This window comes from Rhea pennata, chromosome 16 (assembly GCF_028389875.1).
Source record: "Rhea pennata isolate bPtePen1 chromosome 16, bPtePen1.pri, whole genome shotgun sequence".
Taxonomy (NCBI): Eukaryota; Metazoa; Chordata; class Aves; order Rheiformes; family Rheidae; genus Rhea; species Rhea pennata.
Window position 1 is genome coordinate 8,999,217 of NC_084678.1, and position 206,687 is coordinate 9,205,903.

The window sequence follows — 206,687 nt, forward strand, 5'->3', positions numbered from 1 at the left end:
CCCGGTCTCATCCATTTCATATTGGTCCTCAGTCTTACAGATAATACTGCCCTGCTGAGGAAATGAGCCAGTTCAAATCTGAGAACAGAAGGTACCAGGGATAGCTATGTCCTTGGACTTCAGGTTTCAAGGAACATCTCCGGGTTTCCTCAAAGTGCCTTGCAGTCTTGGGGCTCTAAATATCAAGTCAACCTGTCTGCACCAGGAGGGACTAACTGTAGTTTTGTATTTTCTACTGGAAAATATTTGGAATATTTTCTTTATATTCTGATTTATATTCACGTTTTTCTATAATGGAAAATAAAAGAGAGTAGAGATGTACCCCCAGTGTATATCTGTGTGATTAATTTGTGTAGTGCCAGCTCTTCAGCTCCTGAAACTGCCTAATTTGTTCCAGCCAATCTTGCTGTTGGCTCCTCTGCTGGCGCTGATAAAACTGGGAGAGACGTTGCTGCTATCAAGTTCCAGAACCACTCTGAATTTCCTGAAGGTAGTTGAATACTGTGACCTACCAGTATGCAGAAGTGGATGTGATACTTATAATACGCACATTGTTCTTAATATACTTAAAGCAAAATATAACTTGAAGGCCAGGCACAAAAAGGACTTGTGCTTTGTGATGGAGTGGTGCGATGGCAAGCATTTTAGGTAATTAAATTTACCACAGTCCAGTTAAATGGCGGGGGAGGGTCCAGAACTGAGCTCAAATGCCAAGTCAGATGCTAGTCTATCTTATAATTTGGATCATGAAATCCATGTAGGAGTCATGTAGGATCCTCCATGTGTTGAGAACCTTTTGTGAAAATACTAAAGGGCTTGCAGGGTCGATGCTTGAGATGCATAGAGGCACGTGTGTGGTAAGGTGCTGCGAGGCCCGAATGTGCCTGATGCCCCTGGAACAGTACAGTGGGGCTTTAGAGCACAGCTCTGCTTTTTATTGTATGTTACAAGCTGTCTCTGGGAATTAGTGTCTCACAGTGGGGAGATCTCATCTCAGAGTAGAAAGCAAGAAAAAAATGACTTGTGCTTTACTGTCTGACATAGTCTGTAGCCAGCTTACCCTTGTGACCTGCGCAGGAGCACTCACTGGTTGGATGCGATCCTTTGAGGAATTGCTTATGAATAAGTATCAAGCATGCAGTGTTTTGTTTCTTGTAGCGAGGAATTTCTATCAAGCTGGAAGCTGGCTTTTTTTTTTTTTTTTTTTTAATGTAATCATAGTAGAATTTAATCATGGGAAGGTTTTATTTACCCAGAAAAAGCCCTCTCCTGGGCCACTGGCATCCAAAAAGGCTGCCATTAATTTCAGGAGCAGAATGGAGCCCACCATTGGAAACAATTTTCACTTCAAAAATCAGCCCAAACCTTTGGTAACATTATTACCTGCTCTGACGAGGTGCATTCAGAATTGCGTACCAAATCTGTAAAATACACAGTTTTTGCTTAATAATGTTTAATAAACATAGTCTTCCAAAAGTTGCATTAGTCCTAGTGCCCCTGTTCTACGATATCAGAGCCAGTCAGGTGAGAGATTACTGTATTGCAAAGTTATCAATGATAATGTCTGCTAGGAATGACTCTTATTATAATCAATGAAATGATGTGGCATATTAGAGCACCTTAATTGAAATTCCTTTCAATTATTGAATACTTAGGCATTAACTATATTGCATTTATGCATAAAAAGATTCGTTAGATTGTCATAGTACCTGTTGTCAAGTATGTAGTATTCACATAAATCCATTTTGTTGTAAACTCTCCAGGAAATGGTAATTGTCACCTGTCATGTGTAAACGGTGTGAAACAACCTCCCTAACCCCAAACCTTATAGAAAAAAGATGACCATTCTCCTTCAGTCTCTCAAGAATAATTGAGCCTGAGGAGGGGTTCCTTGGGCAATACTTCATTATATCCTGACGGAAACTAGGAAGCTCTAGCTCGTGTCAGTATAGATGTGGTGTGCAGAATTAGTCTCCTGAGCGAGTGAAGCTATGGAGACTGGAGATGTTTGAGGAGAGGCTATTTCAGGAATAATATTTTAGTTCAGAATGCTTTAAAATTTATAAAATTTGAGATTGATTAGCTTTTCTGGCAGTTCACAATAAGTTTGCTAGAATATATTTTAGGTTTACTGAAGCTGCTTGTGAATTCACACCACATGTGATGATTACTCCTTTTAGACAGAGACAGAGGAAAGAGGGGGATTCAGAAGCGGTAAAATGTTTTTACTCCTAACCGAAATAACTTGATCTCTAATTCTGGAGTTTTATTTCAAGATTGAAAGAATCTTAGTCAAACAAAATGTCTGATTCAACCTCCTCATTATTTTCAAGTTTCTGTTTCAGAGAAAATACTGAGGTAAAAAAAAGTCAGTTTGAATTGATCAAAATGACTAATTTTCCCATGTCTTCCTGCCTCCACATCCATTCTTACATCAGAGATCAGCTATTTGTGTGACTAGCTTCATGTGTGGTCAAGCCTGCCTATCTCTGAAAGCTACTACTACCTGAATGAAGGGAAGGGATGGCGTCTCTTTTGGGTTCTATCTGTGAGATAGCTATGATATTAAATCAGTATTTCAGTAAGCACAGAATAGTCTGTAGCTGTAGCAATGACAAGTCATGGTTTTCTTTGCTGCAGTCGCAACCTCTAAGAGGTGATAACATGAGGTTCTGACAAGAGCTGCTGATGGTGGCTTGGTAGGACTTGTAACCTCCCTCCTCTGCCGCTGTAGCCAGGGGATGCAGGCACATGTGAGAATTAGCCCACTAGGGACCCTTGGAGCAACTAGATTTCCACCTAGATTATGCCACTCGGTGACATAACCCAACATTGCAAATGTCTCAGTCCATCAACATGGTCTAAAAAGGGCAATACAGTGTGCTGACTTCAACTCTGCACCTTAGGTAACCGTACAAACAAACCTGTAGTAAATTCCTGCGGGAAGGAAGGAGAGAAATACAAGTGTGTGTGTATGAGAGAGAGCACGAGTGAGCCTTTGAAGGAGAAGATAAGCTGTCAGATCACTTTTCCTGCAAATCAAAACTAACTCATGGTGTAGATGAATATTGGGTCCTGTCAGTTCCCTTCTAGAGACTTTACCACCATCCATCATCACCATCTTCCTAGTATCTACAGCCTGGCTTTTGGGAAAGATAAGATGATTGGAAACCCAAGACAAAATACTCCTGAAAGATGACTGTACGGTAAACAAGAAAGGCAGCCTCACACTGAAGAAAGGCTGTTCTCTGAAGATGACAGCTGTTCCCATGACAACACCAAAAACCTTTTACCATTGGGTATCAACAGGAGAGCATCTCCCACGGCAAGCAGATACAGCCAGCAGCTTAGTCGTCTTCTCTCATAAATAATCCTGTTGGGCAGCAATAATCAGGAACTGCCAGTTGTGCATACGCAGCTCACTTTGTGGATGCAAGCCTGGCTCTAAATGAAAGGGATAGAAAATAAGACTAAAACACCAGTGAGCTAGATTAATGTAAAAGGAAAAATAAGCTCTACTGATGTTTCTAGATTTCCCTCTGCATTCCAGATGAGGGATCACATTTTTTTTAATGGTGAAGAGCCAGGCAAAAATACAAGCCATTTTGCCAACCACTAGAGAAGCTATATGGTTTTCTCAGTTGCAGAGAAATCTTTTATCAGCATGAGTGTGAGAGGGAGGAAGGTCCTGGGAGTGTCTGAGTGTGCTTCACTCTAGTCCTGTAGTATCCAGCTTGTAATTCAACCAGTTTTCTTCTGCATTTAAAATTGTGGTAAAAGACTGTTTTTCTTGCATTATTAGTCAGGGCTACCAACTCCCTGAGTGTCAAGATAGATGGGGCTCAGCTTTTGGAATCATCTGAATGTATGAGAATCTGCTTTCTTTTTTTAAGGAAGAAGCCCTTGTACATTTGGAAGAAGAAGAAATAAAGGAGAAAAAAAATCGGATAGAGAATGTGCCCAGAAAGCTCAGGAGCCGAAGATTTTTTTTTTAAAAAAAAAGTAACCCCCAAACTCCCAGCAAAAAAAAAAAAAATGTAATTTTCTTATATACCCTTATTGCTGCTAAATGAAGCTCAACAAGCTTGCTGGCTGGCTGGCTTGCTTGCTTGCTTGCTTGTTTTTCTTTCACTCAGTGACCAAAAGAGTTAAGCGTGTTCTACTTGAATGGGAGGAGTTAGCAATGCTTCTCCATAAAGAAGACACTGCTCTGTTATCTTTAGCTTTTCAAGTCTAGTCTTTTTTTATCCTTTGTTGTGAGTATTTAAATATTAACATCCCTGATTCCTCCTTTATTTTTCTTCTTGATTTATTTTTGAAGGGGTACATTTTTCTGAAGTTCTTTCCAGATTTCTCTAACCTCTGTTATAACATTGGTTGCTTGGTGATGATTGTGGTACTGCAAACAGAGGAGGAGACGTGAGAAACGAGGAGATTCTGAACCTGTAGAGCTTACTCTGTTCTGTAAATATGTCTTGCAGTTTAAAATCACAAAACAAAATATTAGCAAGAGAATTTTTAAAACTCTGTAGTTCTCCCATGCCTAAGCTGGAGGAAATATTTTCACTTCTAATGTTCTGTGGACGCTTAGGCACCATCTGCAGAGATCTACCAGGCTATGCAGGGCCTCCAGTCTGATGGCTTGTGACACCAACAGTTGCTTTGTCCTGTGACATGTGTGAGCAGCTCACTGTGACATGAATGGGACCTAGACTCACATTCAGGACAAGATGTGCTTGACTGTGTCTTAAAAACATGTTAAATGAATATTGGAAAGGGAATAGGTTGGAACTGTAGTGCTATTTGTCCACATCTCCTGATACATATCATAATATTGCCCTGTTTTCACAGTATTTGACCCCGTGCTCCCCTGAAGCAATGAGTTCCACATCTCAGTGCACACTGGAAACAGGGCACAACATTTTTGATCTTCGTTCCCAATCCTGAAGGCCCACATTGGGATCTCTGAAAAAGTCAACACTGCCCTTTTTCTGTGTGTTGTTTTTTTTGCTGCTGCTTTATGTGCTTGGGGCTTGTTTTCCTTGAGGTCTCTCGTAGCCTTCTATACCAATAATTGTGTGCTTTTGAATTACTGGAAGGGTGTTGCCAGCCCTAATGGGCTTTAACTTTCCTCCTCTTTTCAGCTGATCTTCAGACCAATGGACCAATTCCTAAGTTATTCCTTGTCTTGTAATCCATGCATTAACCCTTTGAAAATGGAGCAGAAGCTATCTAAAAAGAGGGAGATGCTCAGCCCATTCTGCTGACCGCAAAAGCTGGTGCTGCTCTGGCCTGTCTGTTACTGTGCCTTTCTGCCCATCCACAAGCTAAGTCTGGTCTGTGAGTGCTCGGGGCTCCTCTTTCAGAGCACAAAGCACGGCTGGATGCCTTTCCTCTCTGGGCATGAGTGTATCTATGTCCACTGCAGAATCTGTTACCCATTTCTGTGTCATAACTGCTGGGAAGAATGGCCTGATGTAGGAGGGCTTTTCCAGAAAACAATAATCTATTGTGTTAGAAAAATGGTAGCTGGAGAAATTCTGGGTTTTCAGATGTGGCAACAGGATGCTGTTATTTTTTTTCCTTCCTCTGTTATTTTTTCTGTCTGTTTTAACTCTGTCTAGCAGCTGCATGCAATACAGAAACAGACCCCTGAAATGCTTTAACAAGGAGGGTGGCATAAGGTTAGATGTTAATTCAAAGGGGATAAATGACCGAGTAGTTTCACAGATGATGCTCAGGCACAACTGTGTAGGCCCATAAGTCTCCTCATTCCCTTCTCCCACTCAGCTCCCTACTGTGAGCATTGACGATGCTCATTTGGGCATGGTGATACAAAAACCTGGTTGTAATGAGCAGGTCACATGTATTTATGAAACCTTAGAGCCACGAGGCTTGCATTCTGCCTGGCTTTTCATCCTAGGTTTGCCTGTTTAAGGATGGACCCTGAAAGGTATGAATGAGTACATGGGTTGTGTGCAAAGCTCCTCTGCTTTCTGTGCTGTGAATATTAATGTGTTACCCAATTTGGGCACACAGTCATAAGTCATTCATTTTTCTAAGGCAGAAAATGCTTCAATATTTGCAAGAAAAACACCACTGTTATTTCACTGGGCAAACTGGAAAGTCTTAGCTATGCTGTGCACTGCAGGTCTGCCTGCCAACCAAGACCTGTGTCACAGAACCCAATCACTACCTGGGACAGCGTACGCATATTCCAGCGGGGATGAACGCGGTGTAAGGCCACCTCTTTTCTGCCATTAACAAGTCAACAAAATGGAAAGGAGCTGTGCTGTAAGAGGAGGAGAGCGCTCTGGGCAGTGGGGGGAATATCAGGTCTTTACACGGGAAGAAGTTCCCGTAGAAGTGAAGCTATAAGCAACTGAAAGCTTGCCAAAATGCCTGGCACTCCCTCGTGCAGAGCTTGTCTCGAACTGCTGGCATGAAATGACCCTTCATAGCCATATGGCTGCTACCAGCAAGAGCCTATGAAATATTAACGCTTCTGATGTAAGACATATTTTATTCTTGTTATCTTCAGAAATGCCTGGCTACTGCGAGGGACAAGGGAAACAGCCCTTCTGCCCTGCCAGGGACAGTCTTATTGGCAGGCCAGAGAAAGATCACAGTCTTCAGCCTGCCCGGGAGGCTGAAAAGCGATAAGGAAGAGGCAGAAAAAATAAAATCTCATGGAAAAGAATTCCTCAAACTTCCACCTTCCACCATTGAAGGGTGAACTGCGAACTGCAGGGCTTTGTGAACACAAACATCTCAGCTTCTGAAACTGGTTAAGCTTTTGCTGTCAATCAGAAAGCTTCAAAATAAAAAAGTAAGTATACATGGGAGCAGGGCCAGCCTCAGCACTGCCCTTTGTGTCCGCACGTCTTCCTTACCCAGTTGCTCTGTTTCCTTACATGACCGTTTCCTTAGAAAACACTACACGGAGAACGCAGAGGCAGATCAGTTTTGTGTCCTGCAAAGCAGTGCTCATTCCTGCATCGTTACTCCATTCTCAGTGTTTTAGCAGTACAATCTTTGCTGGCTTTATATCTGTTCTTAGTTTTCAAAGGTCCCAGTCTTAATAAGGCCTTGAATCTGACAGCAATTTCTAACTACCCGTGAGAGCAATGCACTCGGCTTTAGCAGAACTGCCTGCATGGATAAAGTTAACTGTACCAGGGCACCGACAGGAGGGCAGCTCTTACCTGATGGCTGGATGTTGCCTGTGCACGTAGCCTGGCTGGTTACAAGTGGCAGGACAAGGTGGATGACGTGCTGCTTGGCACCAGAGGTGGCTAACTCTGAGCTGGTCTCACTGCAAATTTAGGTGGTCTCTATTGGCCAGCAGTTGTTCACTATTTATATTATTCTTAATCCTTAGTGTGCTGGGCAGGATTTATTGTGTACTTCTCATATTACATATTTAGCAGTTGGCCCCTGTGTTGATACCGTTCCTCGTGAACGATGGCCCTACCTGCGGAAAATCATGAAAACCTAGCCACCAAACTGTCGAAGCAGGCTCGTGGGGCAAGTGTGGATATTTCTGTTGCCACTTTAACCACACGTTAGCCGTGTGGCTTAATTTCTGTGTCATAACACAAACAGACTGATAGCAGATGGGAGCCTTGGGTTTGAGAATTCATTGCACTCCATTAAGCTGCTTTTTCTGACATTCAGAATTGCAATATTAATAGTGGTTAACAGAGGTTTCCTGGAAACAGAGGAGACAAAAACAAAGTAAAATAAAATTGATATGGCTGTGGGTGTCAAAGAGAGAGAAGTGTTTACAGTAACTGGAGTCAGTAGTTATTGCTGCTAATGTAAAGGTGATGACAGGACCGCTGACATGTCAGAGAAGATGTTTCAGCTGCCCTGAGCCTGCCTGGAGTGAGTAGTCATGGGAGGACTGGAGCAGGACACAGAAATGGGCTGCTAATAAGTAACAGGAGAGGTGCAGTGTAACAGCTGATGCCTCCAGATGCACTGCTGTCCAGCAGTTCACATGCCCCAGGCACGGCTTCTAAAACAACACTAAAGAAGTGGTTGCTACATTCACTTATTTGGAATGGCTTATTAAACAGCTGTGACTGGGCAAATGCAATGGCAAACATATTTGCTTGATGGTAGCCCATTTCAGTAAAAATGGCTTAATGAATATATTGAAGTCATTTATTGGGAAATAGGGAAGTCATGCAATTAAGCAAATGTGTTTTCCAGCATTATGAGTGCTCAGTCTTTAATGTACTCTGTATCCCTGCAATGTGTTTATTCAGTCCTCTGCACCTTTGGTAAAAAGTGAGTAAACGTAGCATAAATATGGAGTTCTCCTTCCTGCACAGGGATATGGTAAAGAAGTTTTTATCCAGCTTTTCTTTAGTCTGGAAAATAATCTCAGATCTATGCAAGGACTTGTGGTGGGTTTAGGTTTTTCAAAAGCAGCCAGATCCTTTAGCACTCTCCACAAATTGGCAGCCTTAGGCCAAACCAAAAGAAAATGCATAAACTTAACAGCTTCGGTGGCCCTGGAAGGCAAAATGCAGACATGGGTCACAGGCAAGACAGAGATTGTTTGGTGAAGTGGCCCCTTGTTTGCCTGTCTCTCAGGCTGTTTCCCCATTTGCTGCATTCAGAGTTTGATTAAAAAGCCTAACGCTTCAGTGTCTTGGGTCTCTGAGAGGGCTTGATGAGGGATGACTAGGAAAAACCCACCAAACCTGGGTTCACAGGGTCCGGAGGTGTGTAAAACAGTCTGATCCACAAGAGGATTTAAATGCCTAGGATAAGAGAGGCAGGTCAGTTATGGAAGGTTTTTGTCAATATGACTGTGTAACCTACTGACCAAAGGTAAAGGTTAATAAGGAAATTAATTTTAGACAAGATCCTGGACTGTAGATAGCTACATTATAACCGACTGTGTTAACAGAGGCTGCCTATTTTGTTCTTCTTTTCATCTTTGCATCTATTAATTATTGCAGAGCAGTTTCTTACCAACTTCCCAGCAGCTTGTGCTGTTGTTCGGAAATTATAAAATGATATAGTTGGCAGGATAGGCAGAGACATGCACAGTTAATTGGGTTTTCTCAGAAGGAAATTACACCATATAGTCTATGCCCAGGGTGCCATGGGAAGTGCAATTTCTTATTGCTTTAGTAAACAGGATTGGGAGAATATGAGCTCTGGTTTATAAACTGCCTCAGAATTTATCCCAGAGCTGTCAAGGGCTGTAAAGCCCTGTCACCGAGGTGCCACCCCTGTTCTCCTGTCATCACGGGCTGTTGCTGTCTCCGTCGCGGCGGGGGCAGCAGTCGCTTTGCTCCAGCTCGCTCACTCGGGTCTTAGGCGTAGTTTCAGAGCTGTGGGGTAGCTGCTTTGTTCGGGTGCTCGCTCCCTCAAGTCGCAGGAGCGGGATAATCCTAAAACAAGTGATGGGTTGTGGTTGCTAACGAGAGGGGAGCTATAAAAACCCAGCACACTGCTGGGGACACCTGAGCATTTCCATTCCCCACCTGTCCTTCGGGGCGGCGGTGAGCGGAAAAAGAACTTTTGTAGCAAGGGAAAAAAACGCAGTAGAGAGATTTGCTCCCTTCTTGAGTTCCCTTAGACCCCTGTGTTTAGCAGCAAGTTTTACATTAGGAAGTAGGACCAGATAGAAGCATTTCAGGACATTTTTCTAAGTGGGAATGGTTGTTGAGAATCAATATTTTTTTATTTCTGGCTAAATGCAGTTCTGCAATACTGAGGCTTTTTTGTTTTTTTTTCTCCCTTACCTGAATACACCACCTTGGGCCAGCCTGAAAGGTATTACACAAACTGGGCAGCTTTGGTGCCTGTGAAGAGCAAACAGTTCACTGTCGTTTCTTAAATAAAGACAAGAACCATTTCAAGGAAAGAATGGAAACGGAAAGTTTGCTCTAGTAGGAAGCCATTTCCGTTAGAAAGAGCAGCTCCCCCCCCACTACGATGAGTAGTAAATCTCTGGTTACAGCTGCTTGCTGCCTTGGCTGGACACGGCAGCGTTTTGGTACCTGCGCAGCACTTTGGTGCCTTCCCGGCGCTCCCTGCTGAGACCGGGCTGGGGCAGCGGGACGCCGGTCCCGGTGCAGCTCCCGGCCTCCCGCGGGCGCTCGAGGCTGCAGGTCTGCTCCTTTTCAGCCATCAAAAGGGGGATAATAAACTTTACCAGTTTTGTCGAGGTTTTTCGTTTCCCCAGCAGACCTGAAGCTATTACAGAGCAGGCAGAGCGCTCGTTTCGTCCCGGGTGTACGGCGGTGTACATCTCTTCCAGCCGTCTCCGCTAATCTCATTACGGCGCTCGTTTTATGAGTTGGAGAGTTGTAATTTTTCTTTTTTGTTGTTATTGCCGCTGCCGCTGGTGCTCTGCATCAGCACTCTTTCTTACAATTAAAGTGACAGCTCTTGAACTAGTATGTCAAAACAACGCAGCTGAGGCAGAAGAGCGCTGGGAAGATCGTCCTTAATCAGCCGACAATGATTCATGTTTAACCAGGTGGATGGCAAGTCCTGTATCTTGCTGGCTCCAACTGAAATCCAGTTTCTTCAAGGACAGGGTGTTGTTAAGACTTCTGCACCTGCTCTGGGCCCCTGCACTTTGGGTTTTTTGATAGAAACTTGAATATGTGGTTTCTGGCAGCGTGTCAGGACTGTAGTTGTGAAGCTCTGAGCTCCTAGCGAATCTTACAGACTTTCTTTCTAGAAGCTGTGTAAAAATCAAAAAGGAAGATGATGATCTTGGTTGGAAGCTCCCTGTGCTAAACCACAACAGTTAAGCTCTCAAGCTTGCTTGGAAATTATTTCAGGGAATCCCAGCACTTTTTGTTTCCCAGTTTGTCACCCATCTGGGTGTGCTAATGCCCACGTGTGGCTCAGCGGGGAAATCCCGAGCACCAGCACTGTTCACTGCCCCGCTGAGAGCACCCCTGAGTCTGGTCTGGTACCTTGGGTCGGATCTCGTGCTCAGTTTTCCTCGGGCTCTGTCCTCCCCCAGCGTCAGACACATGGCTGTAGGTACTATAGTGTGTGTGTGTGTGTGTGTATAAATACATACACACACACACACACGCACGTACACACACCCCTCACATATAAACCAGTTTCCTATTCGAGACTCACATACCATTGCAGGTCTTTCACCTTGAAATAGCTGCCTTCCTAGAAAAAGCAGCTTTTTCACCCTCCTTGTGCCTCCTGCAGGGCCCTGTGATCTAACGTAACCAAACAGCTTAATGTTTGATGTATTCCAGCTCCAGAACAGCTGATAGCTTCTAGTCAAGACATACTTATTTTACCTTTTGTGCAATTTGCTGTGAGAAGTTTTTCTGTCCTTCCCCCCGCCTTTTCAGAGGTGCTGCAAGATCCTGGGGAAGCTCAGGATAAGTCCAGATTATCCTAGGAGACCTCAAGGGCTTGCTTGGCCTTTGGAAACCCTCAGACTGAAGAAGTATGGGCTCAGCCTCTGGGCTGACACACAGAAAAACCTGATCAGTTCTTGCTCTTTGAAATTCTTGTGTCTCCCCTGGTTAATGACATTCCTCACTACAAATAGCATCTGATGCTGCCTCTTTCGCCTTCGAATTCCTCTGTTTTTCTGCAAAGGCTTTGCGAATACATACGGAAAACACAGGAGGATCCAGCATTATGTTGTGTGTCGGCATGCTCACGTCCCAGAAGAGTTAGGGGAACCCAACAAACCTAGCAGGGATCCTTGTTCCTAGTATTTTCTGCAGCAAACACTGTATTTTGCAAATCCATGGCTTTGTTGAAAGAGCTAGGAACAGGTTAGCAAAACTCCATTAGGCTTTTTTAACAAGTTCCTTAAAAATGGCAGCGACTTTTCAAATATTCGTATCTCTGGAAAGCAGTAATTTGTGACTCATACAGTCCAGGCTTGCTGTGCTTGGGGAGGTCGTCCCAATATTTGCAAATACTACAGGGACAAAATGAGGACGAGCTAGGCTGGCTGGGCTGGCAGGGCATCACCGCTTGTGTTTTTTAAAAAAGATGCAGTTGAACGGGGAGCAGGGAAACTTGCTGCTGTGAAGCTTTAAATGTCAAAGTCTTCTGCATACCTGAATAACAGGCTTGCTGGGGGCTGCCTTTTGTGCAGACAGTTCCTTGCTCTGGGGCAAAGAGCCCCAGACCTGATTTTGGAAGTGAGGCCCATGGCATGGCAGCAGCTGCAGCTTCCACGGGACATTTGCAGCTGCTAGACTTGCTCGCAGGCTGAATGCAAGAGTAGCAGTTTGGGCGTGTGATAGGAGTCCATAAATTAAAAGAAATCCTGGTGCCAGCCATGCCAGCTAGTTAGGAATCATGTAAGCGTTTAAGTGGGGGCGGCGTTAGTCCGCCCCGAGGCAGGCTATGACCTGCGGTTTCTGGGCGATGCCGGAGGCCGTCTTCCCCGGCCCGTTGCTGGGGGGCACTGGGGCCACAGCCGCCCCGCAGGCACGTGTCTGCCTCCCAGCGCTCAGCCCCTCGAGGAGGAGCAGGGAGGTAGGGCTGGGGTGGGAGGTCTCAACACCCGAATTTCAACCTGTGCTTGGAAGCAAGAAACGTGTCTGCACCGACCCCTTGCTGCTGCCTACGCTGCCGACCTGGGGGCCGCCTTGCTGTCCCCGCCCTGAGCCCATCTCAGGCGAGAAAAGGGATGCCCAATAGTTTTTGATGGGCAGTGGCTGTCCATCACTTAGGCCTGCTAAGGGGTTTTACTTTCACAGGGCCGCAGCCTGGTTCGCTCTGCCCCACAACGCAGGCTGCACGCAGAAGCTGCTCCGCATGCGGGTACCTCCCGCACCCCCCCCCAATGCATTCAGCTGCACCTCATTAACTGGGATCTCTGAGGCAGACCCTGGGGATCGGAGTATTTTCCTTTCTCGTTTAAGATGCCTTGTGAGGCTGTAAATAGCTAATGCGCAGCCTGCCTTTGCAAGGGCCTTTGGGTTTATGCTGCTTACAGTGGCGGCTGTCCAGAAGTCTGGCTTACAGGGCACAAGGACCCTACATCAAAGGCAGGATTTTTTAAATTGAAGCAAATAAAAACTCTCATTTTTTTGACCAGAGAATGGTACTTCGTTGTATTGGTATGTTAAATGGAGTATTTACTTGTAGTGCCATACAGCCTTCCAGTAACATTTGATGCTTTTTAAGATTAAAAGGCTCAAGTTTCAAGAGCTGAAGGCATTTGGAGTTGGCAGGAATCAGCACTCCAGTCCTTAGGTACGGCACTAAGCTAAACTAACAGTTGCTTTTCCAAGGAAATAGCAAAAGTTTAAGTTGCTGACCTCTGTTAGAAAAACATCAGTGCAGAGAGGTCTGCTTTGGTCTGGCACGGCAGTTCCTGTGTTCCCACAGTATTTTGCTTTGGAAACAATATTCTCTCTCGCTCCATCCATATGTATGAAATCTTTCACTCCAAAAGCCCGCAAACACTCCTGAATAGTAAATAGCTATATCTGAAGTGAGAAAGGGGAGGAGAGAGCTGCTGGGAGGCTGCTGCTTTTCTCGCATGTGCTGCTCTGCGAAGGTAACTGAAACCTGAGTTTGGTCCTGCGAGTGCAACAACTGGAACACTGCGATGGATAAACGAGGAGCTCTGGGCAATTCAAGGGCTGCTAGGATCTGTGCCAGAACAGAAATGAATATACATGACACACTTGTGAATTGCTCTAAGAAATTAGTGGGAGGGAGGGGAAAGGCAAGGGGGGAGGTGGGGCCACCTTTTCCCACTGCACTCCTGGCAGTGGCAGGCTGATGGCTGGGAGCTATTGAAATGGTTATAATAGTCTCATTACAGACAGCCAATGTAATTAAAAGGGACAGTAATCTTCCTCCAAATTCAAAACGCTAGAGTCTGTCTTTGAAAGCAATTTTGGCCATTAGCGCGGGCGGTAACGTCCCAGCAATTGAATCCAATCAAATTTTGGTGTCAAACCACTAAGGAGAAAAAATTGAGTTTCCTCCCTGAAGCCTCATGCCACAAGCGTGGAGCCAGGAGGGCAAAGAGGAGCGATGCCCGGTGCGACAGCGTGGTGGCAGCAGGGTGACTGGGCCATCGGGACACAGGAGCTGGTGCTGGCGGTGGGCACTTGCCGAGGAAAAGCAGGTCTGGTGCCTTTGCCAGCACCGCTTCTCGCCAGCACAGCCTCCCCCTGCGACAGAAATCAAATGGGTAAACGCAGCCCCGAGCGGCGCAGCCTGCAGACGGCACTGGTGATTGCATTGTGTTTGCAGGGGATGAGCAGCTCAGCCACATGTTCTCTGGGACAGTAAATTAGAATCACTCATGTCTTTGTCTTCCTTTGCTTAGATATTGATGCAACTCCGTGTGCTGGGAGAAAGAATGTTCCTTGAATTTGTCAATGAAGTTGAGACATGCATGAGAAAGGCAGCTGGGCTAAAATACACAATCCTTGTTGGACCCAGCACAGCTGTTTACCTCTCTTGTGAAGGCGAGGATGGATTCAGATGTGTGCAGAAGGAGGTAGGTTCATCCAGGCTCACAGCGAGCCATCTGGGTAGGTGCAGAATTAGTCCAGTGCGATCACTGCTATTTGGTGATCTTCAAGGCTTTCAGAAAGATCTTCAGGAGCCCTGAAATTGCAAGAAAGTTATTTTCATGTTCCTCAGGCATTTGAGCCTCAACAAAATATTTTTGGTGGACTAACTGATATTACTCGACTTCCACCCTCAATATATTTTCTTTCAAAGATGAAATATAAAATGCTCCTCTCTCCCTCCATCATTTATTTCCATTTGTTGCTTTTCTTCTGGGATCAAAAGCAGAGGAACTGAAGTGCTGAGAGAAAATAATTTTCTTGGTCTTCCTCATGCAATCAAAAATTGAGTTACTAGATTTATTGCAGGAAAAATAAATCTCTCTGCCGTGGTCCCCTGTGGCCAAAGGCTAGGCTATGTATCAGAGGTGGAGGCTCTACCTTGGCTTTAGCAGAGCAGACTGATCCAACCAGCCTTTTTGTTTTTAGCTTCTGTGATGAGCAGGTCCTCTAGCAGCCAAAGGCCACCGCTATAAATTGTCTACTGCCCGTCTGTTTGGTAGGGACTGACATTTCAAGAAACCTTGCTCAGAAAAGTCCATATATGGAGGAAAGTATTATTATGGGAACTATTGGAGAATACCATCCTACAGTACCTGGCTAAGAGCTCATCTGAAATGTGTCTCCATGGGCTCTATCCTTAAGACCTTGAGTCCTGACTTCTCAGCCTGAAAAAGGGATGGGTGAAGAAGAAAATGACTGAAAGGAAGTAATTAGCAAGAAAAATGAAATAACTATTTTTTTTTTTCATCTCCTGAGACATGAAGGAAGATTTTTGCAGCTAATAAATTATTTCTGAAAACACTAGTAATAGCTGCAGGCAACATTAACTTCAAGATTCCCAATGAGCAAGCATCGCTTATGCACTGATTTAAAATTCTAATGTATTTTCATTTGCAGCAGCTCAACTCTAACATGACTGAAGGTCTGGAAGGAGGCCAAAAGAAGTAACCATATTTCTGATAGTTTAGTAATCTCCTTAGATGCAGCAGTAAAAAGCAGTGGCCAGATCCTATTGAAGCCTAGGGCAACCAATTATCTCAGCAGAGTGGCTCCAGAAATGTTAGTGCAGGGAAGGTGGGGAGTTCCTAGTTACTGCAAGCACAACAGTGAATTTGAGCTAACCAGAAAAATCAGTTATGTTACAGGTTAAACGCTTCTGCTACTATTTAGAAATGCAGGGTGGGACCACAGCCCTGCTGAGTGCCATGGATGTTTTGCTCCTACTTTCAGAGACACTGGGGTTTCTACCTCATTTTCAAAGAAACTGTACTTCTGAGCTGATGTTAAGATCCAAGCCAGAAACGTGGCCTGGAGCAAAGCAATCCTGTGGCGTCTGATCTTCTTCTCATTCTCTCCAAATGGGAAAAGTGATGATCTGAGATCCCACCTCACACCTGGATCTGAGGCTGATGAAGATCAGAGGCATAGGGCAGAAGAGAGGGAGCTGGTCTGACTGACTCTGCAGGGTTTGGTTGGCATCTCCGTGGCACTGCTTAGTGACTGAGGGATGTGTCATCAGAGAGAAAAAGAGAAACAGATGGTAGAGGGAGTTACAGTGGGAGGAAAACCCAATTAGAAGTCCCAGTATGGTTTGTGGTAGGGATGTGGATCGTATACCTTGAGTAACAGCCAGGAAAAGAGAAGCACCCAGCTTTTTCACCTGTGGTTGAGTTGAGAAAATTCTTGTTTCAGACAGAGATTGATATTGTAAAAGCTTTTGGGAGATGCTTCTCTGAAGGGAGACAGAGCTGGGGAGATACAAAAGAGGAGACAAGCTTCACACGTCCAGAATGCGGGCTCGTTGTTCCTGGATGCTTTTCTCTCCCCCAAGAAGGATGGTTAGTGTTTAAGACTGGGACCTGGGAAATCTATAATCCCACCTCTTGGAACAGTCCCAGCCCCTGTGACCGAGCCCTGCCTGCTGTGGGCTGTTGCTTACACCCTTGCCTTTCAGAGGTTGCTTTCAAGAAGCCGTGAGTGCTTGTGCATGAGCTGAGGTCAGGCAGGCAGTCTCTGCCTGTTTTTGCAAACATTCGGGTTTTGCAAAATTCCTTGTCTTTGAAACTGAGTTTGTAACTTTTTGCCATGCAGCAGGATCAACTTCTAGTTGCAGAGGGGCTGCGGTGAGATTTACCAGATTTAGTCTATCAGAGCCTTAAGGACCATCTCTTAGAGGCTCCAGCTGTAATAGGTGGCAGTCTCCATTGCTCAGGGTCACAGGAACTTGCTTGGCTCCTTCAGGAACATCAGAGACCATAAGCCTCTGATGTGACTTGTGCCCAAGGACTAGCTCACATTGTATGATGGTATGGTGCATGCTCCTGAGGAACTGAGGACCACATGGTGTTGCTAGTATACAGGATAATATTCCTCCATGGCTGGGTGGCAAATCAAGCACACCATTTCGCAAAGTCCAGAGACCATGAAAAGGCTAAATAAAGCACATTTCATGCTCTCAGTAAAACCTTGAGGGGTACCTGAACTAAGAAACAACGGAGACAGTGGGCTTATGGACAGATGCGTGTGTCTGGAGGGGAAAGAAAAAACTCCTCCTCTCATACCTTTACTCATTTGTGCATCTGGATGTTATTTAAATTGCAAAATCCAAACCTGAAATTTTAGAAAATATCTGATTTGTAATTTCCTGTGCAATTCTTTCGTTGCTCTCTCATTGCTCATGCACTGTGGTCAAGCACATTTTCGTGCAGCACCCGGCCTCCAGCTGCACAGGAAGCCCAGAGACAAGGCAAGGGCATGACTGCTCTTCTGGTGTTTTCTAATGGTCACATGCTTGATTTGCTGTCAAAGCAGTCTCCTGTCCCCATACAGTTCTGTGTTCAGGAGTGGTGTTGCTTGGCAGATGAACTGCAAAGTGAGTATTGTAGCTGACTATTTATAGGAAGAAAATGCCTGTCTGTAAGGAAATCTGGGAGCAGGATGAGAAAACGAGAGACTGAGCAAGAAAGAGCTAGAGAGACACCCTGCCAAAAGGGCTAGGGAAGAAAGTCATAAAAATAATTCCTGAATAGCATGAGATACGGTAAAATTCACATATTTTGTTTATTCTTTATCACTGTGACTGGTCCTTTGCATGAGACTATGTTCCTACCTGGTATTGCATTCTAAATTATATTGCTGAAAATATTGTATAATTTTTTCTTCTCAGCTCATTATCTAATGTTAATAAATCAGTTGTTATGAAGTCATAATACTTTTCTGAAATAGATACGTATTTTCTTCCCACTGAAGGGTGCCCAGGAGCGATAGATCAGCACTAGATATAGAGCCAGAGCTCATCGTTACGCTAGGACCATCAAATCATTCCAGATGCTCGTAATAGCAGCACTGGTGGGAATGAGTGACCATCTTTAAAACAGTTTTGCTTTCCATAAAAAAGACCAGGAAATGCTGTTTTGAGAATTTATTCTGGACTGGAGAGTCTCAGTTGCACAGATTATTCATGAAGTAGGCATCTATTAAGAAAATTGCAACACAGTATGGGTGGCTTGGTGTCATAGTAACCCTCCTTCAGTACCCACATAAAACCTTCCTTCAGGTCCTGGTATGGTCCAGTTAGCACAGTATCCTACCTCAACCTCCATTCATCTACCTTGACACCAGAATATCAAAATCACTTAGTTAGGAAACAGGCACTTGCAATATCCTTCCTTCACTTTCTCTTAATTTTTGTTATATAAATTCTGTATTTCCTGGAATAGAGGCTCTGAACTGCTGAACTCAGTCTGAAGTCAACCCAGCTAATGAGCTCATTTATATTAATAGGAAATCAACTGTTCCTTTTTGCTGTAGTCACAGTGGAATAGCTAGTGGTCTGCTTTCTTAGCACTGGTCTTCCTGCTCCTTACTGAAATGCCTCAGAAATATTTGTTTGCTAGAAAATGTTACATTTTAGGGGAAAAACTATATTGCTGATGTGAAAAACAAATAAGTAGAGAAAACCACAGATTCTTCTGGCATTCAGAAAGTGGTCTAATCTTTTCATAGTATTAGACAACACTTAATAGCTGTCTTTCAGCATCACGACTTTTAATGACTTGTCATAAAAAAGCAACAGAATAAAACAGGATTAGAGTTAGCTCATTTGCAATGAGCTTGGGTGTAGGTGCATGAAAGTTGCTATAACATACCAGTCTAAAATTTTTTCTCATCCAGTAGCCTGGCTTGGATGGGCAGCACCAGCTTCTTTTGGGAGGTTGCATAAGGAAAACTACAGCAGATAACTGTGGGCTACTCTATTCATGGAGGACATTTCCTCCTAAATCAGCGCATTATTTGTGCCTTATACCAAAAGCTAAAGGGTTTATATGCTTAATAATTTATTTTCTTTGTCTTGTACTGTGATTTGCTTTTCCGTATAGTTGCCTTTTTTGAACTCTTCCAAGCTCCTGCGACATCTAGGCCTTCCTGTTAGTGGGGTGGGCAGTTCATGGTTGACCTGAGAGCTACTTTAACCTTGAAGGTGGAACGGGGCCTTTGGGATTCTCCAGGGTAGCTCTTGAGTCTTAACAGCAAGCAGACTTGCAGAACGATCCAAAAGAGTGACCTGAACACGGCAGGAACGTTCTGTCTTTCTTTCCCTGACCCTTATTACCATTGTAGAATGCTGGAAATTAGCCATAAAGGCTAGAGAAGAGGTCATCTTCCCACGCATTAAGTGAGCGGAGAGATTTTCTTCTCTGCATAGTGTTGTTTGAAGTGCAGTGCCAGCTGTGAGCTGTCCCTGGGCTCACATGTGGCACAGTAAAACCCTGCAGCCTGCTCTCCACCTTGGCCTGGCTTTTATTAACTTGCTTCAGGGCTCAGCTAAATGCCTGGTGTGATCCTCCTGATGATGGCTTTGGTGGTGTCACAGCAAGGAAAGGCTGCAGTTTCTGGTGACCAGCACAAGCAGTAAGCATTACCATAGCTTTGGATTGTAAGTGCATGTTTTTGCAGTATTGTCGGTGTTCAACAGGCTCTGCCTCAGACTCTTGCACTTTGGGGACTTAATATTTCAAGACTTCTGGCTTTGCCAGTCTCTCATGATTCAGAAAATAAAGTCTCCAATTTATTGTATCATCTGGCTATTAAATCTGCCTGTAAAGAGGAGTAAAACTAGACCGTGAACATCTATGGGAATTCGTTTTTGCTAAATAATTTACATTTACACTTTCTCATGCCTGGATCAATCTTCATCTCAATGCTCCCTAGTGTTCTCCTCACCACTGTTCAAGAGTGTTAGAAGCTGCAGCACTGTGCAGTTCGTTTTTAGACTAATTATCATCAAGGCATGAAAACAGCATTTTACATTATGTATTCTTTCTGTTCAGCACATAGACGTCAATTATTATTAACCACATATCTGCCAACAATGGCACTGGGTATAGTAAAATGTAAGCCTACTTTTTAGATTAGAGATGTGGGTTCATTCTTTAATTATATAGGAATTAAATTGTCTTATACAATGCTGCACAAATTTGCACTTGCTTTCCAAAGCTACAGTTAATGCTTGGTGCTTGTGTTTCTAACTAGAAACCACAACCTTTCATTGCTGTGACACGTTTGTCTCAGCTTCTGTTTGGATGGCTGCAGATGATACTCTGGGGCAAAGTTACCTCTGACTGCTCTTGCTTGCTGAGTAATAATGATGTTGCATCTCTTAGTAGCTCAGTTTCTTAATGGAAAGTAGGAGGGAAGTAAGAAAGTAGAAAGAGACAGTGGAAGAAACTACTCCTAATTTTCTAAGCAGAGACTTTCCTCCAAAAAGCTTGCAATTTATTTAAATCATTACTGACTTTTTTGAAATGATCAAAGTATTTCGAAAACTCAGACCTTTCCTCATGTTCATCTGTGCTCAGAAACTAAATATCCTCCTTGCTTTTGGTGACACAGTGGGAGGATACGTGGAGAACAGGAACGTTCCTCCTCTCCCTGCAGCAGACCGTGAAATCTCGAGGAACGAGGGCCCTGCTGCAGCATCTGCAGTTCAGCAGCTCAGTGTGCCAGTGGTGCTGGCCAAGTTAAATGCTGGAAAAACTCCATCGCTTTTAAGGAGAGAATTGAAAGTAGTGCAAGGTGTCTGTGCCAAACAAAGCTTAGCACTTGCCAGATCTTACACATATTTAATATTTGAGCTTAATTGTATGATGTAAAGCATTACCTAATGCAGTGATATCAGGCCTTGCAGACAGCTGCAGTGAAGGCAGCAAGGAGCGCTTGGCACTTTCCTGCGAGACAGGAGCTAAGGCTGCCAGAGTGCCGTGTGGTTTTCTTCCCTGTGTGCACAGGTCCCCTTTGCAGTCCCTCCACAGAGCTGGTCTGGAAGAGCCGGAGAAGACTTGCTTCGGGGTTAGTTCACGCACGTGCACCTTGGTGTGTGCGCTCCCTGGCCATACGATTTTGTCTGATTACCCTCTGATTACCTTACTGACTGGTGCCCGAACCCCCCAGGGGCAACTGTAGGCTGGATGCTGCACCGAGGATTATGGTGGCACAAGGGTCCCTGGCCCTGCTGATGGGGCCAGGCAGGAGGAGCGAATTGGGAAGTGGAGAGGAGACTTGACCAGTGCCAAAGTAGCTACATTTCACTGATCTACATAAAGCCTGTAAAATGCTTTGTGGTGGTGGTAGAACTGGAGAGCTGCTAAGGTTCGCTGTGAGAGCTTTTAATGCTGGAGCCACTGCCGAGCGTGTAGCGACCGCCCCGCGGCCCCTGAACTGCCGCTGTTTTAATGGGCTGTGACATGACCTGCTTACCACGCTGGGCTTCTGCCTTGCAGGTTGGTTGAAAATGCTCGTGTGTTGGCTCAGGAAAAAGTACCTGAAGGCACCAGGACTTGGAGGGATGTGGGCTGGAGGGTCTAACAAAGCGAAGACTAATTTCTGTAGTCCACTTTAACTAGGACAAAAACATTTAACATCCAAAGAGTTAGAACACAATAATGAACCACAGCGCCTCAGGAGATAGGCATTATTTTAATTTACTTGATGAAGTAAATCAATTCATAGAGAAAAACTTCTTGGACAGTATAATTACAGATACTGGATTATAATTCAGGAGCTTTCATGCTCAGGCTGGCAGGCAGGAAACAAAAAAAAAAAAAAAAAAAAAAAACCTTAGTAGAAAGTGGAAGAGGAAGACGTATGTTATTGGAATTTCTCTACCTTCTAGGGCTTCATTTGTAAACTTCTTCTCAAGTTGAGTGCCTTAATCTTACTAGTTTTCACTGGCACTCTTTATTGTGAAACACTCAAGAGATCACTTATTTTTTTTTAAAAAAAGATTGTACTAAACTGAAAACAAACACAGATAAGTGTAGCAATACGCTGTTGAAATGCTATGCTTTGTCCGTTTTTGCATGTAACTTTCTGATCTCCTTTTGCAAATATGGTGAGTGTGCATAAAATAAGATGTGCGACTGTACACTTCCCAGTCTTTTTTGATTTTTTTTTTGTTTATGCAGCTTCTCTGAGAGGTTGTGTGGATGTGGCCCCACACAAGCAAATGATCGGTCTGGGCAGAACTGTGTGCTTATTTCTTCTTTTTCCATTTTTAACAGGCCGTAAAGTAAAGCACTTGAGTTAACTCTGAATGTCTCCATAAATTGCGGGGGTCAAACTAAAACTTTGAAGAGAGTCTTACAGAAGCTGCATTCTAGCATAAAAATACTGTTATAACCAACTCAAAGAAAATATTACTGAGCAGGTAAAGTTGCCTTTGCTTAATTTGCATATTTTCACTGCTCTCCCCCCCCCCTTAGTTAACTTGATGGAGAAGAACCCCACTGTGGCTCTCTCAGAAAGTCCAAGCTCTTGCCTCAAGCGGCAGCAAAAGCAGCCTATTTATCTGATTTTTGCTGCCAAAGCTCGGCTGTTCTCCCATCTGCGGCTGCGGCTGCACCGGCTCAGGCTCACGATGCAGATTTAAGGATGCTGCAGGTTGGGAGGGCGCAGGGAGCTCCCCACGTGCCGCAGCACAGCGTTCGGAGCAGGGGGTGGCTGCGCAGTGCCCCGGCTCCTGAGCGCAGCTGCAGCTGCGGCGCGAGAAGAGCCTTTCTGCCCATGTTGGGTAAGGCCTGAAGCACACAGGTTTGTGCATTGAATCCGTCAGACTTAAACAGGAGGTGTCAAGTTTGGCACCACTTTCCTGAATCATGGCCTTCGCCATGAGCAAATAACATATGTCTAAACCTGCTGTCAGCTGCAATGAGCTAAAGCAGAAGCTCATTGCCAGCTGATGGTATTTATTTTATATTTGGCCAGTAAATATGACCATGAAACAGAGCAACTAAAGGCTTTGGTTTTATCCATACCTTTTTATTTATTTCTGTAGTCTGTAGTAAGGGACCATTGCTTTAAAATCCTTAGACATTTGGACATATTTTACAAGACAGTACAGTTTCTGAATGTCACACATTGATCACAGTTTCATACTACGACATGCATATAAAGACATTGATTTTTTTTTTAATAATTTTTTATGGAAACAACTGGAGAGGTCAATAAACTTCAACAAAGAAGGACTAAATTAAAATTACAAAAAAAAAAGTAAGACTCTAAGTACACTAATATATGGCTAATGTTATTGTAATCACCCCCAAATACTAGGGTACGGAAAAATTGCTTAAATGAGGAGAAAACATCTACTGATGCATTGCCCCTTGGCTTGATCCAATATATCCCAATGTAGAGATCATGCAGTATGTGCGGAGTCTGCTTGGCTCTCGAACAAAGGCATGAAGCATTCCCCTTCACGAGCTCCAAGCTGAACTGGTTTCCTCCTTTGCACAGGTTAAAAAAATAACCAAAGTCCATGGCAATGGAGAAACTGATTATATATTCTGCTCTTTTTTAAACTGAGTCACAGTCGGTTTCAATTTCCAAACACAAAAGCACTTCCATTCACATATACTAGAAGAGCCATGGGAAATTTGTATTTTCCAGTTTTTGTATGTTGTTAAGTATCACATTTTTTTTTTTCTTTTAAAGGAAACCCCATGGCTGTCTTACCACGTAACACCTATAGATGTTCACCACTGCCCTTTGGGGATGGGGCTCACTGGCCTTGCAGGGCTGATGGCTAATGGCGCATCTGCAGGTCATGCAGCTGGGCTGGAGTTTTTGGAGGAAGGACTGATTTTTTTTTTCCCACAGCCTACTGAGCAGTGCCTCTTTATGTGTTTTCTCCCCATTTAAGAACTGCTTCACTGGCCTGATTAAAAAAGCAGGATTTTTCTGCATTAAAAGGTAGGGTTTCTTTTTTTCTTTCTTTTTTTTTATGCTAATTTAGTTGGAAAGTAAGCTTGGTACCTTTCTGGTAGGTGTGGCTGGCCTTTCAGATTAAAGCATCATGGCTTCAAAGTTCAAAGTAATATGGAGATGCTGCCCCCAAAACCAGTGGGGAATGGTTCAATACAAAAGCAAGTTTGTGTACCAACCACCAGAATGCTAGAAAGAATGGGGAAAATGTTCTCTCTCTTTGCCACAAGCCAGCAACATCGATATGTCAATACAATAAAATAAAACCCAGTGATCTCATGAGCCAAATTGTGGATAATAGTACTTAGGTGCAGTGAGAAATAATAGATACAATGGGCAGAGAACTTAAATGAAATATGGAGTATAGAGCAGAACTGATGCATCCTACGAATGATTTTAATCACAGATTACGAATAAGACTAACGAGTGTGGCATTGTCAAAGGTAACTGGCAGCCCAGCTGTTGGTAGTGTCTCCCCAGCATCAGGAAGTCTCAGGCCCAAGGGCTAGCCGACTTGAGTCGTGTGGCTGAGTGTGTGGGCCCAATGCAAGGACCATCACTCGCACGCCCGAGATGCCACCTGTGGCTTCAAGCCAATGAAGAATGAGCTGACACAGTGTGATGCTCAATCAAGGCAAGGATGATAAGGAAGTGAACTGCCATCCTCCTTCATGAAGGATTATCTCCTTTCACATGCTTTCGGTGAACTGTTATTGCTTCCCATTCCCAGCTGGTTTTCTTGCAGGTGCAGTGGACAGACACCTCCATCCCTGAGGTCATGCAGAGCCTTTAGGTTTCCATTAGCTTTTAAAGACACGAGTCCAAATTCTCTATGAGGCTAAATGGGCACAGGTCCATTGACTTCAATGAATCATTACTTACAGTAGCAAAGAATTTGGCATTTCATGCAAGTTAGGCTCCCTGGCTTCTCACAAGGCTCTAGTTTGAGTAGGTCTTTGTTTTGAGCTCAGCCTGATTTTTATTTTTGAGGAGTGTAACTACAGTATTGAAAAGACCCTTTTAAAGCGTCAAATGTTAATCCTTGTTCTGTCCTGTAGAATATCAATAGTATTATCTCTACTGAAAAAAAATTAAGCTTTTTCTTCTAAGCCTCTAGAAAGAAGACCTCTTGTGCGATGAAGTCAGAATCAAGCAAAACAAAATTCTGAGTAATATTTACAGGTATGAACAGTTGTGGCACCCTACCATTGGTGTCAAAGGACACTTATTTGTGGCTTAGGTAACACCAGCAACAAAGGGGAGACGTATCCTGAATACCAACTTTAGTTTTCCTAAGATTTTCTTTTTCTGGCCAAGACAAAGACTTAGTGCAAGAGCCTAAATATGATCAGGATGGGGCACAAAACATGCTGGAAAAAAACATCTCTTCTTTCTTGGATTGTTTCTCTTTTGGTGTAGGAGGACTACCTGCAGGTCAAATTTAACACTGGTATAAATAGAAGCTTTCTATAGCCTTGTTGAATTTTCTCAGACAAATGTACTGATATGCAGGGTGCCTTTTGAAGGGGCTTTTTGTGATCTTTGATGATGAAGATCGATACAAAGAGCTATTGCATTATTTTCAGAAAAAAAAAAACAAAAGCAAAAAAAAACCCAAACCCACTCAGTTTTAATAACCTTGTATATAATCATGCAAAAATCACATGCAAACCTGTGTCTGACGGTTATACTATTCCTTCAGCTGTCATCCAGGCTTTTTTGAAACATATACATGTCCAAATGAACTCTGTTTCAGATTTACTGATTAGCGTGGTGGACATATAAGAAAATCACACAAAGAGACTGCAGCTCTGTAAATGTACAGTTGGGCTAATGAAGGAAATGAGAACCAAAATTCCCTCTTTGGAAAGAAATTATCACTGACCAGACTGCTGGGCTGATTCAAAATAAAATATTTATGCAGAGTCATGGGCAAGTCGGAAACTCTTTGTTAGGTCTAACATGGGCAAAAGTCCTGCTAGACTTCAACAGGCCATGAGATAGCTTCAGGATACATGTTTACCTCATGGATTTTTTTTTTAATTCAATTTATATGACCTTACAGCTGTAGAGCAAGTGAGATCATTAAGTAAGCAGGTACATGGATGGACTTTACCTTAGCCAAATCCAAATTGGGTCCCTTTCTGAATGTGTACATTCAATATTTTATTCTCTCATGATTTTTCCTCATTTCCTGATTTTTGTCTGGAACTGAAAGTAGAAATGCCAAAACCCAGTGAGAAATAAAACTCTTGACCTTTCTGTTTTAAGCCAGGAAAAACTCCCAAGAAGGTAGGGGCTTTGGAGGGAGCTTTGCCTGAGCATCATCAGGTCATTTCCTTGAAAGAAGAGCCTGAACTTTCTGTTTTGTTGCTTATTCCAACTCCATCACAATCACTAGCACAATCAAATTCAAATCCCATCTCTTCTTTATGCTCCCAGTTTAATTCACGGAAACCTGGAACATCTCGACTGAAGTCCAGGCTGTGGTGAACACCAAAGCCAGTGACAGTTGCTGACATTTGCACTGCTGTAACTGAGGTTAGTCTGGCCCACTTCTGTGTTTCTCAGAAAGAACATCTTACTTTCCATATCCAGTCCCTGGTTATTTTTAAGTACCACAAACAGGAAAATACAAAAATTTGACAACATCAGACAAACTCAGTGACCTTTCGCAGACGCACTTCCAGGAGGGATGTTGCAGGTGTTTTCAGAACGGAAAAATCATAACAAAAAGGTTAGGGGATCAGCTATGTAAATGAAGAACAAAAAAGCATCTAATATATTATTCTGTAATACAAAAAGAAGAAATCTGATTTGATTGCCCTATTATAAATTGCTAAAAATACAGATATATATTTATATTTTTATATATATATATATATATTTTTAATCTGAACAGAAAAATAGACTACTCTGGAATGCATGAAAGTCACATGACTTTTCCATACATCAGATACTTATAAAGCCAACACAATGGCAAACAGAAGGTACAGAGGTAACTAGAACATCTGTACTTTATTCAAGAACTATTTAAAGCCATATTCTCCCCAGGTGAGTGCTTCTAAAGCAATCTAAGGTAACACTTGTTCATTTTGAGTACCATAAGCAGAACGACTGAGAAAACATGAGCACTTTGCGGAAGAAGTTGGAGCTAATTTGGAGTCGCCGGGGAAGTCCACCTCCCCGCGCTGCTCCGGGCCGAGCTGCAGAGAGCAGAGTCCGTGCCATACAGTTGCCATCGCTGTGCTACTTAATCCAGCAATTCTATTTGCTTTAAAATGGAGTGTTAAAAACTATTGGAGATCGTGTTGTGTGGAGCTTACCAACAGAGAGAGAACTTGGCTTTAGAAACCTTGTCTTTGTAATGAGTTTTAAATACCATTGTTATTTACTATAAACTGTACCAGTCATAATTCTGTCAAGACATAAATATACAATAGGTACAAATATTAACAATACATTACAATTTTACAGAAGAGAATACTGTTTTCCTTAGAAATGTGTATCTTATTAGCTGCAAGGGAAGAAAAGGCTACAGTTTATCACAGCCATAGTTGCCAAAGAAACCAGCCGCCTTGGATTCGTTTCTGTGTGACTTGCACAGACAAATATTCCCCGGCATTTGACACACGGTATGTTCAGAAAGGGAATGTGCGTTCCATTGGTTTTCTTTTCCTCTTTTTTTTTCTTCTTCTACCTTTATAGACTCTTGAACCTTTCAGCAAATGTGGATTTCACAGGAGACTTTCATTTTTCCTTAAGTGTGCTTAGGTGAAGTTTCTAAGAAAAGGCACTGAGAAATCTACTGCAATAAGTGACTGCTGTTTTCCTTTGCTCAAGGCTAAAACTCAAAGGATCTTTGCCTCCTGGTTAAGAAAACTGCACCCATTCCTTCCGCATATATATATAATATTATATATATATATATATATTTATATATGTATTAAAAATGACATTAATGATGTAAAATACAAGCAAGAACAGACATCACACATACATAGTCCTTTCAGATATGATGTCTTCTGCAGCATTAGGTGAATCTCTGTCAACTTGCTTGGTACATGAAACACAGTAAATTCACAGACCTGAATGCCAAATATCAATGATTGAACCGCACATTTTAGCTTGATGCAAGAGATATTGCATATTTTTCCCTTACTTCTGTGAGCTTTGGGAAATATGTATCAACTAGAAAATGAAATTGTCTTTCTAGTATGTATAGGATTTGGTGAGCATTACGTTTTCAAAGCACTGCCTTTCCTTTTGTAATGAGTACAGATTTAGTCTACCGTAACTTTATTTTAGAGTAGATTTCCCAGTGCTTATATTATATATATGTGTATTATGCACACACACACATATATAGATACATACTTCATAGTCAGACTTTATTTCATTAAAATAAATTAAACATACTTCCTTTTTAACTGGGCACAAAATGAGAGCTACATCTTCATACACAAATAAGAAAGAAATGCTCTTCAAGCATATTATATGCTTAATTTTAAATTATTTGCTTTCTATAAGAAATCTATAGGACTTTGGCTATTCAGACTTAAAAGGTAGATTTTTAATGATACTTTTGAATTTGGCTTTCAAAAGTGACTCAATAAAATGCTACTTTAAAGGTAGGACTAAATAGATGATATAAGGTGTGTGTCGTAAGTGATCACACAAGGCAGAGAGAGGGCCTTTGGTTACAAGGAGAGTTGCACCAATTGATTATCAGTTAAAAAATGATAAATTGTTGATCTATACATTTTTGTCAGTGCCATCTATAAACCAATTGGATGAAAGCGTGGTAAATACTACACTGTATGGCTATATTTAAATGTATTCACTTCTGCGACATGTAAAATATGACTTTTTCTCCACATGAAAGCATCAGCTCTAAAAATATTTAACTTGGAAATCACTATTATTTACTTTATCAAAAAAATGTTCCCTGATTTTTTTTTCTTTTTACATTTGTGCTGATGGCAGACATGAATGATCACTGAAACACAGAGATTATGTTAAGACTGTTCTCTTTAAATTTCTCATTGCCACTCTATGGCCTTGGAAACCATAGAATAAATCAGTAATTAAAGCTTATCTGCTGGAAAGTCACCTTAGTTTTTCATAATGACTCAAAATCTTAACTAGTATCTCAGCAAAACGTCAGTTCCTCTAAGTACACTTGTATTTACTATGGCCAAATCCTAAAGTCCTTTACCAGGCAAAGAGCCCATTCAGACGACGGTGGTTTTGGCTGAGTGAAGACAGAGTAAAAGCCGAGGAACCTCAGGAACTGGCCCTGAGTAAATACTCTGGGGAGTATAGTTTACAAGCATAGCTACCTTTAACAATTTCAGGTACCTCCCATGCAACTCTTTGCATGACATGAGGTCTCTTTTGCTGTCAGCGGGCTAATTTATGAGGTCGTAGCTCGGTTCTTACTCATGCCTTACTCAGGGTTTTGCCTTACTAGGAAGCAAGTACGAATTGCAAGGAAGTACCTCCATGGGCTATGTCCCACCACGAGGGATCGGCTGAACAACCGCTGCGCAGACTGAGAGCAGAGTTAATCCCAATGTGTGTACAGTATTGTGCCGAGGAGAGACCTAACAAAGCTATAACCATAACCCAGAATAGTTCCTACAACATATATGTGCTTATTGCTTTTGTCCGTACATGCTGCATTCACTATTACTGATTACAGACAGAAGTACTGTACAGCTCGGACGGACAGACAGTTACATTCAGGACTAACTGACAGCTTTTTTTTTTCTTTTTTTTTTACAATAGAAATGAACAAAATGTAGCGGACTCGAGTGGCTTATGCTCTTCCTCCAACACGTGTGCATCCTCTAGAGTCCTGTTTATTAGCACATTCCAAGACCTGTTGCATGCAAATAGTTACACGCCCCGGCAGGTACTCAGAAATAGGTTAGGAAACGCTTATTGACAGAGTTATTTACAATTGAGTTTTACAGTAGAAACAGATACAACATAAAATATTACCATCACAGTTATCACAGGACAGGTTGTGACTTGCTACGGGTGTGTAACAAATCACAGTCGCAACAGGAGGCACAAATTAAAATAGTGCTTGTTTAAAGTGCTTGATTGTTACACTCTGCTATCCTACTCCAGCATCGCAACAACAACAAAAAGTCAACGTAAAGTGCTTTCCCCCCCCAGTATTAAAAACCAAAGACAAATTATTTCCTACACAATTTGACATAACTTTATTGAAACAATAATATTTTAAAAACCTAGGCTGGTTGCTGCTAGTTCTGTTCATTTAAAATGGTCAAATCTTTATTTTTTTTTTTTGTTGTTTTGTTTAAAAATGACTGGATGTTATTAAAACATCAGGCCTGATTCTCCTGTCTCTCGCAGCTGCTTTGCACTGGCGCGCCGTGACTCGGTGAGCTGCGCGGGAGTCACTCCTGCCTGCCGTACCTGCAAGAGAGAGCACAGCCAGGCCCGGGGCGGGTGACTAACGAATCCCTCGTTTTGCATATTTATGTAACACTTGCATATCTTTCACTGCACCGCTCGGAGTGCAAAAAGCTTCAGACCGACTGGTTCCTCTCCTGCGCCGAGGGCGAGATGTTGGCTGACGCCTAAAGCCGGCGTGTGGGCGGGCAGGGGAGACCCCCCGGAGCCACCCCGGCCCCCGGCACTGCGCTGCGGGGGCCGGCCACAGCGTAAGCGCTGCGCGCGCCCGGAGCCGTCGCTGCGTTCGGGACCCCCCGGCCGGGCAGGGCAGCGAGCCTCTCCCCTCGGCGCAGGAGGGCTGCAGCGGAGCGGAGGAGCAGGGCGGGAGCACGGGTTATGCCCTGGAGAGGAGCTGAGCTCTCCTTCCAGGCCTGCTCCCCCTGGCCCCGGGAAGCAGCTCTGGCTGCAACGCCTCCGGAGATTCCTGCTTCTGCATGGCTCATTCCCACCTTCCCAGCGTGGGCTGTGCGTCCCCTTCAGGCCATGCTCTGGCCCTAGGGTAGCTATTGATTTGAGCAGAGGGTAAGTGCAAGTTTCACTATGTCCTAGGGGATGTTTGGAATTAGATACAAGTGGTGCAACTCACCCTGCTGATATCTCAAAAGAAAACATCAGGTCCTACAGGCTATTGTATTGTTAAATACACATAGAGCATTTTAATAATTGGTTTCTCTAGACCACTATTTGTTTTAAATGGTTTTCACTTGGATTTTCCAATAATGCAAGTGCTCCCTGTTACCTTTAGACATAATATCCATCAGAGGAAGCTGTAGATGGGGAACAGCTGCCCTGAAACAGTGAGCATTGTGTTTTTGATAGCTTTATACCAACCCCAGCAATTTATTCCAGAGTTCAGATCTGGCTACCTTGGCATCCTTTATGGAACTAATGCAAATTGGATGTTAATATTTCCAAAAGGAGCTCTAGCGTTCAAGGGGAATGGATGGATATTTGGTCACATTGGCTTCACTGGACAACAAGAAAGGAGATCAATGTGTGATCATGATTTGCAATCCTTTTTTCTGACCGATGTTTGAATTGGGCAACGTCTTTAGAGTTGTTTCAGAGAAGGACATTTTCACAAACCCACACCGGACCTCCCCTCAGACTTTTAGAAACAGGTGGCTTATTTCAGCCAAGTTCATGCCATGCAGAAGCTCTTTTTGTGTTGACTGTAAAGACATTGCTTTAAATTCTCAGTAAGTTCTTTTGGAGCATGTCTCAGATGCTTTGATCATGTGTGTTAGCATGTCCTCCGCCACCTGGCAATACATGGACTTCTGGGGAAATGTGATTTTCTAGTCTGACAGTCTCCTGATTGCCCTGGGTTCTTCCAGTGATACCTTCCATGGAGTAAATGCAGTTTTGCCCTATCAGCTTAGGAGAGGTGGGTAAAGCAGCAGCTTCTAGATGGTTCTTCTCTGTTCTATAAACATTGTCCTTTTGCTTTAGATAACCGCTGTTTGTAACGTTGTACTTGGGACTCACATTTCCTGGGGGACATCCAGGAGGACTTGAATCGTAAAGCAGCTGACCTTCATCGTCTGTGTCAGCATCTATATATTTATGTATACCAGCATCATGGAAGTTGAAAGCTAGGGCTGCCTGCTTCTCTGGTGACTTTGGGGGTGTTCTAGCACTTGCAGTTGTGTAGATGGAGGTTTCTGGACTCATCAGAGATCTGTCAGAAAGTAAGGAAGTATCTGTGGCAGCAGCAGCAGCAGCTCCCCTGCTCTTGAGAGGGTCTGGATATATTCTCAGTACATTTGATGCTGGTACTAATGTGCTGGTGTCCTCTTCTATGAAGTTGACTTTCAGAGATCTTAGTTTTAAAGGGTTACTGGCCTTTATGGAGCTTTTTGGACTTTCTATGAAAAACGCAGAATGGTGGCTGCCTTCAGAGCTTGGGTTTACTTCCATAAATCTGGTACCACTCCCCTCCGGCCTGCTCTGCTCCTGAATCACATTAATGCCACCTTTGCAGGGAATGGTAGCAAGCGGGCTGTGGGAAAACCTCCCAGAGTCAGGGAACTCTGCAGCACAACTTATGAAGCTGTCGATACTTGACATGCTCCTCATGTCAATGATCCCATCAGCACGAGTGGTCAGCAAGGGCACCATAGGGCCAGGAAGGGTCTCCATTTCTAGCTCTTCCTTTTGTTTTCCAGGCTGACTCGACTCTTTAGTATTAAGATTTGGCTGCGACTGAGTCTTTGCCATTTTGTTATACATGTCCTCTAGCTGTTGGACATTCAGGTGCTGGGGACTTGAAGAAGACCTGGCTTTTTCTGGAGATCCTTGTTCTTTAGTTTCAAAAGATTTACTAGAGCTAGTTTCAGAGAGTGTTCTCTTGGTCCATTTCCATTTGTTGGGAGATAAATGATTGTCTTGAACTTTATCCTTTTTGGCTACGCTTTCTCCATTCTTTTCAACCACAATGTCCATGAGTTCTATACTACGAGCAAAAGCATCCTTCATATTCATAGAGACGATACTGCCATTCCTTTTTGCTCTTTCAAGAGCTTCTCTGCGCTTAATGGCTTTCTCCTGCCTCTTCTGCTCTTTGTAGAACTCAGAGAAATTATTGACAATAATTGGGATAGGAAGAGCAATTACCAGCACTCCAGCGATGCAGCATAGTCCTCCTACTATTTTACCTAAAAGTGTTTTGGGGTAGATGTCTCCATAGCCTACTGTTGTCATAGTGATTGTTGCCCACCAGAAAGAAGCTGGGATGCTCTTGAATTTTGTATCATCCTCATCCTTTTCTGCAAAAAACACTAAACTGGAAAAGATCATAATGCCCATGGCCAAAAACAAGATGAGTAATCCGAGCTCATTATAACTCCTCCTCAGTGTAAACCCCAAGGATTGTAAACCCGTTGAGTGCCGGGCAAGCTTTAGAATCCGGAGTATCCTCATAATCCGAAAGATTTGGACTACTCGTCGTACATTTTGGAACTGAAGTACACTTTTGTTGGATTCTGTGAGGAAGATAGTGACATAATACGGTAAGATAGCTAGCAAATCAATAGCATTCAACGGGCCTTTGAAGAACTTCCATTTCTTAGGTGAGGATAGGAACCGCAAGAGGTATTCCATTGTAAACCATGCAATGCACACCGCTTCCACATGGGCGAGCTGGGGGTTGTCTGTAGTCTGCCCAAATTCATCCATGCCTTGTAGTTCAGGAAGTGTGTTAAGGGACAAGGCAATTGTAGATAGTACAATAAACATGATGGAAATGATTGCCAAAATCTGGAAGGGAAAGAGAAAACAGTGAGTTCATCTCATAATATATTACACTATCATTGTCATTAACACGTGGCTGCACTTCCACTTAAACATTTCAGGACTAATTCCGCTCTTAGTTACGTAGAAGTCAGATAACCAATGCATCCTGAAGGGATTTAATTTTGGAAACTGCTTAAAATATATCAGATGTATAAAGGAGGTAAAGCATCTGCTTGATGTGTGTTCATCACTCCTGAGTGTTCATCTCTGTGTGTTCAAGGAACCTGTGCCAAGCAGCTGGGATTCCAGGAGGGCTGTGAAACAGTTCACTGCAGGAGCTTTTGATTAACTACTAATTAGGTGCCCAAAGTCTGTCTGGACAACAGGCCCTGAAATCTAAGCATGCAGGAATGCAGTTGTGAATGCAAAATTCATGCACAATGATGCCCTCCACTTAATGCATGCTACCTCTGTAATTACATGTGCCTCTGGTTATTTACAGAGGTGTGTATATGATTATATCCCGTGTAAGTGCACAAATAATACACACGCTTTGGATGACTAATCTCTAATTTGAAACTTGATTGTCGTGAAGGATACTAACGCTTTTCCAAGCTTTCTAAAACATTTTGAATTCTGAACTATTCTGTGTGTGACTGAGCAGCCATCCCAGCCCCTCACCACAACCAGAGGAAAGAGTAAACTTGTCCAGGCAAACCAAATTGTAGAGCCTCATCAAAGAGGTCAGGTCCAATTGCTGGAGAGCTCAACCACTGTCAGAAACCCACTCTTGGGACAAAGACTGCAATGTGAAGAGAAGGGTCTGCAGTCAGCAGCCTCACTAAAAGAGAAATAAATCTGATCAGTTCCTGGGTCACTAACTACACAGAGCCAAAAAGAATATAATATCAGTGCATTAGTGTATTTGCAGCTCCTGGATGGTGTAGGTAGGCTATCCTTCCATATCTGTTGCGTATAGACTCTAATATTAAATAGATTCACTATCCTGTTTCCTTAAATACATTCTTTTAAAAAGTTTTTTGGGGAGGTTCTAGAGCTGAGAGATGACTTAAGGAATGTTTTTCTGCTGGTGAATTCTTTCTCTAACTTGTTAATAGAGTAGAAATATACCTAGTTTCTTAGGTTACCGCTGAAGTTCAGGAACGATTTCAAAATGCTTGTATATGTGACTAATGCTTTTATGTATTTATTGCAGTGTAAGCTGTTTCCTTATACTGGCTTTTCTTCTGCTTGAAAGAAAAGCAAGAAAGTCAGTAGAAACCCACGTGTGTGATGGCTAAATGCACCTCAAAGAATCAATTATGAAACCCATGACAAGGCCTTTGCATTGAGAATTGCAGATCTGACTAGCTCTCAGCCCACTTCCTTCTTTGTCTATACAACTAGATTTTAGGTTTCCTCACAAGGACATCTCTTAGCCAACCTCACAGTACCAGAATATAATTATCACCATCGGGGGCACTGCAGAAAGAAACTCTTGCACAATTTCTCTTCAGCCAAGTCCAACACAGATATCCTATTAGGAAATATCAGACTTCTGAATATTTCTCCCTAAATAGACAGTCACTAGAATGGAACAAGCTATGGAGGCCTTCTTGCTATAGGAGAAATATTCAGATCCAATACAGTTTGGAAACATTGTGGCTTTCTCTGGTAAAGCCTTGCCTCTTCTCCAAAGACTGAAAGGCAGAAGCATTCAGCAAAGCTTGGAAGATTTACTTGAGTTGTATTAATGTATCAAGCCTAAACTATGATTTAAAAGAAAGGTCAGCACATATGCCTTCCAAAAAATCAGAATTTCAATTTTGACACTTTGATTTCAAAAAATGTTTTTAAATCCTCTTGCAGTTAAAGAAAATAAATCCTTTCAAATCGATGTATTAAAAACATTTTCCTTTTAACTCACTAAAAATGTACTACATAATCAATCCATTCATGACACTGCAGACCTAGTAATCTAATCTGAAGAATGAAACTCACCTAGAAACAAAAATTAGGTTCATTAAACAGTCTGGTTTCAATGTCTAAGTGGTGTTAAACAGAACAAGTGAACAGAGTAAATAGCCTTGTATGCAAGGCAGTACTGAGATTTTAGCATGTTATTACTTTCAGTTACTAGATTGTTACTAGGAAAAGAGCTGGGAAGATTCCTTTTCTTTTATAAACAGATTGCTTAAAAGTAATTTTCTTGTTAGGAATGGCAACTTGTACTCACTGAAGACAATCTATGCATAGGAAACAGGTAATCTCAAAATCAATCTTAACAGGTGAGAGAATTGAGTGTTAGAAAGAGGTCAGCAGAAGTACAGTCCAACTCAAGAGCAATCAAAAGGAAAAAACATTTAAGCCTGTCCCTGGCTTATGTATTTATGTGGCTGAATGATGAGGTGAAAAATGAAGCAGAACTCAGAGACATTTTGATCCAGGACCAAAACCACTTTGCTTGGCAAAGGACCAGAAAATGGACTTCTAGTGGTAGAAGCGCCAGGGTCAGGGGAAGCACGTGTGAACAGCAAGGGAGGGCTGTGGAACAGAGCGTCCAGCAATGCACATGGCATTGCATGCTGCTAACGAACCTTTTGCCATCTCCTCACTGCCTGCCTTCTCCATAACTCTGCTGCTCAGACACTAACAACCCCACTGTGAGCTTCTGCAACTTTGAGACCTGCTGAGACTTCAAATTCTCAGCAGAAAGAGCCAGAAAAGCTGTAGGAAAACCTGGGGTGCAAAACAATTAGGAAGAGCCCTAGGATGAGGCTGAAAGGGGAGCAGGGAAGAGTGTGTGAACTCTGGTTTCAGATTCATGAGAATAAAATGTCAAGTGTCTCATGCTGAAGCTAAGTGTTTAGAGGTTGACTAGTTAAGTATGGATGCTTGTTTTTAAAATAATTCTCTTGAAGATCAAACAAATACTGCTGAGAAGTAGGAAGCCTGATTAACTTTCTTAGAAGGCTCTTTTTGTGTTTTTTTCTGGTTTTGTTGTTTACTACTCAAGATTTCTGAAGGTGTTTGGGATGTTTTCAATAGTAATTTCCAGTTGCTTGCTGGGTTTTATCTCTGCCTGCTATACACTGAAGAGCTTATTTGTAGACTTAGATGCACTTTAGATGTGCTTTATCTCCCTAACTTTCAATGTAAATATTAACACTCCATCTTTATTCAGTGGATGGCATCCGGCAGCAGTAATTGGTGTCAAACCTTGTGTTTCCTTTGATATACTTTCCTGCTTTGAAGATCAAGGTAATGCCAGATGAACATAAATTTGAGAACTAGGAGATCTGAGGGTAAAATTTGTTTTTGGTTTAGCAGATCTGGCCATGGAGCTAAGCAATAAACAACGGCAGACATTTATCATTTCTTCTGCAAGTAGCAGCAAGATGTCACCTGTGCTCATAAGATACAGGTTTCCCTCTTATTGATTTACTGCAATCATTTATCTTTAGGAAGCCCATCAATCTATGAAAAGCTTCTAAATGTCATTTGACGGTCTTCAGGTATGTGAAACAATTTGGATCTGGAAAGTATAAAAAACAGGGAGGTTGAAGCATCTCCAGAGGGTATATAAAGGACTCTTCTCCTTCTCTAAAGCATACCTCGCCCTAGTAGCATCGATCACCTGAAAAAAAACACCCAAGAAACAAATTCAATCCATTACTGTTGCTATCCACCATTAGTAGAGAATTAGTGGCACAGATTATAATCCCAACATGATTATAATCTGATAAGGATATAATCTGTCAGGTTATAGAAATTGCTTTCTGTCTAATAGGGTTTCCCGTCACAGCCACACTGAATCTCTACTGTGACAGCATTCATGTTTTCGGAACACAGTTTAAAACCTGATTAAGTGCTGAGATGGAAATGTGTCTAGGCTGGTGATCAGCCACAATGGACTTGGCTCCCCAGAAGGCAGCAGAGAAGGTAGAGTGATTTTGGGAACTGCTGTCAATGATGCGATACAGAATGCTGAAGGAAAGACATTTATACCCCCAGGAACGCCTCCAGAGACGCTCTGTGCTGCCGGTAGTCTTTTCATTGAATTCTCCACTTTCATTTCTTTCCAAGTTTCATGTTTCTTTAATAGGAAAAGCTAATGGGACAAATTCTGGCTTGATCCCTTGAACAGGAATGCACTATGCAGTGAGTGAGGTTCCAGCTGCTTAGGCAAGTGATCACTTGAGAGAGAGTCTATCATCCCTGCTCCAGAGCACTAGCCTAAAACCTTGCTGCAGGACAGCTGCTTAAAACAGAAGCAAGCATGGGAGAAGGGTATTGATATTGCATTAGTTTTCATGATTCTTTAAAAAAACATGCCATACAGCCTTGTGCTGGTGAAAGACTTTGGACTAGGAATCAAAGAGCTGAGCTTGAACAGGCTCAAGCACAGAAAGGTGCCTAGAACACAAGCTTGGTCTATGTTGCAAAAAGACCAGGGACAGGAAAGTTAAGTGTCAGAGGCCTGTTCGTTTTTGTGAGTTCTACTGAAACGTGTATATTCGTACTTAGCATGGAGCTAAGGCTCATCAGCCTCACTCCTGGCTTGTCTGGCATATGTTGACTTGCTATGTGGAAACTGGGCCAGATGGTTTGGTGTATGGGAGGACATCTACAGTATCATTGCAGCACATCTAGAACTTGAGTTGGATGCCCCAAGTCTACAGGAGGTCCTATAAAATGTGTAGCTAGAAACAGTGGAAAAAACTTGCAATCTAAATTTTGGAGGCATACAAAAAAGATTTGGTGGCACAAGAAGGTGAAATGACTGGTCCAAAGACCTGGGCCCCATCAGTGGCAGAGAAAAGAGAGGAACTCATGTTATTTTGACACCACATGCCTGAGAGTTAATCTATGCTGTCCTTGCACAGGGGTCCATCATAGCTCATTACAGGAGCCCTGACAAGCCAGGTGTTACTGACAGGTGTTACCACACCACAGACATCCTGGACTGCTCATAAGGCTGATAAGGCTTAAGACTAATCTTTCCCTGCATGATTTTCAGACCATTTCCTCCAGGAGATTGCATGAATGAAGCTGTGTAGTTCCACATTCTTTGTTTCCATATGTGCTCTCACATTTCATATGTGGCAACACACTATAAATTGTGTAATTCCTTAGCAGGTACTTTTCTAACCATCTTGCAGAAAGTATTGAATGGGCTCCTAATGATAGCACTGGCTTGTAGTGCAAGTCTCAGTATGTCTAGGCAGGATTCCAGAAAAAACTTCTCCATTAAACTGACTATTTTACAAAGTTTTTATTGAGTGAATCTCTGGATTTCTGCTATGGTTCCTTTGTGAAAGCTGAATAACCCAAGGGCAGGCAGGGCAAGATTTTGAATGAATTTAAAGTAGTTGCCTCAAAGTGATTAGCATGATTGCACATATGGGCTGGTTATTACACATGCAAATGAGACAAGCAAGCTGATTATGTGAGTAAGCATACTCTATTTGTGTGCAACTGCTGTTCCCCAAAGTGGAATGGATGTACCCAGTTTGCAAGCCACCAACTCTCCCCCTCTTGAAAACTAGGCAGGTAACATCTACTACATGTCTTAAAACAAATATACTGCTGCACAGAGCCTGATCCTGCCAGCTGGGTGAGAGTGGCCCCAGGAATTCAGTGCATGGTTCTTTGGGTTGGATCTGTGTTCATCCTTAGGGGGAGGAGGGCTCCCACAAAGATGACAGTCTGCTCAGGAATTTCCTGTCTTACTCGAGCTTGCAGCAGTAGAAGTTTGTGGGCAGCAAAATTGGGCATGTCACCTTCTAGACAGAACAGAGTTGGGTAAATTTTAGGCAGCAGGGACTAAGCATTTGAGTTTAGTGGTCTTTATTGCTTGATTATGTGTTCTTTGTATTGCTAAAGACTAACTAAGGTCAAAGCATAAAACTCGAAATTTTCAAAGCTATTAGAATTAATGAGAACTTGCTGTCCAAATCCCATAGATGGCTCTAAAATCTCAAAGTAAGCATCTGAGATCTTTCTGCTCATGGCAACATGCCCTATACTTTTTCTGTATTGATACTTGGTAATGAAGCTGAGGTAGCGAGGAGAAAGGGTGGTGTGTGGGAGAGAGTAGGATGGTGTTTGAATATAGATCCAATATTCTTGGAAATAAGATGAGGAAATTGTTATGTAATCAAGAAGTTGTTCAATAATGGTTTTGTCTAATGCACTTTTTTAGCTCCATCAAGGCCTACAGAATAAACTTGGCATTGGGGCCAGGTTTCATTCATATTTACTAAGAATTTTTCTGCAATCTCCTATTTCCCCAAGCAAACAATATACTTTGAGTCGGATTGCCCAGTACCATCCTGCTGGCATTTATACTAGACTGCTTTTCCAAGCTCTGGGAAACACAGAGCACAATGTATGTTGAATGATATCCCACATGCTCTGCAGTGCAGAAACGGGAGGAGAGTTCCTCAGTCTCCTCCGTGCTTCAGTTCTCTGCAGGATAATGTCTCCAGCTCATGACTGTTATGCATATTGTAGTGTTGATTGACAAACACTTGTTTTAGGAAATCTCTTTTCACTAGAAAATGCCCATATGTTCGTAAATTGAAACAGTTCCCAGGAGATGGTCAACTCCGATGACTGTTATGTTTCCGACCACCGGGCTTGTAGAACATTTTCCTAGAAAACACTGAGGCCATGAGGAAAGGTAGCACTGGCTTCTTGGATGAAGACAAGATAACAAGGCCAAACGTGGGGACTGGGTGGCAGGGGAAACACAGGAAACTTTGCTTTGCTTTTTAGTGTGGAATGATGTTAAGATATAATAGACAACCATGAATCACCAAAATCCTTAACCAAATCTTTAAGTCCCACTGATTTCAGTGGAATAAAAACCCACAATTAAGAACTTTCCTGATCTGGCACTTTGCACACCATTTCTATGCACAGTCTCAACAGGCCCCTTGGGACCTCCCTGTACCATGGGACCTGCTTTTTGGAGGGTCATGTCCCTTGTCCCCTTCACAGAGCAAGCTCACTCACATCCCTGCAGTGTCAGCGACTGTGTCCACACTTTAAGCCTGAGATTAAAGCTTTATACTCTCTTGTAAGCACTATTGCAGAATATAGAAACTATAGGAACAAAGCCAAGAGGAAACCATTTATAGTCTCCTTTGGAAATATCCGAGCTCTTAATTTTACCATAGCCTGGCAGAGCCCAGGTTGAATATTGGTTAATTATTTGATTTCCATATAGCTGTAATGATTTTATCTATTGAGAGAGTAAGTCACTCTTTGGTTTAAAGGGGAGTACAAGGATGTTGCTGATTATACATCAATGATTCCTTTACCCTAAGGCATCCAGAGAGCTACTGCTACAGCCGCTGCTGACTCAGAGCTAAAGTAGCCAGAAAAGTAGCCTTCAAGCATGTTTGTCTGCAAATCCCTTCATGCTGTTAAAAATATGTTTAGATGTCAGAGAGTTATCAAGTCCCATAAATTATAAATGGTGTCAGTCTTCCTTGTGAGCAAAGCTCAGATGCAAATGGTATGCAGAGGAAGATGAAAATGATAGATGAATGAAAATACTAAAAAGACAGACTACAAAGGCACATGCTGTCAATAGACATCAATACAGTGGTGGTTCTCAAGAAAGGATGAGAGGGGAGCATCTGTCCTGTTTCTGCTACTTTAGCATGGGGAAAATTAGAAAAGAAAACAAGCACATGATACATGGAAGCTGAATTTTCCCTTTTTTCCCCTGCCCTGATTTGCCTTCTGTCCAGAAAGACACTGTTTGGTAAAACATCTTTTATGCCAGAAGTAATCAGCATATATAATTACGGTGGCTAAACTGAAGTTAAAGCAGGTTGCTCAACGCCCTGTTCAGATGAGTTTTGAAAATCTCCAAGGAGGGAGGTTCCCCAAGTGGGAGGTGGGAGGATTTCACAAGCTATTCTTTCCCTGAAAGACAACTAAGAAGACCATCACAGGGAAAACCTCAAGGACAATGCATAGAATCTCATCTGCTCTTAAACCCTCTGCAGTTACTGCAGGAAATCAAACTCCAGGACTTTCCAAGGGCGCATTTAATTAGTAAAATAGTACTTTTCTCATCTCTTGTTTCATTCTGTCTTCTCTTATGTACTTTATCTCCTACTTTCCTCTTTCTATCTTAATTTTCCTCATTCCTCATTTGTTCAAGTTACCATTTTTTCCCACTTTTGCCCACTTTAGTCCAGCCAGGATCTAACAAATCAGGGTGCTAGACCTCAAAAATCTGTTTCTAGCTAAAAGAACATGGCAAGTCAACAGAAGCCAGCAGATTGTAGCCTTCAACGTCCCAAGGAGGGATCCCCCCACCAAGAGGGACAAAGTGACCTACCAAGGTCCCTTCCAGCCTAAATTATTCTGTAGCTCCAAGGGCAGAAGTGCTCTAGGACATCCGCTGTGGTAAGCAGGGACCAAAAGACAACCTTTCCTGCCAAAATACTTGAGTCAGATGAGACACAAGAGGAAACTGGTGGAGGAGTGACCAGTTATCTGCTAGTGACAGGTCACTGTGGATGGCAGCTGTCTCAGCATTATAGCAGCCTCTTATCATCATGTTGTTTTTTTTTTTTTTTTTTTTTTTTGCTGGCACTACAACAAACTGTTAGCTGTGATTAAGGTCTGATTCCAGGCCATCTCCCCAGACAAAATCAGTGCAGTTTGGTATTGACCTTCCAGGTAGAGCTGCCTTCCCTGCTAACCCCTACACAGTGGGCACTAGCCCATGGGTTTGAATTCAGGCCTCATGATAAAAAAAAAGAGCTAACCTTTGGCACCAGTCGACTCCTGGAAGACTGCTCTTGTCACAGTGCTTTTCTGATATGACACTGCACCAGAGAAAGACAGAGTTCATGGAAGACTCTTCCTGTCCCAAGCAGACAGCTCAGTCTCAGACACTGTTTACAGGGGATGCAGAGTTTAAAGTCTTGGTGTCATCTGGAGTAGTTATGGTAGGCTTTTTCTATGGTTAAATTAAATCAGCAATGTGCCAAGACAGCATGAAATCAACTAAATGTAATTAAGCAAAAACTATTAGCTTGATTGCTAAACCAGTCTTCCTCTTATGAATGTGCACGAGAATAATTGATATTAATTCTTTTCAAATTTGAGGCACATTAGTCCTGCATATTATAGTGTGGGTGGAAGTTTTGGAAGAGTAAACCAGATCCACTGCCGCTTTCTCACCAAAGGTGCAATTAGTTTTTCTGCGGGGAGATGGACCTAGTTGCTGATACCATCCTGGGATGCCACATGGTGAGGAAATTAGAGCAGTACTCAAGTGATGTTTTGTCTGCAAAAATGGTGACCCATTTAACATTTTTTTTCCAGAAATGTGTTAGCAGAAACAGCAGATCTGGTTACCAGCACCAGCCACACTAATGACATACTAAATACATAGGAAATCCTGTCAGAAATAGAAAAATCTCATAGGTTCAAAACCAATGGCAATACCCTATACTTATTTAATAAGCTAGACACTATCCCTGGTTACCTGCCTGTTATCTTGGTGTCTGAGCAATTCAAAAGAGTTATTCTTAAGGGCTGAATTTGGCTTACATGGACTACTGTACCTAGATTCCTTTTGTAACTCATGAGAGGCTTTTCCATCAGGTTTCAGAGGTTTTTCTTTCATCTCCAGTAGGAAGGGGGCCACAGAGTTTAGACTGAGGCATTTTTGCTGCCTTACAAATTGGAGGAGAAGTACTCCTCCTTTGGCGAGACAAATCCTCTCGTCACGCAGCTGCAGCTAAGAGCCCCCAAATTTGCACTTAGTTATGTTTGTGCTCACGGCCTGAGGTAAGAGAAGCTTTAGTAGTGTGTTATATCAATGAGGAAGCCTTATGCCCACACAAGGGATTGCAGCTGCTAGTTGTTACTCCTTGCAAGTAGCCTGCAAAAAGCTGAATATCAGTGGCCATTTTTTTTTACAATAGAGTCCACAGATAACGGGAAACACCACAGAGAACCCTCCAAATTCTCAGCAACTTCCTACTTCTTAGCCCTGGTTTCCACTTATGAAACCTTGCTCTCCTGAGCAGCACCTCCATGCCCTGTTATGCCTGTACTTTGTGCTTGGCAGGCAGAGCTTGTACTAGACAGAAAGATTTTAATGTTTAGTCCTGGATGCATTTCCATACATGTGGATCTGTTACTCCCAAGGCTGGGCTCCCAGTGCTTTCTTCTAACCATGGTAGATCATAAATCCTTTGTTAGGGCATCAGTACAAAGTGCAAGAAAAAGGATTTTAATCTCAAGCACAGATGGTTCTTCCCTCTGTAAGCACTAAACACTGGATTAGATATCACATATTTAATAAATAGCAATAACTGCATACAAACCAAAGCAGCTAAAAACTAATCCATGGCAATTAATTATTCATCTTAGTATGAGGCCTTAGCAAGTAGTAAATAGAGACAGGAGATACAGAATCTGTTTGAAAGCAATACAAAAACTAAAACAACTCTACATCAGCATTTCAATGAGTTTCATCTCAGCTCAGTAAAACAATTTTGATGCACACAAGACAAAACTGAAGTCTATGAGATGCATACTTACTGTTTTATTTGTGAAACTCTTTACTGACCTCAGAAAAGCCTCAATTCCTTTTAAATATCAGCTGGCAACCTGGAAACACTCACTATTCCTGTGTCCACCACCTTCTGGGAGTGGCGTGAACATAACAGCCAAACCACAGGAAATTAGCACCTTCCACTCTGGATAACCCTTGGCTTTCTGATCACTTCAAAATTTTCTGTGATAGCCTTTCCTATATCACTACATCACAGCCTATTCCTAGCAAATAAAGTAGAGGCATGTTAGCACAGAGGACTTGCTTTTTCTTTACCTCCTTTGGCAACGCTCAAGAGGCCAGAGGAAAAGGGGCTGAGCAAAAGGGACAAGAGGCAACATAGTTGGTTTTTATACTTTCCCTATTCTTTACAGGTGTTTTATTGAATTTGTGCCCTTCACCCTGAAAAAAGTCACTTGCCAATGCTTGAAGCGTGCAGGTGGCCTGACATTTAGGGAATGTGGACTGGAGAAAGGCAACAGAGGAGGAGGCAAGTTTAGCTGTAAATGGCCAGTGAACGGTGCCTGGGGGTGGATCATATTGTAATGTGCTTGTAAAACAGCAAAGACCAACATCTAAGATTAAGGGAAATGATATGCTTCACTAGGCTTTAGAGCATTTCTTTTGCCTTTTTTGTTTGGGTTTTCCATGTTAATATTGGATGACACCACACTACATACTGGCTGGCAGGAATTACTTATGTCACGAATGTACTTGAAAAGCTGAGCCTTCTTGAGCTCTTAAATTTGAGCTGATTTGATTGTCTCATTATCATAGCAGCAGATTTTGGAATAGCCATGTCGAACCTTCCTTGAACTTGCCGGGTACATTAGCACTGTTTTTTCATCTTCTCCCCACCTCCATCCATGAATAATAAAACCCAGTATCACTTCTTTTTTATACTATTGAGGCCCCCTAGTAACTGTCTGCTAAACAAACACAGGCTAACATGGCGTGTTGGGGGAGAAGCATACTAAAGAGCCTGATTTTATTTTGCAAAAGATAGAACTTGTCATTCCAGGGACACGCGCAGTTTTGATGTCCTGGGAAACTTGGGATTTTCTGTTCAGCATGTGGTCCCTTTATCTCAACATCAACCAGAGTGTGAGCATGACAGCTCTGGGGTTTGCAAAACACATACCAAGTGTTGACTGGAGCCAGGCCACTTTTTTTGTTTGTTTGTTTCTCTTGAAATTTCATTACAGTTCAGCTGAAAAGTCCTCATCTTGGCCCACTGCTCTCTTGAATGTTTTCATTTCAGAGCAAAGCTCTGGCTGATTGACTCATACTCAACTCCCAAGCCACTCCAGTGAAGCAGCTCTAACGTTGTTTGTATACTTTGATTTTGAGTGAAGGCTCTGCTTGGCCAGCAAAATATAACCTTTCCCTCTAACTGCACACAGGCCATGACATGTTTAGCTGCTGGCTGTGAGTGTCCCTACGGCACAGGCGTCAGTCCCTTCCTCTCCGTGGTAGCTTCCTCCAGGGACAGAGCAGGAGAGCGAGAGCCAGTCTGCGAGAGACCGCGCGATCCAGTGCAAGGTCGGACACGAGCTGCCCTGTGTGCTCGTTCAGCCACTGGATAATGCTCTGTCTGCAATCAGGCTGCATTATCCTTAACGAGCCCTGGCAGATGCTCCAGCACCCTGCTCTTCTGGCAAGGCAAGCTGGTAAGATCCCACTTTCCTGAGAGCAGCGCTTAACTCTTTCCCTGTTCACCCGCTTACCTTGCACCTGAAGCCTCTGTTCGGCCACGAATGCCGCACAGATATGCAAGTGTCCCTCAGAGAAGGCCAGATGTTAACAGGGTCCTGAACAAGGCACCCAAATTGCTCACGCTAATGCAGGACACCAGGGCAACACAGATGGTTGCAGAACCGGAGGACTCAGCACTAAACAGGACTCAGCACTATACACAATCTGCACAGGTTAATACAGCAAATACTGAAGGCATGAGGCAAAAAAAAAGCATTTACAGCTATAAAAAGTAGGTAGTTTGCTACCAGAAGACAGTGTGGACTGTCTTGCACACTCCTCCAGAGACTGTCTCCAGATAAAGGTGGGAGGAGGAAAGTATCTCACAGTCAAGGTGAACCACAGTGAGATTCTCGGCCGATTTTTTTCCCTGGCCTAGTGCCCTCAGCAGGTAAGTTGGAGGCAGGTTGTCTTTGGCTACTTTAAAAATAACAGTATTAATAGCTTGCAAATTTGCGTCTTGCTACAGTAGGCAATTTTCCTAAAGTTCCAGCTTCTTGAAGAAATTAATGTGAACATTTTATTTTTCTAGCCCCAAATTTCTATCTCTTGTGGGTGTGAAGAAAAAGTAGAAGATAGATAGCGAAATTCAACAGCGCTAGAAGAAAATGAAGAAACTATTCCACTTGATATTTTAATGTATCTTGCTTTCTAAGGTCATAACAAAGCTTTGTGGGGACTGTGCTTTGGCATTGCGAACGTCTGAGGTCAGCAACACTTAGACAGCTCAGGGCTCATGATTTCTTGTTACTTGCCTCTGAATGGCATCTGAGAGGTAAGTACTAACTTCCACAGAAACAAAACCCATCTTTTCTATGATATGAGATGCCTAAATTTGGACAATTAAATAAAAACAGCCGGATCATAGAAATGGTGGGTCTCCACTCTTGGAACAGGAGTTCCTGGGATCTCCTAGTGCTCAGCACATCTGCAGAAATGGACATTTATTTCTGTTTTACCATTTGGCCTTATTATGATATAGCACAAATTCCTGAGAATCCATAAGAGGGCAAGATCTGAAAAAGATCCCAGATCTTATCTGTTATCTGTGTAACAAAATGAGGTCATTGTCTTTTTAAAACATGTAAGATCTGGCATCTCTCATTGACAACACTTTGAAAATCATCTGCTGCTTGAGTGTAAGCTACTGGGACTTGGTCTGATAAATTGCTTCTATGAGAATTTGGCACATTTGGAAATGATAGACAGAAGCAGCACAGCACAGCACAGACAGGGAGAAAACCACTGCAAACTGGAAAAAAATCAGTCTACAGGAGTTGTTTAAAGGAGACACAAAAAAGAAAAAAACCCTCAGTATTTCAGATAAATAAGTTTATAGGAATAATCGAGGGATCTTGCAATAACCTTTTATTGGTTGAAATCCGGCACAGAACAGATGCGAGTGAAAGTCCCCAGCACCCGAGGGCTCGCTATGTATTACATGAGCTGGCAATTCCCAGGGCAGTCCTAAGTGGGCAATCTCATCAGAAAAACTAATACTGGTTTACTGATTTCCTATATTTCTTAGAGAAGAAAAAGCATCCTAACAGTAATTGTACCAGCGGTGAGTATCCCAATTAACCTGCTGTAGGTAGGGTTAATCTGCCTTCTCCTGCCTCCTCTTTAGAGGGTGCAAAGCATATCTGCCCCCATGCCACCACCCCAGGAAAGAGAGAGGAAGGAAGAAGGGGGCTGCTTTATTTACGAAATAATTCTGGTTTATGGAGCTGCCCTTCCGGTAGCCTGGCTGAATGATCTTTCTATTTTTTTTTCCTCTCTCTCTCTTCCTTCTCTGTCAATTGATTGCTCACTGCCAGAGGGTATTATTGGCTTCAAAAGCCTCATTTGCTGGTTCCTGAACTGCTCACCTTCCCTGGGCTCGTTGCGGCTACTGGAGGTCACTTTGAGTCCCGGAGTGATTCAGCCATTTCGAGCTGGACCTCGAGAGCTTCCTGCGCTCACCCCATCGCACAAAGAGCCCCTTCGAAATGCGCGGATTGTTTCAGACACACGCTTTTTAAAAACCAAGTAACGGGAGATGATTTGATTATTTCAGCACTAGGTAGAAATAAAGTGGAACAAAACATTCCTGGCTAGGTTTCAAAAACCCCAATTCTGCGAGGGGCATACTTCAGCCTGCCGCAGAGTGGGGGGCTGTGACAGCATCCCAGGACACCCTGGAGATCTAATTCATCTTTGTAAACCAGCAGCAGTTATCCTCTGGTCCCTGCTTTTGCTACAGGTTAATTTGTGGGTTGCAAGCTGCAGTGTGTAATTTGCGTGAAAATTGCAGACTATTCATGATACAGCCATTGCGGAAGGGTTTCCACCTGGGTGAGAAATTCCCAGACTGTAACTTGCCAGATCAGCGAGCAGCCGCTGAGAGCACAAGGGGAAAAAACAGAGTGGTGCGTCCTGAGCCCCTGCACGGTGCTATTCACCTTCACACTGCTCTGCAGGGCGTCCTCAGCTGGGTAACCACGGAGAACAGGTACAGTGGTAAAGATGCCATAGAGAAAACAATTATTTTTTTTTTAATGTAACACCTTACTTATTGCTTCTTGCAATATTCCAGAAAGTCATCTCATTCTCTGCAGAATTTTGCTGGCAAGGTCTAGTGTGATTCAAAACTTTAAGGTTAAAAGTTTTCTACTAGCTTCTGGGCAGAATCAGCTTTATTTCATTCTTGCGTAGTCCACAGACTGGTTTAGGAAATGGTTACTTGGAGCATAAGATCAGGAGGGCAAGGAGCGGGCATTTTCCCAGGCAGCGGGTCAGGGCCCCAGGCTGCCCAGGCCCGGTCCATGGTAGCCCTGTGGGGGTGCTCAGCTGCTGCTCTGCAGCGCACTAACCTACGGGTGTTCATATTAGCTTGCAAAAAGTCACACGTTCAGCTTTATCTGGAGATACTTATCACTTTTTTCTTTGCTTCAGCTTTCACGCCTGCAAAAAAGAGGTTGTGAAGGAGGACCTGGGCACTGGCAGGATAGGTCCCGCAGGTTGTCTGTCTGATCCCAGCGTCCCTGGCTGCCAGGAGCTGTGTTGAAATCAGGGAGATGCCAAAAGGAAGTGAAATCCTGGGATAGCGCCTCCACAATTACAAGGAATTGGTAGGAGGTCGCCCGGGAGGCGAAGCAGGGACAGGTCTGCGGGGCAGGGACGAGGCCCCCCGCGGCGGAGGGCTCCGTCCCTTATTTCTAGGTGGGATCAAGCTGGACGCGCTGGAGCTGCCACTACTGCAGCTAAGCTTGACTGAAGATGTGCGGCTCAGGTTTGTAGGTGGGTTAACTCATTTCCTTTAATGCTTTGTACGCTCACAGAAGGAATAAATAACGTTTTGTCCTGAATGACTTCTTTCCACGTCACTGCAAAGGTGCCAGTGCAGGCTCCCAACAGGAAACTATTAAAAGGAGCCCCAGCTCGGTCAGGCTTGTGCTGATTGCATCTTTGGCCTCATGGAAAATCTAGGCGAGATGTGCAGTCCGGGGACAGCTGGACTAAAATACCAGCCTCCCCAGTGCAGGACCAGAGAGCCCAGGTGTCAACTCAAGACACGGAGTGGGAACTAAAGCAATGAGAGGCTGCTTGCCCGGGAGATATGGTAAGGGCCAGCTGGTGTGAGATGACATGCTGAGAAAGTGTTGACTTTTCCAGACTTATTCTCACTAAGGAACATTTTCCGTGAAATTCTTCCCTTACTGGTTGTTCAATTTAACACCACAAAACAAACAAACAAACAAACAAAAAAAGGAAACCCCTAGGTTTAAAAGATCAATACAAAAAACCCCAATAAAAGTAATTAAAATTAAAAATGAAAAATATGATGGAACCATAAAAATAAAGAAAATTGGGTTTGTTTCATACCCTTCTATAATAGAAGCAGCATCTGTGTATTTTGCAATGTTTGTGTGTTGGATCCTCACTCATCTGCTATTTATCTCCGTGCGCGGCGACGTGCCTGGAGCAGAGCCGGAGCCGGGGGGCTCCTGGCCCTCCGGGGCCTGCGGCAGAAACCCCCCACTTTGCCCGGGCCCTGCTCCCCCCCCAGCGCTTTGCTGCCACCCTGTTTACGATACCATTTCGATAAAGCTGGGAAGAGAAGGTGCAGCTCCTATCTGAAGTGTCAAATCCAGTCCCTCCTACACGTTTAGATTTTGCTGCAAAACCCAGTTAAACCACTAAGGCACCAAAGACTCTGGTTACCAGCGGGAGAGAGGAGAAAATAAAGAGAAAAAGGGAGAAAATTGGCCAGCGAGCTCCCGCTCCTGCGTTATGTCACCGCGCCGCGGGGAGGTCTGAAACGCTGACAGTTTACCTTTCCAGTCCCTAAAACAGAACAGCTCTCAAAAACCGCTCAAATATTACCAAGGCCAACAGCAGCAGAGCAGCAGGGTCGCGCCCGTGAGAGCGGCAGCGAGGGCCCCACTTCCCCCGGCTGGCGTCTGGCTGCTCAGAGGAGCTCAGGCTGGACTTGGTCCCCGCACCCAGGGTCACTGTTCACAGAAAACATCCAGTTTCCTTCTGCGTGAAGATGGGGAAAAAGTGGGAGAAACGGGAAATTCTGTGCACAGTTTCTCAAAGAGAATGTATTATTGTTAAAAAAACCTATCAGCCAGAAAAGCAGCATTTGCCAGCTCTCTGTGCTTGCAGCGTGGTGTCCACTGGTTCAAAACTGGGCACTAGCTGATGTTATCTGGGGGATTAAAGCCAGGCTCTTGCTGTCACCACCTCAGCGTTCTTGGCCTTGTTGCCGTTTCCCTGGTTTGCTGGTCCGAAGGGAGGAAGTCCGTCGGCGCGTTCATTTTGGCAGATGAAGAGCCGCGCGAGCACCCGGTGGACGGACTCCAGGTGGCACAGTGGCTCCGAAGCACAAGCCGGATCCTCCCCGTGCTCCGGGCAGGTGCAGCACCGCAGGGATTTCCCTCCCCGCGGAGCACGGCTTTATGGGCACTCAGGGTTTATCCCTCCATTAACCACCTGAGCTGAGCTCCTGTCCTGCGGCCAAACCCCACCAAATGGCTTGAATGTGATCCTAGGGCACGTGAGACTTCTCCCCCTAAAGAAATATATCCCTCGTTATCTTGCCAAGGTTAAAATCCTGCGAGCTCCTCTATCCGCCCGCCCGCCCCAGCCAAACCAGAGCAAAACTGCACGAACATACAGGCACACACGTGAACACGCCGTCTTCCACCGCTGCCCCCAAAGACCAAGGCACGAGAGCCGTCAGACTTCCCCAGCCGGGGCCTTTCCCCAAGCCTGTCTCCAGGCAGGAGCATGGCCCACTTGTGCCAAATTGTGCGTTAACCTCCAAGCGACTCCTAAGATCCGCGCTGCCCGGGTCCGTAGCGCTACCGAGCCTCCGCAGGCCCAAGGCACCGCTGCCGCGCGCAGACGCGGAAACGGCACCGGTTCGTTTGCCATAAATACGTCCAAGCAGCGGATGTGACCCTCCAGTGAACGGGCTACAAACCAACCTGCCTTGAGCAAGCTGCTCTTGGTATCACCTGGCAGTAGCCTGCTAGGGAGCCAGGCACAGTCCCTCCCTCCCAACCGCTTTCTTTTAAGAATTTATTAGTTGCCTGCTGTTATATTAAAGACCGGTGATATTGCAGGATCTTGCTGCACAGTGCTCCTTAATTGTCCCCCCTGAGATCCCCACACCCAACAGGCACCCAGATAATTTACAAGCCAAGTTTTGATGCCTATGCTTAAAAGGGTGAGCCCAGAATGAAGAAGCATGCTGTTTTGAGACCAATCTGTAATTTGAAAAGGTTTAAACATATTTTTAAGTAACTCTGTAAAATAATGTGCTGCCAGGCAAGAGCTTTGGGTGAAATTATGCCCCCACGAAAATCACAGTGTGTAAAGACGGCTGTTGAGAGTTGACAGGGCCTTAATTACGGCAGCGGTGCAATCAGGCCTCGGAAAACCTGCGCTTTAGGGTCACTGGTTAATCCCGCGTGTCTCACACACGTTCTTCTCTTGAGCTGTGCTGCTGAAGCAAGTTGCAAGCTCTAAACCGGGTTTTTAAGGGAAACAGCTTCAGAATTGCAAAATGCATTGCTGTAGTGGGTTTCTGGGCTTTTTCTTTTCCAACTTAAGGCTGCTCCAAAAAATAAACACAGAAACTGCTCTGTACTGTTTCTTGACATGATGCCACTGCTCTGCTCTGTCGCTCTGTGACAACGGCATTATAAAATACATGGGTTTTGTGCTGCTCTGTTCCAACATCCCCAGCTTCCAGCTTAAAAATCCACATATTCCCCCTCCTCAGCCCTCTCCCACGTACTCTTGTGCAGAGCCAGAAGCATAAAAACACTAAGCCTCGCTGCTAACGGCCTAAGCGTATGATTTAATCACAGCGATGTAAAAGGAGTGAAGAGCTTGCTGGATGGAAAAAATGCTGCATAGACAGTAAGACTAATGGAGTAATGTGTAAACCCAAGCACTTTCTAACAGACAGGACGTGGCAGAGCTGACATGTATATTGAAAGGGACATAAAAACGTAGACAAAACAATGGCCTGGGTCGGCCATAGTCTGGTTTACGCAGTGGAAACATTTTTCCCTCTGAAGGCGAAAGGGAGAAGCGCAGAAAGCTCCATTATTGGTATGAGAGCCACAGCGGCGTGGCTGGAGAGGCGAAACGCCCACGCACGGGCCAGACGGCTCAGAGGCACCGGGGGACCGGCGGGCCAGCGGCGCTGCCCTGCGAGGGGACGCCGGTGAGGCCCCCAGCGAGGTCCGCGCAAAGCCGAGCGTGCCGCAAATGCGCGGCTGGGCGCAGCGAAGGGCCAGCCCCGGGGGCTGCTGAGCTCCCGCGTGCACCCGCCGCGCACGGCGACAGCGCGAGTGTCGGGGAGGAAAGGACGTTTGAGGGACAGGATCGCGTGTGCCTGGTTTCGCTAGGGTACGGGTAAGCCAAAAGTCTGTATTTTCATCCGCCTTACTCAAGAAACTGCATGGACCTTTCTCATGGGGCGTACAAAAAAAATCATGAAACAAAAAGTTGAATCATCTGTCTCAGACTATCCTGACAGCTTGCCCGGTCACTCTGCAAGACCCATCCAATGCTCATGTCTTGTCTCCATTTTGGGGGAGCGATGAAAAATAAAAAGACAATAATGCAAGCTGAGTTGTTAGGATGTATGCTCAAACTGCATCTGTTCGGTGAACGTCTCCCATGGCTGTACTGCAACTTGGGCTTTCATGTAATGCAAGCAGCAAGAGCCGACGCGCAACCAAACAAGAGCAGTCGGTCTGACCGCACTGCCGCCGTGCCCTGGACGAATCTACCACAGTTCAGTGCTCTGCCGTAGCTTAGTCAGGGCTAAAAAAAATGAAAATTCAGTTATTAATGTCATTTTGCATTGAGATAGCGCGTGGAATCAATGTATCATGCTAAATCTGCAGGTTCCAAACTGTACACACAAGGTATATTAAAGGGATTTGGAAAGATTAAGAGTTGTTCCTAAGCGTCTCTGTGTGTCTGTAAGCACCGGTTGTTTTATCTGTGAATTACCTGCTGCTGTGCAGAAAAAGCAAAGATAAGGAAACCAGCCTGAGGCGGCCTTGCTGGAAACGGCATTAGCGGGATTATTTGCTGGCGGCTGAGCTCTGCCTCCCTACGTCCCGGGGCAGCGCTGCCGGGGCCGAGCGCCGCGGGGGCGGGCTCGGCGGCAGCACCGAGCCCCGACTAATCTAAAACCAGCCGTTTTACCCTAAAAGAACGACCATAAGTAACCGCCCCGTGCTCCCCTTGCTGCTTTCTGCGGTGTCTGGGTGCCGGCACCCCTCCTCGTGCTTACGCAGCGCGCGCGGGTTGTCGGGGGGCGGGGGGATACCCGGTAACCCAGCGGGTTTCTTGCTCTTTTTTCCCATGTCCTGAAGCCGTGCAGGTGCCCGGCAGGATGAGGCCGCCGGGGGCCGGCTCCGTCCCCGCAGCGCCGCTCATTGCGCCCAGCCCGCCGCCCCCCGTACCCACGGCGTCCCCAGCGCCGCCCCTGCCCGCGCCAGCCTCTGTACGCCCGCAGAGGGGCTGCAGTAAAAGGACCCGAAGGAGAAGTCTGAAGGCTGCGGTGCGAGGGGCAGGGGTGGTGCCCCGCGGTCCCGAGGCTGCCCCCGGGAAGTCTGCCGGGCTTGGCGCTGCCTCCCGGCCCGCTGTGACGGTCCAGCGTGGGGAGAAGGCGCCTGCCAGGGCGCGCAGGCCTCCCGGCTGCACGGCCAGGTCCGGCTCGCTCCCTCCCGCGCGCGCCCGCAGCCTTTCCCACTCCTGACGAAGGGTCCGGCTCGGCCCGGCTCGGGTGCCAGCGCAGCGGCAGGGCCCCGGCTCTCGCGGGCAGCGGGAGCCCCCGCTCCGGGCGGAGCGCCACCCGCAGGCTCGCCCGGCCCCGCTCCCGCCGTGCGGCGCCGGGAGCCTCCTAACGCCCCGCGGGAGCCCGGAGCCCGGCGCCCGCGGCCGCCCCGAGCCGCAGGGCCGCCTGAGCCGGGAGGGGCGACGCTCCCGGGGGCTGACCTGGCCCCGGGGAGCTGGAGTTCAGGCCCGGGATTAGCCGCAGGGGAAACGCTTAGAAAGAAGCACTGGTCTACAGGGTAGCAATAAATCTCCGTGAGTTTGGCATTGTGAAATGCGTACTGGTTTGAAGTGTTTACCTGGGCTGGTACTGGTAAACACAGCTAAAAGAAGAGTACCGTTTCCCCAAACACTCATAGCGTGCGTAACTGCAGCGTTTATAAAAGGCATCCTCTGAAAAGATTTTCCTACTGGGTAAAGGCCCATTACGAGGACTTCCTGGCTTACCCGGCTGTATATAGCAACCATAATCCTATTATGCTTATCCTAAACTGTCCTCCACCGAACAGTGAAATGAACTTTATAGAACACTAGAAGCTTAATTAAGCCTTCAAGCCTGCTGTGAAAAGCACAACTCTGCCTCTTTGTAGCCGCACGACCATGGTATCTTGGAAAACACAAACTGCATACCTGCACCGTACACACACTGAGCGCTGCTCCCCTGCCTCCATCCAGCTTGATTTTAGTCCACTCAAGGCAAGTTCTTTGTAGGAAGGATTGTCTCGTTATTTCTTTATCACCCAAATCCACAAACAAAAATGAATGGGAATAGCTGTACTGAGAATAGCTGTACTGAGATTAAGGAGCTGTTGCTCATGCACTTCTATGTTTTCAACGCATCACTGCACATCTTTGCTTCTCAGCTGCTACGGATAAATAAAAATGTTACTGATCTGCTGGTGGGTTCCCTGAGCCTGGCCTTTCTGGGGAGAGGTTGCTGGAAATCTTGAAAGAAGCAACATTATAGCAAATGCTGGTGAAAGATAGCTGGGCTGCTGGGCTGCAGCAGCCCCAGTGCCCCTGTGCTCTGCTTTTGGCAGATGTCAGTGTGGACCTTTTGAGTGGGCTCGCACAGACTGAAGAGCTGAGCAACCGTGCCAGGCTGTGCTGCGGACGTCAAGGCAGATTTGAATGTCCAAACCATTTTATTTCAACCACATAGAGCTACATGACAAAATTTATGCTTCTCCTTTATCACTTTTTCACCCTATTCACACTTGACAGTCTTTGAGCTGCTCTAGAGAAAGCTGCGAGCCAGCAAAGCTCCGGGGCAGAAACCAATGGGGTGTACGAGGGCATATGAGCTGCAGGGGTGACTATCCCAAAACTATGGAAGAGTCTTAATACTGCTTTAAAAAGCACAGCGTGACTCACAGCATTCGATCCTGTAAGCAGCACATCTGTGACACCCCCAAGCCTGGCTTTGCAAAGCACGCCCGGTCCCAAATGGGGCACGACAAGAGCCGACGTTGTTATTCCAGCACACCGAGAGGTGCTGGCGTTACCCAGCACATTGGCAGCAGGGCCCAGCTGCTAACAACAACTAAATGTGCATTCCCGTTACCTTTTCACAAGGACTGAAATAAAGTGGAGACCTGAGAAAGGTAGAAGAGAAAGAGCCTGTGGCCATGGGCTGCAGTTAAGAGTGGATGGGTGGCTCCAAGCTGGGCGTGTGAACGGGCCTGACTTTCCTCTAGCACACGGCAGCTTATTCCATCGTATTTTCCTCCTCAGTCCCTGTGCCTTCTAATGGAAGACAGCTCTGCTGTGGAGACCTAGCAATTAATATCTTCAGACGCTTGCTCTTTGGTGTGACAGACTAAGGCAGGCTAAATATTTTGTGCTCTTGTCTTGCCCTGCTGGTAACCCAGATACTATTAGTGAAGCACAACTGGGTCATGTGAATTAATATTAGCATCTGCGTTAGCTGCTTTATTTATATCACTGTAGCTGTCAAAAGTTGTAGTTAGCTTAAAAGCAGTATGGTTTATTCGTGCTGACACTAGCAGCAGAACAGCTGAACTAACCAAGGCTGGCTCCTTGGTACCAAGAGGCCAGGCAGGCCCTGCAGAAAACACCGGGCCAAGGGGGGGGCAATGCCGAATGGATGGCTCGGTCAGTGTGGGGTAATGAGGGGGCAGCTCACCCCAGTTCTCAGGGACCAACAAAAGACTTGGTCAGCAATGCAACCTGCATTGCCCAAAATTGGGGATTTTGGAAATAAGTAAGGATAGAAAAAACTTGATTCTCCAAAGATGTCAGCTCCAGATTGGTGCCCCATGGACACCATTCTGATTGCTGTTGGATGCCAAAATATGAAATGCACATACCCTTAAAGCTAACCAAATAGGATCTTGGCTGAGTCTGATTATTAAGAAGGAAACTCTCATGTTTTCATGAAATGCTCATTTCACAAATTCTGGATGGTGGTGGGTCAGATCTGTGATGCTTCAAGATGTGGAGCTGGCAGGTCTGCAACAAGGCTCAAGCTGAAACCTCCTGATAGCTGGTCCACGGCCCTGTGTCCTGCAGACTCCTCAGCGTGGTGCTGCCTTTGAGGCTACAAACCCCAGCGCCACTGCCCACAGGCCCTGTTGTGGCACATGTCCGTGGGCTGGGAAGGAGAAAACAGCCTCGCTGTCCCCAAAGCCATGCCACAACCGTTCATGTCCTGCCCCATGAGCTCAGTTCCTCCCCTTCCATCTCATTCTCCTTTAGTAGAGTTGCACCGGGGCTGGGGCTGTGTTTGAGGTGTTATGTAGAAAAGGTTAATTTTTAAAAACTCTGAGCATGCTTTCAATATAATTAAGGAATTAATTAACTTTCCAGCTCAGTAATTACAGACGCTTCAGCCATATGAAGTAGTGTCTCTTTCCATAGGTCTCTGTGGCTCTCACCACGGTCAGTGAATCTGGGAATATCTATCATGTTCTGTACGGAGCAAAGGAGTGAGGTGGGCTGTGGTGTCGGTGTTCGGACAGAGGCTGGTGTGCGTGTGCGGTCGGAATGGAACAAACACAGGTACAAGGTATTTGGGGAGAATAACACCTTTGCAACCGAAAGGTAGAGAGACTGTTGAAGAAACTGGTTGGAAACCTTCTCCTGATACCCAGCCAACTATGCCATTGCCGTGCTGGCACGTGTGGCAAGTGTCAGTGGAGCTGGTGATTCGCATATACATATATTTGCATGTGTATGCCTGGGCAGTCAAGTAAACAGAGCAGGTTCGGCGTGAGCTGAGGAGGTGACTGGACTCACTGCCTGTCTCAAAGTCTGCTCCTGGAGATGAGTACATTTTTCTAACTATTTTCTTCTGACAGTTTATGACAAGTAGAAACGTTCCTGTGCTTTCCTGTCTGACAGCTATCCCCAAGAAGAGGGATTAGATACAAATTTGCCTTTGTCCCAATCCATCGGAGATGGCTTCAGGACAAATCAGCCCCCTCGGTCCCGCAGCGAACCTTGACACTCGCTCAGTTCTCACTGCTGTCGACGCTTTGGTGACAGTGCTTAGATCTGCCCGCAGCTGCTCCCGACCTCTTTGGCTGCTGCCAGTTTATCTACAGGTGTTTCAGCTGACAGTCCCACTGACAACACAGCGATAATTGTCAGTGAATTTGGTTACATCAGTTTTACTCCCCAGGCTGAGCTATAACTGCAGAATGGGTCTAGGCCAAGTCTAGCTGAGAAAGAAATGCATAAAGGAATGTAAAGAGGGAAATGACTGTTTTGCCCTTGTTCCTGGGGAATTTCCTCTGCCAGCATTTACCTACGATGTCAGTTTTCAGGAAGGGGCTGCAGTGGCGCATCAGAAAAGGCTGTCAGTACAGGAGGTGGTGTTTCTCAAGGAGCCTCAGAAATTAGTGGAGGGGGCAACAATCCTTCCAGAGGGAATGCAGAGCATCTCAGACATGGTCCCATCCTGACAGTCCTCTGGGGACAAATAACAATGAAGAAAGATGAGAGCCTTCATTCAATCCCCTAATGGGCTTTAGTACTCAGAATACAGCACTGTTTTACTAATCATAGGGAAAGACCCCTAACGCAGAACCCCCAGAACAAGCAGCTACTGAATAATAAACACCCTGGCATAAACACACAGCAGTTGAGGCCCATGGGTCTTAGAGTTTAATTACTGCAGGCAAAGGAGGAGGCACCCAACTTTTGGATTCATATGTTGCCCTTGCCCTGCTAGCCAGCTGCGGAGCTTGCTCTGCCCCGTGGATCCCCTTGTGTCAAGACCTCCATGCCATGCCACTGGGTAGACAGCTAAGGAGACTTCAGAAGCCCAAGAAAATCTGGATAAAGCAAATAGGAGCCATAATTACCTTTGAAAAAGGGGAAAGGACTGGACCTAATGACACTTCGCTCAAGAGAACAAAGCATCAGCTCTGGGGAGTGCTAGGAATCTTTCTGTGTGAGTCAAGTCGAGAGCTGATTATGAAGTTACTGAGCTTAACCTCTTGTCTCTCCTCATTTTCTGTCTGTCAGGTTGTGCTGATTTGAAAACCAGGCATCAAATGCTGTTCTTCCCAGTACTCGCCAGAGACCCAGGAGAGCGTGAATGTAATGCTGCAGCAGCTTCGATGGGCTGCACTCTAAAAACACGCAAGGCAAGTGAAGAGGAGGAGATACCAGGAGACCTGACAAGGGTCTCAGCTCACAGATTAGGCTGGAATTGCAAAGGGGAGTGTGTCAGGAGAGCTTTTTCACACTCTTCTGAGGCAGTGTCAGGACACAGCTAGAGGTGACAAGCTCTCTGGAGACCCTTTGAGGAGAGTGGCCAGGTTTTAAAGTAAGTGCACTGGTTCAGTGGCCAAGGTGGTAGGTGCTAAGATGCTGAGCCTTTCCATTAGCAGTGTTATGTTGCTGGCTGCTGCACTAGCTACCCATAATACCAGCTTTCAGGATATTTGGCAGTTTTCTTGATGTTCTAGGCCTCCATGAAGAGCTCGGCTTTCAGTTGAACTAAAATCAACCAAAAAACACCCAAATTCTAACAACAAAGCAAGTTGCTCAACCTAGTGAAAAGCACTTGAAAAACAAGCTGAAAGGCTAAACATCTAGCGAGTGAATGAATAGTGTGCATATCCACAATGGAAAAAAGAAAATACTAAGATTTGAGGGGGCTGTTGGGCCATGCTGCAATCAGGAATAGAATGTCAAACAATATATAAATATAGTCCCCTTCAAATAAAAATCAGCTCTGAAATTCATCTCCCTGATGCTTGCATGTCTGCATCTGAAATGAGCAACTGAAGCTATAATTGCCTTAAGATATTTAGTCAAGTCAGCACACTTTAAAATATTCATGTTTTCCAACACATTTACCTGCTTTTTCTTTTCCTTTTGTGCATTACTTTTTTTCTCAAATAGCTCCTGTATTGTTCTGTTTATAGGGTGGAGTAAACACATTAATCTGATAGGGCTGTTCCCTGAGAGATGGGCTTCTGTGGGCCTGACTCAGGCTAAGGGGAGCCTAATGCCTGGCTTATTTGATTAAACACCTTATTTGATTAAATGGTTAGGTTTTTATGCCTTCTTTCTTGCTGTTTAGTGCCATACTTTGTGAGTCATCTCGACTGACTATAGTGAGAATGCTTTCAGTTCCTCCGTCCTCATAGCTTACACAGGCGCTACGCTGGTTGCATCTCTGTAAGAACCGTGTCCCCACCCTGGGGATGTACCTGGTAAACTACTTCAGTGCAATGGGGGAAATGTAGAGCCCATGGGAGCAGTTTAATAATGTATCTTTTCTTGCATTATGCTGCCAAAATTTTGGATTTTTCTACCTGATCATCTGGCCCATTCATGCATGTGGCTGCCACATCTCTGGGGTCATAATAAATTGATCACCCTGTTTAAAAGCAACACTAGAGATGGGTCAGCTAACAACATCAAAACCAATTCAAATGATATTTTGAGATGAGAGTCACAAAACTAAAGATTTTCTTAACCAGAAATTAGTTATTTTAAAATCTTATTTTTTCTTTAAAAGAACGTGTGATTTCAAGAAAAAAATCTGATTTCACTAGGTAGCTTTTTCCAGTTAACTCCCTCCCTATCTGGCTGAAAATGTCTCGGCAGCTGTAAGACTAAACATGCTGAAGAATCCAGTTATTAGTGAACTATCCAAAGCAGAATCACATCCTCCCACACAGACCAGAGAAAACATTACTATATTCCTCTCATATTCCTCCCTCAGTTGCCATTATAAGCCACCATCACACAAGAAAGACAACATCTATCTTTTAAAGCAAGCTAACAAATGTAGATCTCCAAGAATCAGGTGGTCCAGGAGCCAGAGGTACTGTTCCTTTCTGGATTTTGGTACTAACAGCTGCTGAGTTTCTCTTTGCCTTCAGGAAACACTAGTTGCCATCTGGAATCCTCACCAACGCACAAAAACTGCAGCTATAAATGTACTTATTAAAGAAAAGTCTAAATCTGTCCCAGAGAAAACAAGGCTCTCCCTGGGACTGAGCATACGGCTGCTACCCTGGACCCCCAGCAAGTCCGACCCCTGGGAATCAGCAGTGTGCTGATGGAAGAGAAATCGCAGTGGAAGGACTAACGTTACACTAAAAAGGGAAAGCTCTGCTGTGCTCGGCTTCGCTGGGTGCCTTGTGGCCCCCAAACTGACCTTTTTCTGGAGCAGCCAATACTTGGACTTCCCTGACAAGGAAATAAAAGCCGCCTGGCCTCCCTTGCCTTATGGGGAGCTTAGTGAGCCTCTTCTTGGCTGCTTTACTTGAACTCGGTGTCACTCACTGTAAGATGGTGAACGCAGGGATGCCTCGGTGGCACCCTCCGTGGGAGACCACCACAGCGCCCACGCTCTGGGCCCGCTCCCCTCTCTCACCCTTCTCAGAAAAGACCCAAAACTCATATTCTTTTGGATATTTGATGCTTTGCATTGACTTAAAGAACTCTTGAGGGATTGATTAATTACGACATACATAATTTTGCGTACGAAATGCATGCAGCCACACCTCTGCACATGCCTACCAAGGTCCACAAAAGCCTGACGCACATATCCAGTGGCAGGAATTTGTCCTAGCGGCTCTGTGCATGAGACCCATGGGATGGGGGGACAGCTATTTGAATACAATCAAGTATGATTGACCTTGAAAACACATCATACCATGAATCCTGTGTGTTTTTCACACTAAGTTACAGAACAACACATTTTCAGTTCAACCTTTAACTTTAGTCTGATTTTTTAACTCTGTTCTTTTTGCCTGATCTATTAATGTGATTACTCTGAACTTGACCAAGTCAGAAACATTACAGTGACATATTCTTTGTCACAATATGCTTCTTCCTTCATTTCCTAGTTTAATTAATTAAGTTTAAATAAACTAAAGATGTTTTTGTAATACTACGTTTTGAAATTACTGAACTAAAATGTCTTGAGTGCTCAGATCCAAAATGTTCTGTTTTTTTTTTTTTTGGAAAAAAAAGTTGTTGCCCAATTTGGGAATGGAACATTTTCAATGCTATAAAAGTAATTTCAGACAAGAAAAATATATCCTGCTCCTCTGTTGTTAATGCATTTGCTTGAGGCAGATTGGTTACGTTCCCAGCATGAGGCTTTGAGATACTTCCCAAGACACAAGGCATAACCACGAATGTATCTAGAGATGTAGTTCCAGAGATGACATGCAGCTTTTCTTACTATGTTTCCTGATGAAAAGTTACATTTTTGTGAGACGTTTTTGGGGAGATGCAGGAATTTCACTGAAATTTGCAAGTTTTTCCCATCCGACTCTTCAGCACTGACACCCCGCTCTGGACGGTGACAGGCCTGCTGGGATCGTGCGCCAGCACTGCAGTTACACACGTGGTAGCGTTCCCATGAAAGTCTGCTGCCACGGCCAGCCAGTATCTCCTTTTTATTTCAGTAATAGGAAAGAGCTGAGCTTTTTTCCTTAATCAGTGCCTGGCTCCTTGTGTTCCCCCATCAGTCATTTCAAGCAGTAATGGCAACATTACCCTGTTCTTGCCTCACACTAAATCTAGACAGTTCCCCACCAGCTCTCTGTCAGCTTTGCTCTTTGATCTCCAAGGGAAGCCTGAAATAATTAGGAAATTGTGCTTTCTTTGTTGGCAGGTTTAAGTATCCTCTGACCGGCTCTTTGGACTCTGTCCCACTAGTTGTCAGTCATATGTTGTAGAGGCAGATCCATAAATATGACCTCACCTTATCTAAAAGCCCCACCAAGGACTTTTTAACAGGTGATTGGTGAATGCTGGCTGTGCAGCCTTTTCCAGCAAAACTTCTCAGAGCTGAGTTTTTAAAAAATGACTATAAAAACACTTCTTGCGTTACTGACTTCACTGACTACTACCGCTGTATGAGCATCCTGCTCTGCTGAACGAACGAGTCCTGAGGTCTTACAGCCATTGCCCCCAAAAAGGAGACAACAGTGGTTTTGGTGTTAGTATAACATGTTTTTTAATATAAATACATCAGAGTTAGACACTTGGTATACAGCCTGCTCCTTGCCATCTTTCTGAGTATCTCACTCTGAGCCCCACAACCAGAAAACTGAATTCACTTGAACGAGAAAGACTTTCAAAGACAAACTTCCTGCTGCTTCACTGCTGTATCTCTCAAAGGCACTTGCAAATCCCAGTGAACAATTACAAAAATGTTTCTCCCAGGACTAAAAAATCCCATGAGTTCGAACGAAATGAGTTTGAAAGACTTGGTAATACCAGCAAATATTGCTCCTGACACAGGGAATGAATTGGAGCTGTTTTGCTGCACTCTGCATTGCTGTTGTGGGCCCAAGAGGTTGGTCTTGGTGTTGCTTTCCTCATGTGCTGCTTTTCCTCATGTCTGTGGGAAGGAAAGTGCAGGAAGAACAGAAACTGCACAAAGGACTGGAGATGAAAAGTGTCTACTTTGGCTGGTTATTTTTGACCAAGAGCTCTGAGTATCTACTGGCTTTAGTTTTGCTAACTGTAGTTTTTAATTTTGGCAAGGATGCCTGGAGCCCAGGAGAATAATGCCCTGTATATATAATTATAAATCAAAATATAATATAATAAGTAAAATGGGCTCTGAAAAGTACCACTCGCTAACTGCATATGCCAATAGCTCCAGGCCATGAGTCACCACTCAAATTAAAGAGGTACAGTGCAGTGGCCAAGGGCCAGCCCTGCAAAGGTAGCTGAGCTCTAATGTCTGCTCCAGCACCTACCCCCTGCTAAAGCCAACAACACTTAGATCTGACCTAATCTCCCGAGCAAATCTGAGCTCAGCAATGTCGTACCTGGCTACTGTCTTATAAACCTGAGCACTGAGCTGTGTGTTCAGATTTCCTGCACAATATAGAGAAAGAGTTAAATGCCTAAGCAGTGGGATCACAGACCTGAGCAGGGATCAGCCTAAATGAGTGAAAGAAATCTTGGACTGAGGTAGAGCTAAACGGCACCATAAGAGGCAGGTGGGAACTTTCAGGAGATGGACCTCTACACCGAGACAGTCTTCTCCCAGAGAAGAAAATGGAGAAAGAGTAGGTGTTGCCATATCCTGAGGGCTGGAACACGTATTTGGCATTAGAGGAGCCAGCGCAGGCTCTGACCCCTGCTCTAATGGGCTGGAGCAGGCTGTGCAGTGAGAAAAATGATTTAGCATTGCAGCCAAGGTTTAGTTCTGGTGATATGAGAGGGCATGGGGACTGGGGAGGCTGTTGAGAAGTGTGTGTGACTAGATGTTTTTAAAACATGCACCTAATGCACAGGAGAATGGAAACAGTAGGGTGAAAGTGCAAGGAGGGATGCCAGTATGAGAGGTTTCTACTGCAAACCATAATGTTCTGAAGGCAAGATTAAAATTTGCATGAAGATAAGGAGCAGGACAGTGGGCATCAGGCTCTTTCGCATGTACATTTTCAAGTGTTATCCTTGCTGCAATAAAATCCTCCCCCAACAGATGCACGTACACACACACACACGCTTGCACACTGAGCTATAGTGCCCAAAGTCACTGGCCAAGAGCTAGACCTGCTCTCCAGACCTGCACGTTCCCGGCGCTTCTGTGACAGGTGCTCGTGAATTTACAAAAAACAGCTGTGCCAAATAATTTACTGCCTGCTTATCTATGAGGCATCAGGATCCCATAATAAATCTTGGTGATTTCAGAGCAGCTTTAAGCCAGGCAGTTTCTGAGCTGCCTTCAAGGCCATGTGTCCTTGGCTTTAACTGCTTTCCTGCACTGGACTCCAGCCACTTCTGCACTGGGGCACGCCAGATTTTTAATCTCATAAAGTATAGTACCAATCCTGACCTCGGATGAAGGTCTTCTGTGAGAACCAGTGAATTGCTGCAGGGTTCTTCAGTTTTATTTCTAGACAATTAAATATTCCCAGCAAGTTGCTAATCTTTGAGAAATGTTCTAGGCTTTGGTCATTATTATTTAAATGGAGTGGATGGAGAATAAAGACCCAGGCCTAAAAGGTGTGAGTATTTCATTCTTCTCCTAGAGCAGCTGATCCACTGATGGTATATTCTTTTGCAGATCTGATTTCATTAGCCAGTATCAGAAAACCAGCAGTTCTGTGATACATATTTCTTTAAAGGATTCCAGAAAAGCTCTAGGTCTTTTGGAAACATTAGCAAAAACCTGAGAGGGCTTAGAGTATTTCTTTCACAAAAGTTTTTGTTCCTAAAGTGCTTTATATTTCTTCTGTTTGGTAATGGCAATAATAACCATTAAACCTTATAAATCTAAGAGTGAGTCTCCTAGCCACCCTTTGTGTGCTTTAAATGAAGCAGGTTTGTTTACAGTTTATTAAGAGCACGGGGAGGTTGAAAATTTTTTTACCAGCTGTTCCTTGTGATTTTTTTTTTGGCAGCTCTCAGGATGTCATTGTCATTCCCAACATATCTTGAGATGGCTCTTGAAAGCACGGGGAGGAGGCAGCCAGGCAGGTCTGTGCACTCCCATTAGGTTTGGTGCGCCTTGCATGCTCCATCTTGTTCAGTAGAGGGAAATTCCCCCCCGATTCTGACGACTCACTGCAAGACTGATGTTTGCACCAGCTGCCAGCTACAACTTAATGTCACTTTCCAGTGCATACTTAACATCAGCTCGATAATACTGATTTCCCCTCTCTCTCAGGTATCAGTTTTGATCAGTTGACATTAGCACCTGCCTCTCTAGGCTGGCCAAGGATTTTACCAGCCTTGGGGACTGAGTTTCCTTTTCATTTGTGATCCTACCACCTGCTGTCACCTTTGGCCAACATCAGACATGGTGAAGGAAAAGGCTGGCTCAAGGTTTCATGCTTCTCTTGCTGAATTGGAGTAAAATCTATGGGTGGTTTTCTAGAGCACATTTGGGTCCTGCTGGTTGCCCTCTACAGCTACTTTTTCTCATAAAATTACAGCCTGCATCTTTTCATCCACATTTGTTTCTGTTTGCTGGGAATTAACTTCTAAGCTCATTGGTTCTTCCTTTATCTAATGGAGGATGGATCTTTATGGTTCTCATAAGATCTCCATGACATCCAGGGTGTAATTGGGTTCACTCTCTTGCACATTAAGTTCACTTCTGATTTGCTATAGAGAAAAGAACACTAAAAGGTTTTTGTGGTTTGTTAATGTATATTCTTTCTTGATTGATGGTGCTTTTTGGGACTGCAATACATTTACCCACGAGCTCTGGCAATATGTCATATAATTTCTACTTTGATGAGACTCATCCAGTTAATGCACCAAGCAGTTACAATTAACTAAGATACTGATGGTGAGCATGCTGATGCTGATCTCTCAGCACTTCCAAACTTGATTAGAGGCACACTACTGCCACACTCCTTGCAAGGCCATCAGAATAATGAGAGTTAGCCCCACATTGACTGGGAGACTGGAAGTGCTCAAGATTGAAAAATTTTAGTGTGTCTGTACACTGAACTTCTCTCAGGCACAATTTAGGTTGATGAAACAATCAGTTCCACTACTTTACAGAACAGGTTTGTAAAGCCTTGTCATTATTAAAGGTTAAAAAAAGCTGTAGTCTCCCAGGTAGCTATTGTACCAAAGCAAAATGGAGCACAAATTAATATAAATCAGCACCTCAATACAACCGTGTAATTTGCATTTAGACTACTAAAGAGACACATGCAAATCTTACTTTGCGAGACCTGATGCTACATTAAGACAGACCAGTTCTGTGTGTACCATAATGCTGCTGAGTCAGAAATTAAGAAGTAAGATAGGTACAAAAAGAGCAAGGGGTCGGGGAGGGGGTGTCTGAAGGGGAGTAAATCACAGTGAGGAGGAAAAATAGCACTTGCTGTTAAAATGCAGGAGTGGGATTTAGGCAGTCTGGGTCCTTTTCCTGACTCTGGCATTTTGAATTTGTTCTGTGACCTTGGGCGAATAATTTTTTCTCTTTGTGCACAGCTTCTCCCATCTGTAAGTATGGTTAATAGCTACTGCACAAAAAGGTTGGCTTTTCTTGGCTTCGGTGAAGGTATGAGTCAGGGCAGGCTTTGGCACGCAGCAAGCCTGTGATGTGCTTAGAGACATTATAGAAGTCAGAAACATATATTACTACTATTTCATTTACCTGAGATAGGTGTAGCCCACAGCTGTATCAGCAGGTACAAAGCTGACCATAAGAGCTGTGCAAACCGGAGGGAACTGCTAGGAGCCTTCAAACCGTGCAGTGGGTACGTTTAGTACTTCCAGTGTGTGTTTTCAATTTGTGCTCACCAGAGAAGCAATATGAAGTGGAGCAATGCGAGCTCTGACAGCTTTAGAAGCACAAAGAGAGGAATAGTTATTTTTTTTTCTGTTGTGTACAGAAAGCCACAACTTCCTCTATGACTACCTTCATTTCCATCCTTCATCTTGAAATACATGCTACTATTTTGGAAGCCAAATAGGAAGAATAATGCAATATTGTATTCCTTTTAGGCATTTTTTTTCAACTCAATTATAGTGCATAGTAGATGTATTCACCTTGGAAACTTGGTAACAGGCTGAGGGCTATGCCAAAACACATCAAATATAGAAGGCTTGGTCTGTCCACATTTTCAGTCCCTTTTCCATTGAAGCATTCCCAACGTGTAACACTTCTTCCCAATTCTAGCAGCACAGGTACAATTACAAGGCACGCTTTCAGCTTTTTAGACCCTTGGAAAACTACTAGCTAAAGCTGATGTACAGAACCAATAAGCAATTGCATTCCAATCCAAAGTAGCTGTTGATCTCAATTACATGAGAATCGTACAGTGAATGTTGAGTATTCATATAAATTTAGAGACTTGATCAACTCGATAGTTGATACTATGGTGTTGAACAAGTTACTGAATTTATATGGATACTCAATGTTTGCATCAATATCCTTGAGAAGAGAATTTATATCCAAATAATAAAAACCCCTTTATCACAAGCTACAAATGCTGACATTCTGTGTCACCTTATATTGGCTTCCTTTTCCCCAAGACACTGGTAACGTACAGAGCATCTTCTACAGCAGGCTCCAGAAGAACGTCTAATTACAAATTAGATACTCTACTTACCCTGCTATTTCTAGCTGGTTTTAAAAGGCTGTGACCAATTCGTCCATATGTTAGTGCTGGACTGAATCCTTGTGAAATATCTTATTTTAATTCCAGTGCACAATCAAAAGAAAGTGGAGAACTCTAACGTGGTCATGCAACAGAGTTGTCAACCTCTGGTGTACTCCGCTTCACCAAACTGAAACCTAAGAATCACACGCAGGGCAGCTGAGCTGCCTGGGGTAGGAAAGCAGTGAGTGACCTGTCTCAGGTAATATGATGGGTATTTCTCTGTGCTCTCTTTGCTGAAGATGAGAAGGTGACAACTGCTCTGTTCCACTGCAGGGGCTGGTTTTATGCACTGCTGCAGTGAACAATAAACCAGCCTGGACAGCAGATCAGTTCTTCTGGCCATATAACAATGAATGGCATCGATATATTTTTAGGGAATTGCTTGGATTTTTATATGTTTTATAAAAGAAGAGTTATATGCACTTATAAGGCAGCTCACATTTTAGGTGTTTCTTACGATACGTGTCATTCCCAACGGTTAATAACTCATCCAAGTGTGACTTGAGTAGCCCACATCATCAATATTAAATGTGACATTTACAGTCAAGAGCAAAGTTTTGGGGCTGCTGCCAGCCCCACTCACTGAGCTGTAAATATTTTGATCATTGAACAGGAAGAAGAAGGAGCTGATCAGCCTGTGCTCGCACCGACACCAGCAGGAAGTAAATGGGTGTTTTCACAGAGCCCCAGGTGGCTGAGCAATTGCAGCCTTGGCAGCAGGGCTGGTGAAGCGAAGGCAGGGTGAGTAATGCTCCTGTGACCCTCTGCCCAGGCTTTTTACCCTGAACAGTGGAGACACAACTTTTGCTGAATGTGCAGGAGGGGTGGAACGGGCATGGGGGAGAGAGATGAAGAAATTCCTCCTGGTTATACTGCAGCTTGAAACACTTTTGAGCAACACTTCGGTCATTGCCACAAATGTTAGCATAAAACTGGACGTGACACATGCTGGGGAGCTGAAGCTTCCTGGGTGCCCCACAGCAGACGACCTTCGCTGGGATCGCATTGCCCAGTTTCCCCAGGGTCCCTGGCATGGTATCAGCAACATGTCACCTTCCCCACTGGAGACCAGCCATGCAGTGATTTGCCATCTCCTGACCTTTTATATACACACAGTTTGCTCATGACTATGTCCAGCCTGGGCTGCAGTTGCCCGAGATGTTTAAAATATCAGTTAAATCACGTGCATTCATTTACCACCACAAACGTTTTGGTGCCTACCTCTGTTTACTATGTAATATTGTTGCTATAGTTACTTTCTGGTTGGAGTTATGTGTTGCACTGTATTTCACTGCTAAATGATACACAAAGGTACAACCCCCCCCAAGCTACAGCTGCTTAAAATATGTGCTGCCACCCTGCAATTATACTTGTCACGTGGCAATGGTATCACAGCGCTTACGAGAAAAGAGGCCCTTGCGAGGGATGTCCCCATCACAGTTTCTTCTTTGTATTTCCTTCCTTGTAAGTACAAGGCTTAGGAGGAGGCATCAGCTCAGAAAGCTGGGAAATAAAACTGCAGGATTTATCTGTGTCAAATAGCATCAATGAAGAGTCCCTGACGTAGTGACGACAGCCCCCTCTTTGCTGCAGCAGACGCAGCAGTGATGTGGTTCGGAGATACAAATCACCATCCGGGGCAAGTAAACTGAAAATTTGCTTTTACTGAGCAGCGGAGTGAATAGGTGCAGAAAGCTTTCCCAGCGCCCCAAACGACGGCTCCCTTTCGCCCCCTGCTTCTCCACCATTCCATAATTTCTTTTTATAAGCAGCTGTTTCTACTTTTTTAGGTCAGAGCAAGTCTGTGTGTTTTGTCTACTGACTGTGTTGTCAAACTCCAGCAACCGTAGGTATACACAGAGCAGCCTTGGCTCCAGCAGGGGAGGTGGGAAGCAGCGAGCGGAGCTGCTGAATAATGGATTGTTCAGCTGAGAGACTGAGCTCAAAAACTGAAAAACAAAACTTTAACTTGACCTAAAATATTTTGCTCTGCTCAGAAAAGAAGTTTGTTTTGCCCTAGGTTACTCAAAATCTCTTTTTATTTTTATTTGATTTTAAACCTGAGAAGTTTGCTCAGCACTCTTTCAAAAAAATAAATAAAAATAAAATAAAAGAAGGGGAATATTTCTAAAAATATTTAGAAAATATTACAACAAGCCTTTCACAACTGCCCAAACAAAATGTTTAGACATTCCTGCATCACACTTCTCATTGCTGCAGACTGAACTTGCAAGCTGTCCAATGCCCCCCTCTCCTTCCAAAGTGGAATATTTTAGCAAAGATACTATTTGCAAAAAAATATGTCACTCAGCTATGGCAGTAAGGAAACTCCAAAGAAATACCCATGATTCATTACTTTGATTTTTTTTTTTTTTTAGAGTTCATTATTTAAAGCAGAAGAATTTCTGGAAAAGTACCAAGCATGTTTTTGTGAATACGACCTTATAACTAGACATGACAAGTAACTATTGAAGGTCTCATTACTATGGAATCACACTGTATAATAAAGACTTCAAATATGAGACAAATAGCTTCATTACTCCCATTATCATCTTTTATCATTGTTTAATTGTGTGTATCGATTTTTAATAAAGAAACTTCACATGCCTGTGAATTTAGATCATGCTAACAGCGGCTTTTATTGGCTGCAGAAGCAGCCAGGCTAGCTGGATCAGCTGAAGCAAGGTGGAGTAGGAGAAAGCATCTTAGTATTCTGCTCTGCATGACAAGCAGAAACACTTGTTAAACTTTATTCAGCGTCACTTAATGTTACTAGCCCTCCTGGACCACAGCGATTCCGTTCTCCCTCTGAATAATGACAAATGCTGCAGCTGGACAGAGCCGAGATATTCACTCCAGTGATAATTGCTCCACAATGTTATTAAAGAAGCATTCACAAAAACCTTCCCCTGTTAATGATGTTTAATTCATTACTAAATACAGCTCCTTATTGTTGGAAAGAAGGCCATTTAGCAGCCATCAGCATTGCTAATATTGCTGAGTGTCTTGCAGTGGCCAGACAGCCTGTTTTAAAAATGTATTTTCACTTCGGAATAAAAAAGAAAAAAATTTCTAGCAGCTTTTTTAAAAAGAAATAATCTCAAATACCATCTGAATCTCCCATTTGTCTGTAAAGTTATATTAATTAGTTGCTTGCTCCAGGAGCTAACATCTGCTTTAGGTGAGATTTTTAAGATATAATGTCACTGCAAGGAAGGTTCATCACTCAGTGCTCGCTCAGGCCTCCGCCTACTCCCCCCGGCTTTGCTGTGATGCAGGCTTTAACCACAGCCTGTCCACAAGCACTTTCCTTGCCTACGTTTACTACAAGAACTACGAGATTTCTCCCAAGTATTGATGCTCCTGCTCTTTCCATTGTCTCTACCAAAGCAGAAAACACCAAGTACAACATAATACTCAGCAACAGAGGAGGGGCTGATTTAAGAGAGGAGAATTAAGCCTATTACACAGTGAAGTCCCAGGGTATACCTTGAACATGCAGATGCAGGATGTTAACATAATCAATGTGCTGAAGGTGAGGCCAGATGGTGCTCCACTTTCGAAGCTCATTAGGGGAAGGTGTTTGGTGACTCATGTCTAATACCACATTAATGTTCCTCCAAGCCCTCAGGTGAAACTCCCAACCTCTCTCCCTACCTGGAGTTCCCACTCAGATCCTGCTTTCAGTTTCCGTAATCCAAATTGATCCCAGAGTGGATTTACTTTGGGTGATGAAAATGTTGTATATAACAAAATGGTGCTAAAATAAAGAGAGGTCACAGAGGGTGTGTGCAAGAGAGAGAGGGAACAGCCCAGGGGTGGACAGGAGGCATTTTCCCTCTGAAGTTCTTGTATACTCTGGTACATTGCAGCCTTGGACTACCCTGAGCTAGAGCTGTGCTGGCAGGTCATCCAGATAGCTCTAAAATGAGATCTGAAACTGGGATATAAAAACAACCAACATGAGGACAGCAAAGCTATGAACTCGCTGAACAATGTATTCTCATATCACGGTTTTCTCAGGGACCAGGTAGTTCCCCTGGCCATTTGGTTACCACAAAATGTCACTGCTTATGACATGGAAAATGAGTATGGGCTGAGAAGGAAAGCTCTACAAGCTTCTTTCCTGAGATGGCCCTGACGGGTGCTTTGGGGCTGAGTAAATCCCATGTACCTTTGATTAGTCAGAAAAATGGGTGTTGTAGAGGTACTATCTCCTTTCTTCCATAACATTCCTTGAGACATGCAGAGGGAAAGCATGATACAAGATTAATTATTGCTATACGAGGGAAAGAGCAACCTCCCTACTGAGGTAGCCCATAGCTGCATGCTTTATAACAGGGCATTTCTAGTTATTTTACAAATATGGCTTAATTAAACAGCAGATAATTCTCCTGGAATAACTGAATAACACTATTATTAGCATCTACACATGCAGAACCAAGAGGTAATGACTAGCCCATATTCACACAAAATTGCAGGTGCCTATATAAATATGGGTGCCCATCACTGAGGATGGTGGTGATGGTACCTGACTCTCAACACTCCCTTATGGATTCATGTACCTTTATATACTGTTTATTTTACTTTTGCCCTTCTGAAATGTTAAGCATTATCCAAGGACTCACACCATGACAAGGTGAGATGCCTGTGTAAGTGGTCCAAATGCTCCAGAGGATGGGAGGCCCATTGCTCCAAATAGCTTAAACGATTGTTTGTTTATACTCTTTTCTCTCCTTTTTGCCCTGAGTTTCCCTGAATTTAGACTCTAGAAAGGAATAGTCCAAGCAGACATCAAGTTCCTGTATAGAAAAGCTAAACCATCTTTATCCAGAAAATAACATTATCAGGTCAACAGCAAATTTGTGCTGAAAACACGAGACTCTGTGAACCCAGAACATGCCAGTCCTATTCCCTTTAATAGCATCCAGACGCCATATCACTTAAAATAGTATTTTGCTCAGAGGGGAGCCAGGGTGGGGAAGGTTAATCAGTTCACTAGACATTGCTGGGAAATGGAGAGGGCCCAAAACCTGCAGCAAGACTGACGCCCATGCCTGTGCCATGCGCCTGCAGTGGGCACAGATTCTGCCCTGAGCACCAGGACCTGGTGCATTGCCTAAAACCACTGCTCCTGCAGCACACAGCACACAGCACTGCAGCCTGTACCTCCTCCAGCTGCTTGCAGCAGAGAGGTGCCAGCTTTTGCACTGTGGGCAAAACTCACTCCTGGGCATTATGTTGGACTTGGCGGATTGCAGTTTGGGAGGCAGAAATGCAGTTAAGGCTAACGAAAAAATTGTTAACCAGGGTAGTGAGCAGAAAGTGGAGGAGGTAGATGCAGTGGTTTGCACTACAGCAATACAGTTGCCCAAAGCAGCCGTAAGGAGTACCAGAGACAGAGGGAAGGAACTGGGCTCCTATGGAGAAGGCTGGCTTTACTGGATGTGGTGGGGCATGCCACAGTGCTTCACTCAGCTTTTAGCTTGGTCCTCCTCAGACAATAATGTTACTGAAAAAAGAGGGAACAGAGGTGCTGATTCCCTCCAAAGAAGATAGCTCAGTGCTAGTTCACATCTTTTGAGCTAAAAAATTGTATAGGGTAATGTCAGGTTAAAAAGTAGGCCCTTGATTTTGCCCTGGTTTAATTAAGATAATGAGAAGTGTAGGATAATGAGCTATGGTTCTAGACAGCAGGAAAAAAGAAGAAAAAACGGATGAAGAGCAATTACATTTGGAACAGAGAAGAATCTACAGAATTATGGGGCTGGGGAACAGGATATGACAAAGATATCTCCATGAGATTTATTGGGACCAAAAATAGAGCAGAGCAGGTCTGGGTGACAGGAGAAGTCTGCTAAGGCAGGCAGAGCAGGCATCTGGAAGGCAGGTGCCAATCCAGACTGCTGGTCTTGTCTGATAATGTTTGATGGCCAGAGAAAAAAAGGAGCTGGCAGATCTCAGCACATTTCCTCATAGGCATGATCACATCCTGGCAGTTAGGAAGGTCTCTGCAGAAAGGCAGAAGGACTGAACATCCCTGGTGCACCATGCTGCTGCTGAGGGACATTGATCAGGTCTTCTCAAGCCTCTGCTGAGCTGTGCTGCCTGAAGTCACAGGCTGACTGCAGCGGGGACGTTGTCAAAAATGCTGGTGCCAGGAATGACTGTCTTTCACAATGCGTGTGCTGCAAATATTACGGGTCCTTCCAAGTCTCTGTATGCTTGACAAGTAATCTTGTAGGAATTCACTCTAACACTCAACTCTTGGGTTTCAGTGTAAAAAAACTGAGGAATCAGGAGACCTGGAAAAAGATGTGGTCCTATCTGCATGAATAGGATTTTTATCATTTACTTGAATGGAGCCAGGATCTCATCCCACATTCCTCTTCCTGAATCACCTGCAACTTCAATATATAGTTTCCAGTGGCGAGGTGGTCAGCTCAAAGAAACCCTGGAGCACATGCTGCATGTAAGCAGTCCCATCAGTCGTCTTCAACAAATAGCTTAAGCACGTGTGCAAGTCACATAGATTTCAGTGGGACTTAGGTGCGGACCCAAACCAAAGCATCTGTCCAAGTGCTTTGCAGAGTAGGGCTTAGCCACTTCTGTTACCCAGTGGTGAAAGAAAACGTATCTTCCATATTACAAAATGCTAGGAAAGCTTTGTTAAAATTGAATCTTACTGTGAGGCTTTATTAACTTTGCTAGCTCTGGATCAAACTCAGAAAAGGTTCAGTATTTTCTAGTTTAAATATAGTCAGCCTTTTCAGAGTTTCCCAAGGAAGCTCACCCTGACGCAGTTTTAGTGAATGTGTCTGCTAGAGCCCTGTGCACATTACTGGTGCTTCCTTAACAACAATAGCAGTGACACCACCACCGCCACCGCCACCACCACCACCCCGCAACTGGCACTGTATGCACAGTGTGCTGGAATACACTATTTTGTAGCAAACACCATATGCTTTTCTTTTATCTTCTTTTCAACACTTTGCTTTGGAGAAACAGATCCACAAGCCGCAAACTTTCTCTTTCCCTACAACATCATTTTTGCGGCAGCAGAAACGTGTTTTTGAGGAAATTCAAAAGATGTGCTAGAATATAAAAGAAGGCAAACTCCAAATGGGTCTTTATGTCTATGCTACATAACTCACCAACACCATAATTAATTCAGATCACTTAGTTTTACAAGAAGTCCTTCAACAGTGTAATTAAGCTTATCAATGATCAAATCTGGTCCAACTTCAGCATTAGATGAGCAGCCAGAGAGTATCAGTAACAACGCGGCACAGTTTAGACTACAGAAAGGTGGTCAATATTTGGGTGATGTGAGACTCATATCTATTAATAAATATGCATTTAATTTCTGTTCCACTGTGTCTAATTCACTTGTTTGCTATTGTATTAAACTGCATTTCTATGCTGCTTTTATAGGTTGAGTCCCAAGAGCCATAATTTATTGACATTACTTCATAAATCTTTAAAAGGGCAAGAGAGACTGACTTAATCAGAAAAATCATTTACCATTTGTTTGGACTTGTTTAAAATCAGTTGCTTTCTACTTGATACAATTTAAGTGACTAATTATGACTTGATTTTCTCCTCTCTCTATCCTTTTGATTCATAATCAGTGCTTTCAGCTAATGAATTTCCCATTCTCAAAGTACAATTAAGGACTTGGTCTTCATGAATAGTCTTATTTATGCAAGTATCCCATTGACTTCAGAGAGCAGCAGAGTGATTAATTCACAAATAATTATGTGACAAACGTTGCTTCCCCTCTACCCTCTCCTCGCCTTTGCAAACTGCCTGTGAGTGAATTAGAAACTTCTCAGTTATTCATTATTCAGAATTATTTGTGAATTTTTGTCAGTAAATAATTTTTGGCCTAAAAATTGAGAAGATGCAATGTATGTGGAACATAGTTTGTGCTCTGCTGGTCAGCTTCATCGTGGCCTCATTTCTGTTCACAAACTGGGTGATTTTGATACCTAACCAGCAGAGAAGGGAACTGAGAATTTTCATTCCTGACATACAAAATGACAGCTAATTCTGTATTATCTTTAATTATTTATCTGAAAGCCCACTTTGAACTATTTTAGGCAAGAGTTACATAAGAGCCAAGTATTGTTATTCCTTCACGTGCCCTCCTTTTCTCTGGGACAGTGTTCCTAGCTCCTGGGTGCTCAGAGACTGCAATCGTAGGCAGCAATTTCACCCTCTTGCCTGCTGAAGGGGCTCCAGGAGGGGCTATGCCCTGCAGGAATGGCCTCGCTGGCAAGCTCGCGCTTGGCTGACAGCTGGCCATGGTGCTCTGCCAGGACTCTGGCAAGCATCACCAAACACCCAGGCTCAGAGTGACCAGGAACGGTGCAGGGAGCGTGCATGTGCATCTGGGGCACCTCTGTCAGGGCATCCCTGAGGTTCGCTCAGGGTTCAGATGCTGACTCTGGAAGGAGGATTAATGTGATCACAGATCACATTTGCTCTAGGAAGCCCTCCAGTAAACTGAGCTGGTATGCTCCACCTTTGCCCTTCTCTCAGGGCAGCACCAGGCCAGAGATGGGCTCTGGGCTCCCCCTGCTCTGCCCTGGGCATTTGCACTCTTTGTGCCTCACCCTGGACAGTGCTAAGCCATTCTGAACGCTGATTTTAAGTCATTCCTTACTGAGTGCATGGAGTTTTATGACCCCCTGCTGTGAGCAATGACTTGGGCTGCATCATCCCTCAGCACGCCGACACCCAAGCAATGAAGTTGCATGAAGTTGCACTGCTCAGCTACACACCAAGGACCTGGTGCTGCACCCAGGCAGCAAATAACACCTTGAGCTGGGCCAGTAAAAGCACCGGCACCCGTTGGGACCAGCCGAACTGCCAGATATGCACCATAGGGGCTGGGTAGGGTGTAGGGTAGACAATGTGTAGGGTGCAGACAGTGTGTAGGGTATGACTCCAGCTGCTGTTCTTATCATTACAAGGTCTGGGATATTTGAGCTGCAGAGTAAAGATTTTACTCAACGTGCTGTAAGCATTTGCGAGGCCAAGTAAGTGGTGTGCGTGAGCTGTAAAGAGAAGCTTTCTATTTGCCAGGAGATCGGTTCATTATCCAACAATGAATTCTTCACAGCCACTTACTCGCATCCTTCTGTGGAGGGTTTCTCCACTCTTTGGACTCAATACTGTATGTAAACAGAATTGATTTAGCTGCTGAGAAGCAGCTCCTCCAGCGAAAGGAACCAACCAAGCTCTGTAGAGGGAGGTTTGCCAGGACAAAAGCGCCGTCTGTCCTCCAAGAAGGGACCCTTTTCACAGAAAATCCTTTACGTTTAAAGTGTTCTGATGGCTACCAGAGCTTGATTTAATTTAAAGGAAATAACTGTTTCTCTCTCTCTCTGACCTCTGGTCCTTGCTGGTTGCCATGGAAAACGGACAGATGAAACCCAGGAACAATTTAAGGGGGAACTTACCTAAATCGAAATTTTAGCTGCAGAACTTGGCTCGTCAGCTCGGATTTAATGAGGAGGATGTTAAAGTTTCCTTACTAGCCCAGCTATTGAATAATGGAACCATAGTATTGATGAAGCATATGTTACAAACGGACTTAAACAAAGGGAGACTGGCAAACGCCAGCGTGATTAGTGGCAGGGTTTGCTCTGCACAGAGATCAACAAGTTTCAGTGTGTGCTGAAAAGGATGTTGGCATTTTTAAGCTATATTTCTACCCCCCTTCTGCTGCCAGTTGTTCCTGCGCTGGACTGAGGTCAGTTAAGCAGCTTGAGGAAGGTCAGTGAGGTTCCAGAGAGGAGGATTTTTTTTTTCCTTCTAATGTGATTGTATGTTCCTTATAATAAGGTTGGGACTGTAGTGGCAGGGTATGAAAAAGTTCAAAGCTGTCTTTGCTCTCCTCTGTGCTCAGCGAAGCGGGAGCACCGACATCTCTCCTGGCCAGGCTGGAGGTGCTGCCGCGCCGCCGGAGGCACCTGCACGCATGCTGCGTGGCTGCGCTTCCCCTGTGGGGCTCCCCAGGGGCCGTCTGCAGCAAAATGCATGCAACTCAGCTCCCTTTAAACTGGCTGAGCGTGAATTAGCTGAGCGTATGTGCACCAGCGTGCTCTTTGTCCCGGGCACGGCGGTGCACACGCTCACGCTCTCACGGGGAGGCAAGACTGAAATTTTATTACTGCCTCCGCCGCTGCCCTGAGATCTGACCTTGTCCTTTGGAAACCGTTTATTCACTCTGGGCTTCAGTTTCTGCACTTGCAAGCGGTTTTGGGATTATTCCCTGGCTGTGGGAAAGAGGTCTGTAAGGTTTATTAATGTGTGTATGGGGCTGGGAGTTCCCCGTTCCGTTTTATTACCCCTCCAACCCTACCTCCACTTAGCAACATTGAAAAAAGAAAAGTAGATATCTATTACGCATAAATAACCTTGTTGCCATGGCAGCAGCAGTATCTGCAAGCACTAGGAGTGTTGTGAGCCTTTAGGTAAACGAGGAGTGACACCCTGCTTACAAAATGGATTTCCCAGGTTAACCAGGTGAGGAAGAGCTCAAATTATCTGCCCACGGGCAAAGGACTGGCTAGATGTGTTTTTTGCTTTTTGTTTTTTTACTTCTGAGCACAATAGATATTCATCACCATGTCACTGGAAAGAAACCAACATCTGAGGCGTGGGCTTCGCTGGAGAGCACGCAAGACGGTACATACCAGGGACAGAACAGATGCAGCACCATATCATTTATGACAGCTCTTTGCCTGCATGCAGCTCGCTGTACTATATATCATATGTCTGTCCTGTCCCCACATCTGCTGTAAAACTGGTCAGCAGTCTAGGAGCTAATTTTCCTAAAAGGTTTGGCATGTTTCCCAAGTGCCATTTTTGACTTTTGTGAATGAACGGCGAGCAAAGACACATCTACCGCAGAGCACCAAACCATAAGCACAGACATGGGCAAGTGTTTCTCTTTCTCAGGGGATCAGGTCTGGCACGTGCCAGCAAAGGTAGGTTACACCATGAATCATCCCAGTGGTCTGACTTATCATCTCTTAGATGAATCAAGGAAAGATGTGAACATACGAGGCCTCTACATTTATCCCTTTCATTTGTAATTAGCCACCACCTGCTTTTGCAGATCCCATGGAAGGACAGAAAGGAAGTGCTGCAAGGAACGAAGAGGTTGCTAATACTTTGTGATGGGAAGACTGGCCTTTAGCAGAGTATTCATTTTTAAGAGATAATGTAGATGAAAGAGGCATGTTGGTGATATTTTGTGTGCATGTACTTGTGTGTTGTCAAACTGCGCATCCTCAGAAAGCAATTCAGAACAAGAAACCACAGAAATATCGCTCTGCCTGGTGCCAATATCGCTAAATCCTGGGGTGAAGATGCCATCTGTGCCTTGTTAATCCCATATTTTTAAACTCTAATGAGAAACAATTTTGCATTAGGCCTTTCCAGCAACTGGAGGTCCCCCTCCAGCTCAGGTGACAATTCAGAACCCAAACATTGGTACTTCTGGGATCAGGTTTCTCTTGCCTCCCTTACACAGCCTCTGTCTCCAGACATGTGCTCAATAAGCTTAATATCCCTGATGACTACTTCAGGAGAGCTGATTTGCAATTCAGCTTTGGCAGCAATAAGCCTGATATCAACCAAAATCAAGGAGAAATGTCTCTCATATACGACATGCAATCAAAAAAGGAAGAAAACACATCAAAGGCCCTCCCTCATCTTCTAAGCCTTGTTTCAGGGAGTTTTTCTTAAAAACATATTCTGAGTAACAGCTGAAATTATTTAGCTCAACTTAGATTAACGCCTTGGGTTTATCCGAAAAACCTACTGCTCAAGCTCGGTTTTGTACTTCTAGTATTAAATGACGCCAGTGTCACTGGGATCTTTGTGACTTTCCTTCCCCCCTTCTTGCTCTCTATTCACGTGACTGTTTCCGTGACTGTCACATCCAGTGCTGGCAAACTTGGCTAGTGACCGCTTCCAAATTTATTTTTAAAAACCATTTTGTACTTCACTGTCACCAGTGCCAACACAAATCTCTGTCAGTGCCAGATGGGAGAGAGAGGCCAATAGGTCACTGCTGCCCTCGTTCTTTGATGAAAAAAGCCCCAAACCCTTCTTTCTCTCACTTAACTGGCATTGCAATGTCTCAAAAACTCCTGTGCTGAACGTAAATCTACACCTGAGAAAGTGAAAATAAACTTGAAAATAAACATTCTTATCATGAACCAATGTCTCCATGCAGAGTACTGCAAGAGAGCATTTCCCTTGCTGACCATTTCTTCTGCTCTCCAAAGAGCAGCTCCCAAATTGTTCCACAAAGCAGAGATCCTCTGTAGACCTGGCTTCAAGAAATACTAGTGCAACTAGGAGCTATTTTCCCCAGGGAAAAACAGAGGCTTTTTCACTAAACCAATTTTTTTCTTTGCAGAAAAATGCTTTGCTATTTAAGTCTCAACACAAGGTGCAAATCTTTTTTTTTATACTATTAACCACTTTATACCGTTAGCCACATACCACATACCGTTACCATTATATACCATTATATGACTCTTTTTCAACTGTCTTTTAGAAAGCCCAGACCCCAAGAGAAGGTTACCTCCAGCTAAAAAGACCCCCAGATCTGTATTTGGAAATGCTGCCACAGCATGTCCAGAGAGCGGTGGCTTGCCTGTGCCTCCCACCCCGTCTCCCACCCCAGCCCGGGCTCCCTGCTCAGCCTCGGCACTGCAGGCGAGCCGCAGCTGCTGGAAGGAGGTCGTAGGGAGAACAGCAGCACGCCAAGGCCTCTGATGGCCTTTCAGGTCGTTTCCGGAAAGGAAAGGGGTATGGAGGTGATTTCAACCTGTGATTCCTAGCCTGTGCCTTTGTGTTAAATTTTACTGAAAATCAACATTCTGCCATTAATCCAGCATCACTGAGAAATGCTCCGCGCACACCTCTGGGTTTAACTGCACTATCTTTTAACACTACAGAGGACAATTAGTTCAACGTGACTTGTTTAAGACAGAGTGAACAATATCAGCCCGACTGTACAGGGCTCTCAGACTCCTATGTCCAGTGGGGGTGGCTACTTCTTCCTTTCCTTTTCGAGAAGGTGATTACTCACTCACGAACCAGCTAAAGAGACTTTCTGCACTCACCTAGTTAGGAGAGGAACAATTACATTGACTTAAATGTGAAATCTGCAGGATGCTTTTTACACCATTAGTATCTCCTTGTATAGTAACCTTATTATAGCCAGAGATAAGTGACACCATCACAGTACGGGCCTTGTTTAGGTTTCTCAGTAAGTATAAGAAGATTACCATATACATCTTATTTCTGTTGCAATAAGCAGCTTACACAATATGACTGAGGGTCACTCCATACAATAACTCTGAGTGATTATATATAAATTTCTGGTGCGCATTGAAGTGAGCTGAAGGTTTCCAGTATGCACTTAGGATCTTTGCTATTAACTGGTCCAAAGCTAGGAGTAGAGGAAGGAAATTCACATAGGAAAATTCACAAAATTTTTTGTTTCAAGTGAATAAAAACATTTTGAGAATACTGAAAAAATTTGTTCTAATCATACCCTTAAGAAAAGCTGTGTTACCATGTATGATAGAAAATAAAAGTTGTTCTGAACTGAAAAATCATTCCACAACTGGATCAAAGACTAACAACCTTAACTTCATCAAACACAGTATGTCTCCATGTATTCAGACCTGGCAAAGGCTTGATTCCTGCTTCTTCCTAAGTTACCTCAGCCATACTAATTCCCAAATGGGTAACCATAGACTTCAGAAAAGCAGTGCAAACTACTTGCTTTTTACATGAACTCTACAGGACCCAGTGCAGAATGACGTTAGCTGTCCATGGGAGCCCAAGCCAGAGAGAATTCTCAGGCAGAGAGAATTCTCCTCTTCTCTCTTTTCCAGAGTTATATAATTCCTGTACCCAAAATAGAGGTGGAGCCAATAAATACTGCATTTCACCTCTGCTTCTGAGGCACATTGTTTTACTGCAGGTTTCAGAGTGCTTCAGAGCTATGCTTGTGTCACTCAGTAACATTTTTTGTCTGCAGTAGGATACTTCAGCAAACAGGACAAAATGCCATTTACTGAATTTGCCAAAGGAAAGACAGGACCACATTAAAGAATTCAATAGCTAATGCATCCCAGGTTCGAGTGAAAACTAACTGACCCGTGGCCTGATTTTGTAAACACTTACAAATGTGATGTTAAGGGTTGCAAAAAGAGAATCTGAGGTACTATAACTCTATCAGCAATTGTCATAATTGAGGGATTCCTTCAGGTCCCCTAAATGAGGTGGAAGAACCACAGAATGGTTTTGTTTATATACAAATGTAAGTACTGCACTCTTTATTGCACATTTGCTCTGATGAAATCTGCTGCTCACCCACATCCAGCCAAATGTGGATATAAAGAGCAATACTCAATGAACAACCTAATTTACAGGCCAAGTGATACTATTTAATATGTAACTACTAAAAAACTGCTTCATGCAGGGACAGACGTCCATGTGCAAAGCTGCACCTTCAGAAGCAAAGAAGGATATTCCTCTCCACTTCTCACCACATGCACAGAGGCGGCACAGGGAGCTTTGGGCACATGAGGCTCAGCAGACTTCAGTTATGCAGCATCTGTTTGTAGGGTCCTCAGCAGGAGCCTTTGGAGGTGTCTCCAAATGAGAGCTTCTCTGCGCTGCCTTCACCTAGGCTGGTGAGCCCAGAAGGATGCCTGTGTGGTGTTTTCCTGGTTAAGTCCAGAACTCAATGACCTGCCTGAAAACCTCTCCTTTGTGAGTGAAGCATGATGCAGCATTGCATGGTTCTGTGTTTGCGTTTCTTATTTGTCATGCTCTAAGGAAATAGTTAACTGACATGCAGTACTAGGTTTCACTGAATGGCTAGGCAAAGCGAATCCAGAGGAGGAAATGTGAAAACCTATCAACAGTGATGAACTGATTTAAGAGGCAGCCACTTAACACACTATTACTTCAAGAAAATTCCCGTCCTGCCCATGTTGAACTACTCTCTTTGACAAAGAACTTGACTTGCACCTTGGGCCTGGGGAAAAAATCATACAATCCCATGGAGCTCTTGGCTCTAGAAACCCCTCCTTTCCATAGGTGGGCTGAGCTTCACAGTATAGAGAAAGTCCACACTTTCACTCAGGGTGGCTTGGTGGGATACTGAGATTTTTATATCTGCTTATTATTAGAGAAGCAGTGTCAGTCAGCAGAGCCCCCTTGAAGTCAATGAATTTCCATCCTTTTGACACTAAACCTTTTCGCTGCTCTGTAGATGTGCTTTGATAGCTGTGTGCATTGTGTTAAATCATAACTAAAAATAACGAGAGGAGTCAAGACTAGAAAAGATGTCTGTCAAACAACACCTCCACAGAGGAAAAGGAGCGCACACAGGATTGCCTCGATGGCGGTTTGCTCATACGTGTTTGGCCAGCACATTAGGACGCAGTGGCTGGACATAATGTTACACTGACTGTGGATGGTTCTCCCTCTACTTGCAGAAGCATGACCTGATACAGTGCAGCCCTTCCACAGATGTTACACTCTCCTGTTTATGATCCTGTTTATGATGTTATGATGCACTTTCCTGCATGGGAGAAGAGACAAATGCCCCTTGAGACATGAGCTGCAGGTGACTAAAGCTTTAAATTGATTCTGAGAGAGGACTGCATGTCAAGTCCAGGGCTTATTTGGTCATTAAGATATTCATTTCCTATTGATGTTGCTTGCTGAAGTTCCTATCTAGAAAAGTCCACCAGAACATTCTGCCTCTGGGACTTGAGATTAGGTTGGGATTCTGCAAAGTGATGATGGTCTACACAAATTTTCACTTCCAATAAAATGCCATGGAGTTTATTGCTGGTCTTTGTGAAATGAAGGGGCTGTCTCCATCCAATTTCTTTGCAATCAATTTCAGAAAACATCTTATTACAGCCTGCTCTGATTAATCAGCATTAATCTGCAATTTTTACTGGGAGGCCAGGATCAAGTAGATGATGTCAGATGACACGGGCTGAGTGGATTGGACAGTTTGAACACCCTGCTCATCCCTCCACATAGCTCCTGCCTGGCAGTATCTGGGAAGTGCTAGCTGGAGAAGTGGTGAGGGCAGCTTCCCTGGCCCCCGCCATGGTACACTGTGTGCAAAGGAGTAAATACAGCCTTTAAAAAGTAAACAACACCTTCAGTGTCTTTCCCGTTGAACAGCTCTGTGGCCCAGTCAATCTTCAAATTAATTACAAACATCGTGTATCATTCCAAGCAGCTTCCTGTTCAAACTGAGAGCTTAATTGTGACCTACTTTTTTGTTACCAGCTTATGGAAGTTTTTGAAAGGCCTTTGAAATCCATTATGCTAAATAGCTCAGTACAAGAAAAGGAAATTCAGGTTTTCCATTCTTGGTTCCCCCTTCCCCCTCCCTCAAGGATGACTTTTATTCTAAGCACTGTGTATATCAATGTTCCTTCTATAAATCAATTATTAATACAGGGATGATTAGGCCTAACACACCCCAGCACTTCACAGTCTCACTGAGCTGAGATGGGAATTAGACAGAAGTGGGAATATTAATAATATGGATCTATGTCAAATGGAGACCCACCTCAATTCATGTAGCTTCAATTCTTAATCACAAAGGACTAAGGGAGGTGAAGGGGCACAAATCTCATTTACTGGGTGTCTCACTCTGCAGATTTGTCTCTTACAACATTTAATCATTTGCCTCCAATTCTTCTTGCCTGTTTCTATTGACCAGCTTGGCAGGAGATCTATAGGGGTGTCTCGTTGAGAGAAAAGGGCCTGATTCACCTCTGCGGGGAGTAGTGCTGAATGTAGCTGTGGCACTTTCAGCCTTCATCTCGCAGAGGCAAGCAGCCCCCTCCAGCTCTTCTCCGTTGCCCATTTCTGCCCCTCCAGGCTCATTTGCTGCTGCCTGCTCGGCTTCCTGCATCCGCTGCCAAGCCCAGGTCTGTGTGGAGTCTGGATTTCATCTGGCCTCAAAGGAAACCATGGATCTACAGAGCAGTTTCCTTTTCCCCACTCTGAGTTGCCCTGTTGAGAGTGCCCATGTGTCTGGGCTCCACGAGGTACCCACAGAACCTGCTTTACCCTGCAGACGCTGAGGTTGCAGCCCTGGGGCAGATCAGGCTCCACTAGTGGAGCAGGAGCTCTGTACTAGCTGTAGGGCAGAGAGGATTATGGAGGAGAGGGGAAGGGCAGTAGATGTGGTCAGCACAGTGCCTGTGTTTGGAGAGGGACAGCCAAGTGCAGTGGGTGGATTTGGATTTAGAGCCAGGCCATTCTCGCTGGGAAGGGGACTGTGTCATTGAATGGGAGCAAGAAGGGGGAAAGGAGATCATGTTTTCTCAATGCTCTTATCTGAAGCAAACCCTTAATAAGGATTGGGATCAGCCTGGATAGAAGAGAGGGCTACCTGTGATACAATGAAAAGCTGGTGGTAGACTGTTGGGGAAGCAGGGGTGAGCCGCATGAAGTACAGGACTAACCTAGCCTGGGGGAGTGCTGACATGCAATTAATCACCCTCTTGTTTGGAGCAGCATTCACACATGCATGCTGCTATTCCAAGCCTGTCGACTGTCAAGTAAATGTACCTGCCTAGACAGAAAACGCTAATCGCTGTCGCTTAACCTTGTACAAAAGGTTGGATAATTTACATGGCTAGTAAGGGCAGACATTGCCAGAAATCACTCCTCCTCCTGCCCAAGGGATGTTTTAAATGAACCCAGCTCTAAAGACAAGGACGTGGAGAAGTAGCATCAGTTTGACATCTTCCTTCTCTCTTCCCCTGGACTCTGGGTTTTCAGTGTTGATAGTCTTCTTGTCATTCTTAAGGTTTTGGGAATAATGCAGCAAGTCTAACAAAAATTCAGTCTCTTTCAGTAAGATCAAGGTCTCTCTCCAGAGTCTCTGTCTCTTCTCTAAAGGACACAAAGCCAAAGGACACTTTGGTGTACTCTACTCTGCAGGAGAGCTCATGAAATATAGGAGGCCTGGAGGAAACCTCCATGGGCTAAGTGTTTATCTTACAAACTCTGTGTGTGCAGGGACATGGGAGATTTGTAGGCTACCCTGGATGGCACCAGACCCAGCGGACCAAACATATCCCTGAGCCCTGATGTATCAGCAGGGTGTCAGAGGACACTGGGATGAGGTTTATGCCTAGAGCAAAGGAGTAAGTTTTCTACCTACCATCATTGTAATGACAATTTTCATCATTAACCTCAGTAACAGCAGAACTAGCCCTTTCAAAGGTTCCCAGGGAAAGCCAGCTAGTGTCTGCCTCCAGGAACACAGGCCTAGCAGCAGTGTTAGTGCAGCACAAATAGAAGCTCTGTTCTTGTCCCTCACTCACTAATGGCTGCTCTCAAAGAAGCAGAGAAACAGGGATTAAAGGATTGAAAACTCACTGGGTATTAGAGCTACAAAAATACTTGTCTTGCGTGCTTGTTTGCCAGAGGCTAGGTGAGTACTGCCTGTGGAGGACAACTGCAGCAGAGCGCAGAGTCCAGTCATCACAGCAGCTCCACTGCTCCATGTTACAGAGGATCTGCCAGAAATATTGGTCTCCTCTGGTGTTTCTAGCCCTTTGGGGGAGGCCGCTAAACTGAATGGAGCCCCAGTACACTGGGAACTGTTAGTCACAGCAGAAATCCTCTCCGAAGGCGTGGAGAACCCTAAAGTACCATTATTTTCTTCATTTAAAATGACTGGTAATCAAAAGTCTTGTTGGAAAGCTTCATTTGTGCCTTGCACAACCCTAGAGTCTGATGTATGCTAAAATCTCACTTTAATTATGCATGAAATGTACGTCTTTGGCTTTTAGGGATAGAGGAAACAGGTTTGTCTTGGGAATAACAGAATTATTTTGGCCTGAAGTCAAGAATACATAGCCCATTTTTTTTTCATTTCAGTTGGTTTTGGGTTACTTTCTAAGTGCAGGCAGTTGTTTGATGAGAGCCCATTACATACATGAAAGAAAGTTGATCTGTTCCTGGCAAATTCTCTCAAAGCACCATTTCAAAGCCAGAACAGTCAGTACAGTGCTTCTTTCTATGATAGAGGTTATTTTTCCCCAGATCCAGGAGCGACACAGGGGAAACAGTATCTCCCAGATCTAAGGTAACTCCAGAAGATGTATAACCCTGAGCTGTGTTTTCTGAGCTGTGTCCCATCCCTCTTTCTATCCTGCACCTGAAACTCAACTATGAAACCATCAATGCTGCTAGATACCTAATTAGCTATTAAAATCTGGGGTGAGAAATATAAAAAAGGGAGGCAGGCTTCAAAATCATATAAGAACTTTGGAAAATATTTCTTCTCCTTTTTAGCTGGTGAGAGTGCCCTTTGTACCACCGCAAGCCCTGAACTGCCAGTCTGCAAAAGCACTTGCATATATTTGAAGACCTATCATTTGATCTTGGATGAGCAGGGTGTCTGGGTTCCCAGATGTTTTCCTGTGATCACAGCTAAAATTCAAATGACACTGGCTTCCTGACCTCTCACTGAGCCCTGCGCATGCATCCAGTGGAGGCCAAATATACTCTGAACACATACTCAGGAATACAGCAAGGAGTGGAGATGCTGGTAGTTATTTCTCTGTCCTCAGATATTAAAAAGTTACCAGGAAATATGCTGAATATGTGACTGCAGACATCACCTTCTCCTGGCCGACCTTTAGGCATCCTGACCCATTTCCATGGCCCAGCTTCCAGCTGCTCCAACTCTCTCCTTGATAATCTGCACAAATGCCAGCTAAGACAGCCCAGCTGCACTTCTCTTTACAGAGAGAAGTGTCTGCTTTCCACCTCACCTTCTCATTCATCCTCTCTCTTCTCTTCCTTTTCCTCCTTTTCCTTTGTGGGTCTCACCTCTCCCATTTACTGCTAACCACTTGTTTCATTCCTGCGCTCGTACTGGCTGGGTTCAGAAAGGCAGCCTGGCTTAGGCCAGCCCATGACTTGCCACTTCAGGTTCACCAGGAGACTGAGGGGACATGTACATCCTCAAAGAGAGCTTGAAGCATCCCCTGACTTGCAGGGATTATACACAGACAAGGGCTCAGAGCTCCTTTCTCTGCAATGGATCACTTAGGTCAGTTCTGTCTGTGTCACAGGTTTGTGTTTCCTTTCTCATTATTCATAATGTGCTAAAAGGGGGCTTTTGGTGACCTCTAGGTTCATCCTACAGTTTTTTTCTAGAGGAAAACGTTTGCCTGTTCTAAACATTTCTGCCCACACAGCCAACCATCTGACTAGAGAGCTGCTCAAAGGCCAAAGCAGAGTTTGGTGCCTAAAAAACACATCTGCCTGAGTCCTGATTTTGTTAATTTTTTGAATGGAGTTGAAGCCACAAAGAAGTAGATGTGGTCCCTTCCACTCCCTCCAGGTGCTGGTAGGAGGGTCAGGGAAGGGGGTGAGAACTAACCTCCACTGGGCAGGGCTACTATCCCTTGGTGTCTGGGAACAGGCGTGCTGGGATGGGGTGAGGATTGTAAAGCAGAGAGGCTCTATTAATGAGAGGGATGGCAGGAGGGCAGGGTGGAAACTCTCTGAGGAATCTACAGCCATGGACTCATTCTGGCTTTGTTTCTGACAGATTGCACTCTGTTTTCCTAACTGATGCCAGCTGCCAGTTGGTAAGGCAGATTGAATGTAACATAGGACAACAGGGAGAGACACTATCCGCTCTCAGAGACACCTTACTCTGGCGATGATTTTGGTTTTCCCCTAATCGTGCAGAATATTAGCTCAGACAGTGTGTGAATGCAAAAAATCCTAAGCCCCAGCTGTCATTTTAGAGACCAGCACCCCAAAGCTGAGGCTGTCTCCTGCTGGGGGCTGTACAGTGCATCCTACTGTCAACTGGATGCAAAAGGTACTAGCAAAAATTGCCATAGGAAGGGAAGAGAAATTCTTCAGAGCCAACTACAAAGTTTGCTTCACTGAGAGGGAAAGAGAGCAAATCTAAGTGTCACTGCTTACTACTGTGGGTGTCTTGCTCACAGTCTTGCTCTTGACTTTAGGACCATCCCAAGAGCCACCTAATTTCCAGATTATGCTTCCCAGGAAGAGCAAACAATGCAGATCTGCTATGATATATTTAACAATGAATCATTCTCTTAAAAATTATCAGCTGTGAAAGGCTTTCACCACTCTAGGGATAATGCAATGATGTATTTCATGTGAATCAGTGCAGAGCGTATCCATGGCAACCCAAACCTAGCAGTTTGCCAAGAGTTGGGGTAACCGGCCTGAAAGAGTTGCAGAAAATAAACCCGCATATTATGGGTTTTTAAAGAAAAATTCAGGCCTGTTTTGAATTACAAGTGGCTTCTCTGCATGCTCTGCTTAGGCTTGTTTGGCTGCTGCATTGAAGGAACTTCAGCAGGTGTCATTACCCAGAGAACATTCATATCTTCATGCAGCATCCCTTCCCCTCAAGGAGGGAGAAGACACCTGATGGTTCCTTCCTTTGCAGTGCTCAGCTCATCACACAAGTGCTCGAGTGATTGTGACTGTGGTTTCAGACTGGACCCTGGAAAAACTGCAGCAGCCGTAAGTTACAGGGGCATGAGGATACACGCACAAGCAGATAATCTGGGTGTGATGCTCAAAAGTGACTTCTTGATTTAGAAGTCTGCCTCCTACTCTCTGAATGAGTGTAGGCACGGAGGGCTAGATCTTCACAAGGCTATTGGCAACCAAACAGGCAAACAGATCCTAAGTCCACCCTGAGGGCACTCCTGATAAAGCTGCAGCACAGAGACTAGCATGAGTGTTGCATTTCTACTTGTCAATAATTTCAAAGCAGCTGAAATGCTAATAATATAGTCAGAGCCCTATTTCCAGCTGGTGCTCAAAAGCCTCCAATATTTTGAAAGAGCATGGAAACACCAGCCTTGCCAAAAGGGCTTGTTCCCAAGACAAATTTTTAAGTAGATATAGAGCATGCTCCATGGTGTTCCTCAGGCCACTGTGAACTCTGTGAGAGTGCCTGGTGTAAAACTGGTGTGTCTGCTGCCCAGAAAAGATAGTGCAGCGCACACAGAAGCTCCCTATAAGAACATGAAGTTGTACCAAGCACCCTCTTGCATCTTTCAGGAATGAGGTTTTGAAGACCACAAAGCTTTGGTGAAACTCTCAAAGCAAAAATATGTTCCAGTCTGCCCTTTGGCTCCAGCAGAGGCTTTAGGGTCTCCTTGATTCAGTGGTGCAAATATTATTGAAAGGAAAAAGTGGAATTGTTCTCTATGATAGCAGGATTTTCATGGAGTTGCCTAAAAATAACATACCGCAAGAGTGACACAGTGATTTTAACACTGATCAGTGGGTTCTGTGCCTCCCTGAAAGAAAGAAAAAGTAGAGAAGGGCAGCCCACGTAAGGGTCCTCTCTGGCTCTAAACCACCCTACCTTCTCCAGGACCATTGCACCCAGAGCCACAGCCCATCTCTAGGGCTAAGGAGTACTGTGGCCACGCGAGCCTTGCCAAGCTTTGCTCTACCTAACTTGTTTTATGTATAGTGTTTGGAGCTTGAAAGCTCAGCCTGAGGCAGCATAAAACACAATTCTCCCTTCAGGATAATGTGGTGAGTGAATCCAGCCCATCTTTATTTTCTCTAAAGCACTACGAAAGACTAAACACTCTAAGAAAATGGTATCCATTCACAGCACGCCAAGGGCCACTGGCAGTGCTAATAAAAATTCTAATTGCAAGAGGATAACTATCAATCTCTCTGACTCATGCTATGGAAGATGCTGAAATGGCACTCTTGTTTTTCATCTCTCCAGCACTCTGTCACAACAATAGTGTCTTTATGATAACATCTATAAAGCACACGCAGTTTTTGATGCATTTGCTAATTTCTGAACATCTCCCTTATGTTTCCCCATAAAAATAAGGAGAAAACAAAGGGAAAAGGATGAAAGGATAAAAAATGTCAGAGGGAAGAAAAAAGAGGGAGACAATTGGGTGAAGGAGGGGTAGGAAGAGAAACAGTTTAGTTTCTACCAACTTGATATTTTTCAGCCTTCTAAAAGACTAGAACCAAATATTTATGCATTTTTCTGTGTTTTGCTTCTGCAAAATTTTGCCATCCTGCATACTGCTGGGTCAGCCAGGCTGCAGTGCCCAGCTTCCATCCCTGGAAGCAACCTGCTCTCTCAGTAACCTAGCTGACATAGGCCATTTGGCTACAATCAGTGCTCAGGAAACCCAACCTTTTGTCACCTAGAGAATTTCTAGGATGCCAGGATATATCCATAAACCTTCCCAAACCCAGTTCTGGGAAGCAAATTTAAGGATGTATCCATTATCATATTAATCCCCCTGCTACTTTCTAGCCAAAAGAGTTGCGTCTTGGAACAGTCCCAGATCTCATTAACCATGCCCTGTCATTAATAGCACTACGTTGGTCTTGGCCAAGACCACGTAGTGCAGATTAGGGGAACAAATCTGAACTAAACCTAATTTTCTGCTGGATCAGCCTCGATTCTAAATCAATAGTTGAGTTTTCAGTGTTTTGTAAGGTGCTTTGGTGTTGGCCAGGATTCAAGTTATGTACAAATCTTGGTGCCAAGCCTGGCAAAGGTGATAGAGCATTTTGGTCAGGAAAGTTAAATAGGCTACAAGTAGTCAAAGTTATGAAACTCTTTCTTTGGGCAGCCAGTGATATTCCCTCTGTATCCTGATTACCAAGATGATTATACTGCTGTATGTTACTCCTGTAATCTGAAGTACATACAATGACAGAAACTAGGTATTCTGAACTGTACTAGGAGGTGCAAAAACACCTATCCCCACAACTACCTGCCTGCCCTTATCTATCCCAGTTCTCCAGGTGAATGGCTCCTGTTTTTAGTGAAGTCCAAACTCCAATGTTTCTAAAGAAAGAAAATTCAGTCTCACAGGCTAAAATGCTCCAACTGGGCAGGGCTGTATGCTCACCTCCCTCCAGGTACCATAGTCTGCCGCTTTCTGTGTCTTTCCTGCTTCAGTAATACTCAAGTATCAGTGCCTCTCTTCTATTGCCCGTGTTTTATGGATAAAAACTTGGTGAATTCCTTCAGCAGATAACTCAGAAAGTTTGGGGTATGAAGAAGTGTTTCACTCTTCTTTCTTCCATTTTCTACCTGTTTTTCTTTGTCCACATTCTCTCTATGCAGGTCCATTGCAGCCTGAGCTGGACTATACCACTCAGCTGTGCTTGGTTATGCTAATAGCCAACAGATACAGTGGAATCGCTCTAATTAACAACAGACTCTGCAAAGCACTCCCTACAATTAGAATCTGCAAACGTGTGATAGCAGTCATGTCCAAAAGGACACTTTTTCACTGTCCACATCTGCCAAGAACCGTTTCATAGCCTTCTTTGAAACAAAATTTAATTTTGTTGGATAAAGTAGGCCTGGAAAAATAATATATATTGGGGCAAGAGAACTTCACTGTCCACTTCCCAAACTGGCAGTCCTTTTCTGTGGAGCTAGAGTCAGCACACTGTTAGCAATTCATATCTGCATAATAAAAATATGGTCAATGAAGCTCTACCACATATAGTAGAATAAACAGAGACTTCTTGTAGAAGGAAAGAAAAATGTATACTTCTTAAGACCTCATTCTTGCTCAAGGTTGGCTAATACAGATAATATCAGCAATAATGCAAGATCTTACTGACTTTACAGAAACTGGGCGAAGTATGTTGTGATGCAGGATTGGGATCTGCAATACTATTTTCAGTGCTGTGGTTTTTCATTTTCACGTCATTGGTGAATCTGCAGTATGCAAGCAGGCAAGCCATAGAGTGTAGGTTAAAAATATGTTTTCTGAAAACTTGGCCCTAAATAGCCGAGACTGTGTTTCATGCTGTTCAGATAAGCAAACTGAGTATACCATTCTGATAACACTGTTTTCAAGAGGTGGGTTTTCCCCAGTGAGCTGTCACCCTATTAGTACCCTGCGATCATGTTTTACCTTTCATCACTTGCATTCTCTGTCACTGAGTTGCACCTGTGGCAGAGATAAATTGGTGATTGCTTCAGTTCTATTGATGGCACTGTGTCTTACAGAGGTTAAATGACTTTACCGATGCCCTATTAAAAAAGAAGCCATTACTCCTGATTGCCTGCTTCCTTCTGAATACCCTGAAATCTGTATTTCTATCATGGCAGAGAGCAGAGTTTTCATGTTCTCAAATCTCAGCAGCCTGGTCAAGCCCTGACAACCTCCTGACCTACTATTAGAACAGGTATCACATAATTTAATAGCAGAGAATAAGGATTGCCTTTCACTGTGTTGCCTCAGGGGTCTGCATTGATGGTCGTAAAAGACTGTCAAGGCTAAATCCCAAATGTTCACTTGCTGTTTTTCACTCACCCTGATTTCTTTTTTTTTTCTTTTTTTACTTGGACTGTGTGTATGTAGCATGCACTGGTGTGCTTTTGAAGATCTGATTTTTCTGAAGATGTTCTGCAATCATTCTGTGCAACCTATTTCTCCCCCTGCCCCTTTGGGAATGGCTGAGCAGAACCCAAGGCGCTCTGGAGGAACAGATCGGGGGTGAGGGGGTGGGGATCACCCTTGCCAAAATCCAGAGCTCTTGAAAAATTTCTAAATCTCCAACCACTTGAGCTCTGATGGCTAGAGAATTGTCCATTTCCTTGGAGACCAACTGATGATGAAATGAGTCATTTTGACAGGTATCAGGATAATATTGTCCTATTTTGTGGGAATTTGTGTTCTGAAGGGATACAAATTGAGTTACAAACAAAGTAAGGGAAAAAAAAAAAAGATGTTTGAGTGCAAATTTACATGGTTGGTATGACAACAAGGGAGTTTTGTTTCTATGACTGAAAGGCCTTGAGGGAAGAATGAAAGAATAAGTATGCTCTAAAAAAATGCAAGGCTGGAATGTCTCCCCCAAGATACACAAACATTAATTAATAATTTCCTCCAGACAGAAGATAAGTCGGCACACTGGAGAAATTACCTGAGAATCGTTAGTTAACCATGAGCTGAAACCTAGTGATAAACATATAATGATTACATTACAGCTGCAACTGGGAGGAATATTTAATTATTAATTGTTAACCTCATGAACAAGTAAATTTACTCTGTCTTCATTAACACTGTGCTGTATGTTTGACAGAAGAAGATGTACAGCCCCTCAGCACCTTTTGCTCTACAGGATTAGAAGACCCTCCCACTTCCTGTTTGTCCTGTGACTCTCTGTAGTGGGAGAGGTTTCGCAGGAAAAGCCCTCGAGAACTTATGTCTCTCACGGAAAGGCAAAATCTGGGGAAAATTTCCTGCAATTGGAGTTCCACCCAGGTAGCATGCGATGAAAGCTGGCCATTATTTCTCTAACCTATAGCTGTTTTCATTTGAAAGCCCTCCAGTAGGAACTTCCATTCGTGGCAAAGAGCGGTGGAGCTCTGCAGGAATTCTTACTGTCTTCAAGTATGGCATTTGCACCATGCAGAAAACCCTGTTCCCTATCTAAGGTATGTGTAACTCTCTAATCCTCCAAACACTGCCATGTGGCAGGGGAAGCAACGCGAGCAAATTCAGACTGATATGGCAGGTGTAAAGCCATCTCGACCCACAACAAAACAAAACAGGCAGAATCTCATACTCCTTCCTGAAATTGAGTGCTTTCTGGTTTGTTTCTTTCATAGACAAGTTGGTTATAAAGTCACCTTAGTGTCAGCATTTAATGCATTATGAGAATTGCTCTGAAGCATTGATTTATTTGTTATTGCCGATTGCATTGCAGATGCAAAATCAGATCCAGCATCCATTACTGAAACAGGCCCTTTGTCCTGAAAGTCAGGTTCTCCTTGTATAAAGCAACCAGGAATTGTGAAACTAAGCAATGACCACAGAGCTATCAAGGAGAAGATATCAGTTAGATAAAGTTATTAGGAAAGATCTGTGGATCATACAAAGGGGAAATCATAGAACGTATCTGTTCAACTTGAACCAAAAATCAGCCAGTGGCAGAATTTAAAATACATTTCCAATATCATTCAGTTGTTCTATGAACAGTAAGGAAAGAAAGAACAGATTTACTGATAAGCCTCATCAGTACTCCACGGAGATACACCTACACTTCGTCCTATACAGGACAGGGGGACAAACAGAAAAAACAGCCTGCAACAGTCTCTCCCTTGTTCCACCCTTGTCCCACACTGCTGCTTCTAGATTCCTGTTTACACAACATCCTGAGTCTTTACACAACAGAGAACCTGCAATTCTCCAAATTTGATAGGTATGATGTCATATTTGTCCGGCCTTTACAAACGCCAGTCAGAAAATCCTGTTTTGAGGAAAATTGTGATAATGTGGAGAGCTATCATTACCATGTTTTTTCTTGAATAGAAAAAAGTAGGGGAGATGAGCAAGCACACTTTAGTAACATGAAATTGTTTCAGTCTGATAAGTTAGTGTTGTGTGCTAAAATTTCAAAGTCATAATCTACTAGAAAATACTAAATGGCATATGTATCTTATACTCTCATACATTCAGATGTTAAAGTGTGTATTCTAATCTAACTCAAAAGCCTAAATGACACACATTGGAATGATAAAGAGAAACATTTTTACTTTAGCAAAATGAAATATGCTTGATGTTATTGAAACTAAATAAGAAAGTCAAAATGATTTGACATTTCCTGTCAAACATTCAGTTAGAATTGATACATTTCCATGTAGTGTTTCTAATCTGAGGAGGCTTGGGGAGGCTCTGCGACCAGAACCTTCCCTGGCCCTGCCAGTGGTCCTCCCATCCTCTGGGCCTGGCCCTGAGGTCCACACCAGCTCCACGTTGACATGTTGGGTGAGGATTACACCAGTGCAAAGTGACCCAGGTTTCCCTATGGGAGGGATTTGGGAAGCCATGTAGGGCCTCTGCCATTTCTCAAATGTTGCCTTCATTTTCAAAACAAATGTGAAGAATCACATAATGGTTGAGGTTGGAAAGGACCTCTGGAGATCATCTAGTCCAATCCCCCTGCTCAGACAGAGTCATCTAGAGCACGTTGCCCAGAATTGTGTTCAGACGGCTTTTGAATATCTCCAAGGAAGGAGACTGCACAGCTTCTCTGGGCAACCTGTTCCAGTGCCCTGTCCTGAAAAGGAGGAAGGCACCTGGCCGAGCTCTGCAGGGAGCCCCAGAGTTGCGTGAAGACCCAGGCAGGAGGTCAGCTGGGTTGGGTGGGCTGGCAGTGGCAAACCTCAGCCTTACACACAGCTTTGAGGAACAGGCTGTCTATATGCACTTGTACACCCATTCTGCCAGCATGAACAGTCATTAAAGAGGTGCTGAAGAGTCTCAGCACTTTTGAGATTCATGCGACTCAGTTCCTTAGACACTCTGCTCCACCTCTCCCTCTACAAAAGTCTCTAAGAAATTCATAGGGACAAAGCAGGTAGAAAGCAGCTTTACCTCTACAGGTGTTACCTTAAGAACTTGAAGACATTAAAAAAAAAGCTTTGGAGAACTTTATGCAACAACTTATAGGATTCAATTGAAAACTGTACTTCATCTATACCATATCATACTCTGGTTTAAGAAAGAACATTATCCTTTGTAAAATGCTACAAGAATTTTTATGAGCAACTTAAGAAAGGAAAAAAAGTATTGCATATTCCATGTGACTCTTTCAGTACCTGAGATGTTATCTTAATAATGAAAATTATAAAACGAGATACTATAGATCAAAGTAGAGTACACTAAAAGCCCCTCAGTACATGGTCCTCTCACTATGGTGGAATAACAGAAGGAATTAATTGTAAAGGTCACTTAGGATGTGATTTTATTCCAAAATGCTTGATATTTCTAGGTCTGCCCTTTAATATTCTAGGGAGGAGAAATCTTGAATCCTGATTTTTGTGTTTTGTCTTCGGGGAACTTGTGTTTACCACCTGTTTATAGAGCAGTGTTGAGCCAGCCAATTATTTAAATATCAAAAAACAGACATCATCTGTGACACAATTAAGCTATTTCTCTACCTTTGCTATGTGAGACAATCTCCTTCTTGCTCTGGGGCTCTTTCTTTCACTGTCAAGGCTGCTAAAAAAACCCAGCCTCACTAAAAGCAATTTGCTACGCCCCTTCCAGCCAATTCACCCACAGGAGAGGAGAGGAAAATTCATTTAAACATAATCCTTTCTTACAGCCGAAGGCATCTGCTTGGAGCTGTTCCATGGTCCACCCCTAGCTGTGCTTGGACATTTGAGGAAAAGCCTAGTGAATTTTTGGACAGACCAAGCACACTACAATGACGCCAGGCCAGCCTGGGAGAAACTAGCAGCACCAGAGTTGCTCTATGGCTGCACTTGGACCAAGCATGTCCAAAGTTTGTTCTTCCATTGCCAGGGTGGGGATATGCTTCTGGATCTTCCTCGTTTTCCCCTCCCTCCTTTGGCCCCAAACCATGGACCCCCCCTTTCTGCTCCCGCCAGCTGCTGTTGTGCAGAGAGGCCAAGGGCTGGCAGCCACACATTTGCGCAAAGATGACAGGAGCTCCCTGTCTCCTGCTTCTCTCTGGACAGGACACAGCATTAAAAATTTATTTCCTTCCATACATAGAAGCAGACAGACCCAGAAACGTCATCTGGTGAGCATGCAGCCTTTGTGCACTTGGCTGGTAGCTTCCAGGTTTATTGCCGCTTCCATTTTACCTGATCTTAAATCAATTAAACAGACTAAAACTGCAGTATGTTAATCATTAGATAGATCACACTTAGAAAGCTTGATTACTTAGCAAGGGTCAGAAGCAAAGGACAGCAGTTCCGGCAGCATAGGAGGTAAAGCAGTGTGAGAAGGGGCAGAACGTTGACATTTGGGTGATTTTTGAATGAAGCTGCTTAAGTCTAGGCAGAGCAGTTGGGCAAATGCTGTGTGCTTCACTCACAGATGGTAGGTGGATCTGAAACTGTATTGCATGTTTGTGCTAAAGTGGGTTTTTACTCTCAGACAGGTATGAGCTTCAGAGAGTCCTGTAAGAAAATCAACTCCTGGTGTGAACAGGCAAATACTCCAGTATCAAATGCTGACCTGTACTCATGTATTATGGGGTACATGGGGCAGATGTAGAGAAGATGCAGGGAGGAAGGTCTAGAGTTTTACTCCTCTTACCTGCAGTTTCAAAGAGGTCTAATGAAACCTCAGACATCTTAGAAGCAGCCATGATACATTAGGTAAGTATCTGCCCCATTGTTCACTAAAAAAATGAGTTTTCAGAGTTCTGCCTTTACACAGTAATGATGCATCAATATTACAACTCTTTGAAGTTACACATGAGAATATGATCTCTAGAGCTAATGGTAGCTGGCGATAGATGCTAACTTGAAGCTATGAAAACATATGCCAAAACAATATCTTAAAATAAAACAGAAGACCTTTATGAAATCAAGCCAAGTTTTAAAAGGTAAGATGGTGGTTTTCCCACACAGTTAGTGCATGGAAAGTCTCAGCTGCTGGGAGGAATACAGGTCAAAATATCCACACCAAGTTTTTAAGTACAAGCAAAACTTCTGTGCTTCACTGGCCTTTCCCGCATGCCATCAACCCTTCCAGCACCCCCATGTTAAACTGGACACTCCAAAAGTAAAGTGCAAGCAATATAAGGAGACAGACAGATTTTTCTCTGCAGGAAAGCGTCATGCAATTGTGGAGTTCACAAAAAAAGTAGAATGAGAGACCAAAATTCATCAACAATCCCTATGTAACTCCACCTTCTAGACTGCGATGAGGAGACCTGACCAAAGAGGAATAGATATTTTTATCACGTGTTTATCAACATTTGGATTCGAACAAACAACCTCCAGCTTAGTACCACCCATGCATTCATTTTATCATGTTTGTTGAGATTGTTTCCTCACAGCCAGCTTCTTGCCAGAAGGTTTCAAACATCGCTAATTAGTGAGTTACTTACTCCCCTTTACTCCTACCAAAACTTAACCCTTTACGTTAGCTGCTCCCTCTTTTGTAATGAGAAATTCATCTCACCATGTGAGATCCTCAGGTCTGACTTGGTTTGCAAGCATCTGAAGGGGTTGCAAGGCTATTTTGTCTAGATTTCTTGCTTTGATGAAAGCAGGGCATTTCACACCTATCAGATTCTTGTCAGTTTTTACTTCAGACATTTTGCAATCTAAGAACGAAAACTCAGAGCAAGGGGTTCAGTCACACAACTGGAAGCACACTCACAGCAAAAGGTCCTACAAACATAAAATACATTGACGATAATCTCTTCCTCAGGCCATTATTTGGGCTCTGAGACAGCCCTTGGTAAGACTGCAGAGGGTCTCATGCTTCCCTCTGCCCTCTTTTGCATCCCAATTGCTCCAGTTACACCTGAAGGTTGCTGCCACCCTTCTGCGCAAGCAGCTCGCCCATCAATTCTCTCTTGTTGGCTAACCAGTTCAAGGCAACTCATGGCATTTGTGACTTGGCTTAGCAGCAGATGTTTGTGAGAAAGCAGATGAAATGTTGCTCAGGTTTGTCTGGTTTTGGCATGCTCAGGGCCTTTGCAGCATGTTGAGTCTCACATCCGACTCACTCTCCTGCCTAGGAAGTTGCCTAAATTGTGATTTTTCTGACTTCTTTCTCAGACAGCATGACTTGCATTTTTAAAATATTTATAGATCCATAATAACTTATCATACTTGTATTTTTCAAGTCTTTTTTTTTCCATGTCTATACAATATTGTACTATTTGAGAGGTTGATGGTATTCCTAGAGGCCACACATGCTGGATTAATACCACTGATTGATTTAGCACTTTGGATTCCTCAGTCCTCTCCCCCTAAACATATTTATCTGAATTGGAAGCACAAGCTGTTGCAGTGCTTGTAGTTAGACAACGGCTAGTGACTTATTTAGCACTTTTCGTTCTGATCCCAAAACACTGCAGGAAAAAAGGGAACTAGCAACATCCCAGTTTGACAGAATAGGAGTTCTTTGTAGCATGTAATTATACTGCAGTCAGAGATGTAGTTAGGAAAAACCCACAGTTTTAAGAGCTTATATCCTAGCGCATTGTGCACTGCCCTATGTTAACTGTCTACAAAACAGAGGAACAAATTTGGTCACGTATTATTCCCTTCTAAATAAATCAAAACCTTGCTGATATTCAGGAAAATTCAAGAGTGAGGGGTTTGGGCTCTTTTTTCTCTCTAGTCTCTTTGTCCTGTAGAACTGGCTGATCTGAGCTGAATCACCATAGTTAATACATGTTGTTCTCAAAGCTTTTCTGATTGTGTTTGAAAAACAGGAACACTGGAAACCTTGTGGGGAAAATCTTATTCCTAATTTGAAGATATTGTTTTGGACAAGTTTCCAAGAAATACGTGGTGATCTATTGGACGACTCTGAAAAAGGAATGCTTGGATGCTGGAACTAAGGTCTTGACCCAAAGCCATTCAAGGTAATTGAGAGATCTCAACTGCATTGCCTGGAATAAGGCCCCGCGTGATTCTCTTACTGTTTCCATGAAGCCAAGTGGGGCTGACAGTATCACGGACAACAGAAAAAGGGTAGTGCAAAATGAGTGTAAGAGTGAGGTCAGAGTCAGACCTTAAATCATCATTAGATGACAAGCCTTTCTAGCTTCATTATTTCATTTAATGACACAAGACCTGTGAAGATGTGGGAGTAAAATGAATATCTGAAAATGGCAAGATTCAGATGAAAATATTTTACACAGATTTTTTTTTCTTTCTTTGAGAAAGCTAAATAAAGGACAGGGAAATATCCAGAAAAATTAGTCCAAATAATGCCATTAGTCCTAAGAAGGAAAAGACATTTATTCTGAATAGATCTCTAGAGCAAGATGAGAACATTTTATCCTATGCAGTATAGTGATTTTCCTTGTTTACTTGTTGCACATTGTACGCTCCTCTCCTAACAAGCAGCAGTTATTACTAGTGTTTCAGCAGAGCCTAGCTATTGCCTCAGTATTCATATTATATTCATCACTGCTTCAGAGCCAAAATTCTGTAAATAATCTACCCCTCAAACTTATTATTATCTTGACTGCCAAAGCCAGCTGCTCTTACCACTTAACATCCCTTTTCAAAGGAAAACCATTGTTCCTTTCAGCTTTAGTTCTTCTCCTGCACATTGGCATAAGCAGAAATAGCTGTTCTGAAGCCAGTGAAGTTGTAGCGATGTAAGCTGGGGGCATATGAGAAGGGATTTATTGCTGTCATGTTGTCCATGTTTTCCTAACTCCCCTAGCCCCTCAATCCAATATGCGCTACAGCTGTGCTGGGAGCTGTACAACAAGTAATCTTTGTAGCATTCTGACTCAAAACAAGTCTGTTTTAGTTTCTCACTTTTTTTTTTTTCCGGCTTATGTGGGAGCTCTTGTGAAGCCAGGGGCATGAATGTGTTGCATGATGCTACCCAGACCTTGAGGAATGAGCTGATCTTAGAAAAGATGGTAAAGAGCCTGACTGCCTGAAATAGGATTCTCTTGCTTATCTTGCTAGCTGCTGGCATGATCCATTCACCCTCAAGACAAGTGAGACTCCAATACTTTACCTCTTTAGAAGAAGATCCTGAGTCTTATTGAAAGATCTTCCGTGCAATATATGTTGTATACAGCTGCTAAATATTTTGCATACCTTGCAAAAGAGCTTTATAAATAATAAGACATGAAGAGTGGAGAACATGACTGTTGTAATGCAAACCTCCTCCTACAGTGTTTTTTTCATCTACTGAGCTTTGTCTGCTCTTCACGTATGACCATTATTTGCAAAACAGCAGGGTTCCACATAACAGGACTAGAAATTTGAATCTGTGAGTTGAGCTCTGCTTCAGCATTGCTGCATGAAACAGCTTCCCAGCTCAGAACAAGACACACTGATGTAGGAGGAAAAGCCAAGTCTTGGAGAAGTGCAGAGGAAGTTCTGGAACAGACTTCTGTGCCTCTGTTCAAGTGCCTCTGTCCTGAGGAGATATGAGAGGGGGCTCTGCTTCTGCTGAGTTTTAGAGATCTATTGCACGGCCCTGTGTCTGTCTGTTGGCATTTTCCTTTTTAACGAGGAACCTCAATGAACATGCTGCTGGGTGACAGGATAGTATCAGCTAGTTGTTACCTATAGCAATGCTGTGCTGCCATTTCTCTTTGACAGTACTTGTTCATACCACACATGATCAACGAGGGCAATCAGCTGTGCCTGTTGTGAAGGGTGGAACTGCCAAAGTGACACACCTGGGAAATGACTGCGACACCTGAACCAACCCATCCTCAACCCAGACTCAAACTAGTCAGACTTGGAAAGCTTTTTTCTTCTTCTTCTTCTTCTTCTTTTTTTTTTTTTTTTTCCTATCTTTCTTTTTTTTCTTCTTCAGCTGTTTGTCTCAGTTAAAAAATGCCTGCAGATATTCCCTTAGGCACGTGCCCAACACCACTCATAGGTTTTGTGGGACATTAAAAAGATCACAGGACTAGAAGATCTGTCAGACTAGGAAAGGAAATTTCTTCTGTAGTACCTGCTAATCCCTTCAAGCAGTAAGTGAAACAAGGAGCTACTGTTGGACTATCTCATCTCACCTTTGATCAAATTAGAAAAGATTCTGTAGGAGTTGTGTAAGATCATAGAGTCAAGTCTCTAAGGATGAGGTGCTATACCCTGAGCTGTTCCTGGAAATGAAGTGGAAGCTAATGTGTAGACAATAGGCAACTGGAGAAGTAAAGCCTACATTTTTCATTCTGTATACCAAAACACATCCAGAACAGATTTAGAACCATAACCAAGAGCATCTGTGGCAGTGCTTGCAACTGTGCCCTACAAAGCCCATCTCTTCTCATCTCCATTGAGAGATACTTCTATTCATTTAATGGCCTTTCAACCTTACCAGAGCTCTTCAACTCAGAACAGAATTTCAGGCGTTAGGATATAGGGTAGTAGCAGAGCTTTTAAGGAGGACTTCTTGAATGTCTTCTTGTTTCCCTGATTTTTTTTTGTTGTGGTTGGCTAACCATTTCAGCCATGAAACAGGTAGGTTAATGCATCTCCTCAGAGGCATCTGGAGAGCTTAGACAGAGCCTGGAGCCTCTTGGGTTCAAGAGAGATGTGAAAGCAATCACAGGTCAGCATCAACAGCTGAAAACCTTCACTCCCCAGTGATCTTACACTATTTCTGCCTATTCATTGTGTCCTTCTAGTCAAATGATCATCCTTCCGTCATGTACCCATTTATTACTGTGTTGGCCCTGCTGTTGCTTTGGAAATACAGCCTTAGAGCTTGCTGCCAGAGACCTCCCTTGAGCTTCAGACTTATCCTTTGCATAAGCAGCAGCAGCAGCAGGGAGGAAAACAGCCCCAGTCTCAGTGCAGCCCGAGCACCCACCCACGGAGGCACAGGTTTTAAGTCATTGGAAGTCTGTTCTGCAGTGTCTTCACTGCTTTTATTATCTACACTAGCTACACCAAAGATAAACCTAAGCCATGCTGTGGTCCCCATGGAAACAGGTCCAAGAAGCTTTGATTGATTATTAATTAAGGTAGCCAAATGCCCTTTCCCCTGCAAAGGTCCCGAGGAAGGTACTCCTGTAGGAGCCCCCATCTGCTGCTGCCTTTCCAGGAGCAGAGGAACCTGCAACAGAAGCACAGGAGAGCTTAGCCAGGGGCTGGCACAGACTTTTACAGGGTCTCTTTTTCCTACAAGAGATGGAAAGGGGGAGACCTGTGTGAATCTTCAGCAAATCCCTACACTGCTGTCCCACAATGTGTCACAAAGAGATCACTGAGAAACCTGAAGTCATGCCTCATCTCCATGGGTCTTGGTGCTCGGATGCCAGAGGTGGCATTTCTAGGGCTGGCATTTGGGATGACAAAGTGTTTGCAAGCGGGTGAGTCATTTCCCTGAGGACACCCTCAAACTTGTTGCAATGTATTCAGGAGGAGAAAATGTTCTGTCTTAGGTCTTGAAAGTCTTCTGGTGTCTCTGAAATCTGCCCATCAGACGCACAAACAAATACATGCAAAGGTGGTTGTATCTACTCCTTAACTGTAGCCATTGCTGCCGCTCCCAAAACAAAACAAACACAAATCCTGGCACCAAACCCTCTACATATAAAGGGTTACAGGCTGCGCGAGAGAGCTTACAAGAAACACAGCAAGTTAGAGGCTTTGGAAGACTCATCCCTTTCTCTCTATGTAGCAGATGAAAGGCAATGAAGAAGAAATTATTAATAAAGCTAAGCAGAGCCTTTAATGAGAATGAGGCTAAGAAACTAAAACAGTGTCAGAAAAAATGAACAACAGGAGAAAAAGAAAGACCAATGAGAAAGCGAGGGAGCAGGGACCAATTTTGGAGAAGGAGGGGGAGCAGGGGAGGCTAAGGAGGTCTGTGGCACCAACCAAGATGTCTGGAGAACTACATTTCAAGCCAATGACAAATAGTGGAGTCACTGGGGTGACCACAGGTGCAGACGCCATGGAGTGTGAAGCTGCCCTGCCTCCGGCTGCCTGCCTGGACTTTGGGGTAGTCGCTCCCTGCCTGCCATGGGGGGAGGTTGCCCAGGATCCTAGGAGTGCCACTGGTGGGAAACTGCTGTCTCCATCCCACAGCTTCTGAAGTCGTGCTGGAGAGTGATGGAGAATTTATGTCTGATTTAGAACATAAAATAAAAATAATTCTAAAAATCCTATAATCAGGGTAATTCAGATGATTTATGTCTAGAATTTCAAAACCTCCTTTGTAATTTTTAAATCTATTCATTTTTAAAGAATAATATTTAGTGTAATTTAGCTAAAGTTTCACTATGAAAAATTGTTTTGAACCAAACTTAATAGAAAATCCCATTTTGAAGGTTCTTTTAAACTCCTGTTTCAAACTGATTTTAAACAGAAAAGCCACGAAAACTGACATTTTGCCATAAACAGCTTTAGCTTTGACAGTCATTTTCTGAGAAAAATACTTGGTCAGAAAGTTCCCAGACAGCGTTTCTACAGCATCAAATTGTTCCCAGATCTGAAAATAGGAGATTCAGGGTTTTTAATCTCAAAGTCTTTCTTGACTGCAAACTTTAAAAAAAATCATCAAGAAAAACAACAGTCTGGGGTTTTCATGAGAACCATGTAGCCCCATCAATGCTGTGTGCGCTTCCCTCCTGTGATACCCAGCTCCAAGCCCACAGTAGGCAGTGGAATTCCCTATCCTTTTCCAGGTTTTTGGTGTAGGGCTCTGTATTTCATGGGAAAGGGGAAGGAGCAGCATGTGGTGGGCTGCTCTCCATGATTCACCAGCTGAGACAGAGTGGGATTCTGCAGCCCAGTGGTCACGGCCATCTCCAGGGTGGCCAGACACATTGTCACCACACAGCCACACTGCTCGCTGCATCAGCTCATTTCCACGGGTCAGTGGTCCACAGTGCTTTCCCAGTGCATATTAGTGGAAAGTCACTTCTAGACTCCTCGAAAAAATGCTGGTCTTCTGGGAAATGGGCCCAACAGGCAGGTGCACAGCAGCCTCAGTGCTGGTGAGAAACCTGCTGCTTCCATGCTGGCCCCTTTTGCCACTTGGTGTCTGGGGAAGTGAGGGTGAAAGGGAGATTTTCTGGAACATGAAGCTCTTTGCATTTTCTGCCCATTTTAAAATCAGACATGCACATCTCAGCGGAGTGGAGGATCCTCTCTGGGTATTTAAACATCTGCAGCTGAAACCTCTGATTCCCTCAGGTGAGCATCCATCATTTGTTCCATGTTTGTGAGTCAAGGAATTGTATGGTATTTCTAACCTACTCTTCTAAATATGAAAGCAGTGGATTTTCCTTCTGCATGGCCCCACATTTTTTCTCTCAGTGCAAAGGGTGCCCTGAGGAATGATAAGATAATTTCCTCCTGCCCTCTTCCACTGTCATGACTAGTTAGAGTCAGTTTTGCTTGTGAGATGCTGCAAACCACATATACAAGCTGCCACTGAAATATGCAATTAGATTAGATCTGTACCATACATGGGGAAGAAGCCTGGGAGCTTTAGGATAGCATAGCTTTTGCGCTCAGACCCAGGACATTGGCAGAGGAGCAGAGACCAGCCAGGCAGCATGCTGAAGCACTGCTCTGTGGTTCCCAAAGCTCAGGCTATGCGCTTGCTGCTGTGGCAGCAGAAAAGGGTATTGAAACACTTGGAAACTCAGTGGGAGCTTATTGTCAGCATGCAGCTCATTTTGTGACTCTTGGGACAGCCAAAATGTTACAAGATGGCAAATTCACTGATCACATTCCTCTCCCAGAAGTTTAACAAGTTTTAAATGTCTAAAGCAAACAATACAAATAGAGTAGCAATTACTTATTAGAAGTTTCTTTCTATGACTTACATTAATAAAGCATTTTTTTCCTTCTGTTCTGGAAGATTCAGGATCTCTGGACTGCACTAGAGAGAGCCACATTCCTCCACCTGCAGCCACATCGAGGTAACTAAGTAGTTTGATCATTTCTGGGAAGGGCAGTCTCTAGCTACTGGAAGATTCCACCAAGAACAACAGCACTGGGATTTGATCTCTAAAACATCTCTTCAATGTCTTGCCATGCCAGAGATACGAGAACATTATTATTACAAGATTATGATAGAAGACTCAAGGGAAAACTCCAAAGAGTTAGAGGTTCCCTCTCGGGGGAACCTCTCTGGAGGTCAGAAACATCTTCTCAGATCACACACAAAGTTCCTGAACTTATATTCCAGCTCCAGCCAACCTCAAAAAGAAACTTCCTGACCTCCAAAGAATAACTGTTTCACAGAGTTTCTAGATAAACTCTGGAGTCAGAGCTATTTTTATAAAGAAAAGAAAAGTTTCATCATCTTTTTCTGGGCTAGAAGTGGAAACCTGATTGTTTTTGTGTGTAAGCTAAGCTAAGGGTCAGAACAGGTCTATCCTAGTTATCTATTTCTAGTCAGAGAGCTTTACAAAATAACTCTGTATCAGTAGCTCCCATAACCTTCTTTGCCTGGAAAGGGCAATGCGCTCACCCTCTTGACCTGGTGAAAAATGAAAACATCTAGGCTCCTTCTGACCCCATTTCTTCCCTGCAGAAGAAGAAAGACTGAGGAAAACGAAGGACGATGGAAATCAGGCACAGAGGGGCTTTCAGGATTAGCTGGTTTAGCGGTGCTACCCTCTTCACAAATGACTCATGACTTCAGCCAGGCTCCAGCTTTTTACAGCAGCTTCAATACAATCAAAATGAAATACAGGGGTTAATCCTCAGAGACAGAAGCTGAAACAACTGGAGGTCAGACAGTAAGATCTTGTCTGGTGTGTTTTAGTCTTTCTGAGGATTATGAAGTTTTCCACAGAAAGAAAATGTTACACATGAGTTCCTATCTCTGTTCTGAAGCAAGGTGCCCTGGTCCCTCTTCACCATCCTCCATTCTAGCCTGTGGGGAACCATAATAAAGTAGGCCACGAAACAGCAGAATACTTAGACTCTTATTTCCTGATTGGCCTAATAAATACGGAATGTTTGGAGTTTGCACAGGAATTATGAGGCTCAAAGTTTTTTGAAACTGGACCTAAACAAATTTTATTTTATCCTTGGTGAACTGGAAAGCTCATGGCATCATCATGAGAACAAGTCACATGGGGACTGGCTATTTTCCACATCACTGGCTTATCCCTTGGGCATTAACAACTTTGAAAATTCATGGGAACACACACATAAGACCACTCTGAGCAAAAATCTTCTGGTTCAAAGAAAATACAACAGTGAATGACTTCAGCATGGAATTAATGACATAAGAATTTTTCTGACTTTTCTTAACACAATGATGAATCTGTACAAGACCTAATAAAAACAGTAGATAAATGCTTAATGTTCGTCTGCAGATGTTAAGAGTTTATTACTATGTTATTATAATGATTCAGAGATTGGCAGAAAGAACATGATTAGCAGCCCAAAATCCCTTGAAAGTGAATCTCACTTCTCTATTCCTCCATAACCATCTCTCCTTTGGGGTCCTCCACTGTCACTCCTGGCCAGATCAAGGACCTGTGCAAAGTCACCTATGTCATTTGCGTGCTTTGCCTTGAGGGAATGCAGATAGGAGCTCCTGTGGGCAGTTTCCTTTCTGAGCAGACATAGCCTCCTGCGAGGCCATTTTCACAGGTGGTGAAAATGTGGTGGTGTTTTTCAGTCCTATGTAACTGGGAGGAAGAGGCTGTTGACACCTACCAGGATTCGACATGGGAAGAATTAACACTTTTCTTATCAGCAAAGTTTCCTGAACTTGACTTCTACCTTAGCAGCCCTCCTGAGCGCTGCTCAGCTGTCCTTCCCAAAATACAGTATAAACCAAGCAGCTTCACTGCTCTATTTTTTCTTTTTACAAACATAGAATCTAAGGTGGATTCTTTTTTCTTTCTTTTTTTTTAATAAAAAACACTGCTCTGACTTGGAAGGAATGAAAGGCGAGCACAGAGGATCATGCCAGTCCTTTGCTTATCTCCAGCTATCGTTTTGCTGTGCATAATCTATGGATGTGGTCCAACCTCCATTCAAGTGAATGGGAATCTTTCAAATTAGGCAGTAATGTAGTGCCATTATCTGAGTTTTACAGATGAGGGAATTGATGTACAGGGCAATGAGGCTTTTGGCCAAAATTATGTAAGAGGTTTGTGGAATCCAGCCTGACTCTCTGATCTCTTAGACCAATGTCTTGGCTGACAGCAACCTTTTCCTCTGACTTTTCCTATTGCTTGCCTAGTATCTTCACCTAGCTTTTCTTACTCAAAGATCACAATTCAACCAAATTTAGGAAGCCTCCTGTGTATTCAGGTATGTAATCCAACAACCAGGGCATGCAGGAGCTGTTTGCATTGCTGCCAATAGCCGTGATAGTGTGAGAGAATCAAGAGATTCAGACCCAGCCGAAAGCAGTGGTGTTCCTGGGAGAGGCACAGATGCCTTCCGACTTCTCAGCAGCCAGGGCTGGCTGTGACAGCCCTTACCATCACGCACAAGCTGACAACCACGAAGCACACCAAAGTGGAGGCTCATCTGACACAGCAGCCTTAATTTGTCCTGCTCCATTACCCTCCTGCTAAGCCCAAATGGTGTCTGATGCTTTCACTAGAGGTGGGCAGCCTGTGTCTCCAAACAACTGGCCAGCCTGCGTCATGCGAGCGAGCAGATGGACCATTAGTTTGTAGTGGTGCACAACCTCGTCAGTGACAGCGGCTATATTTACTATGTTGTCCCCAGGACTCCATTTGTTAGTCTCTAATGTTGAGAATAAATAAGAAACAACATTCAAAACAATAAATAAAACAAAGCTGATTTTTAGTGCCCCAGAGATTTTAACTCGGTAGCGTTGCCTACAACAACTGACCATAAAATGTTACATTAAAACCAGATCATATTACAAGAGCATATGTTACAAGATAAGAGCAAGAGATAAAAAGCCAGCTGTAATCTTAACAATCTTGTCCATAACATTAAAGTAGGCAGCAATGCTTCTCAGACTCTGGATGAGCATGATGTGTATCTTACAGCCACATTTTTATTGACTATAATTTATATCCTGACTTGTTATTGCCTATGTATGAAAAGAACAATTCTGTTTTCTAGTGAGCAAACAGCTATCCAGAAGGCATCCAAGTCCTTCAGAGACACACACATGCAACAAAATGTTTAATGCAGATTAAAGAATTTACTGCTGGACCAACAAAGATTATAACCTTTTTTGCCAGTGATCTTTGCTAAACAATGTAAATGAGACATAAATACGTAATTAGTGCCTGATAATCTGCAGCTTGAACATACAGCTGTCTGCGGGGACAGAAAACTCTCTTTCCATATAAAATGGGATATATTCTCTGCAGAACACCAGTTCTTTGCTGTTACTGGTTGCCACATAGGATGGCAGACCTAGGACAGTTGCCCTTGCTGGTTTTGCCCAGCTAAATAACCTGTCACATGAGAGGAGTGTCATTCCCCTCTGGGGTCCCTCATCCCACTCCAGGGCATCCTTCTGCCCCACAGAGCAGTCAGGGTCTTGCGGGGCAAGGAAAAAACAAATCTCTCAGTATACTGCAGTGGCCACAAATATACAGCCGTGAGGGGATCCTCAGCAAGTTCATAAATTGTGGTGTTGATCTGCAGTATTGAAAAATAACATGATTTTGTAGAATGAAAACCAACCACTTTTCTTTCTCCTAAGGCCTACAGTAAAAATGAATTTGTATCCTGTTAATTGTCCAGCTCTAATTAGCTACCTAAGCTATTACTAATAAAGAAGTGAAAAATTTCCATTTCAAACATTCTTGATTCACAAAAATGGACATAATTTATGTGTGTTCAATTACTGCATTTGCAGAACAAAATCATCTTTGCCTGTGCAGTCATGGTAAGTGCATATGACATTAACACAGCCTATGCATTAAAAAGCATCTTAATATTTAGTGCTAAAAATAGCATCAGATCTATAGATGGTACAAATGAATGGCCATAAAGCTATCACAGTTACTTCCAGTAAGGATTGCTCTGTAATTTTTAACCAATCAGTGTCTTTTCTGTTGACAAATGTTAGCTGATATGTATCATGTTGCCTTGTGAGGCTGAAAATAGATTTTGCAAATATGTTTCTGGAGTGCGGAGGTGGTTCATACAAGCAAAGCAAAAGAAGAGGAGAGAAAAGATGGACACATCTTGGTTCTTGGGGATAGATTTGAGTCTCTCTCATCTGCATATGTTCATTAATCAAACCAGAAAGGAAACTCTGATTCTATTAGCAGAGCGCACGACATATTCAAAAGAGAGAAGGGAGTCTGGGAATGACAGAGCTTCAAATCCAAGCAAAAGGACATAGAAAAAACACCACCTAATGTGACACAATCAGATAAAAGAGCAGGCACTTGGCACTCCAAGTTTTATAGGCGTATTTTGAGTAGAGCCTATGGGAGCTTCCAAAATGTATCTTACAAGCATTTTAAATGTAGGGGCTATGAAGGGAAATAGCTAGAGAAAACAGGTGCTTTTATTTTGCGCTTATATCTTTATGTATAAAAAAAAGTGGAGAAGAGCACTGCTGAGGTTTTCCCAACACTCTGAAACTATACATCTGATTTCTTGCTGTCTTGCTCAACCCTTTTTCTTTACTCCAACTCTGTGCAATGGGTCCTAGAGACCATGAGCCAGGAGTTATGTGATAACATACGTTATCACAGGCAGGGGGAGGAGGCTTTACCTCCTGCATCCTCAGAGTGGTGTCTGATCTCTGAACCAGCAATGCCATAGTGGAGCCTGTAACTGTGGGACTGATGCCTGCAGCATGGCAGGGCTGGGCTGGAGAAGGCAAAGATGGAGACCTCAAAATGCTGGGGGCACAGTCCCTAGCCTCCCATGGGGAGAGGGGCTGGAGGAGGAGATGTCTGGCTGACTGTATTGCCAGGTGGGTATCTCTCAGCCTCCCTGGGGTCTGATGCCTTCATTTGAAATACCAACCTACCGGTGACCTTTGGGGTGGGCATTTAATGAGCAGCAAAGCTGATCTTCGTAGGCTCTTCCCTAGTCCTCCATGCACCTCCAATGGATGTGATGTCCCCTCGGAGAGCCTGCTTCCATGCTGAAAGCAGATGGGTGGCGAGCCTCTCTAGGCTTGCTAGCCCTTTAAATATTCCCTCTTCCCCTTGATTTACTCTCAGCAAGGGACTTAACGACAAATTTGCAGATCAAGTAGGCCCACAATCTCCCATGCCAACTACCTACTGACTGCTAAGAACATGCAGACAAATTAAACTAATTGCAATGGTTATAACCAGCACAAAAATTCAGCGTCCAACCATACTACAAAACACTCAAAACCTAGCAGATAAAACAAAGGTATCTCAGACCTGAAGATCTTAAAATAAAAGATTGAGGGTAGTCCTAACATTCCCCTAACTCAAAGGGTAGACAGAGGTTTGATGTTTTTTAGGTAGAAGAATGTTTAAGATGTAAATCTCCACCAGTGCTTAGTATTTTTCTCATACTCCATCGAAGGGGTCTGTAAATGCTGTGTCCTCTGCATGTAAAACAAGCATAAGGGCCTTCCCCCTTGGTTGAAAACCTCATGAGAACCACTGGTTGGGAAGGCAGGAAGCTGCTGATAAAGCTAATGCACAACTTTGTGCCTATGACCAGCGCACAGCCCCCAAGACACCAAAAGGCTCATGTGCATGCATCGAGTGGCAGAGCATGTGCCTGGGGCGGCGACCCAGGCTGCACTCCCTCAGCTCTGGTGCCTCAGTTTCCCTCGGCTGGGGAAGAGCAGTACCATCATCCTCCGTACACATAGTGCGGGCAGTGGATGAGAGGCACCGTGTGTGAGCTAGGTGTTATTACAGACAGCTGCACACATGCCAAGAACTAGATGAATCAGAGCCGGAGGGAGATATTGCTAACCTTAAATATTCAAATCATGAGACTGGCATGAATGCAGTTGCTTCAAGCTTTTTATTTGCCTTAAAAAAAAAACCAAAAAACTTTAGGTTTCATATCTTTAGGCTTTTTTTTCTGCATTCACAAGGATTTCAGACTTTCTCTTCTGTTTTTTAAAGAAAGCTGAGACTCCTATGCAATCCCATGATTTCAGCAGGGGCAACTTCAACCAACAGCCAATCCATCAGAAGACTTACACTGAAGTCCATTTGTAGATAGTCGTTATAGTGCAATGTGTTTGTTTTGCTGTACATTTATAAGCTATTCCTTAACTGTGAAGTACCCACTTACCTGTGGCAAATACTTTACAGAAAGAAGAGAGCTGAGATATGTTCTGAAGCTATCTGCCAGGGACGTCCATCCATGTTTCTAAGTTTTATGATCTTAAACAGCCACATACTATTCTGTCCCTGAAGAGCATCTACACAGTGAATCACAGTATATGTTCTCAAAAAGAGCAGCATTTTTTTTCCTTTCTTCTGTTACTCAGACTAATACAGAATCTAAATGAATATTTGTCAAATATCTTAAAATTGCCATGCTATTCACGAGGACCCAATGCTGCCTTTTGGCTTGGCTGTCCTCAAGATCAAAGATGTAGTCTTAATTCCATTAAAGTCAAGGCAAAATTCTCATTTCAAAGATGGACATTACATCATTTATATGTCTGCTGATGTGATAGGAGCTCTTACAATAGGAGAGGAGGGGAGAACTTTTCAGCTGAAAAATATTCTGATGGGAAATACCTTTTTTTCAAATGCTGAAATTTTCCAAGAACAAGTTAAAATTTTATCCAAACATTGTCTATTGAAGAAATTACAGTTCCTTGCTGCTTTTCTGGGAGGCTTTTTTTCATTTTTCAGTTGCAACTGGTTTCCCCCTTGTACCCCCAATTCTATTTGCATTTGTTCTGTAACAGTATTTTTCTAGAAAACCCTTTTCCTGTTAAAGCATTACAGTTCGGAATTTTTCTCTGACTCAGGATGGAAATGCTTGAAGGGGGAATGAGGGAGGGTATGGTAACTGCACTTTCTTTCCCAACATAGCCACGTGTCCCCCTCCACTTGGGCTGCTGTATGGAGTCACGCCACGTTATACTAAGCAACACACTCACACGATGAGATGCAGCAACACAACGCAAGCTGTTGTATCTGACAGAAGATGACACAGGTTGTCACAAGAGTGCTACATCAAAAAGCTGGGGGAGAGGAAATAACAAGAGACACTTTACAGATGTCTGGACTTGGGTTTGGAGGCATAGCCATTTATGCATTGCAGGGGCAAAAGTTCTTCATCAGGTCTTGTACAGAGCACATATCCTTCTATTAGCGCTGATAATGCACCAGAATTAGATTCTTTCTACTCTCATGTATTTATAGCCTCTTTCAATCCAGATAACATGGCTGACAAAGCAGGATTGATTTGATTAGCATGTAAATAAAGCCTCATTGCTGCTGCTGGCTTGTCTGTCATGGTTATGTTTTGATGAGATTCTTGTCTGCCTTTCCTATTTACATCTCCTTGTTTGCTGAGTTTTAGAGCCAGGTGAGCAGTGCATACGCATTCGTCCCTGGCACATGCAAGAAAATCCACATTCTCCTAGTTTTGCAGTTTTTTCAGGCGTGCTTTCCACAAGGCTTTGACTGCTCAAACACAACTGCAGGCTAATCTCCTGGGGTATGTGGGTGAAATTAGTAGTGCTACAACCTCTGGCGCAGAAAGAAACTGCGGCTGTGCATCACAACCTTGCCAGGCCCAGGCTGGCAGCTGGGGGTGTTACAGAGCCCCCCAGGAGGGATCAGCTGGGACCACGGCAAGCCCTGCTGCTCAGTAGGAACCAGCTGGCATGACCAGCAAGGGTTGTCCTGTGAGTGGGCATCCAGAACCATTATCTCAGCTGAGCTGTGAGCAACGTCATGAACCATGATGGTGCTCAGTGTTTCACTATATCAGCCTTTGGCTGAACCCTGTGATGGTGCTCAGCTCTTCCCTTTATTAGCTTTTACTGGTTCACTGGAGAATGAGGACAGCCCAAGCTATGTGCAAAAGGAAACACTCTAGGAGATGGCCAAGTTTGGGAATCACCTAGAAACAGGCTAAACACCTTGGCTTGTTTAACCTCGGCACCTACAGACACCAAGACACTGTCACAGAGGCAGAAGACATAAGCAGAAGTATCCAACCAGGCCTGATCTCAGACAGCAAAGAGTAACTGAGGAAATGTCTTACTGACATCAATATATGCCTTGGCTTCTAGACCACAAGATCACAAAAAATTGAATTATTTCTTGCCTGCTAGCCACGATGCTGATTTGATACTATTTATGTGCAACAGCTGATGCGGAAACAGCCTGAAAAATAGCCATCTCCTGGCTCCACTGTCCCTGTCTCTCTGATGTCCCAGCAAAAGGCTGGCGAACAGTGTGCTCCAGTCAGCCATGCCCAGCTCCCAGCTGGGAAGAGAGGACATGCAATGAATCCTAACTGTGCTTTCTCTTGTATTGCAATGCAGGATCCAGCTATTTTTCCTGGGGCTTCTCAGCCTTGACTCTGAGCTGAAGTCTCTATCAAAGAAAGAAAGGCCCTGTCCTAGCATGTGGCACTTGCTCCAGACCATCACGTTGTGACCTTCTGCATCTTCCTCCTGATGACAGAGCAGCAAATTTAGCATATTTGCATCTCATTTTCCAAGCGAAACAGTTCTGAACAGCTTAAGGGAGAAAGAAAGAATTCAAGCATGTTCTTCAACTGAACATTGCCCATGTAACTGCATTCATCTCCAGGGAACGGAACAAAAGGAGTCACAGATGGAGAACTTCCAGACTGAATGGTTCAAGTAATGGTTAAATATGTGGTTTCCAGAACTAAACAAACAATATCTTTTCCAAATAAATTCTACCACTCCCCTACTACTTAAAGAGATGGGGTTGTTTTCCTTCACTCTCACAAGGAGGAATAAATCTGTAGGATTTTGTACTAAAGGTAAGAGTGAATTCTGACAGTGAAAGATGCCAGCCAAGGAGAGTAAGTAAGGTTGTGCGCCGTTATCTCAGACAGAACTGTCTGATGCCACGCTGATGGGCCCACTAAAAGTATACGCTCAGAGAGCCGTTAGAGGAACAAAGCCGATCGGGAAAGACAGAACGCATGTTCAAAATTAAAATGAAAAAAGTACATTTTTGAAATGTACCACAGAAGAGAAATAAAGAAAGGTTCTATTGGAGCGATACCAAATCAGTTTGCTTCACTGTATTGAAACCATCAACGGAATAAGCACAATACACCATAATACTATTAGCATTTGAAAACAAAGTATTTTACCCTAGCGAAATGTTTCATTAGTGTGTGAATAAGAAAGAAAAGCCCCCCAAAAATAATTTAATTGATGGCTCACTAAAACTAGTTCAATAAAGTAGTGTTTGCGGAGAGAAAAATATTCTGTTAATACTTTCAAAACATGTCAGTAAGTGATGCTGTTACTGTCACTAAGGAAGTAAGGGCAAGGATACAACACATGAGAAGGCCAAGGTCCCTCCTTGCTCTGCCCGATTCAGCCAGCGGTGCTGGCGAAAGGGCCTCCGCGTGCCTTGGGGAAGCAGGATAACGGCTTTCGCACGGATGCACTGTCTCAGCTGTGGACAACGCATCCTGACCGCACTGCCGGCGGCCCTCAGAGCCCCGCACCTCTCCTCTGCGCATGCCCATTGAAACAGCAGTGGTTTTTGCAAGGTGTTCACGACCGCAGCCTTGCTGGACCCTGCCAGCAGCCACTTGGTTGCCTGTGTTCGCGCTCACTCTGCTTCTGGAGTGCAAGGTGAAAATAGGCATTTCCTGGACACCCCTGGGCAAACAGCACGCTTGGTCCTGCAGCAGCCACAGCCGCCACCTCGCTGCCCTCCCTGTGCAGAGCCTCCCTGGCTTTCTAATGCATTTGGGTGATATTTTTAGTTAACCAGGCACAGCACTAGGATGGCACTTCAGAAGCACTCCGTTTCACCAACGGTCTGCGGCTGCTGAAATTAATAGGATTTTTTCTATTCGAGTGGAAGCAGAATAAAGTCGGCAAGCCAGGTGGCCCAGGACTACCTGCCAGCCAGGTGCCATGCTCTGCCCTCCTGCCTGGGGGGCAGCGCTCGCCGTGGGCGCCCGGGACGGGCCCGGGGGCAGTTCGCGCTGTGGCAGGTTGCAGCACAACCCAGTTGAAACTCTGGATGTTGACAAAGTTTATTATGAGATAAATGCCAATATATCAGACAAATTTCTCCGTTCATGGCAGTGGGGTTGGGCTGCAGGCTGACAGACTGTGGGGATGGATTATATTATCCACAGGAAGCACCAGCCAAAGACTGTCTAATGTCATTTTCCCTTGTTAGGAGGTTATTAGTAATTGCACTGGTAAGGCTGTGCTGCGCGCTGTATACTGACACTCAGCAATATTTCAGGGGACAGTATTTTCTACTCTAATCTGTAGGAAAAAGGAAAGGGCAAAACTCCCACTCCTAGTACACTGCTGAGGTGGGTAGACACAGCCCCAGCAAGAGGAGCACGTCTGTAGCTGGGTAATGAGCAAGTCATATGGGCAGAAACCAGAATTTCCATCCACAGGGTATCCTGCTTATTAGAGGTTTATGTAATAAAATCATTCTGCGTTGGAAGAAAAAAGCCATGAATGTTGAAATTTCCTACAGAATAAAGTTCAAGACAAAGCTGACTTGTTGAAACAATGTTTTAACAAGGTGGATGAACAAGATAATATGAATATTAATTATAATAAAGAAATTATGTTTAAATGCAACTTCTGTATTTAACATAAAATTAAACAGAACAAGATCATCCCTCCATTTGGGCTGTTCCAGCAGGGAATTCAAACAAAATTAACACATCCCACAGAGCATTTTAATTTGACTGAAATGTTATGGTTCAGCTGAAATGTTTCTGAGCAGTTCAATTTTTAACTCTGTTGAGTGGCTTGGATAGTAAAATCATGCTTCCTGCATAGCCCTACCTATGCACAACTCTGGACAAGATCTGAACCCCCCCACAGTCCAGGACCGCTACATCTCCGTCCAGAGGGAGCACAAGCCCTGTACCCACTTGTACTGCCCCTGCAGCATCCTCCGTCTTTGTTATTGAGCATAAACACACTTCACAAACCACTGTTTCTAAGCAAAATACAGCAACTTTTCTGCTCCCTTCTCAAGGGACACTAGTCACTTCGGTGTTTTGAAACCCTCCTTCTGAAAGATGACTCTGTCTCCCCTCAGCAGACATCAGACAGATTTACTGCAACCAAACACTGCAGGATACAAACCAGGACACTGGTTCTTCGGGCAGGCATGGCTCCATCTCTCTTATAACGTATCAGCTATTTTTATCCATTACAGAGATCTAAAAAAGATGATTTTTTTTCTAAGTACTTCAGGAAAAAAGAGAAACTGATTTGAAACTTTCCTTAATTTTTGAGCAGTTTGTCTCCCCCGAACACGCTCTTCTCTCGGCCCCAACTCCCTTGCTTGCCCTCTCTGCCTGTGCAGTACGAGACCTGACACGGGAGCTATGTAGTGGGTTGTTTGTTTGCCTGTCACCAGCCGGGGCTGTTCCTCCATCAATGGTACTATCAGTGTGTCCCAGTGCTGCTTGCCATTTTTGGCAGTCGAGTCCAGAAATATGCATGAGACATAAATAATTCCTTTTTAGAAATTGGTCAGAAGGACACGGCTCCGACTCTGTGCCAGAAGAACACTGAAACTCAGGCTGGAAAGCGCCTGCTCTGGGAACAGAGGGGGAAAATGTAGGAGCCGACACACTTCCTTGGGCCACGAGGAAACGCGTATTGTTCTGTTGCTCTCGAACCCGGTTGCACACCCATGTGTGTGTGGATCAGAAGCAGCCTTGCACTCTTCAGCATTCACATTTGGACAAATACAGAGGGTTTCTCCTAAGCTGTCAATTCTTCATCCCTTTGGGGATGACAGAAAAATGAGGGAAAAGGTGGCATCCCTGAGGACAGAAGGCAGGACACATTTTAATACTAATTATTACAATGTGCACTGTGGGAGCACAGCAGACCATGCAAACCCAGGCACTCTGCAGGCACCAAACTGCAAAAGGTCCCTCCCTAGAAAGGGCACAAGCCATGATTTTTGAGCAACTCCCCCCTGCCCCATCCTTTAGAGGAGAGAAGAGGTAGGAACTAACTGCAGGTCACACACAGACCCAAAAATATCCTATTGCCCTCTCTTGGATGGTAGTTAAATACAAAGCTCACAGCCCTAAGAGCTTCTCCGAGCACCAGTGGTACCATACTCCCGGTGCCTGAGCAGCAGAGGGCACGCCTTCCACTCATGCTTTTCCTGAAAACCAACAGTCTGTGCAAAACACAAGATCTGATTAGTCAAATACTTATAGAAGACACAAGTGAAGAGGACACGGAGGAGTGGTCCAGAGCAAAGCAGCATCCACCTAAGCCAGCAGGAGCCCCTGTCTGGCTTCTTTTTCTCTGACTCCCTGCACAGACTGCGAAAATGCTACATTGCACTACAGCCTCCGAAGGGGTGGAAAAACGTTCTTAGAGAGAGAATTCCTCTTTATGTACAATATGTATTCCCTGAGAGGGCAGTAGCTTCTCTCCGTGGCCGCTTGCCCTGTAGATCCGCTCCTCTGTGCAAGCGGCTAAAGATCATGGGTGGAGACCCTTCTTAGGGAAATAATCATTTCTCACACTCGTTATGACAGAGCTGAGTCTCAAAGTGATATTAAAAGTGCTATCAACCTCTAAACTTACAGAAGACATGTTCTCTGTTTCCAAGGATGTTGATGCCATCCCCCAAAGAGCTCCCGATCTTTGAGCTCAGCCCTTGTGGTCCCTTACACCTCTCCATGCTTATCAGAAAGGAATGCCAACACATGACGAAAATCCCATTTCCAGGGGAACTCAGACCAGAGTGTTGTGACTCAGCACCACAGTGCAAACACAACATGGTAATTAGGTACTGGCACAGCGTTTCTTAATTCATAAAAGTGTTAAGGTGATAGCTTATTGCGCTACATCTGACTCTGCCTTCCTTTAACATGTTTCAGTCAGGCTGGCTTTGCTCTTATGAAAGACATCTGGAATAACATCACCTCATCCAACAGCGCAGACCCCAGGCCAACAATCCATGCTTTGAAAAATTCCCATCATGAGCATGGTACCAAAATCTGTGGTAACATCTCTGGTCTTGCCAGCTAGCCTGGCTGTGTATGAGAGCAGCTGCTTGCATAGATAGAAGTCAACAATGTCTGACACAGCCCTGATTCCTAACCTAGGAACCTGACAAATCCAAGAGGAGAAACCAGAGGAATCACAAGGAAAAAAAGAAAGCAGGAGATGTGCTTGCAGATCAAGATGCCTGTTCACATCAACAGTGAACACAACCCCTCTCGGTGTATCAGGCCACCATCATGAGGAAGGAGGTGATGTGAAGAGCCACTGCTAGATAAAAAAATGAACTAGCCCTGGGTTCCTCATTGAGCTAAGGGCCTTGTGTCATGTTCGTTCAGAACCCCCTCCTTGTTCACTTCTCCAGGCTCTTGCAGCTACAGTCATCTCTCCAAGTCCTAGGTCCCCATGCACTTTCTCCCTAGCCCATTTCAAATCCACTGGAAACCTCTCCACACCCACACTGTGACCAGCTCATCCATCTCAAACGAGCATCTCTGAAGGAGGAAAGAAAGCACAGAAAAAACTCAAAGCCCACTGCGGTTTTCTCCCTAACAAAACAGATCCCTGTGCTGAGTCAGGATAGCTTCATTCCCTAATCTGCCTTTCTTCATCTGCAGGGCAAAAACATGCACAGAGCAATCCATTAAAAGCCAGGAAAACTGCAGGTTGGGCAAATATTGCTGATTTATAGGCAGGGTTCAGGGAAGTGTTTACAACACACAAGACACACTGCCTCACCAGTTGAAAAGAAAGCACGATCTGACAGACTTGGCAGAGGGACTATTTTGGCAGGAGGCTCTCTCCACAGTGCTGGGGTTTTAACCCTCAGTAGGTTTGTGCTCACCATTAAAGAGAGCCTACAGAAACATGCAGTGATATTATACCTTGTCCTGTATTAGAAAGGTCTCAACCTGAACATCTGAACAGGCTCTTAAAAACTGGCCCGCAAAGACATGTCATACTGTGAAGTAACCTGGCCCCTTGCAATGCCTCAGGGTTTCATTAGCTGACAAAAACCCTGTCGAATGGAGTCCTTAGCCCTGGGACAGTTGCCTTATGTCAGCATTTACTTCAGCTCTCCTATTGCAAAAAAAAAAAAAAAAAAAAAAAAAAAAAAAAAAAAAAAGAAAAGAAAAGCTGAAAAAAAAAAAGAAAAGAAAAGCTGAAATATTCTCTGGGTGCCCTGAAAACAAAATACTCATAGAGTTTTGGCACCATGGGCTGATCCTTTGTAGGCGGAGATTTGCACTGACTCCAGCTGAGCTTTGCTCTTTGACATCAGCACAAGAACTCGCCTGTGTCTGCAAATATCACGCTTATGCAATGCTACTAAATACGTTCCCTCGCTGCTACTCTCGCACGCGCTTGTAAATACAGCCCGCTACGGCTGCCACTGCTCCCCTCGGGGCTTGCACGCGCCCAGCAGCTCCGGGGCACCGCTGCGGCTCACCACGAGGGAACGTGCACATGCTGGAAATAAGAGGAAAAATTTCATTTGGTCAAACGGCGCTGTGGGCATTGACAGGCGCAAACTGCCTGTGAGCCGGCTCCAGCAACAGAAATGTGGCCTATTCTCTGCAAAAGGCCTCGAGAGGGCTTTTCATGCCTCCTGTCTCGTGGCGTCCCCTCTCTGCTGAGACTCCGAGCTGCCCGTTAACCAGAAATCAAGGAGAAAGAAATCAGGAATTTAGTCACTATCGGAGGAAAAAGTATTTGCTAGAGGGCCCAATTTAATAAATAATGAGGGCATAAAGAGGTTCCAGCAGCTCGAGTAAATCTGCTTTGTGCTTGGTGCTTCCTTTTCTCTCTGTCAGCTCTGCTCACGCCGGATGCCGGCGGCGCTGCCGAGCCGCCTTGCCTTGCCGCGCAGGTCCCGCGGGCCGCGCGGGCTGCCCGTGCAACGGCCGCCGATGAGGTAGAGATGCTGAAGGCTGTCTGGAGCGGGGGTCTCTCGCCGCCCCTTTCCACCCAGCAGCCGGGCAGGATTCCCGCGCGGCCACGTGTGGAGGGAGGGAGGGCAGAGCCCAGCGGCACCCGCGCTGCTCCCAAAGCAGAAACTGGCAGAGAGGCACAAGCAAAACAGGGTCCCCTGCCTCCCCTGCAGGATTTGTAGGCTCCGGTCGAGAGGGGTGCCTGGATTTTCTTTCTCGGGCTTTTGAAGTGTCCCCAGTCACAGCTTGCAGCTCCAGCAGTAGGAATCAGCTGCCATGGAAACCTTGCAAATGCCCTTTTCTACCAGTGACTGCCTAAGACACAGCTGAAGAGTGTTCCTTCCACAAGACATACAGCGCTGAAATTACCCCTGCTAGCCCTCATGGGATCCTCTGTGTGCCTGCAATATGAAGATAAATGGCTCAGAAATCTGTTGTGGAGCAAATTCTCAGCAAATGAAGCTGAGCACAAAAGGATCAGCATCCAGAAATTAAAAAAAAAAGAAAAAGAAAAAAGAAAGAAAGAAAGAAAAGAAAAGAAAAAAGGAAAGGAAAGGAAAGGAAAGGAAAGGAAAGGAAAGGAAAGGAAAGGAAAGGAAAGGAAAGGAAAGGAAAGGAAAGGAAAGGAAAGGAAAGGGGAAAAAAGCCTGTTTTTAAGCCACTGTATTTCAATCTTGTCCCCAGCTAACGAGATTCTTTCAATGACATTCACTGCCACAAAGGGTATTTCCTGGCGCTATGAGACTTGAAAGGAAAAAGAAACATTTCTGCCTATTGCAGGTAGACCATGATTCAAATAGCCTCCTCCCCCCCCTCATGTCACTCTTTCATTAGGGCATCACGAGGCACCATCAATGAGCCACAAGGTGCTGAGCTGAGCGAGGTGATGGGCAAACAGAGGCACGAACTTGCTTTCAAGATATGATGAGCTGCACTAAAGCTCTGGGAGTCAGGAGCCCTCAAAAGCCGAAAGCTTCTTTGGTGTTGGAGCTAGCGGGGGCTTGAAAGACTTTGTGAGCATCCTGAAACAGTGAGTGCAGCAGAAACCCCATGCTCTACCCAGATTCGTGGATGAATTTAGGTATTAATGATGCAGTTTGTTATCTACCAGTTCTGAGATGTTATTTTTTAAATATCTCCTGGATAAACGTGCATCTTTTGGTACCTGAAAGCCTTTGAAAATCTTACCCATGGTCAGGTGCTCAGATTTATAGGTAGTTGTTGGCAGCAGCAGTGCTATCCTGGCTGCCTATCTACTGGTCTAATCACACAAGAACACACAAAAAATGTCCCCTAGAGCTATGGGAATGGGAGACCAAAATATGAATACCCAAACCTTTTCCATCAGTCCTGGAAGAGTCTCCTCACTGAGTCCCTGCTGTCAGAGCCGTGCTCTAGCATGGACCACACTAAATTTAAGCTGAATTTCCCATCCTGATATTTGTTGTTTTAATAAAGTTTGACAGGAGTATGAAGCAAGAACAGTAAATAAGATCTGCACAAGTTAACTTAAACAGCCATCAAGGGAAACTTTGACAAACTGGTAACATCTAAATACAATTCTTGCAACCAGAGTTTATCAGACAGCCTAAAGATTAAGTAGCAGTACCAACTAGGGGAAAGAGGCCTTCCAGGGCAGTAGGACTCCCACAGTGTGTAGTGTGCCATGTCTGAGACATGCCCAGATAGCAAAAACAATGATAGAGATGAGGAAAGAGTACTGGATAAAAAGATAATGTAGGAGTCATTCACCACAAGGCTTAGCTTTAGGTTTCTTCCATCTGGTATTCAGGTCATTTGACCTGCTCGTTTCCTTGAAGAGTGGAGGAAGCATTTTGTAAGCCAGCTAGATCTCATTTTGACCAAACAACACTTAAATATTGCCAGAGTACACAAAGCTAAGAGGGAAGGGAGAGAGAGGAAAGGGTCAGATTTCGTTCGTCTGAGGAGAGATCACGAATCTTGATTCTAGCATTGGGGCCACAGACCCATTGGACCCATTTACCTTCATCCAATAAGCCCAGGAGGCTCAAGCCTCAATGTTAAAATTCCAGGTCACCCCTGACCATCACAAGAAATGGTCCTGCAACAGCAGTTCATCAGTTCTGGGTACATCCTTGCCATCTAGTGCTTTGTTCACTTGTTGTGCTTGGCTAATCTGACTTTAATCACTTCAAATTATCTAACATTCAAGTGAGATGCCATTTATAGGCCTTAATTGCCAAGCTCCTATGAGTTTCTGTTGCTGCAAAGCCCTTGTACTGTCAATCAGAGATGGTCCCTTGTTGTAAGATAACAACACTTAATTTGACTATACAGAGAGAGAGACCTTGCATGAAATTAGTATCTCATTACTGGCAAAATACAAAAAATTGCTAATATCTTTATTGAAATATAGTACAGTACATTTGACATACAAAATAACTAAAGCTCAGCACCCAGGTTTGTCACTGTGCTTTCTAGCATTTCACCTAATTATCACATCATTGTCCAGTAAGGAGAGGAGTGAAACAAGTTTGAGTGCCATGGGAATTTGCTCAGCTCAAGGCCAAGCTTCCCATCCTCTACCTGGGAAAAGCAGTTAAGAGCATCTTCCCTTCCACCTCCAACGGCCCGCACCCAATCCAAAAGCTGTCAACACTTTCTCAGACCATTGCATATTCATTCATTTCCTTAGCTTTCTACTCATTTTCATGTCATCTTTTCTACACAGAACTAGAGAAAAGAGCAGGCAGCATTATCCCATGTCCAAGCTGCTGAAGTCTGGCTCAATGGTCAGTGCTCCTTGCTGTAACCAATGGAAGATGCCCACTCTTGAGTCCTTTTGGCATCTTGACTTGAAGTCCAAACACAGCAAACCTCCTCTGAGCTCATGCAGGGCCAAGCAATTTTGGAAGTCCCTGTGGGCACCTGGAAATGTCAGGAATTGAGGTCCACTGCAATCCACATGGACTTTCTTTTCTCTCTATTTCTAACCTTCAAATGTGTATGTTAAAACATTCTGAAATCACTTCAGTTGCTTCAATTCTGCAGCACCAGCAGAGCTGCAACACCATGACTAGCTGCTGGAAATACTCTCTGTATCCAAGTTTTGGCCACTGGTGTGATCAGTGATCTTGAACTGAGCAAATAAGTCCTCTCAGGAACTTTTCAGGACTCCTTGAGCTAAGATAGCTTGACCTCTCCCTCAGGGCCTCAATGGATTGATGGTAAAAAAATGGCAACAAACTCCTGGCCTGAATTAAGATCTCCTCCAGGCTCAGTTTCAGCCAGGGAACTGATTTCTATTTGGTCATTCATATATATGTCTTTTATAGGTGCTTTTTCAGCTCCTTAACTTCTTACTGCAGCTTATCTGCGTTAGCAATTTCTACACTGGCCAAAGGTCTCTTGGACTCCTCTCTCTCACAGAAAACCTTCTAGTCGGCAGCAGGAGGGCCAGAACAACTACCTCTCTGCTTGGCAGCCTGCTGGGATGCTTTGTACTCCCCTTTTTGGTACAAACATCACCTCTGCCTGCAAGTCATCTTTCAGTTTGTCTGGGAAACTTCCAGATGCTCCTTTAACACTTTTTTTTCATGAAGTCTATGGCTCCTTATTAGAATTTGCTCAAATCTTGTTTTAATTCCTTTTGCAAGGTCTCTAGCTGCCTTAGATCTACTTTAATACCTTTTGCAAGAACTCCACCTCTTGTTTTAAGTCTTCATTTAAAGTCTTTTGGCCTTAGGTCCTGGGTTCTGTGCACAGCTCATTTATTTGTTCCATCGGATTCAACAGCAATACCAGCTCACAGCTTGTTCCTTTGAAACTGGATTCTCCTTCTGATATCCTGTCTTATCCCTCCTTGATCTGGATCAAAGTTGAGGCCCTACAAGATGATCCAACTAATAGGAAAAATTGACAAAGGATTTAGGCATTTCTCTGATGAAATCCTGCTTATTTATGCAGAGTGAACAGCCCTAGTTCCCTGAAAAAAAGCAGGAGTGAAGTTTTGTTTCTTATAGCTCCAAGCATTCATCAGGGTTAAGGTTAGGATTAGACATATAGTGTCAGCCAACACTTAACCCCCAACTGCTCCTTTTAAACTTGCCTGGGATCACACTCCTGGGGCTTGCAAAGGGAGAATATCTCTCATGTTTTCCCTGCCTCCTTGACTCCAGTCTGTTTCTTCAGATTTTATACTCCTCATGCACAAACAGATGAAAATCCATGACACAACTGCCTGGAGGTCCTTGCCCCAAACTATAGCAGGCACAGGGAGCAATGTGCATAGGAGAAGACGAGTATGTTTTAGAGGCAGAGAGCGAAGGGGTCAGCTCCCCCTGATCCTGCAGTTTGGAGTGGCTCACTTTTTCCAAGCATTACATTCTCCCATCTCTCAAATGAAGGAAAGACAAAGCCTTTGACAAAATTTTGCCCCAGCTTGAGTGTATAATCACAGACTTCGTAAGAAATGACCCATTCAGCTTGTGTAGCCAATTTTGCTGGCACAACCCTAGAGCAGGTACAGTCGAGGCCTGTACAAGTACAAGAACAGGTCAATTAGGCCGCGTGCATGACTGCATTCCTAACTCTTCTGAGGATCTTAGTATCTCTCTCTAAAAACAGTGCCTCCAAATAATTATAAGCATCTAGCTCTGGATACTTTTGAAAAGCTTTTCAAAGCAAGCTCTCCAGGTTGCCTTTCCCTCCTTTGTCCCTTACGATGGAAGAGAGAGTGGAATAAACTGAGCCACCCTGCAAGTGCTCAAACTTCAGAAGGGGAAAGAAGGAGAAGAGAGGTTGGGTTTTTTTGCTTGTAAGCTTTTGGAAATAAAACTAGTTGCAATAAGAACTGCATTGTCAGAAATAAAGACAAGTTTTCACTATTGGTAAGACCTTAAAAGACAATTGTTTATTAAACTAACTTGAGGTCACAGAGATAACTAGCTTGAGAGAACAGTATTTTCATTTTTTTTGCTGAAATCCTGCTTCTGAAGTTGCTCAAAAGATTAAGTGGGACAGTATGTGCGTGTGACTCCTGCTGACAGTAGGAGGACAAAGGAGGGCTAGGAAGATACTGGAGTCTGAAGAAAAGCAGAAGATTTCTGTGAAGGAATACAGAGTTGGCAGCTCAAAAAGGTCAGCCCTCCGCCCAGCAAGAGCAAACCTTGGAGACAGCCACAGGATTTCATGGGAGGGAAAAAAGAATCAAAAACCAAGAAGAACTTCTATCTTTTGAGTAGTGAGGATTTGAATATTGGGTTCTCGTGCATACCAGGGTATGTTTTCTAGATTCCTTCCAATGCCAAGTGTGTTGAATCCTGCCATAATTGCTATGACATGGCTGTGGTGTGGCCAGGGTGAACCAGGAACATGGTATGTCACTCAGAAGTATCTCCACAGAGCCAAGTGTCTGTGGACAGCCAGGGACACATTGGTCTTGTGAACCCACATTGCACCCGAGACTAAGGAAGTCCCCTGTGTCCATGTGCTGTGCTTTCCTCCACGGACCGTGCTCAGAGGGTCGCCGAGCAGCTGTGCTAGCAACAGGCTTGGCTGGTTGGATCCTACACACATTACTAGCATCTGAGTGCCAGAAAAAAGGAAAAGAGCCTGCCTTCTTCCCCCTTCAAAGAAAATTGCTCCTAGACCAGCGTGATGCCTGGCTGCATCCTCATTTTGAACATAACTGCCCAGGTAGTTTCTTTGCATGACTGGCTCTATCCACAGAAAATTGCTCCACTATTGTTTCACAATTTGATGCAATTTTGGAACACGCGGACTTTGTTTCTCCTGTATGTGCTGGGCCTTCCCAGCAGCCTCGCTCCTGCTTACCCCGGTTTGCTCATGGGCTTGGAGCACTGCTCTGTCAAATAATTTATGCTGACGACTCCAAATTGGGTCTCAGATCTGGTTGGATGCAATAGGCTTTTGAAGGTCTGTGAAAGTGCCACATCTATAAAGCCAGCATCCTCCTGACAGGAGGGAGAAAAGTTGGAGAAATCACATGGTAGAAAAAAGTTTGAGCCTTTTTATGTGAAGAGTGTGTACTTGAAGTGTTAGAATGAGAAAGTGCCAAGAGAGAGCTTTGAAATTCAAATCTTGGTTGTAAGCACAACTAAAGTGAATTCTTATATTTTAATTGAAAAAAAGAAAACAGTCCAAGCTCTTTTCAGATTTATGGCTACTTTAAGCCACCTCCCAACTATTTGCTAAACTGCTTCTTTCCTGAGTCAAAGGAAAGCTCTCTCTTTGCAGAGATTTTGCTGAAGAGTGAAAGCAAGGTACATGGAACCAAATTTTGCTTTTTGTTTTCTTAGGGAATGTGTAATATTTTTCACATGGTTCAGTACAACTGGAATTCATTAAAGTAAGTACTACACCAAATGCAAAAGTCAGGATTATAAGGCTTAACTTACATTTTTCTTAAACTCTTTCCTTCGTGAATTTATGTACTTGCAATAACATCTCAGCTGACCTATCATTTAGCCCCTTCTTAGTCTCCTCTGTGAATAAAATATCTTTTAGATTCTGCCCCTGTATTTCCATGATGCAAAAGGGAAAAGCTTTGAAAACTGGTGTACAAGGAGTCTGATTTAATGACGGGATGAAATCCCAACTGCCCCTGGATGCTCCCATCAATATTCGGAGTGCCCTGCTGGCGGTGCCTCCCGTTCTCACCACAGGCTGCCGAGCTCTGGGAAGCTATTCTGAAAACACAGCCTCTATCTGGCAAATTTTTTTCTCCGCTTTCTCGAGGGTATGGTTCCCATCACCCAGTCAGTGTTGATTTCATTAGGAAGGACATGAGCTGTCCTCACAGCACAGGGCTGTTTCTCCAAGCTCTCCAGTCAAAGGCAGAAAAGACCTATCCAGAGGGAGGTTCCCAGCCATTAGGTGGTGAATGAGAGGGATAATTAAAAGATACAGAGCATTTGCAGTCTCTCAGAGGTGCTGCATAGGTTTCAAGGAGAAAGCAAAATTATCCCAAATTGGAAATACCATTGTACTCCCTTGTCAAGAGATTCGAGATTTTGGACCCAGCTTTTATCTATGTTTGGTCAAATATTCATGTAAATCCACAGTTGCAGCTCCAAGTATCTGTACACATGCACTGTAGGAACAATCTATAATTATCAGGTAGAGCCAATGGGTGAAGAGAGCCCATAAGCTAAGGGTTGGTCAGCAAGTGTTTGATAACTATGGATATAGGAATTATATATTCATGCACTACATATTTTGTTCTTACGTTAAGAATTAGCTCAAAACCAGTCCTTTTCTAAGATAGGTAAAAGACAGCCAAGACATTTTGCTTTCAAATGGATTGAAATTTAAGGATGGTTGAATTGCATAAAAGGGAATGTACAAAGTTTTCTTCTGCATTCATGATACTTTGCATGGAGAAAATGTAGAGCAAGTCCCAGGTCGGTAGGACCTAGTGGAGACAGATCTCTTGTTGTCACAGATGTGAGCAAGAAGGGTTGAATTTAAGGGAGAGTTGCAGCTCATCCATGTATGAGCTTTCCTGGGAGGAGGCTGGGGATGCAGCTGTGCCCACATCTCGACAACTTGCCTCTGTTGCTGCCAGCAGAGCTCAGTGATGTGAAAAGGAGCCTCAGCTAGAATTATCCATTTTGCTACATGAATGGGAATTTAGAAATCTTACTGACTGTGATTTACATCCCAGCTCTGTCCTATCTTGCACTGTGTGGAGACATTAAAAAGTTGCTTGTGGCATGTCCCAGCATGGAAACCGCGGCGGCTTCATTCTCCAGCTCGAACAGTCTTGACCTCTCCCAGCCTTTCACGCACTCCCGAGGGTCATACTTTTATTGAGATCACAGTGGGCTTGTGTTTTTTTTTATCCTCATGTGATTAATAAATTATGCTGTACAGATATTTAAGTAGCTCATGCTTATTTTTCCGTCAATAAAAAGAGAACGTTTATTTGATCTGGGAGTCCTATTTTTCATTGTCTGAGTTTAAAGTTCCAAACAAAAACTTTAGTTTTAAGGCGATTTGTGTGGCTCAGGATTGGCTCTGCTAAAAATAGTTCAGCCCATTCTCGTCAGCGAACCTTCCACTTTGCCCTTCTACAGCAGCCCAGCAAAGCAAGAGATGAAAGAGCGCCCAGGGGTCAGTCAGTGACTAGCACACTGCACAACCCACGTGTACAGGCAAGTACTTAGGTAAAAGCTTAGACACCTTGACATTATTCAAGAGAGACAGACTCTGCTGTGACAAGCCACCGCGAATGCTGTAGGGCCTCCCGTGCCTCAGGCAAGGCTCTGTCATAGTCTTCCTCAAGAAACATGAACATTTTTTTTTTCAAATTGTAGTAACTTACAGTTTTAGCTTCAGGACTGGTATTCTCTTAGGCTACTGCATCTCACCCCAGCTGCTGCTGAGTTTATTCTGAATACCTCTTGCTTTAACCTTCATGTCTAGATCACAGTTTCTGAGTTCATTTCACTTACTCCATGTTTTCCTCTCTTAGTAAATCTATTCTGTCCTGGGAACCCAGACCATGGGGATGAACAGGGATGAGAGACACTAGACTACAACTCCCATGAATCTCTACAAGAGCATTTTCAGATCAGTTCAGGTTTTCAGCAAGAAAATCTGAATGATTTATAGAAGAAAAACACTCTGAGCAAAAATTTTCATTTTGCTGAAATCTGGTTTGCAGCTAGAGAAGAGCTTGGATGGGAATTTTTTCAACAGTCCTAGCAGCAGCTACAGCAGCAACGCTTGCGCGAGGCCCTGGGAAGGAGGCGATGGGAGTAACTCACGAGCTGGTTCCCTGCCAGCGTGAAGCGAACCACGAGCACCGCACACAAAAGAACAGCTCACTCCCCTAGGCTCCGTCCCCGGCCGCACCCGCAGACTCCTCCAGCAGGGACCTTCCCTCCTCCGGACATTGCAAACGTCGCAGTTCGCACTGCCTTTTACCCTCGCGCCTGGCCCTGCCTTCAGCTGAGCCCCGACGAGCCCCTGCCTCAGCCTCCAGTAACACTCAACAGTTTTGCTCTCTCCCATTTCGAGAGCTGGAGCCTCCAGTAACGCGCAACAGTTTTGCTCTCTCCCATTTCGAGAGCTGGAGCAACGACACCTTCATCCCTCCTTCCTCCCCCAAGGCTGCGGGAGCACGTGTGAGGCAAACCCTCTGCCTCTCGGGGGCTCGGGAGTGTGCTTCCCACCTATACATAAAGCCTCCAGTTTCCTGTTATGCCGAGCGCGTGGGCGTCAGCGAAATGGATGTTTTCTGTCACAGAAAAAGACAGTGCTAGGGGGAGCGTCTGCTTCCTGGGGAGCATCGCGGAGCCGGGAAACCAGACACGAGCCACCGAGGACGCGGCCTGCGGCTGCGCTGCCCTTCAGGCCCCCGCGGGGGCATCTGCTCTCCACCGTCCCGCTGCTGCTCTAATCCCCTCCTTCATCCGGAGGCACAGAAACCGTGTTCGCGGCTCGGTGAAGCCCCGTGTCCTGCCGGGCTTTTCCACGGGGACGGAGTAATGCCCGTGCAAACAGCGCAGGAGCCGTCCGGAGCCGCGTGCCGCGTGCACGGCGAGGGCCCCGCGCCGCGGAGCGCGCGCGGCTGCTGCCGGCGCCCGCTGGGCCCCTCTGCTTTCCCCGCGCCGTTTTCCTTGATAAAGAGCAAAACACAACCAATATTCACAGGGCGAGGAAGTCCTCCAGGGTTATGGCGTGGGTGATAAATCACGAGAAGCAAATAAGCTTATCGGCAGAGCGGGCACGAGGCCCGAAGGAGGGGCGCAGGCCTGTGCCCTACCGCTGAGTAGGCCCGAAGCCCACGGGAGGGTCCTCGGAGCCCGGAGCCGAGGGGGGCCGCGGCCGGAGTGCCACGCATGCCCGCCCCGGGCGGCCGCGGGGCGCGGGCAAACCGAGCCAACAGGTTTTCTCGATTGCTGGTTTCTCGAATGCTTCACAAAAGTGTAATTAAAGAGCCCTGCCTTTCTTTCCGTGGAAGTCTGCTAGTGTCAACAGAGAGACAGGATTATTTAGCAGACTGCTTTTTCCATCCTGCTAATTTTAGCCCCTTATATAACATTTCTTTTCAATACAACCCAGTTTCTTAGCCCACTGAAGTAACGATACTCCACATTTGTCTTACGCTCGTGCCTGCAGGTTTATCGTGCAATATAAACAGATAAGACGGGGTGATCTCTGCCCAGAAAAGCATTCAGTTTAAATAGACCAACACGAAGTGGGGCGTAGAGGCAAAACGAGTGATGTCCTAGTGTGACGGCAGCAGAAGAAGGGATAAAACCCAGTTCCAAAGCGTGACTGTGGGACCACAGTTTTGGCTCCCTGCCATGAAAATACTAGCAGAAAGGGTGTTGCTGGTTGCCCAGCCCCTGGAAACACCACCTATTTAGCCTCCAGACCTGGACAGCTGAGTCTCCCCGTGGTCCCTGGTCACAGCTGCTCTGCCTGCAGACACTTCTCAGCTTTTGGGCTTTCCTGAAAATTCTTTCAATCCATTTACCGCTCTGCCTCTGGCTGTCGTGTTTGACAGGGAATGGTTCTTACTTTCCTAAGTAAACCTCAAAGTTTTATTGTGAAGCTCCAGAGCACATCAAAAATACATCAAAATAACTCAAACTCCCTTTGACGGACCACATAAAGTTTGCAATTAGCATTTCAAAGCCATGATCCGGCATGCAAGAAGAAAGCAAACAAGAAGGCAGTAGACACCCAAACCTGTCAATTATCCACCTGAGCTTTTGGCAAAGGGGCTGTGAGATCCACAGAAATAAATGTCACTGGCCAAGTTCATCTCTGCTCTGACACTACTGAAGTCAGTGGTTTTACATGTGATGTGTTTTGACTTTTCTACATGCTCTTTCTTTGCTTTTTCATGCAAAAATGTTGGTTATCCAGCTTGCTTCCCTCCACTGTGCAGCACTGCAGTGTGTTAGGATAAATTGACTGGCAGGTTCATAGCGATCTGGCCAGTTCGAGCATTTTTCCACTACAAAGGGAAAAAAAAAGAGTTGCCTGCAAGTGCAGAGAATTATATGTAGATGAAACTGAAATAACGTGTAAAAAATAAGTCTCAGTGGTCAAAGCACCGAAAACTACAACTAGTTCCCTGTGAGCGGGCGGCAAAGGGGCCCTTCCCACCCTGCATGGTCCTGGTCTGTCCTACGCCTGACCCGCTCCTTTCAGGGCAAGTTGCTCAGTCCCCTCGCCCTTGAGTTCTTTGCTGATGTAGAGACAAGCGTGGTTATTTACCTGCCATTTGGACGGCTTTGTCATTTCCTCTGCATCAAGGCAGGCCTCTGAGCTTGTTATATGCCAAGATTCCTAGTGAAGCTTTGAATAAATAATGAGTACCTTATTTCACTTTACAGTGATTAATCTAGGGGATAATGCACTAATTTGCAAATGTTGTGAGCATTTTCTTTTCCACAAAAAAGAATTTTTGTTATTAAAAGTTTCACCCTAAACTGATAATAACAAAAACCTGTGCATATCCCATGCTAATAGCCATTTTTAGCACCAGCCCAGATAGGTGAAATACAAATTCCCTGCAGCACAGGGAATGTCTAGCATGCATTTCTGGGCTTGTTGCTTGCATGTGTGTTCCTGCATGTATAATATAACTTTCCTTTTCAGGCAGTGGATCAGAAAGTGGAGGCTCATTTTATTTGGAAGTCAGCTGAATTTAATAGCTAGCCCCAGCTAGCATTAGCCATAGCAAGAACGAGACAGCTGGTGTTCCCCAGTCTTTGGGGACCCTTGCAGGACGCCCCTTTGCAGTGATCCTTTCCCTACGCCCCTGCCTGGGCCGGTATTCTCTCCTTCCGCTTCTCCCTTAAAAGTGATAGTAAAGTCTTTAGGTCAGGGTGTCTGCGCAGCACCCAGTACAACGGGCTCTTGGCCCAGGACTAGGCCTCCCAAGCACTATGGTAATATAAATAAATATGATTCATAAATTCTAACTTTGAGTTTGGCAACCGATCCTCTGAACGACGCTGGCAAGTAAAACCCTGAAGAGGTGCAACCAGCCAGAGTCTTCCTAATTGTATTAGTCAGCATGAAGGAAATAATCTCAATCGCTCTAACGTGTGAATTCAGTACGGCTGATCTAAGTGTTGGCAGAAAATTATTTTTATCATAATCTTGAACTGCTTGACCTTCTCATTGAAAATGATACTGAAGAACACTTTTCTTTCCAGCTACCAAAGTACTGGCATGCAGTGCCGGATCCTGAGCTGGCATCAAGCAGCACAAGTGCACTGAATGCAACAGAGCTGGAGCTACCTACATCAGCTCAGAGTCTGCACAGCATGCAAATAATGAAAAAAGAAGCAGGATTAAATGTTAACATTTCTAACGCTGCACAGGCCAGAGTCAGAATTAGTGATAAAGTCATCTTTTTCTTTTATAGTAGCCTACGTTTTTTGATTAAAATGATGGATACTGCATTATATATCGCTGTTAATAGCTATATTACGCTAGTGCATGAAGACGGTGATCTCCAGACCCTTGGCGACTGGTGCAGCCCGCCTGCTTCTCAGGCAGCTGAGACAGTTTATACCAGTTTATAGCAGCTCGGCTCGTTCTACACAGGCAGCGCAGCCCTCCCCAGGAGCGGCTCGCATGGGGCGATGACACGAGCTCAGGGACGAGCCGTGTAATGGGGACACAGGGAGCAAATGGGGTAAAGGAAGCACTGGGGGGAGCTGAGGTTCTTCCTCGGCCCGTGCACCGGGGCAGGGCCTCGGGGCAGCCGCAGCACGGGAGGGAGAGGAGCAGACCCCGCAAACAGGGACTCTGCTCCCGCTCGCAGCTGCAGGGCCGCGGATACTCGGGTGCAGGGCGTAGCGGCGGTGCAGCCTGGCCTCGCTGGCTGTACAGCTGCACGCCTAATGAGCCGCCGCCGCGCTGTCTGTAATCTCTCTCACTAAGGCTGTCCCTTAGGCAATGGAAATATTAATTATAACTGTATCATGCCAATGTTTGCGAATTTGTCAGCAAGGCCCATTAGCGGGGCTGTTGAAAACCATAAAATATTTGCATGGCAAAAATCTACAGAAAGGGAAAACCGAACCTAGAGAGAGTTGCTCTGATTATATGTAGTCATCCTTCCTGTCTTCTGGACGGGGCTGCTTTCGCGGGCTGCGGGCAGCAGGGCTGTTAGGATGAGGAACCGCTGCCGGGCTGCGCTGGCTGCACGGAGCGAAGTGCCCCCAGTGCGGGGCCAGGCACCCTCGCTCCCGTCTGCACCCACGTGCATTTCCTCCGGCTCAGTCTGCCCTGCCCCGACGTTGGAGCTCGAGGGACCCGATCCCACACCGGTCACCCGGGCCCGACCCTCCTTTCCTAACCCGAAACCTGCGCCCTGCTCACCGCTGCGACAGCCGGCGCCGCGCGGGCGCCTCTGCCGCCGGGGCAGCCCTGCCCTTCACATCGCGTCGGCTTCGGCCCTTCCTCGTGCTGAAGCCTAGTCCCCGCCATCGTGACCCCGGCAGCTCCACGCGCTCCGTTAGAGATGGAAACCCTCCAGTCTCAGAAAATATGCTGAGAGGCAGCATCTGCTGGGCACCGCTCAGGAAGCATAAATCTGAGGAGTAATGGCCTTCCCTTCCTCAGAGCCCTGCCGTCCCTCCTCCGGCCCCGGCGGAGGCAGCTGGAAGCATCTGCCGGGCAGCTCTCCTCGGCACGTCTGCTCCCAGGTAGCGTCAGAACATATATCATACGCCTCAAAATATATGTCCTCTGGTGTAAAATGAAAAGCGCTAAAATCTTACTGGGTTCTTTGCTCTTGTAAAATCAAAGGATGATCTAACACTAATTACAGTCGGTCACATCCCCCGCGTGCTGGTGCCGGGTTACTCCCGTGGCTCCCCGCCGGCGCGCGGCCCTGCTGCAGAGGGAGCCAGCCCAGGGCTCCCCTCTGCCACATCGGGGCGGCCGGCACGAGGGGCGGTAGCACCACTGGGGATGCTGGGGCCTCTGAGAAGGAAGCAAGAACGGGGAGAAACGAAAGCCGGGGGAGAGAGCTCAAGTAACAGTACGAAAAAAAAAAAATCTCTTGTCTTGCAACATGCATGGTGCAAAGTATTTTGGTCAGACATTTCTCACTTTGCACTCGTTACCCTCAATTTTAAACACAAGTCAGCTATATTTAGGTGCTAAAAAGATCTGTGGGAATATCCTGTAAAAGCTGACCAGGCCAGCACAAGGCACTGGGGAAACTCTCCCTTTTTTACAGCTTTAAGAGAAGGAAGAATCTGCTCATTAATTTGCATTACCTGCGTTTTATATAGCAAGAGGTAGGAAAGGAAGAGAGGGATCCCAGGAAGATGTATCGGGGGAAAACACAGCACACTTTTAGCAATGCTATTTTAAACAGCCTGCGAGGGTGGCATTGAAAGGAAGTGGGACCAGATAGGCAGTTAGTGTAGTCAAGTGAGAGGAGCCGACATGTGAACAGGGGAGTTAGCAGTGCTGACGGGGAGAAACACCCCACCACCACCACCACCACCCTGTTGTGGGGACGTGGAAGTGGCCTGGGCTTGACGAGATCAAAATAAAGGCGATGCAGGTGTGGGAGGATAGCGGGGAGAGTCAAGGGAAAATAAATGTGAGAGAGAGAGCACGAATAGAGGAGCTGTCAACGGAAATAAAAGGGAGACACCATAACCGTCATCACATCAAGTAAATTAATGCCTTAAAAACCCCTGGGTTTGGGTAACTGCCATTTAAATCCTCTAATTGTGTTGGGCCAAAGAACCTGGTGCTGTGCAGACAGCATCTCTTCTCTAAGGGTAATAGTCCCTGCACAGTACCAGTGGCAGCTACAGAGGCAGTGAGGTGGCAAAGCAGAGGCAAAACATCTTTAGGCTGTGCGATTTTCCTAATCATTGCAGATTTTGAATCCAAATGGGGTTCAAACAGCAATCCAAAGTGGATGGTCTTCACTTGCAGGAGTCCCGGCAGGGCCCCCGCTTGCGTGGGCACGCACCCAACACACACCAGCAGCTCTGGCCCGTGCCGTGCTGCATATTTCAGCTGTTCTTGCAGAGACTTTTGCTAGGAAACCCCAGTGATGGCTGTGCCTGCGAGAGGCAGGATGAAGCATGCGAGGGGAAGCCGCTGTGGTTTGTTTCTCTGCTGAGGTTCTTCTTATTGTGACAAGTGAATCATCAGGCATGAATCTAACAAAGATAGCGCTGTAAACTTAACAGAAAAATTATATCCCTCTGGATATGTGTTATATTTTGAAAATAAACTGAAGAACAAGGCATTCCTCAATTTAATCCATCTCCAGTGTTTGTTTGAGGGAGAAAAAAAAAGCCTACAAGCCTAGTTTTCTCCATGTAGCTTGCCTTTATGAAAGTCAAGAACGAGACAGCCCATATTAACCTTGCTTCTTTGCAAAGTACAGACTGTTGGTGCAGTTTTTACTCTCTGCCTTTCTGAGGGGATGGAAAATCCAGAGTGCTGCAAGCAACCCAGTAGGTCCCCAGCTCCCTGCTCATTTGAGGTCCAGCTATGCATTCAGGGACCAAGGCACTTGCTTTTCCTTCTTGCAGGTCCAGAGTTTCTTAATGAGGGTAATACAAAGCTGACCCTAACTCTAATGCTGTTATAGAAGGATAGAGAGTTAAAGTCCTCCTCTTGCCTTCAAAGTGTCTGAGTTATAGTAGCCCAGAGCAGATGAGCAGGGCTTGATGGACAGAGTCAATGCCAGGAAGTGGCTCTTGTGCAGGCACTTTCTGATGGCCTGAAGGGGCCCAGGTGCTCAGTGAGGCTCTGGATCTGCTGATTTCTCTCCAATGTTGCATATACCTGTATCAACAAAAGGCACCATCTCTGTCTTAAAGAAAAAGTCTGATGAAACCCAACATCGAGATGAAGAAGCTGGAAGTACTGTGAAAAGTCTATATACAGTCCTTCTGAAAAAAAAATTCATGCTTTCAAGGACACTGCTCAGTGTGGGTGTTGATAATCACGTTCGTTTCTACCTAAAACTTCTAAAAATGGTGCAGACTACAGTGAATCCTTCTGCTAAAATGTTCACTTTGGCTGTTTTCTAACACAAACCTGCCCTGGGTCTGTACTGGCTGGTGAACACAAAGAACCAAGTGTGCTTTTCCTTCAGGAACCAGGCTTAAACTCAGCTTGAACCGGTAGGAAAACAAAAGCATTCTCCCTTTCCCACTGAAAAAGGACTATGAAATCCAAAGACAGGATCCCACAGGTTTCCAGTGGGAAAAGAGTCCGCTTAGTCCACTTACTCACAAGGTTGAAAATGGGATTGCAGGGGAACAAAAAAAAAAAAAAAAAAAAAAAAGGCCGATTTCACAGTACCTGTTACTGAGCTCATGGGTGCAGCCAAGCTGTTCGCTAAGCGTGCACGTGTGCACCCATGTGCGTGCACGTGGCATGTCACACACCCCTTACATTTCCCCTCGTTTGCGGGAGAGAAACGTGGTTGCAGACACGATGATTCAGTGCTCCTGAGTTTGAGCCTCCCAGCTCCTTTTGCGTCTTAGTTAACGTTTCTATAGCTCTGCGTTTATAAACGGTGCTTTACAAGAGGAGGAGTACCTGGCTCCAAGGAAAGGCACTGCCGCCTGCCTGGTTTCCCTGGGGACCGTGGGGCCGCCCTGCTACAGCAAAGCAACTGAGAGCGAGCCCTGGGCATGCAGCTGAGATGCCACCTGCACTGGCACAAGTAAAGGGCAGCCAGGATAAACCACCAGTCACAGTGGCTAAACTGCCAAAACAGGGTTAAACACTCACATTCTTAATGCTGAAATACTCGGAAATTGAGCCAAGAAACCGGACTTCAGGGAAAGAGCAAAGGATAAATACATCTCACTGACTTCTTTCCTTTTCTTTCATCTTCTTTCTTTTTTCTTTCGAAACACTGATCAGATTTGCAAGAATAGAAATGCTGTGTTTCAAATACAAGAGAACGCTCTGCCCCTCCAGACGACTCTCCCCTGCTCTGCCTGGAGCAGTATTAACTATGTCTAAAAGAAGTAGCCATGTCATGACTCATACTTTCCAGTCCCCTAATCCCTCTCAGTAGGTTTCAGACTTAAGGTTTTCCTGTCTGACTTCAGTTTCGCTATAATTTATGCACCTGCTTTCAAAGAGCCTTTGAAAATCTGACAGTGGAAAAAAAAAAAGAGCCTGTTTTATCTCTCTGATGGACGAGCTGAAGAAACAGAAAACAGCTGAATTCTGCATTACCAGGAAAGTAACTTCTGCATGTATAACTTTATACCAGCCTGGTAGTAATCAGAAATAAACTACTAGAAATCCTGTGTCTGAACAAGAGCAGAGCTTAAGTGAAAGAGTAAGCAGTCTGACAGAGTGAGAAGTGTGCAGCTGACACAAGACAGAGCAAACGCCCTGTTAAATACACACTAATGAATTATGTACAAACTCGTGCTTAAAGGCCCAGTTCACATGTCCCGTTCCCACTGACACCAGCAGCAGCCAGACTGCACCCCACATGCTTCCCAGTTTCTGCGGGGCCAAGCATGTGGTGGCAGGTACTTCTGTAAAAGGATCTATTATGGAGTTTTGTATATGCATATTTAAATAAAAGTTGAGTTTTGATTGCCTATTATTTCAGGAAATGTGACTTCTTTTTCCATTTTTCGTGGGTCTGAACCAGTAAATAACTTCTCTTGTAAAGCCATTTTTTAGTTACAGTTTTATATATAATGATGGACTGGGTCACCTCTGCATCTCAGATCTGCAGGTGAGAGCTTGTCCCCGAGACAGTCAATAAGAATATTCCCATCTAGTCCAGATGGCTCTCCAGGTCCATAATCGATGCCTTTACACTTCACAGCCTCTCTGCCATCTGCCCTGAACACAACTAATTCCACTTTATCCCCTCTTCCCCTCGCCTCCTGGCCCCTGCCAGACACACTGCTTTTAATAGAGGGCTTCACCTGCCTTCCTTGCTGACATCGGGTACCAACATTTTCAAAAGTTAAAAATCAGTTCCTGGGCTTAAACGTCTCTTTTGCTCTATTACCTGCTCTCTTTTCTGCACTGCATCTTATTGTAGAAGGGAAAACATGAATTGAATTCCCTTGCTGGTTTCCTGAAATCTGAGCTCCTGTCAGAGAGCAGATTTCAGGTCTCCTATCCTGCAGTAAGGAGCCACTTAGGCAGACCCATGCAGCTTTGAATGCCCCAGAGGATGAGATCTCCTGCATGGTTGTTCTTGTGGGACCTCTGGAGCCAGTCATGCAGAGGAAGCAGCTCCCTGCTATACATAGCCTATGTGGTCCCTATAACTACATAGGGCCATAGGGCTATACCCACCTGAAGCAACAGTAGCTCTGGGGTCTAAACACTGCACAGGATAGACATCCCTTAATCACGTGCTCAAAGGAAATCCCATATTTGGAGAGTGGGTTTCATTCTTCAGGGTCTGAGGCCACGCTCAGGGAAGTCAATGGACCTCCACAGCTACCCACAAGCAGCTGGGTCCATGTGTTACACAGATGGACTCTGGGTGTTGAGTTGAAGATTAGCATAAGAAGTTGAATAGGAGAAAAAACTAACTTGATATGTTTCTAACTGGCTTGCAAACTGGTGTCCTGTCTGCTAAAAGACACATTCAGTCCTCTGTGTGACACCACCCAACAGATGCCCTCAAGTAAGGTCCTTCCCTATAACCTTTTTTGTCTGACACATAACATACAGCTGTTTAGTAGGAAGATTTCGTTTGGTTATTGATGTTTATTTAGTGTCATTTACTGTCATTTTACAGCTCTATTGGTCTAAATCAGTTGTTTATTTTTAACATCTCTAACATCACTCCTTCCATCTAGAGAGATGGCAATGAGTGCATGTGGAAAAACAAACAGTTTTACTGTTGGCTTTCTGGAAGATTTGGTAAACAGCTGCACCTGTTTCTAAGCTTACTTTGTTCCAAAGCGGTGATAATGTCTGCCTGCCTCATGTGGTGCTTCTGAGGCTGTTAGTTAAGAATGTTTTTAATTTTATTTATGTTTGCATTTGGGTCTATGTTTTGAACATACAAAATGCATGGTGCCACTGGGGAAAATTATTATTTCTCCTAGAATGCAGAGCTAAGAACTATATGAATAATAGAGACAGACAGCTCAGTTTATCCATTCCATTTCTAGAAAGTCATATTACCCAGTTGAGAGTGTATAAATGATGAAAAATTGCCAGAGTGTTGAGCTATTTCAGGATATTCTAAACCCAAGTGATAATATCTTGGTGCCCCGTGATGGATTTATCTACTGGTAATCCTTCTGCATACCCTGATATTCTGCGGTCAATGACTAGCTCTCCTCAGAAAAGCTCAGGAGCCTTTACCATCCGTCATCTTGATGGCTGCAAATATCTCTCTAATAGTGTGAGCCCCGAGAATGATTTGCACCTATATGAGAGCATGAAACTTTACGGATGCTTCTTTCCCTGGAGCTTCCCTGAATGTCAGTAATGAAAAGGGGACACTGGGGCAGTGGAAAGAGATTTAAATGATTGTTGGTCTACATTAAAGACTGATCCCATATGTATCATCTCCTTGTTGCCTGTGACCTTCACCATTCTTAGTGCTGCTAATACAAACACCTTACGCCATACAAATTTCATATCATTAAAGAAATTTTAAAAGAGCAAATCTGGTATGTCTGCACTTTTATACTCTTCCTCCAGCAGTGGAGGGGGAAGCATGCACTTGGAAATCTCAATTATAACACAGCTGTCCGCTCTATAATTAGACAAGTTAGGTCATTTTGAATGTAGTGTGTGTTATTTACCTAAAAAAAAAAAAAAAAATGCTGTTCCGCTTACACTGTGCACCTTTCCAAAGGCCTGGAAGTGCACATACAGTCTGTTGCCTTCATAGCACCATAAAGGAAAGCTCTTCTACCTTTAAGAATCCTGATGTGGAAACCTACTTGTATGCTCAGCTCAGATAGCAGTGACTCTTATCCTCTTGTGGTGGTAAAGGGAGAGCGCTTGTTCTCATTACTTTTCTTACAAAATAGAGTTCAATTTAAAGACTTTGAGCACATGCTGCCAAAAATTCTGGCAGTGCTGGGAAGGGGCTATGTGAGGATGAAGACAGGAAGGTAGGCTTCAGTGCAGAGTTTTCATGGGCTTTTACCAGCACATAAAATGCTATTCATTGGTACATCAGTCTGAAGCATCCTGATGCACACTGGCCTCTCATCATCTTACATTAAATCCTGCAAGCCACCAGAGATTTCTGTAAATGGCAGGGGAAATGTAAACAAGATCAAATCACATGCCTTGGGCTTAATGTTGGTATACTATCAACTTCTGAACCTGACTAGCTCTTTATTTGGGGATGTCAGGCAATCCCCTGGCAATCGGTCTTTCAGCCTGATAGTCACTCGATCAGTACAGCTTAAGGCATCAATCAGAAAACCAGGGCCTTTTACCTAATCTATTTCTTTAAAAGGTGATCTTACTAAGTTTAGAGCATGCAGGTGCTGTAAAACTGCCACGTGGCCAAGTTATTTCAGGATATTGTGCAGTAGGGTCACAGAGCTTAGGGTCACAGAGCTCCTGCGACAGAATAACTTGCTACAAAACCTTTTTATTCAGTCATCGATGACTAACTCTCATTGCCAACACAATGTAGCCTTTGCCGTCCACAGTCTCCATGGCTTCAAATACGCAGCTGAGGAGTAAACTATCTTACGAACAGTGTGTACAAAACCATTGCCACAGCGAGTTATGGAAAAGTTATATGGTGAGTTCAAGCTCTAGTTTCCAGGGCACCAACTTTCTCATCTAGGCATGCCTTAGTAAGCTCCCAGCTAAGCCATTCTCCGTGCCTGAGCTAATACAGCCACTTGCTGTTGAGAAAATGACATAATTGCACACAAAGCACTAAGTCTAATGAAATCATATTGATTTTGTTGTTAAGCCTGTGTTTCTAGGATTGCTGGGCTACCGAAATGTGTTTTCTGAACTGTACAGCAACAGTAAAGTACAAAGAACGTTCATTAATGATACAACAAATAATCCAGAAAAACAGTGCTTGTTTTACATTCAAATCCTAAAAGTGATATATTTTAATGTGCTCACTATCTTGCCTCCTGCCTGATGATGGATAGTTTTCAATAGCTCTCAATCATTAGTCATTAATTAGATATATCTTTTATACTGTAACCTTTACCTACAGAGAAGGGGGTTTCCAATGCCAAAAATTCTCTGTACACAAATGCTATGCCAGAATGTCTGAGAGAAAATGGAAGGATGGTCTGAAGAGCGAGTAGCTGTTGTGTCTGAGGAAGAGAGAGCAGGTTCTGGCTACAAAGCCGTGATTTCCTAGCTGGGTGCTGCCTAAGTCAATGTCTTGTGTCCAGCTGAAGTACTGTGACTGTGGCCCCTGAAACAACCTGGGATAACAACCTACCCTTTCCTTCCATTTCTTAGTTATTTTTCAAAGTTTCCAAAGTGGAGAGATGCAAAGAAAAGTTTGAAAGGGGACCTAACTCTGAATGATGAAGAAAAATCAAACTGGAGTGTACAGGCAGCAGCTCAAAGGGCTATTACTCCTACGGTCCCTTGGGTGTGAATACTTGGAGAAGGAGGAGGAGGATGAAGGGCATTGAGGCTGCTACAAGAAAGGAGAAAAATAAAGAGAAGAAGGAGAAAAAATAAAATGGTGGCTTTATCCAGCACTTATGGACAGGAGGTAAATACTGAAGACGCATGATATATCTTCATCTAGCTTTTCTGCCTCTTTGGAGATCAAATGGGACCCTGTTGCCACCTCTGTTGCTAGGAGGTTTGGCTGGTGAATAATTGCTCCTTTCTGTCCTTGTGTCCCTGTCATGATAGTGCTCCAGATTGCCTTAATAGATGCCATGGCACTGATTTGCTTTGGGAGAGCATGAGTACACACTTAGTCAGCTTTAGTGGGACATAAGCAAGTTATGAAAGCACATGCTTGAAATGAAGCCTGCATTTAAATGCTTTGCTGAATTAGGCTGGTTGAAATTAACAGCAGAGAAACTTCATTCAAAGATTTTGTCCAGATACTGCTACCTAGATGCTACAGTTGTTTCCCATCAAATATCTCACAGACAGGGCAGTGAGCTGGTGATCATGCTCAAATGGCAACAGACAACACATGATTTCTCCAGCTACCTCTTAACCCTAGTGTGAGCAGAAACTATGGGAAACGTTGACTTTATGATGATCGCTGCATAAAGATTCATCCTCAGCTACTTGGAGGTTTTAAATGTGCTAGGAAAGCGTATTCTCCCAAATTCGGCCATTCACTATCTTTCACGTCCACCCAGTCTGCAGGACAATCGCTTTCCAGCACAGCCTCCCCAGGAAAGTCTCTTTCTCTGAAGACAGCAGAATTTCATGCTTACAGTCTAAAACATAAGCATGCAAGAGTACACTATCCAGAAGGAAAATAGAGTCCAAGATGTATATTAATTGCTGTGGCATAAAGCCGAGGCAAGGTTGCTGCTCCATAGCGAGGTTATAAATCTGTCCAAATAGGATTCTGAACACGTCTGCCTTGTTTATATTACAAAATTTTATGACCATGTGATTCGTCACCTGGAGAGGAATAGTATCACTGTGCAGCCAGTTAATGACTGAGATTTATTATCTGGTGAAAAAGACCTCAATGTTCTCTGCAGGCCTCTGTCGCTCCAGCCCTGGAAGAGTTTGCATGTACTCTCTGCTGGCTGGCTGCAGGCTGCATGCCAGGGAGATCTTACAGCTCTCCCCAGCACCAGGGGGAATCGGGGGGAACTGCTTCACTACCTGTTTCTACAGTGCAAGAGCTGTTAAAGAGCTGATGGAAAACCTCCTGTGAAAAGTTCACCCCTTTGTTTTCCCCAACAGAAAGCTTCAAAATGACAGAAAGGTTTAACCAGTCCTTCCTCCTACCAGCCTGTCCTTGCAGATCTGACTGACCTGCTGTGAGGACATCGCACTCATTTACCCTGGGGAGGAATTTGGCCCATCAGAGAGCTGTTACATGGATCTCTGCTTTGAGAGTTTTTTTGCTGTGCAGTTTAGAAGAATGTTTCCAAATGAGGTCAAAAAGGATTCCCTCCACTTTGTCCTACTCTCTCACAGCTAAACTAGTTCTGCAATGTTGACAGGAGAATCCAAATATCGCTTTTACCAGAGAAATGAAAGGAGTTGATTTGAATATGCAATGGGAGACAGATTTGAGTTTAAGGAAATACAGATTCCCTTTCCAGGTTTTAACCATATCTCAGGGCTCCTGGGCCCAGCACTGCCCCTGGTGAATTAGCAGATGCTATGTCATTATTTCAAGGAGAACAAAGTAAAAGGTAAAATTTTCATCTAAAAGATACAGCCTTGTGAGAATATCATGGTGGGGTAAGGTGGTTAAAAAAATTCTTTGGAGGAGTTTCAGGGGATGGTGCCAGTATCAGCATCTGCCCTGCTCCTGAAAAGCTGGTAAGCTGCATTCATATAACTAACCTGACTCTTCCATCAACCTTGGGAGGTTTGACTGTCACTGTGACATGATTAGATCCTGAAAAAGCAGATGAGGCCTTAATGGTCATACACGATCCTAGGGCTCAGCCAATAGGCAGGGACTCACCAAAAGAGCGACTTTGGGGACTGCTGGTGTGCATGCCCTGTGCAAAGTGGGGGTACCATGCTGCACTGACACATACCAACTCAGGAAATGGGAGTCAGGAAGGCTGCTAGTATCTCAGTGTACCTCAGTTTCTTTGCAAAAGATGTTAGTATCCTTATGTCATTTTACAGACAAAGGGCTCTGTGATCATCTCAGGAGGAGGACTGCATAAATATGACTGATCAGGGCAACAGAACAGGCTTTCATGCTGTTCTGATGGATCTCCAGTTTCAGTCTGAAAGTGTCCAATTTGGAAAAAAAAAGAAAATAAAAGAAAATAAAAGAGGCAAAATACAGATTGCTGAACATCTATTCTGCAGCAACAATCTCTCCAGGCCTTTTGGATGCTGCAGATGACACATTAACCTTAAGCGCTGAAGAATTTTAATTGAAGGAGGACAGTGTCAAAGGTTACTATTTTCATAGTAACTTAGCTAGCAGGTTCTCTTGGCCTTCTCAGTGCAATGAGTTCATCAGCTGCATAAAAATTCCCTCCCTCTTTGGTACATGCTTAATTTTAAGCAGATGCTTAAGGCTCGTTGACTTCAGTGAGGCTGGTTACATGCTGGAAGTTGCATACATGCTGAAGTTCTCTATTCTCTGAATTAAGAAACTAGTGAGGTGAGGTGTTCATTTTGCCTCTAGCCAGATCCAGGAGAGGGGGCAGACTGGATCTGAGTATTATGCATGCTTTAGGCAGAGAGGCTGGATCAGCTGTCTGTTTTCATATTCACTCTTTCAAGAGAGAAATTGTTAAAAGGGCGGGGGAAGACATCCTCCATTCCGTGTTATTGTATGAGCATATATCTCCAAAATTCTCCTTTCCCTACTTGATCCCAAAGGAAAATATTTGAGATGATCCATATTCATTAGAGTTTTTAATCTCTCACATACCAGAATTTAGCAGGCTGCTAATGAAGAAGACAATTATACAGCACTTCAGAAAAAAGAAAAGCAAATCAGAACAGGTGCAAAGGCTGGAACTTCACCACATTTGCTCTCTGTTCTTTGGCATAATGCATCACTATTTTAAATGTATTGAAACATCTGAACAGTCTAAGGAGTCAGTCTAAAGGGAAAAGAGGTGGCATTAAGGATTAATCACTAGCTGTTGACCACCTAAGACACTAAATCAAAAGGGGATGGCTGGCCAAACTAGCCTTTATCTGTATTCCTTCTGATTAACACAAGTGCAAATGATGCTGTACCAACAGAGCGGTAAAAAGGCAGATTGTGTTTGTTTTGCTGCTTGAATTAGGGTTCCACTGTACAAGTACAGAGCAAAGAAGTGGTGCCTAAAGTGCTTATGTGCTGCCTCAATTGCACGGGAAAAATGAAGAAAGGTTTTCCATCTTTTGCAGATATGTGAGAGAAAAAGACCATTTTGAGTGTGGGCAGAAAACTCATGGCAAATCCATAACCCTTGTTCTGCCAATATCAGGCAGCGTCATGGCCCAGCAGATCATCTGTTCTCTCATTTGGGGGTTTCCTGCTTATGGATGTGCTTTCCTGGATGTGCGGGAAGACACATGAACACACACCGGAGCAGGATGATGCCAAAGGCTTTGAATTCAAGAGTGTCCAGTGACATTCTGACCTGTCAGACTTGCCCTGACACACTTTGACAGAGAAAGACTGATGAAAGGAGGTCAGCGAAGAAGGGCTTTACTGAAAGAAACAGGCTTTTAAAGAGGGGCTTGCAAAGTACTTTTGATGCAAAAGGAGATCATTGTTTTTTGCGAGGGAAGAAGGAGGCCATTACCAAGGTCAGGGCTCAGATTTGAAAAATAAAAAAGAAAAGAAAAAAAAGTAGGTAGGTGATAATATAGGGAACAAGGGATGAAATAACAGCAGATATTTAAATAGGTGTAGAACTGTGTAAGGGTATGATGGGAAAGGAAAAAGTAGAAAAAAATAGGAAGAAAAAGGGGTTCAATACTTATTTGGTTTCTCTTAGGTTATAATGCCATTAATTGGTAATAGAAAGGACTTGATTTGTTGACCATTTAGACACACAATGCACTGTGTGCAATGATACATCTAATTTGCGCACATGATTATCCTGTTTTTTCCACATGCAGATTGAGTAATTGCTTATATAAGCTGCAAGATATATTTGCATATTGCAATTACCCGATTTGTATGCTAAATCATAGTAACTGAATGTACAAATTAGGTGTTCAGTCTTCCTTCGCACATAAATGTCTGCCTAAGTCTGCTCAAATTAAAACCATAGACTATGCCTGTAGTATCAAAATCAGTAACAAGAAAGTAACAGTAACAAACTTTAAACTATTTCATACTCAGATTGGCACAGACCTCCTGGATGAGTGTTTCTAACTGCTTTAGGATTAGTTTGTAACAACAAAACCTATGATGCTACCAGTTAGGTAAATCAAGCATGGACAACAGAAGTAGCAACTTTCCATATTTGCTCTGCTCACACTTTTGAAGCTCTCCATGAGAGAGGAAGACAACTAGACAGGACATATGATCCCTCTCTTCTTTGCACAGTCTGAAGTCCTACCATAAACTGGGATCACAGTTTAAACGAATGAGCAGTGGTGAGATGAGCACTGCAGCTAAGGAGCAGACATGCCACCCTTCTGCCACTCCTGCAATGTGCATGAGGATGTCCAACAAACCACCTGGAAGTGGTAAACTCCTAGCTCACATCTGTCCAAGTAGTGACAGCTCATCTAAGGGCACTCAAAGCACACTCAGAGCAAAGTCAATACAGCACAGTGGGCCAATTGTACTTGTTCAATTCTGTTTTTTCTTTTTTTCTTTTTTCTTTTTTTTTTCTTTTTAAAGAAACAATCTAACTCACTAAGGTTTGTACAACAAGCCTTATGGATTTTCACACAGTTCAGATCATTTTGCCTCAAACCAGTAAGAATACATCATTTGAAAGAAGAGCTATACACATGTCCTGTTTCTCATTCTTTTCCTACATATCATCCATTACTGCCTTCCACCAGAAGCAGGAAACCAGGCTTAGAGGGACATTTGTTCATACTAATTTACATTGACATCTCAAAATGCAATTTGGTTATGTGATTAAAAATATTATTAATAATTAATGCCATAATTAATAATATTATTAATGGAAATTAAAAAAAATCTTTTAATAGCAGCTTTTATTTTATTCACTTTAAAACATATTTATGTCTTATTTTGAGGTAGCACACAGGAGCTGTGAGTTAGGATGGTATTATGCTTAGTGCTATATAAACACAGAACTAAAAGATGCAACTTGCTACAAAGAGTTTACAAATTAAATAAACTACACTGATCACTCCTGGAAGTGACATTCACCATGCCCAGGTTATCTGGGCCATGGAGCAAGTTTCCCAGAAGTGCGAACTAACAAGTATTTCACAGCCACTGTACAAGAAGATCTTTAAAAGTTAAACAAGAGGGTTTTGTTCATGGCCACTCATTCATAGCCAGAGAATATAGTAAGTTTGCATGTCCATTAAGCTAAGGAACAGAAATAACGGAATTTTACCTGTCCTAGAGAAGCCAGATATCACTCTAGTAAGACCCAACGCATTTGCTTAGCATGAAAGTCTCATAGTTCAGTAGATGGCTTTCATATACTAAAATTGGCTTTGGCCAGCACTACAAGCGTTAAATGAGCTCATTCCCTGCAATTGCTGGAAGTCTAAAGTTACTCCTCCAGCATAGTATTATTGCGTATAAACACAGACAAAGAGAACACATACATGTCAATTAGCAGAACAAACTCTAACAGCTAAACTGATCGAGAATGCAGCATAACTTTCATTTGGTGGAAAAGTCTTCTTACCAGGACAGCAGAAAAGTGCTCTGTTCAGTCCTTCTAAACTATACACAAGAGTCTGGATTCAGGAAGGGGTCAAAATACATATGGTGTTAGATCTGCTGGTACCTTTGCTAGTGTGAAGGGAATGTGAAGGTCTCATTCCTGAAAAGCTCCTATTTTAAGATCTGCTTCAAGCAAAGCAGGGCTAGTAGGTCTTATGTAAGTGGGAACTAATCAGACTTTATACTCTGTAACTCATCTGCTTCAAATTTAACTTAAAGATTCAAGAAAGCAATAAATAGGATCCAATATATCTTGAGTCAGCTACCAAGCCTGCAAGCTTGTCAAAATAAACTAAACTAATTGCCAGTCATGCCGTTTGGCGTCTCCTACAAAAGACAAAACTAGCGTTTGATGTCTGTATCAGTGAGCCCTCATGCTACCAGGGACTTGAGCATTCCTGGAAAACTGGATCCACACCAACTTTTTGCAGTCTCTTACAACACTGACATAATCTTAATACACTGAGAAAACAGACAGGTATTTAGCTCTGAGAAACAAAACTGCTACTATGTCAGCCTTCCTTTCTCATAATCTCAGGTAACTTTTAAAAGACGTGGCTCTTCTCGCAAAATGCTGTAGAATCTGATGAGGTCAATCAGACTTTAACCTGAGGAAGACTAGGGGTTAAGGATAAGCATATATTGACTAACCTAAGTTTAATCCATCTCACTGGCTATGAGTGTGAGGTATAGTTGTAAAGAGAAAGAATATTTGCTGCCAGAACATTGGTATTTATTTATTTTCAATCTCTTTATCCTAAGAAAAGCTATTCTTTCCAAGAGAAAAAAAACAAAAACAAAAACAAAAAAACATTCCTAAGTGATGCCAGACAAGATAATAACTTGAAGATACTCATGCAAGTCTTGGCCCCAAAGCTGAGAGAAAAGAACTAAGGTTAGCTTTGCTATCCACCCTTCCCAGGACTTTCTAAAGCTTTGCTCATGGAAGGACGTTTAATGGGCGGGAGTGATGCTAGCTGGGAATCATGGAAATCCCTTCTACAAAAGCAGAGACTCTCTACCTGGAGGAGACTCTGCAGTGGCTCCCTGTGGAAGACCTGGGTGCAGCCAGAGATGAAATGTTAAAGTGTGAAGGTCCCCACACTCCAAATGGTGGATATCATGGTGAGAGTGGCTGCGCTTGCCTGACAGCTTGGGTTCTTTACACTACTTTGTGCAGACAGTGGTGGAAGGACAGACTCCATCTCTGGCACAGCTTTGGCAGGCAGATGGGCCTGCTCAGGGTTAAAAATATCCTTCATGAACTACATACACTTCCTGGGCTGCACCTTGGGTACCCATCCTGTAAAGAATAATAAATCCAGGCTCTCTTGCAGTGAGGATCAGTAAATTTCATCACTGAGGTTCCTCCAGAGAAAGCCTTCTGCTGCCAGATCCATTACTTTGAACCAGAGACATGAGTTCTGCTGCCAGCTGCAGTTTTTCTCTTGCCAGCAGAGATAATATTCTATTGGTCTGGAAGAAAATTTGCCTAACTGTCATCTTCGGCCTGTGTCCAACATCAGTCAGCTTCAGATGTAATGGTACCTACATATTGACAGGCAAACTGGTGGGTTCACTTAAACAAAATACAACTACAATATTGCAATAGCTGCTCCAGCTTTCAGTAGCTTTTTAAACCTGGTTTGATCTTGCTTGTATCTTAGAGAGGATTTTCTTATTTACTATTTCCTCTGCATTGTCATATTTAAGTATAGATAGATAGTTACTGCACCAGGCAGTCATGAGGATTACTTAATTAACGTCTGAGAAGCACTTTAAGATCCTCAGATGAAAGGAGCAAAGAAGTGAAAAATATAATTATTATGTATTATTAATAAAATTCTGGCACATTGACAGGAGAGAAGACAACAATTTTTTTCTAAAAAGATTTAACTTTCATGCTACGAAGGGCAAATTTAGCCAAAAATTCACAACTAAGTAAATAAGGACGGAATGCACTCTATTCCACCACAGAGACTAGGATCTTCTGATAGTAGAGGTAAATGTTGCAAGTGTCTTACACTCCTTTTCTATCCAGACACTTGGTGAAACGGTAGTTTTGAGAATCGTTAAAAATGGTGAAGTACAAGGGTAGTACAGAAATTTCTATTAGTGGAAGTTGTCGGATATCATGAGAAGAGAATTTGTTTACTGTGTGATTACTGCAGTTAATAAAATAAAAAATAATAAATAATAAAATAATTAAAAAAAGAATAAGTGTGCAGAACAATAGATGGACATTTTGAAAAAAAAAAAAAACAGAAGCATTACAGCTGTGCGAACATTTTTTAGAGCTGAGAATGTGCCAGTTACAAATGAGATTCCCAGAAACCTGAAAAAATTTACTCTGAGATGGATTCCTAGGCAGTTAAATAGAAACATCTAACTGTCTTGCATATTATGGCTACCTCCTGAATGCTGGGATTCAGATGCACCAGAGAAAAAAAAGTGGTCCAGGGATTAGGGCTGGATTACAACACTGTTTCTCGCTCTGTGATGGCCCTTGACGAGGCAGTTCGTTCCTCTCTAACCTCGCTGTGTAAAACAGGGATAATTGCACTGCTCTAATTCGCAGAGGAGCTGTAAGACTGAATACATTACGGCACGCTCAGATGCCAGGGCAGTGAAAGCTGGAGATGGACTGTAGATGAACTGCCATAGGCAAGGGTAAGAAAAGATTGGATGATACCACATGTGGGGAATGTGGCACTGCCATCAGAGGAAGCATGAGAGCATGGCTAGAACCAAGGTTGCTAGATACTGCCATGGTGAGGGCACCCAGCACAGGAAACGCTCAAAAGAGAAAAACCCCTGATCCTGCTGAGGCCAGCCAAGCAAAGCACATGTGGCATGCTGAGGGGATTTCACGTGTCACGGAAAGTGCGCTTACTATAGTTAATGCTCACTGCTTAACATCTTTTGTTGAGAGACTGTGACATATATCTCTTCTTAAATCTTCAATTTATTCTTTTAAAGAGATTTCACGAGGCATCTTAAATCTAAAATAGATTTTTTTTAAACTAGAATTTTGTCTTGAAATATTTTCATTCATCAGTACCAGTCAGAGAGCATTTCTGACATTTATGCCATTTCTATAATGCAAATGAGATTTACTGTTCTATTTTGTTCAAAAATGAGCAAGAGAAAATGGCCTTAAGTAAAATAAAACTAATCTGGGCTTTTGGCTAGCAACTCTGTGTGGATCCTGGCCCAAATAGCTTTAGATAAATTCAAAGCATAATAAAGGGAACTGCTTATGCATTGTAGAAAAAAAAGTTTAAAAATAAATTAGGCATGCAATTTATTTTGACTCTTCGCCCTGCTTCTGTTATTGACACAAATTTCTGAACAGGTTAAATGGATGCTTGATGGATGTTTTTCACATGAGATTTGTCAATGTGGGATTCAGGTACAAATAAGTACTTTGTTTTTTAGTATTTGCTATTAATTTCTCTGGTCTAAATTGAAGTATTAGACACCTAGTTAAGAAGCAAGGCTGTGAATTATTAAGGCAGCATTCTCCTCCTCACTCCACCGCAGTGCCAGTACCCGGGGGGAAGACTCAAACAACTCACAGCAGGGATATCGTTGGACCAGACTAGCTGCTGAACATTGGCAGATGACAAAAACCCTCACAGAAACTGTGGCAAGTCTGGGAAAAACTTGTGAAAGGGTAAAGGGCTAACATTCATAAAAACTCTAATACATCTTCAAGGCCGGGCAGGGTCTACATGCAGAAGGAAAGGCCAGCTGCGATCATCTCTCTTGGAAGCGGCACAGGGCAGGTTACATGGCCAAGAGGGACGATGACACAACCTTGTACTCCAGGAAAGAGCTGGACCACAGGGTCGCTCTGCTTTGAAAACTCACCTGAAGTCAGCATCAAGGGGCTGGAGATGTGCTTGTCAAAGAGGAGCTGGTTGCTAGGGTTATATGTTCTTAATCAAAACCAACCACCTGCCTAACACAGGTTGATTCTGGTAAGAAGGAATTTCTATATGGAAAGGCAATTTATGTGAGTACGTATTAAATATATATGTGGGAATATACATATTATTGTGATTTATTATATCGTTTCATAATAAGTATATATTTATATATGTATATATAGACACACACACACACACACACTTTCTCACTTTTCTATACAAAACAAACAAACAAACAAAAAAGATCCTTTCCCTACAATCAGGGCTGCATCAGACAATGCTGAAAATGCCACAGTATGGAAACTTGTTTTTAGAATAATACTGGAGAACACTTTTCTGTGTTTCTGTAACCACTCATTCACTCAAGTCTGACAAAATTTTCCAGGACCTTCCCATTCAGCCTAGACTCATTTAAATTGGAATACTTGTACTGAAACAAAGAAAAATTTGATTTCTCACTCCTCCTTTGACACCCTGAGAGAGCAGCCAGCACTTCTAGCTCTGTAATAACCCACTCTGAACAGCAGGGAAGACCCACTGCCTGGGGAGCTCACCTTTAGCAGGAAAACATACTGGGAACACTAGGAATCCAGGGTTCCCCTATCAGCTATGCCTTGGCCTTGCTCAGTGACCTTTCTCAGACCTTGGGCAAATACCACCTCTTCACTTTAAGATGCGGATAATACATATATCACAGGTTTGTCCTGGCCTTAAGTAATCCATCTTTTCAAAGCACTTTGAGAGCTTTGCTTGATGAGTACAGACATAATAATACTCATCTGTTCTCATTACATTCAATGGGAGTTTTACCCTCCACAGATGCAGAGCTGGGTCTGTTGTTGTTATTGCGGGACCTAGAAAAATAACGTGCGTGGAATATTTTAACGTTAGTATGCTTGTGTAGGAATACTTGGCACTCCTATGGAGTTAGACTAGAATAAGGAGTGAAATTCTTCCATTAAAAATCAGAATGAGACCTCACTGACTCCTACCAGTAAATATGCTCTGCTAGTGCCAGGTTGTAAAGCAGACAGGAGAGGCCAAGAAAAGGGAGACAAGGAGAGAAACCAGAGACCAGTTGAACTCATGTGGGAGCTTACTACAAGGTTTGCTTTTATCGTATCAAGTAAGTGAGAACGCCAGGTGGTGAGGGTGTGGATATTGCACCAGGGACTAAGCCTGGGGCAAGACCCCTCCGGATAAAGGGTACCAAAACTAAAGAAACACACGTATGACTGCACTAAGCAATAGCACAACAGCATGTGGGGCAGAGATCCTCAAGCTATTGACAGGTCGTATGTCTATGGCACAGAACAACGTGGTGTCCCTTTACTTGCTCAGCCCTGGAAGCAACGTTGCACCATGAAGGACAGCAACTTCCACGTCTGAGCTTGGCTATCACCATACCACATTCCCAGTATTTCCAATTCTAGCACAGCGCACAAGAAGTCAGCCCAACCCACAGTGGAGGTGTACCTCTAGAGCAAGGAAATGTAAAGCGGGCCACTTGTAATAACAGTAAGGGTCTGATCCTTTCTTCACTCAATGTAGCGAAAGCAGTAACAGCCAATAGCTTCCCCAGAGAAAGTGAATGCCTACCCACATTCACTGACCACGTTGTGCCTCTTCTGTTGCTGCCAGATATCTCCATAGAGTAAATCATATTGACTGTGTTTATTACAAGAACTAAGTGATCAGCTGTGAACTTTCTTTGACATAAATATTTTGCCATTAGTAATGACAAATAGCAACACTCGTGTTGTAAAAGTAGCATCAGATTATTCCTTTCCATGGGGGCTATTCAATTTGAGAGAAATCAGAAGGGAACTGTGAGCTTCAGGATCAAAAGGAACAGGTAAAAGTGGAACTAAGAGCTAGGCATCACATTAATTCCCAGAAGGTGATGGCAAGGATATATATACCACTGTATAAAAAGAGTTAAATGAAGAAACTGTTTTTAAAAGTGAAAAGAATTGATTTTCATGCAGCTCTGAGATGTCTCTGCATAGACAATTTTTAATGTGGCTGCAGTGAGCTCACACCAGGCAGAAAACAATGTGCTTGACTCAGTAGTGTGCGCAGCTATTTTGTTTGCACATGTAACAGCTTAAATTGCACACGCACTTTGTGAGCATTATACCATGCCTACATTTCCCAGGTGGATCAGGCCCAGGGCTTTTCTCCTGAATCACATTATTACTAAGCCTCTGCAGTTACAGCTGAACAAAACAGGGATTTTCCATTCTTGCAAGATTTTCTACATTTTTGACTGGTGATGTTGGCACTTCAAACCATGTCTGTTCACAGGCTGAGCAAATGAGAGGATGGGAGAATGCTGAGCAGCATGGGGAATGAATCTCAGATTTTTCAAAGGTACAAATGAGAGCTGGTGCTTTAAAAATAGAATCGACTGTACTTCTATAGCACATGTCCTCTGAGGAATTCAGCCTGAACACACAAGCTCCTCGCTTCCCTCCTGAGGCAGACAGTCTCACACAGATGTGGATATGTAGGCTCAGGGAGGGCAACATACTTGCTCCAGGCTCTCCTAGCAGAAGCCTACGCATATTTCTAATGCTGTTGAGTAAAAAAAATAAATATATAAATAAAAATAAAATAAAAATCAAAGGATATGCCTACATATCTATGTTTACACCCCCCCCCCACATACTTTACAGACTGCATGGTACATACATCAAGAGGCTTGCTAGGGGTTGCAGTTTTAATGCTCTTGTATGAAAGTTCTTTAGAAATTGCAAGCCTACAGGCTTGCATTACAAACTGCTGAACCCAAAACATTCTTAGTTTTATACTAGGAAATGCCAGGCAATGGTATGCCTGGATCCAAGGGATGCTAAATATTGTACTACTAGGTCTGGAGAAAACATCCACTCTGAAGGGTGAGTATCCTACCTGAAGACTTAGTATAAGCTTGTTGGCAGATGCTTGCCAGGAAGTAATGCGAGCTGTAATAGGGATGTGGGAGACATCCCTAATGACAAGTCAACATGATGGCCAGGGTTTCTCAGAAGTTACAGGGACTCCTGGCAAGCCTCAGTAGAGCTGACAAAGAATTATTAGACATGATTGCCAGACTGGTTCTGCATCATGGACTGGAGCATGCCAGGGATGATGTGCCCATGGCATAGATGTACTGTATATAACTGGATGTATTGATCCTCTGAGGACAGGCCTGGATCAGTGTATTTCTTTTATGGGTTTTTCCCCAAACTGGGGATTTAGGGAGGCTGTAATCCAGAGGATTTCAGGAACCAGCAGCACAGCAATACATTATGAGAAGGTCATCAGCTAGACAAAAGCAGAGGGACCATTAAAAGGAATTGAACATATGGACTTAGGGCTCCCCAGGCAAAAGGGCTTATGAAGTTCCCTGGAAGGAGAACCATCCAGAAAAGAATTTGAGACCTGGCAAAGAAAAACAGCAACAAAGTGCAGAGCAGGATGACAAGAGACTGATACAGAGCTGCAATTGTTTGTGTCCCCATAAGAAAGTGCTGTGCTAGAAACCCAGTGAAAAACTATAGCCCAAAGTGGCAAATTCCTGAACCCAAAGGAAAGGATTTGGAATGAGGTATGGCTTTTGAGGACCTCCAAAAGCAGGAGTTTATTTTGGTTGGCTGAAGGGAAAAACTCTCCTATATATAGCAGAGAAGCCAAGGCAGGGGCATCAAAAAAAAAAAAAAAGTCACAGCTGCAGACAAAATATGGGCAATCTTGCTTTAACAGACAAGCCGATACCTGGCCGGCAGCAGGAGTGTCAGAGAAGAAGACATGGCTAACATTGACCCCTACAATTAGGAAGAGGGCTTTCCTCTGCTGAATGCTAAATTCAGACAGGTTCTTGGAGATGAATGAAAACTGCATGCCATAAGGAAGGGCTAGGAATAGAAAACTCATGTGGGGGAAGAACACTCTAGATGTAGCAAATACATCTCCAGGAGGTTTTATCATTCTTTTTTTGTCACTACTATCAACAATAATAAGGAAAGAGCTTACAGAGCAACCTCTCCAATCCCTAAGCAATGCTCCTAGAGATTAGCAGCAGAGAGCAGTGGGCAGCTTGAGAAAAGCTGTTCAATAAATGCAGAGGCATGCGTAATAAGATTACTGAATTGGAGTTGCATGTTTTCAAAGATAAATGCGATACTATTGCACTGGCAAAGACACAGAAAGAATAGGGGAAAGAATGAGAAATCGCCTTCCAGAACTGAGTGAAGCTGAGCTCCCGACAGGACAGTGAGAACTAGAGAGACTGAAGAGGAGTAGCCCTCAACAAGCAGAGAGAAAGTGAATATCATACTTGACAAGCAGATATGCAGAGAAGCTTTTTGCAAAGTGGGTGATGTCATTGTGTTTTTCTCAGCCTTCAGGACAGCAAAAGAAAAGTAGATGAAGCCAGCACCTGCAGAGGAGGCTGTAAGATGAGTAGGGTGTTTTTTCCTCTGTACAACACTTTAATTGCTCAGATATTGATCAGGCAAATAATTTGTAAAGACCAAAAAGATTTCTTTTCCTCCTAAGAGGCAAAAAGAACAAAGTTCTTGCAATGTCACTGGAGAGGTCAGGTAATTGGAGGATTTTCAAGACCTAGCATGCCAGTTAAGGTGCTGAGTTGGTCTGATTTGTTATTTGCTTATACTGGAAAGCATGGAATAACAGCAGTCTGATTTGCAGGATACCCTGATGTCTAGTTGGATTTACAGCAAGACTGACTGTGGTGAAGGGCATGAATGCCTCCCTAGAAATACCCCTATGTTACAGATAGATCCACAGGTGCTAGCTCACTTGGTTAGTAAAAAACAACATCTCCATGAGAGGCTTCTGCTGTGGAAACCCAGGGCTGCTAACTGGGTTCTGTGTGGCACAAACCAGCTGCCCAGACATAGCTTTAGAGAGAAGAAGAAACAACTAAGATTAAAATCCCAAAGCAGCAGCTCTGTTTGGCTTCTGGAAAGTAGTTTTTCTTTCCTGGGGAACATACAAAAGAAGATCAGCAAACAACAAAATGTAAAAAGCTATTTCAGAAAATATCTGCACCTCTTCATCATCCTGGGTTAACCAGATAACATGAACCCCAGAGTCCTCCAAGGTTAAATATGGATGCTGTAAGCACACCAAAGTACAGGAAGAATGCTACTTTAAGAAATAGAAAACTACTAAAGGAGACTGGGGGGATGATAAAAATAAGCAGGAACAAGCAAAAATAGTGAGCACAGAAAGAAAAAGCAGCAGTCACAAAAAACGCAGCAAGTGTTTCACAGGGATATAAAAGCAAATAAAGTCAGAGGAGGCAGGAGAAACCCATCCTTTACATTATCTTGTAAGTCATAAGGAAATGAAAAGTTTTATTTAATAACTCTTAAATATTTTTTCATTTGCTACTCAGACAGCGAGTCCCCCAGAGTGCTCAGCATTGTGCCCGAGTTTTCCCACTGTATGAAGTGAGCACAGTGGAGCACAGCACACAAGTGCCTCGGAGCTAATTGCACATACAGTTCCTGTGTCTGCTGCACTGGCTAGCACTGGCGGGGAAGGGTGCTCCGCACACAGGGACGAGCGGCTGGTGCGTTGCCATGAGGCTCTGTAGCGCTTCTCACAGGGGCAGGAAGGCTTTGGTTACAACCATGAGCATTGGAGCATTAGAGGGAAAAAAACCAAACATCTGTGTTTTAGCCCTAGATAAGTGACAATGTGGTAAGCTTGTGTCTTCAAAAGCCACCTGATTCCTCATCTTAGCAGTCTGGAGGCTCTCAGAGGGGGGAATACTACAAAATCTAAATGTTTTTTTTTTTCTTTCTTTCATCACAAGTGCTGTACATGTCTAGCATCAGACAAAAGCAAGATACTGCTTGCCATGAAGTGGTTAGTTCAGAAGCCAGACAGATCAATCTAAAGATAAGGGTAAAGCCCCAGTGGATAAAGAAGTGAAAAAATTACTAACATCTGCAGTATTGTTTTTCTGTTATTGTCACACCTTTTTCCACCTTGACATGCATCACATACAATTCCTTTCTTAAAAATCAAAGAAGCAAAAACCAACTTGTTCTGTCAGGGTTTAACTGATCCCAGTATGACTATGAAATGTTCTGCAGTGAGCTATTATGGAGCAGTTAGGTTAGGTGTTATGCAAAAAAAAAATTAAAATATAAACCATGCTTACAAAGCCAGCAAGAAAGCCCACCATGCTGGAGCAGGAGCTGGAAGATAGAGTATAACTTACAAAAGCATTGAGTTGGGTTTACAGGAGAATATGCATTTGTAGCCACTTCCTCAACTGCTTAAACACAATATGAAGGAGTCTCTTTTTTGTGCTATTTAAATCAAAAGACATTTTCACAGAGCAGCAGAAGTCTGAAGATAGAGAATAAGTGAAACAACTGAGAATTTTCCTAACATAGATTTTAGATCCTTCAGTGATGCTCATTAAACTTCAAAATAATTCATCTTATTCCCTTTCTATAGGAGCAGTTTGAGCTCTCCAAACCTGATAAAGACAACTGAGTCCGGTGTCTGGTGACAGACATTTCTGGAGGCCAGTAGCCTCAGCAAAAGTGCTTCAGTGAACAGAGTGGCTGAGAAAAGCTGTCTAGGAGCTATTATGCAGAGGCTCAGATTTAGAAAATTCAGTCTGAAACTGAGCCTGAGCACAGCTGTCCAGGTCAGATAAAGGGTCAGGCTGCCAAGTTCCTCTCCCAGCATCCTTCCATCAAAAAGTAGTTCAAGACTTGGTCTGACCTATTCAGTATGTGGAACAAAGCATAATGAAGGTGATCAGCACAAAGTATACACTGGCACAAGAAGAAAGCTGTCCACCAGCAAGGAGAAAAGCAGATAAAGAATATGCTTAACAGCTTTGTTTTCCCTAGGTAAGCTAATTGTCACTTCAAGAGTATCAAGGAAAATGGGTATGATGAACAAGAAACCCATGCCTGGGAGCTGCTGAAATATTTGAGGTCTGAGAACATACCGCACCATTTTTCATTACAGTAACAAAGCCACAGAATGGAAGCTTTAAATGGGAAGGACAATAATGCATTACAATTCACTCTCAATTAATCCAGAGCCTGCAATGCCGAATGCACTTACTCCGAGAACTTTCTCAGAAAATGAAGCTAGAGTGTATTTCATTTATAAATCACACAAGACACTTATTTGGCAAGAATGACTCCTGCTCATATACAATAAATCATGAACATCAACAGCTTCTAATGGATTTTGAGTCAATGCCACAGACAGCTAAGCCCGAGGCCTGTGTTTCAGGATTCCAGGACCATGCCAAAGGAGCCTTATAAATGATTAATGCATTCAGCACAGTGTCATCTGTGCCATTGGAGAGAAAAAGACATTTTGGGGCTTCATTTTTCATTAAAAAAGGTGATAATCAATCCAGCAGCAGATCATGCCTCCCCTTTTCCCCTGCCAGAATGAGCCATTTAGCCCCATACTTTCTAGAATATCTTTCGAAAACTTCCCGCATGCTCTTGGTTCATTATATACAACATTGTAATGAGAAAAAAGACAGGGAAATAAAGAGTCCATTTACAAAAGTACTCCTCGTAACCAGACTTTCTGAGATACGGAGCTACAATTTACCATTGCAAATATATATACACAACAGGGAGGTGACACTACAGAGGTAGCTGGGGCCTCTTTCTACTTCTTTGCCGTATTGTGAGAATGCCAGTACATAGAAAATGCAAGTTTTCATTCCCTAAGGCTCAATCTCTCATGCTCTCCAGTTCTTCATCCTACAGTTTTCAATCTTTCCCCCTTTATTTTTGTCCCCATGGTTACTGAATCATTATGTTTGCAGAGATTTTCCTCACTAAAGAATGTGTGACTAACATGAGACAGCTAAATTATCAACCAGCTCTGACATTGGTTTCTCCTACCAAGAATCTTACATTTCAAAGGTGTTTGAATAGATCTGTTGCACTGGCACCAACTTCAGAGTAAGCAGGGATACTTAGACTAGGCTGGAATCAGGTAAAGGATGATATTCAAATGCTATCTTTAGCAGACAGAGAGCCTAGGAGAGCACAATACAACTACCCTGCAGGTGTATTTCAACAGGAAATTTTAAAATAAGTGCTAGAAGGGAACACACTACTGCCTGACTGGAACCAATTCTAACACATCTGAGTGCAAGCAGATTTCCTCTTTCTAAGCATAGTCTTGGCTAAGCAATAGGAAACATGCATGTTTGAGGCCCTAAGGAATCTGCTACACAATGCATCAAGACAAACCACTGAATGAAAAGTCTACTAACCTCCAGCCACTTGATGTACTGCAAACAGCATATGCTGTTCCAGGGGTCAGAGGCACTGCTCCCATGCTGAGCAGCCTACACTAGTCCCAAGGAGGCTCAAAATCAGTCCCTTCCAGTCTACTCAAAAAAGCTAACCTAAACCTTGTTTGCATCTGAGAAGCCCTTCTCTGCTTCACTCATAGCATCCATTCAGCCACAAGTACCCAGACACTAAAGCAAGAATAGCAGAGCACCACCTCACTTAAGCATCATCAAGGAAGCCCCTTTGAAGCCAACACAGACAAGCCTGAGTGGATACATGGAGCGGCTTACCTTGGCAGCTACAGAGGAGTTGGGCTTCTCCAGGAGGTCCCAGAGCTTTTTCCTTTTGTCAGCACAGCAGGTGTTATCAAATTCCTCCCCTTCCCTTTCCCTCAATGTCTCGGCTTCTCTCTTCAATTCCTCATTCATCTGCTCCTTTTTCTGGTGGTAACGGGCCTGACAGCAGGACTCCAGATAGATCTCATCCACCCCCCAGTAGTCCAGCTCCTGGCTAAAGGACAAGGCGCACATCTCCTCCATCATGTGCAGCTTGCCAGTACGATAGAAGTTCAAGATCGAGGTGAATGCCCCAGGGTGCCTGTCAAAGAAGTACTCATTCTCCTCCAGGTTGTAGTCATCACAGATCTCCATGAGAGAGTCGTGCGTGTTGCAGTCTCTGAGCTTACCCAGCCTGGTCCGCGGCAACCTGTCCAAGGTCCGCCAGAGTACCTCGTGGGCCAGCCCCCCCACGTTGAGTTTGACCCTGCGGGAGCAGGCCTTGCTCCTGACAATCTCCGTGGGGTCCGGAGGCAAAGAGGTAGTAGAGCGAGATCCATGCTTATTCATTCCCAGAGGCATCGCTGGTCCCCCTCAGGCTGGATGCTCCAAGGTGCGGCGTGGGGCAGGGCGCGCGGGGACCGGCTCTCCTCACCTCTCCTTTCCCTCCATGCCCCAGAGCTGCAAGAGAGAAGCCAACCATGGGTGCCTGTCCGCTGAGCGACCCGGGAAGCGCGGCCGCCTTCGCGCCTGCCTTATCCACGCGGCGGGGGAGCGCCCGGCCCGCTAATCTGCTCAGGGGGCGGCGGCGCTGTCCGCCCTCCCGGTGCTGAACGGCGCCGGGCGGCGCGGCCGCGGCGGGCGCTGTCCGCGGTGCTGAGCGCCGCCCGCTCCCACGTGTCGGCGCGGGCGCTGCCTCCGAGCTCCCCCGGGCGGCGGCGGCGGCGGCGCGGGGCGAGCCTCGGCGGGGGGCTCCCCGAGCACCCCACCCAGGGGAGCTACGGGGCTGGCGTGGGGCCTTGGAGCCTCTCTGGACAGAGAGATGGGAAACGATGACTTAAGGGAACGGGGTGGGAGAGGTAGAACTGCCCTGAGCACCACTCAGAAATGCACCCAAAAAAGCGCCGGGGCCACTAGCGCGCTGACACGTTGTCCGCTCTCCCGCACAGGCTGGCTGGGAGCAGGCTGGCCCCGCCGCCGCCACCGCCATCCCCCTTCCCTTCCCCTCTTCGAGCGCCCGGCTCTGTCACTGCCGCTCTCCGGAGTGCCCGGCCCGGCCCTGCCACCGCGGCCCCCAGCCCCACCGCCGCGTGGAGCGCCCGGCCCTGACAGACCACGGACGCCGGACCCCGGCTGCCACTACGACCCACACGGTGCAACCCCCTCCTCAGAGCTGGCGGGGTCCCCCGCCCTGCTCGGCTGTGCTGGCAGCAAGAAAATGCAGATGCTTTTTATAATTCCAAGCTAGCAAATTTCCCCAAGGAAAGGGCTGGGAAAGGGAAAAGGCGGTTATTTCCAGCCGCTCTAAAGACGCATCTACATCACTGGGCTGCCTAGGGACGGTTCCTCTCCTCCCACCGGCGCCCTTTGCATAACCTGGAAATCAGCGAAAATCAGAATAACAAAAGCCCCCGAGCCTTCCTGGCAAAGCTGGGCGGCTTGTGACAGCCCCGAGCACTGTTGCTTACACAAGATGGCACGAAAAGAAGCCCCGGCGCAGGCGGGAACGGCTCCTCCATGCCCAGCCAGCACAGCTTCCAGGGGCTCGGCTCTGCCCCTCACCGCCGATCTGCCCTCTCTCCACCCCCTCGCTCCGAAAGCGAGATACCGGCGCTGCCTTTAGACCGTGGCCGGGGCTGCTCCTTGGCCGCAGCCGCACAGGGGGGAAGACTCCTCTCCCTCGGCCCGAGCCCGGTCCGCACCTACCTCCTGCTGCGGGCTCCGAGAGAGGTGGCGCGGGGCTGTGCGGGGCCGAGGGCGGCTACATCCTGCGGCGGGCGGCGGAGCGGTCAGCAGAGGCGGCCCCGCTCGCATCCCCCGCGGCAGCCCCGAGGCGGAGGGATGGCGGCCGCGCTCCCGTCTGTCCACGGAGCCGGGGGGAGGGGAAGGGAAACGAGGTAAATCGGATCCCTCGGCAGGAAGCTTACAAGGCCTTCCCTTGGCTGCGGCTCCTCACTTCTGCCTACAGTAAACGCTGAAGCTGCATCTGCCCCATCCCCCCGCTTTTTTTTTTTTTTTTTTTTTTTGAAGACGCAAATGAAAGCTCCAGTACTTCCTTCTGCTGCCTCGTAACAGAGATCAACAAGTCTAGTCTGAACCTCTAGCTTTCCCCTGCAATTCTGTCCCAGAGTTGTTTGGAGTGAATTGGAAGTTGGGGGTGGAAGAGAGGAAGGCAGCTCCACCGTGAGCTGGGATGCAGCATTGCAGGGAAGGTTAACGCTTTCCTAGCCTGGCCTCACCACCGCGGGGTGATTTAAGGGGGAGGAGGGGGCCTAGAAGAGACCTAGCAGCAAGGGGGAGAACTGCAACAGAACTGCAACTGCATCCTCCCTCTTCTGGAGGATGGGGTTATTCTCACCATCCTTCAGCTCCCAACAGTTTCACCCATGAAAACAAGAGCAGTGATTACTGCCAGAAGAAAAACAATGAGCAGAGAGGGCTGATAAACCTAGCAGGGCCCCTTTTGCTTTCCAGGCCCTGATTGCTGAGCTGAGAGCAGCTGAGCTCAATGAGGCTGTGAATCACTGTGTGTGTGAAACAGGAGCAAACAGGGCCCCCCTCTCACCCAGAGCCTCTTGTCAAAGGCAAGAGCCGGTTCTCAGAATTGTGGCACGTGTTAACCGCTACTCACAGATGAGGGGAATAATAGTGGATCTCTGGTACTGATTAGGGATACAAATGTATTCATCACTCTGTCTTCCTTGCCACTCCTTCACTCCTGACAGGGGAAAATGGACCTCATCAGAAGGCTGTAGAGCAATTAGCACCATTTAATGGGTGCATAAGCATTATCCATTAATGCAGCTCACCTGCTTAGGCTGGTGTGCCAGTGGTACACAGCAATGCTGGTTAACCCCTTCTCCTTTTCACATTTGTTAGCTTTGGCTCCTGGCCTGTGCAGTGACAATTCACACTGCAAGGTTTCTAAAATAGCAGCCGTGTGTATGATCCTGAGTGACGAACTAAACAGAAGGACTCTCAGAGCTGCTTTGCACACTTCTCTCCCAAACTCCCACATGGCTCCCATTGCCCAGTGTACACAATGCTGATGTTGTGCTACTGTCTTCATTCAGTATCTGAATGTGCAGGTGTTCCTCAGAGATGACCCTTTGAAATCCCAGACAATGTGTGTGTGGCCAGGCCTTTTTCACTAACACCTCCCACAACAGTACATTTCATCTGTACATTTCAGAATTTCCAATAAATGAGCAGATGGGAAAACTAAGGTGTAGAAAGGCAAGGTGCTTGTTCAAGATCACCCATCAGGGAGGCCCTGGGCAGGGCAGGTGTCCAGGGCATATTACCTCCTGTTGTGGCAAATGCAGGCCACTTACTTCTGTATGAAGAGAAAAGTGGGAGGTGAAATAACTAGTAACCTAATACAGGGAGATGCATCCAATTCAATACAGTTAAATCATTCGGAGAGAAGCAACTCAACTGTGGAAGGGGGGATGAGGGGCTAGGATGGACATATGCGCCACTGATCACTCTTCTACACACACCTTCTTGCAAGTGCTTAAAAGTCATTTCTGAATGATAGCTAGAAGCTGAAAGGGGGAACCCTAACAGGTCCTGCAGTGCCTGTGGAGTGTGCTGGCTGAGAGGAGAGCATGTTTCTAGCCCCAGGACTTCAGTGCTCTGCAACACTTCTTGTTCCATGCCTGGAAAGTTAGTGAGCAAGGGGCAATGCAGGCCTGAAGATGCAAAAATGCACAGCCAGTTCTCTTTCTCCAAGGTTGCCTAACTCACTTTTGCTTTGGATATTCCTTTCAATTGATATTCCTGTACCCTGAGCTTCTGCAAACTTAATTTATAGCTTGTTATTTCCACAGTCTAAGGAGCCAGTCAAATGCAGTTCATGGCAAATTCTGTACATTTCAAGAGTTATTGACAAGGAAGTACCATAAACCTCAAGTACTGTAGAGGAAATGCACAGGAGTAGGGTACAAATGTGTTTTTCTGAGCTCACAGTCTCTACAATATACATATCTGGATTTCACCTGATGGGTGGAAAACATATCTAAAACAGCCTCTTTAGCATTTATTGGGCTACAGTGTAGCAGAGAAACAGACTGAGCCTAAATGTGGAAAAATCACTCTACTGATCTGCAGTGACTCCTCTGCCTGCATAAGGAAAAGTATCACGTCTTTATAAACACCCACATCTATACAACAGTCTGGCATCTTCTTGTCCATTCTCTAAAGTAAGAGGGGAGGCTGATTTACATCATTTTACTGGACGTAGCAAAACAAATGGCTGTGAGGAAAGAAAGGATCCTTACACATAAACAGGCTCTCGGTTCTGTCACAGCAATGGTATTCAGAACAATGGGCTTCCAGCAGAGCGCTGCTGAGCTGCTTTGGTGGCCCACAGAGTTTTGGCTGGTTCCTAATGCTGAGTGGATGCTGGTTTTCATATCCAAAATGAACTATAAGATGTAACATTAACTCATATTGTTCTTGGAGCTCAAGGGTCTTGTACGTGTACTTGTGAGTGGGAAAGGTCACATACAAAAAGCTGTCTCAGTTAAAGTGTGTTTCCTATTATGTCCCTTTAAGGATTCCTTTGATTTCCAGGGATTTTTTTCCAGGCCTAGAAACACTCAAGGTATAATGGAGATTTTATTTTGTAGTCTGAAATCCTTTCCCTTAAATGGGAAAAAAATGATCAGGTTTCCAGGCAGAGGTCTGTAAGAAGTGTTGAAAAGTGCAAGAACTGAGATACGTTGCACATTAGAGAGCGTCTGGTGCTACTGAGAGCCCAGGAGCATGAAGATACTGGAACACCAGTGGAAAATACTGGATACAGACAGAAAAAAAAAGTCAGAAACGAACTTTAGAGAGTCAAGTCCCTCCTCAAAAAAACCTAAGCAGAGCGTGAACAGCAGTATCAACAAATCAGCAACAGCTCTCCTCCATCATTGCATTCACTTTTGCTGAAAGGCCCTTTCAGAGAATTTCAGCTGAAGTTGCAAATCTGTACTGCCTCAGAGGCTGCAGAGCAGCCCTTCTAGGGCAGCAGACACGAGGTGAGGTCGGGCCTGCTTGGCCTTCATGGCTTCCTGGAGGCTGTCATTCCCTGGAGGAGAATCCTGTCTGGGATAGAAGGGAACCATGTAGTGACATTGAATATTCTCGTGACTGCAAAAAGGGAATTTCAGACTGGAGAGTTTCCTGACCCATTGCGGAGTGGTTCAAGGTGAGCAGTTGCTGCATGCCTGAGACAAGCCTTGGTGGTGGTGCGTCACCAGGGCTGGTCTCTCTCTGCCTACAGTAACAGGGCAGGAAACACTCCAGCCTGATTTGGTTCTCAGAAAAGTTTCTGATTCAGGTTCCCACAAAGCATGTTCAGAGCTATCCGCCTCGGCTCCAACCTTCTGCCTTCTGCAGGATGTGCATTTCCTCCCTCACGCCTATTTACTGGTCTCTCTGTGCTCCATGACCACAAGCACAGACAACGCTGCTTCTCCTCCCAAGAACCGCTCCATATGACTCACTGCTTTCTTAATGAAGATGAGTCCAGGAAACTAACAGCACCTTGTGGAGACACCAGCCTAAGGTGGCTGGGTGTAGATCACCATCTCCTTGCTGCATCTGTTTTTATCACATCAGATTTGAGACCAAATACGTAAGAAAGGAAAAATACACACAGAAATAGGTGAGGAGTAAAAAGTTCCCAATGGGCAGTTTATCCCTGCCACCCATCCGCTAGTAGATTTGTAAAAGAACCTGAGAAATGAATTTTCTGCTACCTGTAAGTGCCATAAGCCAAATCCTTGGGGTTCCCACCTCCCTGTCCTGCTCAGGATGAAATCACAGTGGCACTTGGGTTCCCTGGGGCAGGCAGCACATGGACTTGCCAGCACTCACTCCATGGAGAGGCCTGGGGAGGATGATTTATTCTCCTGTTCAGGCAGGCATGGCACAAAGGAAAAACAGCCACCTATGGAATCTAACATCTAGCTTTAAGCATTAAATCTTCTAAAGTAATTTGGTTTGATGTATTATTCAGGGACTCTCAATTTATTAGGCACTGAATGGCAAGAGACTCATATTAGTCACCTCAGCATAAATCAGGAAGGAGACCAGTGAAGCCAGAGAATTTGGCCAGTTTGTGCAATTGAGTGAGAAGAGACCTCTCATAGGGACAACCAAGTGCTAGTCCAGCCAGGTCACTTCACACTCTGCTAGCAAGGACTGCAAATAGCACTACAGCTGCTCTATAGACACCCTTCCAGGTTCGTGGCACTCAAAGCCCTTTGCTGACTGCAGACAGGCTGGTCAGTCTTTTGGGGGGGAGGGGGGCAAGGAGCATTCAAGGCCTAAAAGCAGGACTTTTCCTGCAGTATCATTCCTAGGAATTCAGGGGCAGGAGGCCCTGCCTGTCCTCCCTTTTCTCTGCACCCACTCAACCTTCTCCCATTTCTGGGCTGGGATCTCCTGGGGAAGCTGCAAGGGGCAGCCTGGCAATATCCTTTGCTTGGGTTATAGAGCTGCCTGTTTGGAGAACCCCTCCACAGAGCACGTTGCAGACGTAGTGGGGCAGCAGGCAGCAATGCGAAGTTCCAGTTCGGAACAGAAGATATAAATAGAGGTGTAATTAGAAGTAGAAAATATTGTTGACTGTGCTGTGTTTGTCACAAGCCCTGTGCATTACACACAGGTCTGCCTGATTCAGAGGCTGTGGGTGATGTTTCTCTGTCTGGGTTGCAGAAAGCCTGACTGCTTCAACCAGCACTTGGAAAACCGGCCTGTTTGTGTGGAAGGACAGGTGGTGGAGAGACCTCTACTGCTGCAGAGAGGCAGGAGTGCTGAGAAAGAGCAGCAGAGGGAATGAATAGTCCAGCTTCATCTGAAAGAGAATACGCTGGCTTGACTGTTTCAGGAAAGGCTTTTGGCAACAAGACACTAAGCAATGTAACCAGCAGTTGAGTCTGCTGAAGAGCTCCCCCGTTCGATTTCCTGGCAACGTATTCCCTGTCTGGCTGAAACAAACACAAATAACGTTGCAAGAGATTCATGGCTCTGAAGGCTGCTCCAGGACGTTGCTGTTCCCAGCGCGGCACACCAGCCTCAGAGCAGGGAAGGACGTGCCAAGTGTCCTTCCCAAGCAGCATCCACCTGGGCTTGAGCAAACAGTCCCCGGGTGTGGCAGCTTGGGGGGTGAGGACAGGCACCTCAGAGACCATCCAGCAGGGCAGGGGGGTACAGGCCCTTCTTCAGCCCTCTCCCCCACTCCATCCCTGGCTGCTGCACACTTTCAGTCCCGCCGCAGTCAGGAGCAGTGGAGCAATTGCATTACATGTTATTTGTTGTTCCCCCGCCCCAGTAATGGGTACTTGAAAGCCATAGTATAACCAAGGAGCCTAGTATTTGGTGGGTGTCAGCAGAGAAACCCTGGGTTTACCAGGTCAGATAGGGCAGGTGAAAGCTTCCAGGCAGAGCCCACAGCAGCTCTGGAGAAAGAAGACAAGACCCTAGCAGATGCTGTTCATGCCTCTGAGGAAGGTGCTCACTGGGGGTGCTGGAAAAACTTAGCCAGGTCTCATCTCTGCACTGCGCAGCCTTGGCTGCAGAGCGCTCAGGTGGGACGCAGATCACCTGCCCCCAGGGCTGTAAGGCGGCTCCGACACACACCCAAGCACCCTGCAAGACCCACTCCCAAACTTACTAGCTCCCAGCCTGCTGGGGAGATGTCAGACAGGCAGGTTAGAGAGGACTTATTTCAACATTTTCCAGCTCCCCCCCCCCCCTAGCAGCTCCAGGAATATGAAGCACTTATCCATAGCTATCAAAGACAACACAGCCCAGAATCATCTGCTCCCACTAGCATTCATCAGTGCCCCTTTCTTGGCTTTTCTTGGCTAGATCCTTTTTAACTAACACAAGCTGAGAGTTCAACCTTATAGACAAAACAAACATAACTCATCCCCACAGATAAAATCTACTTTGGGGCATAATGCTGGAAAAATGCCATCACTTGAATGTCCTGAAGCCTGGTAAGTTTTCTCAGTATATTGATAATAAGAATTGCTCTGCATATGAGGATCCTGAAAGGACACTGCAGTTAGAGTGATTTCAGAAGGCTTGAAGAGGAAAGTACCATAATATCCCTTTTCATACAGAGGAAAATTGAGATAGAGAAGGATAAAGTGACCTGCTGAAAGCTACACAGAGAGGGGGATGAATGAGCAGCTAAATGTATTTTAAACCTTAAGAGGTATGTATCTCTTAGTGATTCCTAGCATGATTCTTTGCCTTGTCACCGTTATTCGCAGCTAACAGGAGGCTACATTTTTGGAGGTTCCTGACATCATTGGCAGCAACTTTTATAAGACTCACTCAGCTCAACAAGAATAAGGCTTCACAGTGGTTTCCTACATTGTAACCTTTTCGTTGCTCATCTTTTCTGAGGAACGGATAGGAATTAGGCAAGATTTGGAAGAAACCCTTCTTGGCCATTCCATGCTCTTTTCACCCTCAGGTTTGAATAAACAGCTCCTTCCTTCTCCTCTGACTTTGTGCAACTCAACAACAGTAAAAGCTGGGGCTGCTTTGTGAGGCATGAGGCTTTCTAAGTAACATGGGGTCAGGAGGCAGCTCTCAAATGTAATTTCAAGCAAATATCTAATGGTTAGGCCCCGCCAAGGGGACTGCTGCCCTACAAATGTCCAGTTCCTACAGGATCAATCAAGTACAGGGAAAACTTTCCCCACATGTTCCAAAGCTTTGATGAGGGAGCCTTGAGCTGGCTGTGCAGGAACCACCATGGGAAAAGGACTCATCCAGGATGCTGCAGCAGAGGCAGAGAGAGGCTGTAGCCAGGCTGCAGCTTAGCACTGTTTTGAACCTGGAGGCATTGATGTGGATGCACAGGGCTCAGTTTGAACCCACAATCATATGTCGGAGGTTGTCCATGTTGACTGGGACTGCCAGTCTTGTTCAGGGAAAAAGTGGGCATCTTGTGCCACTGACATAGCAGAATCCTCAGAGTGAGGAGAGCTTTGATTTCAGTAACATCTATTTATAACTGCAGGAACAGCACAAATCATCTCTGGGAAGGGTCACTTCAAGCCTTTCTTGGATTATGTTGCGTCTCTAGCAGGTATTTAATAAAATACATTTTAATTCACAGGATTATGAAGATCATTTTAAAGCAGTTTATCTAACACTCTGTTCTCCTTCCCTGTTTTTCCCTAGAGTGTTTGTAGCTATGATGCAAAAAGCTACAATAAACTATCCTTGAAGGCTGTTTCAGATTAAACTTCTTCATATGGGACAGCACCACTCCCCATGAATTTTAATGAGCTCTTCTATACATGCCCTTTTTGCTGTATGCATGAGCGCTGCAGGGGAATAAGACCCAGCATTAACTAACCAAGAAGAACAAATTGGATGTAATCTTAGAAAATGAAAACACTGTGGTAACCTACCTGAAATGCAGATCTACTTACTGGGGCTCAGCTGGGGCTAAGGATGCTCAGAACGTAGCAAGAACCACTACAATGCCCGAATCATAGGGACCTGTAAGTGCCAATTTTGACACCAAGCAGTAAAACAGGAGTGCAAAATGCCAGCAGCTGACAAGGAGCTGTCTGGAGCTGATCCAGAAGAAACACTAAGCCATGTTAAAATCATGTTTCTTTGAGGCTTAAGTTGCTCCTCACTGAGGGTGTGGGGGAAGTTCCTCCCTCCTCTTAGTATTTGCAGTCTGAGCCCCCCTCCTAAGGCAGGTCCCTATGCTGCTTCTTGCAGTGAATTGACCATTTTTCATTCTATTTTGTAAAGTTATTGCTGGAAAAGGTAGACACAAATCTTTTTTTTTTTTTTTTTTTTTTTTTTTTTTTTAATACTCAGTGATAAGCATTTGTCCAGAGGGAAGAGACCCATGCTCAACTCCTTTTTTGGTATAAAGAGGTTCAAATCTACCCCCCTCCACAAACTACTTCGGATTTAGACACCAGAATTTCCCAAGGCTTGCAGCAAAACCTTTAATACAACAAACTGATCCGATCATCCCTACTTTATTGGGACTGTCTTTTTCCAGTGTGACTAAATATCTAAAAAGGGCAACTGCTTAGGAATGTAGATTTATTATCATCTCTGAACTTCTGACATTAGGAATGCTCTAAAAAAATCATTTTCCTGTCCAAACTCCTCACGATAACACAGAATTAAGAGTTCCAACAAATGTTTTATTTTCTGCAAAAGCAGTTGCAATGCTTCTTTCTGTAAAAAGTTTTTCTGAAAAACACACCAAGTTTCTTCTGCAAAAAGGCAAAGGACCTTTCTCAAAGGCCTTGAAATCACTGCCCAACTCACACCAGGATCTGGAGGGATATTCAGCAGAGTTCAGATACACTGTGGATGACAGAAACGTTGTCATCCGTTCTTAGAGAAGATGAAAAGACATGTTCTATCTAAACTTATATTGCTTACCAGCTGGTTAATGCCAACTGGGCATCCCCACAGGCCTGCTCTTAGAAATGTTTGCTTGCTGGGAAGAGCAAGGGTTCAAAGCAAAGGGGAGAAAAGGCTTCAGATTAAAAAGCAACAGCTCAAGGCCCAGCCTCAGGAAGCCGTCGTTCTTTGCACACCAGCACGGAGGTAACCAGTTTTCCTGCAACACATGGTCGTATCCACACATTCACTTGCTACCTGGCACAATGGGGTTCCCCTCCCTGCCTGCAGCTTTTATTTTGTGCTATTGCAGTAATTGAAGTAACAACAACGGCAAAGATTTCTCAGGACTATCATAATAAATATTTTTGTTTTTTAAGAGAGTTGTCAGCTATCTGTTTTTTTGTTTCTATATACATTAAATATTAACAACTGAGCCAACACAATTACAAATTTCAAAAGCCTTCAGTTCAAGCTGTTAGTCCCCAGTGAATCAATAAATCCCAGCAAACTCCAGAAATTCTCACCTGCTATTGCTGAAGAGCAAGAAGCAAGTTTGACATTTTACAATCATTCTCCCAAACACTTTAATAGCTCTTCAAGTTCAAACTTTTGCCTATGTTTTCAAAACCTCCGTTCTGAGGGGATGCAGACAAGACCACCCAGCCATTACCTCTGGCCAACAGACAGCCCTCAAGGCCTGTGAGTGCTGCCCACTCACATCTTCACGTTGGGGTCACCACAGCTGGAAGCACTCACATATACTGCCCCAGCTGATGACACTAGATGTTGTCCACCTTTCCTCTTCCCTTTGATCTTCTCCCACATGTTGTCCCTGCTCGGAGGCCTGCTAAGCTTGCTGCAAGGAGAAGGCTTGTTTCTCCACCTCTCTCAGCTTCTATATCACCCGGTTAGCTGGGGGAAAGCAGGGCTTATGGCAATGATTGCTCCAGTTATCATCATCTCTCCCTCATCTTGTCTCAATTTTCTGGTGTGTTCACAAAGGTCAACCACAATCTTGCCCTGGAAAACCAGAGATAAGTAAACTGAGCCCATCTCAGCACTCACTTGGCTGTCTTACAAACAGCTGCTCTTCAGATATTCTTTCTCCTGCATATAAAAATTGAAGGTGGTTCTCTAATAAAATCAATAGAGGAGATTAAGTAAATACCTCTGCTCAGCAACACATCACCTCTCCCTCAAGCCCCGTGCTTCTATGGGTGATCTTTGCCCACTTTGCTCAGACCAGCCTCTGATCTGGGACACAGCTGCTCAGCGCAGCGGCTCGCAGGAGGTGCAGGGAAGCCTCGCAGCAATTCAGCTCTTTCAATTACTGACTGTAACAAAAGTATCATTACAATAGACCTCAAGCCCACAATACAGCTATGGTTTACTTCTAACCCCGCTGCTATTTTTCCTGTGTGGGTGTCTTTCTCTTTTCTGCAGAAAAACTCCTGGTAAAATGCAAATTGATTTTGGGGTGCCACATGTGGCTGCGTGACTCTTTCTCTGTTCCTTGCTGTCATGCCCCCAACATAACAACTTTGACACAACTTTTTCCAGCGCAAAGTAGTGCTGCAGAGGTAAAGAGGTTTGTGGCACAGAACAGTTCACCAGGTAGTACATGCTGACTGCTACGACACCTCTGAGAAGCAGCTATGTATTCTCCTGGCACTCGGTTTTTAGCCACAATCATTTAATTCTTTGGTTTGGTGCTGCTCTGTTGCCCTGCACCAGAGGAAAGCCTTTTAATGGAAATTGGCCTAGATCTGTCATATGTTGAAGGAAAAATAGGATCAGAGCCAGAAGCAGATTCTTAGAAAAGTCTGTAAGACCCAGAGCAAATATAGTGTGACCCTCCCCACTACTGGCATGCAGAAACTTAGGGACTCCTGCACTACAGGTGCCGCTATCCGGCACCTGTGATTAGCCACTGCCACTCCCCATCCTCTGTGAATTTGCCCAGGCCCTTTTCAGACCTGTTTATGCATTTGGAAATATCTACCGTTCAACTGTATATAGCATGAAAAACCTCTGTCTGTTCTGAAGTTGTTCCTGATTGTCTCACTGAATGTTTCCTGCTTCTGGTGCAGTGAGACACAACGACAAGTCGGTCGCACCTGTCAGTGCCGAATACCTTGCAAAAACCTGTCAGCACCTTTCTCAGCTCTCAGTTGTAATATTCAAGGTTTCAAGAGGCTTCTTTTTTTCCTGAGAAATACCTCCTTTTCTTTCCGAGTCTGGGATTCACCCACTCGTCATGATCTGGGAAAACCTATTTCCCCAGAAGCCTTGATCAAAACAGCAAAATTATATCCCCTTCTCCTCTACTGTGGCACTGGGATATCTGCCTCTGAACTGATATATAAATTAATTCTATTATTCACTTTTAGAGGGATTTCCATAGGATGCCATGTTCTGTAACTAACACCCTGGAAGGAACACCTCTGGTGTGCAGGGAATCGTATTTACAGTTCACAGACAATGTTCTTGTTTTTCCATCTTTGATGTCTCCCTTTCTAGGCAACCCAGGAAAGAGCCTGATCAAAGCCAAACCCAGCATTCTTGAGCCCTGGGGAAAGTTGGATGAAAGCTCTGCTAGTGAAGACAACAGAGCCTTGAGGGGGCTACATTCAGCTCCTGAGACCATGAGAGACTTGCAGTGGCGAGCAAAGCACTCCTACCTCAGATCCTAGCTTGTAAAATGACAAATGTGACTTTTTTACTCTTCAAAAAAGATCAGGAGCCAACTCATTCAGCCATAACATGCTTAGAGATTAGAGACTTAAGAGCCAACCAGGGTCCAGCAAAAGCTGCAGGTCAGATGTGTTAGAGCCGACCCCGGCTTGATGCTTATCGTCTTGCTCAGGTACAGGGCAGGAGTAAGATGCTTCTCATAAGTTCCTGCCCTCTTTGAAACCATTAGGAGGAGGCAGGCATCCTCTGGGCCACATGCTAGCAGAAGAGCCCTCCTTTGTGGGAAACAGACTGAGAGGGATAGAAAGCATCTTGCTGTTTGGTAGGAGGCAGCCTGGGAGCCTGGTCCCAAACTGCTCTTGCAGCTTGCCCAGTCCTTTCTGGCACGCTAGTAAGAACATGCAACCACCAGGTCACTTCTATCTCTCCCAGCAGCCACTCGCTACCACTGCTTGTGCATTTGCTGCCTCTGCACAGCCAGAGGCAGCTCTGTCTCTTCTTGCTGCAGTGGAAGAGTGCTAGGGATGCTATTCGGGGTTTATTTCCTCTCTTTGTGTCTGCAGGGTCACAGGTAAGCAGCCAGATTAGATCAGATGAGGCCTAGTCCCAGCCAGACCAGTGGAGCAAATTGTGCCTTCACCACTTTCTATGTGCCCATGGCAGCTTGAGCATCCACTTCAAGACTTAGGCTGACGACTCACGCAGACATCTCACATACAGAGGCACCTGAGTGTGCTAATGACTTAATGGCATGATTAACCCATCCACTGAAAAGCCTTTCTCTGTTACACGCTAATGGTCTGTCTTTCCCAAATCCCACTTTCAAAGTAGCAGTGAAAGGGAGGCAAAGGGCAGCAGCTTAGAGTGCTGTTGCAGCTGAGTGAACACCAGGAGCCAGAGGGAGCAGCAGGAATACCCACATCCAAGAGGAGGTGCCCCAGCCACCTTTCCAGCTGAAGCAGTTTATAGCCCCCAGACATGCTGCATAGGAGTGATTCAAATAAAAATGCATTGTAAAAGCAAGATTTTTAGGTTTGCATATTTCTGCCTGGGTGATAAATGCAAGTATTTTGTAATAAAAACTAACTTGTTCATTGGTGTTGCTTTCTTGCCTACTGAAGAGGCTGACTTTGTCCCGTACTCAGTATGTGTGCAGGAGAGTACGTTGCACTGTTTTGGTGCGCACAAGCCTGCCAGCCTGTGAAATCAGAACCAATGTGAATAGCAGCACTCAAACTGTTCCTTCTTAAAACATTAAATTCCATGCATTTTAATCTAGTAAACCAAGACAGACCAGTTAAATTTCATAAGAAATTTACTATAACAAAGGTTCCTTGTGGAGAAAGAAATTAAGATAGGAACAAGCACAAACAAGAAGCAATGTCTGGGGAACCATCCCAGAAACTTCAGTGTTATGCTTTACGAATCCTCGCGGTGCAATCTGAGACTGAGTCTCCCAGTCATTTGCTTGATCAGGAGGAATGTGATGCTCCAGCCCTAATATGGATTAAAGCACTTTTCTTTTTATAAAGCCAGGAGTGTTTTGCATTAGCAAGTAGGCTGCATAGATACAGGCAGATCTGCTGGCCTGTTTTGTGCCTTGTTCCTCAGGGTTTCTAGGCTTAAATGCAGTATTTCCAGACTGAAGGAGCACTCCTAGAAGCGAGCGGGGAGGATTTCTTGGCACAGACCAGCAGCAAGGAAGTTCAGCCTGGGAAGCAGATGTGTTTTCTGCTCAGTGTCCCACAGGAAGGCACAGCTAAGCATCAGGTAAGTAGAGGAAAAGCAAGCCCTAATCGTTTAGCATCTTAACTGTAGACACCATCAGGTAAATGATCCATCAAAGGCACTGGAAAGTTCTGCATGGCTCTCAAAGAAAAAGGTCTCCCCAGCCCCCAGAATAAAGAGTCATAAGAGTAAAAAACAAACAAACAAGAACACTCCCACCTCCTCTACCTACATTAAACATAAGTGATTTGGCAGGCAAAAACCTGCACAGAGCAATAGTGCCTTGGTGCTGTAAGGAGGCACCACAGCTGCTCTGAATCCATGTATGGTAGCTCTGGCCCTTGGGAAGCCAAAGTAACCACGACAGAAGCTCTTAAATGCTCACCTGAGCTCCTCCTACTCAGCCACATGGTGGGCTGATCTTCTGGGCCTCCAATAGGGCTTCCCCAGCCCCCCAATTGCTGAAACAGTCAGGTAGTTCCACAGCAGCACTTCACACATCTTGATGCTGCATCCTTCAACAGTAGCTTCCCCCACTTCTCTCTTGTTACGTTGCCATCAAGAAACATCAACCCTCTGCTGGACCCTTGGGCCCACTCTGTAGAAATAAAAGCCCAGCTTTGAGTCTACTTGAGCTCACGAATCCATTAGCTATATTTAGTTCCCACGTACCCAAGGATTTGCAAGAAAGTGGATGAATGTGCAAACTTAATTGCGAGTTACACACTATAGATTCTGACAGTTACATTTTCCCTTGAAATGTGAACTCTGCATCAGAGAGTTCACTGTGAGTGTACGTAGTGTTTAGTTACTAAAAGTGGCTGTACAGTATGTTGAAGCCCCCCGAGTACTCACAGTCTCTCAGCATTAAAGCTGCAGGTTAACAGCTGCAAAGCCAACATACAGGGATTTGGGTGCAATTTTTTCTGCTACCTTTTATTCATCTCCACGGATTAGTCAATACAATAGTTGGATTTAAAACTAGCACACCAACACTTGTCAATAACGTAGAGAAACGTGGAGGAAGGTGACTTGCCTTCCATCAGCTGCTCTTTTACTGACCTTGCAACGTATATGGAACCATGACATACTTTTCTGGCTGTAGCATCCCAAAGCCAGCTCTTTTCATGTTGAACCCTGGGATTTGTGATGTGAGGTCTTTCAATTACAAGCCAAAGGTTAACAGGAGGAAAAACAAACCTAAAATTATGAAGTAGGTGGTTCAGAAAAGCAGCCTTCTGTTACTGCATTTAGACAATATACTTGACCCAGTAGTTATTCTCTATTTGGTATTCAATTACTTTGCCAAAATTAATTAAAACTGCTCAAGTTGGATTTTTCCATGCCTTTTGTTGATCTCTAGGAAGAATCAGAGACAATTTCAGGAAAATTAGTTATTTTCAACAACTAGAGCAGGGAATTACATAACATTAACTGAGATGGAATTGTTATTAGAAAAAAAAAAAAGGAGATTGCTCTGGCTTTGCAGATTGCATATAACTGCAGATGAACAAGGGAAAGGAATTAGTGTTATATGGGAAACTTTAATCTTAGCATTTTGTATTAATCAGCTACTCAACTTTGCAATCCAAATATCCTTCTAATGTAATAAACAGACTGAAATTACAGAAACACACTGCAGTGGAGTCAGGAACTTGGGAGCTTTTCTACTATATTGCATCAATAAATTTGCATAGTTTGAAATTTTCTCATGTATGGAGTAAAACAATATTTAATTAAAAAGATAAGCGTGAATTTGAGAGCATTATGTAGTTAATTGAGGAATAAACATAAATTTAAGAAATTGTTATGATGTATAATCACACAGAGGAGAGATACCAAAGGCATTAGGTAAATTTTTGTGTAAAGATTTTCTGCCCAACCTTGCAGGGCTTTAGTCTTCTGTAGCTGTATTTGTTAGCATTGCTGTCACTGGAGGTACAGCTGGGGAGGACAGCAGCACTCTGCAGACTCACTGCACAGTCGCTGCTTGATGGCATTGACTGCACACCCCTTCCATACACACGGTCACACCTGCTCCCCACGGCGCGTTGCAATACTTGAGTCTTTCTTGCCTCTTCCCCTCTTGCAGGGAACTTCGTGTTGCGTGCACTGAGGAAATTGTCACATTTGACTTCCTGAAAGCTGATAATGCTATGTCCCAGCTATCTGATATATCCTTAGTGCAGATAGCAGTTGCTCGACACGCTGTGCATGTTCATCAATCCTTTGCACTCTCCTGATGCTAACGCATACGGGAACGCAGCAAGATGTCACAGAAAGGAAGACCCCAGAGGGGACAGCCCTTCAGACAGCATTTGGAAAAATTAAAGGAGTGACATGTCCTAGCAAAGACCGTAGACAGACCTCTCCTGAGGTGACATGCATAGGCAGCCCTGGTTACCTGCCACGCCACACCGGGCCCCTGCTCCATAGCCAGCAGAATAACAGCAGGGTTTCCCCCTGCCTTTTCCCCCTTCTTTAATGAGCCGAACTTAAACAAGAACATTCGCAGTTTACCAACAAAGTGATTAATTAACCTATTAAAAATCAGCATTTTAATTCTGGTCTGATTTTTTTCTAGCTTCAGCTTCCAAGAACTACCTCTTTACTGCTAAATAAAAGTGTCAGCTCCTCTCAGAATTTTTGTATTTATACTTGCAGCCAGTAAAAGGCTTTAAAACCCCTCTCAGCAATGCAACATCAGGAGAAACAGTTCCATGCTAGGAGAGCAAGGGAGCTACCAGTTCACACCCACAGAAAATTGCCACCAACAGATTTCTTCTTGACACCAGTGGAAAGTGGTGGCTGGCAGCCCTGGCACACTGGGTCTCTGCACCCAGCAGGAGCTGTCTGCAAGGCACCAGGGTGAGTTTCCTGCACGCAGCTCTGCCAGGCAAGCCTGGCTGGGCAGAGGCACAGCACCAGGGCCGCTGGATTCATTTATACCATGGGAAACGGAGCTTTTTGCCACAGGAACTGGCTCATTCAGGGAATCTTTCCTTCGAAAAGCGAGAGTGGACTCCTGTGCCAAGCAGGTTTGACATGACGCTCAAGTGGCCTCTCCGCACTGCTGCCCTTCCTTCAGCTGCAGGGGCACAAGACCTCCCACCTGCCCACCGGGCTGAAAGCTGCAGCTACCAAAGACTTTCAGTGGGAATGAAATTTCCCACTCCTAGTATGAGATTTTTTTTCTCCCCCCTTTTAGTCTAACCTGTTGGAGGGTTTTCACTGAACTAAACTAGTACTTGGAGCCCACCTCCTTAATCTCTGAATGGAGCACAGCCATTAAACCAGCTATTAGTGGGTCTCTCAGCCTCACATGCTGTACCTGTGACTATTTACATTACTGTAAAGCTGGCATTATCTCTGACATTTTGGATTATAACAGGTTGCACACAGAAGGAAGCAAAGCCAGCTTGTTTCTTTGTTATAAGAAAAAAGAATGGGGGGGGCATGGGGTAAAATCTGTTTCTATATTTAAGGATTGCATCAAGTTGTTATGGCAACTGGAATTCCAGTCATCATAACATGTGTTGTTCCTCACATACCACCGTTTCACCATCGCGTTCACAAAGCCCATGCAAAGTTTGAATAACTTGCCAACCTCTTGCCTAGTACTTGGTTTGAACAACTTTTTTGCTAAAAGCTGTTTCCCCCAGGAGCAAAAAGCAAATGGAAAGAACAAAAAAAAAAAAAAAAAACACTGCAGAAATTAATATGCCTGCAAATGTAAGCCCAGTCCATTAAAGCCAAGCTCAGGAGCACAAAGTCTCAGCACTCGTCTCATGGACCTTGGAACCAGCCACAGTAGGCACTGTGGGGCAGCACAAGCACCTGCCTGGAGCACCCCCCGGGCAGAGGGACCCCTGCAGCTGGGCTCATCTTGCAGGCCACAGGCCAGCGGGCGCAGTCGTGTCGTGGCAGGCAGCCGGCTCCCTCTCCCCCTCCTGCTGCTGGTCCACACTCGAGCCAACCTGAGGCTCAGGTACAAGGTATCAGGAGAAGGCTGCTCACTGCTGCGGTTGCTTGCCCAAGCTTTATTTCTTTTGCTTGACTGGTGAAAGTCTGAGTTTCATCTATGCGTCTGTCTGTGTACTTATTTGGTCCTCATCTCTGCATTGTCAAAATCTCAAAGGCAACCAGGACAGAGTGTTTGCTTTTTTTGCAGCTATCATGCTGGAATGTATAAACAGAAGTGTTGCATGTGACACACATGAAGCAAACCTTCCCCTCCCCACTAGCAAGGCCTCAGCTGGAGTTCTGCGTCCAGTTTTGGGCATGGTTCATCAAGAAGGACAGGGCCCAGCTGGCGAGAGCCCAGGGGATAGCAACAGGAGTGACCAGCAATCAAGAAAATGCATCCTCTAAGCAGAGATGGAAGGAAGTAGGGCAAATAACTCAGAAGAGAAGACAGAGTGGAGATGTAGTAACTGCTTCCCAATTCTTAAAAAGTTTCTGTAGCAGAGTAATGGCTTTTTTTTCATATCCACTGGTGGTCAGACAAAAATAGTAGGATGGGAGAATTAGAATGATGTTAGGAAAAACTCTCAAAGCACAAGTACACTAAAAGCACCAGAATAGATTGCCCAAGGAGGCTGTAGGATGGAGACATCATTAAGACCTTACAGAACAAGGTGCATAAACACCTGTCAGGGATGGTCTAGACAGATTGATCTTGGCTCAGTGTAGGAAGATACATTAGGGTACCTCTCCATGTCTCTTCTTGCCCTACATAGTTGCAATATTCCTATGAAAATCTCACACATTCATTAAAAATATATACTGATCTTTTAAAGAAGTACACCTCAAGCCTCAGATACATTATAAGAGGGAGTTTTTTTTTTTTTTTTTTGGGGGGGGGCTGTTTTGGGGGGGGGGGGAGTAGGATGGGTAAAGCCTGCCCTATAAGAGGGGACAAGCACAGAATATCATAGCAAGAATTAAAATTCAAAACAGCAGCATTACCACTGGGCCTTCACAGATCTGAGCCCATCTGAGGGCTTGAATCCGGAAGAGGGCAGAGCCCATCTCCTTCACAGCCCGGGCTCCTGCAAAGCGCACAAGATCTCCCAGCACCACGGGTTACCTACTGGTCTCAGTGCGTCCCACCTCTCCTGGGAAAGTGGTTAGAAACAAGGGACAGGCAGCATTAGCTGAGTCACATCTGCAATGGCCTGGCTTATACGTGAACTACTGCAAACCTTATCTTGCATCTCCATTTATACACATGCTAAGGGAGACATATTCACTCAGGTTAGGAAAAAAAAACAGTTTAGTTCAAAAGTAGTTTGAACTGAAAATACACAAAAAAAATAGTTGAAATAGTTAAAAAGAAAATAAAAGGAAAGGCCAAAGTTAAAGAGGAGTACTCTAAAATTATCAAAAAGCAGTAACTGAAATATGTTTTTGTGGTATCTCTTTAACTTTTTGTAAAGTTAACTTTTTGTAGCCCCCCCCCCTTCTCATTTGGGAATAAAAGAAAAAGCACCAAATTTTGTTCCCATCCAGCTCCATCAAACATTTTCTGCTTTGTATAAAAAACGGACTCAAACTGTCCTCAAAATACAGCCAGCAGTTCTAGTTCTGAAACTCATCTGGGAAAGCTTATAGTTCAGACAGAGCACAGCAGTGCTATCCTTCCAGCCAGCCTCCTTAAAAGAAAAATAAATAAAATAAAATAAAATAAAAGCTTTCCTGAGCTGCACGCAGCCATGGTGGAAGGTCAGGGCTGGCCACTCTCGGCAGCACCACTTGACCACGCTATACAGGGAGTGCAATAAGGCCTGGCATTTACAGGAAGGATTTGTTTCTGGATTACATAGGAGAGGAAGGACACAGTTACCCTGAGCTTATGTGTGGCGCAATGACTGCCCTGTTGGGCAGCATGTCCAGTTGAGGCACCAAGTTCCCTTGAATGTTGTCTAAGTTGTCCAAAAGCTTTTATTTCCATTACATTCAATCGTAGGAAAAACAGGCTCAGTGAAATGAACCCCTGGTAACTGAAGTGCACAGAAGTGCACCACCCCCAGAACAGGCATGTTATCTAGCATCACCTAGGTAAATCCATATATCTGCCTTGCTGCTTGTCCTCTACCTCTAGCTACTTTTTCTAATTTATCTTGAACAGCTGCCATGGCTGCAGGATGCTTTAGAAGGAAAAGGAGAAGCCAAAAAGCCACAGGGCCTACATTACCCTAAAAATAAACACCCTAAAAGAATCCGTTATTAAAGCTGCAAGCAGATGAATTGGAACGAACAGAACTTCCCTAAAAGCACAAATGACAAAACATGAGCCAATGTCAACCTTGGTGTCATCGCAAATGCCATCATCGCGTTAATAAGCAAAAGGCAGCACAGCAAACCAACATAAAACAGGTCAAGGGATGACTTTAAAGAAGGAAGAAAAACTTTGGCGCTCCTGTGCGTTATTAATGGTTGTGTTCCCAGGGCTAAGTGGCCAGCTCAGAAAATTAACAGGTCTGACAGCGCTGAGGTTATCAATGGGACAGCAGATGTCCTGGCCCTACATGGGTGCCTGCAAACAGCTCAGGGCTCCAAGACCCGGCATGGCTCCCCGCAGCAGCCCCGTGCTGCCGTCCCTAACTTTCACTGGAGATAGGCAGAGGTTAGCAACAACAGCAATAAGCAGAGGCTTAGTAATTACTTACCTTGTATAGATGATACAAGGCATAACTCTCATTGCCACATGAGTTTAGCATATGGAGGATGCTTAGTGCACCACCAAGTGCCACGTTCACAGGAGAGGTGCTATACTTGGTTTTTATTCTTCTGCTGTCCTACAAGCCTTTGAGTGAACTTCCCTTCCCTTGCAAGTTAGATAGGCTTAGGGAGAGACAAACTCCAGCAAAGAGGCATGTAAAAACTAATAAAGGTTCAACATACACAGGCAAATACAGATAAGTTTACTTCTGGAATGCCCAAATATCCTGTCTTTGAAACAGGATCCTGTCTACTGAAGCCAGTCTTTCAATATAGATAACAAGATTTTTGGAATAGTTACAATTGGCTGTACCAATATTTTACACCCCAGCATCGAAGCAGTGTCTGATTCTTTATGATTTTGAACAGCATTTACCAGTACCTTCACCTAAATCCAAGACCCTGGATGCAGTTGCTATACCAAATACTACAGCTATAAAACAGCCTTTTTACATCATAGGAGGAAATTACCCCACCAACAACAGAGGCAAGTAGCTGATCAGCCAGTGCAGAGTATTTTTTTTCTTGTTAATAAATAAACAACATTGTGATGATTAAGTGGAAAGCAAAATAGCATTGTTATCAATACAGGGTGCCTAGGCAGTACATTAAACCTAAGCAATTTAGGAAGCAGAGCCTATCATATAAATAATTCATTCTCTTTTGCTAAGCACAATGCCACTTTAGCTGCCTAAATTTTCAAGGGGGTTGCTTTTTAATTGAAATGTAGGCATTTATAAATGCATGTGGGCCTTTAATTATTCATATTTCAAGCAAGTGGACTTGGTCATGCATTAGAATAAAGTATCTTTCATCTTTTGGTAGATTACACTGCAGTAGATTACACTGCAGTAGACCGCCAAAGCTGTGAATGAGCTGAGTAAGTTTGTCTTGTGACCAGGGACAGTTTCAGTCCCTCGTGCAGCACAATGTCATCTGGGAAGATGCATTTGCTGAGGTCAAACCAGAACAAGAACAGAGTGCTGGCAAGTTGGAGTCAATGCAGAATCAATCTGTTTCAGTACCCAGCTTAAAGCATGATCCCCTCAGCAGTTAGGGGTATCATCGAGGAGGGTAACAGGAGTGCAGACAATTGCAGAGGGGTTAATTGCTTTCCTCTAATGACACTTGCAGGCAATAGCCTTCTCCTTCCTTCTCCTTATCTCTTGATCAGGGGGAACCTCTCAACTGGCTTTGACAGGGTCTGGAGTTGGCCTAAGCAAGCACAACCCAGCAGCAGCCTCAGTCCATTCGGCCTTCGACCCTCTCTCCCACAACAGTGCTTCTATTAAGCTGTCCCCTTGGCGTTACCCCTGAAATAACCTGCATCACCCGCAGAGCAGAGCCAGCCTTCTCCGATACATGGCAAAGAGCAAGACTGAACCACCGAACTGAAGAGAACCAGCATTACACAGAGTGGGGAGCTCAGTGACACCCCTTGATCTGGAGAGCAAAACCCTCCCTTGGGCACTATGCCACAAGCAGCTTGCTGCTCAGAAGGGCTGAAGCTGCAGTAGTTTTGAGAGGGTTCCTCGATCAGAAGCCAGGCAGGATCCAATGGGAACAGGGATGCCTGGAGCACATGTCAGTGCAGCTGTATGGCCCACATCTCCTCACTCCTGCAAAGTGGCACTTGGCCAAGCACAAGGAACTGTGCATAGGCACCTGACACCTCAGGAACATCCAGGGATCCATCTGCCCAGCAGGGACCTTGCCAGGGACAGGGCTAAAGCTGTGCTACCATCTTCCACAGCTTTGTTGTGAACTTTGGTTGGTTTTGCTAGACACCAGCTCCTGGATTTGTCTTCTTGTGTGGGCATTAACTTCCACAAAACAGATTCTAGCCCAAGGCAAAGCTCTGCTGCTAGCCATCCTCCTCAGCAAAGATACTGCAAGCACCCAACACTGCTAACACAGCAGCCCACACCAGTCTGAACTGATCAGCAACAATCAGCCACCCCCACCACCCTCCTTGCAGGCCTTGGTGGAGAAGACACCAGGCCTGTCCTCAGTGGAGCAGGGTCCTTGAAGCAAGGAAAGGGCCCCAAAAGACAGAAGGGGGAAGTCAGGCACCCAGCAGGGACAAGAGGATCCTGGAGGCAGAGGGAGGCAAGTGCTGCACCTCCCTCTATGGGCACCTGGCTGTTCAAACAGCCGCTGTGAAACTCCTGTATCAGCCAGAGTTCAGTACTTTGTTCTTTGAACTCAATGGAGAAAGTGTTTTCTTTGGCATTTTTCTCTAGTATAATTTCTTCTGTTTTCCAGCAGCATTCCCTTCAGATCCCATGTTCCTGTGTGCCAGGGAGAGCAGATTTACCTGAATCGACCAGAGTAACACAGCTCTGCCAGCTTCTTCCCCTTGCTCCAGGCTCTGCTAGGTGCTTCTGCAGAGAAGGGGTCTCATTTGCTTTGCTGCTCAGGCTATTCACTGAAGTTTCCAGAGCTGCTCTTTGATGCTGGCAGCCTCCTCCTCTGGTGTATGCAAACAGAAGCAGAAAATCGTATCTGAATGAAGTCTTGCCGCAACAGAAATTCAGCTACAAATGCCAAGTTTTGCTGCAGGGGCAAGACTCTGGTGCAAACCCACCAAGCTGTGTAACTCTGCAAGCTCACAGCAGCCTCCCCCACAGTCCAGCTCAAGTGGGACCCAGAGCAGTAAGGCAGCACTGCCCAAGTCACGGAGGTAATGGGGGTGACCGGCCTGGCTGCCTGCTGCGGGTGCCAGCCCCTGTTCTCCCTAGCTGCGCCAAGAGGTGCCCTTTGGCCGTGGCAGAGTGGATGCAGGCTTAAAGCTGCTCCAGCAGTGCCATCTACTGCCCACGCGCTGCTCCTCTCACCCAGAGCAGTCCCCAGCAAGGGCCTCGCAGAGCTGCCCAGCTCCAGCTTGGAGAAGGGGAAGACAGCGAAGGCAAACTCCTGCTAGCTGGAACAAGGAGGACATCCGCCTTCACTTAGGCTGCTTTGCCTTGACAAAGCCAGGAACGTGTTAGAAATACCAGCATGGCCTTAGACCCCTCTAATCCCACATGCAGATGCAAACGGTGATGTCCAAGAGCCACGTTACTTCCTCAGGCCCCAGGTGAGATGTGCCCACTGCTGCTGCCATGCTGCAGCTCTGACCTCCCCAAATGGGAAGGGGAGAGGGAACTCGAGGAATTAATACCTGCCTGTGTCCAGGAACCTCCCCACAGCCAAAGCAAGGAGGGCAGCTCTGCAGGTCCCCAGCTGCAGCATGGACCTGCATTCAGCAGGGACTGAGCACTCTCACCACTGCTCTGATTTCTTGAGCCCATCATAGACACTGGATGATCAGCCCTGTCTTTGGGCTGAGAAGATCAATCACCATACTTTTCTCCATCATTGCCAAACAGTCAGGTACCCAGCTCTATTTGAGATAAAGGGAAAAATTCATCCAGGCTTTTGTTGTTTTAATGTGCTGTGTGAAGTCATGTTTCTATAAGGTACTCATCTTTCCATACTTCACCATTCTGACACTCAGCTGCTCTCTTGACTCAACTTTCAGCCTAAGCTTTTGGACTCCAGATTGTGTAGTTTAATTTGGTTAAAAAAAAAAGATATCCCAGACATCCCCTAAAGTCCCTCCATCCCCAAAATAATGAGTAACTGTATTTGGGATACAACCATTGCAGGGAAGGCACAGAACAGGCTGTGAAGAACTGCTTGCCACAGTGCGACACTGCTGTGGAGCTGGAACAGGCCCTTGGCCCTCCACATGCCCCCCTTCAGCCTGGGTTGAGGAGCAGAACAACCTGTGGGCTGAGCTGCATCACCACTGTCAGTGATGGGAGACTCTTGACTCATGACTGTTAAATCTGTGGGCACAGTCCATCCTGTTCTCTGATTAACACCTGCTCATGTTGCACTTGCTGCAGCAAAGTGGTGGCCATGCGGCACAGAAGAGGGACAAAGGGAAGGACACACAATGCCCAACACAGTCCCCTTGGCTCTGCTAAGAGAGGGTCAGGCCTGGCTGGATCCCACCCCCTGAATAGGACAATGACCCTCTAAACTCTTTTCTGTCCCAATGATTTGATGGTAACATCCATTACACAGAAGGGGGGCCACCGCAAAGCTGCAAATCCCAAGCTCCTAGCATTGGTACTTAGCTTCGGATGTCCACACTGGAAGAGTGGCCATCAGAGTAACTGATGAGCATCTGTACTCTCTACAAACCTGCTTCAGATCACAGCTATGAGAGGGCTGTAACAGTCCAACAGATTGTGTCATACTGCCCCACGGCCCACACAGCACCCGGCCACGTGGTCACTGCTGCAGGAGGAACAGGGGCCCAGCCAGCACTCACAACACTTACCCCTAGACTTCCACATTTCAGTTTCAACATGTGATCACTTCTGGGCTTAACTTGATGAAGATCAGGTTAGTGGGAACCACAGAGCAGCTGAAAGCTTTGATTGCTTGGTGTCTTTGTAGCTTATTCAGCAGAAATTGCTGATCTCTGTGCTACGGCACTACATGGTGCTGTTCCAGTGTACTGAGGCCATAAACAAGCAGTTACTCCGGGATTTCAGTAACCCAGCTTGATCCACTGCTCTTTTCCTGCTGCCTCAGTCACTTCCAAGATTCAGTATGCCAAGGAGGACATGTAATCAGTCTGGGACTTCCCTCAGCTTACCACATGCTTAGCCTGGGGATTTGCAGAGCGCTACAGCACTAATACCTTCAGATGGAACTGCTGACTTAGCCCAGCTAATTCAGTGCTATACATTAATGTGCTCACTATGGTCAAACATACAAATGAGCAAGCAGTCCTTGCTGCTTGGTGCAGTTGCCCACATGCTCTCTCCACAGCACACGAGTCATGGCTCCACTGCCCCTGTGCTGAGCTGCCCACCTTGTCTGCTCTACCCCATGGTAACCTTGTCCAGAACCCAATGCCAGGGGCCATTGCTGCCAAACCATTTTGGTGAATCCCTCACTTGATGCACAACCAAAAGCAGAGGGAAGTTGGCACAGTGTTCAAAAAGACACCTGCCTGGGCACCAAGCAGGGGAGTTTGAGCTCTCCTCCAAGACCAGAGCTCTCAGCAGCTCCTGCCAAAGAAGAAACGCCAGGATAGAAGGATGTTAGGAAGTCCATCATAGTGCTGGGATAAGGCTCAAACCTGCTGGCTGCCTGAGGGAGACAGCAACTGTAATGTGCCATCCTACCTGGTGCCTCCTGCTGAAGAAGGCTTAGTAATGAGCTCCTCCGGGCCACTGAGCCATATGCCCAGCCATTGCTCCTCAGGCTGGGCAGGGACCTGATCCTCCATCACTGGCAGAGAGCAGATCCCAAGGAGCAAGGGGGGAGGGGGAGAGAGAGAGAGGAAATCCAGCCTCTAACTCCAATCTTCCAATTTTTGTGGACTTGCTCTCAGCTGTTATTCCTGTTACACCCTCGAGATCAATCCTTCCATCAGTCACTGTCAGCCCTGTATAATCTTCCTGATCTTCCCCAGCATCCTTTAGTTTAACTGCACCACAGAGATATTTATATATCCAGACCTACACAGCAACCACTGCTTCAATGCTGGGCAAAGCCCATCTGTCTGCCTTCCCAAGACACTTTCGCCTCCTTTGCTCTTGCATGTTCAATGTGAAAAGCACTAGTACTGTAGCTGGGCCTTCTTTTTAAAGGCTAAGGAATAGGCTAAGATCCAGCCATTTCTGTGCTCTAATCATCATCATAAAATCTGTATTATTTGCCTGTCACTTCTACCGACATAACCAAGGAAGCTCAGATGTTACAGAAGAATTTTTCCCTTGCTTTTCCCTTTGTACTTGTCACCTCCACCCCACATCCCCACAGGCTGTTTTTGTCCAGCTTAGTCCAAAAACAGTCAAGCAGTTTGCTGCAGAGACAGGTGGCACAACACAGAGGGAAGGTCAAAACCCAGTCTTGCTTATATAGAGCTCATTTCCCCAAATAACTTTCTCGATTATTTTTGCCTGAAGAATACTACTCCCAGGCTACGGCATGACCAACCAAGGGTGATACTCAGCAGTGCTGGCAGTCACTAACAACACTTGCTGTGAACATATTGCCTTGTTATTGAAAAATCAGCAGCATCTTTTCCAACTTCTTTGGCATGCCCAAACCAAGGAATAAAGCCTTTGGCAAGCAGAGGCTCACCTCTTTACCAGGGAGAAAGAAAAAAAATATCTGCATTAGGTCTTGGGAGACGTAATGGATTAACAGGCCTCCACAGGGGGCATTTGCACAGAGTGGTGCTGCTTGCTACGCGCCACGTCATGCCGTGCACATCACAGACAAAACCAAACAGCTGGATTACACTTTCCCCAACGTGAGCTCTTTGAAGTCAAGAGCTGTGGGATCCAAGGTCCTGCCTGAGCTTCTTAGGGTTTCAAAGGAAAGGCTGGCAGTTTGTTGGTATTACCTTATCTAATTCAGTGGAGACACTCGCTGGTTAAATAACAAACTAGCTGTCACATACACTAAATGTTAGTGACAAATGTATTGATTTGGGGTTTTCTTTTCCTCTGCTACTGATGTAACCTAGTTAATTAACTGCAGGTACCAAAGTGCATTCAAATAATACTGAGTCTTGAAAACTGACAGAAGATTGAGATGTTGGGATTTCAAACTAGTGTTCTTTTAACATGCGGACAATTGGGCAAAGCCATGGTATAATCAACCGTGTGTGATGAAAGTTAAAAAGTTATATACACACATTTTTGAGAAAGAGTTATGGAGGACAAGCATTACAGCCCTTCTCCTTAATTTCTTGTTTCCTAATGTGGTCTACCCAGCGCCAGATAGCAGCATTAGTTATGTTTACAGCTAGCACAGTGGTAAGAGATAATTGTGCAACTCCCATGAGATACATGCCCAGGCATAAGCAGTGCACTGCAGAAGGAGCTAGAGAAATACAGACACAGGTATGCAGGGCACGCAAGAGAGCACTGGCAGACCTGCCGGCCCTAGGGGCTCTCACAGGCTCCACCTTATTACACTCAGCATCTTCTTGCTAACATGGATACTTCCAAAAGTCTCACTGGTCACACTTGAGATTTATAAAACAGAAGCAAATTTCCTATGCTATTAGGCTGTACTAAAGCCCCCTGTGCCACATTAAATCTCCAGCAAAAGCTACAGAGAAAGTTTAAAGAAAAGCTATCCAAAATTTAGAACAAGATAGGATGCCAATTTGTCCTACATCCAGGAGACTAAGCTTTAACACAAGTCCCCACTTCTGTTTTGCTAAAAGAAAACAGAATCAAAGTAAAACTAAAAGTAGTTACCATAGCTGATACTAAGCCAAAGAGTGGAACAAAGTTCATCTCATACAATACCAGTTTCTCCTATTTGATTTGCATTTGTGTTTTGTTGAAGAAGCAACATGCTTATGCTAAAAAGCCCCCACACTGGAACAAGCTGCTCCCATTTCCAATGACTACTGTCATCAGCCCAAAGAGGCAGAAGCTAGCAGGAGCCCCTCCAGCGGCAACGGGTTCCCATACACCCTGCTCACCACACACGTGAGGTTGGACAGGCAAAGGGGCAAGATGGCCAGCAGCTTCGGTAGCACATTGGGATGTTGCTGACCTTCAGCCCCACAATTGTTTTTACTGCATTAAACCACAGCCAGTGCCAGGTGCTCTGAATTTTGGCTTAGGATCAGAGCCAGCCAGTTAATGCCACCTCCACAGGAGAAGAGGACACCAGTCCAGAAGAAGACTCCCTGGCTGAGATGGAGCTCACACTCCACAGTGCATCTTCAGAGTGCTCTGAAATCAATCAGTGCATCACACTTACTTGTGTGAGAGTTGGCTCAGGACCTTGAAGAGAAACTTCAGGTAGAAACCAGGGTCAAAACATCAGAGTGAATTTCAGTCACCCAAGTGTCACTATGTTTTACCTAATTCATGTTCAGTCTAGTGTGCAGAGATTCAGCATACAATATCTAAAAGGGAACAGAAGCTGCCAAAGGTTTGATGACAGTCATCTTGAAATGTACTACAAAAATCCCTTTAAAAGCAATGAAGGAAGTCACACTGAATGAGGACATATCACAAAGATTGGATTTCATGTCTAAAACGGTTGGCCTGAATGAGTCTGAGTAAACAGAAGTCTAGCCAGAGTGAGATTTTTATGAGGAAAACCTAGACTTGACCACAACTACTGCAGCCCGTAGCTCCGCAGGCCCCTCGGCTGCCCCCCCGACGGGTTCCTGACCACAAGGAGCAACCCCAGTGCAGTGCTTGTTCTTCTTCACCTCTGCGCTCCCCCTTTGCATTTCAGTCCTGCCTCCTTTCCTTCCTGGTGCCAGACTCCCCTCTCACACTCCTGTCTGCTCCCATACGGGCATAGGGAATGGGACCATGCTGGTCCTATCCCATCCGCTCAGAGCACCTCATCCAGCAGAGACCTGTTGACAGGAAAGGGTACTGAAGTCAGCTAACACTCAGCCAAGGGGTCCCCTGGGGGAAGCCTCCTGACAGATATTCCTGCTATTTTCATCCTGAAAAGCATCAGAGGACTTGTTTGTAGATTTTGCTCAGGCCGGTAGCCCATTAGAAGCTTGCCTTGCTTCATGCTGCAAATATAAAGCATCTGGACATGCCAGTACGATCATCATGATCTTAGCTATAGGCTGCTTTAGCAATTAAAAAGTACAACTGATAACGTCACTATCTGGTTAAATTCAACCCAAAGAAATAAATCTCTTCCTCTTCCATACATGCACAGCCCTGACTGCCTTAGGCAGAAGGCTGAGAACAGGCAGGCAGCTATGTTGTCTTCCTCTGCTTTCTTAGAGCAGACAGAGGAAGACAGCAGATGCTGTCAGCTAATTAGCCCATTGCAGCTCTTGTGGGGTAACTACTCAAGCAAGGATAAGGAGAGCAAGGAGGGTCATGGAAAGACTTTGTTGTGTTTTTGCCCTGCATTCCCACCCTAGCCATTGTTATTTGGGAAAAATACAGTAAAATACAATTCCTGTGTGTGGAATTCCTTCATTACAAGGAGACATGTTAATAGAGCAAGAGATGGCTTGCAGGACTTGGTAGCCAAGCCAAGCAGTGACGTATACATCCCAGGCAAGGACAATGGCAGAAGCTTCAGAGCAGAGGTCTGGATGCTGCTTTTCCCAATCAGCAGTTGTGTGTCCAAGCCTTAAGGCCATAAAAAACTCAGTTAAATTTAGCCACCAGCTGTCAGGGGAAAGGGAAGGTTAGGTGACATTCAGTTACCCATGCCTCCCAGGGTCAAGCCATTTATTTGGGGATTCATTGATTTAAGATGCTCCCATCTCACTTCTGCAAGTGTCACAGCTCTTCTGAGGGGCAAAAGTTAGTGTTGCCTTCAGTAAAAAGTGGAAAGTCACTAAACAGAACATCGTGCTTGCAGTGCTGCAGCTTTAGAGCCTTCAAGGGAGATATTCACTCACTCTGCACTGAAGATCTCATAGAAAGAAGCAGATTGAGTTTTAGAGAAAGTGCCCAACCTAACATTCATTGCCAAAGAAGGAAGGTCCACTGACCTAGATGGTTGAAAGAAACCAACAGTGGCGTTTAGTTCTTCTGGCTGTTTGAAGATACCAGTTTTCATACTTCTCCTGAAAACAATGGGAAGTTAGTGAAGACGACTTTTTATAAGCAGTTGTTCTGTGCTGCTAACATAGAACTTTTTGAATCCAGTAAACAAAAGCCAAGTTTAAAAACTGGAATTTAGTTCTTCCAAAAGAAACTTCTCAGCAGTTTGCCTTTTCTGCAATACACCTAGCAATATTTTGTCATCGTAAATTGACTCTGATTTATTTCACCCCTCTCATTCAATATCTAGTTTGAAAAACATTGACATCAAGGGCTCATTGAAAATGGATTTATGTCTGCAGACTGCACTAGAGCACTGATGTGAATTTCCTGAAACATTAAGTTGACCAAATAAGAACACACACACACACAAAAAAAAATCCAAAGAGTTGATTCGTATCTAACTTATACAAGATAGATACATGAAGGCCACAGGCACACGCCAGCATAAACCATTGTCAGACTCAATGTTCATACATACTAAAGAAAAACATGAGCTGCAACTTCTCAAGAAGACAGCACTTGAAAGGCTTCCAGCACCGAGTTTAAAAATTCACCGCATCCTAAGCTGCACCTGATCTGATAAAACATTCCTTGGAACCAACACAGAAGACACATCCAAGGGGAGTGACCTCTTCTGTGGGGCTTCACAGAGCCTGGACACGCTGCAGGAATGTATGAGCTAAGCCTTCACAAGAGCCTGGTTTTCAAAGAAATGCTCTCTTCCTTGCGAGCTGCTCACAGGGGAAAAAAAACCCGAGGTGCTTAAAGAGACAGATGGACACTCACACAATTTACAAGACACTTGCCTCTCTTTTTAAGTGCCCAGTTGCCTTCCCAAGTTGTTCCAGGTTACATGCAAGCTTGTCCCTGTGCAGACAGGCAGCTGGACTGCTCACAAATCCCTGCAAAGACCACACTGCAGCTGAGGACACAGCTCCCCTCTCTTCGCTCCGTAAGCGAAATAGCTTAGTCAAAGAAAGGGTCATAGCACAGGGAACTGAGCTCACTCCTAAGCTTATAGACTTGGCCAGAGCTCTCTGTTGTTCTTTCTTGGAACCAAAGTACAGACCCTGCAGCTGAGCAGTAGCCTCCTTCCCAGCCTGCATATCCCAGAGAAGCCAGTACAGACCTGACAGTCCTCTTCCAGAGGCACCTATAACAACACCACACTAGCCCATACACTCAAGACCACAGCAAGATACCACTGCCTCTTCCCCCATACCGTGACAGAGGTGGTTTTAGGGAGAGAACAGCTAAGTCACGGAAACTGGCCACACCTGTGAGTGGGAATGAGAAGCTCAGCACAGGTGAGATGAGAGGATGTCTCTCCATAGCTGCTGCCCATCTCTGATGGGCCCCAGCTCTGAGCCCCAACACCTCTCCTCTCGAAACTCATGGGATTGCAAACTAAGCTGCAGAAAGGTCCTGGCTCCTAACGGAGCAGCTCGAAGGAGCAGGAATCCCTCCTCCTGCAAACGCAGCAGCCAGCCGGGCTCAGCCCTCTCCTGAGGGCCCCTGGTAGGGGCTGCTGTGGGATGTGCCCAAAGTGCTAGGGCTGGAGGCACCTGTGAGAGCCCCAGCCCCTGGAGACCCCACCTGACTCCCCTGCTGCCTCTGGACCAGCACTGGCAGCTTCTGGTCACAGCTAGATGAGGTGGCAAGAAGACAACTCCTCCCTCATTTTTCTCTTGTTCATTGAAGAAAAAAAATCTACTATAAATCTTCACATTTCACCTTGAGTTAATCTGGAAGCAGTTTCAGCTGCCAGTCTTCCAAACAACCTGAAAGCAGAAGTGTGTGTTCTTTATGTTCCTAAATTTGTGGAATAAATGTGAAAAATATCGACTAAACGCCGTGCATGTTCCAGCTAAACTTTCTGCAGGAAAAGTAAAACGGCGTCTCCCAGCAGAGATCGCCTTTCCAGGACTGTTTGTGTTATCTTTTCTAGTGATGAAAATCTGGGGGGCAGGGGGGGGTTGCCTTTCCTTGCCCTGGATTGCAGTTGAATAGTCAAGCACTTGCACAAATGTTCCAAAACCCTGCAGGACTGGGCATGAGCACACCAGAGCAGGGAAGGGGGAAGGTCAGAGAAACCAGAGGACACTACGAACAACAGGGTTAATGAAGCGCTTTTCCTGCCGCAGCCGAGCGCGGGCTCTCGGGTATCTCTGCAGCTGCGAGCACCCGCGGCGGGAGCGTTTGCACCATCCCCGGCCCAGGCTGCGGTGCGGGACCCGGCAGAGGACCCTGCACACACCTGGGGGCTTGGGTAACCGGGGCCACAGATAACTGGATATGCAGAAAGATGCACTCGCACAGTGTTCTTTTATTGTTTTTATTTATTCTTGATTTTATCGAGTGACCATCTTGGTGGCGCTTCTGGTGAAAGCTTTCCTTGTTGTAGCTACTGTTTTTTAAAGGTTTAGGAGTCCTGTTTTTTTCAAATTTATTTTTATTGTAAATAGGTTTTATTTTCTCTGGTAAACAGTTATATGAAGTAAAATTTCCTCCAGATCAAAGTAAAAGAGGATCAGGTCTGGCAGTTATCCAAACTAATTAATTTGATTTAAAAAACATAAGGTTATTATTTTTTATTCTGTTTCTTGGAGGATTTGCCTGTCTTCTGCTTCCTGGATTTTTGGTCTTGAACTGGGTGATGTTTTCAAGGTTTTTTTTCCTACAATCATGAAAAACAGTCTTTTGCTTTTTTAAAAATAAAGTACATATTTTCTGCTAACCACATGATTCTGAGAGCAGAAGCTCTGAGGGAGGAAAGCCACATCCCTCCAGGCTTGTGGATGTTGTGAGCGCCGGCTACTTCTCACTCCAGCCCAACTCATTGATTCAAAATCATCCCGGGCCCACGGGAACTGGGCGATGAAAGGGCTGGGTGCCACCCTGGGACCGTCTCTAACAGCGGCATCTGCTCTCCAGGTCGGTGCTTCGGCTGGAGATGGGTTATGTTGTCTTTTCAGAGCCATAGAAATACGAATGTGAAAGTCAAAGTGAGAAAGCCAAAGCCCACGTAGTTTTATCAGGCTTTATCACAGCCAAAATATCTGAGTCAAATTTGTTACTTTGCAGATGTTTCAACCTTATATCCCAGCCTGGGACCCTGATAAGTTTTGAAATGCTGAACTTTCTCCTGGGACAGGAACAGAAGAAATAAGAAGCTAAAAATAAAGCTATGAAAATATTCTCATTTCCAGCGTATCCAAGAGGAATTGTGCTGGAAATGCCTTTGGGGAATTACACAAACCAGGCACATGACGTCCGCTGCAGGAGAAGCAGCAGCCAAAATAAACTGCCGAACGAGAGAGTCCTGCAGCCTGGGGGACCCCGGGGACACCCCTTCCTCCACGCACGAGAGCCCCGACCTCGGCACGGGGCACGTGCGACGCGGCTCCTTGCTTTCCGCCAGCTCCCGCACGCTGGAGCAGCCAGCACGGCCCCGGGAGCTGCCCCGTCCCGCGGCCTCGGGCGGCACCTCGCAGCTTTGGCCCGCGGCTGTGGGCCCTTTCCGGGCGTTTATTTTAGGTGCTTTTCTCCTTCACCCAAACTCTCAGCGCTGGCCAAGTTTGCCCGGGGCACACGCATCTGCTTCGAGAGGCTGATGCCCCCCGCGCTGCCCCATCGCGCCGGTGCTATTCTCCAGGCCTGGGCACGGCCTCGCACCCCGGCTGGGGCAGAAAACAGAGAAACCGCAGTGAGCAGCAGGAAATAGGAGGAAATACTTGGAAAAAATGCCATCGGTTACAAAAATAGAACAACGGGAGCAAGCGGAGGAGTCCGACCGCGCGTGCCCCGTCAGAAGTGACCATCCTCACTCAGGCAGCTGGCTGAATAATACAGGGAAAAAAAACCTTCTTTCGTTTTTCTCCTAGCATCACATGAAATTAGTGCCTGATACACAGAGAGATGTGCTTAGGGCTTGGTTGTGCTCCCACCAGGACAGGCTTTAGGCTAGGTCTTGTCAGCAAGTTTCCAGAAGAGCAGCTTCACGCTGCAGCCCCCATCATCTGCTGCAGGTCTGAATTTCTGGGACAATTCCAGTGCAAATTGGTTCTGCCAGAGCCAAGTGGAGCCATCGGCCATGCCAATAACAGGGTTGCTGTTATTGCACTGCTGGGAATTACTGCCCCTGCTGCCTGGCTTAGCCTGTGACCAGGATCAGATCTGAAAAATGTTATTCAATCGAGCCTCACAAAAGCAGAACCTGCGGCTGGCACTGGTTGAGGTGCCGTGGGCATGCCGATGCACAGCCCCAGAGCTGCTGCGGCAGCAAAAAAAGGCCTCCTGGCCTGCTCCCCGCAGCCTGCCACCATCCTATCATCCCCATAGGGTCTCCATGCTTAACATCGCAGGCAAAAGAGCCGGTCACCTTATGTGGATCACCTGGAGATTAATCCGTCTTATTTTATTGGAAAGAAGCTGGAGACTGATCCTGAGAGGTGGCGCAGGCGGGTGGGGAGGAGCGGTGGGAAGCGGATACGTGGGTGCCGCGCTGGCACCGTGGCCACGGGGAGCTGCGGGGAGAGCAGCGCTCCCGCTCCCCTGCTCCTGCAGGCCAGGGCTCTGATTTTCACTTGCTGCAGAACACGTGCTTGTTTCTGCACGCGACGCCGCAAGTGCCCGCGCAAGTGTCCAACCCCGATTCCTCCCTCACGTGCACAATTAGGTATCTGCTTCAGCCCGCAGGCTTCAGCGAGCTGGACGAACCTCCCCTTTAATTGCGCATTAACACCCCGGAGAAGTCAAGCCCTGCGGAGGCTGCACGCCAGATTTTCCGCTATCAGCCGGGCCCGGCACGGGACGCGAGCAGGCGCTGTGCAGGCGGGCGCGGGGCTCCTCGCCGCGCTGGCAGGTACCGCTGAGCGTCGACGGGTGCCTCGGCACGCCGGCTCTGCCCCTGCACCTGGCTTTGCAAGAAGGCGGTTTGCGGGGGAGGCCCTGGGCTTGCAGCGGTGCCGGCCTCGCGCCGCGCCGTCCCCGTCCCCGTCCCGTCCCGAGCGGAGGACGGAGGGCTCCCGGGCTCCGGCGCCCCAGGAGCCGCCAGGGCCAGGGCTCGCCCCTGCCCTGGCCTCGGGGCTCTCTCCGCCCGCCGATCCTCCCCGCTCTCCGCCCTCCCTCTCCCCGCTGCCACAAGATGGGGCTTTCGGACCGGTCTCCGCCACGCGACGGCAGCAAGCCCTGGCCTTGGAGCCTCTCCAGCTGCTTTCCAGTCCGTGAAACGCGAGATCCGGGGCCTGCCCGGAGGGGCCAGCTGGGGCGCAGGCCGGCAGCGCTGCCGGGCCGAGCGGCGCGCCCCCGCGGCAGCCAGCCCGGCGCGGGGCCGGGGCCTCGCCGCCCCCTCCCCGCCGCTCGGCGGGGGCCTCCCGGCAGCCAGCCCCTGCCTGACCAGCCTCAGAAGCGAGTCAGTCAGCTCGGCTATTTTTAAAGCATCTGATCAGTCCTATTCGTTGGGCAACACGTTACTGCCCTGCCCCTCCTTCGTGCCAAGCGCCTTCCCACTTGCATCGTGCCAAGCGCCTTCCCACTTGCATCCGCATGCCTGCGAGGGCGCCTGGGTAAGGAGACGGCCTGAAGAGCCGCCCAAGGCTGGTCCTCCCAGAGGGCAACCTTAAAATAACCCTCCGAAGCTAAAATGAGAGAAGGACGGGCCAGAGGACATCCCTACCCCTTTTCCCCACACCAGTGCGAGCAGATGCCTAAGCAGCGCAGGGGAACACCAGCCTGGGTCACCTGTCACCACGCACTGCCCTGGCCACCCGGCACCCGCGAGCCCCAGCTCTGGGCTGCTCTTCGCTCCACTGCTCCCACCACAGGCCGAGGCCCGCTGAGCACTGGCACTACCATACCTCTGCTCCAGCCCCAGCTCAAGGGCACCATCGAAGCTGGCAGCAAGAGCCTCCCTCTCCCTCAACCCCATCTTTCCTCTTCCTCCTCCCCACCACTAGCCCTCACCTGTGCTTATCACAGGCAATTACCATCCCACTCCTGTGATTCACTCAGGTGTATCACTAATGACTTCATCAGTTCTTAATGAGGACCCACCACCCTGCTTGTCCTGGCAGCAGCATACGGGGTGGCTGCAGGAGGGCCCGGGCAGTGGCGCCAGCCACCTGCACCAGTGCTGCCTTCGCGGTGTCTCGGAAGCAGGCGCCATCGTGCCACAGCTGGGCACAGCAGCGCTCGCTGGGCACCCTGGCCTGGATAGGGTCCCCCGCCAGCACCGGCGCGCCAGCTCCCCACCGCGCCACACAGCATGGCTGCACCCAGAAACTCCCGGTTTTCATCTGTCCCCAGGGCCAAGAGTCATGCAGCCCAATAACTAGACGTGTCCCAGCTTGCTTCCTTGCCCAGAGTGTGGGGCATAGTGGTTTTTACAGTATATGGCATCTTACAGGGCTTTATTTTGGTTGTGTCTTTAATGCAGGCTTTTGCCCAGGAGAGCGCATCGCTCGCAGTCCTGAGTGAGCAGGTCAGCTTGTTCCCTGGGATCGCGTTTTCCCCTGTAAACACGTTTATCTGCCCATCGCATTTGTGAGCAGCTCTAACATGAATTCCCCCCTCTTGGGATCAAAGCAGTTTGTTGATTCATTAATTTATTAATTATTAATACTGTATAATTAAATGTTGATCAGCGAATGACTTATTTGTGTTCAATATCACCACCAGATAAATCCCAACACTAGACTCTTAGAAATCGTAACCTGCCATCTATAAAGGATCCCAAACATCTGTAATCCACGCCGGGTTTAGGCCCCCCTGGGAGCATCAAGTCCCTCCTGTGGGCGCCGTGGTGGCTCCGGTGCCGGCTGTGCCTCTGCTGCTTCAAAGGCAGTGCTGGTGGCTGGGGACAGGGGATTTTTCCAGCTGTGTGGTGGACTCTGCCCACAGCCCAAGTTTCAGGAGTCACAGAAGCAGGAGCTGAAGCACAGCCTGGGAACATGCCTCCTTGCGTGCAGCTCTGGCCTCAGAGTCTCCTTTTAGCTCCTCTTGCGGAGATGAAGCTCATGCCATTATCGCATCTCCAGCCCTCTGTTATGATAAAACTTGATAGAGGAGTGTGGATTGCAGCAATGTTGAGTTCCCACTAATGTGAGAAAACAGAGGGACAGAGGGGAGGGATGAGTGAATAAAATGCTAGTTAGACAGTAGGGAAGACACATGAAAACTTGACCTTCGTGCATAAATCCATGAGCAGCTGGCTTCTTTGGCAGCACTGTATGGAGAGGGAGGTGGTCCTTTGGGAGCAGTACTAGGAAAACCCTTCCCAGCCCCAGCCTAGTTTCACCTCCAGACCTTGGATAACATCTCAGTGAAGTTAATCTCCCAGCAATAAGCTGCATTTGCACTTTCTCCACCCCTATGTCACAGGCAGCTGGGACAGGGCTGTGCCACATCTGTGTTCTGCCACATAGGGCTCCCAGCTGGTGGTCCCCTAAGGGGGCTGGGGACCTGCAATGGGCTCACGTGCCCCATATGTGATTGCACACCCTACACCTGGCTCTGTAACCAGCCTTGCAGTCCTGCCCCCAGGGAAGAGCCATTGCCCCCAGGCCACCACCACATTATTGCGACCAACCTAGCCATGCCACAGTGACTTTTAGGCTGGACCACTTGAGTCTCAAGTCATAAAGGAATTTTCCAGCAAAGCATTTTCTTTTCTCACTATCTTTGCTGCCAGGAGGCACTGCCATGCACATCTTTGCTGCAGGACTGGTCTTTGGCTGTGCTCTTGGAGGGTGGTTTAATGGCCACAAACTCTGGGGGGAGGCTGTGCTGGAAGTGGCATGGGCTGAACCTAGACAGAGCAACTAAAGATTAAACATCCATGTGCAGCATAGTACCCTGCAATGTCACTTTTAAAGAGAAACACTTGGGCTCAAACCAGGCACCTCCAGTCTGATCTGCTGGGCAGATGGGGTGAGTTGCAGGGTAGATTTGGAGACCCTGAGTGAAAAGGCTCCAGGTGTGCTGCTTGGCACAGACCCACTGCACAGCAAGAAGCCACCACCAGGTTGTGGTTTTGACCAGGCTGACATAATTATTTGGCACAACCAAACTTCTGGGACAACTAAGGATACGGATCTCCTTTTCCACTGCTCTAAACCTACAGGGGTCAAAAGGAAGGACGTCTGTAAAAGCTAGAGGAGCTGTTACTTGCTCTTGAGCTACCACCACATGAGGATCTGCCTGTCCTGCAGAGGCTGGGAGGAGAGACTGTTAGACCATGGCAATGACCACTAGGAGTGTCAACCTGGACAGCCAGCTTTGATACAAGCTTGGAAGTCATCCTTGCAGAGAAAGGATGCTCAGGAGCCTTCGAACTTTTTTTGATCAGGGAGAAGAGAGAGAACATTTGCTTGGGAAAGCCTTCCCATGGCAAGGACTTAGTGGGGCCGGCTGCCTGCCCTTTTTCTCTGCTCTCCACATGCGTCGTGACAGGGTGCTGAGCACTTGCAGGGAAAGAGCGTGTGTGTAGGTGGTGGAAAGGTTTGCTGCTGAATAGGTGGGAAGCTCTTCCAGCAGTGACAGCCTGATGGAAACCCTCTGCTTTGCTCTCCTGCAGGATTAACCTCGCATGAGCTGGAGGGGACTACCAAACTCCACCATCATGTGGAGAGGTTCTTGCATGAATCACCATCTTCATGCCATAGGGCCAAATTCATCTGGTTATGCAGAAAGTGATGTAGCTCTGTGCAAACTGTGGCAGCATTCACCATCTCAGCTCCCTCCGCCGCTGCTGAGGAGCAGGGTGATGGCCAAAGGGGAGCCGACGGCTCTGAGCCTGAGGGCAGCAGCTCAGCTGCCAGGTTTGTCTCAGCCCCACCAGGCCTGTCTTTCTGTGCCCTGAGGCCCTTGCCATATTTGCAATTTGTAACTAAAGCTGCCAGTCAGTAAGGGCCAGGAGGGGCCTGGAACGTGTTTGAGTGCTGCTGTCCTCCTAGTCCCAGAAGGTTTATTTGGTGCTGAGCTGCCTCTTTGCAGCTTTTCCTGCCCTGGAAGCAGCAGAGCTCAGCAACACCCAGCAATCCCTGAGAAAAGGGTCTGAGGATGGGCACCCTGGACGTGCTGAGGCTACCACCGCCTCAGCCGCCGGGGAACCTCCAGCTCCCAGCAGAGGCTCTTTGGGGCTCAGCTCTCCCCAAAGACGTGTTGCAGGGGCACTGCATGAAGGGAAGCTGAGGCTTGCACCCTGGTCCCTTCTAATGCTTCATCCAAAAGCACTGCTCCAAGAGCTGCGTTCGGCTGCCCTGGCTCCTTGCCTCCGTGCTCAGGGACACCCACTAGAGCATTTTTCTGCATTCCCAAATTTCCACACACCTCCCCCCCCCCAAGAAATTTTCTGTCCCATTTGGAATTACTGGGCTCCCTGCAGCATGGTGGGGACTCTTATCTGGCCACACCAGGCTGGAGAGCCCAGGAGACACATGCAGCAACCCTGCAAGTAGCTGCACGGCTGGGGTGGATCCCATAGCCATCACCCAGATAACAAGATTAACTGTTTCAATTCAATCAAAGGAGGAAGCACATGAGGTCGGCGCAGGGCAGGCAGGAGCCCAGGGCACCCGGGAGCTGAGCAGCATGAAGCAAGTGGCTCTGAAATAGCCCTATGTCCATCACCAGGCCATGCAGATAGTGGGATAAATTGCAACAAGAGCAGTCCTTCAGCTGAAGGGCCTGAGTGATGGCCACAAGAACTGTGTCGTGGCCATTGATTTTCCTACTGAACTGTGACCCAGCTGCTAGCTGGAGTGGTTAAACTCAGCATTGCTGAGCACAGTCCCCATGACGTGCACCTTGGGGTGAGCGTGCAAGAGGCTCTGCACAGGCAGCATGTTCGCTCTTGAGAGCAATGCACCATTTTCCTAGCAGCTCGAGAAGGGTCTTAAAGAACCGATTTCTCCGCCAGATGCCCAGGCAGCCCTTAGCAACCCTTGGTGACCAGCTCTGTCCGTCTGCCACAGCAAAGCTTTTGCCTCTCCCCCCCCCAACCAGCTGCCCGGCTCTCACGGTGCTGGAGGGTGGTGGAAATGGTGCTCGCAATGTCAACAAGGGTAAATGAACAGCCCAGGTCTCTGGCACTCACAGGGAAGTGTTTGTTCTCATTGCGCTCAGGTGATACTGGATGAATTATTGGTTTTTCCCTTTTAGTGTTTTTCTCATCCAAAAACAATTAAGCAGGAATGCGGAGCATTCTCAGCAGTGCTGAGAAGCTTGGGAGCAGTGACGTGTAATGGCTGCTGCGGTCCTTACTGCTCTCCAAACGGCACAGCCTGAAATCCCAGATAAATGTTATCGGTCCTCAGCCTGATTCCTTTAAGCAGTTAAGCCGCCTTGGAGAAGAGCAGGGCTTGGAGCAGCGAGGGCTTTTCCCACCACCCTGCCCTGGAGGAGTAGCTGGCGGAGTGAGGGATGGGGCCACCCTGCCGTGTCCAGCCCAAGACTGCTCTGCTGGTGCCACTTTGCTGCCCTGGTTTTCCCCTTCGCAGAAGGAGCCTTTGGCCGTTGGGCAGCTTTTTGTGTGCTTTGTCCCGCTTTCCAAGGGCTGTTCCCACGCGCAAGCCCGGGCCAGCCCGCTGCCCGCGAGGCTGAGCTGGGCTCTGGTGGGCTGGTGACCCCTTGGTGCTGCGGGACCTGGCCACAGGGACCTGGGGGGTGTGGGGACCCGCTGGGGGGCAGGCAGGGGTCAGGCAGGCGAAGGTGCCCACTGGGACCAGCCCCACGCAGGTGCCGCCCGGCTCCCCATGTGCAACGTGCTAACGGCAGGCAGTAGCTCAGAGTGAGAATTTCTTTAAGAGGAAGGTTTTTTCTTTTCTTTCCTTTTTTTTTTTTTTCCCTAGGAGCTTCTCCACAACAGGATTTACTAAGGGATATTACGTAAGAGCCGTAATAACCCTCCGTAACCTCGCCGCTGCTTCTTTAGCTTCTCCCGTCACCCCCAGGCTAACAAGAGCCCTTCCTCCGCAGCAGGCGATCCTGCCGCGCGCTAGCCCAAGGGCAGAGCAGCTGCGGGGGCACAAGCGGGTGGGCGGCCGGCGGGGCCCCCGGCGCGGGGAGGACGTCTCCCGCGGGCCGGGCAGCTGCAGCGGTGCAACGCCGGCAAGATCGGGGTTGCGGCACGTCGCTGGGAAACTGTAGTCGGAGACAGGACTCACAGCACTGCCTGGAAGCCACCAGTACCCGAGAGGAAATTAGTGACATTAAGGAGGAAGAAAATTACTGTAACTAGAAACTTTCAACCTTAAAAAAAAAAAAAAAAAAAAAAGTTAAAAGCTAGTTTTGGAAGTGTCTCTGAAGAAATACTGAGATGTCACCATGGCTGTTCATCTTCTGGGGCAGCCTCTGTCGTGCTGGGTGAAAGGCAGTTGGCTAAAACCTTGAGACACATTGATCCCCCCAAAGCAAGCCCGCGTGCAGGGCTGTGTCGCAGCTCGCTGGCCAGAAACCCCGTCCCGACCCGCTGGAGCCGATGCTTTGAGCACTCGTTGACTCCATGAACGTACATCAGGGAGCAGTTCATCTCCATTTACCTGACAGGAAGGGCCATGTCATTCGCCTCTGCCCGTCCTTAGCTGCTCTGACACAGTCACCAGCTGGGTCACATGCCCATGAAGAGCCTTCGCAGGAAATGACTCTGCTGCCAAAATCTTCTGGGGGGAAAAAAGTCATTACAGTTTTAGTGGTATTTATTAGCTGTTCAGAAAGAGCCTAATTTCTAGAGTGGATGCTCCAAAGAGCAATGAGTAGCTGCAAAATGTTGATGCTCACCAAGCACTTGTACTTCATGGTCATTGCGGCACAGGGGCAAGTTCTCCTGCCCTGCCCCAGCAGTGGCCTGGCAAGTCTTCTGCAAGGACTGCTTCCAGCCTGTGCCTGCTACAGCAAAAAAAAGTGCCATAAAAATACATTTGAGCGGACTAGAAAAGCGGTACCTGAAGCTTCTGCCCATTTTTTCCCCACCATATTTCGTTAGCAATACGCCCCTAGGGGAAGAGCCCCGGAGCTGCTCCACGCAGGTGGAGACGTGTCTCAGAAACTTGCCTGCAGCAGAGCGCGTGACTCGGGCCTGCGAGACGGGGTCGTCCTGGGCAGATGTACTGCGCTGCTGGAGGTGATGGGGGGAAAGCAGAGGGAGGAAACACTCGCCTTCGTTTGGCTTTTCCAAGAGCTCTGCAGAAGAGCGGGAGGATTTTGCGGTGCGGGAGGCCAGCCTGCCCCGGAGCCTGCGCAGGGCCAAGCGCTCCCGCGACCGTGCCCGCAGCAACAGCCGCCGGGGCCGCGAAGCCCGGGACCGGGAGGTCGGCTGGAGGCTTTCCCTGCAACACTCATCTTTCCTGTACAGGGATTTCTGCAAGCGCCAGGGGATTTTGTCTGTCAGTGTTTCCGACTGGCACCAGTCTGCTCCCTGCTTTGCCTGGCGGGCAGCGAGCCGGGCTCCGGGGAGCCCCGGCCCGGGGGCAGCTCGGAGGGGCTCCCGCCAGGCGCCCGCCGGGGCCCGGGCGGGCAAGGCGCGGCGGCGCACGCGGGCTGCCGTCGCCCTGCCCTGCTCTCCTCCAAGGCTGGCGCTTCCGCCCCGGGCGCCGTGGCCCGAAGGAGCCTGCCAGCTCGCGGGCTGGAGCAGCGAGTGCCGCGAGTGGGAGGAAACTTCCCAGAAGGGGGAGAGCTAAATAAAGGCGAAGCCTGGACCCGGCTGAGGCCGCCAGCTATTTATTCGAGCACGCTTGCCCACTGCCGAGCAGGAGCAAGGTATTTTAGAGCTGCTGCAAGGAGCCTTGCCAGCCTGCGTGGCTTTTTAATTGAAACCAAACAACCCCCCCTGCCCCACCAACTTCTCCAAGCCCTGCACAACCAAAAGTGGGCGATCCAGTGGGCATCAACCTATTTCTGCTTGTCCAAACTGCACGCAGTCCTCAAATACAGCTGCCCGACTGGACCCTGTGTAGCACCTTGCAGCATCCTCCTCCAAGGCTCCCAGCCCCGAGGCCGTACCTGGAGCATCTGAGCACCCTCGGGAGGGCTGAGCTCCCCAGCCTGCCCTAGTATGATGCAGCCTGGGCTGGGAGAGCTGGAGGAAGGCAGGGGAAGCTGGTTAGGGATGCCCTGCTGCAGTACAGCTGCCTCGGGAAAGCTCGGCTGCACAGGCACCCTGGACAGACAGGGGCCACCAGCCCCTCCGCCAGCTCATGGCCAAGTGATGCTTGTGAGATACTTGGAAAAGATGCTCTCCCAAATGCAGCCAAGCTGGACCACAAGAAGCATCTCCACCTTGCACTGAGCTCACTTCTGAGCAGCATGTCCAGGCTGGCACCTAGGGGTACCAACATACAAGTACTGCAGCCCAGAGCAGCTCTTGAATCCAGCCCAAACCGTGCACAGCATAAGAAACTGCTTGCCTTCAGCTTTCACTTCCTCCAGGGAGAAGCAGTCCTCCAGCAGAACCTGCTCCTGGTAAAAGCAGAGGTTCACTCTGCCTTTGCCTGGGGTCACACCAACAGGTGAGGAAAGGGGGCTGGATCCTGTTGTCTGCCATATCCACCCACCCCTTATTTGTTCCCTGGAAATTGCATTTCTCCACTGCCATGCACCTCTAAGCCAGGCTTGCACCTCACCTTGCACACTGAGGCTTGTCTCTGCTCTCCAGCTGCTACAAGCACCGTCCCAGGGCTTGCAAGTCTTGTCTCCTCCAGCACCAACATAAAACACTCCTCCCTTCCCCCAAAGCACGCACCAGCTCTTGTAAAGAAGTAACCAGTGCAATCTTTGTTCTTGAATATGTATTTTTACTGAAAAAATCATTCATAAATTAACAAATACAAAAATGTACAAACACATGGGTAAATAAA

At 45.3% G+C, this 206,687-nt stretch overlaps 2 protein-coding genes across 2 annotated transcripts in view; one reads left to right on the top strand and one right to left on the bottom strand.

The window, feature by feature from the left end:
* LOC134147940 (somatomedin-B and thrombospondin type-1 domain-containing protein-like) overlaps positions 1–321 on the top strand; it is a 15,292-nt gene extending 14,971 nt beyond the window's left edge. Inside the window, exon 6 of the mRNA XM_062589538.1 lies at positions 1–321. This exon is cut by the window's left edge and continues 632 nt beyond it. The gene's annotated coding sequence lies outside the window, so the exon portion shown is untranslated.
* Positions 322–31,247: 30,926 nt separating this feature from the next.
* On the bottom strand, positions 31,248–162,070 carry KCNB1 (potassium voltage-gated channel subfamily B member 1). The gene is made up of 2 exons (XM_062589221.1): positions 161,504–162,070; positions 31,248–33,578 (listed from the first exon to the last, which is right to left on the bottom strand). The coding sequence occupies exons 1-2, from the start codon at positions 162,068–162,070 to the stop codon at positions 31,542–31,544; spliced, it is 2,604 nt and encodes an 867-aa protein (XP_062445205.1). The 3' UTR covers positions 31,248–31,541.
* Between the last annotated feature and the right edge of the window lie 44,617 nt (positions 162,071–206,687).

Coding starts and splice junctions, on each gene's coding strand:
- KCNB1 (XM_062589221.1), bottom strand. CDS start 162,070: ATGCCTCTGGGAATGAATAAGCATGGATCTCGCTCTACTACCTCTTTG. Junction 33,579..161,503: donor ACTCCTCTGTAGCTGCCAAG/GTAAGCCGCTCC, acceptor TTTCCCTTCCAG/ATTTTGGCAATCATTTCCAT.